Below are 239813 nucleotides of genomic sequence, written 5' to 3'. Positions count from 1 at the left end.
ACCTGTCGGACTCCAGGTCAGCAGGGAAAGTGCCTGACCGGAAGGTCAGAGTGGGCCACGTGCTTCCACAAACCAAGCTGGGAATGCACAGGCCAATATCCCAGGGAATCTTCTCGGAGAACTTCGAGACGCACTGGCCAGGGGTAACCCTGCCTCTGCAGAGCACACCGACATGACACCAAGTGACCTGGGCTTGTCCATCTTAGTAATTTTTAGGGCTTAACAACTCTCTTCGGATTGGTCAAGAAGGACCAATCTGGACACTTGGGAGAGAGGGACAAATCCGATTAGGAGGGGCTGATGCCCTCTGGGGCTGCTGCCAAGACTAGGGAACCAAGGTGCCCTTCCGAGTTTAAAGATTCAGGTTCAAACCAGCAGGAGAAGGAAAGTGGAGATGCGACAACCCGTCACGTCACTAAGGAACTCTGACAGGTAGATGGTGAGGGAGAGGGATAAACATGTAGAGACCAACCTGCAACACCTGGGAATGATGTGCAACCGCAGACAACCAATGGGTGGGCGCTAGGATGCTGAGTCAGAAGAACCTTGGCGGGAGAAGTGGCCCCACCGCTTCCTTATCGTGGGCAAAACCACAGCACTCACAGCCTCGTCTCCATCTGGGCCCACCTGCGGTAAGCCAGGCCCTGCCACACGCCAGACAGCTTCTTATTGAAAGGTAGACGTGATGTCCATGGTGCTGTGACAGAGGGGAAGGTGTCCACCTGGATAGGGGAAGTGAGACCCTGCGGGTTCCGGTTTCCAGCCAGCTGCGAGAAGCGCTCACCTTTAGGAAGGATGGGGATTTAACAACCAGAGAAAACCTGTCTGACCTACTTGGATGTGATTTTTCACAGGTTTGGGGCGTTAGGTGGGGCTCTTGTTGGGCCTCGGGAAATCCTTCCGGAGCTGGTATTTCCCCAAAAGCTGCGACTCCCAGTCCCAGCCGTGGCTCTTTATTTAGAAAGAGAGGTGTCAGGAGTCGGTGACCTCGACGCTCCTCTGGGGGCACGGCAGCGCCGGAGGTGGTGGGAACCCTCCAGCCACCGCGCACCAACGCTGGTGCATTCACCGGCTTGCATCGGTGCAGGAGCGCCCAGCGCGGGGAGGGGCACAGCGCTCCACGTGCAGGCCCAACTACCCACTTCCTTTAGGCCCCGCCCCACCATGGCTCCGCCCTACCCGCGACCCCACACCTCCTGTATCCGCCCCTAAGCCCCGCCCCTCATCGCTCACCCATTACCCAAAGTCCCGCCCCTCCCGTATCCCCTTCTCACAGCTCCGCCCCACCTCTCACGACCCCACCTCCCAAGGCCCCGCGCCTCTTCACAGGACTCCGCCTTTCACAGCTCCGCCCATCCATCACGACCCCGCCTCTCACAGCCCCGCCCCACCTATCATAACCCCGCCTCTCACAGCTCTGCCCCACCTATCACGACCCCGCCTCTCGCGGCTCCGCCCCACCTATCATGACCCCGCCCCTAAAGGCCCCGCCCCTCGCAGCTCCCCGCTCCCGTCTCCCGGAGGCGCGGGCGGTGGGGCCCCGCGCCTTTTGTGTCGGGCTTGGACCGCCGCGCGCGCTCTCCCCTCAGCGGCCGCGGGCGGAGGGTCGCACGCGCGCGCATCCCCTCAGCGGGCGGAGGGGCGCACCCTCCGTCTCGTCCCTAGGGCTGAATTCGCCTTCCCGCCTCCCCGTCCGCGGGTCTGGGGGCCGCCGCCCCCTCCCCTCCTTCCACCTTCTCTGGCGGCGCGCGCACTCGCCGGCCCGGGCACGCGCCCGCCAAGATGGCAGGGGCCGGGGCCCAGCTGTCAGGCGTCGCGGCCGCAGCCCATCCCCGCAGCTAGCGGCCCGGACACCCGCCTCGAGAAGATGAACCCCCGCTGCCCCCCGCAGCCCAGCGAGACGCGGAGCCGTCGCGCCCGGGGCCGGCTCCCCCGCTAACGCCCCGCGCCCCGCGCCGCGCGCCCGGCCCCGCGCGCCCGCCCCGGCAGCGACAATGAGGTGAGCCTCGCGGACGCCTCGGCGGGAGGGGACACGGCGGGCAGCGCGGGGCGCGGGGCTGGCTTCGGGGGAGTCGCGGGGGCGTCGAGAACGGTGGGAGCACCCGGGGGTGTCGAGGTGGGGGCGTGCTGGAGGGAGCGGGCGCGCCGGCCTTGCGGGGTGTGGACGCCCCAGGCAGGTGTGGCCGCGCGCCGGCCGCGCGGTGGCACATGGTGGCCGAAGCCCGGATGGGTGCCTCGCAGCCCCCAGGAGACCGGCCCGAAGCCCCTCTGGCCTCCGCCTCTCGGGCTGGCGACCCCTGGGCCACGCCGCCCGCTGCCGGCGCTCAGAGCCGCCTTCGGCTTACTTGTGAAGGGCTGCTTTCTTCCTCTCCCCTGCCTCGTCCCCTTTTCCTTCCCTTCTGAACCCCCATAAAGTGCAAGACCTAAATTGTGGGTCTCGCCCAGCCGGGGGTCTGCTGGTCATCAGGTCAGGAACTAATTCATTGCCGGCAGCCCGGAAGTCCCGCTCCAGAGGCAGCCCAGCCCAGACGTGTGGGAGATAATCACTCCCTTGCTTTTGTGTGTGTGTAATTTTACCTTTTAAAGCACATGCGCCATAAAAAGTGTCTGTAGTTTCACTGCTTAGCCATTTTGTGAACTTTATTTAAATGAAATAATACAACCTGTATTCTTTTGTGTCTGGCTCTCTCACTGAAGATGTTGTTGAAATGCATTTATTCTGTTGTAGTTCATTTTTATTACTCTACTAGAGGCCCGATGCTCGAAATTCGTGCAAAGGGCTCAGCCCTCGCAGCCGTGGCGTGGCATCTGGAAGGTCGTTTGGCTATCCGGTCTAATTAGCATATTATGATGTTATTATTATAGATAGTATTGCATTGTATTAATGCACCAGGAGCTAACTTTTGGCTATTAATGCTGCTATGACTACTCTTATGTGTCTCCTGGTGCATTCGTTTCTCTTGGGTGTATACCTAGCAGTGGAATTTCTAGCTCACAAGGTATGCATTATCTTTAACTTCAGTAGCTAATACTGTTCCCAGTTGTTAAAGTGTTTTTACAAATTTACACTCCTACCAGCAAGTGTGTGAGAGTTTCTTGTGCTCCACATCCTTGTTTACACTTGGTATTGTCAGCCTTAAATTTTAGCCATCCTGGTGAGTGGTTTTAAATTGCAGTTTCTTGCTGACTAATGAGGTTGGATATCTTTCATGTTTATTTGGTGTCCTCTTCTATGAAGTGCCTGTTCAGATGTCTTGCCCACTTTTCTTTTGGGGTTTACGTGTCTTTTTGTTCCTAATTTGTAAGAGTTCTGTTTGTAGACCAAGAAGATAGCTTCCTGCCCTGCCAGTGAGACTCAGTGGTTGAGTATGGACCCATGAATCAGGAGGTCAGGGTTTGATTCCCGTCAGAGCACATGCCTGGATTGCAGGCTTGATCCCCCTAAGCCTTTCAGTGATTCTCTCTCATCATTGATGTTTCTGTCTCTCTCCCTCTCCCCTTCTCTCTCTGAAATCAATAAAAATGTATTTTTAAAAAAAAAGATAGTTTTCTATAACATCTAGAAATCTTACTGTTTTGTCTTTCAAGTTAAGATCTACAGTCCACTTGGAATTGATTTTTGTGTAACTTGTGAAAAGGGGTTCAAATTTTATTTCTTATCAACACCACTTATTGAGCATGAAAGGTTCGGGGTTGGGCTGGGGTCACACAGAACGGACTCAAGGTTTAGTGTAATCAAAGTGATGTTTATTCGAGGCCGCTGGGTGCAGGTGGTCTGACTCGAGAAAGAGCCAGTGGTGAATTGGGGAGGGAGCAAGCTTTTTATGCGCTCGGGAGAGCTGCAGACCGGGCTTCAGCTTGACCCAGGTATCAGGACCCGCCCCCCCCCTCCTGCCCACCTCCCGTCCTAGTTTTATGGCCTTGTCTTTTGTCTTTCTGCAGGCACCAGCTGTCCTTTCTCGGGGAGGGGGCGGGGGGCTGTGCAGGGGTGATGGTCTTAAGGAATTCCTGTAAAATAACCATTCAAGGGGAGCATGTTGTGCAAGGCTTAGGCCAGCGGTTCTCAACCTGTGGTTCGCGACCCCTTTGGGGGTCAAAGGACCCTTTCACAGGGGTCGCCTAAGACCATCGGAAAACACATGTATAATTACATATTGTTTTTGTGATTCATCACTATGCTTTAATTATGTTCAATTTGTAACAATGAAAATACATCCTGCATATTAGATATTTACATGACGATTCATAACAGTAGCAAAATTACAGTTATGAAGTAGCAACGAAAATAATTTTATGGTTGGGGGTCACCACAACATGAGGAACTGTATTAAAGGTTCGCGGCATTAGGAAGGTTGAGAACCACTGGCTTAGGCTAACAGAACGAGCTTTCCCCTTGACATTGGTTAGATTTTGTAAGGCTCAAGCCTTGTGTTCTCCAGTGAACCCTTTCAGAGCAGTGTTTATCAAAAGGGTCATCTTTTACCCATAGCTCTGCCTTGCACATTTGTCTTCTTCCATTTGGGGTCATTTTCTTTCCGACGGAACAATACCCTTAGGATTTCTTTAGTGCAGGTCTGCTGGTGACAGATTCTTATAGTGCTTATTGCCAAATGTCATTATTTAGCCTTCAGTTAAAACAAAAACAGCTTTATCAGAGTCTAACTGACATACTATGAAATTTACCCATTTAAAGTGTACAGTTCAGTGGTTTTTAGTGCCCTGGTCCCTGAGTCTCAGTTGGTTGGGCGTCATCCCGTGCACTAAAGGGTCACTGGTTTGATTTCCATTTGGGATATTAAAATTTTTTTAAAATAAAGTGTACAGTTCAGTGGTTTTTGGTATTTTCAAAAAATTATGCAACCATCACCACAGTCTAATTTGAGAACATTTTCCTCTGTTTTTGAATGGTTTTTTAGTAGTTACAGAATTCCTGATTTGCCACTGTTTCCTTTTAGCACTTTAAATATATTATCTCTGACTTGGATTGTTTCTGTTGAGAAATCAATTGTCTGTTTTAATCAGGCTGTTTTTTAAGTGTTTTCTTTGTGTATGGTTTTCAACAATTTTTAAAAATATATAATTAAGGTTTTTAGGGCTTCTTGAATCTGTGGCTTCATGTCTTTCATTATTTTGTGAAGTCATCAGCCATTAGGACTTCAAATATTGTTTCTGCCCAATTCTCTCTCGAGTTTCCTTCTGGGACTACAATTATACATGTTAGAACATTTCACTGTATCTTCTGTGTCTCTTAACCTTTCTTCTATGTTTTCTGTCTGTCTTTCTGTCCTTCATTCTGATAATCCCACTTACCTCTTCCTCATCCACTATGAATAATCTGCTATTAAACCTATCAATTGAGTTTTTAATTTCAGGTACATATTTTTTATTCTTTAATTTCTACTTGTTATTCATTTTATAGTTTCCAGTTATCTGCCAAAATACTCAATCTTGTCTTTATCTCCTTGACTACAGAATGTATAATTAAAGTTTGATTATGGTAGTATGTGTGAGTCGTTTCCAGTGTCTGCTTCTGTTGGTTTTTATTCATATTGTCTTGTCTTATGTGCCTTGTTTTGTTTTATAATTGTGTGCTGGACATCATATTTGTAAAATTGTTTGTGGAAATAAATAGAGGCTGAAGATGATGATGTTTTTCTCTTTTAGTGATAACTCACATTTGCTTTTGTCAGGCAAGTGGGGCACGTAAGGTCTGGAGTCACTTCAGTGCAGTCGCAGTCACAGGGACTGAGATGTTTCTAAGCGGAGCCACAGTCCTTGTGAGAGCCAGACCATTCTGTCCAGCCTCCTAGTGTCCAATTCTTCCCAGCACCTTCACCCCCAACCCAACACCCAGTCTTTAGCATTCAACTTCCCCCCCCCACCATCACCAGGAAAAGTAGCCCCCAAAACTGCGTTCACCTCCCGGAGTCTCTGACATGCCTTCCTCCTTGAAGCCTCCAAGCAGATATTTTTTCTATTTTTCCCCGCTTTTTTAGTTCTCTGTTCAGGTTTACTTAGTCCATGGTTACTGGAAATAAGAAGCCCTGATGTTTGCATTTTCAGGGGCAGTTTGAGTCTTTATTCAATTCTGGAGGAGATTTAAGTTGCTGGGCTTCAGAAGCTGCAGAGAGTAATATTACTTTTTTCTTGTGTTCTGTTGGAACTATATTAGGTTGTCTCTGTCAGTGAAAAGATCTGGAATCAAGATAATTTTAAGAATACATTTTAGTTCCTCTTAATATCTAATTAATTGAAAATATGGTAATTTAATTCAGATTATTACTGTGAAGCAAAGAATTTTAGAAGTGGGTGCTTTTCTCTCTTGTTTCCATAGATCTATCTTTCTCCTGTCTTGATTTCCTTTATTATTTATTTGATAAAAATTACCGTTTATCTGGTCCTCTTGACTAGAACATTTAATTTTTTTTATCAACAATAGTGGAATAGCATTCTTAGGTCCCATTCTTTTGGACCAGATTTTTTTAAAAAATACATTTTTATTGATTTCAGAGAGGAAGGGAGAGGGAGAGAGAGAAACATCAATGATGAGAGAAAATCATTGATTGGCTGCCTCCTGCATGCCCCACACTAGAGATCAAGCGGGGAACCTGGGCAGGTGCCCTGACCAGGAATCGAACCGTGATCTCCTGGTTCATAGGTCAGTGCTCAACCACTGAGCCACGCCAGCTGGGCTGGATCAGATTTTTTTAAAAAAAGACATGGACATAGAAATGAAAGTTCTTAAATTTTTTTTCCAAAATGAGTCAGTCAGTTCTTTTTTCTTTAAGTCATTGGTTTTTTACACATTTTTTAAATGCTGCTGACAGTTTAACATGATTTTCTGTTGCAGACTATTTATAGTTAAACATCTATATAAGTATATTTACATGGACCTCAAATACTTGGCTCTTTCAAATGGAACCAAAATCAAGGGAGTCTGTTCATTATGTCTGTTCATCACGTCTGTTGTCAGCTCATTTGATTTGGATGCGTATAAACAATTTGTCTTATCCATAAAAAGCACTTTTCTTTTTGTTCAATCCTGAATTTTTAAAATGAAAATAACACATCATTTTACCTAGGGAGCCTCAGTTACCTAGATGTGACCCAATGATAAAGGTCTAGAATGTAGTCTCCAAACTCTCCCTTCAAAGGAGTATCTCAGAAAGGCATTGGCTGCAGATGTATTCTAACCAATAAGCTGAACACTTGTGAAACTGGTCCACGTTTTAGCAAAAAAGTCCTGTTAAACCAGTTACTCAGATAAGAAAGGCTATGTCTGCCCTGATCGGTGAGCTAAGTGGTTAGAGTATCGGTCCACGCACCGTAGGGTCTCAGGTTCAATTCCTAGTCAAGGGCAGGTACCTGGGTTGCAGGTTCATTCCCTCCCGGGTTGAGGCATCTGCAGGAGGCAACCAACCAATAAGCCTCTCTCACATTGATCTTTCTCTCTCTCCTCCTCCCTCCCTTCCACTCTTACCTAAAAGAATTCTATCAGGTGGATTTTAAAAAAAAAGAAGAAGCTGTGTCTGAAGCTTTCATTATTTTCTAGTCTACTGCCTGAATTCTTTTTGTAACAGACCTTAATGTATTTTCATATCTTCTTTCAGAAATCATTTTTGAGGGCTTACTGTTCCATGGTACTGGATTATATGGGTAAGGAGGTGGAAGGAACCAGGCCTCCCTCTCCCCCAAATATCCCCCATCCCTAAAAGATTCACAGACATTTACTGAATCCCTTTCTGCATCCCTTTTCTACCAAAACAACATCAAGAAACCCCACATACACAGTATATGAATATATTTGTTTATATACTTTAGTCATTTGTTGATAACAGTCTCTTCTGTGAACATTCCCACTATCTCCCTTTTATCTTTTAAATATTTGATATAAAGAAGTTTGAGAGTTTTATGTCATTGAATAATTTTCTCTGTGATCCCACCCCCCCCCCCCCCCATCATTTCCTATGTTTAGGACGGAATTCTTCTAGAAGATTGGTTACGTATTAAGTTTTTCTGTTTTATATGTAAGAATTTTTTAAAGTTATCCTTATAATTGGAATGAGATAAAAGTCAAAATTACATTTTTCCTCAAAATTGCTGATCAGATACTTGATTATATCAGTAGATACCTGGCAGCAATATCAGCCATGTTTTCTAAGTTGAATGGCTGTACAAACACCTGGATCCCAAAATCCTCTTCAGGGGTGCATAGTCGCAGCTGGTAACATCTGAGTGAGGATCACCTCCAGTCCTCAGAAAGCTTACCTGCCCCCATCAAAGCCAGCCTTGTATATGTAAGTCATGGCCGGACTAGCATATTGGAGGTCCGGTTATGTGCCAGGGGACTCCCTCATCTGGGCCAAGGGCACTTCATCAATCTTGGAGTAACCACAGAGTGCAATGTGATTGCAAGATATAGTGTAAGACACACAGGCACAAACACATCCCTTGTTGATCACCAGTAGCCTGCACTAACAGCTGGTCCAAGTACATTTCTGAACTTAGTGCTGCAGAATGAGGGAGGGGGGAGCATCCCTCCAGATGTCTTCAGAAGTCACATCAGAAAGGCCAGCTCTAGGGGCTATGGGACTTGTGTGTGTGCATCTTTCTAGGCTCTCTTCTGTTCTGTCTGCCTGTTTTTAGGCCACTGTCATTATTGTATTTACCTTGTGGGTGATGATTTTTAATTTGAGCGGCTTCATCCTTTTATTTTAAAGCAGCGGTTCTCAGCCTGTGGGTCGCGACCCCTTTGGGGGTCGAACGACCCTTTCACAGGGGTTGCCTAAGACCATCAGAAAACACATATATAATTACATATTGTTTTTGTGATTAATCACTATGCTTTAATTATGTTCAATTTGTAACAATGAAAATACATCCTGCATATCAGATATTTATATTATGATTCATAACAGTAGCAAAATTACAGTTATGAAGTAGCAATGAAAATAATTTTATGGTTGGGGGTCACCACACCATGAGGAACTATATTAAAGGGTTGCGACATTAGGAAGGTTGAGAACCACTGTTTTAAAGTAATGTCATTTTGAATCTTACTGGTTTGGTTGTTTGTGTCTAGTTATGTAAACCAAAAATTTAGACCTAGTTTATAATTGTACATAAATAAGCTACATGAAAATAAATTATGTCAGCATTGTTTCACATAAAGATTGCTTCCCTTTAAAGGGAACATGTATACTACCCAGGTTTCAACCTTGCGGTGGACTGTACGCTTGATGACTCCAGGTTATCGGGTGAGCAGCAGATGTGCAATAGTCACGCGCTGGCAACTTAGCGAGGAGCACATCCAGCACTCAGGGTTGGCGCGGGAAGGGCTCTGGTCCCTCATCAAGGGCACCGTTTTCTCTTTCCTAGCCCAAAAGGAGGAGATCCCCATAGAAATAATTCTGGGGGCAATTTTCTCTTACTTTTAAAAAATAATTTTTTTCTGATTTAAATGAAATATATGTTGAATGTAGAGAATTAAAAAACATAGAAAGGTATAAAGAAGGAATTGACCCTGGTCAAGTGCATGGCCAGTGCTCTATCCACTGAGCCAAACTGATTAGGGCATAAGTCACCACTTTTTTAAAATCAGTATTGGTCCTGCTGGTTAGGGATAATCCCGTAAAACGTGATTTAATTTCTTTAATTTTTTTCATTAAGTGTAACATTTTTACAAACTTAATATTGTACTAAGCATTTGTATTGGAAATTTTACATTTAACATGTATGCATTTCCTTGTCATAAATATTCTTTGAAAACATTTTAAATAGTTGATAATAGTCTATCACATGATATACCATAATTTATTTACCAGTACCCCAGTTTTAGGATAGTTAGCTTGTTTTGAGCAACCCATCATTGAAAATACCTTGATGGCCCTAACCGGTTTGGCTCATCGGATAGAGTGTCCGCCTGCGGACTCAAGGGTCCCAGGTTCGATTCCGGTCAAGGGCATGTACCTTGGTTGCGGGCACATCCCCAGTAGGGGATGTTTCTAACTCTCTATCCCTCTCCCTTCCTCTCTGTAAAAAATCAATAAAATATATTTTTTTTAAAAAAAGAAAATACCTTGATGGTAAATGTCTGTGTACATACATCTCGGCATGCTTCTCTGATTATCTTCTTAAGGTAAATTAGCAATATGGTATTGTTACTTATGCCAAAGGCTATAAACATTTTTAAAGTTATTGATGCATATTGTAAGAATGTTAAATTTAAACAAAGAAGAGAGAAAGAAAGAGATAAAGTTAATGAAAGGAAGTCTAATCCTGGTCTTAACTTAGAGGTCCCCTTCCCACTCCCCGCGCCCGCCCCCCCTCCCCCCCTCCAAAAAAAAGGCAAAGGAAGGACTAGGAAAGGATTCAAAAGAAGGAAATGGCGTGGCTCCCTGTGCTCACCAGTGGAGGGAGCCCTGTTCCTGAATTCTCCAGCTGCTGTGTTTGAAGATGCGCTGTCTTTATCTTTAAGGCTGTGTGAAAGACATCATCTACTCCTTGCTTTGGAGGTAATGTAGCTGTGAATGAAGTTTGTGTTTGTTATAACTGATTTAGGTCACATTTTGCCCCCTGTATTCTAAACAGGCTGGGTTTTAGAGTCAGACAGACCTGGGTTCTGCCCCAGAGCCACTCCTTAAGGCTGGCTGACATGGAGCAGATTTCTTAACCTTCTCAAACATAAGTCAGAAGGCGTGTGAGAGGCTCCTAAATCCAAGCCTTAGGTGGGCTGTCCATTGTCTCTAAAGATACTCAGAGCATGTGTCTTTAGAGCTCTTCGAAGAGCTGCTCCACCTTCACAGGGTTTTGTGAGGGTCAGATGAGGACAACTCGAAGGTTCTTGGCTTATAGTGCGCCGTAGAGGTTAGTGATCTACCTCCCCACCCCAGTCTGTTGTGTCTGTGAGGAAGGAAAACCTGGCACGATTCTGATTTCAAATATTCTGCCCTTTTGTCAGATCACTGTATGACTTCCTGATCATATGTGATCATTAGTATTTGGTTTAGAAACCACAGCTGCTATTGATGCTTTGACTTCTAAAAAAGATTTAGGGACATTCTCTCTAAGAGACACAAAATAGAACTATTGAAATAAAGACAAAACTGGAGGCATGCTACTTTGGGGTAGAGATCATTGTACCAGAGTATTTAGATTAATAAATTGTTGCTGTGTCCACCCGGTGTGGGTCAGTGGTTGAACATTGACCTATGAACCAGGAGGTCATGGCTCTCTTCCCAGTCAGGGCACATGCCTGCGCGGCAGGATCAGTCCCCAGTGTGGGGTGTTCAGGAGGCAGTGATCGATGATTCCCATCATTGATGTTTCTCTCTCCCTCCCTCTTCCTTCCTCTCTGAAATCAATAAAAATATTTAAAAAGAAAGTTAATGTAATTGAGTGCACTTAGCTGTGAAATTCATGGAAGCCATGGGAAAAGGGGAAACGGGCGCCGATGTGTGTGTTTCTCGTTCTAGAGTAAAACAGACATGCCTTTGTAAAGCTCCAGAGACACCTTTTCCCGTATCTTTAGAGACACTGGACAGCTTACCTTACAAGGGCTTACGTGAGCTTGGAGTTGGAAGCCTCTTGCACACCTGCTCCATCCTCTCCCCCTTGTGATATATTTGCCCTAAGTCCCTTCCTTCAAGGCTCCCTGCACCCTTAAGCCTTCTCTTGGGTCTGCCCTCCACTCTGGCCTCTTTGAGGAACTGTGTCTACCGCTCTGATCTCTTCTCTGTTCTCTCTGGGAATCCTTAAGTAAGAAAAGATCTAATGGACTAACTCATGCGTTGACCAAAGTCCACCTCCTTTTCCTCTCACCTTGCTAACTTCTTAGCCTTCAAATCTCAGTTAAATGCCACCTCCTCAGGGAAGCAGTGTGTGGCCCCTAGGCTGCCTGAGGGCCTTTCCCTGTTATTTGTCGCTATGGCATCTCACATTTCTTCTTCTGTAGTTGTATTTGTAATTACACTTTCTCTCCTGTATTTCATAAAGGATTAGGCCATATCGATCTCTGTTGGATCCCTAGAGCTTAGCACTGTGCCTGGCACTTGCTAGATGCTTAGTAAATATTGACACTGGCGCCGTAAAATGGACTGTAAATCATGCCATTCTTTCCGCTTGGCATGGGTCCTTCCAGGTGCAACATTCCGGGCAGCCACCCCAAGCAGTTGAAGCTGGCATCCAAGATGAAAGCTGTTTCATTACCTGCTTAATGGATTAATGCACTGCCGGGGGGACTGGGCTTTTGTCTGTGTTTCCATACCGCTGCCCTGAGGCGTGATTTGGAGGGTGTTTTTCTGTTATTTCTTTGTCAGGACATTATCTACTATAACTCTCAGTGTCCCAGGTGTTTCTCAGACTTTAGTGTGCCTAAGAATCACTGTGTGTATGTCCTTCCAAAATGCAGATCCCAGGCCCCATTGCCAGAGGTGGAGGAAGCTTTTTAAAAGCTTTTGTTCTCTTTTTAATAATAGACTTTATGTTTTAGACCAATTTTAGATTTACAGAAAAATTGAGCAGATACTACAGAGAGTTTCCATACTCTGTCCCAAATATACAGTTTCCCCTGTGAACATCTTACATAGGAACATTTTTTATACTTAGTGAACTAATATTGATACATTATTATTAATCAAAGTCCATCCTTCACTCAAGTTTCCTCATTTCCTTTTTCTGTCCCAGGGTCCCATCTAGGACAGCACATGACAGGTAGTTGTTATACCTCCTTAGGCTCCTCTTGGCTGTGGTCCTTTTCCAGACTTTCCTTGAGTTTGGTAGCCTCAACAATTCGGAGGAGTGCTGGGTAGGCATATTGTGGGGAGCCCCTCATTAGAATTTCTCTTGTGCCTTTCTCATGATTAGACTGGGGTGATACGTTTTAGGTAGGAAGACACAGTGATGAAGTCCCATGCATCACATATAGAGAGGGAGATACTATCGCAGGACTTATGACTGTTGAGGTGTCATCACTATATAAAGTCACTCATTTATCCCCCCTTTCATATTGTCCTCTTCCCAGGAAAGTCTCTACTCACAGCCCACTCTCAGGGAGTAGGGGAGCATGCTAATCTGAGGAATGCTTTCTAAATTTTAATAGCAAAGTCTTTATTTTTCTGTGTATTAGAAACAGTGTGTTAACTCCACTAATTTTAACTGGATTCTCCAGAAAGCTGTACCCAAGACGAAGGCTCCTGGGAGAGGAGTTTTAGAAGGCATGTGACCTCTGGGAGCAGGAATGGGGAGAGGGGAGTGAAGTGGAGGAGGAAGAGCCGGTACAGGTGACCATTATGGGTGAGGACTGATGTTAGGGGAGAAAGGGAGAAGCATCTCTCCATACTGCCGTCTCATGTGACAAAGGATTGTCCTCACTATAGGAGTTCCCAAGTGGGTTCTGAGAGGGCTCGCATGGCATCCCCTGGGCAGCAGGTCAGAGCCTGGGCAAAGTGGTTCTGCAGAGGTGGCGCCCAAATGATGCGGAAGGGGTTCTTGATGCATGTGATTTTGTGGATATTATTACTAAAGAGAAAATAAGTAGATTTCTTTATCCAGTCTCTTTGATAGGGGCAGAAATAGGATATTGGGGTCCAGCTATAATTGTAAGAAATATCAACCATGCTCTGTTAACCGTAATTGTTTTGTTCTGATTAAAGAAAGCACATTCTAACCTGGCTGGGAGTTGCACCTGGGACCTGGGAGCTCACTGGAAATTCGGCCGATTCTCATGGAAAGATTAACTCAACCTTGTTGGAAAAACCAAAGCTGCCAGCCCTTTGAAGACATCCTCCCGCCCCCACCTCCTGCCTTTGCATACCCACAGACCTTTGCAAATCTCCAGCCTGCATTATCTGTTAACTGCCCATTTGGTATAACCTTTAGCCTACTTCCCCACGTAATCTTTGTTCTTCTGCCCAATAAAAGCAGCTGGTTTATGGGGAGAGGCAGAGCAGATGTTTGTGGATGACCTGCTGCTCCCATACTGCCTGCAGTATTGGAATAAATGCTCATATAGGATTCAACCCTGTCTCTGCTTAACTGACTCAAGTAGTGACAGACAGCATGGACCCATTGATCATTACTCACTGCTTCTTGCTGGAAAGTTTTCTATGCTTCTAGGTTGAATTCACTTGTGTTTTTTCTGGTACTTGCTTACATAGTGGGGTGTTTGTTTGTTTGTTTGTTTGTTTGTTTTCCTGATCCTTGTGGAATAAAATATATGGCTTGAAAGCTGGACCCAACTTTATCCTTTCTATCTAATTTTTCAGTTATCCCAATACCACTTATTACAAATTTCATTTTCGGCCTGGCTGGCGTGGCTCAGTGGTTGAGCGTTGACCTATGAACCAGGAGGTTGTGGTTCGATTCCTGGTTAGGGCACATGCCAGGTTATGGGCTCGGTCCCCAGTGTGGGGTGTGCAGGAGGCAGCTGATCAATGATTCTCTTGCAGCATTGATGTTTCTATCTCTCTCTCCCTCTCTTTTCATCTCTGTAATCAATTTTTTAAAAATTTTAAAAATTCCATTTTCACCCTGGCTGGGTGGATCAGCTAGTTGGAGCGTCATCCCATACACCGAAGGTTGCAGATTCGCTTCCGGACAGGGCACTTATCTAGGTTGCAGGCTTGATCCCGGTTGGGTTGAGTATGGGAGGCAACCAATCATTCTCTCCCTCTCTCTAAACTTAATAAAAATATATCCTCAGGTGAGGGTAATAATAATAAAATTCCATTTTCTGGGAGCACCCTTCTAGTTGCTAGATGAGATGCTGCCCCATTCATGATTCGCTTCATAAAGCCAATTAGACCTTCACAGTCAATCAATTAAATCCCATTTTCTCCAAATGTTTGAGATGCCGTCTTTTATCAATTCATTTGACCTATTTCTGGATTTTCTACTGTGTTTCATTGGTCTGTGTTTATTCGTGTGCCAACATCTCACTTTTAATTAAAGAGGCTCTGTACTATGTTTTAATATTCAGCAGGGCTAATACTCTTATTGTTCTAGTGAGTTGATTTTAAAGAAAAAGGTTAAGTAATAGCATTTGTGGTAAACAGATATGACAAAAATTGTGAATGACCCAAGTTTGGTAAGTAGTACTTTAACCCAGAGGAACAAACCCAGAAGGGCAAGATGCAGACATCTGTGGCCCCTTGGAGGGGCCCGGGGGAATCTCATTTATGACTTGATGCCTGTGGCTTTTGAATTTGAATCCCAGGAGGCATGCTTGAGACTGGAGGTGACTCACGGGCTGGGCCATTTGACCTTTCAGCATAGGATTGTTGGCACTGCAAGATACCGCCTACCCTTAGCCACCCTTCCCCCAAATTATTAATGAAACCACAGAATTGTTTTTGGAGGTTTTTGACCTGTAAAAAAGTACCCATTGGTAAAGTCATAGAAAGTTAGATTCAGAAACTTAGAAATCCTCTAAGTCCAGTGGTTTTTAAGCCTCACTGGGCATCAGAAACATTTGAAAAGCCCTCTTCCCTGCCCTCCCTCCCCCCAGTGCCAGGGCCCTACCTCAGAGATTCCATTAATCTGGAGTGAGGCGTCTTGTATTTTCAGCATCTCTAGGCTATTACATGTGCAGTCAGAGCTGAGGACTGCTGACTTAGTCCTGAGGTCAAGAGGAGGGCTGGTTTACTCAGCTCTGGTTTCAACACCTAGCCTTGTACCTGGGATGTAGGAAGTGCTCGGTAAGTGTTTGTTGAATGATGTACGTGTCCCTCATTGCTCAGATGAGAAAACAGACTCCAGAGGTTGCTTGCCTCAGGTGCACAGACAGTGGGGTCATAGGGACATGACAGTCAGGTTCCTTGTCTCAGACTGGTCTTTTTTCACTCTCCTCCATCATGTTTCCTCTTCAGTTATGGGCAGAAATAGGCAAGAGCATTTGCTCTCTTGACTCATGTGTTGTCCATTTTTGTGGCCTTGACCCCAGCTCCTACCCAGTACAGCAGAAACTTGGGCATGAGCTTTAGAAGGTGGTAAGATCATTGGACGAGGCTGAAACTGGTGGGGAGGCACAGGAAGCAGACATGGCTGTGCACCTGCTGTGTGAGCTGGGGGTTCCAGCTCTCGCATTTTTTTAATGGAGTCCCGCATCCCCATTTCCAGCAGTAAAGCATGTTAGATTGTAGATCGGAATACATGATGACATTACTTTTTGATTAATGCTTTATTTCAATGGGAGAGGATGGACACGTGACCCTGGCACTTGGCACCATTTCTCCCCATGAAGCTTGTCAGCTGAGAAGATGATTAGAGCTTTAGGCAGATTCATGGGACTGGGGGCATAAAATTTGGTGTTTAGGCCCTGGCCAGTGTAGCTCCGTTGGTTGGAGCATCGTCCCATCCACCAAAAGGTTGCAGATTCCATTCCTAGGCAGGAGACATACCCAGATTGTGGGTTCGATCCCCAGTTGGGGCACATACAGGAGGCAATGGATCGATGTTTGTCTTGCACGTCAATGTTTCTCTCTCTAAAAATAATAAAAATATAAAACATTGGGGGGTAGGGGAGGCCAGGGGATTGTCAAGGGCGGGGGGGGGGGGAAGGACACATATGTAATACCCTTTGTAATACTTTAAGCAATAAAACAATAAAAAATATATATATAAAACATGTCCTTGGGTGAGGAGGAAAAATAACAACTTGGTGTTCAGAACCTGCCAGGAGGAGCCCTAGTAAACACCCAGGTTTGTCCGGAGGGCCCTGTGTAGGGACAAGGGTGAACCAGACGTCGGCGGGCCCTCTCCAGAACCGGAGCACCGCTTTGAATCATCGGGTCTCTGATTACATTAAGGAGCCCTGGGGTTGTGTTTACCCCTCACCTACCTGCCCGTCAGAGCGAAAGAAAATCCTCTCTGGAGGAGCCGCAAGTTGTCTGTAGAGTTTTCAGATACCGCGAGCAGCACTCAGAAACGATCCGACCCCTGAGAAGATGAGACTTAACAAAAACCAGGAGAAAACAGACCACAGGAAATGATCAGACTTGGATTTTAAAAGAACTGAGAGCAGTATGCTTAAGGAAATCAATTGTGTGGAACCTTTTCTTGCTCACCACGGCCATCCCAGCTGAGAGGCTGACTAGCCTCAGACAAGAGTGTTTGTAGTGTGTGGTGGACATGTGTGACCAGGCGTGTCTGCCACGGGTGCTCGGTGTGTTTGCACGGCTGTAAACATTTTGCTTAGTCCCCTAGTGGGTAGTTTAGAGGTTGGGACAGGAAACAAATTGGAGTGATGATTGCAGGCTTTTAGATCTTTGAGTAGGAAGAGCCCCCTTTGACCTTATTTTGCTTTTGTTTTTGAGAGAAGTGTACATTGTGATTGGTTTAGGCCAGCGGTTCTCAACCTGTGGGGTCGAACGACCCTTTCACAGGGGTTGCCTAAATACATCCTGCATATCAGATATTTACATTATGATTCATAACAGTAGCAAAATTACAGTTATGAAGTAGCAACAAAAATAATTTTATGGTTGGGGGTCACCACAACATGAGAAACTGTATTAAAGGGTTGCGGCATTAGGAAGGTTGAGAACCACTGGTTTGGCAACGTCAACACATGTGGATATTATTTTACACAACAAAGGTAGTGTGAAATAGTTAATGTTAGCATAATTTCAGTAAATGAATACTTTAAAAACTTAAATTTACTACAGTAAACATGAATTTTTTTAAAGTGTAAACTTCTGTGTTATAAATACACTAGTGGCCCAGTGCATGAAATTTGTGCACTCGGTGGGGAGGTGAATCCCTTAGCCTGGCCTGCGCCCTCTCGCAGCCTGGGAGCCCTTCCCTGCAGGGAGTGGGCCTAAGCCGTTAGTCGGACATCCTTAGCACTGCAGCAGAGATGGGAGAGGCTCCAGCCACCACCACTGCACTTGCCTGGCTTTGGGCTTCTGGCTGAGCAGCGCTCCCACTGTGGGAGCGCACTGACCACCGGCGGGCAGCTCCTGCATTGAGCGTCTTCCCCTTGGTGGTCAGTGTGCGTCATAGTGACTAGTCGTTCTGCCATTTTGGTTGATTTGCATATTACCCTTTTATTATTATATAGGAAGGATTATTTATGTATGTTTTCATGTATTATATTTGCTTAAATGTTTACTTGCAAGATGTATATTGAGTGCCTAGCAAATGCAAGACAGTGGGGCTAGAGATAGAACTACAGACACGAGTGAGAGTTGGGCCTTAAGGAGTATAAAGTCCAAAAGGGGGGTGGGGGGGAGTCCAAAAGGGGCACACAGAGCATTGAGATAAAAGTGCCAGAAAAGAGGTGTGAGCAACACCGTTTTATTTATTTATTTATTTTTACTTAGATTGATGTTATCTTCTGCTCTGGGTCTTCCCTGCTGCACTTCTTTGACTTAGCTTATTCTTTCTTCCAGTTGGCTGTTCAGTTCCTTGAAGACCGTGGTCTTCAGAAAGGCTTGCCTCGCCTAACTTAAATGTCCTCCGTTCTTGCAGTTACTCATGCTATAGCTCTAATTAGTGGCCCTTTTAAGGACTTTCCTCTCAGCTCTGACCCACCAAAGCCCATTAGCAATGAAAACATTTAAATTCTCTAACTTTGGCTTACACACAGAAAGACGCCAGGCCTGGCAAACAAATGAAACCCTTTACAGAAAATAGAAACACACCACACCTTGGAGCCTGTGTGCCTGTGGACAGATCAAAATCAGATGTGTCCACTGGCATAGCTTTCTTGGACCAGCTGAGATGTCTAACTGAGCAGCTTTAGGGCACTGTTTATAAACACTTCCTTTCTGGCAAGAAGGAAAATGCTCTCCTGGATTTGTGTCACTATGCAAAATAGAACTGTAAGCAACAGAGCGAACCAGGGAAAGAAACAGTCCCCAACAGAAGAGCATCACTAGAAAGAGAACCGGAGTGGCAAGCTTCAGAGTGCCGAGCCTATGGGTGACGAGGCAGCTCCACTGTGAACACACAGGTGCATAGTCATTCCCCGGGCATTTGCTGAGCTCACTCTGCTGATTCCTGGGCTCCACATAGAAGCCATGGTTTCCTACACATACAGCTCAATTGCAGCATGTCTAAAATGACTCACTACCTGCTGAGTTTTTAGGCAACTGGCTTTTCACAAGGACGTCGTTTTCCAATGGGGAAAATAGCCTTCCAACAAATGTTGAGACAACTGAATATCCACCTACCAAAGAATGAAGTTGAAGCACTACTTCACACCGTATACAGAAGTTACCTCAAAATAGACAGTGAACTTAAATGTGAGAGCTAAAGCTTTAAATCTCTTACAGAGGAAATATAAGAGCGAATCTTCATGGCCTAGGTTTAAGCACCCGTTTCCTAGAAATGACACCAAAACAAATGATAAAAGAAAAAAATAAATTGGGTTCATGAACAGGTATGAGGACAAAGTGACTAAGCCTCTCATGGATGGCTGCTGCTGAGCTGGGACTTGGTAGGTAGCTGGTTAAATTTGGAACTAGAGTACTTTTTAAAAGATGTACACTTGACAACATGAGAGAAATGAGCACTTGGTTATTTTCTAAATATCATTATGAAACCATTCAACTCTCCTACGATACTACTTTCCTTGGGTCCCACAGAAAATGCTGAACAAAGGGAAGAGAAAAGAGAGAGCGAAAGCAGGCAGGCACTGATTGAACGGAACTTCAGGACCCACCGTATTACATCAGGACAGGGGCTTCCAAAGGTTGCATAGAGTGCACTAATGCAGCAGCGACCTAAGAAAAATGTCAGCCCAATCTCATTTTGATCAAAGGAGAAAAACATAGCACCTGTCTAGGGTCACACAACTACTGTCAGAGATGGAACAGGACGGAGTCTCCTGATTTCTAAGGTGATGCTTTTCCTTCACGCCAGTGGCTCTCAAGAGTGGGGTCCATCAGCAGCCTCAGCATCACCTGAGAGATTTCTTATCAAAGATGAGAATTCTCAGCCCCTCCCCAGACTGAGTAGCAGACTTGGGGGAAATGGAGCCCAGCACTCTGTGCTTGGACAGGGTCTCCAGGGGCCTGGTTTGAGGACCACTGGCTGCTCTAAGGACACCTGTGATTCTCAACAACGGGGGGAGGGAGCATTCTGCACCCTGCCTCTGGACATTCTGCACTAGAGACATCTTTAGCTGTTGTAGCTGGGGGTGAGAGAGTGCTATTGGGTTGAGGCCAGGGATATTGCTAACCACCCTGCTCTGTACAGGACAGCCCTGCACAGGAAACACTTACCTGGCCCCAGTGTCGATAGTGGGAGGTGCAGAAACCTTGCTCCATACCTGCTGCTGGGAGGGCAGAGGAGAGCGGAGAGTTGTCAGTGTCACGCTCTTAGTGCCTGTCCCCTCGAGTGGAGGGTTAATGCATCCTCTCAAGCTGTGTGCCTCCACCACCAGGGAAGGTGGGCTGGCATCTGGGTCCCTCGACCACCTGTGAGGCAGAGCCCCAGCCCCAAGGCCAGTCACTCCCATTGTAAGCAACTTCATCCAATTCCCTAGTGTGGCAAATGATAGTAGCATTTTCTAGAGTGCCATGATGAGATTAGAGGTCTTAAAAAACCACTCAGAGAGACCTGCCATTTCCAGTAATGGTGAACGAGGTATTTCAGATCACTGCTTCTAGTGAAAATGAGCATGCGTGCGCGCGCACGCGCGCACACACATACACACACACACACACCCAGAGTTATCTGCTGGGGCCGGAGCTTTTTGTAAGAAAGAATATATACACACTGCAAGACTCATGCAAATGGGAACTCTTCCAGAAACTAAGACGAAGTGCTATTTTGGATGAGAAAAAACACCACCCTTGTATATTTTAGTAGGAAGTCAGAAATAGAAAAAGCCTGAGTTTCAGAAATAAAATGTGAGAAAGAAAAACTAGCTTTTTGAGGAAACAAAATACATTTACATAAAGCAGGACTTCTCAAATTACAACTCTCATAGCCACATATTCATGCCATTGCTTTAGCATCGTCTCTGGCTCCCCTCTGAGTCCTTCTCCAGTCGGCAGATGTGTTGTGTGAAGGTTTTCCTTTTTAGCGTGGTTGCAGTGCGGTTGCAGGCTGGGAACAGGTTGCGTGGTCGGATTGGAACCCAGACTCCCTGCCTTAGGTTCAAATAGGGACAACTGTTCCCTTTGAGGGCAGCAGAGGTGCCTTTCGACCTGTGTGGTTTGATTTTAGAGATACACATTTATTCCTCTCCTTTACTTCCCTACCTTCAAAACAAAACACCTTCATTCCTGCCTTGCCAGTAGGTGCTAGGACTTCCCAGTGTTCATTCACTTGGTCTCTACTATGGCCTGACTGCTGTGCTTCATTCCCCCTCAAATTGGGTGTTTTGGAATCCTAACTCCCTATGTGATGGTGTTAGGAAGTGCGGGCCTTTGGGTGATTAGGTTATGAGGGTGGAGCCCCCTGAATGGGATTAGTGCCCTTATCAAAGAGACCAGGCCAGGCTCCCAGGTCTTTCCAGGAAGTTAGGACACAGTGAGAAGTCTTCCACTTGGAAGGGCCCTCACCTGGTCTCAGACTTTCAGCCTCCAGAATGTGAGAAATAACTTTGTGTATAATCCCCCGGTCTGTGGTATTTTGTTGTGCCACAGCCCACATGGACTAAGACAGGCTCCATTTCTGAAGGCTCCCATGGGACTAGTCACCAGAAATTCCCTTCCTCACTTAGCTTCTTGAAAGACACATAGCATGCCAGAGCCCTCGGAATCGAGTCATCTTTCAGTTCTTTAGATCACTTGATTTGTGCATCTGTTCATTCCAATTCCCAGTCTCTGTGGGAAATGCAGACTTTGAACAAGACAATCTCTGATTCCTCTTTGATATTATTGCACCTGGTAGTGTAGGTTGAGTTTATATGTGACTCTGTTGTGGGTTTGGTTTGTGACTTTCAAGCAGGGTTATATTGGAAAGAAGGGGTGAAGGGGTGGATTTGTGAAGTTAGGAAATTAGAGTTAATTGTGGTAACTGCCTCAGAATAGCTAGCATCTGGCGGAGGGGACTCTGTGAATCAGCTTCTATGAATCAGACATTCCCTTTCTCCTCCTTAAGAGACCCACAGGTTCCTTTCTCCTCTTTAAGAGACCCATGCATGTGATAATTAGAATTCAGAGAAATGTTGAAGACGAAGTTCTGGAAAATAGGGCCCCCCAAATTTCAGGAAGACTAAGCAGTAATTTAGAATCGACTTCATTCATTTGAAGGATTTTCAGAAATTAAGAGGATGTAAATAAGGCAGAAGCAAAAATGGACCAGATAGGAAAGAACTTCTTATTATTGCAGTTCACTGGGATGGATCAGAAAGTTAAAAGATATTTTAGGAAAAGTATCTAAAACTTGGAGAAAAGGCAAAAAGATTATTGTGTGCCTTTCAGTATCATTCCGGAGCATTGTTCAGCAAGTCCATCTAAGGCAGTGGTTCTCAACCTGTGGGTCGCGAACAATGAAAATACATCCAGCATATCAGATATTTTACGATTCATAACAGTAGCAAAATTACAGTTATGAAGTTGCAACGAAAATAATTTTATGGTTGGGGGTCACCACAGCATGAGGAGCTGTATTAAAGGGTCGAGGCATTAGGAAGTTTGAGAACCACTGAAGGGATATTCTTGGAGACTTACTTTTCTAAAGTTAAATGTTAACTTGTAGAACATTGGCAAGTTACAAATGATATTTTGTCCAGTGGCGATCTAAAATTGATTTCTGTTTAGTAGAAAAGATAACCTCAGAAGTTTTGGGTTAATTGCTCTGTGGTATATTAACCAGTTTTGTATCTAACTTTAAAGATTATCACAGCTTTCTTTTTGTCCACTGACTATGTGTGTTTCCGTATTACCTTTGTTTTTGTTTGTTTTTTTAATGTATCTTTATTGTTGAAAGTATTACAAATGTCCTCTTTGTTTGTTTGTTGTTGTTGTTTTCTCCGTTGACCCCTTCCACTCAGTCCCCGCCCCTCCCAGGCCTTCACCACTCTATTGCCTATGTCCATTGGTCATGCATATATGCATATGATCTTTGCACCAGCCTTGCGTCCTGCTGGTTCCCTCACCAATGAGTTACATCAATCCTTGACACATTCATACTGTCTGTTTGTGTGGGAGTTATGTTTTTAAATTATACTTTAAAAGGATGAGTACATATTGTGGAATAAGCATCTTAGGTGGCTAGGCTGAGAAGGGATTGAGTAATTTGCCTTTAAGGTCATCTTGGCCCTGAATACCCACAATTATAGGTTTTTATCTAAATTCCTTCTTGGTCACTTGGATAGTAAGTTGCATTTATGGGTCATCTAACTATATGGCCCAGTGAATACTTAAAATTCCTGCATTATCAAGATCTCAGAGCCACGAAGTAGGAAAGGATAATTTCCTTTGTTGTTCATAATAGTACAATTATTTCTATATAAAGCACCTGTAATTTACAGAACGTTGGCACACCTGCTATTGTATTTGGCCCTCACAATTTCTTTGTGAGGGAGCAGGGCAGGAATGATTATCCACATTTTTAGGTGAAAAAGCTGAGACTCTAGAGCAGTGGTTCTCAACCTTCCTAATGCTGCGACCCTTTAATACAGTTCCTCATGTTGTGGTGACTCCCAATTTCATTGTTACAAATTGAACATAATTAAAGCATAGTGATTAATCACAAAAACAATATGTAATTATATATGTGTTTTCCGACAGTCTTAGGCGACCCCTGTGAAAGGGTCGTTCAACCCCCAAAGGGGTCGCGACCCACAGATTGCGCGACCCACAGATTGCGAACCGCTGCTCTAGACTCTGGCAGGTAAAGTCAGTTGCCAAAGGGCATTCGGCTGGTGAGGAGTGGCGCTAAGACTGCCCTGCTTTTACCCTCCACGCTCATGGACACTTCATGGCGGAACCAGGACTCAAGGGGGTCTTGATAAGAACAGTGCGTCGAAGTGGGACCACAACTCGAATACTGAGTTCAGACACGGTGCCTGCCGATGCACCATCTGGACTCTTGTTTCAGGGTTTGGAGTGTGTGGTCTGTTCCTGACTGTTGGCAAGGCCTGAAGTGGGCCTGAGTCTCCTTGGGCCTCCCTCCCCTCTCAGGGATAGAGTGGTGGGGACTCTAAGCTGGTGCCCAGGAAATCTTTCTTGATTGAATATGGGAATTTGCTTCACGTGCTTTTATCTTCTTGATTCTTCCTCTATTCCTGGTAAGATTTTCTTGGCCAGTTTCTGTGTATCTGAGTGACATTGGAGCAGCTGCATGTGTCTGTTCAGAAAGATGATCTGCCCTTTTATTGGATTGCTTGCACCAGAAAGAGGACTGCTGGCCTAATCCAGTTTCATCTCTTTATGACATCTTCCCTCTCAATCAACAAACTGCTGATTCATTAATTCAGCAGGTACTTATTGAGTGATTTGGTGCTGGACCCTGGGATAGAATGAGAAAGATGAGAAAGGTCCTTACACTTCTTTGGCTTCTGGTCCTGGTGGTAGCCATAGCGTTTCTGTTTAAATATTTTAACCTTTGTTCTGCTTTGCTAGTAATATAAGAACCACATGAAACAACTGAGTTGTGAGGAAGACCATCTCTAAACCCTACCTACCTGAAACCCATCAGCTTCTTGCTTGTCTCCTGGTGCCACCAAGTCCAGACCCCGTCACTTCCAGTGACCGCTGCAGCGGCTTCTGACTGGTCTCGCGCTTCATTTTCCTTCCAACAGTGAAAATCAGGTCATGTTACTGCCCTCTTGGACTCCCCAGGGCTTTCCTGGCTGATAAAGCCCTGTTTAGCTCTGTCGTATCTCCCTCCACTCTTGTTGGCTGCTCTAGGCCAACCACAGCACCGTAGGAGAGGGAGGGATGCCAGGCTGGTGCCCTCCCACCTGGGGCCTCTGTACCAGCTGTCTCCTCTGCCTGCAGTGATCTTTCCCTGATGTTTGCATAACTGTCCCCCGATCATCCACATCTCAGCTTCGATACACGACCTGAGGGGCCTTTCCCATCACCTCTTCAGAGCCCCAGTCACTCTCTGGCACGTTGCCCTATTTTATTATCCTTTTCTCACCCATTTAGTCTCTGAGTTCCTTCCTTAGAGCGGATGCACTGAGAAGCTCAGGGTTTTCACTGCACCTAGAACAGTATCTAATATGGTAGCCCTTCGGTCACTTGCCGAGTGAATGCAATGACCTGGGCAGCTATTTAGAGAGCACTTAATTTGGGGAGATAGCCATGGACAGGAATGCAGAAATAATTAGCAGTAAACTCTTGCTTTGGGAAGGGTAGACTGAAAGATGTAATGCGGTTGTATTTGCTTTACGGTAGGATGTTTTGGGGGGTTAGCTTTCAGTTAGTAGCTTATTTAAAGCTATTGTTTTAAAGTTAAATGTCACTGTAGAAGCTCAGTTGAATTATGTAATCTGAGGGAAAGAATTAGTTCACAGTGTAGGACTCACATTTCTTATCAATTCAAGAAGCATTTTTTGTTTGTTTTTAATTTTTGGAAAGGTTAATTCAATTGGAATGAAAACGCACTGAGTGAAATAAAAAGAGATCTTGACCAGCCCAGCTTATGTGGCTCAGTGGTTGAGCATGGGCCCGTGAACCAGGAGGTCACAGTTCGATTCCCAGTCAGGGGTCATGCCTGGGTTGCGGGCTCGATCCCCAGTAGGGAGCATGCAGGAGGCAGCCAATCAATGATTCTCTCTGATCATTGATGTTTCTATCTCTCTCCCCTTCTCCCTTCCTCTCTCTGAAGTCAATAAAAATATATTTTGACCAGATATCTACTATGTACCAGGAGTGTGCTGTGCCTGGGGGAAGGGTTAAAAAGGACTAAAAATGAAGGTCACTGGTAGTGGGGCCCCCATAATTACAAAATAGAAGAATTTGGGGATGGTGACCCAAAATTATAATTTATTTTTCTTGAAGCTGTGTTTGCATAGCAAGCATGCTGTTTTTACTTAGAGTGTTTCTGATGGAGGTTATGAGGGGCTAAACTCTTTAGGTTTCCTCCTGTCAGTCCCCTCAGCCCCTGTCCCCAGGGACTCACCTGGTTAGAGGCCTGAGACGTGGAATAGACAGAGGCTACTCCTCAGCACAAGATGATATGTGAGATTAAATATGTATATTTATCTATATACGTGTGTGTGTGTGTGTGTGTGTGTGTGTGTGTGTACACTAGGGGCCCTGTGCATGAATTTGTGCACCTTGAAAGAAACTGTGGGCTGCGAGGCTGCGGTAGGCACAGGGGCGGGTCCTGGCCCATCCTCTGTGCCCCAGCCCAGCGCCTCCCACCACGGCCCCAGCCCCCGTCCCCAATCTGCCAGCAGCCCCACTCCCGCCGCTGCCTCTCCCACGTGCTGACAGCACTGGCCCTGCTTGCACCTGCTTACGGTGCAGCGTGACTGGGGCCTGCACCAGCAGCAGGTGCGAGCAGGGCCGGTGCCATCAGTGAGTGTGAACAGGGACTGCTGCCCTGATCGCCCCTCAGGAACAGGGGAGGTGGAGAAGCCCTCAGGGGCAATCAGGGCCGGCAGCCACTGCTCACACCCACTGATGGTGCTGAGTGATCAGGACCGGCGCCAGGCACCGGCAGCGGGTGTGAGCGGCAGCTCCAACGCCAGTAGCAGGTCAGAGCACTGGGTGGGACTGTGCCGGGTGGGACCACAGCGTGTGGGAGCAAAGAATTTTCAGTAACCACCAGAGGCTCGCCCCAATGACAGCAACCAGCTCCCTGCCTTGGTCTGGCACCCCCCCGCCCCGCTCACCTGATCCACCATCCTGCCGCGGCCAACGCCTACCATGTTCCACACACGCCCCCCTGGTGGTCAGCGCATGTCATAGAGACAAGTTCAGTTGTGGTTCTTTCACTGTTCAGTCTATTTGCATATTAGCCTTTTATTATATAGGAATATTGACTACCTAGGAATTCGGGAGCTTTAGAGATCACCATAAGCTGGTTTTGGTCAGGGGCAGGACTGAATGGGGTTTTGAAGGTATGTGATATTAGCTACCATCAGTGGCAGTTCCATGTGCCGGAGTTTTGTCTGTGCAGCACCCCCACACACTGAGGCTTACACAGGTGAGACTGTGCCCAAGGCTTCCCAGGTGGACAGTAGACTGGGCGCAGAAGCACACTTTCCATGATCACTGTGGGGAGAAGGCAGGACTAGAGCAGCTGCCTGTGGTCACAGGCACTAAGTGGCAGACCTGGGACTCCCAACGGGTTATTGCATGACTCTGACTCTCCTGTGTTTCCTGTTATATCATGATTCTGCCAAGTAGAGGGTCTCGGGCGGAGACTTGTCGGGAATATCGTGGAAGGCATTCTGGGTCAGCTTAGTTGCTGATTGCTATATGGTTTGAGGGACCGCAGGATCCCCCCAAATTTCTTCCTAATCAGTCTGCCTCAGTTGGCTGTTACTACTTTGTTTCTTTGAGGCAAGTTCTGGGCTCTCACTTCTCTTCAGATGGGGATAACATAAGGAAAGGGGTGTGTCCATCCCAGGTCACCTAATGTGAGAATGAGGTCCCTTTCTCCCTGGTGGAGAGCTGGGGCAAAAGGAGGGTCATTCAGCAAACAGTTACTGAGTAACTCCTCTCACTCAGCCCCTGCCCTCGGGATGCTCAGGCTCCTGGGGGGATGGACAGCCGAGGGAACAGTGTGGGCCGCGTGGAAGGGTGCAGGTCACGGAGGGAGCAAGGAATAATTTAGGCAGTTGGCCCCTGGGCTGAAGAAAGGAGGTCCTGGCATATTTGGGGAACTAGGAATGTGGGGCTGGATTTGGGGATTATTAAGAGTTTTAATGGAAAAAAGGAGTTGGAGAAATAAGATTCTCTATGCTGGGCTGAGGGTTTTTCCGTAACACTATGGGCACTGGGGGACTGATGCAGGGTTCAAATAGGGGGCATGAGAATCAGAGTTAGAAACACTACCCTGGCAGAATCTGCGAGAAGGGACGAAGAGAGAAAGGCCAGTTATAATGCAACAGACCAGGTGAGAGATGCCAAAGGTGGGGGCTCAGGCGGTAGGCAGGGAGTGGGCAAAGGGACAGGTTCAAGGAAACTTTCGTGAGGGAGAATCTAAATTAGTGCCTGATTATCTTTGTGGTGTGAGGGAGAGAAAAAAAGTCCAGAGCGACTCAGGATTTCATTGGCGATCTGCCCCCTTGTTTTATAAAGGTTTGCAGTCCCACTGCTGAAGGTCCTTCTTAACGCCAGGTTTTAGAACACAGCCTCAGCTCCTTTGCCAGATTTTACCCACTTGGGCTTTACAAACTAGAAAACATTGCTCTTTTTTTGGCTGACATCTCGTTTCCTTTTTTACTGTTTTTAACTTCTGAAATTATTACAGTAATTTTTGTACTTCAAGGAATTGGTAAGAGCCTCAGTAAATGAATAGTCAAAGAAATGAGATCACCGTCACAATCGACTGCAAGGTCATATGGTTCATGAGACAGTCAGTGGTGGGCATACAACGTGGCTTTCTGATTCCCCAGCAGTTTATGCATCTGTGATAGAGTAGTGTTTGGTAGTGGACAGGCATAATATGGGATTCTGCAGAATTGTCAGTGAAATGGAGGCAGGTATCACTGTCCACTCTCTTCACTGACCACACTGGTCACACCTGGTCATTTCAGCAGCAGCAGGCACAGGAAGATGAGGTAATCAGGCAGGTCACAGTGGCACAGGTTGTATTCTCATCCCTTTAAGCTTTTACCACTTGGCGAAATCCTGGTCTGGAGGTGGGATGTGATCTGTGGTTTACCCAGGACCCCGGGTTCCACTTTTTTCTCTGGACTAATCCGGCTCCCAGCCTGGAGCCTGAGCACACACTGCATTAATCAGACTTGCTGTAATGATCACATGGTTTTCTCGCTGCCTCCCCTGTTAGCTGCCGCTTGTCAGCAGCTGGCGGAGCTGGAGGCTGCAGGCTCCTGTCTGCAGAAAGCCTTTTACTTCGGAATATTGGGGGGTGTGGAAACCCCGCCTCTTTTTTCTGCACTTTGCACCATCTGACTGACTAAATGGTTGTCCTCCAAACCAAAAAGGCTACCAGACAATCTAAGGAAATTGTCTCTGTCTAGGTCATGTTCGCATTTGAAGAATTCAGGTATGTTCTGGTTTCGTACATCTGCCTGCCGCTGGGTTTTTGTTCTCGCTAGGTTTTTGCTGTGTAATGACAGCTTAGGTTCCGGCTGGTTCTGACACACAAAAAGGGCTCTTCTCTGCATTCGGTGGGGTCTCTCCAGGCATGGGGGGCGGAAGTGCACGGTGGTGCTGGTCAGGGTGTTTGCTGCATGCACGGATGCAGTGTGGGTAATTGTTTGCTGGTGTGTGAATTTGCCGAGGGCCCCACCTTGTGCCTCATTTGAGCTGCTGTTGCAGGTGTAGAGTTAAGAATACAGAATAGCAACTGTTTATCCAGAATGAGTCTGTTGATGGCTTTTGTTTTTCTTCCTTTGTCAAACTCATGGAGTCGACTGCTCTCTTAAAAAAATGCTAATCGTAGCAGTGAAGGTGAAATTCTGCAAGTGTGTCTGCTTAGTTGAGATTTGATTTTGGCTCTGATTTTCCTCATCGTCGATAGCAATCTCATGGCTGGGCGGTTTTCTGGGAAGTGCCTTGGTAATGTCCTGTTAACCGGAGCCTTCTTTGCTTTTGTAAGCTTTTCAGCTGCTGTAATTATTAATGCTGCAAATTGGAGGCTTTTGTGAATCTTACTCCCTCTCTTTCCTCCATCTCTTCTCTGGGAATCTGTGTCTGGGGGTGAATGTGGGAAGGGATGTTCCAATAGAGATAGTTTCTAAGAAATGAAAATAAAGGAGGTGGAATGGGAGGGCCACCGGTCATTTATGTGCATGTTTCCATGTCTGTGGAACATATGGAGGAGAGCATATATGTGTCTGCTTCTGACCTCGGACAGCTTCTCGTTTCTCACATGGGATTTCTGTGTATCTTAGAACTGAGCATAAATGCCATGTTATGGGCAAAGATTGTGTGGGAACCTCAGTTCTGTTTCTTATAGGCCCTTTTTGTTCCCTCCAAATGTTGCTGCAACAGACATTAAAATGATAATAGAATAACCACTTTTCATTATTTGCAAGAGGAAACTAGAGACCTTTTAGTCAAAATCAAGGGAGTAGCTGAGAGAATCATCAGCTGTGTACACAGGTCCCCCACCCTTCCTGTAAGCGTGGGGCTTTGGATCCAGGAAGTTATCCTTTGTTTAAGAGTGTGCCCCTGCATTATTCCTGATGGGTCGGGCTTGTGAAAGGGATATTCCTTCCATGTGGCAACATGCTCTGGTGACATGGGGCCTTTGCCCTTATACAGGGACCAGGCTTATTGTTTTCTAATAGCTCCATTAACAGCTAACAAGAATTTATTTAATGCTGGACAGGTTACAGTAGATCTGTCCTTTTAAAATGGAAAAGGAGCCCTGGCCAGTGAGACTCGGTTGAGTGTTGTCCCGTGCACCGAAGGGTCACCAGTTTGATTCCCGGTCAGGGCACATGTCCGGGTTGCAGGTTCGATCCTGGATCAGGGTGCATGCAGGAGGTGGCAGATAGATGTTTCTCTTCACATTGATGTTTTTCTCTTTCTCTTAAATAAATCAATAAAAACACTTAAAAAAAAAAAAGAATGAAACAGGAGTCCTGGGTTCTAATCCCAGTTTCAAAATTAGCTTCTCTGATCCTTGTGAGAGTTTCGGAGGAGTTCTGTGAATTATAGAAAGTAGTAAGATTGTAAGGTTCATATTTTATTGTTAGCATTTATTCTATGGAGTAAGCCTTAGCTACTGAACAGAGCTGGGAGCCCTTCCCTACATTTCCTGAAGAGGGATGTGTATCAAAAAGCCATTCCCGTTGTGGTGGGCTCCTAGCCCAAGAGCTGGGTCTGAAGAGGTAGAAAAGGGTTAGAGTGAAAGGCCACCACACCGCTGACCCGAGAAAGTGGGGCCCTCTATGGAAAGGAAGCCAGAAAAGAAGTCGTCTCTTACCCCTGCTTCAATCTCCTGCCTGAGCTAGCCCTGAGCACTTTGCTGGGTGTGATTGCATTTTGTGACCGCTGCACAGTACTGGACAAGTGGCTGTCCTCTTTAGTCACCAGGTCCGCATGTGTGGGGCCAGGTGATCACAGTGGGGCACCACAGGCACTACAGAGGAGCTTAGCTCAGTGGTTCTCAACCTTCTGGCCCTTTAAATACATTTCTTCATGTTGTGACCCAATCATAAAATTATTTTCGTTGCTACTTCATAACTGTAATGTTGCTACTGTTATGAATCGTAATGTAAATATCTGATATGCAGGATGGTCTTAGGTGACCCCTGTGAAAGGGTTGTTCGACCGCCAAAGGGGTCGCAACCCACAGGTTGAGAACCGCTGGTTAGCTTTTTACTGAGGCCGAGGTGGTTCTCAAGCTGTAAGAGGCAGAAGAATCACCTGGAGGGCTCTGAAAACTCATTGCTGGGCCTCCTCCCAGAGGTTCGGATCTAGTAAGTAGGTCTCGGTTGGGGCTTAAAACCTGCATGTCTAACAAGTTCCCAGGTGATTCCTATGCTGCGGGTCTGAGAACCAGAGAACCATTGGCTTGGGAGAAGCAGGCAGATTGCCTTTGAGAAGGGAAGTGTGAGGCAAAGGCAGAGTGGAGGTAGAGGTAGGAAAGAAATCAGGAGCCAGAGCAGCACACAGGCAGGTGGACCCGAGCCGTACGCTCGTAGGAGGTTAAACTGGCCGCATGGGTCACAGCCCTCCTCCTCCTGGGAGGCCTCAGAGCGGTGGAGAGCACACTGATGTGAGGAGCTCAGGATTGTCATCTTGGCTATAAGCCTGGTTCTGCCATGTACTGTCTTTGGACTTTTCTTTGTCTCCATTTTCTCAACTGGAAAATGGGGATACAGGTCTCCACAAGCAAATCTATAATGCTGTCAACATTAAATGGGAATATAAACTTGCTTGATAAATTACAGCACTCTTTCTACATGAACATAAGGGAGGAAAGGGCGCTGAGAGTGACTCCATCCTCTTATCCACACACATTTACAGGCCTCCATAACCCCAACTTGAGAGCACAGGCCCACACTCATTGTTAAAAGGAGGTCAGATTTTGACATGGACACGTGTATATGCTGACTCCCTATTGAACTAGGAGTTCTTGAGAACTTTTGTGAATCATAGATTTTTTGTTGTTGTTTTTAGAGAGAGTAGAAGGGAGGGGGAGAGACAGAGAGAGAGAGAAACATCTATGTGAGAGAGACACATCGGCTGGTTGCCTCCCGCATGCACCCCCACCAGGGCTGGGGATCAAGCCTGCAACCAAGGTACATGTCCTTGACTGGAATCTAACCCGGGACCCTTGGTGCATGGGCCGACGCTCCAACCATGGAGCCAAACCAGCCAGGGCAATGTGAATCCATGTGTTCTGGGTCCTGCGTGCCTAAAACTGCTTGACACACAGTAAGGCCTTAATAAGCAGTTGACTGTCTCACAAGGATTTACCAAAAAAGGAAAAGCAAGTGAGCTCTCTGGCGAGCTCAGTGCAGGTCTCATGGTGCCGGCTGGTGTGCTCACTTAGAAGAGCATGTTGAAGGCTGACCACTGACCTCCGGAGAAAGATGTGACATGTCCTCAGCACATCCCAGTTGCTGGAGCACCAGAGAGCTCTGGCCGCATCACCTGAGGACTCTGCAGTGACCTCACTCTACAACCTGCTGCTGGTTATAATGGTTCGCTGGGGCCTGGGGCCCAAACCTGGAGAGCTGGAGAACCCTGAAAGCATGAAAGGTCTGGCCAGCATTTTCCAGCGGTCAGGGGTTCTGGCCTCCCATTGACTGCAGTCCACATCATTCTAACTCCAGGCAAGCTGTCCTAGCCAGCTATTGATAGACACACTTTTCTTGTGGTTTTGCCTTTTTAAAGAAATTTCTTAGACAAGAAGTGTACTGAATGAATAGTCTAAGTCAGTGGTCAGCAAACTGCGGCTGGCGAGCCACATGCGGCTCTTTGGCCCCTTGAGTGTGGCTCTTCCACAAAATACCAACTTCTGCGAATGGGCCACGAAGTTTCAACTGCACTGTACATGCACGCCCGCACATGGTATTTTGTGGAAGAGCCACACTCAAGGGGCCAAAGAGCCGCATGTGGCTTGAGAGCCGCAATTTGCCGACCACTGGTCTAAGTAAACATTTACCTGTTACTCCCCACCGCAGAGACTGTCACCTGAGCACCACTGGAGACAGCTTTGTGGAATACTGGAGTTTTCCTCCCACCGTGAGGCCCAGAGCCATGACCGAATTCCCTTGCCATCTCCAGAATGGAGAGTGTTCAATGTGATTTTGGCTCCATCATCCCTCCAGTGAGAATGGAACCAAAATCAGAAACCACTGTTTCTCAAAGTTCCTGATACTTATTCCTACTCGCTTCCTGGGGAATGTGGCATACCAACTCCAGATCTCAAATCTGCAGGTGGGATGAGTCAGTCACGTGAGAATGGGAAGTTACGACTTTGAGTCTGTTTTCATTGTTTTAATTTTTAAATGTTCTGGACCAGTTGAGGTTCAAACTCCAACTAGCTTTATCTTCATTCATGCAAATTGATATGTGGTTTTGGGAAAAGATGTACCCTTTCTTGCCCTCCCACTGGAATATTGAAACGAGTTAAAATAAGTGGTTTCAGGGAACCCCTGAAGTTCGAAAGCAGGGAGAGCCCACACTCTCTTTCGGTCCAGTGACATTCCACTGTGGTGTGAAAATACATCTCAGGTCAACGGGAGATGGAAGCTGGGCTGGGCTGGGCAGGATGGGGAAGGTACCCAACTTGATTATTGAGTATCTCCTAGGCGCCAGACACTGCTAGGTGCTTTTCCCCTGGTAACTTTAACCACATCGCATCTTATAAATGAAAACGGAGGCTCAGGGACACAGACAACCCCCAAATGTATACTTTTACCCAGTCCCATCCCAGGAGCACCTGGTTGGAGGAAGTAGGCAGTGGGTGGAGAGCTGAAGGAGAAAAACAAAGCAAGTGCGGGGGGGGGGGGGGGGGGGGGGCGGGGCGGGGAAGGACAGACACATCTCATGGACTTGGCAGCTCCACCTGTTTGTCTGACAAGCCACAAGCAAAATGTTATTTTGGGAAACAAATAATTTAGCTCTTGGGATGGCAAAGTGGATATATTTAAAAATACCAGTCTATCCTGCATTATTAAATGTGTTACAGTTATTGTTGAGTTTTACTCGAAGAGAGGCAGTGCTGGGAATTGGAGTCCAAAGATTTGAATACACTTCATACAATGTAAACTTAAAAGCTGTGATCGTGATGAGCCACTTTATTTCTCGAGACCGCAGTTTCTGTACTTACGGGAAAAGGCTACTTTGAGGATAGTATGTAAGACAGAAGTGTATAAATTATAAAGTTTTGCTATAATGCTTGTACTTATAGTTTGGAATTAGTGGAAGCTTAATCAGTTAATATTTAACCAGTTCAGTCTCATTCCCATTCCTCACACTTTTTGCATAGCACAGTAGTCATCTCATGTTAAAAACAATGAGTCAAAAGAAAACTAAGGCCAAGACATGGGAACAACCAAAGTGTCCTACGAGAAAGGACTGGATAAAGAAGATGTCCATCTACACAATGGATTCAGCCATAAGAACGGATGAAATAGCGCCATTTGCAACAACATGGATGGACCTTGAGAACAATATGCTAAGTGAAAGAAGTCAGGAAAAGTAAGAACCATGTGACTTCACTCATATGTGGGATATAAAACTGAAACTCATGGTCACAAACAGCAGTGTGATGGCTGCCAGAGGGAAGAGGTTGGGGGAGAAGAAGATCCTAATAGATGGTGAAGGGAGAAGCTTTGACTTTGGGTGGTGGGCACGCGGTGCAATATACAGACCTTGTAACATAGAAACCCACACTTGACACCTGTGTGTTCATGTTGACCAATGGCACCCCCAAGAAATTTAAGGAAGAAAGAAAAGAAAGGAAGAGAGAGAGAGAAGAGGGGAGGGGACTTTAACTGGACTCGGTGATTAATGAGTCCAGAACAGGATACCAGCCTGGCTCCACAAGGTCGCACCCGCTGTGTAGGTTCTGGAAATTTTGTCCATGTCTTTTTAGAGGTGGGGAGGGCCTTTTTGCTGATAGCAGAACATTCATTCAAAAAACACTTCCTGGACGTCTACTAACTATAAGCCATAGTAAAAGGTGCAAATATGTGTGATCCTTCGCCCCGCCTTCAGGAATTTGCTGTCCTCAACCAACACCAAAAGCATGGGGTGGGGCAACCAAGGCACAGGAATGCCGGTGAGGTGGGGTAGATCCCATTAGCGGTACTGCTGTGGTTCTGCAGTATTGAGGGGTACGGGGACTTTCAGGAAGATCTGAGTCTTGGGGAAGCCTAGGATTTGGGTGGATGAAAATAAAGGGAAGGGCTGTTGGGAGCAGTGCAGGGGCTTAGTCAGGGGAGTGGGCTGATAAAGCCCAGGGAGGAGCGACTTCCCTCCTTCTCCTCAGGGTTACCCATGTCTGATTGCCTTTTCCTCATGACTGGTGACTTTCTCTGCCCTGAAGTTCACTGCCTTGCAGAGGTAAGCACTTCACCTTCAGGGACCATGTGGTCGGGGACATCTGCTCGGTGCTCTGCAGCACTGGCACCTTTGGTTTTCCACTGGCCTTGTTACCTGAGCAGCTTGGTTAAGCTCTTTGCGCTTCAGTTTGCCTCTCTGTAAAATGGGGATATTACCTACCTCCCAGAGTTGCTGCATTGATTAAATGAGATTACTTGCTAAAGCATCTAGCAAGGTGCCTGGCACTTAGTAGATAATAAATTAATTCCTTTAATTTCCCTCAAGTAGCAAAGCATTTAATTAGACTAATGAAATCCTGTTCTAATCTAATCCTGATTAGAAATTGCACAGGAGCCAGAAGAGAGGCCTGACACTCAGGTGGGGCGCCTCGGACTCCCGTCTTCCTGGGTGCTCAGACGCAGAACTCCAGAATGCAGTCCTTGGATGACAGTCCTGCTTGTTGAAATTTTATGACACAATGAACCAACTGTGATGTGACTAATCAGCTGAGAGCTTGGATCTTGGCTTGGTTGGCACGCAGATTCTCTGGCCTGAGAGATTAATTAAATTCCTTGCAGTTGACAAACTGGGACTCTAGTGCTTTCCGTCTAATTACGATGACACAGCCAGAGCCCACCACCAAGTGTTGACATTTCCCCAGCGCCGGCATAGCAGTGCATGCTTGGCCTCACAGCTCTTTATTTCCAGAGCCTGGCACAAGATACACATGTCTGTTGAACTGTGTGGACTGCATTGACAGTTTGATGTGTGAGGTCTGTTCCACTTGGGGGGAGGGGGACAAAGTGAATTACAAGTGAGAGCTCAGTGGTGAGCACCCTTCCAACCAGAAGCAGCTGTTTTGGAAATAAATGATGGGTAATTCCTGGTGGTTCCGTTGGTCTTCAGGGGAAGCCACTGAAGAGCTTCAACTTGGGGATCCTATGGAATCCTTTTCCCGGTAGGATGCTCTCCCATCAGATGAACTGGAGCACTTCCAGAGCCGGAGAGTGAAGACTCCACCTTCGTGACTCTCCGCCTTACTGAAGACTGAGGGAAGTAGAGGTCCCAGGGTGGAGGCAGGTGGACACACATGCTATAGTTGACAGAATCGTTGTCCTGGTGTTGGTAGGGACGCTCCTGATAACCAGATCTCTGGGGTGAATGAAGTGCGAATCAGCTCATTCTGCCCTGGGTGAGAACTTAAACACAGCTTGTTTCAGAGAAGGGTGGCAAAGAGAGGGCTGTCTCCCATCCCTTACCCGGTGGCAGTATAAAGACCTGTCCCTTGCCAGCGAAGACCTCCCTGGCCTGACTGCACGCTCTCTGGGACCTCGGTCGCAGGAGCCTTCCCTCTGCTCCACACTGATTTAGTCTGGGATCTACGCACACCCTGTGGTTTTCCTGGCTCCAACCCTATGTTTTCTCCCCATGAAATCCTTCAGAACCCAGCGCTGTGCACACTTCCTTCAGGAAACCTTTTTCCACTCCAGCCCACATGAATGTCTCTTTTTTTTTTCTTCTGAACTTCCGTACAACACGGACATATAGAAGATACTCTAGGACTTAATTTTTCTGTCGTATTTCCCTGACTTGATTATTGAGGGTTACTTGAAGGCAGAAAGAAGGTTTGATACCTTGTCATTCCACCTGTCACACTTGAACAGAGCCGGATGCATCGTGGCTTCTCGGCACTTCTTATTTATTCACTTTTATGGGCTTTTTTTAAACCTCCTGCCATATGCCATTGTTATAGGCCCTAGGAGGGGAAATGGCAGGAAACAAGGCAGTTGCTGCCTCTTGGGTGTCTGTTCATTTCAGCGCATGAGGCATGACTCGGATTTTGAGGAAAAATGAGTCTGCTGAGTAGTTTGCATGGGCAGAACTGGTCCAGGCAGCAGGTCAGCAGCAAGGACTAAAGGGCCACATGGTAGATTTTCAGAGCTGTGGGGATTTACAAAAGGGTTTGGGCTAGCTGGCACCAAATATGAAGTTTAACAAGTCCTTGCGTATTAAAATGTAAACTTTCTGGTTCTTCTAGATTCAGATACAAACAAGACACGTTGCAAGTGTAGGCACATGTTCCAAGACCTGTTATCACCTCCAATTTCCATACCAGTCCTGTAGGCTCGGTACTGCTCACCTGACAGGCATGTGCCTGAGAAGATTCCGGGAATAGCTCACTCTCCAAGTGACACGGTTTGCTTCATTGGGAGAGCTGGGAATTGGATCTGTCTTCTAACTGAAAAGTCCATGCTTGCCTTTGGCACTCCATACCTGCCTCTGACCCTGATTTTGTTGTTCTCATAAGATTCCTAGGAGATCGCTGCTATTACTGACATTCTGTTTCACAGATTTTTTTAAAAAGCAAGGTGTGCACTGGCTTAACCTCTCCAGCATCACACAGAGCCGGCATTTGAACCCAATTCCACCCGACTCTGGGGCCTGTGCTTTGGACGGCTCTTAGTCACGCAGGAGGCTGCATGGGAAGCAGAAGGGCCTGTAGACAGCTGTTTGACAAACACTGTGCACCCCACTCCTCTGGGCAAGGTCAGTGTGGGAGCATGAGAAATCTCGAGGGAGTAGAGGGCAGAGGGTAGGAATTTTGCCCCTGAACTTCCCACATCTGTTTGATGAAGGAACTTTTATTGCTTAACACTTAATTTTTAGTTACGCTCAGGAAAATACTGCTATAGTTGAAGGGTAGTCTGAGTGTGGGAATTAGAAATGGGGAAGAAGAGAATCTTTAGGCAAAATACATAATGGAAGAAGATAAGAGTGTGAGATTCGAAATCTCATTGGAAGGTAAGTTCAGACTCCTGCTCTTATTGGCTGTGTAATTTGGTGCAAATTGTTTATTCTTTTTGGGTTTCACTTGCCTAATATGTAAAACTAGAGGCCCGGTGCATGAATTCGTGCACGGGTGGGGTCCGCTCGGCCCTGCCCCCAATCTGAGTGAGGGGGGCCGTTCGGGGAAGGGGCCATTCAGGGGGAGGGGCCGAGGATAGTTGGAGGGCTGGCCCTGCCCCCTGGTTGAACTCCCAGTCAAACTCCGGTCAAGGGGACAATTTGCATATTAGCTTTTTATTATATAGGATTGGTTCACTGTGCGGAAAAGAGTGATTACATATGCAAAAATGCTTTGTAAGCAGTACAACTGAAAGTTTTTGGGTTTTTTTACTTTTCCCATCACCATTTATCCTCTCTATCCCCCTCCGATCTCCCCCTCTCTCTTCCCTGCTGAAAGGTTGTTTTTTTTTTGAGTTGTTCATGTTTGTCCCAGTACCTAGCACAGCACCTTCCAGCTGTTTGAAGGGCAGTTAATGGTTGTTGGATGAATGAGTGATCTCTGGGTTCTGTAATTGGTCTGTTGCAACTGAAAATATTTTTCATTCAGTTTTATTAAGATATAATTGACAGTGAATTTTTAAAAAAATATATTTTTATTGATTTCAGAGAGGGAGAGAAGGATAGAAACATCAATGATGAGAGAGAATCATTGATCAGTTGGCTCCTACACACCCCCTACTGGGGATCAAGCCCGAAAGCCAGCATGTCCCCTGACTGGAAATTGAACTGTGGCCTCCTGGTTCATAGGTCAATGCTAAACCACTGAGCTACACAGGCCAACTTGATATAATTACTCTTGATGTGTCCATGATAAATCGGACTCTTTCTCAGGACTGCCAAAAGGAGAAACTGCTGCGATTTCACACACCCATGCAGTTCTCACTGATGGAAAGAGCTGAGATGTGCAAGGACATTCTTGGATCAGTCTTTTGTTAGCACCTGGGCAGAGAATGAGTTGGAGATCATTCTGATAAGTAAAACACTGTGCAAAGATCAAGTACTTTTTAAAAAGAGAGAGGCAGGTAATTTTTTAGCATGCCTATCTCTTTCCTCTACTAGCATTGTTATTCCTAGAAAGATACTGTTTGCCCAGCATCCAGTTTAGAGAGGAGGGTTAAGAAGAGGGGAACCAGTAGTCCATTCCACAGTGATCTGACCTGGCCCAACCCCACACCCCCTCTTTGGGGGTCACACAGGACTCAATCCCTTGGCTGTGGTGATTGGTTTAAGGCAAGCATGTCAGACTCACAGCCTGCTGGCACACGTTTGACATGCTTGGTTTAAGGGAAGAGTCTTGGGCTAGATCTGTGAGGAAAGATGCTGCTTTTTCTGGGATCAAGAGCTGTGTGGGATGATGAAAGCCTCAAGTCATTGGTGGTAGCCTTCTGGTACCAAAGCCAGCTGATGGGGTAGAGTCCAGTGATGGCCAAAGAACCAATTTCTCATGGCATCACTGAGCCCGGGCTTCAGGCATTCGGCCCTGCTTAAGCCAGGCGTCTCCATGAGGGGGGTTGTTTTTGCACTATATGAAATAACAGATTCCACTTTTTTTCCCATCAGAATCTGTCATTTACAACCTAAAGAATTCCAAATAATATAAAACTGCGCAGGATAAAGAAAAAGCAGACTAACACTTGTACCATTTTTTCCTCCTCTGGAGGTGACCACACTGATCATCATCAGAATCGTCAGACCACATTGCAGTGTTGTGTTTCATCCGGGTGTTTAACAGAGCACTGTGGCCTGGGACACTGGTTTGGACTGAGTTGTGTCCCCCACATTCATAGATGGAAGCCCTAACCGCCAATGTGACCACCATATTTGGAGATAAGGCTTAAGAGATAATGAAGATTAAATGAGGTGAGGAGGGTGGGTTCCTGAGCAGTGGAGCCAGTGTCCTTATAAGAAGAGGAAGACACCAGAGAAAAGGCCATGTGAGGACACAGCAAAAAGGTGGCCCTCTGAGCCAAGGTGAGAGGCCGCAGGAGAAGCCACACCTACTGACGCCTTGACCCTGGCCTTCCAGCCTCCAGAACTGAGAGAAAGTACATTTCTGTTGCTAAGCCGCCCAGACTGGTATTTTGTTATGGCAGCTCGAGCTGACGAATGCAGGCACATTTAAAAGAGAGAGAGGAGGGTGGCGAGGGCACTCAAGACCTTATCTGTGGGACAGTCCGTGGAGGGCTTGCCATGTGCTTTTTGAAGAAAAGGCAGGCTCAGCTGGTGTGGCTCAGTGGTTGAGCATCTACCTATGAACCAGGTGGTCACGGTTCGATTCCCGGTCAGGACACATGCCCAGGTTGCAGGTTCAACCCCCCAGTAGGAGGCCTGCAAGGAGGCAGCTGATCAATGATTCTCTCTCATCATTGATGTTTCTATCTCTTTCTCTCCCCCTTCCTCTCTAAAATCAATAAGATATATATTTTTTTTTAAATAAAAATATATTTTAAAGAAGCAGAAAAGGCTGTGTCAGAGCTGAAACAACTGTTCGGTAGTCTCTGGTCCAAGCTCTAGGAGGCACTTTTTTGGACACAGCATTTACTTTTCATTTTCCTGCAGCAGACGTGTCAGGGTCCCTTGAGGCATTTCCAACGGGAAAGGGAAGTAATGTTTACTGAACACCCTCTGTTCGCTCTCATTCATTCAGCGCTAGACCTTAGGGATCCAGCCGGATAGCTTCCGTCTAATTCAGCTATTAAGTGCCGAGAGCTCCAGTTACAATATCCTATTTAATTAACACCACACTCAGCAAGTTAGAAATATACTCCCTCACAGATGAGGAAACAAACCTAAAAAGGGTCAGAATGGGGTCATGGTCCCCAGGACCTGGTCTAGAGCTCAAGGCGCCTGATTCCTGTTCTGTCGCTCCTATTTCCTGGCCCTGGGAGGCAGGAGGCTGGAAGCTGGCACAGAAATCAGTGCTGCGTGGGGGCCAGCGGATGGGAGAACTGAAGGCAGCCCGAGGGTCCTGGCTCCCCACCGAGAGAGCCGGAAGCACTGCGGTTTAATGAAGCACCACATTGGCCATGCCCCATAGAATTAAGAGAGAAAAGAAATTAAAATCTAAGGAGTTGTGGCCACTGGAGAGAATGGTTAAGCACAGGCAGAGCAAATATGGCAGGTTTGAGACCAACTGCTCTCATCACGCTGTTCTCTGGACAGATTCAGCTCCGGAGGGCTGTGAGCACCCGCCCTGCCCTCTCCGGGCAGGAGCCAAGGACCCAGGCAGGCAGGCTGGTGGGCCACACCTCCTCCCTTGTGTGGAATGCCCAAGCGTCTGGATGGCCAGGGCCTGAGGCACAATCAGTGACTGTCTTAACGGAGAGTAGGCCAGGCTGCATTTCCGCATTTTCATTTCACTTGTCCCTTTGCACCCTTAAGAGTTTTTGTTTGTTTGTTTGTTTGTTTGTTTGTTTGTTTTTCAATAAGCTGGTTTTAGTCATTGGAAAATTAATAACTGCTTATAATTAAAAGTTCAAAGAGAACAATGACAGAACTTCAAGATCCTTAAACACTCGGTAGTTAGCTGCCTGAGACGGTCTCAGATACAACCTAGGACCCTGTGTGGCCTGGGATTGTGTGTGTATGTGATGCTGTAAAGAGAGGATATGGCTTTGTTTACTGACAGACTAGAAATTCAGCGGCAAGGTTTGGGTTATTGACTACCTTTATGACTTCCTTTGGGTTCTCTTGAATATGTGCTGCCTCTCCCAAAAGCAGAATTCCTCAAGCTCAGGGGTCGTCTCCTCCAGTTTCCCCAGGAGGCCCTGGACTGACTGCAGGTAACGAGCCGCAGGAGACCTGAAGGGGAAGGATGGGAGGGAGACGACCCCTCGTGGTACTACCCCGTAATCTCAGCTTTCCTACTCTCCCATCATTGGTTAGGATGAAGTTCGGTCGTTTCCTAATATTAAAAATCCTTCTTAATGTGGAACTTTAAGTAAAATGAATGACTAGGGCGAACAGGTTGGATAAAAGAATTGGATTTACCGGTATTGAGTGAACAGGCAGGAAAGTTCTAACTACACGACACCTGCAGTCCATCCCCCCAGACCAAGGCGGTGGTGAGTGGTTCCCTGGCCTGGACTTGGTCAGCATCTGAACCCACACTGTCCTCCCTGGCTTGGTGCCCAGGCGGCGGCGTCACTTGCTCCCGCTGGTCCCGGCCCCTCTGCGTGCTGGCAAGTGGCTCAGTGCATGGCAGCTGTGTTGCCGGCACGATGCTCCCTTCCATTCTTACAAGCTCCTTTGTTGCTCTGCTTTCTCCCCTCCCTGCTTTTGTGCACTTTGAAAATCACTGTATTTTTCCTCTTTGAACAACTCCTTACCCCTGTTCCTCATAGGCCATGGGGTTGGTGCACCTCTCCCCCCGGCTGGTCCGGCCTCCTCTCTGACCTGCAACAGGCCCCTCTGCCCCTCTGTGGGTGGATGATGTCTCTTTCTCACTGGTCCCCAGGTTTTGACTTTAAGCACCAGGGCAGAGAGTGGGTAGCGTGTGGCTGCTCACCTGCTCCTCAGAAAACTCTCCTGACTCCTACGCAGCGAATGCAGTTCCCTCCCGAGGAATTCACTTTATGTGATCTTCCTGCCCTTTGCTTTTCCGCTTCCCCTCCTGACCAGAGAGTTTACATTCTAGCACACACCTTCCCTGGGCCATTAGAGACCAAGCGGACAGGTTTCTCCATGGTGCTTCTCTGTTTAAGTTTTCATTACCTTCACTACCTCTACCTGTGTGTTTAATTTGTTTGGTCCATAAAATCACAACCTTAAATTTATGGTGCTATTACTTCATTAATAATTTATGAATATAGGGGGATGAGGACACGTTTGTAATACCTTAACCAATAAAGATTTAAAAAAAATATATATGAATATATAATGTGCAGTCACATGTGTTTAGAAATAGTGGCACTTGTCTTTGAATTTGTATGCTTATCTATACTAAAATAAGGGTAATATACTAATTAGACCAGACATCCTTCCAGAGAAAGCCACGGTGGCAGGGTCCAAGGCAGAGACGGTTAGGGGCGATCAGGCCGACAGGGGAAAACAATTAGGGGTGATCAGGCAGGCAGGCAGGTGAGCGGTTGGGAGCCAGCAGTCCCAGATTGAGAGGGGGGTGTCCGACTGCCAGTTAGGGATTGGAGAGGGTGCAGCCTGGGCTGAGGGACCCTCCTCTCCATGCACGAATTTTGTGTACCAGGACTCTAGTTGTTAATAAAGGTCCCCCTCCCATTGCTCCCTTGAACTCCGAGCCCAAGAAAACCATCAGTATTAAAGGAGGAAGTAGTGTGGGTTGACTAGAGAGGATACTTATGAAGATGTCAACCTGTGTTTCAGTACTCCTGGGTGTAAGGTTATGTACTGCTGAGCTGTGAGATGCAAGACCTGTCCTTCACACCAGGCATATGCCCCCTCTTATAGCCAAAGAATAGTCTGAATAATTAAATGATACAATGTATCTGAAAGTTCTTTGTATGGTGTAAACATTTTAAAAGGCAGAGGGATAGATGGGCAGAGTGTGCTACAGACCTGGGTTCCAGGTGGCTGCCACTTACTAGTTGGGTGGCCTGAGCCACTCTGCAAACTTCAGTTCCCTCATATAAAATGGAAATTATGGTAATAAATGTGAAGAACCCAGTACACAGTAGGTGCTCATTAAATGTCTTTAAAAAGAGATTGTTATTAGGCGTATATCCTGGAGGTAACATTTTTTTTTTAATATATTTTATTGATTTTTTACAGAGAGGAAGGGAGAGAGATAGAGAGTTAGAAACATCGATGAGAGAGAAACATCGATCAGCTGCCTCCTGCACATCTCCCACTGGGGATGTGCCCGCAACCCAGGTACATGCCCTTGACCGGAATCGAACCTGGGACCTTTCAGTCCGCAAGCCGACGCTCTATCCACTGAGCCAAACCGGTTTCGGCCTGGAGGTAACATTTTAACTGGGTGTTGCCAAATGGATTTCACCATGGACTTAGACACCTATAAACAAATGTGTCTGTCTTAATGAGTTTTCCCAGGTATTTCTGGTAAGCTGATTTTTTATTTGTGTGCCAGTAATAACACCTGACTTAGAAAATCCTCTGAAATCTTTGCTTTAGATTTGCAAAGAGTAGGACATTTCCTTTTTTTATTGACGTGGAATTGGCATGCAATGTTACATTAGTTTCATGTGTACAACTACTGATTCGACATTTGTAGGCATTGGAAAGTGGCCCCATCTGTCTCTGTACAGAGTCAGTTCAGTCTCATTGGCTGTATTCCCATTCTGTGCGCTACATCCCCATGACTTATTTTACAATTGGAAGTTTGTGCCTCTTGATCCCTTTACTCATTTCGCCCCCTTCTCGTTTTCCCTCTGCTCTGGGAACCCCGACAATTCTCTGTATCTGTGGGTAAGAAGAGAACATATCTAAGGTGGGGCTCAATCAGTCATCATTGATGGAGAACAGAGGAGAGTGAATAGTGGTGCCGCATTCCCCAGAGCAGCACTACCATAACCACCAGTGCAAGCCACGTGGGGAATTTAAATATTTAACAGCCCTGTTAAGAAAAATAAAAAGAACAGGTAAAAGTAATTTTAATGATGTATTTAAACTACTATATCCAGAATATTATAATGTCTACATGTAATCAATGGGAAAATGATGAATGAGCTATCAATGACTTTCTTGTATTAGGTCTTTGAAACCTGGCTTTTACACTGACTTCACTTCTCTAGAATTTCCAGATGTGTGCAATATTCATTGATTCGCATTGATGTCGGAAGCTTCCACATACTCTGTGCACTGCTCCTAGCTCCTCTGTTGCTGACCAGCGGAGATGCGCCTTCTTCAGCCCCTTCAGCTGTGGGCTCAGTGACCCCCAACAGGGGAACATGCTGCGACAGAGCTTTGGTAGCGAGCCATGTGCTTTTTGTGGAGGGACAGTCACTTTTTGGAGATCAAGAGCACCTTTGAAATATTAATGAAATTATTAACACAGTCCCCTGGAAGTGCAGCATGCTTTAAACCACAACACTGCAGGCAGTTTCAGGGGTTGTGTGGAAGCCCACCTGTGCACCTCAGGTATAGAACAGAAGGGGCTGATGTGCGCCCATTTATGGGGAAGAAAAGGGGCCGGGAGCCTCACAAACCTGCCTGAATTTGTGAAGGATAGCAGGGAAAGAATATACTCAAAACTAGTACCAGCAGTTGCCTCTGGAGGGAGAGATTGGGCTTTGCAATGGGAAAAGGAACTCTTGCAAACGCTGATCCTTCATAGTCATTACTTTCAGTGCAGTTTTTCTGTAGACCTTTCCTGCACACAGGTGAGCCGCAGTTCCTTAGAACCACTGCTAGAAATCCCCGGGCAAGGGAAGCTGGCACCAGTCCCAGTGGTCCTTCGTGTTATTAATAAGGCCGCATGCACCCTGGCCAGTGTTTCTCAGTGGTTTGAACATTGGCCCACACACCAAGGTGTCTCAGGTTCAGTTCCCAGGCAAGGGCGTGTTACCTGGGTTGCAGGTTCGCTCCCGGACTCTGGTCCTGGTGTGTGCAGGAGACAACCAATCGATGTGTCTCTCTCACATCGATGTTTCCCCCACACACAGTTCCCACCTCCCTCCTACTCTCTCTAAAAAGCAGTGGAGCCCTAACCAGTTTGGCTCAGTGGGTAGAGCGTCGGCCTGCGGACTGAAGGGTCCCAGGTTCAATTCCAGTCAAGGGCATGTACCTTGGTCACAGGCACATCCCCAGTGGGGGTGTGCAGGAGGCAGCTGATCTATGTTTCTAACTCTCTATCCCTCTCCATTCCTCTCTGTAAAAATTCAATAAAATATATTAAAAAATAAAAAAAAATAAAAAGCAATGGAAGCCCAGCTGGAGTGGCTCAGTGCACCAAGAGGTCGCAGGTTCGATTCCTGGTCCGGGTGCCAGGGTTGTGGGTTTGATCTCCAGTAGGGGGTGTGCAGGAGGCAGCTGATCGATGTTTCTCTCTCATCGATGTTTCCATCTCTCTCTCCCTCTCACTTCCTCTCTAAATAAATAAATAAAATAAAAAGCAGTGGGGAAAATATATCCTGGGTGAGGATTAACAAAAAATAAATAGATCAATAAAGGCACGTGCTGAGCTCCACACCCCCCTGACAGGCTTCTCTGACAAGTGGGATGTTCTGCTTTTCAGCAGTCTTTCCCAGTCATTTTAAATTCAGTCTTCATAAGCAGAGTAGAAATGAGGAAAGCAAGACCCAGATGAGGGGCTGGGCGTGCTGGGTGGCCTGCTAACCGGGTCTCTCACTGCACAGATGAGGACACGAAGGCCTGAAAGGGAAGTTGATCGCCTGGGAGCCGAGAGCAGATGGCATTTGTCTCCTGACTCCCAGCTCAGTGCCATGTCCGTCTAGCACGTGCCACTCGGCACACATCTGTGTGCTATTCCTGCCAAGCTTGGCAGCAAATTTGCTTGAAACATCAGTCAGGAAATTTGGACAAAGATTTTTTAAAGATTTAGTTTGGGATTTTTTGTGAAAATTAATTCATTAACAGAGTAATTATAATTCCAGTCCACCTAGACTAGTGGTCGGCAAACTGCGGCTCGCGAGCCACATGTGGCTCTTTGGCCCCTTGAGTGTGGCTCTTCCACAAAATACCACATGCGGGCATGCACGTACAGTGCGATTGAAACTTCGTGGCCCATGCGCAGAAGTCGGTATTTTGTGGAAGAGCTACACTCAAGGGGCCAAAGAGCCGCATGTGTCTCGCGAGCCGCAGTTTGCCCACCACTGACCTAGACTAAGGAACTAAGCCATACCAGCTGCCTTCCTAATTACAGTTTTCAATGGCCGTACTGAGGACAGTATTATTGGCCTCAGGAAAAGAGAATTTTAAATAGAAAGGGCCCTGTTTTTGGAGCAGGGAGTGCTCTTAAGGTGCTTCTGTGGTTCCGTCGCTATCAGGACAGGCAGCGCCGGCTCCTACGCCTTCCCACCCTCAGCCGTGCCGCGCTGTCAGACCAGGCTGTCTGTAGGTGCAGGTTCCGTGGTCTGCCAGCCGTGTGCCCGCGGTGTCTAGCACAGTGCATGTCTTCTATCAGGGCCAGCACATGCTTGTTAGATGAATAAACCCTCACGTAGGTGCAGTGTTTTTCACTTTGCCAAGCACTTTTCCACCCGCCGTCTCCTTTGCTCTTCACCAGAACTCTGTCAGCAAGAAAGGACTGGTGTTGTGTCTGCCCTTTGTAGATGAACACACGTTAGAAAGGGAGAGGGGGGACTGTGAACCTCAGTCCTGACTTCCTTCTGTAGCACCCTCACCCCCCCCCTCACCCCATCATCCGAGGAGCTTGGGGGGTTGAGGTGTGGGGTGAAGGGCCAGCAATTAATGAAGTGTGACTGTTTTTCTGCTCTGTGCTGCCCTGGGTACATTAGTCAGACTAGCTCAGCCGTGGTGTTCGCTGTCCCTGCATGTCTGTGTCTGTGGTTCACCAGTGGAATGAATTATGGAATGAATCGATGAATTCCTGGAATGCTGAGGCCAGCGGGGCACTGATGAACTTAACCAGCCTTGACAATTTTTCCTCCAGCGATATTCCGAACCTCACGAAACCCAGGTTTACTTCCAGCCTAATTAGAGCAGTAGGTCACCCCAAAACAGCTCAGAGCAGAAGAGACTGGTCTGATTTGATATGATTTTTTTCCCCATCTTGTCATTGAAAAAAAAAAAAGTGTTAACATTTCTAATAAGAGGCTGCCCTTGTCTTTAAAGGCCTCTGCGAGGGTAAGCCTGCAAAATTGGAGACCCAGGAGACAGTGTATACTGAAGGAGCTATTGGGTTATCTGTCCCTTGGCAAACACAGAGAATAAAGCGGAGACCTGGACCAAGCTTCAGGAGGCTTGGTTTCCAAATTCAGTTTTGCAACCACTATTTTGAGACCTTGGGCAGATACCTTTCTTTCACATGACCTCAGGCTCTTCATGAAGCCATTAAACCCACAGACAGAAACAGGTCATTTGTACAAAATAGTCAGGGTTGTGGGCCATCTTTGGCAACCATCCAAAATCAGAGTCAAGGCAAACGTTGGATCCAACCCTCTACTAACACAGACGTGTATTACACCTGCAGTCGGCTCGGTGGCTTCTGTCACAGCAAGATCGTCGTCCCTATGGCTTCTCCTCTGAAAGCAAGAAGCATGCAGTGTCCACCATGGACTCCCAGCACCTAGCACTGGACCTAACCAGCTCCCAGGAGATCACATACAGAAGGGTTCTTTCTTTCCAACAAGCTCCGTTCCACAGGCTCAGAAATAGTATTCACATCTTCCTTCCATCTCCCAGGCTGGACAACCCGGTTTCTCGGTCAGTCCTCCTGGGTTTTAATTCCTTTTGCTTCAGCATCTTAGTCACCCTCTCAGAATGCTTCCAGGTTGCCAGTACCTCTTGTATTGGAATATCAAAAACTGATCTCAGTATTCTATGTGTGGTCCAGGCTGGAGAGAGAATGGATTACATACTCTACAATCTGAATCACAAAATAAATGAATCAGGTACCCAATCACTGTTCCTGACTCAGGTTCTGAGTTCTGATGATGAGACATGTATATGACACCAACAAGCTGGCCTTGTGATTTTTCAAGATGACTTATAGAGATGTTGGACACTTGGGTCAAAAGTCCAGAAGTAGGTCCAGACAAATATGTCACTTGGTGTTTGATAAAGGTGCAAAGGCAATTCAATGGACTCAGCATTGTCTTTTCCACAGATGGAGTTGGAACAATATGCAAAATAGGCCCCCAAATGAACTTTGACCTAATCCCCATACATTATACAAAAGTTACCTCAAAATAGGTTCTAAATCTAAATGTAAAATATAAAACTTCTGGAAGAAAATTTGGGACAATCTTCACAACCTAGGGCTAGGCAAAGGGTTTGCAAATGTGACAGCAAAAGCTCCATCCCTTATATAAAGGGGGGAAAATAATGACAAACTGGACTTCATCAAATTAAAATAATTTTGACTTGATCAAAATTGAAACTGTTATCCTGTGAAAGACACTGTTAGGAGAATGAAAAGATGAGAGACAGACTTCAGGAAAATATTTGCAAATTACAAAGGACTTGTCTTGAGAATGTATAAAGAACTCTCAAAACTTAACAGTAAGAAAACAGCCCAATTTTTTTTAAATGGGCAAAAGACTTGAATGGACACTTCACCAAAGTGACTATATACAGATCGCACATGAAAACATGCAAAGATACACAGCACCATTATTCATTAGAGAAATGCAAATTAAAATTATAAGGAGAGCCTAGCTGGTACAGCCCAGTGGTTTCGTGTCAATCCCTGAACCAGGAGGTCATTGGTTTGATTCCTGATCAAGGCAAGTGCCTGGGTTTTGGGCTTGATCCCCAGTAAGGACCATGAAGGAGGCAACCTATCAATGTTTCTCTCCCTCTCCCTTCTTCCTCTCTAAAAATCAGTAAAAACTTTTTTTTTAAGTTTACATCCCATATAATCTCATTAGTATGATATTCTATACAGTGGGGCCTTGATTTACGAGTTTAATTCGTTCAGAGACCGAGCTCATTAAGGGGCTCGTTAACTCAAATTACTCTATCAACTCAATGCAAAAAATCAGCTGAGAGACAGCTGGTATCTCAAAAAACTCGTTAGTCTGGACACTCGTAAGTCAAGGCCCCACTTTAGTAGAAAATGAGAACAGTTCAGGGGTTGCTGGGAGTGAGTGGTGGGGGAGGATGTGACCTTTAAGGGACAGTTAGAGGGGGTTTGGGGGGTAATGAACTTTAGCTTCTGATTGTGGTAGTGGTTACGCAGATTCTTCCAGGTGTTTCATTCATAGAAATAAAATCCAATCAAACCAGACCAAATCAAAAGTTCTGAGAAACAAACAAAAACCGCCTGTAATTTGAATGATGAAAAAATGGTTTCTCATTATGTTCCTTTGGTTTTATTTAATTTGTAGTTAACCAAAAGTAGCCAATGTGTCCTATTTCTTCAGATGCTCACTAAAACCATTGGAAATCATTGAAAGGGGGCAAAAGGTTTGGAAACATTAAAGTACTCAACATATAGCTTGAGAAACAACTAGTTCTCAGGTCAAGTTCATGTTCTTGTCTTGAAGCCTGAGCACTTGGACTTAGCTGCTGCATTCTGCCAGAGTGCCCTGCTTCGTTCCTTCTCTTCACATTCTAGAACTGAAATGACTTGACAGTTGTCATCCTCCATGAGGTCCTTTCTACTAGTTTCTGATGTGAGCCAGGATGGTGGGACGATTTTCTTCAACAATCTCAAAGGCCTATTGTTAATTCATAACCCATTTTATTTTATTTTTTTATTTTTTTTATTAAATCTTTATTGTTCAGATTATTACATTTGTTCCTCTTTTTTCCCCCCCATAACTCCCCTCCTCCCAGTTCCCGCCCCACCCTCCGCCCTCACTCCCCACCCACTGTCCTCATCCATAGGTGCACGATTTTTGTCCAGTCTCTTCCTGCATCTCCCACACCCCTTTCCCCCCCAAGAATAGTCAGTCCATTCCCTTTCTATGTCCCTGATTCTATTATAATCACCAGTTCATTCTGTACATCAGATTATTTATTCACTTGATTCTTAGATTCACTTGTTGATAGATGCATATTTGTTATTCATAATTTGTATCTTTACCTTTTTCTTCTTCTTCCTCTTCTTAAAGGATATCTTTCAGCATTTCATATAATACTGGTTTGGTGGTGATGAACTCCTTTAGTTTTTCCTTATCTGTGAAGCTCTTTATCTGACCTTCAATTCTGAATGATAGCTTTGCTGGATAAAGTAATCTTGGTTGTAGGTTCTTGGTATTCATCACTTTGAATATTTCTTGCCACTCCCTTCTGGCCTGCATAGTTTCTGTTGAGAAATCAGCTGACAGTCGTATGGGTACTCCCTTGTAGGTAACTGAGTTTCTTTCTCTTGCTGCTTTTAAGATTCTCTCTTTGTCTTTTGCTCTTGGCATTTTAATTATGATGTGTCTTGGTGTGGTCCTCTTTGGATTCCTTTTGTTTGGGGTTCTCTGCGCTTCCTGGACTTGTAAGTCTATTTCTTTCACCAGGTGGGGGAAGTTTTCTGTCATTATTTCTTCAAATAGGTTTTCAATATCTTGCTCTCTCTCATCTTCTGGCACCCCTATAATTCGGATGTTGGTACACTTGAAGCTGTCCCAGAGGCTCCTTACACTATCTTCATATTTTCGGATTCTTTTTTCATTTTGCTTTTCCAGTTGGGTGTTTTTTGCTTCTTCACATTTCAAATCTTTGACTTGATTCTTGCGCTCCTCTGGTCTGCTGTTGGGTGTCTGTATAATATTCTTTATTTCAGTCAGTGTATGCTTAATTTCTAGTTGGTTCTTTATCACAACATCGAGGGTCTCATTAGATTTCTTGTAGATCTCATTAAGTTTATCGGCAGTTTCTAGAAAATTATTGAAAGACCTTAAAAGTGCAGTTTTGAGCTCTATATCCTCCATTTCTGTCATGTTTCTTTGTCTCCGCATTTTTTATGCTTTCTTGGTGCACCCCGTTGTGGTCTTTGTGCGCAGTCTTGTTGTAGTTAAGCCTTGATTGTTGTCGCTTATACTGGGGGTGATATGACCTCCAGGCCAACTGGCTATGGAAATCAGCTGTGTCTGCAGTGGGAGAACTTCTGTGCTGGATCTCTAGGGCGGTGCTAATCTAGCATTTGCCTAAGGCTATCCCGAAAATGCCTCTGTGCAGGGCTTGGGCGGGGCGGGTCCCCAGGGATCTACAGGGCGGGCCGGAGCGAGCAGTTATGGCTGCTCTCAGTTCCGTCCCTAGGGGCTCTGCCTCACAGAGTCCCAGCAACCGCTGCAAACCTCCGAGAGAAAGCTGCCTTCGAGTTCCAACCGAAGCCAGATAGTCCCACTTCTCCCATTTGAGTCTGGGTCCCTAGAGACTCGTCCGTATCTGGAGCTCAGAGCCTGAGACTCCCTCCCAATTGAAACAGACAACCACGCCCTCAGCCGCCAGCCCGCTCCGCATGCCCTCCACACTTTAGTATTTGACTTCAGCACTGTGCCTCCTCTGAGTCTTGGTATGCTATTCTCTTTCCTCCTAGTTGTAGAACTTCCACTCAGCCAGCCTTCCTGTGGTTCTGGATGATGTCCGTTCTGTCTTTTATTTTATTTTTTTTCGTTCTGTCTTTTAGTTGTATTTTTGAAGTGGTTGTTTGAGGCAGCAAACTCCGGCGTTAACCTATGCCGCCATCTTGGTTTCCCCCATAACCCATTTTAAAGCGTTCTATTTAGGTCTGCATTCGGGGCATTTTAAAACCATGGCTTTATTGAGATATAAAGTTTACCCACTTAAAGTGTATAGATAAAATAGATAATTAAATAAAATCAAAACAAATAAAGTATACAGGTCAGTGGGTTTTAGTATATTCAGTTTGCCACCATCATCACAATGAATTTTCGGACATTTTTGTCACCCCAAAAGGAAACGCACTATGTAGCAAGAATTGTGGTGGGCATGAATGGTTCTGAAATGACTAAAACATGGTAGCCCCTCGCTAAAGGTCAGTGATCCGTGACAACTAAATTGATAATGTTGTAACAGAAGTATCACAGCAGTAGGAATAATTTTATCTATCTTTGGGGTTTAATAAACACTTCAGTGAAGAGGTGATATATGTATTGGGTCTTGAAGGGCAAACCCAAATTGGATTATAATTGTCATGCAGCTTTTTGTTAATAGGTTTTCATAATGTGTCAGTGATGGTAACTAATTCTGTGTAGCCATTTCTCCATTCCCTTTTGTTGCACTCCTAAGACACATGGACCTTGTCATGAAAATTCTCATGAAAAACCAGTATTATATAAGCGCAATTTTTTTATATTTCTTAGTTATAGACCCTTTTATGCTCAAACATCCTACCAAGGGAGAGAGGGGTTGATCTTTTTGCAGAAAAAGAAACTAAGATAAGTAACTCTATTAAGTTACTAAGAGTGTCTTTTAGTATAGCTCCCTGACCTGTTTCCTACCATTCTGCTTTGCCATTGGACTCTAGACACATGGAAAACGCCTCTTTCAATTCAAGTCAATATAGTTGTCATTTATTGAATATTTACTTTATTCAAGATCCAGAGCCAGATGCCTTAGCATTTAATTTCCTGTGTGAGATTTGGTGTCCTTCCTTTTCATTTATTCATTCATTCATATATCTATTCATGCAATCAACATGTACCTCATACTTACTATATCCTAAACAGTATAGGAAGTGCTGAGCTCAATTTATAGTAACACAAAACAGGACATTTCTTAACTTTCTCGCTAAATTGCTCTTTGCCAATAGCGCCCATCCTATTTTTCCAACATTTTCTATTGCCCTGACCGAACTGATTTAGGGATTGGTGCTGTACCTGCAATCCATAATTATTAACGTAACCAGTCCTTGCACTGAACAGAGGAAGAATCCAGGGTGGAGAGTGGGGAGTGAATGCCCAGGGACATTATAAAGCATGTCAGTCATAAAGCACGGGCTAGACTCCATATCTCATACCCTGGCCAGAAATCTTTCCACGTTTCTTGCTCTTTCTCATAATTCTACTCAAGTGCCTTATGAAAGCTGGGTTGCTGAGTTAAAAGAATGCCCCCCAAAAGTTTACTCTTACCTGTTACGTACTTCTGAAACCAAGAAAAGGCAGTAGTAGTATGTGTGGAGGACAGGAAATGAGGGATGAAAGTGAAAGGCACATTCTCACAGTGAAGGTGTTTACACCCAGGTTAACATCCTCAGGAGCTCCTCACAAAATGAAAAAGAATACCTTTTGGTACTTTAAGAATCGTAAATCTACTTCTGCTTCTGGCCATGACAGACTACTGATGATGGACTTGTTCTCTTGACAAAACAACTATGAAACTGAACAAAATATACAGAACACCTTACTATACGAAGGATACTGAAACTCACAAAAAATATTAAAGTCTTGGTGTTTCAGGCACTGAGCAGGCAGCACAAGATTCTGATCCTTGAGTAAAGAAACACATGTGATGAGCCCCACAGTCGCTCTGGCTTTCTGCTGGAGTCTCTTCTGGTCTTGGCACAGAATGGTGGAGCTCAAGCTAATGCTAATCTTAGTAAGCTCAGGGGGCAGACATTGGAACTCCAGGCTACTGAAATAGCTGGACATTGCAGGGCAGGGCAAGGAAATAGAGAAGAGGAGGCTTCATGGTAAGGGCAAGGATAGCAAAGTCTGTGTAGGTATTCACTTTGGGTTGTTGGCTGAGGGCCAGCTATATGTGTATAGAATGAGGCTATCCATGAGGCTTGGCACAGATTGCACACTGTAGGGCTAACAAATGATTGATGATGCCTTTAAGGTCATGCATTGCTAGGAGATGCTGGAGATCCCAGTCAACCTGAATGAAGAGACCTTACTGAGCACCTCAGGCGCCCCCGAACAGCCACACCTTAGCAGTAAGGACTGTCCTCGAGTAAGGGTCACACCCTAGGGCTAAGTTTAAAATGGAAATAGAACTTAAAAAATAATTTGTCCAAGCTTCACAGTATCTAAAGGATCTGCCAATAATTTACCTGCCTGCCAGGATAAACTCAATGCCTTTAAAGGAAAACAATACAACCCAGACTCTCTGCAATGTATAATAACAATGTATAGCATACAATCATAAGTTAATGACCATTAAAGAGAAGATGTTGGCTGTATTTAATTGAAGAAGAAAAAAAAAAAAACAATCAGTAGACTCTGAGGTAACTTTGAACATGGAATTAGCAGGCAAGTCCTTCAAAGTTGCTATTATAAATATGTTCAAAGACTTAAAGGAAAGGTGAATATAATGAGTAAATAGACGGAGAATCTCAACAGAGAAATGTAAATTATAAAAAAATTTACCAAATGGAAATTCTAGTGTTAGAAATGAAACTTTAAAATTCACTGGATAAGATTAAACTTGGCTCAGAGACTGTATTAGAAAGGGTTTGTTGACTTGGAGACTGAGCAATAGAAATCATGAAATCTGAAAACCAGGGAAATAATATTAAAAAAAAATAACAGCACCTTGATGACTTGTGGGTAATACCAAAAGATATGTATATGTGTAATTGTAGTCCCAGAGGGCAGAAGAATAATTCTTGGAGAAATAATTACCAAAAATTTCCCAAATATGGTGAAAAGCCTTAACTGACATATCCAAGAACGTCAGCAAACCCCTAGTAGGGTAAATATAAAGAACACCACACTAAGCTCATCAGAGTCATACTCTGGAAACCAAAGAAAAAGAGAAAATATTAAAAGTTACCAAAGGAAATGATACATTATATACAGAGGATAACAATATGTGCGATGGCCGATTTCTCATCAGAAATCATGGATGCCAGAAGACAGTAGAACAACGTTTTTTTTAAGTGCTGAAAGGAAAAACAATTCTCAGAATTCTCTATTCAGAAAAAGTACCTTCAATAATGTAGGTAAAATAAATATTTTTTTCAGATTAAAAAAAATTCTAAGAGAATTTATTGCCAGCATTCCTGATGTATAAGAAATGCTGAAGTTCCTCAGGCAGAAGATAAATTATACTAGGAAACTCAGATGTTTAGAAAAGATGAAGAGTACTAGAAAGGATAAATATATGGGTAAATATAAAAGAATTTTATAATTAAATATATATTTATATATATGTACATGTGATCATTTAAAACAAAAATATATGACATTGTATTGTGAATATGTAATACATATGACTACTATACCATAAAGGATAGGAGTGGATTTACACAGTTGTAAAGTTTTTAGATTTTCATGAAATGGTATAATATTAATTCTAAGTATTCAAAGTTAAGAATGCATGTTGTAATACCTAGAAAGACCTCTAAAATATAAAAACGTATAGCTAAAAAGACAATAGTAAAACTAAAATTGAATTCTAAAAGGTATTTAGTTTACTTAAAAGAATGTTAGAAAGGAGGAAGAGAGAAACTAAAAACAGATGAGACAAATAGCAAAGTGGCATACCAGTAGCCAACCATACCAATAAGTTAAATAGATTAAATACTCCAATTAAAAGATAGAGATTATCAGACTGGATGAAAATCATATTTTGTCTACAAGAAACACTCTTTAAATACAAAGAAATAGGCAGGTTGAAGATAAAAAGATGTGTAGTAGGCAGAGCAATGCTACCACCCCACCGTAATCTCCAGAACCTCTGAATATGTTACCTTACATGCAAAAGGGACTTTGCAGGTGTAATTAAAGTTATGATCTTTAAGATAGGGCAGTCATTCTGGGTTATCCATTGGGCCCAGTCTAATCACATGAGTCCTTAAAAATGGAGTATCTAGCCCTGACCAGTGTGGGCTCATTGGGTGTCGTTCCATCCACCCAAAGGGTTACAGGTTTAATTCCTGGTCAGGGCGAATACCAGAAAAGAAGATAACGCTATGAGATGATTAATATGTTAATCAATATGGATTGATATGTTAATTAGCTTGACTGTGGTGATTATTTCACAATGTATACATATATCAAAACATCAAGTCATATACTTTATACAGGTTTTTTTTTTTACAATTATACCTCAATAAAGATAGGGGGGGAAATAAAATCAAAAAGAAATTAAAATATGGCCATAAAAAGAGACAAGAGTGGAGAACCTTTTTCTGGCCATGGTCTGAAATAGATGTTGGGATGGAAGAGAAGTCATAGTGATGCTGCACTCTAGCTGAGAAGATGTAGGAAGGGGCCCTGAGCCGGGGGGCGGCAGGTGGCTTCTGGAAGCTGGAAAGGGCACGGAAATGATTCTCTAGAATATGTGCCCTGACCAGAAGGAAACAGTGCTTGCAACACCTGAGATCTGTGTCAGACTTCTCACCTACTATTATCTTACAAAACGAAGATAATCAATTTGTGTTGTTACCAGCTATAAGCCTGTGGTAATGTGTTACAGCAGCAACAGGATGGAAAAAGGTATACCCAGCAGATAGCATTAAAAAGCTCAAATAGCTACATTAATATCAGATGAAATCAACTTAAAGACGAGTGCTGCCAGTGATAAAGAAGGACATTTCATACTGAGAAAAGGGTCAACACATCAGGAAGATATGAGTCATAAAAGTATGTGTACCTAACAAGAGCTTCAAAATGCCTGAAATAAAAATGGGCAGAATTAAAGAAAAATAGACTAATCCACAATCACGGTTGGAGATCTTCTTAAACCTTTCTCTCAGCGGTTGATAGAACAATTAGACAAAAACAAACAAATCAACAACAAACCAGTAAGGACGTAGAAGGTCTGAATGGCCTTGCTGGACCTAATTGACGTTTCTAGAATGCTGCCCCTAATTTCAGAATGCATGTTCTTTCCTTGTGCACATAGTACATTCACCAAGCCAGGCCTTAGAGCAAGTCTCCATAAATGTTAAAGGCCTGAAATCATACCAGGAAAAACAAAAGAAATCATACTAAGTATGTTGTTTGACCATAGTAGAATTAAATTAAAAATAAATAACTTAACAGCCCAGCCGGTGTTGCTCAGTGGTTGAACATTGGCCTATGAACCAGGAGGTCACAGTTCAATTCCCAGTCAGGGCATATACTCGGCTTGCAGGCTCCATCCCCACTGTGGGGTGTGCAGGAGGCAGCCAATCAATGATTCTCTCTCATCATTGATGTTTCTCTCTCCCTCTCCCTTTCTTTCTTAAATAAAAATAAATAAATCAAGCTTTCTTTTAAAAAGAAATAATAGTAACAGATGTAGGAAAACACCAAATATTTAGGAATTAAACAAAATCTAAAATGATGTATGGATAAAAGAGGAAATCACAAGGAAAAATAGAAAATATTTTGAACTAAAAGAAAACAAAAGCCATAACACGTCAAAATTTGTGGTTTGCACCTTGTGCAGTGCTGAAAGCCTTGCAGGATACACTGTCAGCGTTCAAAGTGCTTTCAGCTCCCCGGTCAGAGCTGATCTTCCTTTTGTACTGTACTCTGTACAGCTGGTTTTTACTCTTCAATAACAACATTTTATTACATCTATTTGCTAACATGTCAGTCTCTTCCTTGCTAAACTGTGGGAGCTGTTTTAGGACAAGTGTTGTGTTCTTTTCCGTGTTTTGTCTCTAGTTTCTAGCACAATGTGTAACTCTGGGTTCCTAGGAAATTTTGAATGAAAGATTGGGAATGAATGGATCTTATCATCTTCATGAGGACCCTGTGCAGCCCCCTTTCACACTTGAGGAAACTGAAGCCCAGGTTACTTACAGAACAAGTGACACCAGGTTTCCAGTAATCCCCAAGCATGTTCCTTTCAGGCCCTAAGTCACTGACTGAAATATCACCATTAGAGAGAAGCAGCTCCCCAAAAGAAGTGCAAAATGATTACCAGAGCCTGGCCGGTGTGGCTCAGTGGTTGAGCATCAACCTATGAACCAGGAGGTCACAGTTAAATTCCCAGTCAAGGACACATGCCCGGGTTGTGGGCTCGATCCCCAGTGTGTGGTGTGCAGGAGGCAGCCAATCCATGATTCTCTCTCATTGATATTTCTCTCTCTCCCTTTCCCTTCCTCTCTGAAATCAATAAAATAGCATTATGCTAAGTGAAATAAGCTAGTCAATGAAAGAAAAATACCACATGATCTCACTCATTTATGGATAATTAAGACCATTATAAACTGATGAACAAAAATAGATACAGAGGCAGAGCAACATCGAACAGACTGTCAAACTACAGCGGGAAGGCCGGAGAGGGTTGTGGGGGGGTGGGTAAGAGATCAACCGAAGGACTTGTATGCATGCATATAAGCATAACCAATGGACACAAGACACTGGGGGGTATGGGAGGCTAGGGGAAGGTCAAGGGGAGAAAAAAAAAGGAGACATATATAATACTCTTTGTAATGCTTTAAGCAATAAAACAATTTATTTATATATTTAAATGGTTACCAGAGTAAACTATTAAGCAAGCTATTACAACATCATCATGTAGTCTTCTTCTCTGGAAGATGAGTGAGGATGCTTCTGAGGTCTTGGAGCTTTTCATAAAGGCCTGTAGGGAGCATGCGCACTGAGCCGCCACCTATAACAGATGGGAGAGCCCAAGCCTGGCCCTGTCAGGGGGCTCTGAGATAGGGCTGGAGGGTTAGCAGTGAGGCAGCACCACAGCCCAGTCCCACCCCAGCCCCTGCCTCTGCAGGAAGCACTTGGAAGCCTGAGGTTGCAACTGTGGGTGGTGGTTCAGGCCCCACAGTGGCTCTCGGCCACCCACGCTGGTGGGGCTCTGCCTGGGAGCCTGTTTCTCCATTTTCTACCTAGCTTTCAGTTTCCAACTGGGGTTTGTTTCCCCTTTGTCTCTGGTTCAGCTTCCTTTTCCTGTTTGGTTTTAAGTAGAGACTAAAAATCAAGTTGCTGCCTCCGGAGGGTCTGTGGTCCTGTGATCAACGGAACCTGGTAGGAGTACAGGACTCAACTCTTCGGGTTCCCTGTGCTAACGCCTTCCAGCCATGGCCATGGTGTGAGTACTGGGACCAAAAAGGGGACAGGGGGTTGTCAAGAGAAAGCCTAGAATCATAATGGTGTAGAGCTGACGGGGCCATAGAAATCATCCCAGGCCCCCTGTTGTACAGTGGGGAGATCCAGGAGCAGAGCAGAGGGCATAGAACTTACCCAGGGTCACACAGCAAGATACTGACAGCCGGGCACTTTCCCTCTGCTGGTCTGCCCATTGCACGGCCTGTGTCTCTGGATGCCTGTGACCTTTAATGGCTTCTCTGTGTAGAGGGGGTCTGATCTGTCTAAGATGCTTGTGGTTTGGCTCAGGTGCTATGGATGGTCCTGGCTCGTCTCTCCAGCCTGGAAACATTCAGGTTGTTTTCTCTGAATGTGGAGCAAAGAGGGAAGAACTGAGGTTCCTTTCACAATGGAAACTTCATGAACTGTAAAAACAGAGTCCTGACCTCAGCCTGAGACTTGGACTGCCTGGGCCGTCAGCACCTGGACTGTTGCTATTTGGCACGACTGTGGGCCACAGCAGGGCAGCCTCTGCTTGGTTAACCGGGCGAGGGCTCTCTGAAGGTGACCTTACATCTGACAGGACTCCTCTGCCCTACAGCTAACTCCAGGAAAGATGGTGGGTGATGAACCACCTTTGCCTCCTGGGATTTGGGGCATTTATTTGATTAACTCATTACGGCTTCGGATCTTAGCATAAAGTTAAAATCCCTGCTTAAAAAGTCCTTCACGGTGTCCAAAGTGCAGTTTTACCAACTTTTATTTTAGAAAAAGAGAAAGAGAGAAACATCTACTTGTTCCACTTATTTATGCATTCACTGGTTGATTCTTGTAATGTGCCCTGACTGGGAATCGAACCCGCAACCTTGTCATAGTAGGATGATGCTCTAACCAATTGAGCTACCAGCCAGGGCCCAATTTTCTTATTTGGTTGGTCTCACCCTGTAGGGCAGATGAGGAAGGTGCTATCACTGGCTTTGTGGGCAAGGCAGCCCAGCCCGGGCACTTGCTCACAGTCATGTGGGTCTTGAGGAAGGACTGGAGTTTTCCAGGACACTCAGGCTCTCTGGAAGCAGCTGTGTGAGTTGCTAAAACTGACATTACAGTGAGTAGAACTTGCCCGATGATGCTCCGGCGGGCAGAGCCCAGGATCTAACAGGACCGGGCACACATGCTGGGTTTTCATGGTTGGCTTTACTCCTGCTCCTTCCAGCCACTTTTCTATCATTTTAGTCATTTACCTTGAGGGTTAAAGAATTCGTGGGTGCAGCTGTGGAGAACAGAAAACTTCCCACTTCAGGAGCATGCTTACTTCCAGAGTCCGGAGGAACCAAGTCTCTTTCAGTTATAAATGTCAGCTGCTCGCCCTGGCTGGTTTGGCTCAGTGGATAGAGCTCCGGCCTGCAGACTGAAGGGTCCCAGATTCGATTCCAGTCAAGGGCATATGCCTGGGTTGCGGGCTCGATCCCCAGTAAGGGGGCGTGCAGGAAGCAGCTGATCAATGATTCTCTCTGATCATTGATGTTTCTATCTCTCTCTCCCTTCCCCTCTGAAATCAATTTAAAAAAAATTTTTTTTAAATGTCAGCTGCTGACTGCAGGGAATGGTCTCAGAAGTAAGTGGGGAGGAAGCCATGCGATATTTTTAAAGGTCTTTTTACTAGTTAATTGTAGAAATCCGAGAGGTTTCCATCTTGAAAGGACCTAGGAGACCGGAGATGGTCTGTCTGCACTAGATCATCTAGGTTAGGGGTGCTTCAGGGTCTTGCCCTCCACCTCAGCCATAAGTATTGCATTGCTCCTGGTGATGAATTTGAAGTGTGATAGTACCTGGCTGCTCCAGCTGAGAGGTGCACAGATCGGGATATTGAGGCCCGGGGTCTCGGAGGCCATGGGGTCCCATTACTCTTCCCCTGGATGTGCAGCCAGATCATTTGGGAGCTTCTTGGAGCTACTCTGTCTTCTGTTCCAGAGAATGCTGTGTGCTCTCCGTGAGCAGCATTAGCATAATGGACACGAGTGATCTCATGAGAGTGTTCGTGTTCCTCAGGTGTCCTGGGCGCCAGGTGGTTGGGAACTGGTCTCGTCCAGTGGCTTCTCTTCAGAAATTGAACCCATAAAAGAGAAAATAACAACAGCCCTCCCCGTTTGGGTTACAGGCCAAGCATCATGCTAATTGTGTTGCATACACTGTATTTAATCCTCATCCTCGGGTGCTCTGCTGTCATTCCCATTTATAGACACGAAAACCAGGGTCAGCCAAGTGAGGTTACTCGTCCCAGTCCCACTGGCATCACTGGCAGAGCTGGGACGTGAAGCTAGGTCCCTTGTATTTTCAGAAGCTAGACTTTGCTATAACCTCTCGAAGGAACTGGTCCCAAATTGCAGAGTGAGGGTTAGAGTTACCCTTTACAGTCTCTGATCTCACATGGTGGATGCCATGAGACAGAGAGGCCTTCTCTGTCCTGTCGCTCCCGGACATTTCTCTGCCCATCATCCCTTCATTCACCATCTGCCCTCCCTGCCTAGACTCTTCCGGGCAGGAGGCAGGGTTACTCATTTCTGACCATCGCTGTGCCTAGGTAATGCAGTGCCCTCAAGCAGGTGTTCATTGAACTGAGCCGAGTCGCCATGCTGATGGGCAGGGATGTTAGCTGGGCTGTTAATTCACCCTCAGAGATGAGCATACTGCCCCAGTCCTCGGCCCAGCCAGCTCTTCACAGCTGTCCCAAGGCTGTGTTGAAACTCATTCCACTTCCACAAGTGGTCAGAGTCACAGACTCTGGGGATAGATTGGAATGTGTACTAGTAATAGTAGCCTAATGTCCACATGGCCTATCAGATGGCTCCCCAAAGGAAGGGCTGTGTTGAGAGCCTTGAAAGAAAGTGTGGGTGTGAGACAGGTTCAGACTCTCCCAACAGTTGGTGGATGTTTTCCCAGAGAGGCGAGACCAGCTGTCCGAGCATCTGGGACAGAGCTATAGTGGAGAAAAGGTGAAGAACATCTTGAGTAACATGACGCGCAGTCTGATCGTCCCACCCAATCTGGATGGAAGCAAAGATGTCCGGGTTTAACACTAAATTTATTCTTTATTTACCAAGAGCCTTTCTTCAGTTCTCATGCTCATAAAAACGGGGCTTGAACATCACCATTCAAATTTCTGCATGTTAATATATGCAAATCCAGTTCACTGTTTTCAAAATGTGGTCAGGAGGCCTACTTTTTAGTGGTCTATGACTCAAAACTATATTTATAACCATATTGAGACATTATTTGCCTTTTTCACTCTTATGTCATGAGTGAACAGTGGAATTTTCCAGAGGCCACATGACATGTGTTGACATTATCACTGTGACAAGTAATGCAATGTGTGCTTGTGTTTTAAAAGTTCTCAGTTTTCATTTCAAATATGGTACATATGGACAGTCATAACTGACAAAAACAGAAGCTTTTTGACAAACTCGGTAATATTCATCTGTGTAAAGCGGTCCTGAGACAAAAAGTTTTGAGAGCCACTGGGAATGTTCAGTGATGACTGTACTACGAAAAGCACGATGGAGACATGGCGGGGGCTGGGACTGGGAGGGGACGCAGGGGCTCCCCCTGAACGCACCGCCCAGGAGGCAGCACATGTCCTAGTCTGGGTGGTGGTATCAGGGGAACCTTCTCACAGGTGTGAACTATTTCAGAACGAACATTGGAACACATTAAATCTGTCTCAAGCATGTCCCCATTAAGGAAAAACAGTCACCCTGCGGGTGACTCACCAGTTGCCCAGAGGAAATGTACCTTTTTGTTGCAGAGACCTGGCGATCACCCCCTGCACCCACCTTGCCTCTCAGAGAGAAGGCAACTGGCATTAGGGGCTGCCTGGTGGGATGTGACACAATAGGTCTCCACTGTCACCTGTGTCCCATTCTTGCTCTGAATTTAATCAGGGGAAACAATCCAGAATAGGGACAACCTACAAGATAATCGGCCTAAACTCTTCACACACAGAAATTAGTATCAATGACAAACAAAAAAAAATGGCCTAACTTTCCAGCTTTAAAAAGAGGGTAAATAGACAACCCCAATGTAACACGTGAAGTGGATGCTGGATCTCTAAAGATTAAAACATTTTAGGGACAATTGGGTAAATTATTAATTTTCTTAGGTACAATAATGGTATTTAAGCTACATATTAGAATGTCATTATTTTAAAGGATGTAGGTTGAACCCCTTAGGATTGCAGTATATCTGCAACTTACTTTCAAATGGTTCTGGGGAAAATGACATATAAAAGGTGATGTCACGTGTAGTAAACATGTTTTACTAAGTGAAGCAGGAAGCCCTATAACCTAGTCCCAGCCCCTCCACATATTAGCCGCAGGACATTGAGAAACTTCCCTCTCCAGGCCTGTTTCCTCCATCCAAAAAAAGTACTCGCAGATATTCAGCTCTGATGAGGCTGTGCTTCCCAGCCTGTTTCTCAGTCACTGACGGGACCTGGTGATGACACCCCTATTGTAGGTCTTCTCATTCCCCCTGATGAGCCTGGAGCAGCTACGGGGCCCAGGTGATTGATGGCTGAGGATGCTGCGCTCTCCTCTCCAAGCCTTTGCTGCTGCTGTTCGCTCTGCCTGAAACGGTCCACTCCTCCCTGGCAGGATGAAGCGTGCCCTTCCTTGTACCCACAGCACTTGACACACACCTGTACACTGTGGGCTCCCCCCATTAACAGAGACCACGTCTTTTATTCAAGAGAAGGTTGAGTTTTGTCTGAGAACTGGGCCTTGGAATATATTTGGTACATGGTCAATACTCAGCAAATGGGGTGTTAAATGGGGTGTTGGCTTGGTTTATTTTGTAAACGAATGCAGGAAAAGAGATAGGAAAAATGGGGGTGGCCAGATAGAAGGTGAGTTGTGGTCCCTCCCACCCCCAAGGAATCCTTGAAGGTTGAGAAATACAATACCTGGCAAAACTAGGCAAACTCATAGCAAGCATTTAGCCCTGGCTGGTGTTGCTCAGTGGTTAGAGCATCAGTTTGTCCACGGACCCACTGAGGGAGCGAGACCTGAGAAGCCTGAAGGAGAGGCCTCCAGAGAAAGGAGGAGGAAGGTGGGGTCCCGGCCAGGGGTGTCTCCCTGCCTTAGCGGACTCTGGATCAGTCACTTAGTGTAAAGTGGGTAAAGGTGATCTCTCCCTCCTAATCATTGTTTTGAGCATCACATGAAATCACAGGCTTTGACCTGCAGGGGCCACTGAACTGGCAGGTGCTGTTCCCAGTCGTGGTCCTGGGAGGTGAGGGCAAGCGCGCCCTGTCCTGGAGCCCCTGGAGCCCCGGACAGGTAACCAGAGCCTGCGTTCTTGGTGTGGCCGCTCTGATTCTCAGCCTGCTTTTCAGGTTCACTTTCCTGGCTTATATATTGAAAGTAAACAAGTCAGGATTTCACAAACTGGCTCTGCTTCTGCTTGGCTTTGGGCACATTTATTTATAGCAACTTCCCTCTGGCCTCCCGCTGCTCCCTCACTCGCTTATTCCCTTTGCAGCTACTGAGCCCGTGTCTGTTAATGAGTACCTACCGTGCCACCCAAGGGGGTGTGGAGGGGGACCTGGTGGTCAGACCTGCTGCCCTCAGGAGGCTCATGGTCTCAGGAAGAAGATGAGCTCTAACTGGCCCCCCTGAAAGCTGGAGAGTAACCAGAGGCTCCTGGGGCCTTGGCACAGACAGCACCAGCTGGGTACTGGGCACCCTCATATAGAAAAACACAATAGCACTGTCCTGTGCCATTTTGTAACTGCCTGGTTTTCCTGCTAGATGGGGTCTCCTTAAGGACAGAGACACGCCACACCCTTCCCAGGGTCCAGCCGAGGGCCTTCCTCTTGGTAGTGACCAGTGAGTGGGAATGAATGAACAGGTGTTCTCCGAAGGCAGCGACACTACCTGAGCTTTGAGCAACGCTGAGGTGCAAACCTGTGGATGTAGGAAGGAGAACGCCTATGAGGCAGAGGAAGCATCTTCTTTAACTGCTTGAGGAACACCAGGAAGTCATTGTAACTGGCCCAAATGTCCGGAGGATGCTTTTGCTGTCAGACCAGGCCTTACCACCGGGCTGCCCGCTGGGCTGTGTGGACAGACTGCCCTTCCCTCCCTGATCCGCACCAGGCAGGGTGTGCGTAGCGTCACAGGAGAGCAAGGACCAGGTTCCTGGAACCAGCAAAGAATCTGCCCTGTTTTAGAAATCCAGGTGTAAATGGGGAAGGGAACTTTGGCCTGAGCCCTGATCACCCTGCGGGGGAGCCAGTCGCGGGGACGTGGCCCTTGCCCTGTACCTTCAGGAGGCCTTTCTAAATGAGGTGACGTTAGGATACGTAGCAATTACTGGCAGCCTAGGCTGGAAAAGCACCCAGGCAGAGGGAACGGCATGAGTTAGAGCAAAGGGGCCATCAAGTAGGATCTGTTAGGGACCATGAGTATATTAGGGACAGAGGCCAGGTGCCAGTAGACACCTAAAGAGGAAGCGAGTGGGCAGCCAACGGGCGGTAAAGGGAGAGCTGGGTCTAGAGTAGGTGCCAGTTCACAGCAGCCAGCTCCCATCAACTCATTAGGTGCTCAACCCTGTGATCGTCATTGGGGTGAGAGAGCACGAGTTCCCAGAGGGTGACACGCACCCTGGTTTGCTGGGACTGTCCTGGGTTTACGCTGAAGGTCCTACCTCCCAGGAAGTCCCTCCATCCTCGGCAAACAGGGTTCCCAGTCCTGCTGGGGAGACATGATGGACAGAGCGATGGGTGGTTCCCTCTGAAGGGAGCCAAGTCGGGGCATCGAGCAGGGCCACTGCCAGCGCTGGGGAGAGACAGGGAGGCTGTGGGCCTGCCTTTCCAGTAAGAGATCCAGGCTGCAAAGAATGTGGCTCCTCGGCTGAGCCTCCGGAGGAGCGGAGGCCGGTGCCCGCATTTCTGCGTTCCCCGGAACTGGCCAGTGAGACGCACTGTCAGAGGCAGCAGCCGCCCCGCTCTGCACAGTAGGCCCACCCTCAGAGTTGCATTTCCTGACTGATCTCAGGCCGTGGCAAGACAGAGAACCTGATGCTAATCTATAGCAGGCGCTCTTGTTTGGCAGCTGCTCTCTGAGAATAAGTAGAGTAGGGTTTGCAGGCACGTGCCTGTGGCCACACCATCATGAACGCTCTTCTTCACAATCATTTCTTCAGCGAGCACCTGTGTCTGTCTACAACATACAAGGCTGGGTTGACAAAGGAAAAGCAAGCCCCGCCTTCAGGGAGCTCACAGTCCAGTGGGGCAGACCCTGAGAAGCAGGACAGACTGGTGAGTTCCGTGCTGAGAGGCAGACATGAGCGCAGGCCTAGGTGCTGGACTTCTTCCAGCTCAACCCTGAGCATATGCTCTCCACCCGCAAGCCTCTTGTGATCAGCCCTATTCCTTTCTGTCGCCTTTTTGGCTTTACACCCTTCTGCCCCAGCTTGTGAACTTACACTGTTCTTCAGGTTCTCGTAGGGAATGCCTGGAAAAGCCCTGACAGGTATTCACAGGGTAGGGAGGGAGTCCAGGTGCCTGTACACAGGCAGAGTGTGGCTGGGCTGGCGGCTGGCGGCTGCCGGCCTGGGACAAATTCAGAAACTCATTCCTGGTCAGTAGGGAGTGGGGTGGTGGGGCAGGAACCTGCGCTTTCCCAAGGGTTAGACCTTAGACCGAGCGAGTGACACTGCTCGGAGCAGCTGTTAGGTCCGGGGGGGATGAGAGGGGAGAGAGGGGGTGCATCGATCTGGTAGCTCAAACCCAACTGCATTTTCACTAATTATTCCCACTTCTCAGCTGGTTGTTTGATCACATAAAAGTAGCCCTGTGAGTATCGGCTGCAGCTTTTCTCCAGCCCCACATGGTTCCTCAGAGCCAGACAGGATGGGGAGCACTGAGGCCGCATCTACACAGGCACAAAGTGTATGGGGCCCGTGGGGAGGACATAGGGACAGACTTTCTAAACTTAGTAAAGGATATTTGTGTGTTCGTGTTAAAAAAAAAACACACAAAACACAGTGCAGTCATTCAAAAATAATATACTTAAAAAGAAAATACTTGTCTGTCAAAGGTACTTTCCTCAAATGATACGTGATGTAGACAGATGGAGGTTCTGAAGCCTTTGGGTACAGTGAGGATTTTAAAACCCCCTTGCCCTAAACGGTTTGGCTCAGTGGATAGAGCGTCGGTCTGCGGACTGAAGGGTCCCAGGTTCGATTCCGGTCAAGGGCATGTACCTTGGTTGCAGGCACATCCCCAGTAGGGAGTGTGCAGGAGGCAGCTGATCAATGTTTCTCTCTCATAGGTGTTTCTAACTCTATCCCTCTCTCTTCCTCTCTGTAAAAAATCAATAAAATATATTTTTTTAAAAAAACGGATGGTAAGCAAGACAACCCTGAAGCAGAATAAGTGAGTGGGTCTTTCCTGGCACTTAGGTCTTGTCAGTGGGAATGAAATAAGCAGGTAGACAAATGCTGTTCACACGGAGGCGGGGCAGCAGGGGGTTTGGTTAACCACAAGTTCAGTTTGAACCTGGTGTTAAACAGCAGCAGGAAAAGGAACCCGTGGTGATAGTTACAGTAAGAAAAATCACTATTGGTGTTTGAGCACCTACTAGGGGCAAGCACAGCAGTGGGTACTTTCTTTATATCCGTCCAAGCACCCCTGGCCCTGCCTCCCTGCCTCTGCTCTCCCCCCACCCCCCACCCCACCCCCACCCCTTCCGGATTTGCTGGGCTGAAAGCTCTCCATCTGGGGGCACTCACAGCATTGCCTGCAGAGAGGCTCCCTGGCTCCCCACCCTCCAGGGAAGGTGTAATCCCTAACCGCTTTCCTGAGTGGCCGTGAGCTCTGAGGACAGTGGCTGTCACACTCGGCTCTGCGTCACTACATGTTTTTGACTCACTGGCATCTGTGTTTGTCAGACTAAGATGCCATGGTCATATCCAATCGTAGGACCCAGACACTCAGAGAAAATGTGACAAGTCAGGACTCACTAGAGGAGAGTGACAGGTGGCAAGGGGGCGATGTCCTGGGAATAATGGATGGAAGAACCAAGGTGTCCCTTCAGTTGTCCACTGGACTGTCATGCGCTGTCCAGACACCTTTGTGACTCTGGAGGGCAGGGCGTGGCCTGTCCCAGAACAGGAGGGATGCCTCCCAGCCGAGACCACTCCTCAGCGGGGTGGCTGCTTTGGGGGGCAGGTTTCCCGCGCTGGCAGTTCATTCAGAGGCTCGGCGTCCACTTAGGGCCACTTAGAACGCATGTCATTTTGGGCATGAGAGTGGATCGGGACGTCTCAAGGATTCTGTTCAGCCCTGAGAGTCTACACCAGCCGTGGGCAAACTACGGCCCGCGGGCCGGATCCGGCCCATTTGAAATGAATAAAACTATTGAAAAAAAAGACCGTACCCTTTTATGTAATGATGTTTACTTTGAATTTATATTAGTTCACACAAACACTCCATCCATGCTTTTGTTCCGGCCCTCCGGTCCAGTTTAAGAACCCATTGTGGCCCTCGAGTCAAAAAGTTTGCCCACCCCTGGTCTACACTAAGCATTTATGAAGCACCTGGTCTGTGCCAGGTTCCAGGGCACAGCAGAGAATGAGGCGGGCCTGCCCTCGGAGAACCTACACTATAGCAGGTATGTCGCTTTGGATCTTCTAAGAAGCAGAGGCCAAGGCCCTGGGGACATCAGTGCAGAATGGAGGGAGCAGGCAGGCAGGCGGCTTCAGGCCAGGGTGCAGGTCCGACATCTGTGCCAGCGAGAGAGCAGGAAGGACGGACTGAGTGGGAACCTCTCAGACCACAGCGCACAGGCTGCTGAGTAGACTGAGCAGGGTTTCCCCATCGAGGAGGCCTGTGTCGGGCACTGACGAAGCAGCCTGGAGAAGCATGGCCTCTGTGCGACATGGTGGCATCCAGAGAGGTGGCCGCTGGGACCACTGGTCAGCTCCGTCACAGGCTCTCCTGGAGCTCTGAAAGGCACTTCCATGGCCGCCACCCGGGGGCTCTGGAGAGCGCCGCCCTGCCACCGGCACGGGCCCTGTGAGGACAGTGGCTGTCACACTCGGCTCTACAGCACCGCAGGGCCTCTGTGGTCACGTGCCAGCAAGCCGTGGAGCGGGGTTTCAGCCCACATCCCTCAGGCTCAGTAACATCCTTGTTGTGCTCACTGACACCAGGCTGCACCTCCGATCTCTCCCAGCCCCTGAGGCCGTCCAGGGCGGCTCAGCATGGCATTGACACAGCTTAGCCCGTAACTTGATCCTAGTCAGTTTATACTGGAAGGAAACTGATTTAATCCGAGGTCTGTCTGTTTCTGTGTACAGTGTAATTTCTACCAGACTTCGTGAAGACAAGGCCCAAAGGCCTAGCCAGGGGGAGGGCACCTCTGCCTAAGCATATTCTCTTTTTTAAAAGGCAAGTGGGCTGTAGCTGGTTTGGCTCAGTGGATAGAGCATCAGCCCTCGGACTGAAGGGGTCATGGGTTCTGTTCCAGTCAGGGGCACATACCTTGGTCGCAGGCTCAATCCCCACCCTAGTCGGAGTGCATACTGAAGGCAACAACCAATAGATGTGCCTCTCTCACATCAATGTTTCTCTCTCTGTCTCTCCCCCTCCCTTCCATTCTCTTTAAAAATCAATAGAAAAATACAATCGAGTGAGGTTTCAGGCGCCAGAAGGCAGAGCTCAGCGCTGGTTTCTCTCTCCCTGAGGGTATCACATGGCTCTCTTCTGGGAAGACCATGCCTATTTTGCTCATCACCGACTTCCCCTTAAATGTTTGTTAAATGAATGGTGAACTATGGGGGGAAAATTGCGGCACAATTGCACAAAAAGGCCCTTGCGACTCACTTCTGTTCCCGGACAGAATCCCCAGCGTGAGGTGTGGACAGCTGACATCAAGGTACCCTGGACCCTGAAACCCCAGAGCAGAGCTGGGGGTCGACAGCAAGTTTGAGGCCCAGCGTAGGCTTTCCCAGGGGGTTCGACACCCAGCACTGCCACGTGATGCCGCTGGCTGGACCCGTGAAATGTGCGAGGGACTCATGGGAAAGGAAGTGAGGGGACATGTGGGAAGGCTTGTCTGCACAGTCCACTGAGCCACTGTGGTGATGATGATGATGATGATGTTGATGATGATCATCTGTACACTGATCCTCCGCCATCCACGTCAGCAGGGAGCCGAGCAGGTCCTGAGAAAGCTCAACCCTCGGGGACACTTACCACCCACTACGTTGGCCAGGTGGAGGTTTCCAAGTCACCCAGGGCCGATCTCCTAAAAGCCACTGATTCGTCATCCAGTAACCACTGGGGCTGAGAGTGGGACCTTTTTCAAATATTTTATTTCCCTCCAAGAAATATGGTAAGGTGACCATAATGTCACTTTTCCCGACAGCTTGGGCTTATTTTGATGACCGTCAAATTAGTGCACACACTTTTGCTTCTACTAAATTATTTGGGCTCGCCCTAGCTGGTTTGGCTCAGTGGATAGAGAGTCAGCCTGCGGACTGAAGGGTCCCAGGTTCGATTCTGGTCAAGGGCACATGCCTAGGTTGTGGGCTTGATCCCCAGTAGGGAACATGCAGGAGGCAGCCAGTCAATGATTCTCTCTCATCATTGGTGTTTCTATCTCTCTTTCCCTCTCCCTCTCTGAAGTCAATAAAGATATATTTTTAAAAATAAATAAATTATTTGGGCTCAAATTGTTGGGCTTTGACTTCTGCTTCTAATTCTAACGCAGTTGTGTTCATATGGCATCCCTCTCTGATAGCGGCCATGCCTCACTGTTGTCTGTGCACCTGCCTTTAAAACCGGGCCTTACCTTTCTAACCTGAGGTTCTGATGCGCTGAAGACTGAGAAAGTAGCTGCTCAGGATGAGGAGGCCGGTGTGCAAAGGCAGCGGCCTTCCTTGGTGTTCAGTGGCAGGAGTGCCTGGTTTCAGCGACGGCTGTTTCCTCTCCCAGGGGTTTCTTTTGCTTCTTCCCTGGTTTCCTGTCATATTCTGAACAGATGACATTGCTTATTACTAAATGTGTACAGCAAAGCAGGTGCAGCCAGGTGTTTATTTGGATTGCTCTCGCTCTGTTTGGAGAAGATCGCCTCATGTTCTGTTGTCTACGGAGCTTGTGTGATGGTGCCCTGTCACAGTATCACACACAGAGCGTTTCGTTGGCTGTTGTGAAGAAGATGGTCTTTGTCGTGTGCTCCACAGTCGGACAGAACTGGTTGGAAATCCCAAATGTAATCATTGAACTCCTGTGTGAATTGGTATCAGTTTTCCCAAGTCTCAAAGCCTCTATTGTTTCATCTACAAAGTGGGGTGATTGTGGCTACTTCACAGATTGTAAAGCCCAGCGCTCTCATGCGTTACCTTATTTCACACAGTGCCTGGAGGACTGGAGAGGAGACAGTTGGCCAATTGGCATTCCTTCCCCATTCAAGCGCCTTTTTCCCTAAAAGGAAAGCTGTGCGTCTTTTCCGCGCTATTGAGAGTGTTGGCACAGCACACGCCTCTCCAGCCCCGGGGTCTCTGGAGAATGACTCTCCACCTCCCGGAGCAGCCCTCCCACAGGCAGCGGGGAGCTCTGGCAGTTAGGAGGTTTCCCTGTGGCAATAGCAGGTGGCCTCTGGCTCAGAAAAGGGCAAAGCCAGCTTCCATCCCTCGTGGCTGCCCCTGACACTGAAGTTTTCTCTTGCTCTGCAGTGAACAGAGTATCTGCCAAGCCCGGGCTTCCGTGATGGTCTACGATGACACCAGTAAGAAATGGGTACCCATCAAACCCGGCCAGCAGGGTTTCAGCCGGATCAACATCTACCACAACACTGCCAGCAGCACCTTCAGAGTCGTCGGAGTGAAGCTGCAGGATCAGCAGGTGAGTGCCGGAGCCCCCGTGACACCCCAGCCTATGCCGCGCACGCGCACCCACACGTGTACGCATAAACACGCACATACACACAGTATAGTGAAAGGTCCCAAAAACAAGGTCAGGTTTGGAGTTGGAAGATCGGGGTTCAGATTCTGACCCCACATTCTCCTATGAGACCTTGAGCAAACTATATTTTCTGAACACCATTTTTCACATCTGTCTCATAGAGACAGTAACCCACACCCCGCATAATTCTGTATGTTAATGTAACATTAGAATAACAGATGTGAAACAGCTTTGAAAAATATATTGTACAAATATATTAGTTTTATTCTATGCCTACATATCCATGAGTAATATGACAATAAAAATTTTTGTTCATCAACCCTCTAAGTCAACATGTCAAACTCAAAGGCTAACACGGGCCAAATAAATAAGGTTTAACCTTATGTGGGCCACAAAAAAAAAACAACAATAAAAAACTTCAATTTTCATAGAAACATAGGTTTATTTCGATAGAAACATGTTAAATACCAAGGGCTGAAATAAATGAGTAATCGTTAACATAAAATAATAGAACATTTTAATAAAAATTAATATTTTTTTAACATTAACTTACTAGGCACTGAATAACTGCACAAGTTAATAAGCATCATGCAAATAAACCTATTTTTCTTGTTCTCTGAAAGCGAAATATTTCCTGTTGCGCACACCAAACAAGTCAATACAAGACTAATGACTTGGCCATCGGCTGCTAAAATACTCGCTGCTAGTATTGGAGAGAAATGGTGCGCCTGCGCGTAAGGGAAATGAATGCAACATGATTATAGTAATCAGTCATTAGTGAACATTATAGTTCGTTATTAATAATTATGTATAACAGGGTATTGTAAAAATTAAGTTATGAAATTTTTATTAAAACGTTTCTTACATACCGTTATATTGGCTGAGCCACAAAAATATTCATTGTGGAAAAAAAAATAAAAAATATTCGTGTGGGCCACATGTGGCCCACGGGCCACGAGTTTGACATGCTTGCCCTAAGTCTTTGGAAGGAACAGCAAGTTGATTTGAAGAATCTGGGATCATTTCTCTCCCTAATAGTACATCCCGGACAAATTGGATAAGGTAGTTTGTGAGTGAACCGGGTAAGCACCTCCACAAATAGAGGGTAAGTCCACCTATGCCAGGAACAGCTGTGCACGCATAACTAAGACGGATCAGTCTAATGAGACAGGGACCAGAATAGAGACGTGGAGAAAGGGCTTGTGTGGCCTGACCACAGGGACTCTGGTTAGTGCTTCAGTGCTCACCCCTCTCTGAGAGACTGACAAGGACACATTTAGCAGTGAAATCACCAGACCTGTGGTTTCAGCATTTGTGAAAAGCTCGACCTAAATACCATCTCTGGCATCCTCTGTTGGTCAGGCCTTGGCTAATTTGAGCAGCAGGTTAGCTGCTATCTGCAAGAATCAGCACGTTAGCAATTAGAAAAGAGAGGACAGCTCTGGCTGGTGTGCCTTAGTGGTTAGAGTGTCAGCCTATACACGGAAAGGTCACAGGTTCGATTCCTGATCAAGGGCACAAACCTGGGTTGCAGGTTCAATCCCCAGCCCAGTCCAGGCACATGTGGGAAACAACCAATCAGTGTCTCTCATTCTCTCCCTCTCATTCTCTCTCTCTCTCTCTCTCTCTCTCTCTCTCTCTCTCTCTCTCTCTCTCTCTCTCTCTCTCTCCCTCCCCTCTCTCTCTCCCTCTTCTCCCCCCCCCCCCGCCTGCCCCCACTCCTTCTTACCTCTCTCTCTAAAAATCAATGGGAAAAATATTATTGGGTGAAGATTTTTTAAAAAAGAAAAGAGAACAGAAACTGAAGACTATTTTTAGTGACTGCCAGTTGACTGTGTTTCTGCTTTGGCCAAAATAACCCTGTTAAGTTTCAGATTCTTGTGGCTGAAAGGGACATCCCCACTTCAGGACTCCTGCCTAAAGGTAGTCCCTCTAACCTGGAGCTCGGTACCTTCAGAGGCATCCCTTTCCCTCATTGACAAGCTTACTGATAGGAAGGTTTCTCTCAAAACCTCCTGGAAGCTGCTTTCCTGTTCTTCCAGGTCATCGGTTCTAGCTCTGCCTCTTAGAGGTACACCGCACCGTACATTGAAGGATATATAGCATCCCGAGTCCCCATTATGGTGGCAGCCAAAACATCTTACCCATTTTCATAACATACCCGTGGGTGGGGGATGACGTGGACATACCACTCTGGTACTCGCCTTTGACATAAGGCCCATTACCCAGTGCAGTTTCCGAATCATAGTGGGTGTCCCTAAGGGATTGCTTTCATTATGCCCAGTTTTCCACTCCCTTCATGCCTCTTGGTTGCCTTCAGGGTACTCTGGGTAGATGGAAGGTGTGCTGGAGGGGGCACGGGCCTGGAGAACAGGATTCCTGGAAACTAATGTGCACCTTGTTCTCAGGAGGCTCCACACCTCGCTGCCTCCTGCAGAGGAAACCACATGATGGGGCTCTTTTGGGAGGAGGGCTTCCCGTGCAGGAGACTCTGGCAGCAGCCCTCAGTGACTCCTGGGTGTATGCAGAGAGGCTGTGGTGACTCTAACCTGGAGACCTAGAGTCTAGCAGAGAAGTTACCAGCACAGCCCTGTGCTTGGAATTGCATGTTCATAAGCATGCAATCTATAATAATGAAAGCATAATATGCTAATTAGACCAGATATCCTTCCGGACAAAGCCACAGCAGCGGGGCCGAGGCAGAGGCCTCTGGCCGCCGAGGTGGGCAGGGGCTGAGACAGAGGCAGCCTCCACGGAAGCAGGGGCCAAGCCCCTTGCACAAATTTCATGCATTGGGCCTGTAGTCCTATATAATAAAAGCCTAATATGCTAAGTGTCCGGTCAACCGGTCGGCCATACAACCAATCAAAGTGCGATATGCTAATGATATGCTAAGGCCGCTCAACCGCTTGCTATGATGTGCACTGACCACCAGGGGGCAGACAGTCAACCAGTCACTATGACATGCACTGACCACCAGGGGGCAGACACCCTGACCAGTAGGTTAGCTTGCTGCTGGAGTCCGGCCCATCGGGACTGAGCGAGATGGGCTGGACATGCCCTGGAGCCCTCCCATGGTCCCTCCCTGGCTGGCCAACCTCCCAAGTTCCTCCCCGGCCCGGATCGTGCACCGGGCCTCTATTAGGAACATAAAAGAGGTTCTTAATAAGCCAAGGCATTGTGAGAGTGGCAGGAAACCTGGTTCACAGTGATTTTATGGACCTCAAGAGTAAAGACTAATTTTCACAGGTCTGTCTCCCAGTCAGTGTAGAGTACAAGGTCGGACATTTTAAGGGATACAGATTCCTGGTATTTTACCAAATAGGGATATCTTACATGTTTAATCTCCTTACTAGTATATCTTATAGAGCACTTTTCATGTCTATTATTTCAGTCTCCCGATAACTCCATGGGGATAATGATACAAGAATTATCACCATATTGTACTAACTATTGTTATTTTTAATGCTTACTTTCCCTTTAACCTTTATATCGTGATTCTGTCTGTCACCTTACTCAAAGTTTTGTATACATTTGTGTTTTTGCTTCAGGTAGAAGAGCATCTTTCAATATATCTTGTAATGAAGATCTTGTGGTAAATTCCCTCAGCTTTTGTTGATATGGGAAAGCCTTTATTTCTTCTTCACACCTAAAGAATAACTCTGCTGGATATAGTACTCTTGGTTGGTGGTTTCTCTCTTTCAGTATCCTATATAATAAAAGGCTAATGTGCAAATTGTCCCCTCAACTGGGAGTTCAACCAGGGGGCAGGGACAGTCGGCCAACCACCCAAGGCCCCTTCCCCTGGCTGGCCCAGCTCAATTGGGCCGATCGGGGAGGGCAGGCCGAACCCAACCCGTGCATGAATTCGTGCACTGGACCTCTAGTTTATAATATATCACTCCACTCTCTTCTGGCCTACAGGATTTCTGCTGAGAAATCTGATAATAATCCAATGGGGTTTCCTTTGTAGGTTGCTGTCATTTTTTTCCTGGCTGCCCTGAGAATTCTTTCTTTACCATTAACTTTTGACAATTTATAATGTGTCTTAGAGAAGGAGTTTTTGTGTTGAGATAATTAGCTATTAGCATCTCATACTCAAATACCCAATTCCTTACGTAGGATTGTGAAGTTCTCATCAATTATTTGTTTGAATAGGCTCTCTGTTCTGTCCTTCTGGGGTACCCATTTTTCTAATGGAGTCAGATCATTCTTATAGAGTTCACTTTTTTAACTCTTGGTTTTCTCTCTTATTCCACCTGAATCATTTCCAGATTTCTGTGCTCATGAATTCTCTCTTCCATCTTGCCTGCTCTATTTCCAGTGCTCCCTAATGCAGTCTTCATCTCATTTATTGAGTTCTTCAGTTTCAGATTTCTGTTTGGGTGTGTTTTTTTGTATAGTTTCAATCTCTTTGGTAAAGTACTCCTTTCATTAATTTCATTCCTGAGTTCATTGAACTGCCTTTCTGAGTTTTCTTGTATCTCGTTGAGTTTCTTCATTACTGCGTCTTGAATTCTCTGTCATTTACATCTCAGTCTTCCATGACTTTGAGATTGGTTTCTGGAGACTTGTCATTTTCTGTACACTTGGGACAGACTCTTCTTGTTCAGATACCATTTGATCTTAATTCAGCAGATTGATAATTAGAGATCTTCCTTTTGTTTCCCAGTAGATGGTGCTGTAGAGCAAGTTTTGTTTTCTCTTACCAGCACTACTTGCACCTCCTGGGTTGCCACAGTGGGTGTTAGTGTTGTGGAAATTGACTCCTGGGTGACCGGAGTGGTGGGTGTCCCCACTGTGTCCAGGTTGCCTCAGTCTCAGGGCACCACCACTGTGGCAGGTATGGGGGAGCCAGATTCTGGAGCAGCAGCACTGACTCCTGTACTAGTGGCCTTGTAGCCCCAGGCACCACTGTGCTGTTAGAGGCATCTCCATAACCACTGCTGCTGCTACTGTGTTCCCCAGCCGTGGGGGGAGAAGAGGGAGAGGAAGCTGGCTCCATGGGCACCACCCTGCTTCTGCCCTGCTTACCTTCCTCTGGGCCATAGTGTGGGGGCCACCCCCTGACTCCTCCACTGCTACTGTGTTAGCTGGGGCCTTGGCAGCTGCTGAACTACACCTGCAGTCACTGTCCCTGCCCTTCCTTCTGTCACGCATCCCCTGCAGGTTCCAGTACGTCCGCCCTCAGCTGTACTGATACGTGGATCTCTCAGGCATGTTTTTGTGCTGAGCAGAGGAATCTTTGTTGGATTATAGATATCTGACATGGAAATTTAAGGGGAGATACAAAGGGTTCTTCTCACTCCGCCATGATGCTGATGTGAGAAGAGTTTTTGGGAAGCATAAATTGATAGAGCCTTCGGAAAAATAGTTAGACATACGGTATCAACTCAGTACACACCTGCATCCACTAAAAGACATGTCTGAAAATACTCATAGTTTTATTAATAACCAACAACTAGAAACTGCACAAATGTCTATGAACAGGACAATGGATTAGTTATTTATGGTATATCAAAGATGAAATATGCCCTGGCCGCTGTGCTCAGTGGTTAGAGCTCCTGAGCACCAAAGGGTCACATGTTTGATTCCCAGTCAGGAAATACATCCAGGTTGTGGATTCTACCACCATTGGTGTGTGTATGTGAGGCAACCTATTGATGTTGCTCTCCCACATCAATGTTTCTCTCTTTCTCTCTCTCTCTTTCTCTCTCTCTCTTCCTCTCTCTCTCTCTCTCTCTCCCCCTCTCCCTCTCTCTCCCTCTCTCTCCCCCCTCTCCTCCCACCCCTTCCTCTCTCTCTAGCATCAATGAAAAACATATCCTTGTGTGAGGATTTTTTTTAAAAAGATGAAATGTTACTAATTGATGTTTCTCTTCCTCTTTCTAAAAGATAAGGTGAAATATTATGTAGCAATAAAGAATTAAATACTTGTAAATGTAATAACATGGGTGAATCTCATAGACATTATGTTGAGTGAAAGAAACAAGAGTTTATACCATAAGAATCCACGTCTATATAGTTCAAGAACAGGTGAAAGTAACTCATGTTGATAATGGTCAGAAACTCGGTCACCTAAGCAGAGGGATGAGGGATGCAGAATAATGGCTCCAGGCCTCCCCAACCCTTCGTGAGCCCCTCAAGCTAAATAATTTTGTTACGTGTCTGAAGGAGAAAGGTTAGAGGTCAGGCGGGCCTGGTGTGGAATCCCCTGCCTGCCTGTAAGCTCCTGAATGTCTGGTTCTAGCTGCTCTTCTCTGTAGCTTTCCCTGGTGGGCCTGGCATTGAGCTGGCAGGCAGTTGATATTTCTTGATTAATAATAAAGATATTAATAATGCTCTACATTGGTTGGCACATTTTAACTTTCCAAGTGATCCTTTTAACTACAGTACCCATTTATTAATGCAGTCCAAGTACTAGACTTTATGCAGAGGGCCCTGGAAGGCCTAAGTAGGAATTTGAAAAGACTCTTGCCCTTCGGATCTCCGAGTCTATAAGTCTAAATAAGCTATGCTCACAATGGGACCTCTGCAGTAATCCATTAGGGCAGTACAGCCAGGATTATCATCCCCCTTTTATAACTGGAGAAACTGAGCCCAGAGAGGTGCAGTGACCACTTCGGGCGACACAGCTGGGAGGACCCAAGGAACCTGACTCCCAGCTCAGGGCTCTCCTCTGGCGGCTGTGACTGCACAGCATTACAGTTAACGGACGTGACCAGGGATCCTGTGGGAAAGCTGCCTGGGCATGCTTTCCCCTTCTTATGACCCCCCTCCAACCTTCCTGTCCTCTGGTAGCCCCTGGGGACACACTATCCTTGCCCCATAGCCGCTCCCTCCAGCTCACTTACCTTTTATTTATTTACATGTATTTGTCGCTCTTTTTCCTCCAGGTTGTGATCAATTATTCAATCGTGAAAGGGCTGAAGTACAATCAGGCGACACCAACCTTCCACCAGTGGCGAGACGCCCGCCAGGTCTATGGCTTGAACTTCGCCAGTAAGGAGGAGGCAACCACGTTCTCCAACGCCATGCTGTTCGCCCTCAACATCATGAATTCCCAGGAAGGAGGTAAGCGGCGCTCTGCCCAGCTGGGCTGCACTGAGTTTCTCTCCTGTTCCCCGAGGCACCCACAGCTCTGGCTCTCGGGCGCCCTCCTTCCCGCCTGTGCTGAGCTGACTTTACGTGGCTCACAGGAACTGCCTGACTGTAGACTTAAAGGGAGGTGAACGGTGTTGACATCTCTCACCGTTGGTGAGATACAGACCTGGGCCGATGTGTTCCTAGAGTATATGTCCAGGCCTGTCACGGTGGTCACCTGAGTCCAGGTTCCAGATCCAAACTCGGCAGAGGTGGGATGGAGCGAGCAGCCAGCTATTCTTTAATTCGGTTACTTATGCCTAACAAACTTTTACTAAACATTGACCAAGTGTAAGAACCTGGTAGGCAGAATACATAAGAAGCGAACAGATGAATCATAAGCTGCCAATTACACTGTCCTGGTGTGGGCACAAGAAGGGAAACAAGTAACTGCCCATCTGGATTGCCAGGGAGGCTTCGACAGGTGAAGGCTTTTGAAGGATGAGGAGGTCACAAGACAGAGGTGGGGGCGGGCCTGGGGCGGAGGGAGCAGTACACACAGGGCACCTGGGCATGAGAGCTCAGCGTGTGCTGGGAAGACCCTGCAGCATTCCCGAGGCCTGGGGTGCAGGTGGGGAAGGGGCTGGAAAGGAAACCAGAAGGTGGGGGGCTCACAGGGAAAAGCCCCACAACCTGGAAGACTTGGGTGCACTTGATACTTCTGCAGACAGTGGGTGGGAGGGGGTTGCTAGCAAAAGCTCCTAAGCAGGCAGTTAAAGCAATGAGCGAAAAATACATGCGGCTTGTATTGGAAATGTGCAGCGTTAGCTTAGAGTGAGGATGGAGGCTTCCCGGGTGTGGGTGACTCAGTGGCCACGGGCATGGTCCCGCACTTGGCTAGAGACCTTACGTTGCTGAAGCCTGGGACCCACGGCCGGGCATGAGCCCTGGTTCTGCTGAGGGGCCGGGACAATGACTTCGTTCTTCTGGGCTTCGCTTCCTCATCTGTAGAGTGGGGGTGCTACGGGTTATTTTTACGTTTCACTGACCAGAATGTAAAACGTTTAGCAGACTGCCTGACACGTATCGACCCCCGTGTTAGTACTGTGGGTATCACTTCTGTCACTGCCGTTGCTGCTGCCAGAATTGGAGTGGGAAGTGGGGAGTTGTGGTACTTAGAACGGCGAGCGAGCAGACATCTATTGTCCTGATACACTGCAGCTGTTCGACCCAGTTTAAGCCCTGGGGCAGTTTATTGTGTGGTTTTCGTTTTGTTTTGTTTTGTAAATAAAGGACATGTTTTGAGTATGCTTCCCATAAGTCGGACACAGAAGAGGTACTTACAGAGGCCTTTCCCGCCTTGAAGTGGCTCCAGTGTGTGGATTTTCTGCTGCGAACTTGGGGTGTGTGGTGGGACAGCTGCTCACCCATGGCGTGTGGAGGGATCAGAGCAGGGCCTGCGACATTGCAGGCACCAAAGGAACACATGCTCGTTAAACGCTGCCACCCGAGAGCCTTGGGCCTCGTGGTAAAGGGCTGAGTTTAAGGTTCTGATCCGAACTGCCTCACCCGCCCCGGGATGTGAGTTCAGCTCTTTTTTAACTGTACATCTGGACACCTTGAGGGTCAAAACACAAGAAAAAGGTTTCCATTGAGTCAGACAACTAATTCAAAGCAGCTGCTTACGTTAAATAAAAATCTAGTTACTTTATTAAGTTCACCCTAGATTAGAATCACAAGGAAATCAGTTAATCCACCTGTTATCGTTTTCACATAAGAAACCTGTGACCTCTTATGAGGAATAACTTGCTGGTGTCAGGCAGGAGCTCAGATTCAGAACCCAGACCTCCTCTGCTGGGGTGAAGGGGGGTCTTTGTTGCGGGGCGGGGGGTCACAGTGTGAGTGGTCTGGTCTCACACTTGCATCCTGAGTAGCGGGTGCCCGTCTGGGTCCATTGGCCGTGGCAGGTCTGCTTCTGCATGCGGTGAGCGGCAGTGGAGGGGGCCCCGCGCCCACTGAGAGCTATGCGGGTCCTTCACCTGAGGCACAGCCTGTGGACAGTGCTTGCACAGGTCTGAGATGGGCAGCTGAGGTTTCACACGTGGCGCCAGGAATCTTTAACAACAGCAGTTTTGCCGGCTTTTGAACTTCATCGTGCTTGCACTCCACGCAATTTCTTCCCCTCCACGCTGTGTCTCCGTGGTCGGTTCCTGTCTCTGCGGGATGGGACTCCCTGGTGAGGCTGTGCCACACTGATCCAGCCTTCCAGCTCTTGGCAGTTCAGCACAGGCAGTCTCTCCCCCACCAGCTGCCACGGAGGCCTGACTGCCAGCTCACTGGCCCTTCCCTCCCGGTGGCGGGCAGTGTGTCGTAGTGAAGAAAGCATTTGTTTGGGGGCAGCGGGAGCTTCTATTCAGCCTCTGCCCTGCCACCTGTGGCCAGGGATAATTAACCTACTTCCTCAGGGGTTGTGAAGATTAAACTTGCAATGTTTATAGAGCACTTGGCGTACAGTGCCTGGCATGAGGGGCTGGGATGAGGACACCATTCCTTCCCATCCACATCCAAAGAAGCAACATGGTGAGGCGGAAGCACACACCTCGGAGCCTGGGTGTCATGGTGCTGAGGACGCCTCCTGCCTCCCGTGTCCCCTCTGCCCTCTGTGCCTCCCTTCTGATACCAGAATGGGTTCCCCAAGGTGAAGGGCTCAGTCTCTCAGACTGCCCCGCCCCCACCCGCCTACTTCAGATGCCAGCAGGGACCCAGGCTGTCAGTCACCTGTGCTTCTGACCACCGTGCTGTAAATCGGAGGTTCCCACACACCGCTCCCCCCACCCCCCGCCCCCCCAGGAGGGTTCAGTTTATTTACTAATGCGTTTCACAGAGCTCAGGAAGACCTTTTACTCACTAGGTCACTGGTTTATTGTAAAGGCTGTAACGGGAACAGCCAGATGGGCGAGACGCGTGGGGCCAGGTGTGGGGGAGGGGCAAGAGCATCGTGCCTCTGGCTGCTCTGCTCCACTCCACACTCGGGGCACATTCTGCTCTCCCACTCACAAGCAGTGTGACTCTGAGAAGTCCCTTCCTGTGTAAAGCAGATAGGGTCGGGCACCGAGGGTTGGAGGATTACCTGACACAATACCTGTGTGGTCACCTCATCACTGTCGTGTCCAGTTGTTTCCTCCGGCTGCCCCACCCTGCCCGCGCTTTTTCCCAGATCCAGTCCTTTGTTCCCAGGTCCAGTAGTCGTCCGTGACACTTTCGTTATCCGAAAACTTCTCGCCTGGTTATAGACGGGCTCCATTGTCCAGGAGAGCAGGGCCAAGCTGATGGGATCCAGCCACCTGCTGGGAGAGAATTTCTAAGAAAATCTTCGTCCTCAAAGCCCCTGCTGGGGGAGTGGGGCGGGGAGAGATGATAGTTGAGGCCCAGGTGGGGCTGAGGAGTGGGGGCCAGGGAAGGAGCCTCAGGTGTCAGGAAACGAAGGCCCATTGAAGGGCAGTAAGTTGGGCAGAGCCAGGGCCTGCACCTCAGGTTTCTCCCTCCCACCCAGGAGGCTCAGGTTTGACACGACCACTCCTTCCTAAGAAAGAATTTTCCCTGGACCTGGGCTGCTGTGAGGCTGTAGGACAGTGGTTCTCAGCCTTGGCTGCACATTAGAAACACCTGGGAATCTTTTTAAAATCCTGATTTCTGGGCCTCATCCTCCGGAAATTCTGTTTCTTTGTTATGGGGTGGGGCCACAACATTAGGAACAAAGAAGCAGAATTTCCGGAGGATGGGGCCCAGAAATCAGGATTTTAAAAAGATTCCCAGGTGATTCTAATGTGCAGCCAAGGTTGAGAACCGCTGCTGTAGGAGGAGAGCTGAGGACAGAAAGCCAGAATTCAGGAGGCGTGAGTTCTCACTAATGAAACCCAGGCAGACCCTCCCCGTGGGTGGAGCCACCTGCCCTTGCAGCTAAGCTTCCACGAGTTCTCGCCTCAGGAGCCAGGATACCCTTCAGCTCACGCTCCCACGGCCTCCCCTGCCTTACTGTCAGCTCAGGACAGAGGGGGGCAACCCCAGACTAAAACAGGGTTTCTGTCTCAGCTCCCACTAAGATTACCCCAAGAAACTCTTCCCAGGTCAGAAGGTCCAACAACCCCTAATCATCACAGTCACAGATACTCACTCCCAGGAGGTGGCGGGAGTGACAAGGGGAGCTGGCCACGCTTCATGTTGTGACAGCCTGAGCGTATCAGGGAGAGGGGAGAGAACGCCCGAGAGCCCCCCACGGCATATAGTAGGCTGTCCGCTCAGACCACCGGGCCTGGGGGGACACGTCCAGTGGGCCCGTGGTACCCAGGGCTGAGGGGGAGGGGTGCTGGGGTATGTGTCCCAGCACCTGGACTTCTGAGGCAGGACTGGCCCCGAGACAGTAGCATGGAGTTCATTCATTCACAGGGTCGAAGTCGGGAGCCACCCGGCTGTTGTAGATAGGCTGTCTGACCTTGCGCAGGACTCTCTCCAAGCCTCAGTTTCCTGTCTGTAAAACGACGTGGTGATGTTTATCTCCAGTGAGGTCATGGTGTACGCAAAGTGCAGGTTGATGGCGGGAGCTCTGAAGACGGGCTGACCAGGGCGGCCTGGGCCTGGAAATTAGGAGTTCAGGCCTCTGGTGTGCAGGCTCAGGGCGCCATGTGGGTTTCCTGCAGAGGCCTGAGCTGGGCCCGCTGTTAAATATGGGAGCCTCTGGGTGCTAAGGCAGGTGTTGGGGGGCGGGCAGGACTGGAGCAGAAGCAGAACAGTCAACGGCACCTTCGTTTCCAGTTTGGGATTGAATGCAGTGAATTTCATTTGAGTGAGTTCTGAGGGTCCTCACCCTGACGCAGCTGGGGTAGTTCCGCTCTATTTTACCGATTGGGCTCTGGGCTCAGAGAAAAGAAAAAGGAGGAACACCTGGTAGCTTAGTGGACATGCACGTGGGTGGGTAAACACGCAGTGAAGCACTTGTTTTCATCAGCCTCGGGATTTACCAGCACAGCCGTCCCTTAGTTGGTTTGCTTGCGGTAACATCGCTGCTGTATTTCAAGAGGTGACTGTCCTGAGACCGGGTGGTAAGTGTCTCCCACCTTTCTGGGTCCCTGTACTAACCCCCGTCCAGGTCAGTGCGAGCGAGGGGAGGCCAGGCAGCCACTTCCGCACCCTGTTCCCCTCAGAGGGTCAGAGTCGGGCTGGATTCTGCTTCTCATAAACGTTTTATGAACTTTTTCTCCTAAAGATGAAGACAGCCTGGGCTGTCTTACTCCCCTCAGACACAGGAAGGAGGCCAGCGCGGGCGCCTGGAAGCCCGAGAAGCTGCCCCTCCCCGGCCTCCGCTCCTGACTGCCCTCTGCTGGCCGCTCCTGAGTGCCAGGAGGACTGGGGCTGGCACAGCCTCTGCTCAGATGCACCGTGGGTCAGGCAGGCCCTCGCTCCGCTCCTGGCCAGGTCTCACAGGGCACTTAGCAGGATGCCCCCTACCACTGTCCCTCTCACCTCCCCCCACACCTCCAGGCCCCACCCCTGCTCTCAGAACCTGCTCCTCCATGAAGCCTTTGCGTCACGTGACAGGACCTGCTGCCCACACCCCATGGGCTTCACCTGTGCTCCTTCATGACCGTTAGCACCACGTGGCGTGTCCTCTTCTTCCGGCATTGAACCCAGTCAGGTCTCGGGTCCTCGGAACCACGCTCTGTCGAGCCTGGGAGCTCTTGCCACATCCACAGGCAGCACGCCTCAGCCCCACGCTCACATGCCTCCCCACAAAGAACGCTGACTGGCAGCCTCTCTCCCCTCTTCAGTCTGTCCTCCTGCTGGCCCTTCCAGGGTGACCTCTCTAACGAACAAGGTCACTCCCTCCAGGCCCTCCGCAGCCGGGCTCTGCTCCCTGCAGTTCTCCGCCCCCCCCCCCCCCCAGTTTTGTGCTGAGCCACGCCCGACGGGGTCATGCTCCCCGCCCTGGGCACCCTGCCCACTGCTGCCCAGCTGCCCTCACTCTGCACACCGTGTCCCACTGGGTTGGACCCGTGGTTTGCTTCCTAGACTGTGAGCCCTCACGGGCAGGCGCCCTGAAGAAGGGCTGTCGCGTCCTAGGTGTGTGGTGAGTGGGGGGCTCGCCATTTGCTCCCGCGTCCGTTTTGTGTGTTCGCAAGCCTGGCGCTTCCTGCCATCACACCATCCGCTGAAGACCAAGGCGACATTCCTGAAGCAGCAGCACTCAAGCCTGAACCTGGGCGCAAGGTGAGGGGTGCTATCTGTGATTGAGGGACATGGCACATAGAATTGTCTCACACAGAAATCGCACCCGTCACCTTGGCCCAACTCGCACCACCCCTGACAACGGAGCGCGCCTGCCTAGCCAGCAGCAGCCCAGTGTCCGCGGACCTGCAGTTGCTGTGGCCCTGAGGTGTGCATCAGACATGAACTCAGACCTCAGTTCAAGTATAGCTTGTGTAGGGTGTGCCCTTGGACAAGTCACTTCTTCCAGAAACTCAATTTCTCCATCTGTGCAATGGGTTAGTCATACCTACCTCACAGGGTTGTTGTGAGGGTGGCAGGAGTTGATGCTTATGAAAGTTCTTTGTCAGCTGTAAATGACTGTAGCTACTTGAAGTTACTCTTTTCTTTTTTTTCTTTTCTTTTTAATATATTTTATTGATTTTTTACAGAGAGGAAGGGAGAGGAATAGAGAATTAGGAACATCAATCAGCTGCCTCCTGCACACTCCCTACTGGGGATGTGCCCGCAACCAAGGTACATGCCCTTGACCAGAATCGAACCTGGGACCCTTGAGTCCGCAGGCTGATGCTCTATCCACTGAGCTAAACCAGTTAGGGCTACTCTTTTCTTTAATATTTGAAAAGTTAACCATACCAGCTCCTGGGGTGATGCCGCAGCCTGTGCTTTGGGACGCGGGGTGAGGAAAGCAGGGCTTGGCCTGAGCCTGCAGGGTTGAGGGTAGGTGGGGAGGACCAGGTGGGCAGGGCTTGGCCTGAGCCTGCAGGGTTGAGGGTAGGTGGGGAGGACCAGGTGGGCAGGGTTTGGCCTGAGCCTGTGGGGTTGAGGGTAGGTGGGGAGGACCAGATGGTAAGGAGGATTCTGGTGGACCAGGCAGATCTCGGTGGTTTGGGGGTCCCAGAAGAGGTTCTGCCTGACCCTTGGGGTCTCCCTCTGCACATTGGTGGGACTTTGTATCCCTCCTGGGGACTCCTACCTTCTGAACACCCTGCTGCTGCCATTCTCTTCCTTTAAAGATGCTGGTGTGTGTGCGCTTCCCTCGCCCCTGGAGAAGTACCTCCTTCCACCAGCCCCGGAATTCTCTCCCTGGCACTAACAGAAGAAGTCTTTGGGCCGTTTAGTTTTCCATAGGTCAGCCTGGGCACCACGCCCAGTCAGGTGGTGAGATAGCAAATGGTTCCCACGAAATGCTGTCTCGCCAGGCCTGCCTAATGAGCCTTGGGTTGGGCACAGTGAGCAGCGATGGGCAACACCGGTGACTGACAAAATGACACAAACTCCGGGAGCAGATGACAGGGTGCCAGTCCCATGCTCCAGGCCATGACAGAGAGCAGCCATGGCACCTTGAGCAGGCCGTTTCACCACCCCGAGCCTTAGTTTCCTCAGCTTTACAATGACCTACTGGCCGCCTACAAAGCTGTGAGGCTGGGATGGTCAAGCAGATGGGGACATGGCTTCTAAGCCGTCAGCACCATAAGGAAGCAGGCTGCTGCTGGGGCACCCAGTCCCGAGACACTTTCCTAGGCTCTCACCCCCTGCATGGCGAGTCGTGATCGGTGTGGGACAAAGTGGTGACGCCCCCAGGGCTAACTCCCACCCTCCTTAAGAAAAGGAGCAGGTCCTGCCCTGGTGAGTATGGCTCAGGTGGTTGGAGCAGCATCCCATGCACTGAAAAGTTGCTGGTTCGATTCCCGGTCAGGTTACATCCCAGCAGCCTGCCTTTCTTCTGTCTGGTGTGTGTGTGGCCTAAAGTGACCCCCAGTCTCCTGAGCCCTGGAAAGTCTTGTGTTGTAAAAACTCATGCAGATTTTATTTCTACTTTATGAATATTTCCCTGTTTTGAACTATTGACCATTCAGTGTAGAAGGATGGTCAGCATCCTCCCTGTTTCTCCACATATTACCCCCAGAGCACACCAAGCTGTTGGGGTGCCCACCCCTGAGTTGGAAGGGCCATTCCAGTTCAGGAGTAGAGTCAGGGAGTGTACGGGCCTCTAGCAGAGCAGGTGTGGCCAGCATCATTAACAGCATGTTCTTGGAGATCTGTTCTGGAAATACCTTCCCTCCACTGGAGTGAAAATTGGGAATAAGTACTTGTTGAAGAAACAAATACATTTCATTAACAAACTCATAGGCTCATGGTATGAGAAAGGGCCCTGTGGTCATATCAGCCAAGACCCTCATCTTAGAGACGGAGAAACTGGCTCGGAACGTCGGACCCCGGCAGAATCGGGTTCAAACCCAGCCAGCCACCTGGTTTCAGTGGCACTTGTCCCTCCTGACCCCTTTTGCACACACTGATGTTGAAATGTCATTACTCCCCTCCTGGGCATCCAGCTCCGCCAGGGTAGGGAGGGCAGGAGAGTCTGTGACCCCATCCAGCACAGCTTCTCTGGTGGGGAGTGATGGAGAATTAACACAGGGATCTGCTGGGCCCCCGTCCCAGGTCTGGTTACAGCTTCACTTTCAGTGTATCCAGCGCCTTCCTCCTGACATGCCCCTGTGCTGCTCCTGGAGGCCAAGTGGCCCGTTGCTGGAAGGCGGGTCTCAAGTTGGATGTCTGACCACTGGGTACCGCCCTGAGGCCTCTCCTTTGGGAGTTTTCACAACAGAACCCGTGGTAGAGGTGGCTCCCCAGAGACAGGGTGCTATTGGGACCGCATGGGGTTGAGGCTGCAGGCCCTGGTCCGGTTCCGGCTGTCACTCACTAATTTTATGCAGGCAAGTTTTTCCTCTCTCTGGGCATCCATGGCCCAGTGGGGTAACGATAGCCACTCCTGGCCCCTTCGTGCGATGTGTTATGAGAACTTAATGGACAGCTTTTACTATGAAATGCTAACCACTCAGAACTACCAAGCAGGGAAAGAGACAGGGATTGTCGAGTTGCACTGTATCCACTCTAGGCTGATCAGCGTGCCATTGATCCACACACCAAGACAAGTGGTGCTTTGGTTAATTTTCAGACATGAAACAGAGTTAGGTTCAGTAACCTGCCCAAGGTCACAGAGTAACTGACAGAGCCAGGACTCCATTTAGCTCTAAGTGGCTTCAGTCCACGTGCTCAGAACAGTGCCTGGAGCCTGGTGAGCAGTCAGTAGGCGCTGGGCGCTGCTGCTGCCAGCATCTGATGCCTCCTCTCCGGCACAGCCCAGGGGGTGGAGGGGCGCGGATTAAGTCCCAGGGAGGGAAAGTGACTCTCTGCTCAGGGTGTAGAGCCCACTAGAATCAATATGCTAATTGTCTGGGGAAGGATTTGGATAGGCAGGGCCCGTGTGAACCCTGAGTTGGGAGAGGAGATGCCAGCCATCAGATGACCTTTCTAGGCAGGGAGTGGGGCTCCCCAAATTCCTTTAAAGTCCAGCTTTGTGCCTCGCAGACTCATTTGTGTTTTGCACAGTTGCATTTTAGTCCAGGGAGGTGAAGAGGGAGCAATCAGTATCCACGAGGGAAGACTGTAAGGGAGATGGTGCCTGGCCCCGGCAGGTCGCTAGTGGGGACACAGGGCTGAAGGAGGCAGCGGGGGCTGGGCCAGGCAAGTCAGAGTGTAGGAGGCCTCAGGTCCCCAAGCAGGATTTCCCAGGGGAGCCAGCGGGAGCCACTGGTTTCCTGGCTGGGGAACAGCATGGAGGAGCTAAGCTTTCTGTTTCACGTGAAAGCAGGGGCTCAAAGGTACGAGCCTGGGGCACAGAGACCAGGTGGGGGCTCCCCAGTAGGAGAGCATGCGTCTGGGATCTAGGCAGGGCAGAGAAGGTGACCTGAAAGACAGTCTGCGGGAGAAACAGCACTTTCTGCTGTCTCTGTCCCCTCTGGGGACAAGCAGAGGGCGGAGAGCAGGAGAAACCACAGGGGACCGGGAAACAGCCGTGGCTTTTGTGAGAAGGTGCTGACTTGGTGTCGGACAGGGAGACTTGGAGGTGATGCCGAGTTTGGGCATGACCCACAGACGTTCTCTGCGTACGTTGTGCCAGGCCCTGAGCTTCCCTCTCAAGGAGCTCATGGTTCAGGGGGGTGAACTGCAGCTCCATGTGGGCAGTGAGTGCAATCCTTAGGACAGAGCAGGGGGCTGGGAGAGGACCCGGGAGTGCTCCATGGGGACAGAAGCCCAGCCTGGACCCGAGTTACTCCTGTGGACCTGTGGGTTTGCCAGTTGGGGAGGTGCAGATGAGCTTCCTGGCAGGTTGAGGGATCCGTTTCCTGCGGGCCTTGGAGCTGGTCATGCTGGTAAAAAAAACAAACGGGGCTCTCGGGAGCAGCTTCGGATAGCAGTGGGTACGATGGTGAGGAAAGGTAGGCCAAGGAACAGCCCGCAGGGACGCCTGGATGGCCCGAGGTGGAAGGGGTAGCCCAGCTGAACAGCGCCCGGGGTTCTTCCTTTGGCCGGTCACCTGTTCCCTTTGGCTCCGGGCCCACCTGTCTCATCCCATCGCCCACAGGGGACCAGAGGAGAGCCGTGGCAGGAGGTTTCCTCTGGCAGACCCTCCCCCGGGCCCCCAGGGCTCCCTGGAATCGGGTAGACAGGAGGGTTCTGATAGGTTAGCTGGGAAGCCGCATTAAAGATTGAAGTGTGAAGCCCATCTGACGGGCGCCCGAGGATCGGTTTCCCACTGCAGGAGCCAGGCAGCTGAGGAAGGAGAGGTAAGTGGCCAGGATGCGAGGAGCGCGCCTCCCGGACTGCGCCCAGGGGCCTGCCCGTAATGGTCAGCAGGGAGTGGACCTTCCACTGCTTCTGCTTCTGCCACTGCGACTGCACCGTGCTTTGCAGAGTGAACTGTAGGTGACGGGCGCCTCCCTCCTTCCTGCTCCCCAAGGCCCCTCCTTCCGCCCCAGCTGTTGGGGGTTGGGGTGGGAGTGGGGGGAGGGTCATGCACTCTGGACCTCGGGGCCAAGTACCTGCCACTGACCCATAGAGGGCTTGGAAGCTGTTTACACGCAGGCTTTGCAGGACGGGCGGGCGGAAACAGCAGCGTGCAGACGGGGCCTCGGGACATGAGGACTCTTGTCCCGGCAGCACCGGTCACTTGAGGCGCAAGTGGCCTTGGGCGAGTCAGTCGCCCTGTCCGAGCCTCAGTTTCCCCATCTATAAATAGGTCTGATGGGCCCTGCCCTGGATAGTTGAGCAGATTAATCAAAAAAATGTTGCGCAGGAGCTTTGTCACACCGTCGAGGTGGCCGGTTTTTATTGCACTTCGTTCCGTTTGCAATTCTTTTAAAGGCTTGTTGTGTGTCCTGAACTGAGCTTATTGGGAAAGGGAGAAACAGTGTCACTAGGAAACTCACTGGCCTGACAGAGCCTGCGAGGGGCCACGCAGGCTGGTGGCCGTGTTCCAGCTGCTCCCCCAGCGTTCAGGATGTGTTCCTCCCTCAGGATCCTCTGTAGGAGGAGAGGTTCCGGGAGGGAGTGCTGCTCGCTGGCCCCGGGGTGGCACAGCGGTCTCCTGCCGCCCTTGTCCCAGGGAAAGGACTTTCCTCTAGCCACCAGATAGGCACTCCTGACTGTGGCCTTGGGCTTTAGTCCCTCTGGATTGAGTCTCTGCCTCTGCACATGCTGACCTCCCAGGCCCACAGGTCATGCAGCCATTGGTCACCCTGGGGTTGCACGGACACTGGTGGCCCAGGGGGCGGGGGGCAGATCTCCCGCGGGGTTGCAGTGGGTGATGCATCAAATGACTGCTGGTCTGAGCTAACCAGGCTGCTTGCTTCCCGCTTCAGCCCACTGGGAGCCTGCACTCAGTAACTCAGTAGTGAGGACCGGGCAGAGAGGGCACTAGAAACACCCCGGGGAACGTAAACAAGCTACGAACCTGGTGTTCAACAAGGGAGGCAGTCGGAGTGTGTCTGCTGCTAAGCTGGGGCAGGGGGGTGCTGCTGGGCACAGCATGCTGGAGTAGACACAGCCCTGGACTGGGTGACATTCGTCCTGGGCACTGGTCCTAGCTCTGCCACCAGTTCCTGTGTGGCCTTGGCAAGGTGACTCTGATTTGTGGGCCCAGATCACAGGCTCCATTCCCGCATGGTCACTTGCTTGCTTGGCAGCAGGAACCTGGAAACGAGAGGGGAAGACATGCTAGGGAATTGGCCTGGGAAGGCTGCCTCCCCCCATGTCAAAGTGTGGCTGTAAGTCAGTCCAAAATGGAGGGGCCTTCTTGATAAAGGAGAGGAGCCAGCCAGAGAGATGGCAGAGGGGGAGGGGAGCCACGGGGCTTGGGCCTCTGCCCAGCCCCGACCAGGTGGCTGTCGTGTGCTGGCCAGAAATCCCATCGAGCCTCACGGAGCAGGTGCTGGATCCTTTGTCTCGGGAGCTCCTGGGAGCTCAAGTTCCGTCCCTTCCGGAGGCCCAGGGGATGCCTTTCCTATGGAGGCTAACTCGAAACCTGGCCGTCCCTCTGTCCCAGAGGAGCGGGGGGGGGGGCGGTGTCCCCGAGCCTCATAAATGTTAATGGGTAGGCAGGACGATGGCCTTTCTCGGGAGGAGGTGTCAGCAGTGCCCCACTGCAGGCTGTGCCTTGCGCCCGCCCGTCTCACGGGGCTGGGGCCCCAAAGGGCTCTTCCCTCTGTGGGGACTCTGCCATGTGTCTTTAGTATAAGGTAGGGCATCCTTCATTTGCCTGATATGGAAATTGGAAAGAGGGAAGTGATCCCACAGTCCAGAGAGAGCCACTGTTACCATTCTGGTACATTTTCTTCCTTGTCCCTCACACTGCAGAGATTTGGAACCCCATGGCCTTGGCTCCACCCTTCTCATTTTATAGGAAACTGAGGCCCAGAGAGGAGCTCCCCATAATTACTTGTGGCAGAACTCTAGCAAAAACGGGGGTTTCTTGGCTCCAAGTTCCCTCTGCAGGGGTCTGTACAAACTGGAACAGTCCGGAAGAGGCCAGCCAGGAATGGGGAGAGACTGGGAACGGGAGTGAGGGGCAGCAGAGGTCTAGAGGGGCACAAGCACTGTTCTCACTGTCCAGCGGCCGCCAAGCCACCAACCCTGGAAAGACTGACCGTCTGTCCTGCAGGGACCGGTGGGGGCGGTGCTAGCGAGGTGGGTCTCAGCGCACTGGGAGAAAGCCACTGGCAGCTAGAACCGCCCTCCCCTCTGTGATCAAGTCCCATCACACCTTCAGCCCTCCGCACAGAGGCCAGACCAGGGCAGCCCGAGAGCCTGGGACAGGCACTTGTTTGCACACACCTCACCCAAGCGCTCCAGGGACGGAGCACCAGGGCAGGGACAGGCGGGAGGCAGCATCAGGCAGACCCACAGCCTCACTTCCAGAGGCCAGCAGGTGCTGAGAGGCTGTGGCTCCTGCCCGCCCCACCCCAGCCCTCCCCTCCCTCTCTCCCACGTGGTTCATGTGCTCAGCCCTTCCTGACCCTCTGAAGGACCCTTGCTCCTCCCCACCTCTCTGCCCACCCTTCCTTCCTCTGGAGGGATGTCCAGCATGTGCTTCAGTGTCCTGGGGTCACACGCGGCAGAGGAGGGCATTGGCTTCAGAGCCTCTGTTCTGGGGCTGGAGCTGGCTTCACTGGTGACTTATGTTACTTTCCAGCTTCTCGTGGAGAAAATGGAGATGAGTGTGAGGATTCCAGGAGGGCTCTCTGTAAACTGCCCAATAAACTTGAGTTCTCTTCCCTTTCCCTTCCCACTGTATGTATGTTCCAGGTGCCTCCACCAGTGGCCTGCAGTGTCTCACCTGCTCTCGAGGCTTATGGGGCGCAGTCCCAGCCCAATCAGTTTCCAGCGGTGAGAAGAGCTGTACAAATGTCACCTGCCCTCGTCTCCACAGTTGGCTGGAGATGCGCAGACCATTCGCCCAGGGCCCAGTCATTTATTTTCAACAAATATTTACTGAGCATTGACCAGAGGCCAAGAACTCTGTTGGGTGCTGGGAACCTGGAGAGCAGAGCAGTCCTATCCCTGGGGCGTAAAAGGCGGACTCTGTGGAGGTGAACAGGCTGTGTCCTGGGACGAGGGCCCAGCGCTGGCAGTCCCTGCACGGCGAGCGTGACCTGGGCCCGCCTGCCCCCTGCCTGCCCCAGCTCTGCAGCGTCTCCTGGAGCCCAGCCTCCTCTGCTCTCCCCGCCCCTCTCCGTTAGACACGGGCAGCTGTCCTGGGCACGATCATCCCTCTCGGTGGGACCCTGTGTCAGATCATGGCAGAGACAGGGATGGAAGCCTTTAGGGAGGCTGCCTGAGCTCATTACCACCTGCTCACCGGTGAGAAACTGAGGGCTACCTCCCCAGGCCTCAGGGCGGTCCAGGTGGGGACGCAGCGCTGACCAACACAGAGGTGACTTCAGACCTCCTGGCCCCACTGCCTCCTTCAGTCTGGCCCACGACAGTGCCTCTGGTCAGCCAGGCTGACTCGCCTGGGTCCCCATCTGTGGCTCATGGCTGGAGTCTGGCCCAGCGACCCCCTCCCCCAGTGTTTTTTTCTCTGCTGTGTCCCCCAACTTCAGTCAGCTCCCAGATTCAGCAAGCTCATGACACCAAGGCCAGCATCATGAGCCCCATGGCCCTGGGCCAGCCCCCTCACCTCTCAGAGCCACCACCACTCTGTGTCCCTCCGGGGCGGGGGGTCCAGCTGGGGAGCGGGCATTTGGTGGGCTTAGGGAAAGGCAGGTCTGTGCGGAAGCGGGCCCAGGAGAAGTGGCTGCAGGGTGGGCTGGAATCTTGTTCGCTGGAGCTCGGACTGAACCCCGTAAAGGTCAGGCTTGTGTTTCCAGAGTGTAGTCTGCACTGTCAGTGTGGAGAGCAGACAGGAGGAGGGAAGGTGGAAAAGGCTCCCGAGGTAGAGCGGCATCACAGGAGGCAGATGCTGAGGCAGCCGCACGGCGATGGATGCTGTTGGGCCTCAGGCACAGCAGCTGTGGGACGCGGTAACTGACGAGATGTGGGTGGAGGAGGAGCTGGGTCCCACCCGCTCCCTCACTGGATCTTGGAGGTGGGACGTGACTAGAGGTGACTCCGTGACACAGGAGCCTGTGGCCTCCTCCCTGGCTTCCGATGCTCCACCAGGAAATCATGCAGGTGACTCAACACTGGGACAGGGAAGTGGCCACCAGCCACCCAGTGCCCCACCCTGAGATTTTCTCACCGGGAAAGCACTTACAAAAGTCTGTACCAGCAATTTCCCAAGGGATCCCAGACAGTTCTGGGGGAGCAATCCTTCTCCCAGTCTCCCCACCCTGCCTCTGCCAGGGGGCAGCCAAGCCAGTGGGGGGAATCAGCCAGGAGACCGTCTGCTGCAGGTACCGTGGGCCACTGGGCCGACCCTTCCACAGGGAGGGACTGTACTAATGTTCAGGACACTCAGAGCTCAAAGCAGACTAACATTTCTTAGTTTAAGCAGAATTCATGGAAGGCCTTATGCACCCCAGTGTTGTCTCTTCCCTCTGTGCTAAGATGCCAGCTGTCTAATTTTAAAGCATGTCTCAAGTACAGGGGCCAGAGCCCCTGGGGACAGCGAGAGCCCCTGTTAGATCCCCCACCTCTGGAGGACAGGCTGGCGGGGGGCTGGGAGGAGCCGAGCTCTACAGGCCGATGAGGGACCCAAGCACAGGATCAGCACAGACCACTGTGCGGACAGCTGGCTGCCATCTGGGGTCCCGACAAAGGGGTGGCCAACACTTCCTGTGACCAGGCCAGTGCAGCAGACGCAGAGACCTTCAAGCAGCTAGTATTGCCCGGGTGTGAGACCTCGGTCCTAGGGCGGGGCCTGGCCAGGGTATGGTGGGCTTCAGGCGCTAGACAGGGTCTCCGGGACAGTGCCTCAGCCTCCAGATTCAGGCCGTGGGCTCAGCAGCAGAGACCAGGGCTAGAACGCCCTCCCTCCTGCCTCGGCCAGGATGTGGGTGGGTCAGAGCTGGGGGACCCCTGTCTGCTGCGTGAACACCAGGCAGAGGCTGTGCACCCCTCAGGCTGCGACCCTGTGGTCCTGCTCTTTGGCAGCGGGCCAGCCGCCCCTTCTCCTGTGTTCCTCCTCCTCAAGCCGGTCTCCATCCGACCCCGCAGTGTGGTTGAGTTTAAGGAAGAAGGTGTGTTTGGCACGTAGTTTGAGTCTGGCTTCACCGCCTGCCGTCTGTGAGGCCCTGAGCGAGTCACTCCCCCGTTCTGGGCTGTTTCCTCGCCTGGTACCAGCGGCGCTGTCGGGTGGGGCTGGGAGTTAGAATCAGGGCTTTGAGGAGAGCTGCTGCCGCTGTCATTGCTGCTCTCATGTTCCTGATGACCAGGGAGGCTCCCGGGACCTGAGCCTGGCCCGCTGGGCGAGGGAAGAGCTTGTCCCTCCGGGTCTTTTTAATTGAGAGTGTTTCCTTTCTTTGTTAAACTTTTCAGATTTTCTGATGTCTGTTAGACTGAACATATATTACATGTTATTTATAGCCAGGAAAATGAATGTTTTAGAGCACAGAATTATGTGTTAAATAAAGGGAAAAAAAGTATTTAGAGACAGGGAAAGAACATAACACTTATTTCCTACTACAGCCAGATCACCACGCCAGGCATCGTTAGTCACCTCTAAAAAAATCCGCAGGCCTCTCCCCTGCTGCCCCCAGAGCAGGCCTGGCAGGCCCACCAGGGAGTTTTCCTCGAGTGCTGGGCGGCCTCTCCTCCTCCCACCCAGCCTGGCCCCCACCCACCATCGGGATCCTCCACACCGGGGCGGGCAAGCCCCAAAGCATGGCTCAGGGAAACCATGCCAGAAGCAGCAGATGCCGGGGCCCCGGACAGCAAAGTCTGAAACTGTCAGATATGGAGGCTAATAGACGGTCTGGAAAGGGCTGTCAAGCAGAGAAAAGCATTCAGACCATGCTGCGCCACACGGTGGAGGAAATGGGACCTTCGAGGCGGGGTGGGTTTGGCACCTCAGAGTAAGAAAGCCCTTGCTCACCTGGGAGGCAGTGGGGTGCACCCGAGGACCTGCCCGGGAGGCACACGTGGTTCCTGTGCTGGGCAGGAGGCTGCCCGCAATCAGAGGGTCCGTTTCAGCTCTGAGATCCTGTCACCCTACCCCACCAGGCCCCTGATCCAGGGCACAGCCCGCTCACCCCTCCTCTGCCTGAAGCCCCTCCAGAGGCCTTCTGCACCGGGTGGGTTTTGTCGCAGGCTGATGCTGTCACCTCCTCCTGGGGAGGAGACAAGCCCCTGCCCCACCTAGTCAGCGAGAAAGAAACCCGCTTGAGCCCCGCCCCCTCGCTGAGACTCCACACTTCCCGTGACACCTGAGCTGGCAAAGGGAAGGGACAATCAGCTCTTTCTTGGGTCGGGGCAGAAGCCTGGCTTTTCGTATAAATGTGACAGCATCAGCCCTGTGTGGACACGGGTCATGCGCAGGCCTCCCCCTGCTCCAGGCCCTGCCTTCAGGATCCAGGGCAAGGGTGTGGCCTGGGAGGCTCCACAGTGGCAGCTCTGCCTCCAACGGCCACTCCCACCCCACAGCTGCAGACCCAGAGGTGCAGGCAGCCCAGGGCTGACCCTGGCTCTGACACTTACCTGCTCTAGGGCTGTTCCTTTGCTCAAAAGTCGGAAGAAATGGGTCTTCGGGGTTTGGTGACGCCAAGTAAGTGCACTGGCGATTTTAGTTACAGTGGCTTCGGGGGACAGTGGCAAGTGAGGAAGTGGAAACGGCAAATGTGGTTAGAGAGGCGTCGGTAGCCAGAAGGGGTGATCTGCACCATGTGAAAACGCCATCCCACTTACTGGCCCCGATGGAAGAGCCACACGAAGGGTGAGAGAGGTGACTGAGAGGCTGAGAGGGGGCCGGCTATTACACAGGTGTCAGAACCCCTGTCGAAAGGTCAAGGACGCCTCATGGGACCGACCAGGAGGACAAAGACAGGTCCAGGTGTGTTTGCCGGGGCCTTTCTTCTCCACTAACCACCGTACTCTGTGCTTCTCTGCCCCACAGGCCCGTCCACCCAGCGGCAGGTGCAGAATGGCCCCTCTCCTGATGAGATGGACATCCAGAGAAGGTAACGTCCCCCCAGCAGGGCCCAGCCTGGTGGCCAGGGCACCGTTCAGCCAGCACAGGACACGCCGCAGCTAGGGCAGGACTCCCAGGACAGGGAGCAGGCCTGAGCAGAGAGGAAGAGGGAGCCAGGCCATTGCTGCTTTGCCAGGGGGGTGAGCCCGTGGTTTCACAGAGAACCCCAGGCCTCCCGTTGCAGCCCTCATGAACCAGGCAGTGCCCTGCGTGCTGTGCTCTTAGCTAACATGCCTTCCAGGTGTATGAGGAGGTAGTTGGCATGACGGGAAGGGATTGGGTCACGTGGCCAAGGCTGCCCGGATCTGTCTGACTGAGGCCCTGGCCTTGGCACCGTCCTGTGCCGTCTCCCTTCACTCTGTGTGAAGGCCTCGTGAGACCTGGCCCTACCCCCCTCCACTGGAGGCCTTGGGCAGGCCACGGCCTCTCTGGAGGACCTCAGCCCCCTGCCCACTCAGCTCCCGGGAAGGTTAAAGTGGCGGAGGCCATGAGAGCACTGTGTGAGCCAGGGCCAGGGCCGCGGCGATGTCCTTGTGCGGCCAGCCTGTGGAGGAGGCAGCTCCTGGGGGGCACGGGCCCTAGGATGGCACCCCATCCTCTCCGAGCTGCTCCTACAGTGTGCGAACTGGGAGGAAGGGCAGTGCTGTTGTCCTGACGTTACAGCAGAGGTCCTGGTGGCCCAGGAGGGCGTGGCCTCCCAGGTCACGTTGCCAGGAAAGGCAGGGCCAGGGCTTGAACCTAGGCGGCCAGGACCCCAAGGGCTGAGGCTAGATGCCAGTAGGGCCCCAGGCTAGGGTGGGAGGGATGTCCCAGCCTCGCCCGGCCTGAGGCCCTCGGGCGTTCTCTCCAGCCTCTTCCTCCCCTGGAGAGAAGGCTCTCTGAGCGCTGCTCTGACGTGTACTTAGGGCCCTCGGCAGTTCCCAGGCCTTCGTTTCCCATTTGAATATGACAGGGATTTTTTTACTTTTGTTTTTATTTTTGTTTTCATTATTTTTTGTGTCTACTTTTATTTTATTTTTAAGTTAAAGTTTACATCAGCATTTTGTATTAGTTTCATGCACCGCATAGTGGTTAGGCAATCGTGTAATTACAAAGTGGTCCCCTCCGTACTCCCAGAACCCACCTGGCAGCATACAGTTCCTACAGTGTGACTGCCTGTGCTCCCCGTGCTGTGCTCTACATCCCATGACTGTTCTTAACTACCGAGCTGCACTTCTCGGTCCCTTCACCTTTCTCACACAGTCCCCAGCCCGCTCCCCTCTGCCATCATCATCAGTCCTCTGTGTCTGTAAGTCTGTTTTAATTTGTTTGTTCGTGTATGTTTTCGTTAGATTCCGCATATAAGTGAAATCATGGTATTTGACGTATTCACTGAGCACAATACCCTCCAGGCCCTTTGTGCTGTGAGGATGACAGTGTTAGTTTAGTCCTGGCTCTGCTCAGGTCAAGCAATGAGTGGGGGAGGGAACACTCCCTGGACAGACTCCTTTATACTAACTCCCATGTTGACTGACTCCTCAGGCCTGTCTTCTGGCCTCTCAGGAAAACGGCAACTGTTCACAAGGGCTCTGCCCCATTGTACCCCCCACTGCCCTCAGGGCAATGGGAGGGCTTGCCCAAAGGAGGCAGGAGTTAGAGGCAGAACCAAGTACCTGGTCCAGCCCAGCTCAGCCGCCCGCCAGGTCCCAGAGGGCATGAGTGAGCCCTACCACACGGCGAGAGAATGCACCAGGGGCATGTGGGCCTGAACAGACCCTCCCTTGGCTCTCTCAGAACTGGTTGAACATCACCACGCTGCATTGTCTTAACCCACCACCCCAGTCCAAGGCGTGGGAGGCCACTGGCTGCAGGCTGTCAGTGTTGCCAGCAGTCAACTGGCCGCAGGCCGGAGCGCCCCTGGAAGTCAGTCTGTGAACGGCAGGAGGCAAACTACAGAGCAGGGGCCCTGCTGGTGCCTGCCAGGGTGGCTGCCGGAGCCTGCACCGGGAGCTGTGATAAGCACAACCCGATTTGTAAATACTTCCGAACACCTCATTTTACGGAGGGCTTCTAAGTATGAATTCTGCTGGGCAGGGTGGAGTGTGGGGTGATGTCTCGGCAGTTTAGGAGAGGCTAATGGAGTTGTTGCTGGGAGTTGTTCAGACACCTTTAATGCCAAAGGGTCTTTTCCGTTATTTTTTAGGTACCAGGTATAACTCTTAAAAGAACTCCCTAGGACAGGTGATAGGATGCTTATTTTATGGAGAAGAATCGGAGGCCCACAAAGCCAGGAACCCCAGAATGGGAACCAGAAAGCTCCCCCCCTCTGAATGGTCTTTGCAGTAAACTGTGACCTTCCTCTAAGATGCGAGCAGCTGCACTCACTGAGTGTGGGACCCGGTGCCAGGCACCAGAGAAAGGCCAGCTCGCCGTGCACAGGGCGCAGACTCACGGCCCACAGCCCCCCTGCCATGCAGACACGGCTGGCCTCCAGTTCCGCCTCCCCTGAGCCAGGTGGGCATCGAAGCGCCCTGCCCCCTGCTGCACAGCAGGCATTTAGGGTGGGCGCACACCGGTGAGGCTGCTGCCGTCCCTGGTCCACATGACTCCTGAGCCCCCTCCTGCTCCAGCGCCACCGTCCCAGATTCTGCGGACGTGTTTGTGGGTCAGTGTCCTCACTCGACCGGCCTGTGAGAGTGCGCGAAGCTGCTCTGCCGTCAGGAGCTCAGTGTGGGTTCCCCGCGAGGCTCTCAGCCTACACTGCCCGCACCACATGGCCCTGCCGTGGAGGCCAGGCCTGCGGCTACATCTGTGCCGAAAAGAATGAGCACGTGCCCGCGGAGTGTCCGCTTCCGACAACCCCCAGCGCCTGGGAATTGTTCCGGGACTTAGCCAGGTGCCGTGGGGACAGGACATTTGAGGTCGGGTCGGCTGAGACCACAGGCACAGAAGCCAGGGGGCCCATCCAGCCTAGAGGAAAGCGTGGTCACTCGTCCACATGGCGCCCGAGCCTTCGTGGGGGGCTCCCTGTTTAGGGGTGCCTGAGACTCAGGAGGCTGCCGGCACCCACCTGTTTGGAGATCTTGGACCAGTCACGTGCCCCACCTCTGTTAAGTGGGGGAGGCAAGCCCAGTGGCCATCAGAGCCAGGGAGGGGATGAGGGAAGCTCACTGTGAGGCCCCCCCCCCCCCCAGCCCAGGGCGCACAGTGGGTCCTCGGGAAGAGCCGGCAAAACCCAGCCTTGCAGCCTGTGCTCCGTGGACCCCCTGGTTCTTTTGCTTTTCAGACAAGTGATGGAGCAGCAGCGCCAGGAGTCCCTAGAGAGAAGAACCTCAGCCACAGGTGAGAGCCCACAGGCCTGCTCCCCATACTGCTCGGTGGCAGCCCCCCACCGCAGTGGTGCCGTGCGCATCGGGCCTCTGTGAAGAGCTACATAGGTCTCAGTGTGCCAGTCACCTTCGATGACAGTAGGGGACCCAGAGAACAGGAGAGAGTGGGCGGTTAGCTCAGCTTTGTGGCTCCTCCCACCAGCCTCTGGTGCTGGATGTTGAGGGGAGATAGGGACAGGGGACTGACCAGCACTCAGCATTGCTCCCTGTCATGAGGCCAAGGGTCACTCACAGTCGCATCTCAGGGATCAGCGTCTGCTGGTGCCTAGGGTGGTGCAAGGCACAGAGAAGGGACACAGAAGAAAAGGGTACAATCTGAGCCACCAAAGACCTTCCTCCCCCTGGAGACACACCACTAGAGCAGGACAAAGGTAGCTGAGCTCAAGGGGCGTTAGACACTGTGGGTCCAGCCAGGGGACTGGCATAGGAAGTGACCGGAGCAGGGCCAAGCTCACCCCAAGGGCATGGAAGAGGCAGCCTGAGCTGTCCCTGCTCCCTCAGAGCAGCAGGCTGACCTGTCCCTCCTCCCTCCCAGGAAGCACAGTGAGGGCTAGGGACTAACTGAGCCCCTCTGTTGTGTTTCAGGACCCACCCTCCCACCGGGGCACCCCTCATCTGCAGTCAGCGCCCCCCTCTCGTGTAGTGGGCCTCCACCCCCGCCCCCACCCCCTGTCCCACCGCCACCCACAGGGGCCACTCCCCCTCCCCCACCCCCACTGCCAGCCGGAGGAGCCCAGGGCGCCAGCCACGACGAGAGCTCCGTGTCAGGACTGGCTGCTGCCCTGGCGGGGGCCAAGCTGAGGAGGGTCCAGCGGGTAAGCGTCCCTGAGAACAGGCCGGATGGGCTGGGGGCAAGTTTCTAACTGCCGAATGGACGGAGCCTTCCCCTGTCCCCAACACCCCAAGCGAAGCCCCGCCCTCCCCAATCTGGACACCACCTCTGCTGGCTGTTTTCAGTGAGAACCGGATGGGACGGCACTGGGTAGACCAGGAGCCGCTTGCAGCTTTGTAACCTGCTGTGATCCTCACGGTGACCTTCACAGCAGGGCGGGAAGTGGTTCCCTCATCAGGCGCAGTTAGGACTTGGGCCCCGAGTCCATCTCTCCGTCAGTGCTTCTCATGGAAACCAGCCCCCGCAGGCCCAGCCTTACTTCCTGAGCCCTTCCGCCCACTGCTGGAAGGCAGAGCTCCTGGGCCGAGGCCGGGCTCGGACACCTCTGATGGGAGGCCGGCTTCCATGCCAAGGATTGTCTCCCCTCGGGTCACGCTGGGCGCCAGGCGAGCATCCACTGACCGGCCAGGCCTGGTCCCTCTCTGTTTGTCACCTGTGGGTGGGGGGGATGGGACTCGACCCCTTGGGCCTCTTCTGCGCTGCCATCGTGGGAATCACACGTCCCCATGATCCCCTCGAGTGATGTCCACCACGACAGCAGACTAAATGCTGGTCCTTCCCCACAGCCCGAAGATGCGTCCGGAGGCTCCAGTCCCAGCGGGACCTCCAAGTCTGACGCCAATCGGGCGAGCAGTGGGGGCGGAGGAGGAGGCCTCATGGAAGAGATGAACAAGCTGCTGGCCAAGAGGTAGGGGTTAGGGGGTTTTAGGGCGTTCGGGTTATTTGCCCACCTCAGCAGCCCCAGCACCGAAGGAGAGCTCTTGCCTGAGCCCAGGACGCCTTGTCACCTGGGCTCAGCCAGGCGGACAACCCTTAAGTTCCCTCTTCTCCTGGAGTCAGTCTGAGACATCAGGCCGAAAGGCGTCCGTGAACTTTAAAGCCCTCCCCACTTCAGTGTAACAAGGATTGAAGCATCTTTCAAGTACAGCCGTCCTGAGAAGGGAGAAACTGGGCAATAGTTTCAGAGGGAAATGAGGAGTATTCCCTGCACTTAGGATCCCAACACAAACAGGTGTGGGCCAGGGCTGGGCGGTGTGGCTGCCCCACATGAGGGCCATGATGGAGGACACAGGAAAGGGGACTGTGAGGGGGCCAGAGCCTGGAGGACGTCACCCTGAGCTGGAAGAGCAGTTTCATCCATGTCCTGTTGGACCCTGCGGCCTGCCAGCCACGTCTCTGCCCACACCCACAGGTGTGGCTCCAGCTTGCCCAAGGCCACTGGCCTGTCACTGGCTCTTAGTTTCCCCAGATGAAACCTGAGCAGGTGGAGAGATCACACAGTTCCTCGGAAGGGTTGCAAAACTTGGTTTTACTCGTTAATGTGGCGTGGCGGCAGGAATGCCCTGACAGGTCCCGGTGTCATGGCTCACCTGTCGGATGCTCCCTGTGGTCCAAGGAAAGCCAGGGCTGGGACCTTGGTCCAGCCGGGACCCCTCCTGCCTGCTTTCACCCTCCGGGCTCTTCCCTCTGCCCTCCAAGTCAGCTGAGTGTGAGCTCTGTGTGCCCGGGGTCTTCGTGTCCTGTTTCACCTCCTTAAATGTGCTCGGCTCTGTGAGGGTGAGGTGGGAGCAGAGGCCCCAGCGTGCAGGTAGCGGGTCCGTCACTTCTCAGCTGGGGCAGAGCCAGCATTTCCTGCCCAAGGCCTCCCGAGCCTGCAGCGGGGCCTGAGCATATAGAGGTAACCAAGAGGGGACAGACAGTGACCAGGTGCAGGGTGACCGCGGCTGCACCATGGTGGGAACAGCTCCCTGTGGGAGAGAGCCGGGAGGGCTTCACAGAGTGCTCGGCCTTGAAGGACAAGAACACTTCTGGGGCTGAGGTGGGAGAGAACAGCAATCCAGGCAAAACCAGAGCAGAGGTGGAGGGCTCAGAGCCTGGGAAGGCTGAGCCGCACCCTGAGCCCTGGGAGTGGAGAACCAGCCTCCTCGCAGGTGTGTTGGATTCTGTCTCAGAGGTGAGCGGGGCCTCCTGGAAAAACAGGAGGTGTTTTTCAAAAAGAAAACATTCACTCTTCCCCCGAGTCCAAAACCAACACGTTCACAATGACAGCTTGGCCTAGATGGCCCCTAGACCAAAGGGAGAGGAAGTTCCTGAGAACCGGAAAAGGCACGTTGCCAAGAGCGGGTGGGACGCCAGATGCTGGTGGGCCCTACCGAGAACAAACACATTTGCACAACTCGGCGGGATTACTTGGGTTGCTCTTTGACATCCAAAAGGTGGGTGTGGTGGAGCCCACTTCTTCATGCAGGTAATGGCCGACTGCCACCTCCCTCTGCGCCCTCCCTGCAGCCATCGGGCTGGGGTGGCCTGGCCTGCTTAGGGCAGGAGCAGAGTGACAGCGGGTGGGCCAGGGAGCACACCACCGGCGTCCAGGAAGCGATGATGGTGGCTTGCACCAGTTGTCCAAAGTAGACGGGGAAAGGCAGATTCGAAATAAAGCAGGGGGAGAAGCGACCTGCCTGGCTGTGTGGGGAGGAAGATGGTGTCTGAGGAGTGATAGGTGGGTGGACCTGCTTCCTGAGACAAGACGGCCGAAGAAGGAGCCGACTGTGTGGGCTCCGCCACCCAACTGGTGACAGCCACCCTGCAGCCCCTCACCACTCGCGGGGCTGGCTTCCTTTTTTCTCATTTTTAAAATATATTTTTTTATTGATTTCAGAGAGGAAGGGAGTGGGAGAGAGAGAGAGAAACATCAATGATGAGAGAGAATCATTGCTCGGCTGCTTCCTGCATGCCCCCTACTGGGGATTAAGCCCACAACCCGGCCATGTGCCCCAACCGGGAATTGAACCATGACTGCCACACTGGCCAGGCGTCAGCTTCCTTCTTGATGGGTTGCTCACCCCCCAGATCTAAGAGTTGTGTGCACTGGCAGCTTCACGGAGCTGAAGGTCCCAACGGCAGGTCTTGGGGAATATTGAAGGTCTACGTGTGTAGATTTGGGAGTCGGGCGTTATTTCAAAGCTGCCTTTTCCCATCTCACATATTGGCGGCCACTCAGGTGAGATTTTAAAGTTGGTGGGAAACGCATGAGTTGTCTAGAGGCATCGGCTCGGCTATTCAGAGTCTTTCCTTTCCTGAGCATGTCCGTTCTCAGTGGTGGTCCATGCTGGGTAGAACAGAAAGGTCCCTCCTTCCTCCCGCAAGGTGGTCTGCTCACCAGGCAGTGGCCCGCAGACGAAATGCTCCCATGGCCCTGGCCAGCAGGTCGCAGCCTAGACGGGCTCCTCTCCCGTCCAATGTGGCCAGGCCAGTTTCGTGTCCAGGGTCATGGGACCAGCACAGAAGACCTGGACACTTCGCCACAGACCAGAAGGGGCTTCAGGACGGGTCCGATCCCCCCACGGGATCCTCTGAGGACCAAGTGTGTCCACATAGAGGCGTCTGGGAGGGTGCGGAACCTCCCAGAGCTGATTTGCTGCTTCTTGCTCTGTGTTAGGAGAAAAGCAGCCTCCCAGACAGACAAGCCGGCTGATAAAAAGGAAGACGAAAGCCAAACGGTGAGCAAGCGCCCCTCACACCCCCACCTGCGTGAATACCGGGAAGGCTCTCTGGCCCCACGCCAGGCCTTGGGGCATGCGGTGCACTTGGTGCCCGTGATAGGTACGTCCCCAGGTGATCTGCAGGAGCGATGGGCAGGGGGACAGGAGGACGACGGGAGGGCCTGCAGAGCACTCACTGTCATCCCCACGGCACGGCACCAGCCAGTTAGGCTCCAACAACCAGTCCCACCCACCGCCCTGTGGCACGCCGGCCCAGCAGCCGCACCAGCTGTGCGACTGGCAGAGCAGCTCTGCCGTGGGCCAGGTCGTGCACATGCTGGGGCCCCAGAGATGGGCAGGATATGGCCTCTGCCCTCAAGGGGACACAGGAAACACTGAGGGTAGAGAGAGAAGGAGCACCAGGGGCCCTGGGAGCTGAAGGAGGAGCCCCGAAAGCCCCCCTGGGGTGCCCACGAGAAGCGCCGTTTGCCCTGAGCTTCAAGGCCGAGACCAGAGCAGAAAGCGTGGCGCAGGGAGCAGCGTCAGCAAAAGCACAGATAGGCCGAGGGCCCGGGAGGCGGCTCTGCCCACCCACCCATCACGCTGCCTCCACCTCCCACCCGGTGACTCCAGAGACTTTCCACAGAGGGGGTGAGGGACAGACCTAGCGTTTAGAACACATTTTGGCAGCAAAGTTCATGAACTTGTGGGCTGATGGGGACAGAGATACCTTAGGATAGATTCTCAGAACCACCTCTCTGGTGAAGGACAAGTGAAGCATCCCACAGCCTCCCCCCGCCTGGTCCCTGGGAAGTGGGCTGTGGGTGGCCACAGCACCCTCTAGGGTCACCCAGACATCTGGTCCTCAATCAGCCATCAGAGGCGGAGCCAGGCCCAAAGAGCAGCGGTCCCTTAGGTGGGTCCCACCTGGCCACTCCCCTCACAGTGGACAGCAAGGCAGAAGCTGCTCCTGGGCCGGGAGTGGCGGGCACACCCAGGAGCTCAGGCCGCTGTTGTGCGGAGGATCGGGCCCTTGGCGGCTGCATCAGGTTGGTGCAGCCGTAGAGTCTGCCCCACAAGGCAGGAGCCTGTGTCTCCCTGCAGCCCTCTCCTTCCCTGATTCCATGGGCCAGACCACCTCCCACCCGGACTTGGGGTTTCATTTGTTAATAACACTCATTATTTTGCCAATTATAAAAGTAACGTATGTTCCTTAAGAAAAAACCTAGGGTTTTCTAGATGGCCCTGGTCACAGCCCAACAGCCTTCATAAGCAGACTGACGGCCAAGCTTTTCCCCCATTTTAGGAAGAGCCCAGCACCTCTCCTTCTCCGGGTACCCGAGCAGCCAGCCAGCCACCCAACTCCTCAGGTAAGAGGTGCCCTGCCCAGCTTGCGCGGGCCAGGGTCTCAGAGCAGGAGGCACTCCCACAGGACCATGATCCGCTCCCTCCGCCTCACTTTACGAATGAGCAGAGTTGGCCAGAGGGGCTGCACTAGGGGTCTCCCTGCCACCTCCCCCAAAGCCACCACTCTGGTGAGCCCCAGGCTCCCTCGGTGACCAGGGCAAGGAGTGCTAGCGTCCAAGGGATGGCTGCCTGTGGGCATCGGAGCTGCCAGGCCACAGAACCCACCCACCCAGCCCTGTCTTCCCCACACGAGATGAGTGCTGCCTGCCAGCGCCTGTCCAGGACAGGAGCTCCGACCTGCCCGCCGCGTGGCCTGGCGCTGTTGGCGCGTCTGCCTCCCTGGCGGGTCTGCTCCATGGGATGCGGCATGGGCTCTCGGTGAACGAGTGTAAATACCTCCCTTCAGGCCATGGTGCTGGTGTTGGCCCAGTGTAAGAGGTCGAAGCTCAGTGTAGTTACATGGTTCGCTCAGGGCCACACGCCTGCAGCATGGATGTGTCCCAGCGCCTGTGCCAGCAGGTCCCAGGGGTGGCTTTCAGGAGACCTGCTTTGGCCTGCGGTCGGCCTCTCTGCTGCCTGGGAATTCTCCCTTCTGCCTCTCTGCTCATCCACAAAGTCAGTGAATTCAGTTCAGTTTGACAAATCTCTTCACAAAAGAGAAATATAATTTAATGCCACTTAATTTTAAAAAGAGGAAAGAAAAACAAACCAGCCCTCACGCCCAGGATAGGGAAGGGCCAGCCGTCCTGTGGGAGCACCAACGAGTCAGAGGACAGCAGGTGCTCGTGGGGTCCCGGGGGCCTGGCCCCCAAAAGCAAACGTGGGCCTCCGCTGGCTGGCTGAGCACCTGAGCCCGCTCACCCCTGCTGGTGCTGCTCCAACAGCAGAGGACGTAGCTGAGAGCTCCCTGGTGCTTGATTCGCATTTCAAGGAGGGTGGGCTTTCATGGTGAGGCTCGAAACCAGACCACACGTCAGGGCCAGCCAGGTCCTGAGTGGGGGAGACACGGCTGACAGCAGGGTCATCCACAGCCTGCAAGAGCTGCCTGGGCCCAAGGGGGACTGAGGACAAGCCGGACATCAGCTCCCCCAAAGCAGAGCTTCCTGAAGGGCATGGGGGGCGCGGCGGGGGGCCTCCTGTCAGGGATGTTGGGCCTGGGAGTCATCTCAGCCCTAAGGCTCCTCGGTCTGACGTGACTTGACAGAGGCCGGCCGGAAGCCCTGGGAGCGGAGCAACTCCGTGGAGAAGCCCGTGTCCTCGCTGCTGTCCAGGTGAGCGGCCCGCGGAGGCTCGAGCTGCGCCATCGGTGGGGCCGAGGCCGCCACGGTGCCCATTCACGTGTCTGTTTCATTCCCCTGCCCTAGAACCCCGTCCATGGCCAAGAGCCCCGAAGCTAAGAGCCCCCTTCAGTCACAGCCTCACTCTAGGTACCGAACGCCCCTCTCTGGGCCTCCATTGTCCCCTGCCCGTGACTAACACAGACCCTGTCCCTGTCCTGTCGTCTAACGGTGCTCTGGCTCAGGGAGGGAGAGACGGGCGGGAGGGCGACCTGCCCAAAGGGGCGTGAGCGGAGCTGAATGGAGTCCCAGCTCTGGGCTCTGTGTCCTTGGGCATGCCTCACCCCCACCCCGTGAAGAGTCTGTCGGCCTCTGCCTCATGGGCGGCCATGTGGACAGCTGTGTGGACAGAAGCTGGACACAGGAAGTGCCCACTAGCCACAGCGGCGCCCCACAGCTCAGCCATGAGGGGCCTGGCCCGGCGCCCCGCCTCCTCGCCTTCCTCCGCGTACAGCACAGGTTCCCGGGCGGATGCTGACCATGTTTCCCAAACCAAGAGCTGGTGTGGTAACAGGATAGGATATTTGAACCTGAGGACGCCCCGAAAGTCAGAGACTAGCAGCCCCATAGTAACCAGAGGCCAAGTTGACCTGAACCGCAGGCTCCAGAACCCGGGTAAGAAATGTCTCCGCTGCCCACCAAGATTGAGGGAAGCCCCTCGAATGGCAGAGCAGGTGGCGTCTGAGGCTGGTCTTGCAGAGCGAAACGGGGGATAAGCAGAGCGCACTGGCCTGGCCCTGGCCGGAGGGGCGATGACACACTCGGTGAGCAGGGAGAGGACTCAGGGACAGCCAGGGCTTGTCCAGGGCCAGTGTCTGCCAGGTCTGGGCGGGGTCCTGCTCCTCCTGCCTGCAGAGACCTCATCTCTGCTGGGAAGGCCTGTGGTTGGACGGCTGTGGGTTCCGACAGGTGCTCAGGAGGCTCGGAGGGTCACATGGGAGACAGCACTGGGGACAGGCGCTGTAGCGAGTGGGCTGGGCAGGCCTCCCTCAGAGTGGCATCTGGGTGGCTCTGAGATTGGGGGACCGCCTTCCCATCGGAGGCATGGAACCGCTGAGGCCCTGTGGCTACAAAGTGGGATGGGGAGAGGAAGGGCAGTGAGTAGGAAGGCGTCTGGTGATTGGACTCTGTGCGCAGGCCCAGTTACGTGCTCTCGACACAGGCGCTGGGCTGTCGGCTGTTGGGGGCGCTCACTCGGCTGTGCAGGGAGGTGCATGGAGGGAGGGGCAGGAACAGAGCAGGCCCAGGAGGAGGCAGGGTGTCCGGGGCACAGTGGTCACTTCCTGCTGCTGGAGGAAGGGCGGGCTGCCCATGCCCCCTCAGAAGGGGACTCCAGCCCTGAGACAGATCCGTTCTCTAGCGCGGTCCGTCCCTCCAGCAGGGGGGACGGACCCTGTGCTCACGGGGTGTGACAGTGCCACCATCTGGGGCTGTTGGGTGTACATGCCTCGTATGGAGAGAACCGGGGCACAGAGGTGAGGCAGTTGGCCCAGGTGACCCGGAAGGTTTCCATGGCAACAGGGACTTGAACCTACAGGATGGGTGTGATGGCCTGGGGGTCTCCAGGCTGTACCCACAATTACTTACAAACTCATTTGGGACCACGTTTGGCCTCTCTCTTGAGTTCATCTGGGAGGGGTGAGAGCATTTAATTTATTCGTTTTAATTCAGTTCTGTGCTTGGACCACTGACGTTCTGCATGGCAGGCAGCGGGATTTCCCAGCTGTGCTGAGTTATAATTGACGTCCCCCTTGTGCAGGCGCAAGGCGTACAGCGTGGTATCTGCCATGCGCGTACGTTGTGCAGTGATTACAGGGAAGTCAGTTAGCCTCGCCTAGTTCCCGGTGTGTGTGGAGAGAATCTCAGGATCTGCTTCCTTAGCTACTTTCAAGCACACAACGCAGTGTTGTCACCCAGTCACCATCCCCAGAGCGGATCCATCGGTAACCGGAAGTGCGCGCCCTGGACCACCTCCACCTGTCCCCCCAGCCCCTGACAACCACCAACATATTCTTTGTTTTGATAAATCTGTTGTTTTTTCTTAGATTCCATATACAAGTGAGATTATACCGTGTCTGTCTTTCTCTGCCTGGCTTATTCCACGCAGCCTCATGCCCTCTAGTCCATCCATGTTGCCACACATCGTGGCTTCCTTCTGTCTCACAGCTGAATAATCCCACATGTGTGTGTTCCACGTCTTCTTACCCACCTGCCTGTCCATGGACACTTGGCGGCTTCCGTGTCCTGACTGCTGTGGCTAATGCTGCAGCAAACACAGGGGGGCAGGTACCTCGTCAAGATTCCCTCCTCCAGCGATTGCATCTCCTTCGCACAAAACCCAGACGTGGGGTTGCTGGCTGTTTCTCGTCTGAGGAGCCTCCGTGCTGTTTCCCAGCGAGGCTGCGACAGCACCGTAGCGCTCACGCCTCCTCTCTGTGGCCGTGGACAACAGCGGACCTCGATTTCACCACACGCTCTCATCCGTCCGATCACGGTCACGGTGTGTCCACCAGCCGTCACGTCCACGGACCCTGCAGCAGTTCGGCCACGTCCTTGCCCAGAACACGCAGGCCCCGCCCGCCTCTCCGTCCATGTGGGGAGAGCAATGGGTGTTTTGCTAAGATTTTCCAGGAAAGATTCATGTGGAAGAGACGTTGCCGTTCAAACCAGCTTTAGTTCCGAAACTTCTCAAAGAGGCAGCCCAGGAAACGGAAACCTTGGCCTCCGAAGAGCAAAGCCCTGTCCAGGGGCGTTGCCTGCAGTCAGGCCTTTAAGCGGGTGTTTGCTGCACAGGCTTTGCGATTCGCATTGTCCTCAGTGCCGCCATTGCTGGTTTCCCGTTTGCCAGGAACAGAGCCCGCGCCGAGGACTAGCTTGTCAGTGTTTTCTTCCCCGGGGAGGCCGCGTGGGCACTGCCGCCCGCGAGAGCTCTAAGCGCCGGGAGCAGCCCTCAGTGGGACCCTGAGCCCTGACTCTTGGCTGGGAAACATGGTCACAGCATCCCGAGGTCCTGGAGGCGGCGGTAGAACCCTCCTCGCGTGGCTAAGGAGCGGCCACAGATACAAGCAAAGAGGGTTTGAAGGGCCACGGGAAGGGGCAGTCTCATCCCGCAGGGCCCGCCCCAAGCAGGAGGCCCTGGTGCGCCCAGGTCCCTGCTCAGGCTCGGTCCCCAGTGTGGTGCGTGCCTGCCAGGCCCCGCCACCTGCCTCACCGCACCCACCGTCCTCTCCCCAGGATGAAGCCGGCCGGGAGTGTGAACGACGTGGCCCTGGACGCCTTCGATTTGGACCGGATGAAGCAGGTGAGCGCGTCCTCTCCCGAGAGACTGTGAAGGAGCCCGGGGCTGGGACCACCCCAGTGGGGCCCTCAGTCAGTCAGGGAGCCAGCAGTGGAGGGGGTCGTAGCATTTGCCCCAGGCCCACCCCTGCCCATCGCAGAAATAAACATCCCCTGCCGTCTGGGCACTCCAGAGGGGCCTGAGGTGCTGGAGGCCAGGCAGGGCCGGCCAGGGTGTCCCATCCCCCGGGCACACCATCCTCCCCCCGGCTCCGGGGTGTGGGTGAGGGTGATGCAGGGGCTGTGGCTCCGAGGGAGGCCCAGGACACCCCCACCCCGACAAGGCCGGCTTCCCGTCCCGGCCTCTGAGGCTCTGCTCCCACAGGAGATCCTAGAGGAGGTGGTCCGAGAGCTCCACAAAGTGAAGGAGGAGATCATCGACGGTGAGTCGGGCTCACCCTGGTCCTGTGGGCGGGCAGAGCCGCACAGCGGCAGGGCCAGGGCGGCCCGGCCGGGAGGCACCCAGGGCCCCGGAGGCCTTTGGCTTTGTGCTTCGGAGGCTTCATTCTCCCCCTAACAGCCCACAAGCCCTCCCCATTCTCTAGCCAAGCAAACTGAGGCTCAGACGGTGAAGCGCCTGGCTAAGTATACACACCTCCCAGGAAGCAGAGCCATTTTGTGGCCCTGGCCCGGCTCCCAGCTGCGTGGCCTGGGCTTGGGGAGCAGGTGGTGGCGCTCCCCCAAAGAGCCTGGTCCAGAGGGCAGGACCTGGCCACTGTGAGTCACACCCGCCCGGGCCCCCACCGAGCCTTTGATACAGCGGCTCAGATCTGGAGCCAGAGGGGAGGGCAGGGCTCTTGGCAGGGCTGGCTCTGTCCCGGGACAGCAGGGAGGCGCCTCAGGCCCCACCTGCTCCCCACCAGCGGGGGACGAAGTCACAGCTAGGTGGCACAGGGCTGGCGGGACTCTGGAGAGAGAGGAGGCGAGGGTGAGAGCCTACCTGGGTGACCGAGCCACACCCTGTCCTGGTCCCAGCGGAGAACACTGGGTTCCTGTTTGTCAGGTCCCCGCAGGCCTGAGCTGGACAGATAAGGAGTTAATGAATAGAGACAGCGAGAAGGAGCTGGAGCCAGGACGGAGACAGGCCAACTATTAACTCGGCTTCATAGCTGGGCGACCCCCAGGAGGGGCTGCCTGGGGCTGGAAGCAGCCTGTGTGGGAGGGAGCGGGCAGTGGGGCAGTGGGCTGCGGGCACAGGTGGAGCTGCCTTGGCGGTGAGCGGCCCCAGGAGTCCGGGCTCTGCGGCCGGAAGCAGCCTTTCATCAGACAAGGCCTGGCTCTCATCGGACTTTCTCTGGTGGCCTTGAATCCAGGCCCGGTCCAGGGAAAGGCCCAGATTTGGGGGAAATCCTAGGGGGTGGGGACAGGAGGAAGCAGAATCCCTGCCCTCCTGGGGGAAGAGCTCAGGCCAGGGAGGGGGGTGGGGAGGTGCCCACCTGCCCAGACCTGCCTGGGGCTCCTGGTGCCTGCCTGCCCCTCCCGGCTCCAAGGCTGCCTGCAGCCACTGCCCCCACCCCAGCGGGCCTCTAGCAAGACTGCCAGCTGGGGGTGCAGGGGAGCCCCCCAGACCTCATCGGGGCCTCTGACCTCTGGGAGCCTGGGTCTCAGGAGACCAGAGGCGTTGGAGCGACCTCACCGGAGTGGGCGGGCCCTGCAGAGGAGGAGGTGGGCTGGTTCCCGCCACAGCTGAGCTGCCCTCTCCTCTCCTCCTGTCCTCAGCCATCAGGCAGGAGCTGAGCGGAATCAGCACCTCGTAGCGTGCAGGGCCCGAGCCACGACCCCTGACGGACGGCGGGGACAGAGGAGCGCAGCCAGGCCTCCAGCCACCGAGCACGCACTGAAGCCAGGATGTGTTTCACTTAAGTCTTAACCTGTGAGAAAATATTAAAATGAGGGAAAAGTTCAATTCCTGGATTTTTTTAGATTCTACCTGACACAGAACACCAGGTCTACTCGCCTTTTTTTGTATTTTATATTTGTCTATTTAAGTGTACATTTCTTTTGGTTTATAGAAAAGATACCCCCAACCACACGCTTCATTAGGTGGTTCCGAGTTCCTCCTGGGTGCCCCCCGCACCTGGGCCTGGCGCACTGTGCCAGCAGCTCCTCCCAGCATCACGGTGTGAAGTCTGTCCACGCCCCTCGGTGTCTGTGTCCACGTGGTAATAAACGCTTACTGTCCACACACCGGCTTCCGCTCGCTCTCTCGCCTCCTCTTGGTCGCTCCTGGCTGGGGCACCCCTTGTGGGGGAAGGTCTCCCGGCAGTGGTGACCAGGACAAGATGGGGGCTTGTGGGGTAGCTGGGCTGAATTCAGACCTGGGACGACGGGAGGGTGAGCAGGCAGTTCAGGCACTTCCTGGGGGCCTGGGGTGGCCACGGGAGCCACACCCACAGGGGAGTGGGACGTGGTCTTGAGTGGCACCCTGGCCTGGAACTTCAGAGGGAGTCGCGTGCGTTCTGACCAGCAGGGCCGGGAGGATGAACCCCTCCTCCTCCAGCGCTTGGTTGGCTTGGCATCTGCTGAGCCCCCACAGGGGAGCCCCCGAAGCACCTGCCAGCCCGTCTCAGACCAGCCAGGGAGGGTCTGACTCGGCCGGCCCACGGGCAGGCCTGGAAATGCAGTGACCATGCCGCGGCCGCCAGACACAGCAGTGCCCAGCCACAGGCCAGCCGCATGGGGGCCACGGGAGGATGGGGGGTGGGGCAGGCCCCAGTCTGGCTGATGATGGACTGATTTTCCTGATCAGACTCTGGACATACTTCATCCCACTGAGTGTCCTCGGCTCTGAAGGGAAGGAGGTTGATCTGCCCGCCAGGAGGTGGGCCCGAGGCTCCGGTCTCTGAGAGGCTGCCCGCGTCAGCTGCTCTCCTGCTTCCTCCCACCTCCCGGTCCAGGAGGCCTGCAGTCTCGGGGCTGGGAGAGGGGGGCCCAGGGCGGACAGGAAGGCTGACTCCCGAGGTCAGCCGTGCCATCGGCCTCACCAGAGTCAGGCAGAGCCATGTCCCCCTCACAGAGACATGGGACACCCACCCGCCTCCCTTTGACTAGTCACCTCTCTGTCCAGCCACCGTGTGTCTGGCCTGTGGGCCCTGGTCTGTGAGAATCTCAAGTCCTGCAGCTCAGCTGGTTGGGGGGACAGACCCCATGGTGTGAAGCCTGAACCCTCAAGCCTCTGAAGGCTTCCCACGAGGGTGCAGGCTCGAGGCTCGATTGGGGGTGGGGGCGGGGGGCGGGGGTGGGGGGTGAGGGGCGGAGGTGGGGGCTGGAGCAGACGACATGGACCGAGGGGAGGCCATGTTGCCAGCACCCAGCAGGGTGAACAGGAGGGAGGGCTTTGGGGCACATGGACTTGGCAAAAATGCGGGGCCTTCTGCTGCCTACACCCCCAAAGGCTGCCCCCCACAAAGGCAGGGCCCTCAGGAAATGCTGCTAAGCACCCACGCGTGGGAGCAGGAGCAGGTGGGGACCGCCTCCAGGCAGCCAGGCCCAGGCTGGGGCCGAGACCCCTCAAAAGCACGTCGTGGATGTGGAAAGAAACGCTGATATTTAATTGAGGACAGGGGCACACCAGACAAATCAGCCCCATGGAGGCTGTGCACAGAGCGCGGGGCCAGGGCGCCCCGGGAGGCCCAGAAAGGGCGGCCTGGCCTGAGGCAGCAGTGAGTCCACGTGCAGAGCCTGTGTCCGCTGTCCCGACGCGGTACCGGAACCTGGGGACAAGCAGCAGCCCAGGGGTCCAGGACCAAAGGCAGCCACGGAGTTCTGAGCACCAGGCTGAGGGCCGTGACCACCAGCTCCGCAGCGACGGGCCGGCGCCCGCGGCCCAGCTCACAGGCCGTCCCCTGCCAGCTTGCACACCCGCTTCACCCGGGCGTAGGGCCCCAGGGAGTCCTCGAACACAAAGTCCCAGAGCACCTTCACCCACGAGTGGTGCTGCGGCAGGTGGTCGTAGTACTCGGGCGCGATCTTCCGCACCTGCGGGGAGGCGGGGGTCAGAGGCCAGGCCTTGGCACAGACAGGCCTCTGCCACACACGTGCACGTGAGCATGTACACACAGACACGCGTGTACACAAACACGTGAGCATGTACACAGTGGCACATGAGCGTGTACACACAGACACGTGGGTACACAGAGACACACACCCTGGCATCCCCAGGTGCCTGTGTCCAGCTCAGCCCGGCAGGAGGCTGGCTGGTGCTGGCCACTAGCCCCGGCACAGTCTCCGCCCCCTGCCCAGGCTCATATGCACCTGTCCCCGGGCTGCGCTGGAGTTTCTGACCCAGGAGCCGGGGGAGGCCGGCTGTCTTCCCTCAAGCACCTGCCCAGTTCTGAGGCACAGCCTGGCCTGGTCATTCATGCTCCGCACCCAACCCTCTGCCTTGGCTCCCACCACACCCCCCGTTGCCCACCTCTCAACCTCAGTACTTGTTTCCCAAATGCCTATCTTTCACCCCTCTCCCCCTTCAGCTCCTCACCCCTGCCTGCTCACGACACCCTCAGCTGCCTCCTCCAGGAAGTGCTCCCTGCCTCGGCACCTGCAGCAGCAGCACCACCGGCCCCATGGAGGGCACACTGGGCACACCAGTGCGCCAGGCCTGCGTTATAGCTGCAGACGGGCTCAGGGAGACCAGGTGACCTGCACGGGCGCCAGCAGGGGGCCATTCACTTTGCCCGGAAGTAAAGACACTCTCACAACCACCCGAGTCTAGGTTCTGGCTCTGCTGCTTCCTGCGACAGGCACCGCCCCTCTGACCTTTACCTTCTCATCTGTGAAATGGGGATAATGGGTAAGGCGGGCACCTGCCAAATCGGCTTGTGGTGAAGCGTAAGTGAGGTGGTGCTCAGCCCAGAGCCGGACCTCAGTGCCTTCAGCAGGGGGCCGGGGAGAGGGCCAGGGAGGGAGGGCTGCACACACAGGCTGTCAGACTCTCGGTCACACAGGCCAGGGCGCAAACACCTGCACACCCAAACGCTCACACATAACCACATGCACACATACATGTACACACTGGGCACACTCATAGGCACACATGCAAACCCCTAAAGGCATGTGCACACCCATGCACACACAGAAGACCCCACTGCCCCCTCTCCTGCCCCGAGGGGCACCTCAGTTCTTTCTATCCCACCCACACCAGGCTGAACTACTCCTCCTCCCGCCCTGCCCTCCCTCCTCCTTCAGAAATTCTCCATCCGCAGGCCTCCCAAGGCAGAGCCACCAGCCCTGAGGCTTCCACTCTGCACCAACTCAGGCCGAGCCCCTTGGGTCACAGAACCCTCCCTGTCCTCTCCGCCATGTGGGGCCCCTGGAAAGTCACGGGCAGTGACAAGAAATGCGGAGGGACAGGGAGTCAGGACCCAGGAAAGGGAGGTGCTTTACACGCACTATCACTACCCCTGCCCCGTTTTACAAGAGGAGGCAGAGGCACAGAGAGGGCAAGCAGTTTGCCCAAGGATGCACAGCCAGTACATGCCATAGCTGGGCTCATTCAGGTTTGCTTTACACTAAGCGGTCTAAATGGTAAATGCGCCTTGAGCCCCTGCCCTGCCGGGATTCACCTTGTCACTCTCCGGGCGCACACCCGGCCCCTCTCCTGTGCGGCCTCTCCCTTTGCCCTGGCACCACAACTGAGAACGTGGCCACCCCATGATCAGCGTGAAAGGAAAAGGAGGTCAGAGCCTGGCCCCAGGCCCATCCCGCCACACCTCCCGCCTCCTCAGACACGGTGCACCCCTCACCGCTGCGCCCCTGCCCACGCGGCCACCTACCAGGGGCAGGTTGCAACCGGGGATGCTGGGGAAGTCGTGGTGCTCCATGTGGTAGCCCACGTTGAAGGTGATCCAGTTGAGGGGCCCATAGTAGGAGTAGGTCTCGTGGCCCTTGACGAACATGTAGTGCTCAGCCACGAAGTGGCCGGAGATGGGGTGCAGGCCCAGGCCCAGCAGGGTGCTGGCCAGCAGGTAGACCACGGGCTTGAGCCCCCAGAGGGCGAAGATGGCCGCGTCGGCCGCCAGCTGGACCAGGGCGTTGAACACCTCCATGCGCGTCAGGGCCTTGGGGTTCACGCAGAGCGGCCGCAGGGAGTAGAACAGGGGCTGCAGCACCAGCCAGAGCAGCTTCCGGGCCGGCGTGCAGAAGAGCCAGCCCTCCAGGCGCGTGGGCACGTCCACGTCCAGCCCGTCGCCGCCCAGGTAGCGGTGGTGGTCCACGTGGTACTTCTTGAAGGAGGCGGCGTAGGGCACGCCCACGGGCAGGTTGGCGAAGACGGCGAACCAGCGGTTGTGGGCGGCGCGGCCCGTGCCGAAGGCCGTGTTGTGCGAGATGTCGTGGATGGCCAGCGTCAGCGAGTGGTTCACGCAGCCGCCAAAGGCGTAGGCCCAGAAGAGCAGCCAGCGCCACGCCAGCCCCCGCACCAGCCAGCAGGCCAGCAGCTGCACCAGCACCAGCCCCAGCACCGTCCACTTGAGATGAGGGTCCGGCCGCATCAGGGCCTTGATGGCCGGGTACTTGGCTGCAGGTAGGACCAGGAGAGAAGGTGGTGAGGAGGGTGCGGCCGCCTGGGCCCCCAGCCATATGCCCACTCTCCCTTCCTCCCTCCCTCCTCCCTTCATTCCATTTGTCCCACTGGCTTCCCTCCGGTCCTCCTCCGCCACCCACTAAGCCCCTGGGCAGTGACGCGGGATAATTCGCCCTCGAGGATCATGCTAAGACCTTGCCCTGCGTGTGATTCTGGACCTAGGACCAGCCGGGCCTGTGGGCACCCAGACAGGCAGACCTGCCTCCTCCCCACCGCCTGGGGGCGCTGGGGAGACTTCCCGGGGATGGGGGGCTTTGCCATCAGCCTAAATAAAGAGCAGGTGTCCCCACAGGTCACTGAAATGTAGTCAGAAATCAAAGCAGCTGCAGAGCCAGGAGCTGCCGGCTGCGCCCGTGAACCTCGCACACGGTGCAGCAGGCTGTGACCAGGTGGACCAGGCATATCGGGAGGCCGGGAGGGGCAGGCGGCTGGGAGGGGCACATGGAGGGCTCGGGCTTGCTCTCAAGTGTTTCAGTTCTTAAAACAAGATCTGAAGGAAGTGCCGTAAAATGTTGAATGTGTTTATTTGGGGAGAGGGGGTGTGTTTGTTATAGTATCTTTTGTATTTTCTATGTTTCGTTTCATAGAAAAGGAAAAAACAGTGAGAGTTGGGGTTAGCCAAGCCCACGGGCGCCTTCCCGGCCCAGAAGCAGCAAGCCCTGCCGGAACGGGGGAAAGGGTGTGGGGGGGCGTACCCTCTATCATGACAGCCGTGCCTTCTAGAACCTCTGCAGCTGCGGGCAGGAGGGCCGGCAGGGCCAGGCCGGGGAGGGTGCCACGTCCAGGGACAGGGACGGACAGGGTGACAGACGCCCACCAGGTCTGCTCCGTCCCGCCTCCCCGGGCACAGCAGGTGGGCACTCAGCACCACGATGCACAGAGAGGGAAACTGAGGCTATGAGGGTGGGGCTCGTCCCAGGGCCCCCTCAGGACAGGCAGCGTCCACCCTCCTGAGCAGTGGGCAGCCTCAGGCTCACCCTCCCAGGCTATCCCATGAAGAGGGTGCCAGGACGGCAGCAGGGGCTGGGCCACGACTGGAAATGGCCAGGCCAAGGCTGAGTCCTGCCCAGCTCTGTCCAGCTCTTTCCTTCGAGTGCCCCAGGCAGTGGCTCCCCCTCTGTGCTTGGTCCGGAAGGATATGCCAGCCCAGCTCAACCGACCCAAGGCCCTCCTCCCTCCCGCCGTCCTGTCTGCCATTTATAGATGAGGAGACCGAGTCTCAGGGTAATGCCTGGGCTCAGCCAGCACCGAGGGCATGTCCCCAGCCTCCCTCTTGAGAAGGTGCCTCTGGCATGGGGACGCCAGCCTTCAAGGTGTAGTTACGTCTCTCCAGTGACTAAGACAAGCCAGGTGTCCGGCTACAGCACCCTTTCTGTCAGAGCCACCCAGCAATAAACCAGGCTGTTTCAGAGGTGGTGAGCTGCCTGTCCCTGGGAGTATGCAAAGAGAAACACAGCAACATGGCAAAGGGAGTCTGCTCCAGAGGGAAGACTCAGGCTCACAATCGGAGTTCTGTGGCCATGGGTTCGTTCCCACCTCTGTGGGCCGTGGTGTCCCAGTGTGAGACGGCAAGGACACAGTGCGGCTCTCAGTGTCTGCCCCTCGAGCAGGTCCTGGCTCCCGGAGAGCAGGACAGCCCTCATCTGTGGGAGATGCTGGGGGGTATTGGGGTCCCCGAATCCTAGAATCACAGGCCACCTCTGCCCAGGGAGCAGCATCCAGAGTAGGTTCAAATCCCAGTTCTGGACAAGGATTTTATTTTAATTTAGGTTATTTTGGTTAATCCTCACCTGAGGATATTTTTCCATTGATTTTTAGGGAGAGTGGAAGAGAGAAGGAAAGACAGAGAGAAACATCGATATGAGAGAAACACATCGATTGGTTGCCTCCTGCACGCGCCCCGACCAGGGCCGGGGCCAGGAAGGAGCCTGAAACCAAGGTACGTGTCCTTGACCGGAATTGAACCCGGGACCCTTTGGTCCACAGCCAACACTCTGTCCACTGAGCCAAACCGGCTAGGGTTGGACAAGAATCTTGAATCCACACTATGTAAAGATCTCCTACAACTGAACAACAAAAGGCAACCCACCCAATGTAAAAACCGGCAAAGGACTCGAACAGGCATTTCTCCAAAGATGTGCAACTAACCAATGAGCACATGGGAAGATGCTCAGTGTCATCAGTCACTAGGGAAACGCAAATCAAAACCACAATGAGATACTGCTTCACCCGCACTAGGATGGCTACATGTAAAAAGCAGAAAGTAACAAGTGACGACAATGTGGAGAAATCGGAACCCTTGTTTGTACGTTACTGGTAAGATCACAAAAAACGGTACAGCTGCTGTGGAAAATAACTTGATGGTTCCTCAAAAAAAAGTTAAACATAGAATTACCATATGACCCAGCAATTCCACTCCTAAATCTATCCCTAAGAGAACGTAAGCCCTGGCCGGGCAGCCCAGTTGGTAGAGCGTTGTCCCCGTACTCCAAGGCTGTGGGTTTGACCCCAGGTCAGGGCACATACAGGAAGCAACTAATGAACGCATCAGTGAGTGGGACAGCAAATCAATGTTTTGCTCTCGCTCTCGCTCTCGCTCTGTCTCTCCTTCTCTCTCTAAAATTAATTGTGGTAAAATATATAGAGCATAAAATTTGCCATTTTAACTATGTTTTGCTTTTGTTCTTGCCTTTTTAAAACATTTCTCAGCTCCAAGCAGGTAACCTCAGTTCCAAGGAGCCGTCTCTGAACCACAGACGCGGTCGCTGGCAGGAGGAGGGATACGCACAGAAAGCCCAGGCGGGGAGCAGGGCTCGGGCCGTGCTGTGCGTGGCGGCTGGTCAGCACATGCGCCCTATGAGGCAGGGCTCAGGCGCACACAGATGCCCGACCAGCACTGCAGATCGTCACGGCTCCTGAAAGCTTTAGGACTGGGAGACGGCGGGGACCGTGCTGAGGCAATACCAGGCTGGTTGACTGCTCTCCCGGACCTGCCCCATGGTGGCTGCTTGGGTCGTGGCGGCACAGTGGGAGGCCAGCTGGCTGCCCAGGAAAGGCCAGAGGTCCCCTTGGGGGCTCGGCGCCCCAGCATCATCCCACCAGGTGGGGCGAGAGAGACCAAAAGACCCAGGTGATGGATGGGGGACACAGGCAGGTGGGCAACTTGTGGACCCCGCTTGGGAGGGGGGCAGGGGGCAGGCCTCATCCCAGCTTATTCCTGCCCCAAAAGGAGTCACAGTGAACTTCTGAGGGTGTGCCCAGGAAGATGGGTGCCTCCAGTGGAGGATGCGGGCTTGCGGGTGGGAATCCAGCAGGGAAACATGTTTCCCTGTGATGGCCAGGGCGAGAAGGAAGTGCCAGCCACCTCCTCGTCTGGAATGCCCTCGCCCACAGCCCTTGCCCACAGCCGGAGCCAGGCAATCGCAGGCAAAGTGCCCTGAACCTTTGCATACCTGGCTGTGGGGCGGGGACCACAGACCCAGAGGCTCCAGCCTCCCGCTCACCAGCCGTGGCCTCTGGGCACCCGCCTCCCCCCTCGGGCAACTGGGGGCCAGGCGCTCACCTGCCAAGGCGCACCTGGGAACCAACCGAGCCACCAGCCTCCACAGGGTGGGCCTCCCCTGCTTCCCCTTGGAAGGAGGCCAAGCCCGGGGCAGGAGGGCGGGGCAGGCCACACCTGCACCAGGTGAGCACTGACTCGCAAGCTCTGGGGCAGCTGAGAGGACCCTGGCTCTGGGACCCAGGCCAGCACACGGGCCACTCCTGTGCCCCTCAGGGGCCAGGGCAGGCACAGAGCTGCCAGCAGAGACCTTGGACAGTGGGCCTCCGGGGCCTCCATTGAGCAGATATTACGTCCTGCCTGTGGGAGCGAAGGAGAAGACCCCCGGGGGCTTCCCTGCCCAGCCCACCCTCGGGGGGGGGGGGTGGCCTGCTACCCCTTCCCCCTCTCCCAATAGTTTCCCACGAAGCTCAGGCACGGGGTGCCAGGTTCCCAGCCCCTCCCCCAGCCGCCCCACCTCCCCGCTGGGGCTCAGCGCCTCGATGCGGCCTAAGCCTCAGAGCCCCCGGAGCTGCTGAGACTGCGGTTACGACACCCAGTTCCCGGGCCTGAGGGCACGCACAGCCCCTTTCTGACCTCTGGGACCAGGTGCTGCTCAGGGAGGCCATCTGCCCTGGTTGCTTTTACCTCCGCTCCCGGGCCCGGGGGTCCCTGGACCTGGCCATCCTGCAGGAAGCAATGAAATGTAGGCCGAGGCGTGAGGCAGCTGGGTGCTGGCAGCTCAGGGGCGACCCCCAAGAGTGTAAGCTCCCGATCACCTCACTGGGCCTGAGAGCACCTTCCCCCACAGAACAGAGAGGAGCCCCCACAAGTTTGCAGGCCCAGCACAGCCCTCAGGGAAGCCTTGCAGAGCAGGCACTGAGGCCTACGGCGGGGTCCCAGGCGCTGTGGCTAAAAGTATGGGGGGTGGGGGGGGGGCATGGGCTCAGAGGGGACCTGGCCCCCATCGTGCTGGGAAGTGAGGCTGGGAGCCCTCCAGTGGAGACCCCAGAAGGCCCCTCCAGGACTAGGGCTCCTCTGGACCATCCTAACAGCCCTCTGCCCAGGAGCCCGCTGACTCCCCACCCCACCTCCCATCCCTTCACCCACACCTGCCAGACGGAAACTCAATCCTCACTCAAGGGAAACAAATATCTAACCTCTTCAATTCCAGAGCTTCTGGCCCCTGACAAGGTGGGAGCCTGGGGACCGCCCGGGGAGCCCCTCTGAGGACCACCAGCCACACAGACCCTGGCTGAGGTCACTGGGCAGGGCAGGACTTGGGGCAACTGGAGCCTTGGGCTTAGGGGTGTCAGATGGGGGAGGTCAAGGAGAGTCACAGACAGGAAGACAAGACAGGGGCCCACTGAACTTGGCAAGGTCACAGGGGCCTCAGCAGGAGCCATTTCGGCACAGCCAGGGGTGACATGGCTGAGAGGTGAGGTGGTGAGGGGTGTGTACGGGCATAGAGGAGCAGGACGCCAGGGTGGGGTCATGGACAAGGCAAGCTCCAGGGGCTCAGGGAAGGCAGATGAGGAGAGGGGGTGTGAGTGGGGAGGGGGAGAGAACCAGAACCGCACCCCGCAGCTGCCCCAGGAGGAGCCCTGCCCAGGCTCTGCCCCTGTGGGACCTCAGCTGACCTGGGGGACCCTGCCCGCTCAGGCCTCCTGCCCCGAGGACCAGAGCAGCGGGGCTAGGACCTGCTCGCCTCCAGCAGAGCCCAGGGCAAGCGTGGATGGCCACTTGGAACCAAAGACAACACGGCCGTGCAGACGGCTCCCGGCAGCGGCCCGGCCAGAGCCGCTGGCCATGAGTGACGGCATTGCTGGAAGTCACCCTGTCCAGGCACAGCTCAGAAAGGAGGGTCTGAGACCCAGGGCGGCCCAGAGAACATCAGACAGGCAGGGAAAGGCTGGCAAAGCCAGATGTGACCTCGGGACCCCCGAGTCCAGGTCTACAGGATGCAAGCCGGGACCGGGCCTGGACGCAGAGGCCAGCAGGGCCGCATGCCCGGCGTCTGACACAGACACACACACACACCCAGGAGGGGACTACGCCACCATCGAGTGGAGGAAACAGGTTCCACCCTGAGGTGGTGAGGGGCGTGTACGGGGGTCAGGTGGGGGTCAGGTGAAACACCTAATTTCCAGGGGCCCCTCTGGAGGGTGGGAGGAGCCTCAGCCCCCAGAGGAGCTATTTCCGGGGCTGGGCTGCCTCGGGCAAAGTGCCCTGAGAATCCGGGTCCGGTTCAGGAGAGCCACACTGCAGCCCGGCTCAGGCCCACGGCTGTGTGCCCTGGGGCAAGGCCCTGTCCCTCTCTGGGCTGCTTCCTCACCATCCGTCCCCACGGTGGCCACTCTGACAGCCCTGGGAGCACATGGAGGTGGGGTCTGCCCTGAGGATGGGGGCACATGGCCACCTCGGGGTGAGGAGGCGGCAGGTGCTCAGGGGCTGGGAAGCAGGGCTCCAGCAGGTGTGTGCACTTACATGCATTACATATATTTACATACATGACAGGCTGGGTCATCAAGACCCAGAGAGCAGAGCAGGCGGAAACACCTGCTGGGAGGGCGGCCTGACCCGAACCCCACACCAATCTCAGCTGGGGACCTAGGGTTCTCCCAGAACTTCTCCTGCCTGCTTCTGCTGGGCCAGCCGAGCGGAGGGAAGATGGCAGGTGCCCCAGCCGGGCAGGGGAGGCGCTGGGCCCGCACCCCCGCGGACAGCAGGGTCCCGAGGCGGGCACCAGGCTCCTGCCCGCAGCGCAGGCCTCCGCTCCTCCCTGGGGTCCGGCTGGCGATGAAGTCACACCCCCTGGTCTCCAGCAGGGCTCCCGGGAGCACAGGGGCTCCTCCCCTCTCTCACACACCAGGCCCGGCACCGTCTAGGACGGACTCCATCCCCAGGGCTGCCAAACACCACTGCTGCCAGTCTCCTGTGACGACCCAGGTCTCGAATGTTCCATCGCAGAGTCAGCTCCTGCTGCCACCCGCCTCCGAGCCCCCACCTGACCCTCCACACACAAGCCGCTGCACACAGGGCACCAGGATCCCCGGTCTCCCCTCACTGTCCCCACCGCAACCCCGTAACCTGACCTCCGACAGCCTCTCCCGACAAAGGCTCCAAAGCCCAACTAATCCCACTTCCCAGCCCGCTTCCTCGCCGCACGGCCCTGGCGCCTGGTGCGCCACCTCCCAGCTCAGCCCCCCGCCTTTTCCGCTCTGGAGCCAAAAGGCCAGCCTCGCCCGTGGGGTCAGTGTGGGAGGCCCTCTGGGACCCAGTTCCACAGAGAAAGGGTGGAAAGTGGCCCAAAGTGCCTTCAGCAGCCACTGTTCGCCTCCTCACCTGCCTCTTGTTAAACCTGCTTTTTGCTCGTTGACAAATATTTGCGGAAGGTCTGGGCAGCCAGGCCCCAGATCACAGAGATGGACAGGGTGCCCAGGCGGAGCGGGGTGCGGTGTGCCCCGGATAGCATGTGCCAAGAGAAGGAGACACACACACAAAGCCCAGTGACATGCCAGCTAAACTCAAAGGAGAAAGAATTTGGATTTAGCCCCACAGGTATGGCTCAGTGGTTAGGCATCCACCCGATATGCCAGGGTTTAGGTTCAATTCCTGGTCAGGGCACACGCCCAGGTTTCAGGCTCGATCCTGGTGGGGGCGTGCAGGAGGCAGCCAATCGATGTTGTTTCTCTCTCATCAATGTTCCTCTCTCTCCCTCTCCCTTCCTCTCTCTCTAAAAATCAATAAAAACATATTTTTAGAAAAGAATGTGTCCCTGGCTGGTGTTTCTCAGTGATTAGAGCACCATCCCTATGTGCCAGGGTTGCGGGTTCGGTCCCAGTTGGGATGTGTGCAGGAATCAACCAATGAATGCATGGGTGGGTGGGCAATGAACCGGTGTTTCTCATGTGTGCGCGGGGCGCTGGCGGTCTCTCTCTCTCTCTCTCTCTTCCTTTCTAAGTCAATAATTTTTTTAAAAAATTTTTTAAAGGTTTTGGAGCCCTGGCTGGTTTTCTCAGTGGTTAGAGTGTCAGCCCAGCCCAGAGCCCAGGTGGTAGTGGGCTCAATTTCAGGTCAAGGGCACGTACCTCAGTCACAGGGTCAATCCCCAACCTGGTCACGGAGAGAGCGGGAGGCAGCCAATTGATGTTTCTCTCTCTCCTCCTTCCCCTCCCTCCCTCCCACTCTCTCTAAAAATCAATGGGGAAATATCCCCACTCCTTGGGTGAGGACTTAAAAGAGGGGATTTGGATTTAAGAACATGGGGTGGGGCTGTGGAGTGACCGCGAGTGGTCATCAGGCATCTTTTTCAGGCCACAGAGATACTCTCAGTGCATGACTACAAGCCATTGGACTGTGCCTTTAAAGTGAGTAAATGCTACAGTATGTAAATCATACCTCACAAAAGCGGGTGCAAATCAAGGAGGCGGGGGACGCACACACCCATCTCCATGGAGGCTGGGAGGGGACACGTGACCTGGCACCTGTCAGCAGGCATGTGTGAGGGACCGAGGACAGACAGGGGCTCCGTCCCACCTCTAGCTCGCTGGGTAACCGCGGGCAAGCGACAAGCTCCCAGGGCCCTGCTGTGCATAAAGCGTGCAAATGTCTAGGAGGCAGGAAAGAGAGGACAGAAGACACACTCAGGTGAGAAGACCAAGGGCCAGCCAGGGCAGGTACTTGCCACCTGGGCCGGCACAGGGCCTCCATGAGGCAGCGTGAGAAACAACAACTCAGAAATCCAGAAAAAGGACAACTTGGATGGAAAGGGAACCAAGGGCGTGACAGGACATCCACAAAAGAAGGCAGAGAAATCCGGAAGAGCCGCTCAGCCTCACCGAGCAGCTGAGAAATGCCACTTAAAACGGGTGCCGCCCTGGCTGGTTTGGCTCAGGGGATAGACCGTCGGCCTGCGGACTGAGGGGTCCTGGGTTCGATTCCGGTCAGGGCACATGCCTGGGTTGAGGGCTCGACCCCCAGTAGGGGGCGTGCAGAGGCAGCCGATCAATGATTCTCTCTCATTGTTGATGTTTCTATCTCTCTCTCCCTCTCCCTTCCTCTCTGATATCAATAAAAATATATTTTTTTAAAAAACGGGGTGCCTCCCAACCACCAGCTGCGAGGATGACCCCTCGCACTGTGAGCTCCTCAAAGCGCCGGGCTGGAGCCAGGAACACGCCTGTTTCAGGGCTCACTCAGACTCTCTGGGAAGCCAGCCGCACCAGGCCACGCCAGGTGGAGGTGGGCCTGGCCCTGCCCTCGGGGAAGCTCAGAGGTGACTGGGGAAGTCACAGTTGAAGCAATCACCCCACAGATCAAGGCAGGAGTGAAGACAGGGCAAAGGCCGTGGGTAAAAGTGCCCCGCGGGGGAGCACGGAGCAGGAAGGAGAGCTCAGCGGGGAGGCAGGTCGTGGCGTGGGCCAGCAGGCTCCTCCCTTCCCAACCCCATGACCAGGGATGATGCATGTTGATCACTTACAATTGATCATAGTGGAAATATTTACAGATATTTACAGATCGGGGCTCTTGTTCCCTCCAGAGACTCAATCACTTAACGCTGACCAGCACGCAGTGTGTGTGTGTGTGTGTGTGTGTGTGTGTGTGTGTGTGTGTGTGTGTTGTTAGAGAGTGTTTTAGAGAAAAGGGACATTTAGGCTGAAACCTGAAGGATGCATAGGAGTTCGGTAGAGGGAAAGAATTCAGGCAGAGAGAACAGCATCTGCAAAAGCCACAGAGTAGGAAATGGGCAGAAGACAGGGTGCGTTCCACAAAGTGGCTGGAGAGCACAAAGTAAGAAGGGGCAGGGCCAGGGCCGGGGTGTGCCGCACGGGCCCAGACAGAGGTGGAGATTTCCAGCAGGGGCGGCCCTGGGAGGGTCTGAGCAGAGAGGACATACCCAGGTCAGTCAGGGTCCAGGAGGAAGCCTGTAGGGATCACCTATTCTCTGTGCTGCTGTGGGCCAGACCCACAGGACCCCTTCCCGCCTCCTCACCCAGCTTAGCATCCAGGTCCCCTTCCTCTCGTTGGCCAGCAGCTTCTCTCTGCCCTTCCCAAGCCCATCACAGCCCACTGACCCATCACAGGGCCCACAGCTCGGGCCAGAGATTAGCTGGCTCCAGGGGAGGCCCTGCTACTCAGAGCAGGAGGGGAAGGAGGCACCCCCCTCTCTTCTGTGGAATCTCAGGGCTGGGAGGGCACAGGGTAGGCATCGCCTGCAGCCTGCCTGGAAGAGGAGGGCAGGGTCTGTGTGCTGACTGCAGCAGGGACGGGGGCACGAGAGAACGGCCCTGTGACCAGCCTGCTCGCCTCCCTGCAGCCACATCTCTGTGGCTGGGTGAGAACCATCCACACATCCCCCAGAGAGCGGAGCGGAGCGGAGAGCTCAGCCAGTTCTGGTCTGGATCTCACCGCTTTGCCGCCAAGACATCTCCAGCCAAGTTCTTTCCTGAGCAAATAACCCAGCCAGTGCCAACAGTCTCACTTCCTTGTTTTCCTTTGATGATTTGAATTTCTCTTTACTATATGTGTGCCCTATTTTTCTAAGTCAAGAACAAAAACAAAATCACAAAGCTATTTGTTTTTGAAAAGACAAATCCAAAGCTTGCCTTTTATTCCACGGCCACGCCTGGCGTGGGTTCTGATCTCAACCAGACAGACTCCCGCTGGCTCTGCTCTGCCCTCACAGTCCAGGAAGCCTGGGCCCCGCCTGGGACACCGGGCTCCTCGGAGCCACCCTGGGACCCCCTTTTGCTAGGACACCGTGCCCTGGGAGCAGGTCCCCACCCAGGCAGGCAGGCAGGAGCTGCACGTGGACTTTGGTCCTGCCGGAAGAGCACTCAGCAGCTCTGTGCCAGGACTTTCTGGGTCCTGACTCTGCGATTAGGATCTTTATTGAGCATCCATTTGCCCTGGCAGCTTGGCATGGGCACAGCAGCCACCTGGGTGGGGCACAGCAGATGCCTGGGTAGGGCCGCAGCACATCCTGAGCAGGAGGCTGCCTGAGCACCAACCTGGCCTCTGTGACCTCCAAGCTGTGTGGCCGTAGGCAAGTCGCTTCCTCTCTCTGAACCTCATGCTGCTGCCTCTTCTGTAAAGAGATGCTGGCTGGCAGTTACCCATAAGCCATCTCTCCAGCTGGAAACAGCACAGGTGCTCCCTGTCCTGGGGGAAAACACGGGCCTGCCCGCAGGAGGTAACAGCTGAGCACTCAGCATTCCCTCCATTTCACCTGCACAACAACTCTGGTAGGAAGGTGTTACCACGAATCCCTTTTAACGCCAACAAGCCTCGGTTTCCTCATCTGTTGATTGACTTGCCCGAAGGTCACATGGCTAATGAGTGCGCGCTGAGGTCCTTGCCCGGAGATCACTCCACAGCCACGCCCCAGACCCCTGCAGCCTGCCCCAAAGAGACAAGGACCCATGGCCTGAAGCCACGGAGCTCCCTCACCCAGCCCGGGTCCACGAGGGAAGCCAGGGGGGCTTCCTGCAGGAGGTGGAACTGAGCAAGAGCCCGTTGGGCAGAGCAGGGGAGGACATTCAGGCAGGGGAATAGCAAATGCCAGGGAGGGAGGGAGAATGGCACAGTCCAAGTTCACGGGCTTAAAACTAGATGCGAAGGGAGGACCCCACAACACCCAGTGGGAGTGGAAATGATCAAGGCTCCCTGGAGAATCGGCCCTTGAGAACGTGCGCAGCCCCTGGCCAGGCCAAGATGCCTCCCTCTCCAAGTCCTCCAGCCTTCCTGGCCACCTGTCCAGCAGGCGTTCAGGATTGGTGCCAGGGCCCGTGGCTCCTCTCTTTAGAGAGTTCCTTCTCCGTGACCTGGAGTGCTGGGGACCACACTGAGCACCTTCCCATCCTCATACCCACTCCGCCAGGCAAGGATGAATGTGCCCACTTTACAGATGTCACCATAGATCCCCAGCCTTCGCCACCTGGGCCAGGTGCCCAATGAGTCTTATAAGGGAAGGTGGGGGGAAGCCAAGGAGCCAGGGGGCGTGGCAGGAACGCAGCCTTGCCTTGGACCTCCTGAGGGGCAGCAGCCCCTGCTCTCGGGTGGGCGCTGGTGGGAGGGAGGCCCAGATGATCACCAAGGCCCTCCCAGCCACCCCCGGGAAGTCCACAGGCGCAGGGGACCGCGCTGCCACAGCTGAGACCACAAACAATGCTGGACTATCGCTCACCTCATAGGAGAAACACACAAAGGCACAAACCCACCCAGGGGTCTGCAGCCCCTGATCCTCCAGTTAGAGCAGGGTAGTCACACACTAACCACTCAACAGGCCCAGTGTCTGGAAGGTTTAAAGTAGTGGGAAGCATTCACCCTGGCCAGGTAGCTCAGCTGGTTAGAGCGTCGTCCCCATTAGCCAAGGTTGCTGGTTCCATCCCTGGTCAGGGTGCATACAAGCATCAACCAATGAATGCATGAATAAGTGGAACAACAAATCAATGTTTCTCTCTCTAAAAATCAATAACAATTTTAAAAAGTAATAGGGTGCATATTTCCATAGTCTTGGGGTGGGGGGAGGAGACACCAAAGGACAAGCACTAAAGACAAAAACGAGTCCCTTCAAACGCATTAAGAAAACAGTTCCTGTGATCGCAAAAGACAAAAACTGTAAAGGAGAAAATGCATCGCGACATGTGAGACACGGGGTTAAACGCCTCCAGTACCCAGAGCTAACACGCAACAAGCAACAGACCAACCGAGAAAAGACTACCCTGGCCAGTCAAACGCGAGAACCGGTTGTTAAACAAATGTACATGCAAGAAACCCACGGCGAATACTACCGCATTCTCAGTCCCGTGGCAGAGACCAGAAGCGCTGCCAACCGGGTGTGGGAGGGAGGCAGGAGCGTGGCCACGCGCGGCCGCGCCTGGCACTGTGGGGGCGATTTCGGTGGCATCTCAGCAAAGCTGTTGGGAGGTGTGGACCCTTTCTCCCTTAACCCCGGGGCCAGGGGAAGGCGCTGGCACGCGAGTCCGCAGGGTGAGCCTGTGGGTAAAAATGACCTGGCGGGACACTCGACGAGAGAGGGGCGGCCACCGCGCGTCCAGCCACAAGGTTCAGGGCACAATCTCTGGTTTTTAAAGCCGCTGAATCTCTGGTTCACATTCGCTTCCATCGAGGTGCCCGTCCTGCCTACACTCGGTTTGGGGTGGGCGTGGCGCCCTCTCGGCGGCCGCAGGAGGGACCCGGAGCTCCAGGGCCGCGGGCGCCCGGTGCCCAGGGGACCAGAGGCCCCCGGGCTGCTTCCCTGGGCGGGGGCAGCGCCTCCCCGCAGCTGGTCCCTGTGGCCAACGCCTGCGCCGCCGCGTCCCGCGCCCGGGAGCCCCAGGTTTGCGCCCGGGTCCCCACCGAGACGCAGCAGCTGAGACGTGCTCCCCGGCGCACGGATCCCCGTGTCCCGGGTCCCAAGACGGAGGCAGAGACAGGGCTGGAGGACGCGAGGGACGCGGGCGGAGGGGAGCCGCTCCCACCCCCGGAGCAGGGGTAGGGGAGTACCCAGGGGCCTCGGGCGGCGCTCACCCAGCATCTCCTTCCGGCGCTGCGTGTGCGGCTGGTCGGTGTAGACCCACTCGAAGTCGCTGCGACCCGCGCTGTTGCCCATGGTGGGCCGGGAGCGCGCACGGAGCAGGGAGCAGGGAGCAGGGAGCAGGGAGCAGGGAGCAGGGCAAGGCTCGGCTGCGCTCCACCTGTCGCCGGCTCCGCGCCGCGCGGGGCCGGTTAGGGGCTGGGGGCGGGGCTCCGGGGGCGGGGCTGGGGGCGGGGACTCCGGGGCGGGGCTGGGGGCGGGGACTCCGGGGCGGGGCTGGGGGCGGGGACTCCGGGGCGGGGCTGGGGGCGGGGACTCCGGGGCGGGGCTGGGGGCGGGGACTCCGGGGGCGGGGCTGGGGGCGGGGACTCCGGGGCGGGGCTGGGGGGCGGGGACTCCGGCGGCGGGGACTCCTGCGGCGAGGTGCGCCCGGGACTGCCTGACCTGGGCGGTGGCACCGCGGCCTGGAGCGCGGGTCGCCGAGGCTCTCGGGGCCTCAGTTACCTCCGTGGGGAACTGAAACTGTGAGCGCGCGACCCGCCGCAGTCCCTGCCCCGAGGCGGTGCTGGGGGCGCCGGTGCCCTCGCGGGCCGCCAGGGGAGCCCTCCTAGGTCTCCCTGAGCTCCCACCCACTCGCGTTCCTGCTGCTCACGGCGCACTGACGCGTCGGTAAACCCAAGGTGCTCACGGAAGACCCGCCACGCCGTGCTCCCTCCCTCCTCCCACTCCTCCAGGCAAGAACGCGGAGGCGGGTGAGGTGTCCCTGACACACTCCTGGCGGAGCCGGACCGCCCTGCCTTCGGGGACACGGGACACGGGGGCATTAGGGACAAACAGGGACTCTGAATACAGGATGCACTTTGGTTAAAAGCAGTGTGTTGAGCTCAGCTGGTGTGGCTCAGTGGTTGAGTGTCGACCTGTGAACCAGGAGGTCACGGTTGGATCCCAGTCAGGGCACAGGCCTGGGTCGCAGGCTCCATCCCCACTAGGGGATGGGAAGGAGGCAGCCGGCCAATGATTCTCTCACCAGTGACGTTTCTTTCTCTCTCTCCCTCTCCCTTCTTCTCTGAAATCAATAATAAATAAATAAATAAATAAATAAATACATAAATACATAAATATTAAAAAATAAAAGAGTGTGTCAAGCCCTGGCTGGGTAGCTCACTTGGTTGGAGCATTGTCCCCATATGCGAAGGTTGTGGGTTCGATCCCAGGTCAGGGCACATACAAGAATCAACCCATGAATGCACAAATAAGCGGAACAACAAGTCCATGTTTCTCTCATTCTCTCTCAAATCAATAAATAAAACTTGTAAAAAATAAGATAAATAATGGTGTGTCAATATTAGTTCATTAATTGTAACAAATGCACCTCACTGTTATACGATGTTAAAATAAAGAAAGGTGGGTGAAGGAAGCACCTACATCCAGAGTCTTGACTGTAGTGTGTGCTGCCCAGCAGGAAGTCCCCTTCCTGCCCCCCATTTGCAGAAAACGGGCCAATGCATGGGGCACAGCGCCTTCCAGCCCCTGAAGCCAGCGGAGTGTGACAGCCTGCCGCCCAGAGCCGCCCGGAGCCGCCCGGAGCCGCCCACCTCCGAAGGAGGCGCTTGTGAAAGAGGGAAGAGCTTCCCACCCAGGGAAACAGGGCTATTGGAGGGGCAGGACCAGGACGAGCTCAGAGGAAACCTCCCCCAAGACACGCAAAAGGCAGTTTCATCGGTAAAGTGAATAAATAAATAAAGCAGAGATGGACCAGTATAAATTGCTTGTTTAAAAAAAAAAACAAAACTAGCCCTCGGTTGGCTGAGTGTCCTCCCGCTCGCGGAAAGGAGTTCGATTCCCAGTCAGGGCACATGCCTGGGTTGCAGGTTGGATCCCCACTCCGTCGGGATATGTGCAGGAGGCAACCAATCGATTTTTCTCCCTCCTCTCCCTTTCTCGCTCTCTAAAATCAATGAAAACTTATTTTTTGAAAGATATTTTTAAAATATATTTTTATTGATTTCAGAGAGGAAGGGAGGGGGGAGAGAGATAGAAACATCATTGATGAGAGCCCTGGCCGGATTGGCTCAGTGGATAGAGCATCGGCCTGTGGACTGAAGGGTCCCAGGTTCGATTCTGGTCAAGGGCATGTACCTTGGTTGCGGGCACATCCCCAGTGGTGAGTGTGCAGGAGACAGCTGATCGATGTTTCTCTCTCATCGATGTTTCTAACTCTCTATCTCTCTCCCTTCCTCTCTGTAAAAAATCAATAAAATATATTTTTAAAAAAAAAGAAAGAAAGAAAGAAACATCATTGATGAGAGAAAGCCACTAATTGGCTGCCTCCTGCACGCCCTACACTGGGGATGGAACCCGAAACCCTGGCATGTGCCTTGCCCTGGAGTAAAACCATGACCTCCTGGTTCATCGGTCAATTCTCAACCACTGAGCCACCACCGGCCAGGCTAAAATATATATATTTCTAATAAAAATAAAGAAAAAATGAAAAGGGGAAAAACAGACAACCCTATTTTGAAATGAAAGACAAGAGACAAGCGCCCCAAGCTCAGCTGGTTGGAGCTGATGTCGGGACAACCACCGGGATTGATGTATCTCTCTCACATACATGTCTCTGTCTCTCTGTCTCTCTCTCTCTCTCTCCCTCCCTCTCTCCCTCCCTCCCTTCCTCGTTCCCTCCCTTCCTCCCTCTCTAAAGTCAATTAACAAAAATAAAATAAAGTGAAAAAAGGAAAGCGACAAGGAAGCCAGAATCCCAGCCTCCGTCGAATGAAACTTCTAGAAGGGCCGAGGATGGAGGAGAGCCCCCATTCACCCCTCCCTGCCTTGTTTTCGTTACGGAAGTCATCTCTCCCGGAGATTATAGTTACAATGTAATTACACGTGACTATGGCTATCCTTATCTGAATAATGTTTTATAGCGTGTATTTATTTATTGTTTATGTCCTGTTCCCTCTTCTAGGCTGTCTGCGCTCTTGGGGTCACACCTGACAGCCATATCAGTTTCTAGCAAAGGAGTTGGGGCACTTAATACTGATCTGCTAAATGAAAGAATAAATATGACTTGTCGAACAGGTACTGTCGAGGGCCCCCAGATCAGAAGAAAGACAGGCGCGCAGGCAGAAGAGCTCCAGGACTGACTTGGTTCAAGCCCAGGACCTGGGCCCCTCCTCCTGGGCACAGGCCCAGAGAAACGAAAACCTGTCCCCACAGGTGCAGGGCTGTGCGGGACAGCGTGACCGGTAAGAGCCCGGCCCTGGAGACAGCCCGCCCTCCCCGCACGGAGCGTGGAGAGGCGTCTCACGGTGGTGTGCACGCTGCAATGGTGCGCGGCCACAAAACAAACACTGCAGCCCACACCCACGCGGTGTGTCACCCGGGCCTCTTTATTTCCTGTGATTCTGCTGCTGGGACACGTTGGGGCGTTGCTGACCCTGAGGAGACTGCCCCTCCCAAGGAAGCCAGTTCCAGAGACAGTAAATGCCTGGCCTGGGAGGGTGCCTTCATGGGCACACTGCCCAGGCCAGTGCCCACACGCAGGGCCAGTGTCCCTCACCTTAAGCACCAGGCCTGGCCCCACACGCTGGACAGACGCCTGGGATAAACTTATTCAAGCAAGCCGATACTAAGCCTGCTCACCCTCCTCCTGTCCCTCCCTCCTTCCCGGGAAACCTGGTGAGAGGCTCCTGCCCAGGCTGCTGCTCTCTCCCTCTGCTCCTGGTCACCCTGGTGCTTAGGGGATGGGGCAGGGGCTCCTTCTGGGAACTATACCTAACAAGCCATCTTGTGGGTGGCAGTCCCCTCCTGACCGGTTGGTTACATATAATTAAATAAGAATGAAGCCAGCCCTAGCTGGTTTGGCTCAGTGGATGGAGTTTCAGCCTGCAGACTGAAGGGTTCCAGGTTCGATTCCGGTCAAGGGCACAGGCCTGGATTGCATGCTCGATCCCCAGTGCGGGGCATGCAGGAGGCAGCCGATCAATGATTCTCTCTCATCATTGATGTTTCCGTTTCTCCCTCTCCTTTCCTCTCTGAAATCAATAAAAATATATATTTTTAAAAATGAATGAAGCCTTCACAGCAGGGAGCAGGTGGCTGGCCTCAGACTGGGAATGACAGGCCACTAGACTGCTGGTGGCTCAGGGAGTGGTTCCCGCGGGTGTCCCTGGCAGCCCGAGGTGCGCCGCCTGCTGGCACCACAGGCACCTGGCGTCCCTGCTGCTGCTGCACTTGCCGGGAGGCTGCGATTGCCTTTGGGACGGAGGAAGCTGGGCCTCCTGGGCTCCTGGTCTGAGCCGGGCTCTGGGAGGAGGTTCCGGCCCCTCTCCTGGCTGACTAGCTACGTTCAGGGAAGGCTCCTCAGCTGGGAGGGAAGTGGGACATCCTCCTGACCCTGAGCCCTAAGCGGTGGGAACTGAGGCACCATGTGTACCATCCTGCCCCCTCCCAGGAGCCCAGCAGGGTGCTGACACCACACAGAGTCCTGAAAGCACCCACCTCCGGGACTGTGGCACCCGCAGGTCCTGTGGGAAGGGCCCTGATTTTGTGGGTTTGTCTGGCTGCCGTCCTGAGTCCTCCCTGATCCAGTGGCAGGTGGGATCACATCTGTGGCGACTTGGACAGAGGGAGGTGAGGAGGAGCAGCGGGCAGAGGGGAAGGAAGGGGGGACCAAGAGGGGGGAGAAGTGGAGAGGGAGAGGAGGGGGGAGGGGAAGGAGAAGGAATTGTGGGGAAGAGTGAGGAAAAGGGGAAGGAGGAAGGTGAGGAGAGAGTAGGGGCAGGAGGGAGAGGGAGAATGGGAGAAGAGAAAGGAGGGACAGAAGGAGGAGGAGTGTGGGGCAGGAGTGAGGAAGAGAAGAAGGGACCTTCCCAGGTAGAGGCTGTGGCCTAGAGGCCGGCTACTGGGCCCCTCTCCCTGCCCCCTTTCTTTCCTATCCGCCTGAGATAGAAAACAAAGCCCACAGCCTCAGGAGGCTAAAAGCTTAAAACAGAAAAATAGGAGGGTGGGAAGGGTTGAAAGGAAAAAAAGGAAGAAACCCCTAGCTAAAGGGAAAAGAAACTAAAGGTTAATAAATGTTACATATTTTACCTATATATATAAAAGCCTAAGTGACCATTACGACCAGTTGACTGGTTGCTATGACAATGCACTGACCACCAGGGGGCAGATGCTCAATGCAGGAGCTGACCCTGGTAGTCAGTGTGCTCCCACACCCAACCTCCTGTGGCCGGCCATCCTCCCGTGGTCACTCCCCACCCCCCATCCGCTCTGATCACCAGCCAGGCCAAGGGACCCCACCCATGCACGAATTCGTGCACCGGGCCTCTAGTATATTTATAAAAACACGAGAGGCCTGGTGCACGATATTCATGCACTGGGGGGTGGGTCCCTCAGCCCAAATTGCAAGAGGGCACAGGCCAGGCCGAGGGACCCCACCAGTGCACAATCAGGACCAGGAGGGACACAGGAGGTTGGCCAGCCAAGGAGGGACCGTGGGGGAGCTCCAGGTGTGTCCAGTCCATCTCACCCAGTTCTGATGTGCCGGACCCCAGCAGCAAGCTAACCCACCGGTCAGAGCATCTGCCCCCTGGTGGTCAGTGCCTATCATAGCAACTGGTCAACTGGTTGACTGCCCCCTGGTGGTGAGTGCACATCATAGCAAGCTGTTGAGCAGCCTTAGCATATCATTAGCATATTATGCTTTGATTGGTTGAATGGCCGACCAAATGACCAGACACTTGGCATATTAGGCTTTTATTATATAGGGTATGATAAATACATTATCTTATCTAGTAAAAGAGAAACATGGTAATTGGCGTACGACCGCTACCCTTCCCATTGGCTAATCAGGGCAATATGCAAATTAACTGTCAGCCAAGATGGCGGCCGGCAGCCAGGCAGCTTGAAACTAACATGAGGCTTGCTTGCTTCAGTGAAGGAGGACTCCAACGTTCCCTTCCTGCCGCTGCAGGCCTCTGAGCTGACAGTTTGAAAGATAGTTACAAAAATAGAAGCTAAACAAAACCCCAGAAACCTGCTTTCAGCTAGCCGGGATCTCAGACCTGGAGTTGATACAGAGTTTCGATTGTAGAACCTAAACAAACCAGATACCTGCTTTCAGGAGCAGAGGCCTAAGAGCTGGAGCCTCAGAGCTAAAGCTGGCTCAGAATAAAAAAGAAAAAAAAAAGAAATAAAGGAGCAGTTGGGAGCTTCAGTCCCAGCCTGAAAACAGCCCTCAGCCCCTCACCCAGACTGTCCAGGCACCCCAGTGGGGACCCCCACCCTGAAGGGTGTGTGACCAGCTGCAAACAGCCATCATCCCCTCATCCAGGCTGGCCAGGCACCCCAGTGGGGACCCCCACCCTGATCCAGGACACCCTTCAGGGCAAACCAGCCAGCCCCCACCCATGCACCAGGCCTCTATTCTATATAGTAAAAGGGTAATATGCCTCCCAGCACTGGGATCAGTGGAGCCGAGAGGTCTCCCGGCACCGGGATCAGCATGACAGGGGGCAGCGCCCAAACCCCCTAATCACCCTGAGGCTCTGTGTGTGACAGGGGGCGGGGCCACAACCTCCCTATCGGCCCTGCTCTGTTCCTGACAGGGGAAGGAGCCCCAACCCCCTGATCGGCCCTGCTCTGTGCCTGATAGGGGGGAGCTCCCCAACCTCCTGATCACCCTGCGGCTCTGTGTGTGACAGGGTGCGGCGCCCCAACCCCCCCTCCCCCACGGGCCTTCCTCTGTGTGTGACGGGGTAGAGCCATAACCTCCCCATCGGCCCTGCCCTGAGTGTGAGAGTGGCAGCGCCCCAACCCCCTGATTGGCCCTGCTCTGTGGGTGATGGAGGGTGGCGCCCCAACCCCCCCACCCCACAGGCCCTGCTCTGTGTGTGATGGGGTAGAGCCATAACCTCCCCATCGGCCCTGCCCTGAGTGTGACAGTGGCGGCGCCCCAACCCCCTGATGGGCCCTGCTCTGTGGGTGATAGAGGGCGGCGTCCCAACCCTCTGATCCGCCCTGCTCTGTGGGTGATAGAGGGCAGCACTCTAACCCCCTGATGGGCTCTGCTCTGTGTGTGACAGGGGGGAGCTCCCCAACCCCCTGATTGACCCTGCTCTGTGCGTGACAGGGGGCAGTGTCCCAACCCCCTGATTGGCCCTGCTCTGTGTGTGACAGTGTACGGAGCCCCAAACCCCTGATTGGCCCTGCTCTGTGCGTGACGGGGGTGGTGCTGCAACCTCCCCATCGACCCTGCCTTGAGTGTGACAGGGGGCGGTGCCCCAACCCCCCAATCGGCCCTACCCTGAGCGTGACTGAGGGTGGCATCGCAACCTCCCAATCCGCCCTGTTCTGTGCATGACAGGGGGCGGCACCCCAACTCCCCAATCGGCCCTGCTCTGAGCCCGACCGGGGGCTGCACCTAGGGATTGGGCCTGCCCTCTGCCACCCGGGAGCAGGCCTAAGCCAGCAGGTTGTTATCTCCTGAGGGGTCCCAGACTGCGAGAGTGCACAGGCCAGGCTGAGGGACCCCCCCCTCCCCCGCGAGTGCACAAATTTTTGTGCACCGGGCCTCTAGTCTATAATAATGAAAGTGTAATATGCTAATTAGACCAGACATCCTTCCGAACAAAGTCACGGCTGCTCAGGTCCCCGGTGCCTACCAGCAGCCAGAGGGAAGCCCGGGTCCCAGGCGCCAGAGGGAAGCGGTGCCAGTAGCCAGGGGAAGGAAGGCCTGCTCTTGCACAAATTTCATGCATCGGGCTTTTTGATATATATATCAAAAGCCCATAATTTGCCCTAATCCAGGGGTGGGCAAACGTTTTGACTCGAGGGCCACAATGGGTTCTTAAACTGGACCGGAGGGCTGGAACAAAAGCATGGATGGAGTGTTTGTGTGAACTAATATAAATTCAAAGTAAACATCATTACATAAAAGGGTACGGTCTTTTATTTCAATAGTTTTATTCATTTCAAACGGGCCGGATCTGGCCCGCGGGCCGTAGTTTGCCCACGGCTGCCCTAACCGGTTTGGCACAGTGGATAGAGCATCGGCCTGTGGACTCAAGGGTCCCAGGTTCGATTCCGGTCAAGGGCATGTACCTTGGTTGTGGGCACATCCCCAGTAGGGAGTGTGCAGGAGGCAGCTGATCGGTGTTTCTCTCTCATCAATGTTTCTGGCTCTCTCCCTCTCCCTTCCTCTCTGTAAAAAAATCAATAAAATATATTTTTTTTAAAAAACCTTATGGAATTAATCAATACTGGGAATCAAATGATAGTCATATGTGGGGATCCCACTAAATTTAAACATGGTAACCTATAATCTTAGGGAACTAAGTAGAGGGAAACTAGACATACCTCATTTAAACTGCAGCTTTGCCTAAATTTCCATAGTCAAGTACTCTTTGCCCCAAAATATCCCATATTGGGCAAAGATGGGCTAACGGAAAGAGTAAGAAGTTGATACCGAAGTCTCTGGCATTTACAAATGGGCTTGATTAATTGGACCTCCACTTAAAATAGTTACTTTGGCCCAAGGCAAGTTCAAACGGGGCCTTCGGGGAGCATGACTTATCCTATAAAACTTAATGAAGGGAGGCCCAGGCCTCTGGTTTCACTAAGGAGCTTCGCTATTAAGAATCCTACAACCAGCCTGGCTGGCATAGCTGTGGTTGAGCATCGACCTATGCCTGTGGTTGATGTGGTTCCCACCCTGCCCAAGGGGCAGCACCGCCTCTGAACACAGACAGGTGCAGCGAGGCCACAGCTCCACCTTCACAGGCCAGGTGGCCTTGAGCAAGCCGCCTCACAAACTCCCAGCCTCAGGTTCCTCATCTGTAAAGTGGGGATTAGCTACCCTACTTTCTGGAGCAGCGGCGTGGGAAGCACCCCAAGACCTCACCTGGCACACAGTAGGCCTTCAACCACCAGCAGGGGTCCCCTGGGAACACCCAGGCTGCTGAGGTGGGAAGTGTACATGGGACAGTGGGGGTCATTGGCTGCCCAGGGAGGCTCATCAATCGTCCTAGGGCCCTCAGACCCAGGCCTGCCTGGAGCCAGGCCCTAAGATTTAATTCAGGACACCTCTTTAATTAAGTCATTTTCAAATGTGGCTTAAGGACAAAATAAAAGCCAGCTGGGAAGTTTCTGGGGAGGAAATTTCAACTGCAGACCACATGCCAACAAAACCAGCCATCATGGCCATTGGAGCAGGGGATGTGGTACCAGCCCACAGCTGAGAGCCAACTCCAAGCCAGAAGTCTGGTCCTTTTCCAGGCCATGCCAGCTCCACTCCTGGGTCAACAGCGATGTGTCTTGCCCTTCTGGAAGCTTGACAATGAAGGAAACAGGCGCAGCATCCGGCCCAGGCTTGCCTAGCGGTGAGCACTGCACCAGACATCCAGGTCCACGGAACTGAGGTTTCCAAATCAGAGCTCTGGAATGCTCGTGTTCTCCAGCCCAGGCCCAGGTATGCCAGTGGGCAGCCAGGCCCAGGGGCAGCCTGGGGTTGGCACACTGCAGCCCAGTGCCCTCCTGTCTCCCTCCCTAGCTCTCTGTGGATCCTGTCAGGATGCACCTCTATAGAGCCACCACCTGACCCAGTAGCCTGCAGAGACGCATCCTGAAGCTCAGATCTAGGGGGGAGGGGGAGGCCACTAACTGCCTTTGCTGCTGGCCCCACCCAACGGAACACATTCCAAGTGGGGACCTGGAGCTGGTCCCTGGATGGAGGAGCTGAGGTTGAAATGCTGGCAGGGAGGCAGCGAGGGGCTCAGCTCTCCCCACCCAATACACACACACACACAAACACACACACACACTGAAGTCAGTGTCACCAATTCAGTCTCCTTCGGGCTCTGTTGGGGTTAGGGTTACGCCCCCGCCCCCCCACCCCCCCACAATAGAGGCATAGTGCCTTTTAAAAACCTTATGTGTTTATTTATTTCAGAGAGGAAGGGAGAGGAAAAGAGAGATAGAAATACCAATGATGAGACTTATTGATCTGTTGCCTCCCAGGCATGTGCCCTGACCGGGAATTGAACTGTGACCTCCTGGTTCATAGGTCGATGCTCAACCACTGAGCCACACCAGCTGGGCCACAGTGGTTTGAAGAGGAAAACTCCCTGGAAACAGAGTTTGTGTGTGTGTGGGGGGGGGGGGGGGCGCGGTAGGTGGGGGGGGCGGTGGCGCGGGGCGGGCAGGTTAATGGTAGAATCACAGGCAGAGGGTGTCCAGATACACCAGAGACTGGATATGGGAGAGCCCTCTCCTTAGGAGTCTCTCAGAGATCTCTTTTCAGTTCAGCGTGATTGTGTTTTCAGCGAATAATCAATGTTTGTGGACCACACAAATCCGTGAGGCCCAAAGGTCACAGACACGTGCCTCCAGAAGGTCAAGGGTCAGCCCTGGTCCAGCTGCTAGCCTCTGACTTCTCCTCACCTTGGCTTTGCCCTCACACCCAGGGCATCTTCCTGACTCTGAATCCCATGCCCACACCCAGGGCACCTGAACAGCCCTGCCAGGTGTCCTCGCTAGAAGAGTTGAGATATGGACACTGGGCACCTAGCAACTTCAGCTGGGCCTCCCCCCCAGCGTGGACGATGGCGTGGAAACACGAAATGCTTGCTGATGGCGTGGCAGGAGGAGGGCCAGAAAAGGAGGTGAGGTTTCCTACAGCAAAACCTGTAAAAATGAAATTTACATAATTAATCATTAAAGACGCGTCTGCATAAATACGCCCACACCACGGAATATTGTGACCAACCTCTTTATGCAATCCAAGGGCTCCCACGTGTGTTCCTGAGCGCCTCTGGGTGGATGTGTCTGCGCATGTCCGCGAGCACGGCATCTGGGAGTGAGCACGTGCTCCTGTGTGAGTAAATGCTCCGGAGAGGGGTGGAGGATGCTCCCAAACCGGAAGCTGGGATTACTTCCGGGAGGCGAGGCGTTGGGTCGAGGGTAGTTATTTTAACATTTCTGTTCTTTTTGAGCTTTGCAGGCATGGGTCATTTAAAGGGACAAGAGATGGCTGAGCATTTGAGATCTTGCTCCCTGGAATATGCCGCCAGTTTGGCCCAAATAAATTCATAAAAATTAATAAAAATAAAAAATAAAAGAATAAGAGCTTTCTAACTTAATGCTTTTATTTTTAAATATATAAAATATTATTGATTACAGAGAGAAAGGGAGAGGGAGAGAGACACAGCAATGATGAGAGGGAATCATCTGATCGGCTGCCTCCTGCACGCGCCCACTGGGGATGGAGCCCACAGCCAGGGCATGTGCCCTGGACTGGAATCCAACCTGGGACCCTTCAGTCCTCAGGCCGCCGCTCTATCCACCGAGCCAAACCGGCCAGGGCGCTGAATGTTTTTAAAGTAGTGGACTCCTACGGGGCAGGAATCCTGGGGCTCGCCCTCCTCCACGCCCCGCCCGCGCCCCCTGCTGGCCAGGAGGCCCATCAGCGCTCCCCGAGCCCCACGTGGCTCGGAGCAGACCCCGGCCTTTGCGCTTGGCGCTCGCGGTTCCACCCCTGCGAGCACTACCCTCTGACCCCCACCCCAACCCCGGCCCGCGGAGGCAGCTCAAACCCTACCCATGAACCTGCCTCCCCCACCCCACCCCCCACCCTCGTCCCTACCTCGGGGCAAGGATGTGCATGCAGCGGGTAGGAGCCGAGCGCAGGCGGCCAAAGGGCCCCCCATCCCACCCTCCACAAGCTCGGGCCGAGAGGAGAAGGCCGCAGAGGGCCAGGGGAATCCCCAGTCAGCGTTTCGGCAGCGGGCGAAAGGCGGAGGAGAGAAATGCTCTTGAAATTCTTATGTTACGCCCTTTTCTGCCCATCTGTCCCCTGTCTGGGAGGGCAGCAGGGTCAGAGGCTGCACCGGGAAGGAGCGAGCTTGCAGGTCACGGGCTGGGGGCGGAAGGACGATTGCTGGGGACTGAGGAGGGACTTAGCGGTGGGTGGGCAGTGGAGGCGTGGCGGAGAGGCAGCCACAGGAGAGGACCATTACAATGTCCAGTAAAACAGTGCATTCAAGAATGAACCCTCCTCTGCCCTGACCAGTGTGGTTCAGTTGGTTGGGTGTCCATGCACCCAAAGGCTGTGGGTTTTATTGGTGGTCAGGGCGCTACCTGGGTTGCCAGCTAGATCCTCAGTAGGGGAATTTAGGAGGCAGCTGATGGATGTTTCTCTCTCACGTGGATATTTCTCTCCCTCTCCCCCAATCCCTCTCTCTATATATTTAAAACACACACACACACACACACAATAACTCAATTAAAAAGTCTTGAAAAAATAAAAAAGAATGAATCCTCCTCAAACATTCCTCCCTAGGCCCCGCTCCTGGAGCTAACTGCAGGAGCCAGGTCAGTGGCACTTCCACCTCTTCAAAAAGCAAAGGCAAAGGGGGGACTTGAAAGAGACGAGCGCATCTAGCAAGTTGGTCACTGGTTAAACCAGGGGAAGTGGGCGAGTCTCTGGTCAGCTCTGCCAGAGAAACAGAGGCTGATCCCCTGGAAGGCGGAGTGCAGGAATGGCCTGCTCCAGGAGGTGAGAACAGAGAGCATGACTAATACAGTAGTTCCTCCTGATCCTCCGTTTCCCTTCCTACCGTTTCAGTTACCGCTGGTCAAGTGCATTCCAAAAACATTAAACGGAAAATTACAGAAATAAACAAATTATAAGTTTTAAATTGCACACAGTTCTGACCTGCCTGATGAAATCTCACACCACCCCCCTCGTCCTCTGGGCCGTGAATCATCCCTTTGTCCAGTGTCTCCACACCGTGTCCGCTGCCCACTCTGCCCGCTCAGCCACTTAGTAGTGACTCCTCTTGGTTATCAGACAGACCGTCCTAGTATCACAGTGCTTGTGTTAAAATGACCCTTATTCTACTTAATAACGGCCCTAAAATGCAACAGTAGTGATGCTGGTAATTTGGATATGCCTGGGGGCTGGCTCCAGGGAGGCAACCCTGCCAGTCTCCCTGGCCCAGACTGCAGCATTCAAACTCCAGTCACTGGCTCACTGGCTCACTGACCCCGCTGCCCAGGCATCACAGGGAGGGATTTACCACGGAGCCAGCACAGGGTCACACAGAGGGTGGAAGGAGGACCTGGAGCCAGGGTCCTGCCCTGTCCCAAAGGGAGTCTCAGGGTTCACCAGCATCACCCCCAAACAGGGTCTTGTATGACTTCATCCAAGCCTCTCTCTCGAATGCGCCTCTCGTCAGTGCAGCCAGTCAATGCCCTTGACCACGGTCGCGCTGCTGGTCACACTGCTTTGCCCCTGCTCAGCAGCTCCCTCGGCCTGGAGTGCCCTCACTCAGACCTGGCAAGTCCCACTCACCCTGCCAAGGCCACCGCCTGGTAAAGCTTTCCCAGACCACGCCCCTGAGCATGGCTCCCTGGGTCCTCAGTGCCAGTTCAGGGCTCACTGCAGGAGCCTCGTAGGTGCAGGCAGAGCCCATTCCCCGTCTGCTCCCTGAGTGAAGACTCAGCCTGCACTCAGCCTCAGTGTCCCATCTGTGGAAGGAATGCTGGCAAGAGCAAGCCACAGCCTGGCCCTCCAAGGGCGTCCTGGTGCACGGGAGTGACTCGGGGACCAATGGGAACCTAGCCCCTGGGAGCCTCGGGCCTGAGACACCAGCCAGAGATTCCTACCTGGGCCTTCGGAGCAGGATGAGGGATGCTTTCTCCCTTTGAGACCAAGCCCAGGGGCCCTGTGCCTGTCTCACCTCCTGGGTGCCCGCCCAGGCCACAGAGGACAAGAGAGGGGGCCCACCTGACAGGTGGAGACACCAAGGCTAGTTAAGGAGCAGGCACTGGGCCTGGATGGGCCAGGTGGAGTGAGGGGCAGGGCCCAGTGAGCCCGAGGGAGGCCCGCAGCCACTAGCCTGGAGTGACCTCAGGACGCTGCCAGGGTATTTATAAACAGCCAAGCCAACCTGGGTGTCATCGACCTGTAAAATGAACTCCTTGGCATTCCCTGCTGCCCTGGTTTGTACCTTCAGTGCCTTTCTCAACAATGGACTCGACTCAGGCCACATCCTAGTATTTAAAAAAGCTGAATGGGTCAAGTTGCCTCCACCAAGACTCACTATGAAGTAATCCCTTGCCATGGGCCAGGTCCCAGGGGAAGGATGATACAAGTATGAGGCTATCACAACATATACCAGCGGTTCTCAACCTGTGGGTCACGACCCCTTTGAGGGGGTCGAACGACCCTTTCACAGGGGTCACCTAAGACCATCGGAAAACACATACATAATTACATATTGTTTTTGTGATTAATCACTATGCTTTAATATGTTCAATTTGCAACAATGAAATTGGGGGTCACCACAACATGAGGAACTGTATTAAAGGGTCGTGGCATTAGGAAGGTTGAGAACCATTGACATATAGGCAAATAACATAATAATGTTGAGTGGAAGAAGCCAGACCTGAGAGAGCACAGACTGCATGATTCCATTTGTAAAAAGTACAGAAGCAGCCCTGGCTGGGGCGCCTCAGTTGGTTGGAGCATCGTCCCAGACACCAAAAGGTTTGATTCCCGGTCAGGGCACATACCCAGGTTGTGGATTCAATTCCCAGTCTAGGCATGCGTGGGAGGCAACTGATCAATGTTTCTCTCTCTACAAAAAAAAAAAAAAATCAATTAAAAAACAAAATAAAAAGTACAAAAAACAGGCAAAGTTCATCTATGGTGGTAAAAATCAAAATAGTAGTTCCCCTCAGAGGGGGCTCTGCATGGAGCCACAGTGAGGACATGGGAAAGCTCATCTCCATATTCACATGAGATTTTGCCCTTTAATGTAAAGAACCAGCCGAAACCGGTTTGGCTCAGTGGATAGAGAGTCGGCCTGCGGACTGAGGGGTCCCGGGTTCGATTCCGGTCAAGGGCATGTACCTGGGTTGCGGGCACATCCCCAGTAGGGGATGTGCAGGAGGCAGCTGATCGATGTTCCTCTCTCATCGATGTTTCTAACTCTCTATCTCTCTCACTTCCTCTCTGTAAAAAATCAATAAAATATATTTAAAAAAAAAAAAGAACCAATACAACTGATATAATAAAATATAGGCTAATCTATCTATATAAAAGCCTAAGTGACCATAGTAACAGGACAGACGACCGAACAGGCTGCATGGGGGCAACCAGGCCGGCAGGGGGGTTAGTGAGGGGAAACCAAATGACCAAGCAGCAGGCTCTGTGGGCCAACCAGGCCGGTGGGGTGGGGGGTGGGGGCAGTTGGGGATGACCAGGCCGGCAGGAGGGCAGTTAGGGGCAACCAGGCTGGCAGGGAGAGGCGGTTAGGGGTGATCAGGCTTGCAGTTGGGGGGGGGGAGGCAGTTAGGGACAATCAGGCAGGCAGGCAGGTGAGCAGTTAGGAGCCAGAGGTCCAGGATTGTGAGAGGGATGTCTGACTGCCGGTATTGGATCGGGCCTAAACTGGCAGTCGGACATCCCCAGAGGGGTCCTGGATTGGAGAGGGTGCAGTCTGGGCTGAGGGGACTTCCCCCCTCCCCTGCATGAATTTCGTGCACCGGGCCTCTAGTATAATAATAATGTGCCACCGGTGCTAATGATAGCTCCTCATTTCTGAGCCCCATCCATGCTGGCAGGCAGGGCTGGCTCCACCTGTGTGCCCCTCCCATCCATCTTCCCACAGCGAATGATCAGCAATATTCCCGCTATCCCACTTCACAACTGTGGAAACTGCAATCAGTACAGGTGGGTCTTGTCTGACTCCAAAGTTCTTCCCAGAAAGTTCTGTGGCCACCCCAGCTCTGGGAGGGGAGCAGAGATGTGAGTCAGAGGATGCAGATCAGACCCTGCTTCTCTCTCTCTCCAGGCCTCGCCAGCAGCTGTGGTAGCCGCTGATCAGCCCCACCTCTCTCTGTCTCTGAGAGGTCAGCAGTTCAGCCCGCTCACCAGTCCCCGCCCACTGGAGCCTGCTGCACGCGCAGCCTAGCATTCTGTCGAACCTTTGGTCATTTTAGATGTTATGGACCCTAGGTTCTTATATATTAGGAGGATTTTATAATAAATTCATGTATTTATCCTGATGTTTGTTTTCATTTAAAATTAAGGAGATAGAGGGAAGGACGGAGGAAGAAAAAAATAGTGTCGTCCTAGCCGATTTGGCTCAGTGGATAGAGCGTTGGCCTGCAGACGGAAGGGACCCAGGTTCGATTCAGGTCAAGGGCACATGCCCAGGTTGTGGGCTTGGTCCCCAGTAGGGGGTGTGCAGGAGGCAGCTGATCAATGATTCTCTTTCATCATTGATGTTCCTATCTCTCTCCCCCTCTCCCTTCCTCTCTGAAATTAATAAAAATATATTAAAAAACAAACAAATAATAGTGCCATTATTACTCCTAGCTGGAAGTCAATGGACACTCTTTAGAGAAATAAAGGATTAAGGGAGCTATGTGAAATTAACAAGGTAACCACACGTACACAGCTACAAAATTTCCAATATATCAGGGGAAACACTTGCACCCAAATTAAGCAAATATTTTATAACCTGCAAAACCTAGAAAGTATTAAATAAAATGACTTCACTGAGACCAAGATGGATTTGTCACATCGATATATGCAAATAGGTTAACTCATCTGTAAAGGGAAATGCCTGCTAGAGGGTTCACATTCCACGCTGAGCTGGAGGCAAAAGACGCTGCCCAGACAGGAAGACCCAGAAAGAATGAAGCTAGAAGGGCGGTGCAAGAGGTACCAGGCAAAAGCCAACAGAAAGCAGGGGTCAGGTTCAAGGCACAACATCAGGCGAGACCAAGAGGAGCACTTTACAATGACAACGCGTGCGAGTCACGGGGAGGATGGCACGTACCTACACTGTGCCAGAGCATGCATTAACATCTGTGCGTTGAGAAGCAGAGTGAAGACATAAAATGGAGTTACTCTAGTCAAGCTGCTAAATTACTAAAATCAAGTGGGTTGAAACATGAGGAAATGATTCCATTCTTGTTCTAACAAGCCTGGGAATGTAAACTTTCGAACTTTCTAGTCCTGCATCAATGCCTCGATACACATACATTAACCTCCAGATAACCTTGACCCCACCCACCCCCAAAGGACTCATATATCCAGACCACCTGGTGTTCATTATCCAGACCATTCAAAGCAGCCAGAGTTCATGGTGCCCATCTGTGACCACGTAGCACCCTCACCCAGATGTCTGACATCTGACTGATAACCATCCTGGACTAATTCTAGGGCTGAGTGCAGGAGTGATACTTCTCAAAAATGTACTTTTTATTAGAACAACTCTTAACTTTTCTTTCTTCTTTCAAACACTTCTGGGTTTGGTCTAGCTAAGTTCATAGTTTTTAAACTCTAAGATCCTTGAATAAATCTTTCTCAACCTTGGCCAGATAGCTCAGTTGGTTAGAGTGTCATCCTGATACTCCAAGGTTGTGGGATCGATCCCTGGTCAGGGCACATACAAGAATCAATCAGTGAAGGGATATATAAGTGGAACAACAAGTAAATGTTTCTTTCTCTCTCTCTCTGTCTCTTCCTCTCCCTCAATTTAAAAACAACAACAGCCCTAACCAGTCTGGCTCAGTGGATAGAGCGTCGGCCTGTGGACTGAAGGGTCCCAGGTTTGATTCCAGTCAAGGGCATGTACCTTAGTTGTGGGCACATCCCCAGTAGTGGGTGTGCAGGAGGCAGCTGGTCGATGTTTCTCTCTCAATGTTTCTAACTCTCTATCCCTCTCCCTTCCTCTCTGTAAAAAATCAATAAAATATATTTAAAAAACAACAACAAAAAACCAACTTATTTATGTTATGCCCAGATTTCAAGATCCCCAATAGACCACCAGAGAGCCAGCCGAGTCCGATGCAAAAGCAGAGAGTCTTTATCCAAACTAGTTTGCACCCCCGGCAGGGCGCAAGTCGGTGTGATCCGGAGTAAGATGGAGGGCGTAGCCCTCACCCTTTCAATTTATTTCTAGCAAAACCTCCAGATCCTTTTTGAGTTAGTTCGACAGCATTACATAACACAGTACAGTATCTGCATTCTTACAATTGAAAGAAATACAAGGAGAAAGAGTGAAAAACACAATTGTAGTAGGAAATTTTAATTCATCTTTCTTCCCCCTTCTTCCCCCCCCCCGCCCTCCCCCCCCGCCCCGGTCTATCACAAATTACACCACATTTGGGGAAATCGAAGGGGTGAGCACATCCGAGAGCAATGGATAAGCCTGGCCCCAGGAAAACCACCTTCATGATATGGCATCTCCCCTGCCAGGTAAGTGCTAATTAATTCATCTTTCATAGATGTGTATACGAAAAAAACAAGTCAGATTAGAAAGGACCTAATAACATAATTTGAGATTTGGTTAATGTATATTAAACTCTTTATCTTAAAAACAGACTACTCCTTTGCACATGGACATCTGAACGTTTACAAATGACCACCTACTAAATCATTATTTGAAAAACCAATATATAATGAAAAGTAGTATAGAATACACAGCATTCTCCAATTACCAGAAATTAATACCAAACTACAAAACTAAACAAAAAAGACCTTACTACCTGTTAGTTTTGAAACTCTTAAATTGTCTTTGTTCAGAAAATAAGTCAAGTTGAAATTTCATAGAAAATAACCCTAGTTGAGACACTGCATAGCAGAACCTAAGCTAAAGCAGTACTTGGAGGTAAATTCATAGCTTTAAATATTCACATTAATAAGGATGCATAAAAAAATTAATGAGCTAAGTATCTAACTCAAGATAGAGATAAACAACAACAAAATAACAAAAACAGAAGGCTAGAAATAATAAAGATAAAAGTGTAAAGTGATTTAGAAAAATCAGCAGAGCCAATCTAAATAAAATAAACCGAGTAGAAACAAATTTTTAAAATCTGGAAATGGCTAAATCTGTAGTTGATCTAGTCGGGAAAAGAAAGGAATAAATTACACATACACTAAAAAAAAAAAAAAAAATTGCAACGAAGGACAGACTTCTTATTGCATACTTCGATGTAGTGATTTAGAAGATATTTGGTCCTCATCCATAGGTAACCAACTCAGAGTTGCCCAAATCCTTGGGATTTCCTAAGAGTTGAGAGTGACACAGGTGTCTTTTGTTATGTTACTGAAATGGCTTTTGGATCTCACTGACGGGTGAGGGCTGGTTGCCAGGAAAACCGCCCAAGTGATGAGAAGTTTGTAACTTTCAGTCCCACCCCAGGACCTCCAGAGAGGGGAGAGAGGCTGAGATGGAGCTCAGTTGCCAATAGCCAATAACTTAGTCGTGACTAGGTAATGAAACCTCCATAAAACCCCCCGAAAAGAACAGCTCCTTGGCCCTTTTCCAGAGAGCTTGGGGGGAGGAGGGGAAGGAAGGGGGTACAATGCTTTCAGGTGCCACCTTGCGGGCCCCAAGCTCCATGAGACAGAAGCTCCTTCATTCGGGACTTTGCCCCAAGTATCTTCATCTGACTGGTGATTTGCATCATTTAAGGCCCTTTGTGAGAAACCAATAACCCAGTGAATACATGGGTTTTCCTGACTGCCAAACCGTTCTAGCAAATTAATTGAACCCAAAGACAGGGTCTTGGAAACCTCTAATTGACAGCCAGTCAGTCAGAGGCTCAGGTGACAACCAGAAGCTGAGGGCAGTCTTGTGGGCCCGGGCCCTTCACCTGCGGAACGTGCGCCTGCCTCCGGGTAGATGGGTCAGAACCGAGCTGACCTGCCCCACACCAACGGCAGGTGTGGGGCATACCACCCCCTCCACCCCCACTCCAGGGAATCGGAGCCAGAAACCCTTTTGAATACCCCTTGCGGCCTTTAGAGCTGACCTACGCGGGAGAGCGGACGTAAGGAGACAAATCAATAAGGTTCCATTTCGTGCCCCTGGTTTGGGCAAAGCCCTTGCTCCCATGGGAGTGCGGGGCCACCCTCAGCCCTTTCCCTCACCTTGACGGACCCCACAACAAGCCTGGGGCTCTGGGTGGGGAGCGGCCCCTGTCGAAGCCCTGACTCTGGGATGAACCTTCCAGACTGAGAGCAGTGGAGGGTGCCCGCCGGAAGGCTTCCTGGAGGCGGCGTGCACGCTGTGACTCGGGATCCAGAGCTCCGAGGAGGTGGGGACCGTCGAGGGAGAGGGGCTTTAACTCCCCAGGCCCCCGCAGGCCCCCGGACCTCAGCAGCCTGGCCCTGAGGCTCTGCAGAGCAGGGCGGGGCGGTGAGCACGCGCCAGACCGCACAAGAAACGAGCACTGCTCCGTGGATGCCGGAGGGCGGGGGGCGAACAGACACGTCCTAGGAAGTTGTTAGAAATTGGTCACTGGGCCAAGCGGACGTCCCGGAATGGCTCACCGCCAGCCCTGGCACAGCTGTCCCTTCCCGAGGCTCTATTCGTGCGTGTTCGGGGCCAGAGCCGCCCCCTGCCGGCCAGTCTGTTCACTGCTCCCAGGGCAGCTGGGGCTGCAAGATTAGACCCGGGGGCTCGGAAGCCACGGGCTCGAGCCCTGCCCGCGCGGGGATTGGCTGCCCCGGTCAGGTCCCCGCCCCAGGCGGGGCTGGGGGGCTGGAGGCTGGGGGCTGGGGGCGGGAGCTGGGGGATGGAAGCTGGGGGCGGGGGCCGGGGGCTGGAGCTGGGGGGTGGAGGCTGGGGGCGGGGCTGAGCGGAATGGGGGCGGGGGCGCGACGGTGGGAGGCCAAGTGCATTCCTCCCGCCCTGGGCCCTGGTCCTGCTGCTTCTCTTCCCTTTTCCCTCTGAGACAGGAGCAGCTTTCAAACCCCAAAGTAGTTTGTTGTTTTTTAAATATCACATAAATTCTTGCCAGGTTCTGGGACCCCGCGGCCCCCTTTCTAGCCACCTTGGCCTTCTACGCCTGTTCCTTCCTGCGCCAAGCGTTTGCCCAGCCCTGCCCTGCCCTCCGCTTGGCCTGCCTTTCCCCCCACTTCCCCCTCTAGCTTGCTCAGACTGACCTTTCCAGACCTAGGTGGCCTTGAGTTAAGGTTCCTCTGGGGCTTCTTCAGATCCTGTGCACATTGCTTTTCCAGCCACCGACCACCCTACGCTAGGCTGGTGGCCTGCCTGTCTACATCTGTGTCTCCCCCACGACATGTACATGGTCCACAGTGATTTCTGAACTGTGGACAAAGGGGCCACATGCTGACCTGACAAGCTCGGGAAAGTTTGCATGGCAGTCTTGCAAACTCAGAGACCTAAGATAACCACAAAGGATGGTCTGAAACTAAACTTTAACTAAAAGCAGTTATGGTGGGTAGTTACATCCTAGGCTGGTATCTTCACTGACAAGGCCAACCTTTACCTTAACTGAACCTATCTGTCTTTTTGCATCTATAATAACATAAGAGGCCCTCTCACCCTCTGGGAGCCCTTGGGGGATGTCTGACTGACGGCTTAGGCCTGCTCCCAGTGGGACATCCTTAGCCCTGCTGCAGAGGCCGCTGTGAGCCCGGCTTCTGGCTGAGCAGTGCTCCCCCTGTGGGAGCACACTGACCACCAGGGGGCAGCTCCTGCATTCAGCGTCTGCCCCCTGGTGGTCAGTGTGTGTCATAGTGACTGGTTGTTCCACTGTTCGATTTGCATATTAGCCTTTTATTATATAGGATACCCTTGAAATGTCTGGGTAACTTGTAACTTCCCATTTTCTGGACCCCTTTGGGCACAACCTAATGTGCTTGGGCACCAGGACAGATACCGCAATTCCTTCATTGTTATCATTATTCATTATTCCTGCACCCACCTAAGTATGTGTCTATCATTTTACTTTTTATCCAATCCCAGGGGTTTCCCCACTTTGCTTTCTCCTGCCTCTCTAGTCTATCACCAATAGATCTCATGTAACCCACCTACATCCCTTTCCTTTGATTGCAGTGTATAAATATAGCTGTAACCTGCCATTCTCGGGAGCATTATCTCAATGCATTGAGGTTCTGCTTCCTGCCATATGTCGACAGTTTGGCTCAAATAAACTCACAAAAATTCTTTTCCCGTTTGAATGTTTTTATGTTAACAGAACCAAGGAGAGGGATGATGGCTTAAGGAATTAACATCCCTGGGCACCATCGGAGTACCAAGCCCCAAGCCAGGCGCTCTAACAGAGGCAGGCTTCCTGTTAGAGGCGGGTTTAGTGGCAGGGCTCACTGCCATTCACTTCCCTGTAGCCCTAAAGTTATGTGTTGGGGTCCCCTTTTCCTGGGAAGTCAAGGGAAGCTCCACGAGGCTGAATGGCCCAGAATTCCTCACCTCAGCTGGACTGCTTAGGGGCAGGTCTGTGGGCCTGGGGACACCCTCCATGCCAGGCAGCCTGGACCTGACGGCAACTGATGGACAGGTCCCTCGAAGGGAGCGTTCCCATGGTTAGACAATGCAGTAAGATAAGTGAAAAAATATCTTTTAAATGCTTTTATTGATTTTCAGAGAGAGGGAAAAGGGACAGCGATAGAAACATCGATGAGAGAGACATTAATCTGCTGCCTCCTAAACACCCTCTCCTGGGGATTGAGCCCGAAACCTGAGCATATGCCCGACAGGAAATCAAACCAATCAAACCAGGGACCTCGTGGTTCATGGGTCAACACTCAACCACGGGGCCACACAGGTCAGGCAGAAGTGAAAATTTGGGGTTTCCAACAGGGACACGCAGCTTGACTCATATTTTTTAAAAGGTAGTGGGTGGGTTGGGGTAGCGGGCTCAGAGCTGGGCTGCCTGAGTTAAAATCCAGACCCGCCATTCCTTTGACCTTTGACTTAAGCTCTCTGTGTCTCAGTTTCCTCCCCTATAAGGCTGTAGAGTAATACGTACCCATCCAGGTAGTTTAGGCAGGTTATTATACGTGTTTTTAAAACTGGAAAGAAATGCTCCAATACATTGGTGGGGTTCTGGGTGATTTTCTCCTCTCATCTGCTGCTTTATTTCCCACTGGCTGGAAGGTTCTGAAGTGGTTGGAACCCACTTTAGTTACTGATGCATCCCAGTACCCAGTACCCAGCACCCAGCACAGTGCTTGTGCACTGGACTGGACATGTTTGTTGACTAAGTGAATGATCACAAATATATGCCTGTCCTTTCAGAACATTCACTTGAGTGCAGAATTCTACCCAAATCAGTTTTGATAATATGCAAAAATGCAGAGCTATAGGAGGGAGGCAACTGTAGCTAACGGGGAGGGGCAGGCTTCCTGTTAGAGGCGGGTTTAGTGGCAGGAGAGGTCAGCATGGGACAGACTTTTGTGTCCATCTTCATGGGCAGAAGCCCAGCTGTGGCAGGAGCTCAGCAGGGCGCAGCAGAAGGGAAGGGCGGACAGGTGGTCCAGCCTCACTTGAGGGTCTCGCTGCGGATTTGGATTTGACCTCGGAGCGGCGGGACCGCGGACGCTCTGGGGCAGGAGAGCTGGGAGCCAGGTGGAGCTTCGGGAAGACTGGCTGCAGAGGCCCCTCACAGCGACGCCAGGGTGCCCGGTGGTCCAGCTGTGCGGTGTGGCTCTGGGAGGAAGGGATGAGATTTCTGAAAGTGAAAGTTGATCAGGAGTCGATCTTCCCACCGAGTGAACCCCAGGTCCAGGGGTCTCCCCCTGTGGTTCTCAGGAACAGACAGCCCCACTTACACACACTCCACGTAGACAAAGAGGGAACTGCCCTACCCGTTCTGTGAGGCAATCATAACCTTGACCCCAAACCCTGGCAAGAGAAATGTGAAACAGTAGAGGGCAATCCCATTCAGGAGTACGTTCCGTACTGGAAAGCAGCACCCAGGTCATCTGTCACCTACCAGGAAAGAGGAGCCGTCAGGCGCCCTCTCTGCGGGGGAAGATAGATAAAACTCGAGATCTCTTCTCCAGAAAAACTTAGCAATATGGGAAGGGAGGGCCTTCCTCGCTCTGATAAAGGGCAGCGGCAGAACCACTGACAGACCTCACTTCCGGCGGTGCAGCCCGACCGCTTCCCTGTGAGAGTGGGAACGGACAAACCACTTCCAGGATGGCCCCAACTGCACCGGAGGACCTGGCCAGGGCAGTGAGGCCAGGAAGAAAGGGCACCAGGAAAGATTCCAAAGGAAGGAACAAAATTCCTCACTTAGAGATGATAGAAACATCAAAGAATCAACAAATAAGTTACTAGATTGGGGTTTGCAAGGTTGCTGGATATAAATATCAATGTGCAAACACCCCGCCCCCCACATCAAACATAGGCCTCTTAATAAAACATGCTCAAGCCCTGTTTGTTCCCCAGTGGGGACACATAAAGGGGAAGGCAGCCAATTGATGTTTCTCTCTCCTCCTCCCCCTCCCCCTTCCCCTCCTTCCTCCCCCTCCTCCTCTTTCTTCCCCTCCCTCTCTCTCTCTTCCCTCCCTTTTCCTCTGTCTCAAATCAATAAGCACATCCTAATAAGGAATAATTTTTTAAAAAAACGCTCTAACCGGTTTGGCTCAGTGGATAGAGCATCGGACTGAGGATTGAAGGGACCCAGGTTCGATTCCGGTCAAGGGCATGTACCTTGGTTGCAGGCACATCCCCAGTGGGAAGTGTGTGCAGGAGGCAGCTGATCGATGTTTCTCTCTCATTGATGTTTCTAACTCTCTATCCCTCTCCCTTCCTCTCTGTAAAAAAATCAATAAAATATATTAAAAAAATAAAATAAAAAAAGTACAAGAGCTCTTTGGAGATAAAACTATTGTGAGAGAAAGAGGCCTCAGTAAGTGTTGACATATACCATGTCCATGGATTGGAAGACTTATAAGGAGGTCCCCTGTCTCATGTGATACCCAAGTTCAGTGCAATCCCAGTTAAAGCCGGGCTGTATCACGGAACTCTGCACCGGGCTCACCTGCAGGGAGAAGGGAGGGTCATAGGACTGGGCACAGCTTCTGCGGGGCGGCAGTGTTGCTGGGGAAGGGGGGTCATTTTCAGGTGAACAGGCCCATGGTTGCTTGTAAGTTGATGCACCCATTTGGGGGCCAAATATGATCATTATATATCAAGATCTATGAACATGCTCCTATGTTTTGACCTTGTAATTTTGCTCCTGAAAAATCATCCAAAAGAAAAATAAGCAACTTATTCCTTGCCAGTGTTATTTACAACACTGAAAACTATTAGAGTAAAACCCCCATACTCAGCAACGGGGTTGAGTTCTCTGCCACTTACTAGCTGCTTGAAATAGAGGGAATGGGTCCCACAGCCCCTCGAAGCCTTTCTGGATAAGAAGGAAGGTTCCATCTCCTGCCCTTGCCCATGCCTCTGGGAGATGTCTCTCCTGAGGTCAGTGCTGCCGGCTGGGCCCTGGCCACCTCCCCTGGCAACAGAAGCAAAGAATGTGAGAGCTGGAGGGGCAGGCGCTGTTTCCTGCCACACCCAGAAGGAAAGGCAGAGGCAGAGTTGGGCCTCCGCGAGCCCAGGAGGGAACACAAGCACGGGCTGCCTGGCTTCCTTCTCCGCTCTCGGGTCCACCTGCTTTTCCTCATGCTCTGTCCCCGGGAACTCTGTGTCTACCACAGACGTCAAGGTCATTAGGAAGCCCAACACGGGGCAGAGTCCCACTGCAAGTAACTGCCTCCTGGAGCCTCAGGAAGTCACCTCCATCCACTTTGTTTAACCAACCCAGGTGGCTTCCTCCCTCCCTTGATCTTGAGACAATTGTTCCACTTGAGAGAGAGAGCAGAAACTTGTTTTACAGCTTTTAAGCTGATACATACCCCAGCCTCCTTTAACCTCTGTCCCTGAGTCAGGCCCAGAAAGCTGCCCTCAGGACATCACAGGCAGGACCCCAGGGCCTGGCAGAATTCCTGAATTCTGGGATGGGCTCGGTTGTGTGGGGGATCAGAACCTTGTGAAACCTCCCGGAAACTTGGTCTCAGGCAGGGACCAGCCAGCTTCCGCCAACCCTGGGCATAAGCAATGTGTAAATTACAGCCTGAAGTTACAGCAGGAAATGACAGTGCCAATGATGGAGCTCTCCGCTCCCCACAAGGCCTGGGAGAGCGGCTGCTGGGCGCCAAGTGCAGCCAGAGGCGCTGCTGTGGGCGGGTGTGGCGCTGGACCCCTCAGGTGACTCAGTGAGCATGGACCCCTCAGGTGACTCAGGAGCCCAGGCCGATGCACAGAGCCTGCACGCAGTACCTTACAGATGAATGGCAGAGAAACGAAGCACCCAACCCCACCTTACTGCACACTGTGACAGGTAGGGAGGGAGCAGGGGGCCAGGGGAAGGGAAGGCTCTGTCTTAGTCCCCTCCAGCTGCTGCCTATAAGGAAGCACCAGAGACAGGTTGCTTATAAAAACAGGCATTTATTTCTCACAGTTCTGGAGGCTGGAAGCCTGAGATCAGGATGCCAGCATGGCCTGGTTCTGGTGCCAGCTCTCTTCTGGTCACAGAAGACCCTTCTCTGTGACTTCACATGACAGAAAGGGCAGAGGGGCTCGGTGGGGTCTAATAAAGGCGCCAATCCCGTTCACCAGGCTCCGCCCTCAGGACTAATCACCCCAAAGGCTCCACTCCTGACACCTAGTACCACTGCCCCGGAACATCTTTGGGGATCAGTGTGGACCAAAAGGGGCGACACACTAAACCCGACAAGCTCAGAGGAAACCTGTAAGGCAGTCTCACAAACTCAGAGACCTCAAGCAACCACAATAGGATGCTCTGAAATTAAAACTTTCTAGCCCGGCCACCGTGGCTCAGTGGCTGAGCATCGACCTATGATTGATTCCCTGGGCTGTGGGTTTGATCCCCAGTGGGGGGCGTGCAGGAGGCAGCTGATCAGTGATTCTCTCTCATCACTGATGGTTCTCTCTCTCTCCCTCTCTGAAATCAATCCTATATAATAAAAGTCTAATATGCTAAGTGTCCGGTTGTCCAGTCATCCGTTCAACCAATCAAAGTGTAATATGCTAATGATATGCTAAGGCTGCTCAACCGCTCGCTATGACATGCACTGACCACCAGGGGGCAGAAGCTCAGGCCAGTAGGTTAGCTTGCTGCTGGAGTCTGGCCAATCAGGACTGAGCAAGATGGGCTGGACATGCCCTGGAGCCCCCCCCCCACCCCCCGTGGTCCCTCCCTGGCTGGCCAACCTCCTGTGTCCCTCCCCAGTCCAATAGTGCACTGGTGGGGTCCCTCAGCCTGGCCTGCACCCTCTTGTAATCCAGGACCCCTCAGGGGATGTCAGAGAGCCGGTTTCAGCCCGATCCTGTAGGCCAGGCGGAGAGACCCCACTGGTGCACAAATTTGTACACCGGGCCTCTAGTAAAAAAAAAAATATATATAAAAAAAACTTCCTGACCTAGCCGGTTTGACTCAGTGGACAGAGCATAATCAGCCTGCAGACTCAAGGGTCCCGGGTTCAATTCCTGTCAAGGGCACATGCCTGGGTTGTTGGCTCCATCCCCGATAGTGGGGCATGCAGGAGGCAGCCAATCAATGATTCTCTCTCATCATTGATGTTTCTATCTCTCCCCCTCCCTTCCTCTCTGAAATCAATAAAAGCATATATTAAAAAAAAAAAATTCTAACTAAAAGCAGTTCAGCAAGTAGTCATGTACTACGGCAGTATTTTTCCCTAACAAAAGTCTATCTTCACCTTAATTGAGCCAATTATCTTTGCTAACCTGCCTTAGGAATATCAAGTAATTTCCTTTTTCAGACCCCTCAACTACAAGGCACAGATCCCCTCATTGTATTGTTATCACGTTAATTGTTAGCTATCCTGCACCCACAGATGTCAAAGTGGTATCTATCATTTCACTGTTTTTTTTCTCATTTCACTTTTTATCCAATCCCACAGGTTTCCCATTTGCTTTCTCCCATCTCCCAAATCTATCACTAATAGATTTCATGTAACCTGGGTACGCCTCCTCGTCTGATTGTAATGTATAAAATAAGATGCAAAACTGCCATTTTTCTGGGGCTTTTTCTCAATTCTTTGAGGTTTTAATACCTGGCAATTGTCAGTTTGGCTCAAACTCATAAAAATTCTCTACAGGTTTGAACGTTTCTTACATTGACTTTAGGGTTCCGCATGTGAATTTTGGGTGGGAAAACATTCAGACCCTAGCAGGCTCTTTGCAGTGGTGATATGTTAAACTGACAAGGACTAATACAGGGAATTAGGAGCGTACCACACCACTGGATGGGCTGAAAACAATGCGCCAGAGATCCAGGAATGGGGACGCAGGCGGGGTGGGGGTGGGGTGGGGGGGTGCGTTGCGTGCAAGGGACCCAACACAGTGTGACTGCTGCTGCAAACTGCCACCTGGGGCCCAGAAAACAGAGCCATAGGGACGGGGTAGAGCTAAGGAAGTGGCACTGCCACTGGGTACTTTAAATTCAGGCTGTAATTTACACATCACATGCACCTTGTTGACGTAAGAAATGCTCAGACCTGTACAAAATTTTCATGAGCTGGAGCCAAATTGTTGAGAGGCCAGGAGCAAGGTCTCCAATGCAGTTTCTTTTCATTTAGAATTAAGACAGACGGGAGAAAGCAAGACGGGGATGGACTACAGGGCAGTTAACTAGAAAGATTATGTGCCCCCTGGAGGGCGGTTAGGCCTTGAGGGGCCTGAAAAGCAGGTTCACTCTGGCCTTGCAAAGCTGTGTTAACCTAGAGGCACAGACACAACGGGCGGGGCAGGTATTAAAAAAATTCTGTGCCTGGGGCTTGTCTACCCACCGAGACCAGCCCAGCTAGGGATTTGTGATCAGGCCACCCTGTGAGGCTACTTCGTCACTGGACTCAGATTTGTTACAGAGCTCCTTTTTCATCCCTAACCTGCAAACACCAAAGCCTACAGTAGGAAACAGGCCTCTGTGATCCATCTTCATCACAGTCAACTTTTAATGGAACCGGTTACTGAATCTCCCCTGGGCAAACAGAATGTAGGGAGGAGGGAAGAGGATGTAAGAACAAAGAACTGTGTATGTGAGCTAGCATCATGGTGGAAACCCCCGACATGCCCAGGATGAAACACCTGGCGCCGCCTCAACTAGACAGGGGGGGAGGTGGAGACAACTAGAAAAGGCCTCAGCCCATTTTTTAAAAAATAACCCAGTAAGAGACAATAAGAGCCAGGCAACATACGAGGAAACTATTAACCCCATAGTACTCAGCCAATGAGGAGCCGGAGGAGGGACTCTCGTACCCTAGGGGATAAACAGCCTGTGATCACTACTCTGTGTGCCTGTACAATCGGACAGACACCCACTCTTGCGAGGACGTATTAAAAGTCTCGTTTCTTGCCATACTTCTTTCTCTGAGCCCATTATTTGAATTCGGACAGGTGAGCATTCCTCACACCGCTTTACCTCAGCCTTCCAAAATTGGGCATCAGATTGAAGCAACCCAATTGTCACCCAGAAGCCCAGGTACCAGGGAGTCTGAAAATGTTTGCACCTTGTTCTCAGCAGCGCGGGGAGCAGCTCAGGAAAGGCGCCAGCCCCGCTCTCCACCCGCCCCCTCCGCCCGAGGCTGGGGGATCACTTCATAGAGACCTGATTCCAGGGCCAGGGAGCAGCTCTGTGCACACAGCGGAGGCCCTGGGAGTCCTTCCCGCCTGTACTTACAGGGTGGTGGGGCTTTCCTGTAGATCACTGTTCCATGGGGAGAAAAATCAATACAAGTCCATGGACTGAAAACATAACTTGGGCTGGAATTTTTCTAGGGGAAAAAAAAGCTCCGCACCATAACTCATTGGCTGGTTCTATGAACAACACAGAAAGCCACGGCCGATCAACGGGACGAGTGTGAACATATACACTGACTGCGTTAAGGAGACAGGCTCCGAGTGGCCCAGCGCAGGGAAGAAGGGTGTGGGGGATGGGAAAGGAAAAATGATCGGACGGGAAAGCTGGGGAAGTTGGAGGCAAGACGCATAAGGGAGGAAGAGGTGAGAGCTGGGTGCAGAGGAAGCGGGGTGTGGAGGAAGGGGGACAGGACGCCGCAGCGGCAGTCACAGACAGTGGGTCTGTGAGAGAGGTGATTCCGGCCGACCTCCCGTACCTGAGAGCTCCGTGCACTGCACTGTGAACACAAGACACCATGCTCCCGGAGCACCTCCAACTCCAGCGCCCAGTTGTGATGGCAACAATCCACTCCCTAGTGACCCAGATGTGGGCTGCCAGCCTCCTCCTCGCTTCAGAGTTCAACCTTAAGTTTGTCTTTAGTTCTCTTTTTTAAAAAAATGTATCTTTATTGATTTAAGAGAGGAAGGGAGAGGGAAACATCAATGATGAGAGAGAATCATTGATTGGCTGCCCCCTACTGGGGATTAAGCCCGCAATTGGGGCAGGTGCCTTTGACCGGAATCAAACCCGGGACCCTTGAGTCCACAGGCTGACGCTCTATCCACTGAGCCAAACCGGCTAGGGCCATATTTTTACTTTTGAAAACATTTTTATTGATTTGAGAGAAACATGAATTTGTTGTTTCACTTATTTATGAATTGGTAGCTTCCTGTATGTGCCCTGACTGGAGATCAAACCCACAACCTTGGGGCATCAGTATGATGCTCTAACTAACTGAACTACCCGGCCAGGGCTTACTACCTTTTGTCTGATTATAAAATAGATGTTTACTTGTATGCCCATCACCTGCTACCCACTGGGTTAATACATCCATCAATAAGGCATTGATTTTGACAGGAGATGGTCATTTTATATGCACTCTCTTTGTTGTGGTAGCTGTGCTAACAGGATTTTACATGTAATGTGTTTGCTTTGAGAGGGCTGGTTGAAAGATTATGTCAGCTTCATCTGAGCTGGTCAAAATAAGATGATCTTTCCAGAGCTCAGTGTGCTGAAAGGCTTTCTTTTGAATATGCTTCTGAAAGATAATGAGACATGCACATCACTTCATGCAGTCTGGGGCAAGCAATAGTCTTTCTTCACATTATGAACTAATTCCAAGATGGATGCTTTTTCACTGTTTGAAGTGAATTTTCTAGAATTGTGTCTAATTTCCAGACAAATGATGATTTGCTTGCAAATTCCCATCACTCAAAATCTTAAGGACAAGTGAGCTGATGTGCAGACTCACAACTCTTCAGCCCGGTGAGAAGCCTTCCCCCGCCTGCCACCCCCTCAGAGTAAGCCACCATTTATTTAAGTCTCCGCATGTCCCAGCCCTGAGCTCAGAAGCATAAAGAGCTGCAAAAACGTAGAAGAAACACCCCTACCTTCCAGGAGCTTCCAACCCAGGAACCATCTACGAGTCCAGCTGACTGAGTCGTGAGGACTCCCACACACTGCGGGGAACAGGAGCCCAGGGAAGGGGTTCTTTCCAACTGGAAGATCTGAACGAGTGGGGGCTGGTGGATGTGAGGAAGTTCCTTCACGAAGGGAGTGTGAGCCAAGGCAGGAAGGCCAAGGGGCAAGAACAAGGAAACTTCCGTGAGGCCGGATGTCAGGATGGAGCAGGAGGGAGAGAGGAATAGCAGTAACAGATAAAGACATTTATTTAGCAGCTATTACATGTCAGGGGCTTTGTATATATTATTTCACTCAAACTTTACAGCAATCTTAAACAGTAATTAATAGTCCTAATGTACAGATAAGACACTGGCCCAGACAGGTTAAGAAACTCACATAAGATCACATAGCTAATCACTGATGGAACAAATGTTCGAATCCAGGCCTGTCTGCTTTCAGAACTCCTTTTTCTACTCTGCCATGTTTCCTTAATGCAGCCAAGGGTCCTGGACCTGACTCTCCAAGCAGTAGGGCAGAGGGCACAGGTAGTAGCATCACCAGCTATTTCTGCTGATTGGTCCCAACCATATCTTACCTGGGCTGGCCCTGCTTCCCTGCCCTCAAAGGTGTGGTTTTGTGGGACAGCAGACACATTACAGCCCCTTTTGTAATAACGTAAGAACAACTGCAGTTGGGCCAGAGCGCTGTGGAAACACCTGTCCAGGGAAAGCTCCTAGCGGCGTCTCGGCTGTTTGGAAAGAGGAGTAACGTTGAGGAGGTGGGAAAGGACATCTCAGGCAGAGGAAAATGAAGTCCAGAGGTAGCAGGACAGAAAAGGAGGCCAGGAGGTTTTGGAATGCCTTGCCGAGGAGCTGGTAGGCCCTGAGGCCCCCAGAAACCCCTGCAATGATCGGGGAGGGTGTGTTGCATCTGCATGCTAGAAAAGTTCAGGAGTGCCTGGGGGAGGAAGATTGCAGCAGGTAGAGCAGCTGGTTAGCAAAGGTTTCGGTGAGAGCCAGGGCCTGCACGGTCAGGAGGAGCAGGAATGGAGCAAAGTCCGCTTGAGAAATATTTAGGGGGTAAACACATCCGGAGTTGGTGGCCACCAGTGAGGATTCGGGAGCGAGAGGAGTCAGCTGGTGAGAGACACCTGCGGAAAGGAGGAAGGGCGGAGGAAGGTCGGTGGACCGTGAGAGTGAGCCTGTGGGACAGGAGCAGGGCGGCCTGGAACAGTGGGGCATGGACTTACAGCTCTGGGGAGAACCCAGATAGAGACAGAAACTCAGCACGGTCAGCACACAGGTGCTTGTTAGGCCACAAGAGTGGATCAGATGACCCAGGGGGACAGGCAGAACCAGCAGAGCAGCAAGAGAAGCAAAAGTCAGAGACGGGAAGTGAACAGGAAGTGAAGAAAAAGGAGAGTGGTGGAAGTCCCAGGGACAGAGAGGCAGACCATGTCAAGTGTTAAGACAGGAAGAGTCAAGATCAGGAGTCTTCACCTGTTTGGGCACAAGACCAGGCAGATGACAGAATGTCTGCACACAGCTGCAGACACGATCCCGGGATGAACAGGTAAGTAGAGACCATTACAACAAACCTGGTCTCAGAATGGAAGGCGATAAGGCAATGGCTGGAGGGAGGCAGGGTCATGAGAGTCTTGTTTAAGGAGCAGGACTTAATGCAAAGGAAGAGAGCCAGGAAAATGGCAGGCGCATGGGAGGAGACGAGTGAGCGAGCAGGACATGAGGGAGGAGAGGGGGCAAGGGCACAGGTGGAGGACGCGGGCTCAGCATGGAGCAGCACTGCCAGTGGAGGGGGCTTGTCTGTTAATGTGCAGGGAGACGGCACAAGGGGAGGAAACAAACTCTGAGCCCTCCAGTGTCCATGAAGCAGGAGGCCAGGGCATTGGGCTACTGCAGGGGGATGAGAAATGGACAGAAGCAGAGTTCTTAAGGATTTTGAGGAAAGTCATTTGGAGAATTTGCTGAGCAAAATGGTGCAGGGAGCTTGACTTAGGACAAATAGGAAGGGCTGTCAAGTGACACACACTCAGTTGATGCCGGAGACCACGAATAAGGCAAGACAAAATCTATGTACACCGGTGGGGTTTCCAGGAGACTCCAGGGTTTCAGAAGTATAGACACAAGTGGGTTGTTTGGTGACATTTCATCAGACACAAGTAGTACTGGCGGCAGAGGGTGCTGGGAAAGAGAGGGATTGAAAGGTGTGAGGCCGAAGTATAGCAGTAACGGGACAGAAGGTGTGAGCGTCAGAGAGGATGGGATATGGGGAGTTAAAATTCCAGATGTGGTGTTGTTCGTAAGCATGACAAGGACATGGCAGCTGAAGAGATGGAAATGAGAGTAACAAGTTAGAAAGCCAACATGTAAGGAGGCTGTGCTGGCTCAAGTCAACCAAGGGTCAGGTATGGCTTAGGTTTAGGAGGAAAATTGTAGATTAAGTGCCAAGTCTTCAATGAACACGGGAGAAGTTGAGATGGTAGAGAGGGTGGCATCTGCGATGGCGTTAGCCTTGAATCATGGCAGAGTAAGCACTGCCTTTGCATGACTTTGTCAGAAAGTCACCAGGAACTTGGGGTGGTAAACACACAATATAGTGTACAGATGATGTGTTATGGAATTGTGCCCCTGAAGCCTGTATAATTTTGTTAACCAGTATGACCCTAATAATTTCAGTGAAAAGGAAAAAAAAAAAAGGAAAGATTCAGGCAATCTAAGAGTGCATTCTTACAATGACAATGCCACTTAAGCAAAATAGTACATGGTCACTCCAATCCATCCTCAGGCAGAGACAGGATGGCATAGTTTACAACATAATGAAGTCCTTCCTCCCCACCCCATCCTTTCAACCCAAGTTTAAAACTGTACATGACCTAAGGGAGGGAAGAACTGTGCCAGGAAGAGTGCCATGGCGGTTTGGTGACAATTCTGAATTGGGCTGTGGTTTGCTGAAGCGTGGAGAGAAGAGGCTGATGGTGTTCCTCTTGTCGGTCTTGCACATCTAGGCTGCTGTTTTGTCGAGTGGCAGCTGCTGACCCACCATAATAATGTCTTTGCCAAGTCTTCTTGGGTTTACCCTCCCCATCCAAAGCACCCGTGTCACAGGGGGAAAGTGACCAGGAACACAGCAGCTGGATCACAGATATAGACACACTCCCTAAAGGAGCTCCAACGTTGAGAAATTGCGTTCTGATTGACACAAAACAGAAAAGCAAGTTGTTTATTCTACTTTTAAAAAATATATATATTTTACTGATTTTTTTTTTTTTTTACAGAGAGGAAGGGAGAAGGAGAGGGATAGAGAGTTAGAAACATCCATTCAGCTGCTTCCTGCACACCCTCTCTGGGGATGTGCCCACAACCAAGGTACATGCCCTTGACCGGAATCGAACCTGGGACCCTTCAGTCCGCAGGCCAACGCTCTATCCACTGAGCCAAACCGGTCAGGGCTCTACTTTTAATAGAAAGTAATCCACCTAGCTCCGAGAGATTAAAAACCTATTGCTGATGACAAAAAGTCTGGTCGGCAAATGAGTTCTCATTTGCTCTAAGACACCTGTGAGTAAGCTGGGCCCTGTCTGTAAGCTTTAGCCCCAAAGCTGGCAGTGGATGCAAAGCATAAGCACAGAAGTGGAGGTGTGCGGGCAGGGCTGGTTCGCCTAGCAATGAAAAGGAACCGTGAGAAGAAACCCGAACCAGTCCTGGGGAGCAGAAACTTTTCCTGCCCAAGCTGGGCACTCCACTTACCATCTCCGCTTTCTCCTATAACCTGGGCACTGGCAGTGCTCGGCCCATTGGATAGCTGGGAAAATGCAGAGTTTAGAGGTTCCAGGACTTCGCTGATGTTACCTGGACGATAAATGGCATGACCAGGACCCGAAGTCAAGTTTTGAGGACTCAAGTCTGTCCTTCCCACTGATCAGTTCCAAGCTGTCCTACCTTCCAAAGCCTGAAACTCCCAAATAACCTCCAGGATTAATCCCCAAATTAAGGTGGGAATTTTGAACAAGGAAAGGGTCATAAAAAGCGGGTTGGAGGGTGGCACATGATGTTAGAAAACAAGTACTGAGAAACCTCAACTATCCTCAACAGCAGTTTCAGTGGATTCATTTGATGAATTTCCAAGGCTAAAAATACCCTTTTGTCCTCAGTGTTATTGGCTTGTCCCAAATGTTTACAATTTTATCACCTGACTTATTTTATCTACTCCCTTTTCATATAGAAATTAACACAGAAAAAGCTAAGCGCTGCACTCGGCACGGTGTGGTCTGTTCAGCTCTCCCAGGCCTTTATCTGATGAGGTTGGGCCCCGCCCTCTCTACTTCCTAGGACTAGAACCAAGACAAGTATTTGTGAGCTGTCTGTCCACAGCCTACCTCCCCTCCGTACTGCAGGCTTCCTGAAGACAGCTGTTTCTCTTGCTCACACTGCAAGAGCAGGTACTCACAAGTGGGGCAGGAACACTGGGCTCACCTAATCCTAGTTCTGTCCTCTTTAACAAACGAAAAACCCTATTCCGCTCACTCTCGCAGAGAACAAGGTTAAGTCCCAGTCCACTAGAGCCCTCCCCATTCCACCACACTAACCTGCCTCACACCCACCAGCACGGGAATAAGACAACATCCCGTTTCTTCCAGTGCAGTAAGTATGCTGTGAAACAAGTGTGGTGGAGAGTTACATTGGGTTGAAGGAGAACTTTCTGCCCCTTCTGCTCGAGTGTGCAGGTTGCATTCATTTGGAAGGGCAGTGGCAGGAGCAACTGCCATACAAATAAGTTGGTGTAGCTGCTTTGAAGGGGCATTCTAACAATAAGCTAGAGGAAAATGAGGCTCGTCTATTATTATTATTTGGGGTGGAGGGGAGGAGTGCCAGGACCAACAATCACCAGCTGCCGAAATAACAAAAAAAATTTGCTTCTGAAATCTTTTGATGTCGATTATGCACGTGAACAATCAAGCTGCCCTGCCCTACGTGTGCCACTCCAGACAGAAGCCCTTTTTTGAGGTTCATCTATTATTAAAGATTTCAACTTCCCTTATACTTATGGGCAATAACCAGGTTCATTTACTGTAATAAACCACTTAGCCCCAGAAAAAGACTTTGACTAAGACCTTTAGGTGGGCTTAATAGACATCTACAGTTAGGCCATTTCACCATAATTTAACTCCATATCTAATAATATGCATTGATTTGGAGAGTTATCCCTTTAATAGCTCATCTTTCATAGATCCCCCAATTAGGAAAAATAATTATAGTTTAAATGATTAAGAAAACCGCACACGCCCTGGCCGGTTTGGCTCAGTGGATAGAGCGTCGGCCTGTGGACTCAAGGGTCCCAGGTTCGATTCCGGTCAAGGGCATGCACCGTGGTTGTGGGCACATCCCCAGTGGGGGGTGTGCAGGAGGCAGCTGATCGATGTTTCTCTCTCATCGATGTTTTTGACTCTCTGTCCCTCTCCCTTCCTCTCTGTAAAAAATCAATAAAATATATTTAAAAAAAGAAAGAAAACCTCACACATCTGTAATTTTTCATTTAACTTGTACTAATCCAAACTAGGGGCAACTAATTTAGATGCACACACATGAATTTTCATCTTAACTTTCCTAAATATTTTATTGGAAACTCAGCATGGATCTGAACTGGAACAGAGGCTTTGCAGCCTAGCAAGGGCAGGAAATGCTGGCGCTAGCTGCAAACCCCAATACTGCCTTGCAGTGAGACCATGAGCTCCTCTCTGGGCAGGTTTCCTTGAACACTGGCCCCATCCATGTCAACCAGTCTCCATACTGTAACTGATGCAGAGCAGGGCAATTTCATGAGGCAGCTAAATTAGTTTGTGGTAAAGGAAATTATTTTTGATGACAATTCAATATAATTAACGCCCAGCTGGTATGGCTCGGTGGTTGAGCATCAACCTATGAACCAGGAGGTCAAGGTTCGATACCCAGTCAGAGCACATGCCTGGGTTGCAGGCTCAATTCTCCCCAGTGTGGGGCATGCAGGAGGCAGCATGATCAATGATTCTCTCATCATTGATGTTTCTCTCTCTCTCCCTCTCCCTTCCTCTTGGAAATCAATAAAAATATATGTATTTTAAAATATATGTAATACAATTAACAAGGAATTCAGTGGTATACATTTTAGAATTGTGACTTATACAGTTGTATCTGATATATCACATTTAGGAATTTCATACAAATATACCCTTAAAAATTACGATCACTTCTTGACAATGCTTCCTATATAAATGAACATATCAAATAAGCCTAATTAGTTTACTATTTTTTTCATGAGAGAACATATATTTTGAGATTTTTTCCAAGGGCACTCTGGAAAATCCCAATGTTAGTCCAAAGTCAAGAAGACTTTAGCTGTCAGTCTTATGGCGAGCTCCCTTGTAGGCAATTAACTGCTTTTCTCTTGCTATTAAGATTATCTCTGTCTTTAACGTTTGTCATTTTAATTATTAAGTGTCTTGGTGTGGGCCTCTTGGGGTTAATCTTGTTTGGGACTCTCCTCCAGAGTCATCCACATTTATATAGCTCTTAGGATTTTAATGTTCTACTTCTGTAGTTGACATTAATTTCCACAGTAGACTGGAAGCTTTGTACAAAGTTGGAGCTTTTATTTATTTACTAGAGGCCTCGTGCATGACCCGTGGGTCCCTCGGCATGGCCTGCAGGGATCGGCTGAAACCGCAAGGGGTCCCAGATTGCAAGGGCACAGGCCAGGAGAGGGATCCCACCAATACATGATCAGGGCTGGGGAAGGACCATGTGAGGGTTCCAGGGCGTGTTCAGCCTGTCTTGCCCAGTCTCGCCCAGTCCTGATGGGCCGGACCCCAGCAGCAAGCTAACCTATGGGTCAGAGCATCTGCCCCCTGGTGGTCAGTGCACATCATAGCGACTGGTTGAACTAACGGTCAGACACTTAGCATATTAGGCTTTTATTGTACTAGAGGCCCGGTGCATGAAATTCATGCACTGGGGTGGGGGATGGGGGAGAGGAGTGTCCCCTCAGCCCGGCCTGCGCCCTCTCGCAGTACGGGAGCCCTCGGGAGAGGGTCTCACCACCACCACTGTGCTGGCCAGCCATTGGCCTGCCAGCTGTGAGCCTGGCTCAGGGCTTTTGGCTGAGTGGCGCTCCCCTGTGGGAGCACACTGACCATCAGGGGGCAGCTCCTGCATTGAGCGCTGCCCCATGGTGGTCAGTGCACGTCATAGCAACCAGTTGTTCCGCAATTTGATCAATTTGCAATTAGCCTTTTATTATATAGGAGAACTAGGGGCCCAATGCACGAATTTGTGCACCTTGAAAGGAACTGTGGGCCACAAGGCTGAGGTGTGCACAGGGGTGGGTCTCAGCCCATCCTCTGCACCCCTACCTGGCCCCTACTGCCATGGCCCCAGGGCCCGTCAGCCAGTAGCCCTGCTCCTGCCACCACCACTCCCATGTGCTGACAGCGCCAGCCCTACTCGCACCCACTGACAGCACGGAGCGATTGAGGCGGCACAAGCAGTGGGTGCAAGCAGCGGATGCTGCCCTGATTGCCCCCAGGAGCAGGAGGAGGTGGAGAAGCCCTCAAGGGCGATTGGGGCCAGCAGCCGCTGCTCCCACCTGCTGATGGCGCTGAGCAATCGAACAATCGGAACCAGCACCGGGTGCCGGCAGAGGGTGCAAGTGGTGGCTCTGGTGCCGGCAGTGGGTGTGAGTGACAGCTCCAGAACTGTAGCAGGTGTGAGCGGTGCTGTCGTTGGTAGTGGGTGCGAGAGGCGGCTGCCGGCCTCGATCACCCCTTAGGAGCAGGGGAGGTGGAGAAGCTCTGAGGGGCAATCAGGGCCTGTGCTAGGCACCGGCAGCGGGTGTGAGCGGGGCCAGCAGCAGGCGTGAGCACCGGGCAGGACTGCAGCATGTGGGAGCAAAGAATTTTCAGTAACCACCAGAGGCTCACCCCAATGACAGTGACCGGCGCTCCCGCTCACTTGCTCCACTATCCCACCACGGCCTATGCCTGCCATGTTCTGCGCGTGTCCCCTAGTGGTTGGCACACATCATAGCGAACAGTTGTTGGTCCGGTTTGGTCTATTTGCATATTAGCCTTTTATTATATAGGTCGTGATTTATTTATTTATTTATTTATTTATTTATTTATTTATTTATAATAAATTTTTGATTTCAGAGGGAGAGGGAAATAGAAACATTTGTGATGAGAGGCATGCCCCCTACTGGGGATTGAGCCTGCTACCTGGGCATGTGCCCTGACTGGGACCGGAACAGTGACATCCTGGTTCATTGGCCCTTGCTCAACCACGGAGCCATGCTGGCTGGGATATTTATTTTTTGTTAATCTTCACCTGAGGATATTTTTCCCATTGATTTTTAGAGAGAGTAAAAGGGAGGAAAGAAACAAGGGAGGGAGAGGGAAAAGGAGGGAGGGAGAGAGGGAGGGAGGGAGGGAGGGAGGGAGGGAGGGAGAGAGAGAGAGAGAAATGTCAATGTGAGAGTGACACTGATTGGCTGCCTCTCACCCATGCTGTGATGGGGCTGGGAATCAACCTGCAAAGCAGGTATGTGCCTGGAAATTGAATCTGAAACCCTTTTGTGCATGGGCTGATGCTCTAACCTCTGTGCAACCAGCCAGGGCCAAAGTTGGAGCTTCTGAGACAGGTGGGAGGATCAAGCACTACCCCACAGAACTCCTCTGTCAGTGCTTTCCACCTCATAACTCTATGTGCAAAGCAGTGAGCTGTAGACAGACATAGCCACGGCCTGTGGAAGTGGGAAGGGTAAAAACACTGGTGGTGTAAGAGAAATACCAGATTAAGTGATGTTAAATCATCTGTCCTGGGGGCAGGAGGTGGAGGGGGAGGGGGAGGACTCTAGAAGTTCAGAGGGAATGCTCATTGGTCCAATTCATTCTGCTCAAACAGAACATAATAAAAGTGAGATTATCTCTACATTTAAAGCTTCATGTCTCTGAAATTGCAATTTAACCTTATCTTTTAAACTGATTTTCACTTTTAGCAGCAAGTGCAAGCAGGCTAGAGCTGATTCAGGACAGTGCATGTTGAGCCAAAAGATACTCCACAGCTAAAGAGAGGAAGACAAGAACATCTCTCACCACAGAAAACTGGAGGCCAGTCTAACACGTCACCTGCTCCAGGGCAAGTTAAAACAAAAAATACTATTCATGAGCAGGTGCTAGGATAGCATGTAGAAGCACCTCACACCTACCACCTTCCTATTTGAAAAACCCTTCAGCTTTCTCCACGCTGGCCTGTGTAGTCTACAGATCTGTGAACAGAAGCTAGACTACCTAATTGGGTACTTTCCCTTTTCTTTTCTCTAAGGGGAAGTATCAACAACTTGCAAAGACATTTTCCCATCAATTACTAGAGGTGGGGAAATTAAACCACAAAAATTCTCCCACAACTGGTTTTCATATGTGAAATATTTCTGCAGAATTTACAAGCTAGAAAGGACGTATTTCAACAGATTTGACTTTGCCAAACTGTGTGGGTGCAGCATTCCAAGGGGAATTACTCAGGTTTTAAATCTCAGATTCAAAATGATCTAATTTTTCACTACTTTACAATAATATTCTCAAAATTCACGCCCCGTGCCACTTAGAAATAAATAGGAATTAAGACTGATCAAGTCACTTAATCAAAATGCAAATATTTCCCTAATATGGCCCCATAAGGACACCAACTTGTTTTAACAAGTTGGATCTAAGATTAATGTATTACAGTTCATATAATCAGGGGCTTCAACTGCAAGAACACTACCCAAAAGACAAAAACATGGAGAACATACACGTTCAGAAAATTCACGTGGGCCAAACGCGCACAGCGAAGACACAGCGTCCCAAGTTTCCAGTTTCTCATGGCTTTCTTAAAAAATCAGCGCACCTTTATTTCTATTGCTTGAAACCAGGCCCAAAGAGCAAACGGGCAAAACCACTTCGCTGCAATGCAGCTGGCTGTTCAGGAAGGTTCAACTTGCCCCGCTAACTCGTGCCAGGAAAAATCTAGGCTCTGCGGCAGGTAGAATGAAGGACAGGGCGGGAAAATGGTGTTATTTATAAGAAGAGACCGATGCAAAGCCTGGTGGGCATAAGGCGGAGCATCTGTGGATGTGAGAAATGGGTGAAGACTGGGGTCAGGGGAAGCCATGCTTGGCTGGAGAGCGAAGAAAGGGAAGCTCAGAAGGAAACTGCAGAAAACCAGAAGGAGCCGGGCGGCACAGCGAGCGGCCGCCCGGGACCCTGGTTCTAAGCTCTATCGGGAAGCGGGCACCAACGGCTCCGCCCCAGGTTTCCGCGGGTCAGAAGAGGATAACGGACACCCTCCCAACGGCAGACCTGGGGGCTCCGCGCGCCACGTCCACCTGCCCGCTCCGCGCGGCCCATCGGCGCCCCGCCCCGGGCCCAGCGGGGCAATGCGGGAGCGCGCAGACCGCGGACATTTTCCTGCTGCCCGCCCACCTTTGTCGCGGCCGTCATCGCCTGCCCGAAGACAGGCGCCAAGAGCAAACGCCGTCCCGCGAGAAAAAGGAGGCTCAGGCGTGTCTCGTCAAAACAGACTTTATTGGGGCGCCGGGGCTGCCTCGCACGCGCCGCCAGCTTCCCCACGCGGTCCCCCGGTTCCGATCCCCGCGCTCGGCCGGCCGGCCCTCCCCCGCGGTGCCCCGGGCCGCGCGCACCGCTCACCAGCTCCTGAGGTAGCGGCTGCCGCGGCGACGCCCGGATCCCGAGTGCGGGCCGGGCCTGGGGCGACGGGTTTTGCCACTGTTGCACCGCGGAGGGCGGGAGTCGCGCGACTAGCGGCGACGGCGCAGTGACATCACGCGCCGCGGGCCAGCCAGCGCGCGAGGGGGCCGTCCCGCCTGCCCCAATCCGGGAGGAGCCCGGGAGAGTGGGCGGGGCCTCAGTGGCGAACGGCTGACCGATTGGCAGAGGAGGAGGAGCGAGAGGGCAAGCTGGCGAGTAGGAGCGAGGCGGGGTGGGCCGGGCCAGCGCGGAAGTCTCGCGAGGCGAGCTCGAGCGCAGTGTGGCGGCGGCGGCGGCGGCGGCCAGATCTGGGCTCGGGGTGAGGAGTTGGTATTTGTGTGGAAGGAGGCGGAGGTGCAGGAGGAAGGGGGAAGCGGAGCGCCGGCCCGGAGGGCGGGAGGAGGCGCGGCCAGAGCAGGAGGCCGAGGCGCGGTAAGGCGGGGCGCCGGGGTGAGCAGCGGCCGAGCGAGCGCGGGGCGCACCGAGGCGAGGAGGCGGGGAAGCCCGCCGCCGCCGCCGCCGCGCCCGCCCCTTCCCCCTGCCGCCCGCCCCCTCTCCCCCCGCCCGCCCGCCGCCTTCCTCCCTCTGCCTTCCTTCCCCACGGCCGGCCGCCTCCTCGCTCGGAGCCGAGGCCGCCGCGGCCGTGGCGGAGGAGCCCTCAGCCATGGCCTCGGGCGACACCCTCTACATCGCCGCGGACGGCTCGGAGATGCCGGCCGAGATCGTGGAGCTCCACGAGATCGAGGTGGAGACTATCCCGGTGGAGACCATCGAGACTACCGTGGTGGGCGAGGAAGAGGAGGACGACGACGATGAGGACGGCGGCGGCGGAGACCACGGCGGCGGGGGCGGCCACGGGCACATGGGCCATCACCACCACCACCACCACCACCACCACCCGCCCATGATCGCGCTGCAGCCTCTGGTCACCGACGACCCGACCCAGGTGCACCACCACCAGGAGGTGATCCTGGTGCAGACGCGCGAGGAGGTGGTGGGCGGCGACGACTCCGACGGGCTGCGCGCCGAGGACGGCTTCGAGGACCAGATCCTCATCCCGGTGCCCGCGCCGGCCGGCGGCGACGACGACTACATCGAGCAGACGCTGGTCACCGTGGCGGCGGCCGGCAAAAGCGGCGGCGGCTCGTCGTCGGGCGGCGGCCGCGTCAAGAAGGGCGGCGGCAAGAAGAGCGGCAAGAAGGGCTACCTCGGTGGCGGAGCCGGGACGGCCGGCGGCGCGGACGCGGGCAACAAGAAGTGGGAGCAGAAGCAGGTGCAGATCAAGACCCTGGAGGGCGAGTTCTCGGTCACCATGTGGTCCTCAGGTGAGCGACCGCGCGCGCCGGCCCGCGCCGGCCCCCGGGATGTTTTTGTTTTGAAGGGAAGCCATGTTTTATGTGTGTGATGGGCGCCGCCATCTTCTTCGCAGGGCAAGTATGGCGGCCCCAAAAGATGGCGGGCGGGCCGCGGCGGGGGCGGCGGGCGGCGGCCGCGGCCCGAAAAGATGGCGGCGGAGGAGCGGCGCCGCCCGCTAGGCCGCAATGGCGTAGTTTCCCTGGACTGGGCGGCCCCGCGGCGCGGGCGGGGCGGGGCGGGGCGCGCTCGGGCCAACGGACGGCCCGTCGGCTCGTTGTCCTTGGCCCCCGCCCGCCCGGCTCCCCGCGAGGCCCAGGGCTCGGGGCGCGAAGAGGGCGTTGGTGGGGCGGGCGGATCTCGCGCCCGGCCCGGCAGCGCGTCCCGCCGCCGCCTTTCCCCCGCCTTCCTGTAGAGGGCGTCGCTCACCCTCACGCCGCCCCCGCCCCCTTCCCCGGACCCTCCTCTGCTCCCGGGAGGCGGCTTCCGAAGGGGGCGGGAGTGCCCGGGCCCTTTGCTCCCACGCACCGCGCAGGCCGGGCCCCGCCCGCGGCCGCGCTCGTCTTCGCGGGGCGGGACTTGGGCGGCACGTCGGGCTGGCGTCTGCGGGCTTGGCGTCGGCCGGCCTGTCACCGTGTCGGCCCGGCCTGGACCGCGCTCCCCCGCGGCACGTCGTGGAGGGGGGCCGCGAATGTTTGGAGATAATGGTTAGCGCTTGACGATTCCGGAAGTTTTTTAAGTACTGTTTGCCTCTTTGCAAATAAGTTGGTTGGCTGTACCACTAAATAAAATCGAGTACTGTAAGCCTCTGCATGCTTGGTAGAAAGCTACCTTATCTTTCCCGTGAAAAGTACTCCAGAAAAGCGTCATTTTACTATTTTAATACTGCTTTAAACGAAGGCCAGAAAAACATCTAAGGCATGTGTAAATCTCTTATATAGGGTATTTATGATTTTCAAAAGGCAGGTTCTTTTATGTCTGTATCTTATTTGTGAATCTAACAAGTTAAATTGAAGTTAGAGGAATGATTTAAATAGAAGGTAAAAAGATTGCACTGAAAAGCTGGTCTGGTGGTATCTATTGAAAGCCCCAAGTTGAGATAACTAATAACTAAAGCTGTTTGGATGGACCTGTGACTCACAACTCAGCAAAGGGGATCAGAGCTGCTGCCATAATCTCAATAGCAAGTGCTAACAGGCGCTGCTCTGCATTTCAGAGGGCCTTTAGTTTAGCAGGAGCTCTAAGTTAAAATGAAATCTCTTTACTTTAGGACCTAATGATTATCAAAAGATGCCTTCTGTATGTTTTGGTAGCTCAGAATAAGTGCCCACTGAGTATATGTTTTTGCACTAATAGGCATGGAATAAGGGAGGGAGAAAAGGTGTTGGTTATGTTGAGTGGGCTGAATGGTGGATTTCTTTGAAATTTGCTATTTAGGTAGAGATATGTTAACCACGTAACATTAAATTTACTTTTTCTTATGGTATGATCATGTTGGTTTTATGGTAACTTAGAAAACCAGGGAATTTTACAGATTCTGCATTTGAACTTACCAAATTGCTAACCTATTTTGAAGACCTTGAAATTTTGATAATGAGGCTTTACTTGATGAAGTGGTACATATCAAATCAGTCAGGGAGGAAAGTCTCAGGGCTTGACTAATGGGAGTTAATTTACACTTAAGTCTAGTTTAAAATTCATTACTATCCATGTGCAAGCGGCTGCTTACCTGGTTGCACAGTATGGGGTAATTGTCTCCCCCACTCCCTCCCCCCCCTTTTTTTTTTTTAAAGAATGTCTGGTGTTACAGAGTCCTCTGTGCATAAAAGGTGGTAAATATTTGATGGCAATAACATAATATGGCCTATTTCCTAACATGTTTTTTGGTAAACTAGCCCTCTTTTTGTGGTTTGGAATTATTGCCAAAGAGAAGCTAAATAGTTGGGAATTAGCTATTACATGTCCCAAGTTAAAAATTCTGCATACACTGTAGTTTCATCTTCAGACCTGAAATAAGGAGCTAATTGATAAGAGGTAAGAAATCAGCCCGGCGAGCATGGCTCAGTGGTTGAGTGTGTGGACCGATGAACCAGGAGGTCACGGTCGGATTCCTGGTCAGTGCACATGCCCAGGTTGTGGCTCAATCCCCAGTGGGGCGTGCAGGAGGCAGCTGATCAGTGATTCTCTCATCATTGATGTTTCCCTCTCCCTCTCTGAAATCAATAAAAATCTATAAAAGAAATCAAAGCAGGTTATTTGTTAAGCTGAGAGCGAGCGAGCGCACGCGCAGGCAATGTACTCACTGCTTCACATACTTGCTCTCATTTGATCCTAGTCTCGAAAGTTTCAACTACACTAGAGTTTCACTAAAACATTCTTTTAGGTTGGAATGAGTTCTGTGAGGTGACAGTTTTGTCTAACCCCAAGTTCTTAACACGTTAAGCACCATGTCAGTCTCCGGTGACAGACACTACTTTCTTCCAGGAGACAAAACAGGCTGGGCGCTTAACCTGTTAATAAAAGTAACTGTATATATATATAGGGTCATATTCTCAGGACTCTAGTTACTTATTAGTGCCTTTTGGTTTAAAAAAAAAAAAAAAAAGCTGAATGAGGGCCCCGCATGTTTGTGGAAACCAAATATTTGGGTTTTATCGGTTTCTTTTGCTTATATTCCATCTTTGATTTACCACCAGAGTAACAGTAATACCTATGGTTGATGCCTTTGAATTGGACAGCACTAGCTATAGGGTAGTTTTAGATCTGAAAGTTATAAAGTCCTTAGATATCTGCTTTTTCCTTTTTTAAATTGATATAATTCACATATGCACAGTTCAGTAGTTTCTAATATATATTCACCAGGTTGTACAACCATGACCACTATCTAATTCCAGAACATTTTCATCATCCCAAAGAGAAACACCATACCTGTTAGCAGTCACTCCCCATTTCCTTCTCCCCCCCAGCCCCTGGCTACCACTAATCTGCTTTCTGTCTCTCTGGATTTGCCTGTTCTGGACATTTCATTTAAGTGGAATTATATAGTATGTGGCCTTTTGTGTCTGGCTTAGTCTGTTTTCAAGGTTCGCCCATGTTGTGGATGTACTTTTTATGGCTGAATGGTGCTCCATTGTATGGATAACAGGACCTTCTTATTTTTCACATGAGACGGTTAAGGCCCAGGTAAGGCTGAACACATTCAGTATTTAATCACAGTTCAACTATGTTTTCATTATTTATTTATTTTTTATTTCAGAGAGGAAGGGAGGGAGAGAGAAACATCAATGATGAGAGAGAATCATTGATCGGCCGCCTCCTGCACGCCCCCTACTGGGGATAGAGCCCGCAACCCTGGTATGTGCCCTTCACCGGAATTGCACCTGGGACCCTTCAGTCCACACAGGCTGATGCTCTGTCCACTGAGCCAAACCAGCTTGGGCAGTGGTTCTCAACCTTTTGGCCGTTTAAATACAGTTCCTCGTGTTGTGACTCAACCATAAAATTATTTTCATTGCTACTTCATAACTGTAATATTGCTACTGTTATGAATCGTAATCTAAATATCTGATATGCAGGATGGTCTTAGGCGACCCCTGTGAAAGGGCCGTTCGACCACCAAAGGGGTCGCGACCCACAGGTTGAGAAACGCTGAGCTAGGGCTTTTTTTTTTTTTTTCATTATTCTTTTTAATGTATTTTTTTATTTATTTCAGAGAGGGAGAGGGAGAGAGAAATATCAATGATGACAGAGAATCATTGATCGGCTGCCTCCTACACTGGGGATTGATCGAGCCTTTAACCCGGGTATGTGCCCTTGACCAGAATCAAACCTGAGATCTTTCAGTCCGCAGGCTGACACTCTAGCCACTGACCCAAACCGGCTAGGGCTGTTTTCATTCTTAATTCATCGCTTCAAGGCCCATGTTTTCTTTTCCCCCCCTGGCATATAATTAATGACTGTTTCAATATTTGCCTGATTAGGGGCACAATATTATTCATCACTACTGTATAGGAGCGACATACTATTTATGGAGCTTATTGTAAACTAAACCACTTAACTAGAGCATTAGGTGGAGTGGGGAGGCTAATGATAAAAGCTGAGTATTTAAAACATTTAGTTTTGAGAAAGACCTAAGAAGGCTTTAAAATCTTGATGTTTCAGGTAGTTAAAAATTGTGGCCTTCACTCAAGGCTGTTGATGTTTTAATTATCTTGTTAGAACAAATACAGAAGTGCTTTGTGCTGGATTGAGCAAAACATCTAAGACCAGAAAACTTTTGATACTTGAATCAGTATTCTGAAAGAGAATGGATATGTCTTAAAATGTTTTCAGTGTTTCCTGGCTGGCATGGCTCAGTGGTTGAGTATCAGCCCATGAGCCAGGAGGTCACTGATCGATCCCCAGTGGGGCATGCAGGGGGTATCCGATCAGTGGTTTTTTTCTCATCATTGATGTTTCTCTCTCCCTGTCCCTTCCTCTCTGAAATAAAAATATATTAAAAAAAATTTTTTATAATGTTATGTATTCAAAAAATTCAGGTATGTCAACAATCACTAGTTGTACACATTTGCCATTCTTCTGTGGATTTTCAAGTTCTTTTTGGCCGTGCTATTTATCACTAAGTAGGAATGCTATAAACATAAATTTCCATGGAGCAAAGCCAAAGAAGTCCTCTCCAAAGTAATGACGTCTACGTGGGGCAGCCTAAGTCAGATCCTGATTCCTGACCTGGTAGCTCTGGAGGCCTGGTTTACTGATAAAGCCTCCACTGTCAGACTCCCCAGTCCACATTATTAACCCTTTCTTCTCCCTCCCACCTTCAACAGCCGACTTCCCTTAGTGGGGAAAGAAGAATCCATATCAGGAAAAGGTCAGAGCTCCTGACCTACCTCCCGGCATTTTGGGCTTTTGGAAGAGAATAAATAAAATAATATTTTGAAAGTATGCCAGACTCCTTTCTGCTTCGAAAGGCGGTTTGGTTTTTTAGGTTTTTTTTAGGTCGGTTTGGTTTAAGGCAGCGAAATTTAGGGCCCATAACAAGTTATTAGCCAAAAAGAAAAGGGGGCGGTATTAGAACAAACAGTTCTTAAGATCTGCTTTTTGTTGTTATCTCCAGATCTGTTCTTTCCAGGTGACCATTTTATGAACCCTGCTCTAACTGCTTCCCATAGGAAGAGTGTGCAAAAGTGAAAACTTTTTATAATTTTAGGATCTGGACATTTACCCGTGAGTTGTATTTAATAATAATGGATAAATACTCAAACCTTGTATATTTAAAATTTGCTGTCTTACACGTAACTTGGATGTTGAAAATAACACACATTTCCCTATTGTTAGCAAAACATTAGGAAGATGTGGGGAGGTCATGGAAGTTAATGGACTCTGTTGTATAAATTTGTACCTTCCTGTGTATGGTGGGCTTTAATTTCAGTACAGGAAAGGAACCGTTTCCAAGTGCTAAGTATATTGTTAGCAGGTCCCATTCTATTAAACTTAGTGGTTAATTATCAATAACAGCAAGCCCAGTGGTTTGGGGAATCATATTAGAAACCATCAGATTTCCTCTTTAGAGGGCACTGACCCAAAGTATCTGACCTTGTTATATCTTAACTTAGGACCTTGGGATCTTTGTAAAATGACTTGTTTGGAGTAGGGGTATCCCTAAAAGCATTTTCAGTTCCTTTATACCAAGGAATTCTCCTTTCCGAATTCCTCTGACAGTAGGAAACAATATACTGTATTCCATTTCTTAAAGCATAGCTCTTTAATTGTGAATATTAGGAACTCTCTTGAGTAAAATTCTTAATCATTCATTTACTTAGTCTTACTTAGACTAAACGTTAAAACAATCTTAACTGGTTGTGATGGACTTTTTTTTCTTGTATAAATATGGTTTCTATATTAAATAAGTTTTTGTAGATTTTTAATAAGGACTAAATACAGACCTCTGGATTTCACACACACACACAATCTATTCTTTTCTGAATTTTCTAAGACTTTGAAATCAGTTGACTTCATTCCCTGGCTTAAAAACCCCTCACAACAATGAATATGTGTAATGCCACTGAGCTATAGACTTAGAAATGGTTAAAATGGTAAACTTTATATTTTGTATGTTTTAACACACCCGCACCCCACAGACATCCCATTATTGTCAGGAAAATCCAAACACCTTATCATAACCTGCAGGGCCACACATGATTTGGCCCCTGTTTCCTTCTCTGCTCCTCCCTCTACTCCCATTATGCTCCAGCCTTCCTGCCTTCTTTCAGTTCCTTACATTTGTTTCTTAGCACTTGCTCTTCACCTCTGCTTCCAGTGCTCTGAGCCAGGTACTCCCATTCTTAGTGTAACCTTGTTTTTCAAGTCTCAGCTCTAAGAGGCCTTCTCTGCTCATTCAAATTAGTGTGCACACACTCTGTCACTCTATCTCATAACTGTTGTTTTATTTTCTTTGTAGCACTGTCTACAAACATCTTGCCCTTTTTCTTTTAATTTTCTTGTCTACTTCCTCTAGAGCAGTGGCTCCCAACCTTTTTTGGGTCATGCCCCACGTAAGCATCTCTGAAATCCTGATGTGTCCCCACACACACACACACCCTCCACCCCCGGTGACATATAATTCTTATTATTCAAAAAGTGAATTTCTATTCACGTGGAGGAACCCTAAAAGGCCATTAACTTGGTCTAAACAAGCTTCCAAGGAACATGGCATCCATGAAAGAGAAAAATAAAAGAACGAAAGGACAGTTGAAGTATGAGGAAGAAATCACTAAGAAATTGTTAAAAAATAATAAGAAGTGATATGAAAAAATAGCAAATAAAGTTTCAAAACATAATAGAGAACTCAAATGCATGAATATGTCACAATATATATTTATATTCTGTATATGAGGCCCCTAGAGCCATAAAAAATGCAAAAAAAATCACTGTTAACTCGTTCTTGAATTGCCCCCCTGTGGGAACCACTGCTCTAGAGTGTAAGCCCTGGGCTATAACCCTGCAGCCTTAGAACAGCACTAGACACAGAATGTTCTCAGCAATTAGCTGAGTGCACAGAAGTGCACAAGGCAGAATCCTAGCCTGTAGACCCAAATGCCACACTTCTCTATTAAGACAGAGGTGGGAAAGAAATGACGATGAGGAGGGGTCGAAAAACCTTCCCTTTTTAGAAAAGGCATGGACTTCAGAATCAATCCTAGATCTGTGACTTACTGTGCTTAACATTACTTGTTATTTCTGAGGCTTGATTTCTTCAACCAAAAAACATGGGGTTAATATCTTAAAGGTTTTTGCTTGAATTAAGGAATGTGATAGTTGCTAGCAGAAAACAGGTACCAGGTACTCAGTAAATGATATTATCCCTACTTAGGGTCTTCATTAGTGGGGGAAAGTGGAAACAGCTTATGGCTCACTTTTGCCTATTGCTTAGCAGTGAGTCTCAAATATGTAGCTTTATCCCATTTAAGTGAAGGAGGTAGTAGTGGTGGATAAGGAATGTCATTTTTGCTAAAAGTAACCTAGAATGGTCATACCAAAGTTAATGGACTAAAATAAAATGGAAGGTGTGGAGAAATAAAATCTAGTCAACCCATAAATAAGTAAGTAAATAAATAGGTAAATAATTGTGAGAATTGGTAAAAATAGAAAATCAGGTTCAGAAGAAAGGAAACATTAGGGTCCATCCTGGTCAGTGCTCAGTGGTTAGAGCATCACCCTACGTACCAAAGGGTCTTGGGTTCAATTCCAGGTCAAAGGTGGTGCGCATGCAGGAGGCAACCGATGTCGTTGATGTTCTTCTCTCTCCCTCCCTTCCACTCTCTCTAAAAAAGCAATGGAAAAAATATTCTTGGGTGAGGATTAACAAAACAACAAAGTAAGGAATATAAATAAGGAAACATTAGGGTCAACCCTAATGAGCTTCCTGGCAATCAAGGTACAAAAGGAAACCTTACTACTGTTATCTGATTCCAAGATGGGAAAATATTATAAGGAAAATCAAGCTTTACTTAAGACTGAATTCTAAAATAAACTACTTTATATTTGAAGGGGACCACTGACTGGTAGTAATGCACAGATTCCCACCAATCTAATGTCACATTTCACACACTTAGAATGGCCAAAAGATTTAAAGTGTAACCTAACTGAAGATTGTCTATAATTTTCTGTGTTTTTTACTTGCTTACTACATTCTTTAAAAACCATTAAGCATAGTACCTACTGTGTCCTTAAACCCAGGAGGGAGGGAAAAGTGGACTGAAAGAGTTTTTACACACTCCTCTATTCCAGACAAAATGGTTGGCATCAGTGTGTTATCTTGTCTCAACCTTATAAGGTAGGTGCCATTCTCTTTATTCATTACCAAAGAAACCAAGCAAGGTTCATGAATAGGAAGGAAAGGCCTCTTGAAGGAAAAAGATCTTTTTAAAAAATATTTTTTTATTTTTTTAGAGATAGAAGAAGGGAATGGAGAGAAACATTAATGGGAGAGCATAACATCGATCAACTGCCTCCTGCACATCCCCTACCAGGGATCAAGCCCCCTCCTGGCCTGGATGCCCACTAACTCTGCTGGCCTGGCCTCCTCCTAACTGCTACCCTGCCGGCCTGATCACCCCTAACTGCCTCTGCCTCGGCTCCCGCCACCTCAGCTCCCGCCACCTCAGCTCCAGCTTTGTCCAGAAGGAAGTTGGATGTCTGGAAGATGTCTGGTCGACCGGTCTAATTAGCATATTACCCTTTTATTAGTATAGATTTTCAATATATGTATTTTTAAAATTTTTAAAATTTTTTTATTTTCTTGTTTAAAGTATTACAAATAGTAGTACATATGTCCTAGATTTTCAATATCTTTATTGCTTTCAGAGAGGAAGGGAGGGGGAGCGAGAGATAGAAAAAATCAATGAGAGAGAATCATTGATGGGCTGCCTCCTGCACAACCCCTACTGGGGATCGTGCCCGCAACCTGGGCATATGCCCTTGACTGGAATTGAACTCGGGACCCTTCAGTCCGCCAGCCGACGCTCTACCCTCTGAGCAAAACCAGCTAGGGTGAGACTCCACTTTTTAACCTCTTCTCTGGAGACCTGTAGAATGCTCCCAGCCTTTTCATTTAGTTCCTTAATCATACCTTTTGGACTGTAAATTATTTTGAGTCTCTTTGCTTTGCCTCTCAAACTAGACTTTCAGTGATTATAGCTTTGTTAACAGAGAAGGAAAGATATATATGAGAAATGGACTTACACAACTTTTCTACCCTTTGAATAGTTTCATATGCAAGAAATAGAGAATATCTTTAAAATGTGAATGAATTGATTATTTAATTTCTGAAATAATTAAAAATGTGTGTCCCATTTATGGGTGGCATTGGCTAGCTTTTCCACGTTCCATTTTAGGCCATTAAACTAAACTTTGGTCTGATTGTAGCAGGTCATTTGTGTTTGACCAGAGGTTAGTGACATAACCAATCCACAATTTTGATGAGAAGTTATCAATATAATTTCCCCCACCACCCTACTATCCGTATGAAGCAGTGCCTTGCATTCTCAACTTTTTTCATATAGGAATTGTGACATTGGTTTTTTTTAAAAAATATTTTTTATTGATTTCAGAGAGGAAGAGAGAGGTAGAAGCATCAATGATGAGAGAGAATCATCGCCGAAACCGGTTTGGCTCAGTGGATAGAGCGTCGGCCTGCGGACTGAGAGGTCCCAGGTTCGATTCCGGCCAAGGGCATGTACCTGGGTTGCGGGCACATCCCCAGTGGGAGATGTGCAGGAGGCAGCTGATCGATGTTTCTCTCTCATCGATGTTTCTAACTCTCTATCTCTCTCCCTTCCTCTCTACAAAAAATCAATAAAATATATTTAAAAAAAAAAAAAAAGAATCATTGATCAGCTGCCTCCTGCATGGGATTGAGCCCTCAACCCAGGCATATGCCCCGACCGGGAATTGAACTGTAACCTCCTGGTTCATAGGTCAACGCTCAACCATTGAACCACGCCAGCCGGGCATTATGACGTAGGTTTTAATTTGCTTTGCCCAGTTGAGTTCTGGTAATCACAATTTTATTTATTTGTTTGTTTGTTTGTTTGTTTGTTTTCACAATTTTACATTTAAGTTAACACTGGTTATAGAAACTCATTGCAGTGAAACTTCTAATGTGGATTGACCCTGTCTTCTTGAAGCAATGAAGGGATAGTTAACTAAGTCCACCCTCTAGGAAAACTCCAGAGAGGATGTATACCTAGTATACACACAGTTGACCCCTGAACAAGAAAAGGTTATGGGTGCCACATCCGCACAGTTGAAATTCCACGTACTCCCCACCTCTGATAGAAAACAATAACAGGTATTATTGAAAAAATCTGCATACAAGTAAACCTGTGCAGTTCAAGCCTATGTTGTTTAATGATCAACTATAAAACAATTTTTTAAAGCAGATTTAGATACTTTGCTTCATTAACATGCTTTACCTAGATGGGTATTGCTATCACCCCATTGCCAATAAGTACAGCTCAATAATGTACATAACATTTGACATTGAGAGTGGATCAGTTAACACCTTCTTTTCCCTCTATATGGCAAATCTATTTCCATAGAAATGGATATGTGGCCAGTGCAGACAGCGAAAGTCTTCTTCATTTGAATGCATATTATAACTGTAAAACATTTTACAATAAAATTGTTTTTTAAAAAAAAAAGAGTAACTTTTCACTACTATATTTTTTGAACATATGGTCTGTAAATTTAATAAAATATTAATTTATGTTTTAGAGCATCAAAAATTTCTATTTGGCAAAGATTTCTGGAGATTTTCTTTTGCAAAAATCAAATAAAATGGCCAAGTAATAACAAACACTGCCATTATTTGATCTGTTATTTTAATATGTGCCCATCTCTTGCTGAAAATGAGACAAACATTGTCTTTGATTTCTCCTGGCCAAAGAACCCAGCATCTTTTGTCATTTCTCTGGCAAGCTCTCTTCTTCAGAATGTGAATTTTTTTTTTCTATGTAAATAGTTTATTTCCTTGCATATTGTTATTGAAGAGTTAACAACCCTCTTTATAATTTCTGTGCATCAGTCTTCAAGTTTTTCAAATTTACTTCCAGGTAATTAATACACTGCTTATTAAGTAATAAGTAAAAAACATGAAAGTGTACAGTAACCACAGCAATTATTTAGAACTTAGACCAACAAGATTTTTTTAAGGCAAGAATATTATATCACTGACATTTAGAAATGCATGTGTATGGTGATAATCAAAAGCAGACTGACTTCTAATCAGTTTTTAAATTATGCACAGACCATGCTCTTACTGTCTGTACTTGGAGAGACTGCCTTCACTGTGAACCACTTGCACTTGGTGTGTCACTGAGTAAAAGTCTCAGTAGACAAAGCTAGTTTTCTCCCTACATCTGGACATATCTCATCAGTCTCCTTTGCAGAGTCTTCCTCATTCTCAACATTGGAATTATCTGGATTTTGATTCTGAGTTCTCTCTTTGTCAATATATTTTTCAATAGATAATATTCTGTATTTTGGTGGCTTTAAATACAGTCTGTATACCATTGATTCCCATATATTTTTCCAACCTAGATTTCTTCTCCCCCACAGTTGCATCTCCAAGTACCTCCTTGAGGTCTGTCCACTGGATGTCACACAGATCTCAGTGGAACTCCAGACCTGGTCCTGCACAGTCTCTCTTCCCCCATTGTCCTCCATATCAGCTGATGATACACCATCCTCTAAGAAATGGAAACAAGAAACTCAACATTCTTATCCTACCCCTGGGCATCAAGTCATTGCCCAGTCATATTTATTCCTCCAAAATAAAACTTCACTCCACTCTGTTTTAAAGACTTGACAGACGTTGTCCTTTTTGGTAGTAAACCCCATTGTTTAGTAATCTCCCCATCAAAAATTGTTTCTTTTTTTTTAAATAGAAGGCTTGCCGCTGTGGTTTAGTTCCATTTTCTCCTAAGTGAAATCTCATTAAATAGACCAAAGGTCGCCCTAACTGGTTTGGCTCAGTGGATGGAGCATCAACCTGGGGACTGAAGGGTCCCAGGTTCAATTCCCGTCATGGGCATGTACCTTGGTTGTGGGCACATCCCCAGTAGGGGGTGTGCAGGAGGCACCTGATCGATGTTTCTCTCTCATTGATGTTTCTAACTCTCTATCCCTCTCCCTTCCTCTCTGTAAAAAATCAATAAAAATATATTTAAAAAAAAAATAGACCAAAGGTCAGCAAACCTTTTCTGTAAAATTGTTAGATAGTGATATTTTAGGATTTGAAAATCCTGCAATCTTTGTTGCAGCTAATCAACTTCATGTGTCATTGTAGCAGGAAAGCAGCCATAGGAGGTATGTAAACAAATTAGTATGGCTGTTCCAATCAAATTTTATTTATAAAAATAGAAAGTATATTTGTACACCGTCATTCTGTTATTCACAGTAGCTAAAAGATGGAAATAACCTAAGTGTCCATCAATAGATGAATGAATAAGCAAAATGTGGTATGCCCACACAGGTATATTATGCAAACATGAAAAAGAATGAAATTTTGATACATGTTACAACGTGGATAAATCTTGAAAACATGCGCAGTGACATGAGCCAGGCACAAAAGGATAAGTACTGTATGGATCCACTTATAAAAGATACTTAGAATAGGTGAATTCATAGAAACAAAATAGAATAGAGCTTACCTGAGGCTGGAGAAGGAGGGGTCATTTTTAATGGGTACCAAGTTTCTGTTGGGGCAATTAAGTGATGGGTATAGATCAGCCGTGGGCAAACTACGGCCCGTTTGAAATGAATAAAACTAAAAAAAAAAAAAAAAAAAAAAAAGCGTACCCTTTTATGAAATGATGTTTACTTTGAGTTTATATTAGTTCACACAAGCACTCCATCCATGCTTTTGTTCCGGCCCTCCAGTCCAGTTTAAGAATCCATTGTGGCCCTCGAGTCAAAAAGTTTGCCCACCCCTGGTATAGATAGTGGTGATAGTTACACAACATTGTGAATGTACTTAATGCCACTGAATTGCACATTTACAGAGAATTAAATATTATGTTCATATCTTTTACCAAAATTTAAAAAAAGAGGATAAAAAGGAAACAATGAAAATGAGGGGTGTGGGACAGGCCAAGCTTGACCCACAGGCTGTTCCTGGAGGTTGTAAAATCTTGCCAGCTCTGGGTTTATTTTGTTCATTAAAAAAAAAATTATGGAGTTTAGAGAGAGAAACATCAATTTGTTGTTTCACCCACTTACGCATTCATTGGTTGACTTGTGTGTGTGCCCAATGGGGATTGAATCCACAACCTTGGTATATCCTGACAACGCTGTAACCAGCCCAGTCACCAGGCCAGGGCTGTATTCTAATTCATCCCCACCCCCATGCTTCATCTTGAATATTAAAACTAAGAACTGAGCCTTAAATATTTCCTCATTTGACTTCTGTTTGTGTCACTCCAAAAGTCAGATACTGAAGCCCTAATCCCTAGGGGTAGGGCCTTTGGGAGCTAATGAAATTATGAGGATAGAGCCCTGGTAAATGGGATTAGTGCCCTTCCTTATAGGAAGAGACAGGAATTCTGGGTATGTGAGGACACAGCAAGAAGGCATTTGTCTAAAAACCAGGAAGAAGCCCTAACCGGTTTGGCTCAGTGGATGGAGCATCGGCCTGCAGACTCAAGGGTCCCAGGTTCAATTCCAGTCAAGGGCATGTACCTTGGTTGAGGGCACATCCCCAGTTGGGAGTGTGTGCAGGAGGCAGCTGATCGATGTTTCTCTCTCATTGATGTTTCTAACTCTCTATCCCTCTCCCTTCCTCTCTGTAAAAAATCAATAAAGTATATTTTTAAAAAAACAAAACAAAACAGGAAGAAGAGCTTTGCTGAGCACTGAATTGGCTGGCACCTTGATCTTGAGAACAGAGGGCAGAAACTGTTTTGTTTCTGGCTTTTCTTCCTGAACAGCCAGAAATGGAACAGTGCCAGGCACATAGGAGGCCCTTAGTCATGGTTTGAACTAATACAGTGAGTGATTCAGCTGTGACTTCTTTATGCCAGGAGGTCAGTCTTTTTCTGCCCCAGCATACTTGAGATGTGCTCTCATCAGTAGCTTGCTCAGAGCAGCAGTGTTTCTGAGTCTTGGTATCATTCTAATATCAGAAATATAAAACATCACTGAAGAAAAATAGCTTCCCTGCCCACCAATATGTTTCTGTGCCACTTGAAAGTTGATGCATAGTAGCAGTCGTGTAAGTTGGAGAAATTGGAGGTGAATTGCCTCAGCCCTGAGAAGAGGAATGAAAGAATCTGGTCACAGTGCAGAGCCCCAGCCTTGTGACTTACGATCAATAACTACATTTCTTGAACTTGCTTATTAAAACACCCAGCCATTGTTTTCTTAGGCCCCTTCATTCCTGGATGGATATTCTTCATCTCTCAATGGGTAACCCGGGAGATATTATCTAGTTCGTTTTTTGGTTTGTTTTTGCTAGGCATTGTGCCAATTGGTTTATTTTATTTTTCCTTTTTACTAATTTTATTGGGGTGACACTGGTTAACAAAATTATCCAGGTTTCAGGTGCACAGTTCTAGCTAGTCCTTTCTAGTTCCAAATAAGAGACAGCTGAGTGTAATGGCTAAGCACACAGGTCTTAGACTTCATGAGTTCATATTTGCTACTGACTTAACTTTTCTGTGCCTCATCTTTCTCCTCTGTAAAATGCAGTTGCTAATTTTCCCACTTCGTAGAGTGATGTATGTGTGATTAGACTAGTGCCTACACACAAACATTCAGTGAAATGTGTGCTACTGTTCTGTTCTGCAATTCCTTGTAATGACCAACAAGAGTTCCTGAAATGGAGAGTGATGGGCAAAGAGAGGTGCTTAAAGTTTAAAGCAGTTGTATTCTGTGCTTTTCATTGCTGAGGGGGACTGAACTTGAATCAAATGGACCTACGTTCTACCTGTTCTACTTGTATCTTTCCCTCACGTCTGGTGTCAGAGAGCAGGGTGCTAAACAGCTATGTGCTGTTTTTGGTAGTGACATTAATTGCAGAATTTGGTTTGGTTTTTAGTCATGGGTTTTAACACCGGTGGAAGGTAATGCAAGAGTTGGACAACCAAGCTTTCACTTCTGAAAGTTCTAGTGTTCCTGCTTTTTGTGAATCACTTTGGTGGAGAAAAAGAACATTTCAGTTAACATTGTATTTTTGGAGCACTTGTTTTCTGCTTTTAGGCACCAGAGTTGTACAAGGCTGGTTTGGTCTCTGGGCTTTCCCTCCAGTGTAGGAGAGCAGGCTGATAAAAACTCACAACAGCATGATTTTAGTGTTTTGGCAGTGTTATTAGCAATAAATAAATACAGAAATTGAAAGTAAGAATGGGAGGCTCGGAGGTAGGCTGGAATTAGAGCGAGGGAGAACTTGCCAGGCACTTGTGAATTAACCTGTGGGAAAATGGCTGGTTGGAGTATGGAGAGCACGTGTACAGGAGACATAGAGAAATAGAGGGTGAGCCTAGATGTGTTAAAATGAAACCAGACAGCATAGGACCCAGAGTGCCAGGCTGAAGTAGTTTATACCTCTGTTGAGGCACCACCAGTGAAAATGTATCCGCTTGCATTTTCTGTATCAGTTTATCCTTTGGAGCATCACTAGAGCAGAACATGATTTTGAAGCTCAGTTAAGAACTTCAGTAGTCATTTTAGGCTTGAGGTAATAACTAAGTTGATGGTGGTAGGACAAAGGGAGAGAAGACCTTTTCAAAATGATCAATAGGATTTGATGTCTGTGATACAGGAGATTAATTATGGGGATCAATATTCCTTTACCCTGTTGGATTTGAGATGATGGTGACACATGAGTTAGAGGTGTCCTACATTCTTCAAGCCAGGTGCTCATTGAGGGCCAATCGTGCAGACTTTGAACAAGGCTCTGCAGATACATGGGGTCAGGACTGACCAGCACCCCTGTCCTGGAGGGGTGGCAGTCTGGTGGAAGAGCTGACAACTATTACACAGCTATAGTTATAAGTCGAAGTCAAGAGCGAGTTGCAGAGGAAAGGCGCTGAGCCATGGTGCATTTGAGGAACTAAAAGGCCAATGGAGCTGAGAAGAGTGAAGAATGAGGAGGCTGGAGAGGTAGGCAGGAGTCTACCTAAGGTGAAGGCTATAAAGTGAGACTTGTTGCAATGTTGGTGGTTAACAGGAAATGTGTGGGTAGACCAAAAGCAGAACTCTGAGAGAGGTGGTAGGAGAAGCAAGAAGCTGAACATAAGCCAGAGAGAGAAGTGGATGAATCCAGGGAAGCAGGTGCTGGGGAACCGCCCTGTGGGCTGGGAAGGAGCATTCAGAGACAGACCGGCTGGGTTTGGCATTGAAGATTTTGGTGACTTTCAAGCAAAAATGGGATTTTAAGAGATTAAGGAAAAAAGACTGGGTGCTTAAGAAATTGAGTTGTGGCTATAAATCTCCCATTTAAGAAGCTGCTAATGAAAACACTTTATATAGTTTTTAAAATGTATTTGCCCACATAGACATTTTTACTTAGCTAAGATCATCTTTTGGTGTGCTTCAGATGAAAAAAAAGATATTGACCATGAGACGGTGGTTGAAGAACAGATCATTGGCGAGAACTCACCTCCTGACTATTCAGAGTATATGACAGGAAAGAAACTTCCTCCTGGAGGGATACCTGGCATTGACCTCTCAGATCCCAAACAACTGGCAGAATTTGCTAGGTAAGTTACAAGAACTTTCTTTTCATCTTACTTGAGTGTTGCCAACTGTATTTTTGTGTGCCTAAGTTACAATGGTGGTTTGTATTTTTGCTCTAGGGAAACATTTGAAAACAAAAGCAGTTGGTTTTATTTTTAATAGTAACTATACTGTTAATGTGAGTGGCACCATTTTAGATCCTTGAAGACAATAAGATGAAGTAAATACTCTTTAATTCCATAAATGATTTTGCTTGTGAATAAATAAATTGGACATAATTTGTTTGGAAATGGGTATCTTTATACCATCCCCTGGCCTGCTCGTGTAAGTTTCATATGCAGTGTGTTGTCCTGGGCTAAGCCGCAGGAGACCTGGGTCTGTACTACTATGTACAGCTGACCACGAGAGAGGATTTCATGCATTCATGATTCACTGGGGCACTAGGGAAACTCCCATCATTTTGTTAATGTAAGCTGGTGGATAGGAAGAGTTCAGGTATTCATGCTTGGGACCCTATGACTATGAAGAGGTGAGCAGCAAGGACGGTCTGAATCCATTGGATGTTTGTTTTTCCTGAAACAGGCTGAGCTCCCTATAGAAGCCTCTGCCCTTTTTACATTATTTATTTTCCGTATTGTTGGGCAGTTTTTACAGAGATGTAAACTTTTAAGTAAAATGAAATGAACTAATAAACTCTGGAGCAGAGTGTCCTCTTTTCCCTGCCTGAATGGAGCCTGGACCCACCCAGGAAATTTAAGGGCTGGGTCAGGAAGAAATCTGTGATGTTACTGTCTTAAGGACAGAGTGGGGCACCTTTTTTTCTTTCTCTCGAGAGCAGAGTGGAGTAGGAAGGAGCTGGAGGCCCTGGAGTCTCCCAGTGTCTCCTCCAGGCCTGCCAAAAAACAAGGTGGGCGACCTCTTGCCATTTGGAGCCTCAGTTTCCCCACATGTTAATAAATGAGTTTAAGAATTCCATTATGTTTTAACAAGGGTTCCAACACTGTTCTCCTGTCCAGTGAAACTAGTTATAGAGAAAAATATACACATCAATTTATTTCTAGTTTGTTATGGCTTAACAAAAAAGTTAAGACTCAGTACTCATGTTAATGACATTGTTCCAGCTGTTAAACTGCCATTCATATTTTAAATGCTCTGTGTCAAATATTAGCCACCCTCCACCCCAGGACAAATATAGATGGAATCTGTAGGATACATAGTCATTAGTGAGATTAGAAATTTGGGGGAGATTAGGGCAGATGTCATGCCAATGTTTAATATTGCCATGTGTTCTTAAAGTTAGTGACCTCTTCCTTATGGTACTCAGAATCTAGTGAGATATGATATAGGCTCTACCCCAGGGCTAGAGATAATGAGACACTGGGGTCAAAGAAAGTTTTGTGGCAAGTGGCATTTGATTTGGGCCTTAAGAGCACTGAGCTTTGATGGGTAGGTGGGTGGGGTTTCTGTGGTGGGCTGCGTGCTAGATTGGCACGATCATGGTGCACACATTCCATATCCAGTATATAATCAGAGAACAGTAAGCAGTCAGGTGTGCCTGGGAGATAGGGTGCTGTGAAAGAGTAAACATGACACGAGATAGTGGGAAGGAAGATAAAAAGCTTTGCTCCTTGCCCTGGCCAGTGTGGCTTAGTTGATTGAACATTGTTCCATGCATTGAGAGGTTGATGGTTCAACAATACCCGGTCAGGGCACTTGCCTGGATTACGGGCTCAATCCCAGGTAGGGGGTGTGCGGAAGGGAGCTAATCAATGTTTCTCATCTATATTTCTCTTTCCCGCTCCCTTTCTCTCGCTATAAAAAAGAAAACAAATAAAAAAATTTTTTTTAATCTTTTCTCCTTAGATGATGGGAAATGGGGAGAAGGTGCTGGTCTGGGATTCAGGGTAGGCAGCGTTTGGTTGTAGGTACTAATGAAACATCCATTCTGGACTTGAGGTGGTTTTGGGAAATTGGGGCTGATGAGGAGTGGCTGAAAGCCTGGAAGTGTTAGGTAAGTCAGCTCTCTGAGGGAGAGGTTTTGGAGGGAAAAGACTCTGCAGGAAGTCCTGGGAAAGCCCTGGTATTCAGAGAGTAAGAGGAGCCAGGGAAGGACCAGAGGATCTTGCAGGTGAGGAGGAGGAGACTCAGGTAGGCGAGCACAGCATGGAGAGAGCCAGGAGTCTGCAGGGGGCCGAAGGAGGGAGGAAGGAGTGCAGCACTAAAATGTCCATTGTGATGTGACCTCTTGAAGGATCAGGGAGTGTTGCAGAAAGAGTACCTGTGGGTAGCGAGCAGTGGACAACCCTTGGCACTGCTCACCTTCCGGGAGAATCAGAGCAGCTGATCTGGAAGCTGGCCCCGGTTCTCTGAACAGAAAACCCAGGGTCTTTCAGCCCTAAACCCAGGAGGGATGTGTCACTGTTGTGGAATAGAAGCCTCTGTGTTTCCCCAAGGGGTTTGCCTCTGTATCAGGGCTCCCAAAGACCTTCCTTCTGAGGACCCAGGTACCAGATATCTTAAAGGTACCATTTATGAAATTTCAAAACACTAAGGATAAAGAATCTAAAAACGTTGAGGGAGAAAAGATAGCTCATCTACAAAAGAATGATTGAGACTTCTTAAACAGCAATAGATAACAAGAAATTATCTGACAGTGGAGCAGTGTTTTGAGGTTTCTGAGGAAAAATTATAAACGTAGAATTCTTGATCCAGCAAAGCTATCGATCAAATACAAGATTTGGTTTATGTAGCATGCATGCTTTCCGAGGAGGTTACTTGAGGATCTATTCTGGTAAAATGAGAGTGAACATCAAAAGGAAGACTTCCTAAAGAATACAGTGAAAAGAAAACCAAGAAGACAGCTTTGCAAGAGGCAGTTTAGTACAGGAAGTCTGTGGGTTGTGAGAATTGCTATAAGAAAAGTCTATCTCATTCAGTAGTGGACAGAATGAGTAAGAAGTTAGAAGATTTTGGTGGTATGGGAGTCTTCTAAAAATGAAAAGGTAAATCAGAAACTCCCTGAAAGGGGGCAGGATGAGGGAAAGCAATGGCATAAAAATGGGGCATACTGCTGACAGTACTTGAAGAGAGCTCATTTGACTGACTGTAAGAGAAGGTTCTTGTGGGACTGAAGCTACTCCTTTGGACTAATAGAGCAAGCAGTGTGATCCTGGCACAGAGTTAAATTCTGTAGTAAGTAGTATTTACATGATCACCTGAATATAACATGGGTTTATTTCTGTTATGGCCAACCTTCTAAATATTTCATTTATATACAACAGAATGAGATCTTGCTTCACCTTGACAATGTATATGAAGTGTATAGGGTTGGGCTCATTCTCACCCCCATTTCCCATGGTATCTTGAAAAGATCATGTAAAACGGAACAAATCTCTAATTGGACAGTAGTGGTGGTGAGAAATATTGAGCCTGGAATGCCCTATTTTGAGAATGTGAGTGACAACAGCAGAATGGGATTTCCCAGAGTCCCCAGAATTGGTGACTGAGATTCTGAAAGCTGAAAGCACCAAATTTCAAACTGTTGGGGCCAGACCACATTTTTAAAGATCCACAGAACTTGTTTTGCTGGCCTCCACTCTTCATCCACTTCCTCTTGTAATTTGGCTGTTGGCTTAAGGAGGTGTGTTAGCTGCTCTTTTCTCTCCTTCATATACTGGGTGCAGGGATTCTGCACTGGACTTGCAACAGACCACAGGATGTTTCAGGCTCCTGCTGCACTGACCCTAGACTGCTTAGTAAGTCAGTTAGTGTGTGGGCAAGTACAAATAATGACTTACACTTGGAAGTCATGGTATTTGAGAAGTGGGGCTATGGGTCACTTATTTCCTGAAATGTCTTTTTAGTAAATACTTCCAAAAGGGTCAGTGGGTGGGACCTGGCAAATACTATTTCCTGATTAAATGGACAACTTTTGTGCATTTTTCATTAACTAAAGTTAGCCCTTTGGAAACTTTTGGTCTAGAAAGATCAGAATAAAGAGTGCTTAAGTTAGTACCAGGTTGGTTATTTTGTTGTTCTTTTCCCACCCTGAGACTTTAATCACAGGATTAACGTAAGTGTGATCATGGAGCTGAAAGTACCTTAAATCTCTTCAGTATCATCACATGAATATGCACTGTTATTTAGGAGATAATTCATTTAACAAATATTGTCTCACTTGTCTAAGGCAGCATTATTCCTTGTATAGTTCTTTACCATGCTTGCAAACGCTAGCTGTATACACAGAAACCTCTGTCCTGTCAGCACAATTGGTGGTTCCAGTCTAAAGTCAAGAAAGCTTCTTTTGCAGGCAAGAGGCTTATTTTTATTCAAGAATCATTGCTTCAGAAATGTAATCTCAGCTTGGGGACATTGCAGATTTAACTTGACTGGAACTTCTTGTTTACTCAGTGCCCTGCAGGAGAAATCGTACCAGGAAATTCCTACGATTTCTGGTCCTGGAGTCCAATCTTTACCATGTCTTCCTTCCACAGATGCAGAATCAGACAGCATGAAACCAGTCATGTCATAGGGAGCTGGTTCTCCATGTTAATTGAACAGGAAACATCTCTTGTTGACACTTGGCTCCTCATATAATTTCTAACACGTTGAGGAGGCCTTTTTCTCCAGTCTCACAGTCCTTTAGTTGAAAGGGTGGTTCAGTGGAGCACCAGACCTGGGTTGTTAAGTATTACTGGCATATTTATATTTATATTTATATTTAAGGAATTAACTCATTTTTAGCTAGGTCCATTTAACACACAGCCAGGTGGTGATAATAATAGCTATCATTTCCCAAGAGTTTAATGTGCAACTTTTAACCTTCACAGCTCTAAAGTAGGCAGCATTATACCTTTTTACAGAGTAAGAAACTGAGGCTGAGAAGTTAAGTAATTTGCTCAAGGTCGTGAAACTAGTAGAAGTCAGCATCAAGTCGCACATCCCATTCCGTCTCATTTGTAGTGCCTTTGGTGTTGTCATTGTTGTCTTTGGATCAAAAGATCTTTGTAAAGTATCACAGTCCATGAAAACTCCAGTCTTGGCTACTTCTGACTACTTTGGGCAAGTCAAGAAGATATTCAAAATGGTAATATGTGATTTTAGTCTTTTTTATAATTTTTGGATTTCAAATATAGAATATATATATTTTTGTTTGCAAGTTATATATAAATTGGTGCTGTGAAGATTTTAGTCTTTATTCACAAAACAAAACTCTTTCAGTCTAAGTATACTTCTTTGGGAAATGACCTTTTCCCAGTGTTTGCATTGGAATAGAGTGTAAAAGGTACCAGCATCTACTGCCTCATTTGCTGCTCTGAGTGAAGCAGGGTGATTTGCCAAGCAGCTTGAGTGGCTGCAATTAAACACCTTCCACTTCCTTTTTGTCCAAATGCATTTTAAACTTGCACACATTTTGAAAATGACATTTAAGGAAAAAGAACACTCAATAAATAGCATTTTTAAAAATTCAAAGAGTTGAGTAAATGGTACACGGCACCATTCTCTTTACTTTTGTGTATATTTAAAGTTTATCGTGTTTTTAAAAATGCAGTTCCTAGGAATAATCTAAGAAAATGTATGGGGTGTGGAAACTCAGCTGAGCCACACCTGCCCTCCTGGTACAGGGATCTCCACTGCTGCCACATTCAGACCCCAAGATGGGTGGGTCAGGGAAAAGGTTGTCTGTAGGACTTCTTTGTCATTCCAATGGGCATTTTTAAAAAAATGAGTTATTGAGAGAATTTGCAGGCAGTAAAATTGACCCTCTTTAGGTGAGGACCATTTAATGAATTTAGGCACTAACAGTTGTGTAGCTATCTCTAGAGTCCAGACCTAGAACACATCAGTGGGGTCATCAAAGGTAAAAACATTCATACTTGGGAAGACTGAGCTTGGTTCTTGATATACTCTTTTTTTTTTTTAATATATATTTTTTATTGATTTCAGAGAGGAAAGAAGAGGGAGAGATAGAGATAGAAACATGAAGGATGAGAGAGAATCATTGATTGGCTGCCTCCTGCACACCCCCTACTGAGGATCGAGCCTGCAATCCAGGCATGTGCCTTTGACTGGAATCAAACCCGGGACTCTTCAGTCCACCGACTGACACTCTGTCGACTGAGCCAAACCAACTAGGGCCTTATTTAGTCTTTTTAATTGATACTTGGAATAGAACCCTTTCATATAAATTACTGTAGTTTTTCAAACTTTGATATAACCTCCAGGTGGCGCAGTGGCATCAAATTTTTGTCCTATTTAGTTTTGTGAACTCAAAACCAACCAAACTCTAGGATTGAGTGGTATTTAAAATAACAAAGGCTAGTTCAGAGCCCTTGTACACAACAGGCACTTAGAAAATATTTGCTAATTGATGTTGTAATTCTCTTAAGTACAAGAAAGGCCCAGTACCTACAAGGTTGGGGTAGGGGGAGGATATTAGACTGAAAATGTCATGTAAAATAGGAAATTTGTACAGTCTTGAACAAATGCCTTAGAGATAAGTTATAGCTGCCAGATAAATTGTTTCACCTCTGCTCCACGGCATGGAAAGTTTAGGTGATTCCTGAGTTAGGCTTTATAAAGTAAGAAGATAGTCCTTATCCCAGATGAAGGGTGAATATGGATGTTGTTAGGGCCTTTGCAATTACAAAGATGACAGCAAAACTCTAATAAAAAGGTGGTGGCCAATTGGCTCTTGGTGAGGAATCATTGACTTAGTTGTTCATTAAATATGTATCCTCCTGTAGGAACGTGAGATGGCAAAACTAGGGACAGAAAGAACACCTGTTCCAGAGATTTACATCTTTTTTCTAGGAACTCTTAATTTCTCACCCCTCCACCACACACAGATCTGTAGGGAATATTTGGAGAGAAAGTTTTGACAAAAGACCAAGTGTTGGTTCAGTGGAAATAGCAGGTAGGTAAGTTACCCACTCAGCAAGCTCTCTGGATAGTATTTCTATGCAGGGCTCAATCTGGCTGCCCACAGATCAGTATTCTCATTGCACTCCCTCCCTTGCAGGCAGGGCCAGGCATCTCTGTCCTTTTAAAGAAATGCTCTTATTTTTTAAAAAACCAATAGTGTGCTAAAAATTAAGCAGGATGAAGAGATATGGGTGTTCCCACCTGTCCACCAGTCCCTCGGGGGCTCCTAAAGCAGCCAACACTACAGTTACAGCAGTTAGGTTCCCTTCCAGAGCTATTACACCCATGTGTGATCTAAAAGGTCATTTCTGTCAGTATAAGTGGATCCCCTCCCTTTTTTTAGTATTTGTGTATATTTGTGTTAGGAACACAAATACTATATTTTTTAGTATTTGTATTTTAGAGGGAGAGGGAGAGAGAAACATCTGTGATGAGAGAGAATCATTGATTGGCTGCCTCCTGCACGCACCACACAACCTGGGCATGTGTCCTGACCGGGAATCAAACCATGATCTCCTGGTTCATAAATGCTCAACCACACAGGCTGGGGCTGGGATATGTGTTTGTTCTTTTGTGTTTTTTGGGTTGGTTTTTTTTTAATGTATTTTTACCGATTTTTACAGAGAGGAAGGGAGAGGGATAGAGAGCCAGAAACATTGATAAGAGAGAAACATCGATCAGCTGCCTCCTGCACACCCCCCACTGGGATTGTGCCCGCAACCAAGGCACATGCCCCTGACCGGAATCGAACCTGGGACCCCTCAGTCCACAGGCCGACGCTCTATCCACTGAGCAAAACTGGGCGGGGCGGGGGGGGGGTATATGTTTTTAAGAGCCTCCCATATCTGTTTCTCTGGGTATAAGGCATCCTTATCACAGCAACTGCTCTTGGATACATTGTTTCACTCCTGATTTCCTGTTTATCTGGGCTGCTGATCTTTTGTATCTTTTAAAGAGTTCCGTGGAAGGAGCAGATATTTGAGTCACACAGATCACAGCATGGCCATCCTAAACTGCCCCACCAGCTCATTAGCATTGCGACCCTAGGCAGCAACCCGGTCTTTCTGAACATCCGCATTCTTTTCTGGCCAGTGGGAAGAGCTTCACACGCATAGGTATTCCGAATGTGAGTTGTCTCATCCCTCCCCTTCACGGAGGCATATTGTAAACTTAGCTTTTGGACCTGTAAGGAAAACATTTTAGGGACTATATGATTTATGCCAGTCGAGTCTACCCACTCCTACAAATCTCTCTCTCTCTCTCTCTTTTTTTCTTTTGGTAAGAATGAAGCCAAGAAAAATTAAAGAAGATGATGCTCCAAGAACAATAGCTTGCCCTCATAAAGTAAGTAATGCTAGGGGAAAAGTGTTCATTAGACTGTCAATGAAGTTTTAGAGAGATTATAAGAAATTTGTACTTTTTATTTCTGTTTTCATATTTTTTGAGATTAAGTGAGGAGCTATATAATCTTTGATATCTAAATTCAAGAGACTATATTTTGTAATGTAAGTTTTGTTCAGTAAAGGCCACTTAAATTTAAATACTATTAAAATGGGGTTACTATAGGGCACCCGTGTTTTTTATTATTACTATATATTGAATATATGTTAGGATTTTATTTCTTTTTGGATCATTAACAAGTCAGTTTTAGACATTGGGTTGTGTGCTCACCCATGGACTTTATTGGGACTGTAGGTGTGTTATAGGAATTTGGGGATTATTTTGAATGTTGCTAAAGTAAGCTTAATAAGACTTCATCGTTTTCTTAATTTACTCTATTAATTGTGTGTTACTAAAGAGGTACTTAATTGTTTTCAAATGTGATTTAGCCTTTAAAATAAAATGATAGCCCAAAAAGATACTTTGAGGTATTGGCTTGGGTCAGTTTCAAACTTAGTTGTATGCAAAATGAACAGAAAATCACACAGGTGCAGAAAAACAAAGGGCAGAATTTTTCAATGGAATAAATGATTTTTTAAAATGAAGGATTGGAGGACAAATTTAGCTTTGAGGTGTCACCTCTAATGACTGTGCAACTCACAAGTTCTTTGTTCTTTTTAATGCTCTTCATGTGGAGAGTTTGAAATGTAAAGTGATATTCACTGGGGCCAAAATATAGATAAGCATTTGAAAACAGTTCTGCCTTTGAGTGCCTGCCATCTCTCTAGCTTCTCTGTCTACTTCTTTAAAATCCCATTTTCTAAATGGAAATTCAATCTAGGGGTCAAGGTGAAAAAACTGTGGCTTTTCCTGCCCGCCCTTCTGCCTGTGAAGCTGTCCACTGGTTGGCTTGTGCTGTCCTCTGTTGTGCTGTCTGTCATTTCCCCCACCCACTCCATCACTGGGCAACAACTGCAGAAGAAATTGGGCAGGACATGCTTCTCTGAGCGCCACCCTCCCATCTGCCGCCCCCGCTCTCGTATCAGTTTGCCTGCTTCTTTTCCTAGTGTCTCACAAAATAAATTTCTTCTGTAGTTGCCATTCCTTGGAGACCCTCTTGCTTCTTTCTCTGTCAAGAAGGGGAAAGAGGCAAAGAGAGAAGAGGGAACAGTAGGCGATGGAGAATGACAGCCCATTCTTGCAGCACAGAATATGGGGCCCACCAAAGGTAGTGGTGGACTGCCGTCATTTTAACTCCATTTATTTCTCAGGGCTTCTGTTACTTCATGTGGGGGACGGAGTTGGGTGAGGCAGCGGTGGTATAGCTGGAAGCCAGGGTGTTGGGTTCTACTCCCATCTCGGCTACTAGTAGTGTGACCTTGGGCAAGTCTACTTAAAGACATCTCTAAGCCTCAGTTTCCTCATCTGTAAAACAAGGGTTTACATTAAATGATAAGGCCTTTTTCAGCTGTCTGTTTTTTGTCTTAAATATTTTAATATTTCTGCTGTAATACTAAGTAAAATTAAAATGGGGCTGGGGTTGTTTTGTTTTAATGTGTCAGTGAAGGCTGTTCAGTGGTTGACCCTTTGCGCACTTTGCAGTGTGAACCACTAAGCTTCTCTCTCTGTTTGAAGGGCTGCACAAAGATGTTCAGGGATAACTCTGCCATGAGAAAGCATCTGCACACCCACGGCCCCCGAGTCCACGTCTGTGCAGAGTGTGGCAAAGCTTTTGTTGAGAGCTCAAAACTAAAACGGCACCAACTGGTTCATACTGGAGAGAAGCCCTTTCAGGTAGAGCCAGTCCCTCCTTCCCCCCCGCTCCCCCCCCCCCCCCCCCCCCCACACACACACCTCGAGTGTAGGCAGGCAGCTCCAGCTCAGGGAGAGATGGCCTGGTGTCCTGTCACAGGAGGGCTACTCTGTGACATACTGGAGACCATTGTAGTGTCCGTCACATCAGGAGAAAGCATTGCTCAAGAGCAAGCCCAAAGCTAAATTTCGGATGCTTCCACTGTGGGGTCAAAGCAGTCTGATTTGGGTAGTTAGTAGGATATTGAATCACTGATTGGCAGGGAACTTCTAAAATTTTACTGTACGAGCGTAAGTACAGCTAACACTTTGCCTCATTTTAGAAGCCCATGAACAAGGGAACAAACTCCCAGTACAGACGGTAACCCTGGCCTGGTTCTTGATTTGGCACCAGAAGCTTTCCTGTTTTTTTTTGTACATAAGTTTTAGGACCATAACATACTATTTAGAGAGATCCAAGTGTTTCTCTTACATTGTATTCAGGTGGTTCAGGAGGGCGCTCCTGTGGGTCTTAGGAGTAGTTCGCGCAGAGCTAGAGCTCCATGCCCACTAATTCTAGAACAGCTAGAAGATTTCCCCTGGGCAGAGAGAAAAGAGTTAGGTCAAAGAAGTAAGCTGCCCTCCAGCGCAGTGGCGGGTCCTTGTGTCACTGAGCAGGTTCTCTGGTCTTTCCCCGGCAGTGCACGTTCGAAGGCTGCGGGAAACGCTTTTCACTGGACTTCAATTTGCGCACACATGTGCGAATCCACACCGGAGACAGGCCCTATGTGTGCCCCTTCGATGGTTGTAATAAGAAGTTTGCTCAGTCGACTAATCTGAAATCTCACATCTTAACACATGCAAAGGCCAAAAACAACCAGTGAGAAGACGAGAGAAGAGCCTTCTAGACCTCGGGAAGCATCTTCCAGGAGTGTGTTTGGGAATAACTATGCCTCTCCTTTGTATATTGTTTCTAGGAAAGAATTTTAAAAATGAATCCTACACACCTAAGGGACATGTTTTGATAAAGTAGTAAAAATTTAAAAAACTTTAATAAGATGACATTGCTAAGATATGACTCTATCTAGCTCTGTAATCTCGTTTCAAAAACACGGTGTTTTGTAAAGTGTGGTCCCAACAGGAGGACAAGTCATGAACTTTGCATCAAAAGACAATTCTTTATACAACAGTGCTAAAAATGGGACTTCTTTTCACATTCTTATAAATATGAAGCTCACCTGTTGCTTACAATTTTTTTAATTTTGTATTTTCCAAGTGTGCATATTGTACACTTTTTGGGGATATGCTTAGTAATGCTATGTGTGATTTTTCTGGAGGTTGATAACTTTGCTTGCAGTAGATTTTCTTTAAAAGAATGGGCAGTTACATGCATACTTCAAAAGTATTTTCCTGTAAAAAAAAAAGTTATATAGGTTTTGTTTGCTATCTTAATTTTGGTTGTATTCTTTGATGTTAACACATTTTGTATAATTGTATCGTATAGCTGTATTGAATCATGTAGTATCAAATATTAGATGTGATTTAATAGTGTTAATCAATTTAAACCCATTTTAGTCACATTTTTTTTTCCGAAAAATACTGCCAGATGCTGATGTTCAGTGTAATCTCTTTGCCTGTTCAGTTACAGAAAGTGGTGCTCAGTTGTAGAATGTATTGTACCTTTTAACACCTGGTGTGTACATCCATGTAACAGAAAGGGCAACAATAAAATAGCAATCCTACAGAAAGAATATGGCAGAAAAGATCTGTAAGCACAGTCTTATTTCCTTTTGTTGTCCAGAATAATTATAATTCTTGAGCCTCCCAGAAATTGGAAGCTAAATAAAGCAACTCAAGTTTCCTTTATTTTGCACTCAATTGCAGTGACTTACGATTAAAGCAATGCATGGGTATTTCAATACTGTCCCACATGGACGAGTTCTGAGAGAGTAGGTAACAGGCATCCCGAGTTAAGGAACTACCTCAGAGGACTCCCAACCAGGCCCTTTGGCAATTGGGTTTTGATTTGAGCTCCCCCAGCAAAGATGTGAATGACATTTGCACCCTGGCCTGTGTTTTCAAGGTAAGGTGTTACCTGGCAGGGACAAGCAGGTGTCCAGTGCTCAGGCCGCCCTCTGGGTGGCTCCAGCGGGTCCTCGCCCAGCATAGGCAGGCCCTGGTGATGCTGTGTGGTTGAGAGCCTTGGGGCCTTGGGCAGTGGAGTCCTCAGTGCTAGCACATGTAGCAGTTGAGCGCCAGCAGCTTAAGCTTATGCTTCTAAATGGACACTGAGTACTGATTGGCAAGGTGATTCGATGAAGGGAATTGTACTCAATGAGTACTTTGCCTCTCACATTGTGACCTCTTAAATGTACCGTTATGATTTTTTGAATTTTACTTCAAGTCAAATATCAGACCCATGAGAATATTTTATAAACTGCCACAATACAGCAAAATCCCATTTACTCAGAATGCAAACATCCGTGTGTCTTTGTGCTGTGTGCTCGACAAACTAGCTGAACCAGATTTATTCAACTGATGTACAGGGCACCGTCAGGTCAGAAACGTAGCCCTGTCTCCAGCTCCTCCTCCAGTCCTGTGCAGGATTGGTGGCCCAGGAGCAGTGACACTGGCTCTCCGGAATTTTGAAGTGCCTTCTGATTCATAAATGAAAAATTTAACTTGAGACAATTTTTTTATTCGTTCAGAATCTGTTTTCCATTGAGTGAGTAGTTTGCTGGAACTGAGTTAATCCGAAGAGCCCAGCTGTCCCCTCGATAAGCCAGGAGTGGCTGTATCTGGCAGTCGGGAGCGAGGTAAGCCATGGTGGAGCTCCCCTTCAAAGCTGAGCGCCTGGAGTACTTCTCTGGCTAGACCTGGGGCAGAGGCCTCCTCAGGTGCCCGTGGTGTGAGCAACCATTCCTTCCCTCCCTGCCAGCAGGCAAGCAGTCCTGGGGGGCATATGAGGTCTGGAGCTGCATCACCCTTGCCCAGCATTGCACCACCCTGGAGCCTGGTCCTGGCACTGTCCTTGGGATTCCTTCCCCAACGGCCCACGGCAGGGCAGTCCAGAGAGCCACTCTATGTCCTATGACCTACAGACCCAGGACCCTGGAGGAGGTTGGTCCCTCTTCCCGTGCCTTGACCCCTAGGGGGGTGCCTTTGGTCATCTCTTCCATCCCTCTGTCTGAGTGAAATAGTCATCACCGCCCTTGACTCTGTTCACGTGTCTTCTCTCAATCTGCAGAGTTCGTTTCTGAAAGGAATGTAATTGGGGGGTTGAAGAAATGTACTGTCCAAGTTCCTTGTTGAAGGGACATTCAGCCCCGGCCGGTATAGAGGACGAGCCCGTGAGCGACTGTCAAAGAGCAGAGTCGTTCTCACTGGGGGACTGAAGCCCAGTTCGCTGTGGTTAAATTTCTTAAGTTTGCTGAGGATGTACCTGCCAAAACTTTGACATGGTGTTTGAGCAGTGAGTCAATTGGTGGTCTTGAGGGTTAACCTGATTTATAAGTAATACTGATAGACATATTTTCCTACATCTGAGCTGAGATACTTGCATGTTTGTAGGATATGTAATATAAGAGCCCAGAGGATACGTTTACATTTAATAAGATGTTGTTTTCTATTTTTGGATTTCTTATTATTTCCCCCCTCTTTGGTAGTGAAGTTAGGGGGAAGCATAATATTTGTATAAAGAACTGTTGCCTCAGAGTGACATTTATTTTCCAGGGTGACATTGAACTCACACTGTTGGTTTCATATGGTGTTTGTGTGCTTTGCCTAGATTCAAGACCTGAGGATTTGAGGAATATCAAGATTATTTTTCTATCTGGTTTTCACGTACAGTTCTTTTACATGTCACTTATTTTACTAAATTTGAGTAAAGTGAGACCCTTGGCAGAAGAGGAAGCCCACTGCCTGTCAGTGTTCGCAGCAGAATTCTGGTTTGTTTGTTCACAAACAGAAGAGACACTTCCAACCAGCTAGCAGCCCAGAGGGACGCTGGGCAGGTCGGGCGGGTGGTGGGCAGAGGGCTTTGTCTCTGCCCCCAGTCTGCTTAGCAAAACTTACCTGTTGTAACTTATCTCAGATTTGTCTGTGGCACAGGAAAACTGGGCCCTCAGAAGCTTTTCGGTTGGAAATCTGATTGTTGTACCCCCATGACAGGCAGAGAGAATTGATCACTTCTTGTATCTGACTGATTTGAGATTTCATGGTTCAGGAAGGCCCTGTTATTCATCTTAAATTCTCCAGGTTTCTCCTGCTTTCTTGACGTCTGGCCATGAGCCAGAGCATGGATCCAGGGGTCAAAAAGGTGGTGAGAACTGAAGCTGCCAACAGGCACCCACTAATGCCATACCCACGCCACGCGCTTCCTTGCAGCTGCTCCGCCAGCTGCCGAAGGCAGCGCCTTGCCTGTCACTGGACGGCCTTGGACCCACTGGCAGGTGAAGGCACCTCTTGCCAGCTCAGAAGCTTTGCTTGAGTGGGTGGCTAGGTCTCCCACACCCTAACGTATTGACCTTGGTTGACTTGGAGGGTTACTGCATGGGCCGTGCTCAGGTCCCTGGTTGCCGAAGACAGTGCAGTGCAGGCCTTTCAGAGCAGCAGCATCAGACAGGAATGGTCAGGCTCCTGCACATGTGGGCTTCTCGTCGCCTCCAAGCCCAAGTGATGAGCAGAGAGCCAGAGAGGTGTAAGCTGGGAGGGCAGGTGGCATATTGTCCACATACTTAATCAGCTCCTCTTATAAAAAGAAGGGGACGTTGACAGGTAAATCAAATTCCCATGAGCTGGTCACTTGGCCCCATGGTTCTGGCCAGGATGTGGGAATCTGCACAGGGTGAGAGTGATGGTAGCACGTTCATCCTAAAGCACAACGGTTTTCCACAAAGTGGCAGATTTGATCAGAATGCTTCTCGATAAGGACACCCAGACGCCATAAGAAACAGCATTGGGGTGTCACGGGGAGGGGCCCGTTGCTGTGCTGTATTCTGTTGGCTGCGCTGTCGGGGGGACTGCACAATGTCTGCGTGTACTTTACATGGAGGGGAAAAGGCATCGATACCAAACCACCTTTTCTACAATACCTGTAACTGTTAGGAGGCTCTTATTATCTACAGCTGGTGATTGGCCAAGTCATTTTCATAGAACAATTGTTTTTATTCGCTTTCTGGTAACTTCTGTAGGCCCTGGCTCAAGGACTTAGCGTTGCGTCTCATGTGCATCTTTTAAATGTTTTTTGCCATTTCTGGAATTGTCCTTGGTTTTTCCTTAGCTCATAGGTCTTAGATGCAGAAGTATTATCGCATTTAAGGCATCCGCATCTCAAGCATCAAGCAAGATGGCTTTGCATCCAGAAAAACATTTAACGTAATCCAGTTTGAAGCACCAAGCATGTATAATAACATGGCTCTATAAGATATAATAAACACATAATGTTAAGCTTTTTAATGCCTGTGGTTCTTGTTTGTTCCTCAAGCCTCTAAGCCACCTCTTTTCCTGCATTTCATCACACAGTACACCTGGCCAGAGGCTCCTGTCTGGTCTGAGGCAGACCCTCCTGGGTTCCCTTGTGGCCCAGGAATGGAAATTCCAGGACTCATTCAGTCTCACCAGCAGGAAATGCTTCCTTAGCGCAGCCTCTCAGCTCCAGGATGGACTGATGGACTGGAAGAGTTTAAATGAGAAACTCACCCACTTTTCAGAAAGCAAATTCTCAACCCCAAGTGATAGTTCCTGGAACTCCAGTAAGAAACTCTTAACTAGCTGTAATTAGGCTCCTGAAGACTTGATAAAATAAACCAGGAGCTAGCTAGGATTCGGCCAAAAGCAAACGCAGAGAAGCACTTACTCCCCTGGCTGCTGGCAGGATGCTGCTGAGTGAAGGGCCAAAGAGCTGGTGATCTTCAGATTTTAGATCAAAAGATTGCAGGCACCCTGCCCCCACCCACATCCACTGTCCCTATTCCACACTTGCCAGCATCTCCACGTAGGTGTAACGTGTGTTAGGGACCTAACTGTCCCCAGTACCATGCCGGGCACCGTGAACACCATTCCATATGACTGTCATGGATGAGGGTCATTGGCAAAGATCTAGGCAGCAGGAAGTCAAACCCCAGGCCTGCCTGGCTCCTGCTGCCTCTTGCCCTCAGGCAGAATTCATCTCCAACCCCTGGGGAAGAAGCCCTGATGATGGAGTAGCACCCTGGCCTCGGTTCCCATGGGTTCCCAGCATGGCGGCCTGGGGCGCTGGCTCTGGGCCCCCACCGCCAGCATTCCTCACCCTCCTGTTCTGGCCCAGCCGCTCCTCTCCAGCTTCCTGACACACGGCGCTGTGCAATCTCCCAAAAGGGGCTCTAGCGTGGGTCTCCCCTGCCCACCTGAACCTACAGGGGCTCCCCACTTCCTACCAGATCAAGTCCAGCCTTGACCTACTTTTCCAACCTCAGCCCCCTCGCAGCTTCTCACTCCCGAAGCTTCTGGACCCTCCGACTCCCAGGTTCACTCATTCAGCAGCTACTGAGCCCCAGTTATGTGTCAGGCTTTTTCAGGTGCTAATGGACCTGCATTACATCCTGTGGAGGAGACAGGAGAAGATGGATGGCCGGAGGGAGGGGCCTCGCCCAAGCTCCAGCTCTTCCATCAATTGCAACAGGTTGCTTACCAGTGAAGCTGGTGGCCAGAGCGCCTCTCCAGCCCCCTGCGCCTCCCCCGGGCAGGGCCGGCCCATCCCCACCCCTCCGCTGCCTGAGTTGCTTCCCCTCTGCTCTGGCCCCGGGGCCTGAGGGTTAGTCAGTTCTCCAGCCTTAGACCTCTAACCAGGCCGGCACCAGCGGGTGCGCCTTCCCCTCCGCCACCGGAGGGCGCTGTGCTGCGGCCGCTCCCACACGGTGAGGTGGAGGCGCGCTGCGCTGGGCGTGGGGCTGCCAGGACCCATCTGCGTAGGCCTGGCTGGGTCCGGAGCCCGGGTCCCGCAGGGGAAGCTTAGAAGCCTGCACCTTGGTGCCCACAGCCTTTTGTGCCATCCGCAAACACGCTCGGCCCAGCGTGGGGACCCACAAGATGGGGGAGGGGGGTCACATTTGTCCTCCAGCACCTGTGGGGCCACCAGCTGCTAAGGGGACACTCGGGGAGGCCAGCCAGTTGGAAAGGCCTCGGGATTCGGCAAGGCAGAGGGCTGATGACCTTGGGCCAGTCGGGAGCTTCATTTTCCTCAGCAGAAGCTGGGCGGAGGGGAGAAGGGGGGCTGGGGCAGGCTGGACCCCAGGAGAGGCCGGGAGGGAGTGGCTGCGCTCCTGGTGCCCTTGTAGGACCAAAGGGGAGACATTACAGGAGGGGCCACATGAGCAAGGCCTGGGGTTGGGAGGCTCCCGGCGCACCCCTGGACCAGGGGAGGGGTGGCCGGGTCCCCGTCTAGTCCTGGGTGAAGTCAAGGCTGGTGTGCGTTGGGAAGAGGGACCAGAAGCCCCCCAAGCCGGGCTGCTTTTTCTCTCACCGTCCCCCCGCCCCCCATACCGCAGGAGCATGGGTGGGCTCTCCCTCCTCAGCCCACTTCCACCATCCCAGCCCCACTCCGCCAGTCCCCCCGTTCATTCTAATGCTGGGCCACTGGCTCCCCACCCGCCTTCACCGGTGACCTCAGCATCGGTCTGCAGGATGGTCCATCCTTGGCCTTGTCCTCCTGATGACCCCACTCCACCTGCCACTGCCATGGCCACCCCCAAACCTCGTGTTTCCAACACCTGCAGCGCCCTGTCTCTGTCCCAGGGTCCTGCTCTCTCGCTGCCACTCCTGCTTCTCTGGGACTGCACCCCAGTGCCCTCAGCCAATCACCTCCTCACCATCCGGCCCCACACAGCTCCATGTCCCAGCTTCCCGCCCTCCTACATTCTGGCCTTCCCTTGTCTCTCTCTGGCAAAACCCAACCTGGCCCTGTGCTCAGCAGCCTCTGCCCTCATCTATCCACTCAGCCATTTATTCACTGTGCCGCCCCATCCCCACCCATCCCCCTTCCCATCCTGTCTCCCACCATCCACAGGGACATTTAAGCCAGAAGAGGCTGTCATGGTGGCCTCCCACCTCTCACCCCCTCACATCCACTCAAGCATCAATTCTGACCACTTTGTTTCCCAAACCCACCTGGATGCCCAGGGGTGGCTTTCAGGGTCTGCCCAGCAGGCTGAGGAGCCCACCACACCTTGAGAGCTACCGAGGGAGCTCCAGGGATGGACGGTCCGCACTGCAGACCTGCCCTGCCAGCCTGCCAGGGCACGGCTCCCACCCAGCAGCACCTAATGTGGAGCACCACCGCACCGCTCAGGTGAGCTTCCTGGCCTTGGGAGGGCTGGACACCCAATGCCCATCAGCAGGCCTGCAGAGCCGGGCTGGGTGGGTGGAGGCCACGGGAGGGCTTCCCAGTGTGGGGGGTGAGCAAAGGGCTGTATTGGCCCAGCTCCCCGAGGCCACTGCCTCCACCGTCATCACAGTGGGCACACCCTCCCCTGGAAGGGCCGGTGGGTGCCATGTAAGGGAGGCACAGCAGCAAGGAAGCTGAGACCAAGGGGCACACGGGGTGGGTCCCTAACCTGTCCAAGGTTCCTGCCCCTCCCTGTGCTGCTGGGGTGCCATCTGGGGTGTCTGTCACTGCAGCCACGGGGACTCGGTGATCAGCCTGGGCTGTAGGTGCAGGCAGGCCACGTGGTGCATAGCCAGGCCCGGAGCAGGGCTGCGGTGAGGGCTGCAGACCAGGAAGGCCTTCGGGCTCTTGACCCAGCACCAACTGGCCGTGTGCCCTTGGACAGGGCCCTCCCCACTGGCATCCCCCGCTGCAAAACGGAGGCTAAGAGGACTGGAGAGGGAGTGTGCACAGGGGTGAGGCGCTGCCCCTGTTACAAGATCCTGCCATCAGGGGGAGGCCGGGAAGTTCCTCCCTCAATCCCAGTGGCCTGCGGAGCTGACAGTGAAGGTGACTTCTGACCTTCCAGACCTTCCAGAGGATAAATGCCTGCCGTTTGAGCCACATCTCCAAGATAACTGTCAAGTTCAAAGAACAGTCAGTACCTAGGCCACAGTCTGCAGGAGTGGAGTGTTCCCACGGGCTAGGACTCACCCAGGGGAGATACTGGACGTCCTCCAGGAACTGAGACAGCCCCGGGCTCCAGGGGGGTTGGGAGGGGTGGGGAGAGGGTGCTGGCTGGGGAGGCGCTGGGGACCAGGTTTTCCCCTTCATTACACAGTCTGGGTTTTGTCCGCATTTTTATTTTTTGCCACATTAATAGATTACTTATTCCAAATAGAATAAACATAAATTTAAGTCCGGAAGAAAATAAATTGTCAAGTAAATTGATAAAAACCCCACTCTTCTCCCAACCCCTCTTCCCACCCAACCTGTCGGTAATGTTTAACCGTCAGTGCTCACAGTGGGAGTGGGGGACCCTGGTTTTTAGCATTTGCCTGGGTTCTCTCAGAGGAAAGAGGCAAGAGAAGCCAGGGGGCTTTATGGGGGAAGGAGCTGCTGCCTGGGACCCCAGGGAGGGGACACTGTTAACACGGTCTGTGACACACCCGAGGACACGTCACCCAGCCCCCTCCTGGCCTTCTCTTCCTGGAAACCGCCGACAAGCCCAGCCTCACAGGCTGGTGCTGGGATTAAATGGGGTGTGAAGGCACCGGAGAGCTGGCCCCGCAGAGCTGGCCCCGGTCCTGCAGGGAGAGCCGGGGGCCCTCTCTCCTGCCCACCCTGTTGGGGGGGAAAGCTTTTTGGCTCAGCAGTTGGGAAGGAAAGAGCCTCCATCCAGGCTGGTAGCTTGGGAGACACAGGATGTCCAGGATTGACCCCAAGAGGCTGAGAAGTGGGGGTGGGCACCCACAGCCGCCTCGAGGCGCCCTCAGGAACCTCTTCGGCTGGGTTAGGTCTAATCTCGGCTGGGCAGTTCCACTCATCCTCCTGCCAGCTGCCATGTCTGACCTGAGCACAGCTGGGTGGTCCTGGAAAGCTCACAGCACGTGCTGCCAGCCCCGCCCAGCAGGAGGACGAGGGCCAGGCCTCCTGTCGCTGGGGTAGCCAGACACCCAGGGAGCTCCTGCTGAACGCCCAGCCCTCGCCCAGCACATCTGAGCTGTGCTCACTCGATCCTCATGCCTCTGTTAGCCCCATTTTGCAGACCAGGAAACTGAGGGTCTAAGACGTGCCCCAAAGCCGACCCCAGGTCACACAGCTGGGGCTGCCATCAGGGCTGGAGGGTGCAGACCACCGAGCCGGGCCCTCACTCCGAGGAGGGTGTGGAATGAAGCCCCTTCTGTGATACACAAATGAAGCCTTGATCTTAAAAAACAAGTAACTTTAATACCAGTGACACCCATGCACAGGATGGGAGTCCTGTCTTCCTCGCCCACAGTGCCTCCTGGGAGAGCTTGGCACACTGCCCAAGAGGCTGAGCCCACTCAGGGCAAAGGGGGCCACAGGCACCTTCCTCTAGGCAGAGCCATCCACCTCCCCAGCCCGTCACATGGCCACACGGTACTGGAAGTGCCGGGGCTACCCCGAGTTCCCACCGCAGCCCTAGCTTCGCGTGGAAGCCCCAGAGCGTGGGCGCCCCAGAGCGTGGGCTCAGCTGCCCCTCAACCCGGAGGGGCCCAAACTGGGCACAGCCACGCCCACTAATGGGCCCTCCCACTTCACAGGAACACCGGGCACCAGGAGCTTGCCCAGGAGACACCATTTGCTGGAGAAGAGGGGTGGGGTGGGGGACCCATACTATCTCCCTCTCCACCCCTCCACTCGCCTTTGGAAACCCTGGCTGGGGGCAGTGGGCCAGAGCTCCGGATATCGGCCTACCCGTGTCCCCATTTTATAGATGGGCAGCCTGAGCCCCAGAGCGTATAAGACTTCCCCTCCCCATGGCTGTGTTTAAAACTATGGAGGATACGGGGCCTCCAGCAAATCCCATGGCCTTTCGGCGGTCCCAGGTCAGCCTCCACTGGGAGGGGCAGATGCAGGGGTACCCCCGGCAGTGCCATGTGGAGAAGCTGGGGTGCATTAGGAGAGGTTCAGTTCTGATACCGGGAGGCTGCCTGTCCTCACCATAGAGCCTGGACAGGTGGCCAAGAAGGGCCTGGAGCTCTGCCAGGTGGAGGATGCGCAGTGAGTGTCACTGGGCAGCCCAGCCGCGGGAGAGCCGCGTTGGTGGGTGGGATCCCAGGGAAGCACTGGAGTGTTGGCTGGGTTTCTGGAAGCTTCCAGGTAACAGGGCCAGCTTCCTGACTGCACAGCGTGGGTGTGAGCATCCCCACTTCACAGCTGAGAAAAATGAGTCAAGGCTGTGGCCATGGTAATCGGGCTGATGAGTGGCACCCAGCGCTGCGGTCTGGGCAGGGGGCCGGCTTATGCTGATGTTGAGAGGATGAAAGGTGGCCCCGGGGAGGCCACGCCCTCTGTCAGGGGGCGGAGCTTCACAGGCTGGAGGGCTGGGCCAGCGCAGGCCCCGAGGCGGCGGGCACACCCTCGTCCTCGGACTGGTCCTCGGGGCCGCGTGCGTAGGTGAGCACGATGGTCACGGTGGCGAAGGTGGCGGCGTTGACGGGGAAGGCGCGCAGCAGCGTGGACGTCAGCCCGCGCGTGAACACACGCCAGCCCTCGGCGCGGTAGCTCTGGCGCATGCAGTCGAGGATCCCGTTGTAGCGCGGGGCGCCCCGCACCCCGTCGGCCTGCAGCCGGGACTTGACCACGTCCACGGGGTAGGTGGAGAGCCAGGACAGGATGCCCGACGTGCCGCCCGCCAGCAGCAGCTTGGGCACCAGCAGCGCGTCCCCCGGCTCGCAGCCCAGGGCGCGCGTCACCACGTCGTAGGTGAGGAAGTAGACGCCGAAGCTGGGCGTCTCGCGCAGCAGGGTGGACACCATGCCCCGGTTCACGCCGCGCAGGCCCTCGCGCCGGTAGATCTGCGCCAGGCAGTCCAGGGAGCCCTGGTAGTTGCGGGCCGCGCCCACGTCCTGCAGCTGCAGCCGCGTCTTGGCCAGCTCCATCGGGCAGCAGATGACGCACTGGATGGCGCCGGCCGCCGCCCCCGCCAGGAACTGGTTCATTGGCGAGTCTTGGCCCAGGGCCCGCAGGGTGTTGCCCTGCACGCCGAACACCAGCGCGTTGATGAAGGTGAGCCCCATGAGCGGTGAGCCCAGGCCCTTGTACAGGCCCAGCACCTGCGGGGCAGAGGGGCGTCAGGTGCCCACCTCCTACCTGGGGCACGGGCAGCCCAGCCTTCCTCCCCTGGGAATCTGCACTGCAGGTGGGGCAGCCCCAGCCCACCCCAGGTTTCCTAAGGATCAAACAGAGCCTTATTAGAGCCAGAGCCCCGAACCTGAGCGTCCTGGGCATTCACACCATCCCATTTCCAAAGTCCCAATTCCCCCAACAGGCTCCCGGCTCTTCCCCGCCCCCCCCACGCCCACCCAGGGGTCCGCCCCCGCAGCCTCCTCCTGGCTGGCTCCGCCCCTGCCCACCTGCCCCGGCCCACGCCACTCACGCTCTCCTGCTTGATGATGGACTGGAAGCAGTGCAGGGTGCCTCGGTACTGGGGCTTCTCCAGGCTCTGGACCTGAAGCCTCACCTGGAAGGAGGGCCCGGTGAGCGGTGGGCAAGCCAGGGACAGAGCACCCAGCTCCGTGGCACCCATGACCACGGCAGAGGCCCGACCCACAGGGCAGGGGGCCCCGCAGCTAGCTCTCTGTGGCTTTTGGAATCCCAAGGTGGGATGAGGCCAGGTGTCCGCGCCTCTTCAGGGAGGGGTATCAGTGAGCAACCAGCCAGAGACAGCCAGCTGCACTGGACGACACCCAGAGGGGCAGGGCCCCCCGACCTGAGACGGGTAGAGGCTAAGTGTGAACAAAACCAACAGGGTCTCTGTGGCCTCACTGTCCTTAGCAAGGAGAGCAAAGCCTGCTAGGTGATGACCTGCGTTCCTTAAAGTGTAGCCACGGGGACAGCATGACAACCGAGGTAAAGATCAAATTGGTGGTAGCGTCAATGATACGCTTCTGACCCCTGGGTCTGAGGTGAAACGCGGCCCCGGGACCGCATCTTACAATATCTAGAATGGAGGGCTCTAAGGCTTTGGGAGTCAGGACCTCCTTTAGGACGAATGACTCCGCCCTGGGAAAGTGGTCATTCTCACACAAGCCCAGGAAGACCCCTGATCCAGGGGGGATGACTTTTCTCCACCAGCCCCGCCCGGGGCCCCCAACCCAGGACCTGTGCTATGCCCTAGTGCCCCTCCTGCCCTTGCTAGGCCCACAGGGAACTTGGGGGTCAGGCCCAGGGTCTGGTTCAGGGAGGACAGAAATGTGGGGTTCACCTGGTCTCTGGGTGAGGCTTTGGCTCCCTGATAACAGTTACATTTTTGCTCAGGGTGGAGCCAGCTCCAGCTCAGGAAGGAAAGGCAGTTAAAGCAACACAAAATTTCAACACCGCATGCGGGCCTATCCCCTGCCCTGGGAAGCCACTCCCTGGCGAAGGTGTCCCCGGCTACTGCCGTGTGCCTGGAGTCTAAGGACAGAAACCCACCCTCGTGTGAGGGCAGTGTGGCCGAAGACGGTGGCTGTGGTTCTAGGTTCCACAGAGGGAAACCAAATTTTGGACTCAAATTTTGGTCTCCAGGGTCTGGAGGAATAAACTGGGAACGTCCCTGCTGTGAGGCAGTGTGACTGACACAGATCACAGGTGCCCCTCGCCCCTCTGGAGCCCAGGTCTGAAGACACAAGGCTCAAGGACAGGCCAAGTGGAATGGGCCCTGGCCTTGGGAGTGAGGGGGGGGGGGGGGGTTGGAGAGGGGAGGGGGCTTCGGGCCTTGTTCTTCTCCCACGATTCCTAGCACCTTGCCCTTTCCTATACATTAAGTTTTCATTTCAGCTGCAGGGCTATGAAACAAATCCCACTTCTGCAGAAGCAAGCATGTATGACATTTCTGTTTTTCAGCAGAAATCCAGGGGGTGGGGACGATGTATGAAGGACTGTGGTCTTTTTCCTTTTAGTTTATATGTCTCCATTACAGTTAAATTTTTTTACAACCTGAATTACTTTTGTAACAGAAAGCCAACCGAAACGATGTGTGTGAACCTGATGACTAGGCAGAGGCGTCGCCTGCCCCGGAAGCCCACGCAGGGGTGGAGGGCAGGTTGGTCTGCTGGAGGAGGTCATTTGCTTTTCTACATTTCCCACTTTTCTTGTAAGAAGAGCGTTTAACTTTTATAATGGAAAACAGCCAGTAAAAAAATGAAGCCATTATAACATGAAATTAAACACAAGAGCGCTCCACAATCATCCCCCCTGGATCAGGGATCTTCCCAGCACCATGTGAGCCCTGGGCGGGACATACGGTCACGGAAGGTGATGACTGGGACAGGTTTCTCCCCTTTATAAAAAAACTCAGATTTTAAAGACAGTTTGCCCAGATGTGATGCTGGTGGGGGGAAAAAAAAGTCACAGATTTGCTCCCTCTAGCTGCCTGGTAAGGGGGTTCCAGAGAGCATTAGCCCAGGAGGTGCAGAAGCTCCTGCACCCCACTTGCTGCAAGGGGGTGCTTGTCTGGCTCAGGAGCCCAGAGGAGGCAGGGATGCCAGGACCAGGGCTCTGCCCTGAGGGACCCAATGGGAGCCTGCAGAAGGCCTGGCCAGGCCTGGGCTGAGTCACAGCTCAGAGCGGCCTCCGCAGAGCTGGGCTGAGGACGTGAATCAGAGCCCCTTCTTGGCTGGACGCAGCTTCAAGAGGCCTTTACAACACGTGACCACAAGATATAAACACAGCACAACGTGGGCACTGCCAGGCTGGCCTGGGCTGCCGGGCTGTGGCCAGGCTTCACAGGCGGTCAGCTGAGCAGAGCCTGGGCAGCCGTGCAGACACACGCCACCAGGGCCTCGCTCTCGGTGGCCCTCGGGGAACTCAGGGGCCGCTGTGTGGCCAGAAAGCCTGGCCCTTCGGCCTCCTCCCGGACCCGCCTGCAGTGCGATGGGGGGAAATCTGTGCTCTTGGGACTGGCCTCTCCTCCCACGTAGTCTCCACCGTGCACCGGTCCCACCGGGGCCCCAGGAACCTTGCCCAACCCCTCACTGTGCAGACGGGGACGTCTGGGCCCAGAAGCAAAGTGACGGGCCCACGTCACTGCGCCGACCAGCGGGAGGGAGGCCTGGCCCTGCACCAGGCCCAGGGACAGACCTTTCCCAGGAGCCAGTGCATTAGGCGGGGCCCCAACATCCCTGCTGCAGGACACCCAGCCCCCAGCTCGCAGGTGCTTTTCCTGGCAGAGGAACACCTGGGTCCGGAAACAAGGAGACCGGAAGCCCGCCTCGAACCAGCGAAGGGGATGTCCTTGCCTGAGCTCTGCCCTCCCGCCGTGGGCAGTGTTCACAGGGGGCAGGTCTGCCCTGTGCCCTGCCGTGTACAACAGCCGCCCTGGCTCCCGGGTGAGCAGATAAGGTAGGGCCTTGACTTGGCTAGTTCAAGGGCGTGAAACCCCAACCACAGGGAAAATCTGAGCTGGAACCTCTGGAGGGAGGACGTGGACTTGCTTGGTATCTGCCCTGAGGCGTCTGAGAACCTGGAACTCGGGTTTCTCGGGGCGCGGGGCTTGCTGCGTGCTGCCCGCCAGCACCGCGCAGGTGTGCACCTGCCCTGGGAAACGCTCACCAATGTCTTGACAATGACGGTCACCTTCCTGGGGAATCCTGACGAGTTTGGATTTTTCTGTATTTCCGTATTTTCTCCCTGAGCTTTTCTTTCCTTTAAGAAGCCGTCTGGAGTTGTTTTGCAAGAACAGTTGGGGATCCCTGCTCTCGGTGAGGGGAAACGGGCCCCCCGGTCTCAGCTGGCCAAGCCCCAGGATGGACCTGGACGGGCGCCCCCGCTGCGAGATGTGGGGCAGACCCAGGAGGCCCGGCCCACTCGGCTCAGTGGGTAAGTGGTCGCCCATCCGGCGTCACAGAGACCCACACTCCACGTTACTCTTCTAGAACAGCGGCTCTCAACCTTGGCTGCACATTAGAATCACCTGGGAATCTTTTTAAAATCCTGATTTCTGGGCCTCATCCTCCGGAAATTCTGTTTCTTTGTGATGGGGTGGGGCCACAACATTAGGAACAAAGAAACAGAATTTCCGGAGGACGAGGCCCAGAAATCAGGATTTTAAAAAGATTCCCAGGTGATTCTAATGTGCAGCCAAGGTTGAGAACCACTGCTGTAGGACCTGTGGGAAGACCCTGAGGGTTCCTAAGGTGGGCCCTGGGAAGGAGCCCCAGCCACCCAGACCCTGCAGGCTTCTGTCCTCCGTGTGGGCCTCCACCGGGCCCCACACTAAAACCACAAGTGACTCACCTTGACCGTGTCAAATGGGTGTCCCACCAGCACGCCTGCCACACCTGGAGGAAGAAAGGGGAACTTGAGACCCAGATAGCTCAGACACCCGCAGTGGGGGGTGGAGCTATGGGAGGCCGTTACCTGCTGTGCGCCGGGCTCCTCCCGGGAGGCCCTTAATCCTCATGGCTGGAGGATGAGGGAGCATGTGAGGTTGACATCCCCAAGGTCATGCCAGGATCTGTCCAACTCAAAGCTGGTGTCTCCCCCTCACCCTGCTGCTCACGCAGCTGAAACAGAAGATGTCCCCTGGGGGCTGCATGGTCCCACTGCTCCAAACACCCCTGGCATTGGCAGGGGACTCCAGAAACTTTGGACTTGGACCCTCACTCAGAATTGGGTTTCCCCTCTGTCACCAGCTGGCCGAGCTCACAAAGGGCTCAGTATCTGAGCCTCATCTCCGAGTCAGTCCCGGTGTGAGCACCGACTTCCCCCAGGGGATTCCCGGGAAACACCCACCCAGGACCTGGGGCATGGCAAGTGCCGGCTGACCACTCCCTTCCCGAGTGGGAGTCGCCTGAAACCCAGGGAACAGCTTGTGGTCGTGCCTGGTGGTGTGTCGGCCCCGGCCCTGCCAAAATCCAGCCCCCCTCGGGGACAAAGGCTCACAGACACTTCTGAGTCCTGCATGCTGTGCAGATTGCAGATGCCTTGTTACCCCACCTCATGGTGGAAATGCTGAGGTTCAGTGAGACTGAGTAACTGCCGCGCTTTCCTCCCTAGGATTTTTAAAAAATGTTTTTATTGGTTTCAGAAAAAGAGGAAGGGAGAGAGAGAAAGAGACATCAATGTGAGAAAGAAACAGCGATCAGTTGGTTGCCTACCATACACACACCGAGATGGGGATGAACCTGCAACCGGGGCATGTGCCCAGGCCAGGAATCGAACCTTGGTGCAGGGGACGATGTTCAACCCACTGAGCCACACCGGCCAGGGCTTCTACCTAGAATTTTATGCGTGTACATCCTGGAGTCCTTTTACTGCCAGCAGTGTTTACGTATAATTAAAACAGCTAACATGTAGTGTTTCTGCCTGCTGGTTAGTATTCTTAGTTTTGTACCTATACTAGTTCTCTCTCTTAATACCTATACAGAAAGGACTATTCGCCCATTTGATAGGTGAGGAAACTAAGGCACGCCACACAGCTAGAAATGGCGGAGCCGGGCCCGGCTGGTGTGGCTCAGTGGTTGAGTGTCGACCAATGAACCAGGAAGTCACAGCTCAATTCCTCGTCAGGGCACATGCCTGCTGTTGCAGGCTCAGACCCCAGTAGGAGTCGTGCAGAAGGCAGCCGATCAATGATTCTCTCTCATCACTGATGTTTCAATTTTTCTCCCTTTCCCTTCCTCCCTGAAATCAATAAAAAAATATATAAATTAGAAATGGTGGAGCCAGGACTCAAACCCTGTAACCCACTGGAAAATGCCCCCGGGAATCCAGCTCTTCTGTAAAAGCCATTTTTTTAAGGCCGCCAGGGAATGGTTCTGTGTCCGCTAAGGTTCTGGGGCGAGGTGCGAAGGGGGCGGCGTCCCAGAAGTCCTCTGGCTTCCAGGCTTTTTCTGTGTCAATAATTGATTTATTCAGACAGGAAGACTGAGATTTTATCGTGGACTTCAGGAATGCCACTGGAGATGCCAAGGGCGTGTGCCTTTCTTCTTCAAAACAACCCTGCCTGCACTGCACCAGCCCTGTCACTCTGCAGACTCGCCTTTTTGTGATCAGAGAAAATTTCCACTTTCATTTATTCATCACAGTCTCCATCGCCAGGCCTTTCCTCCTCCTGGAGCCCTGACACTCACAGGTGGACGAGGAGACCTGGCTTCCACAGCCGTGTTTTTGGTCCTGAGACACACTTAGCTTCTGTAGTGTGAGATCAGCCTTTTTTTTTTCCATGTCATGTTTTGAATTTGAAAATCCTAGATCTAGAACCTCTCTTCTCGAGCTGTAGCTGGATTCGGGTGTTTGGATACCTAACACTTGCCCGTGGCGTGCTGATTGGCCTTCCTGCTGCCTCCAGCCGGGCCCCTCCAGCCCACCAGGCTCCTGGTGGCCAGGCCCAGCCTCGGGGTCCCAGGGATGCAGGTGCTGGGAGCGCTGGAGGTTCCCTCCCTGTGGGAGAGGTCCTGCCTCCGGCTCCAGACTTGTCTCAGCCTCTGGGATGGGAAGGGCAGACCCTCACCCACCGGCCTCTGCTGGCAGGTCCCAGGCAGGGTCTCCAAGGGCAGACACCTGCATTCCCACTCGCTCCCTTCACTGGTCTCAGCGCCCTTGCCCAGAACATCTGCAGGCACAGAGTGGGCCGCGGGGCCTGCCTGCGTCAGGGCCTCAGGCCCCCAAAGCCTCATCCTTTTAACCTCACAGTCACCTGAGAGCCAGGAGGCCTTGCCAGGCCATCTCCCTGAGAGGACCCTGTCTCCCAACTCCAAAGCCAGTGCCCACTGCCCTACAGAAGCTGGACTCGCAGGGGCACCTCCCACCCCATGACCGTCCAGAGAGGCGGAGGGAGCCACCATCCTGAAGGCACCTGGCAGCAGGGGTGGGGGTGGGGGTATCTGTCCTCCCACAGGGCGTCCCCCTGCCCACGCTGAACTTCTCTCTGCACCTCCTCCTATCCATGCCCCCAGCAGGGAGACCCCCAACCAGAGCCCAGGGTCTAAGCAGGCAGAAGACCTGAGGCTGGCCCCCTGGCGGGAGAGCAGGCAGGCATACTGAGCCTTCCAAGGCCCCGAGGTTGCTGTCAATCAAGGTCCTGCCTGGCCTCTCTAAGAGCCAGCTGAACAGGAGATCCACCCTCAGACCAACAACCGGGTGTGCTGTCTGTCCTCCCCTGACTCGGAAGTCAGAATCTAGGGACCCCGGCCACTGAGGAGAAGCTCCGACCTCATCTGAGGCCAGGCCTTGAGAAGCCAGACAGAGGCCTCTGGGGGGGCCAGGATCTGAGAGGGAGGTGTCACCTGCACATGGTTCCTGCAGCCTCCCTGCAAGGGCCAGGCCATGCCAGGGGCCACGGCGGCCCTGGCACACAACCAGGTCACTGTTGCATGGGTTAACGGGGCGGACTGCCCTTGCCTGCTCTGTGGGAGGAACGGGCAGTATGATTTTGTACTAGTCCCTTCACTTCTCATACTGACCCTTTGCACCCCTCCCGGCAGCTACTTCCACCCTCGTCCACCTGGGAGGCTCAGGCCTCGGCTCACACAGCAGGGAGGTAGGTGGGCACCACTCACCCTGTGCTTGCATGGGGACCCCAGTGGACAGTGGGGGCAGCTGGTGAAGCGCCTACAGCCCAGCAGGCCGCTGGACCCCGGGGCCTGATGAGGACGGGCCGAAAGGCATTCCAGGAAGAGGCGCCGCCTGAGCAAGAGCCCAGAGCGACTGGACGTCTCTAAGCAGGCCTGGCCTGGGACGAGGATTCCTACCCCGAACCCCAAACTCCCAGAACACCTGCAGGAAAACAGAAGGAATCCTGCCCCTCTGGGGAGAGAACCCATGTTCCCCAAGAAGCTGGAAAGGGGTATTGGACCTGGGACAGCCCCCCACCCTCTGGAGCCGCCACTCCAGAGGCTTCTTGAAAACTTTGGGGTTTCTACCCGCTTTTGAGGCTGTGGTTTCCTGAGGCCTGACTGGGTAACAGTCTGGTAAATTCTTAAATCCCTTCCCACACACCACACTCCCTGCACCAGCCTTCTCTCACCCAGAGCTTAAGGCACGCCTCTTCCTCCGGGGCACCCACCACTGGCAGGTGCTGGAGGAGAGAAGCTGGAGGTCAGGGCTGGACTGGGCCCGGGACACCCAGCCAGCCCTCTCTCTGCCCAGGAAGCAGGGCCTGCCAACTCATCGCCAAATTCCCATGGCGAAACCTGGCTCTCAATTAATACCTGTTGAGTAAATTAACTCTCCAAGTAAAAGCAGAGAAGCTAAAGGCAAACAGGCAGGGCCACAGCAGACCCCGGACTGCACACCCACCAGGGCCTCCAGGGAACGCAGGCTTGGACCCAGCGTCAAGGCCCGGCCTCCGGGAAGGTGTCCCACGTTGGGAGACACGTCCACGTAAGCCCAAGAGCTAGCCACAGGGCGTGTCAGGCCACTCTGCCACTCGGGTGGAGTCCGCCCCCCAGCAGCCCACTGACAGAGGCAGGAAGGGGGCAGCGTGCCAAAGGTGACCCGGGCCTGGGGTCCAGCGGGCGCCTGGCAGTGCTCACAGGCCGGCCCGCGGGTGGGTGATCGGTGCCCCAGCTCTGCCCAGAAGGCTGCAGAAGGTGGAGCCAGCCCCAAACTTCTCGAGGCCCCAGGGAGCGGACCCGTCCAGATGGGATGGAGCTGAGGGACGAGGATTCCTACCCCGAACCCCAAACTCCCAGGACACCTGCAGGACACCAGGGGCCTTGGGCGAGGAGGGCGCAGGGGGCGGCGAGGCACCTTCCTGGAGGCGCCCCCCCGCCCCCCCCCCCCCCCCCCCCCGGTCTCCGCCAAATCAGAGCTGCCGCGGGGCCCCAGACCTCCTGCCCGAACGCGCCTGGAAGGGTTTAAAAACAGCAGCTCCCGGGCCTGGTGTCAATTCACGCCCACGAGAGCCCCGTGCGATGAGAGCTTTCTTATCCCCATTTTGCAGATGAGAAACGGCAGCCAGGGGCCAGCCGCTGGGCCGAGCGCCCGCAGGTGAGCTGGCCCCCCAGCCCTGGCGCCCGGCACGCAGCCCGCCCGCCTCCTTACCCCCGGCGCATCCAGCCAGGAAGTCGAGAGCCATGGCCGTCCTTCCTCCACGTCCTTCCTCCACGTCCTTCTCCTTCTCGGGCCCTTTGCGGGGTCGGGAGCCCCCTCGGTCTGGCCGCCGCCTCCTGGCGCAGAGCCCGATCAGCGCCGGGGCAGGGCTGGCGGCGGCGGCGGCTCAGCGCGCGGCTCCTCGCCCGGCAAAGGTGCCCGCAGGCCGGCTCGCGAGCCCTCGAGGCGGTCCGCCGGCCAGTGGTCCCCGACTTCGGGCCGCGCGCCCCGCCCCTCGGCCGGCCGGCGGCGGGGGTGGGGGAGGCTCGGGCGGGGCGCAGGGCGCAGCGAATGGGCGGGCGGGGTGCGGACAACGCCCGGGGCCTGCGCGCCGCCGCCGCGCCTCATTGGCGGGCGTGCCCGGCGGGCGGGGCGCGGGGACGTGGCGGGCGGGCCGGCGGGGGGGCGCGAGCGGACAAAGAGTGTGCTTCGTGCGCCCGCCCGCGCGGTGTTCGCGGAAGCCGGACCGTGGACCCGGCCGGGAGCTCACACCCTGACCCGGCCTGCGAGCCCGGGAACCCCGCGGCGCGCGCGAGGCGTGCCCGCTGGGAGGGATGTGGACGGTGCGCTCGCTCCGGACTGGGGCCTGGGTTCAGATCCCGACTCCGCCGCCGGACCTCAGTGTCCTCGTCTGCATAATGGGGACATGGCCGCGAAAACGGATGTGGAGCGCCTGGCCCCTCCAGACCTGCAGGCCTGCGCACAACTAACTAGTTGCCTCGGAGAGCCTTCGCCCTCCCGCCGGCGCGCCCCTGTGCGGGGGGCGGGGGGCGGGGATGGGGGGCCCTGAGCGCTCCGGCATTTCGGGGGCGGAGAGCGAACCTGAAAAGGGGACGGGGACTCGGGCGCGGCGCGGCCAGGCCCGCGGAGTCCTGCACCTGCCTGCGGACTGCGGGCGCCGCGGGGGAGGTCCCTGGACCGGCCGGGAGCCGCGGGGCAGGGCCCGGCCATCGCAGCGCGTCTGGCGCGGTGACCGGAGGGGGCGGGAGCCGGAGTGCGGCTCTGGGTAGTGGGGGGAGGGGATAAGGAGCAGCCGAATCCGCTGCCGCCACCCCCACCCTGGGTCCCTGAGGTTGGGGCCACTCCCTGGAGACTTCCCCCCACACTCCTTCCCAGCGCCTCATGAAGTGCGGACTGTGGACTGTCCGGTTGGGGCCGAGCTTGGATGGGAGCTCTCCTTCACTGTGGGAGTCAAATAACACTCAGGGCCAACTTCCTACTCACCACCTGCGGTCAGGACCGCAAAGCCGGCTTCCGGTAGCAGAGCACACAGCGCTTTCACTCCAGTCTTACGGGTCTGATAGCAGCATGGAGGGCACCGTGGATATACCTTAGGTTGTAAGGGCGATGTGTGGTACGAGGGCATGATGTCCGGCTAGGTAATCAGTGCAGTAGAGTGGCACAGAGGCCTCTGGGAAGCCAACCAGCAGTGTGGTTTCCTTGTATTCTTCTTAGAATCTAAGTAGAGCCATCATTCAGGAGAGACCCAAACCCAGGTCTGCTGACTCCTAGTCCAGTGCTTGTGATGGCTGGTGGGCCCTGCATTAGGGGTCTGGAGGCCTGGGTGTGAATATCGCCAGCCTTGCTGACCCAGCTCCATCTCAAGGCAGCAGGGGGGCGCCCAGGGTGGAAGAGTGACCAAGAAGCCAGAAAAGCGCAGCCTGTGGGCCCCAGAAGTCCAGACCCCAACCAGGGCGGGAGTTGACGGTGGGGCTGCTCAGGTGGCTGGAGGCATCTGAGACCATGACAATTAAACAGGGCAACCCTATTGTTAGGTTAGGTGGCTCAGGAGGCGGCGCAAGAAATAGAGAGTCCAGTGAATCAGAAAAGAAAGGAAAAGATTTATTTCTGCGTCGCCGGGAGACCCACGTACCCCCAAGGGCAGGGCGGCCCGTGGATTCACGCCAACAGGGAGGGGGACGCTTTTTTTATATTGCAGTTGGGTGAGAGGCGGGGACATGAGCTGAGGTATTCAGTTGAGGAAGTTTCAGCTGCAGGAGGGTCAGCCAGGTATTCAGGAAGAAGTCAGTATCTGTGTGGGGGTTGTGGAGAAGCCAGTATCTGTGTCTGGCACGCTGATCTGTTAGAAATGCCAGGGGTAGTCCATTATCTCGTCACATGTCTGCATGTATCCGATCCTGGGCTCTCTCCGACCTAACACCTATGTCCAGGTGTCACCTCGAGGAAGGGTGTCCCTGGGCTGCGCAGACCTCGGGAGGTAAAACACAATAGCCTGTAGCATCCGTCCCTGTGTTTGGAGGTTTGACAGGAAGTCACGTACCTTAACAGGGCAGCAAGTCAAATTATTATGGAACGATTGAATAGTGCTGTGCCTTTAATGCCCTGCTTGGGGCAGGTTGCATGAGCCCTCGTACAAATGTAGATGTGAACAAAACCAACTCAAAACAAAAAAAATGAACAAAACCAACTCCATCTCTGTTACCTCTGACCAGGCTCACTGTCGTTAGCAAGGAAAGCAAAGCCTTCTAGTTGATGATCCTCTGCGTTCCTTAAGATATAGCCATGAATAGTATTATTAGTAGCAGCCAGGATGGCATGACAACTGAGATCAATATCAAAATAGTGTCAATTATAAGCAGTCACATGTCTATCACAAGGCCACCAGTAGGTGTGGCCCTGGCACTCCTGCAGTCCTCATCCCTGTGTCTTGTCAGTCATTAGCTGGTTGTGAAACGGAATTTTTGGACTGGAACCCGGATTCTTTGTCTGCCAGAGTCGAAGAATGAATCCACAGACAGAGAGTAGTATAACAAAGGTGGAGATTGCCAAAGCCGGTTTGGCTCGGTGGATGGAGCGTCGGCCTGCGGACTGAGGGGTCCCAGGTTCGATTCCGGTCAAGGGCATGTACCTGGGTTGCGGGCACATCCCCGGTGGGAGATGTGCAGGAGGCAGCTGGTCGATGTTTCTCTCTCATCGATGTTTCTGACTCTCTATCTCTCTCCTTTCCTCTCTGTAGAAAATCAATAAAATATATTTAAAAAAAAAAAAAAAAGGTGGAGATTTATTGAAGAACAAGTACAGGCTCCCACGTGGGGAGAGGGAAAGAGTCCCACAGAATGGACTCCCATGTGGGGAGGGGGAAAGGGTCCTGCCGGGGTCCAACCCCAGCAGGTCCAGGGGTCCCCAAAGGTGTGGACGGAGTCGGCGAAGAAGGAAGGACACGGAGACAGCGTTCAGTTGATCAGCAGCCCAGGCAGTTTCTCCAGCCAGGATCTCCAGCCAAGTTCTGGTCTGGATCTCCAGCGAAGTTCTGCTGTTTATTGTCTTGTTACATCCGTATTTATCCCAGTTGATTTTAATCCTGTCAATTTCTATTACAAAGGTTAGGGCGTTTCTTATCTTCATTCCAGGGAGTAAAGATTATGTAGCTTAAGCATGACTGTTTGTAGTGATTAACTACCCGCCTGGCACTTAGTTAAGGAGTTTCATCCCCTCCCTGACTTCAGGGAAACATTCCTACCTGGGGAAACAACCTTTCTAGGAGAGGCATCCCCTCCCTGACTTCAGGGAAAAATTCCTACCTGGGGAAACAACCTTTCTCGGAGAGGTGACCTTGGTTAAAACACACAGCGCTAAGGGGAGCAAACATATTAAGAACAGTATGCTATATACGCCAGGTCCCTTGAAACATATGCTGTGCAGATGTTTCTTTCCTGCAGCGACTGTGTCAAGCAGCAAGGATGGACTGGCTTCCGGCAGGGTCCCACTGAGCTCCTTTTCCCTATGACTTATAAAGGCTGCAGATCCTGGTGCCTTGATATCCCCTCTGATAGGTCACTATTCCCTTAGACTGGTTACTACAGTACCTCCTGAGCTCAAGGTCAAACACCACATGGGACATATGATGCCCTCCTTCCTCATTGTTCTTTTCTTTCTGGCTTTCTTCCTTCTTTATTTTGTAAATATAGACCTTTTTGGCTCCCTTGTCTTATGTAAATGCAACTGTTGCTGCTCCCTGCACCTGGCTTCCTTGTGTTATGGAGATGTACCTTCTCCCAATCTGTAGTCCTGTGTTTTTCCATGGACCCCAATTCTAAAAATTCCCTAAGCCTGCCTATATTCACCTAAAACTCCTGTTTCAGTTTTCAGTACTGTACAAACAGCACTGTAACTGGTCTGGTGGCTGGTAGTGGAGAATAATCTATGCAGAATTGCTGGTGTCTGACCCAATTTCCCGGTAAGTCAGTCACCCTACAATAAATTCTGATGTGTTCTAGTGGAGTCACCTGCTTTGTCTTTCAGTCTGAGGATACCTTCTGGTTACAGTGGCCTTTATACCTGTGCCCTGCCATCGGACAGTCCTGACTCCCTGGGGGGCCCTTGGGAAGGGGCCCCGCAGTCTGGGACAGTCAGCACTCAATAGTTGAGTTTCAGGAAGCTCCTTGGAGGGAGGCCCTATCTGAGTGATGCCTGCCGGGGTCCAGGGGAGGGATCTGGTGCAGGTGCCTGGCCACAGGCTTCCAGCTTAGAGCTTAGAGGTGGGGCCACTTTGGAGGGAGCCCGTGTTCAGGCTGGAGCTCTTGGGGTTCAGATGTTATAGAACTGGAAAAAAACCAAGCAAACGCTTAGAGAAATGGGGTTACAGAGCTTTATTACGCCGGGGGACTCAGAGGAGGTTGTCTCTCAAATTCTGAGCAAAGCAATCTGGTGGAAGCTTTTCTTTTATATCTTTTCTAATGTCTTTGTCTCCTAAATATGGGGCTTCCGGTCCCTTTTGCAAGTTTTCAAAAGAGGCCTACGTATGCTTAGCAGATACCTCGCAGGAAGCTTGTAGCCTTGAGAGTACAGCACAGCTTGGTAGCCTGAGGTACGGGTAAGTAAAAGACACCTGGTGTGGGGGTAGCAGGGACAGCAGTGGAGCGGTTTGCAAGGTCAGACAGGTAAGCTTATCTTCCCTATCATTAGAGCAGGCATGTTTTACAGAAGCTAATAATAGCAGGATTAATTCACAGAACGAAGAACCTCTGTCTAGTGGAAATTTCAAACAGCAGTTTTTTTTTTATAAAATAGAGGTTTCTAGGCTTCATTCCCCACTGGCTTTATCAAATCACTGACTCCTGTGGGCCATTATTGGGGATGGGGTTATATCGACCCCTGAGATTAGCCTTTAGTCTTCTCACAGGGACCAAGGTCCCGTTTGTGGGGAGCGGTGTAGGGGTGGCCTCTGCCGCAGGGAGGAAGGGGTGAAGGCAGGCACTGGGCGAAGATGGGGTTACCTGGGTGCACGGCTGGGTTACTGAACTGCAACACCTCGTTTCCCCTTAGAAGCTCTTCCTCACGGGCTGTGTTTCTGGGCCCCGGAGCGAGAATCATTCACCAGGAGGCAGAGACAGTGACAGCGCTGCTCTGTGCCGGGCATGGGGACAAGGCAGACACCGCTCCCTGACCCAGGGGCTTCCCGGCCGGCCGTTGGGGAGGAACCAGGAAGGAAAAAATAAAGTCATCGCTGAGTAAAGGAGCTCGCGAGGCCCCATCTGCGAGCCTGCGGGGTGTCCTCGAGGCTTCTGTGTGTGTTGTTCTGTTTCATTTCCTGAGGATAAAATTACAGCACGGGACGTGCTTTCTCAAACTCCTCCTGTTCTCCAGTCCCGGACACCCGCTCCCAAGGGAGCACCCCCTGCAGGGCGCTTCTCAGACCCCAGCCTTTAAGGGGCAGGAGGTCCAAGGCCAGAGCAGCAGGAGCACAGCGAGTGGGGACGGAGAGCCACGGGGAGGGGGGTGTGGGGGGGACACAAGCGGTGAAGCCAGGTGACTGAACAGAGTGGGGTTGAGTTTTTATTTTGTACAGCTTTTGTCATTTCTGACACAGGATAGGCTCAGTGCGGAAAGATTAGGAACACCAGCCGGGGAAAGAAAGTCACCTCTGGCCTGGCTAGCATGGCTCAGTGCTTGGACCTATGAACCAGGAGGTCAGGGTTCGATTCCCAGTCAGGGCACATCCCTGGGTGGCGGGCTCAATCCCCAGTGTGCAGCGTGCAGAAGGCAGCCAATCCATGATTCCCTCTCATCACTGATGTTTCTATCTCTCTCTCCCTCTCTGAAATCAATAAAAATATATTTTTAAAAAGATTATGTTTCTGGGGGAAAAAAAGTTGCCTCTGTTCTCCTACTGAAGTATGGTAGCAATCATCTCAGGTAGAAACTATAGTTTAACTTTAGCCCTGCTGTTTGGCTTCTGTACTTATTTGCTTTGTTTAACAATAGAAAAGTTATTTTGATTTTCTGAATTATATAAATTATCCCATTCGATTGAATACCCTATTGATTGTAATGTGAATATCCCATTGGTTGTGGTCATACTGGTTATCGAAGCACATTCTTCTGTACCTGGGAAGGACAGCACAATTATCCCAAGGTCAGAGGGCTCCAGATAACGTGTCCCTGTTGACTCAGTGGTCCCAAGACCCGCGGCCTCTAGATAATGTGTTTCTGTCAACTCAGTGATCCAGAGACCCAAAACTATCCTTCCTATCTAATAATAGACAAACACGGTAATTGACCATACCTTCGCTACGCCTCCCATGGGCTAATCAGCGTGATATGCAAATTAACCACCAATAAAGATGGCGATTAATTTGCAAATGTAGGCTCCAAGCGGTGGAGCGAAGTCTGATGGCCATGGCCGGCAGAGCAGCGAGGCCTGACGTTTCCTGGGCCGGCTCCAGCCAGAACTCGGCCAGAGCGAAGGCCTGGGCCCTGGGTGCCGGAGGCCAGGGGAAAGGAAGGCCTATTGCACAAATCTCTTTGTGCAACAGGCCTCTAGTAATTGAGATAACATGCTTAAGTCTGCTTCTGTAAACTGCTTTTTTGCAAACCAGGTTCCTCATTCCAAACCCTGGGATGTAATCCGTACCTTTGTGATCTTTGCCTATATAAATCTGATGTTGGGGCTGGGGCAGGCACTATGAGAATTGGGAGAGCAAAATGCCCCCTCATAGTGCCGGATTTGCAATAAATGTGACTCTTTAATTCGACTTCTTGAGGCGTCCTTGTGTGATTCGCGGGGTACATTACAACACTCCCTAACCCGGAGAATTCAGTGAAGGAGGCTGTCTGGACCTGGGCTGGGGGGGGGCAAGGCTGGAGCTTAGAGTGCCCCTGGGTGAGTGGGGGTGGGGTGGCTGATGACCAGCTGTGTGGACCTGGGGCCTCGGGCTGTGCAGGGGCCAGTGCCGGGTGGGCAGGGCCTGGCTCTGCCTTCGGCTCTGGACACCTCTGCAGGAAACGGAAGATAAGAGTTGATTTCAATGTTATCAAACCAGCATCACCACAGTGTAAAAAGGAGCTCATTTAATTCATCAGCAGAGGAACTGAAGGTTTTCGTGAGGGCCCCTTCGGCTGTCTGGGCCGGTGAGGGAGAATTTGGGACCGACAGGTCCCCGTGGCTGCTGAGGTTCAGTGAGCAGGTGGGTGGCTTTGTGGCGAGGGCTGGGGGACCAGTGCGGGTGTGTGTGGCCTAGCCTTGAGCAGAGCTGTCTGCCCGACACGTCCCTTTCTCCCAGGGAATAACTGTTTGCTGTGTGGATGTCTCCCTGGCCCCTTATCCGGTCTATCCTGGCGTGTCCTGGCCTCCCCACTGAGCCAGTCTGCCCTGGGCCTTGGCGATGGAGGGCCTGGGACCACCTGGGGACAGCCAGCCACTGTCCTGGGAGCCCTCAGCCCCAGTCCATGGTACCTACGGTCTCTCCTTGGGTAGATTTGAGGAATCCACTTCTCCCCCTTGAACTGAGTCAATCCCAAAGTTGCTGATAAGCTGGGTGGCCGAGGGCTACCTGTCCAGGCACGCTGGGGGCCTCCCTCCCGGTGCTCCAGGCCATTCTGAACCCACTCGGCCAGCCCGGCCAAGAGGCCAAAGGGAGGCTAGCTCCACCAGATGAGGTGACCAGAAACCCAAGATGGGCAGTGATATAAATAGACACTTGGCAAATGCTTCCAGTCTAAAAATAGAACTAAGGGGGGCCTGCCTGGGGGAGTCCTGACTGGCCAAAGGAGTGGTCCCCAACTGGAGTCACGGCTGGTCAGGGCAAGAGGGCCAGGCCAAAGGAACTCAGCCAAGTGTCCCGGACACAGTGCGTGCTGGCTGTGCATTCAGTTGTCCGTCCGATGCACAGGCCTCACGGAGTCCACCCTCTGGGCCAACCCGGGGCTGGCGCTGGGGGCTGGAGTGAGCTGGCCCGGCGGTGCCCTCTCTCGGGGCTCCCACTTCGCATGGGTGGAGAATGGCTGCATGACCACGCTGTCCCTGGCAGACAGGCAGTGTGAGCAGGCACCTGAGGCCACTGGCCAGAGGAGGGCAGTGTGCCCTCACCTGAACCCTGGGCTGAGCTGGTAGGTCTGGGGCCTTGGCACCGCAGGGAAGTGAGAATGGGAGGTCAGGAGAAGGCGGGGGCTGGCCACAGACACAGCAGGACACAGACAGACGGAGGAGAAAGGGGCTGGCCCTCCTCTGTCCACAGCAGCCACAGCCCTGGGGCTGAGCTGGAAGTAGGTCTGCAGGTGCTGCAGTGGCAGGGCGAACCAGACACGGCGATAAGGAAAAGAAGCAAATCGCCAAAAGATAGGAAAACGGAAACATGCCGGCCTCCTGCAGGAAGACGGTCCGGCCTGGGCTGGTGGCTCTCACTGTCTGTGGTGGCTGCGTCTCTGCCGCCTGGATTTTAAAAAGAACTTTAGTTATTCCTTTTGTTACAAACTGTGAAGATGCATTTAGGGTTGTCAGGTTCCCCCAGGGCGCCCGGACCAGCATAGCCTGAGCTCAGGGGGCCAGCAGCGCCAGCATCCAGCGTCCTCCTTCCTTTCGTTTGGGTCCAGGCTGGTGCTGTTTGTGTGATGTCTGTCTCCCTCTAGGGGACGGCCTGGCCTCCTTGCCGGGGCTGGGTGGGGCGGAACATGTGGCTGAAGGAGGGAGAGGCCTAAAGCATGCCTAATGCTGACAGTAATGACACTCCCCATCGGGAGAGGTGGTCTCCTGCCATCCATGCAAGACTCAGAGAGGTCACTCCACTGACCCCAGATCACACAGCTGGGGGAGGTGGAGCCAGAAGCCAAACCCAGCTCGGGTATCCCCTCAAACCATGGGAGGCTCTTCCCCACTAAGATCCCAGTCTCCCCAGCTACCAGAGGGCTTTACCATCTACTGAGTCAGGTCAGACCAGGTGTGAACAGCTGACTCTGCCCAAGGTCCATTCACCTGTGTGTCCATCTATCATCCATCCCTGCATCCATTGATCCATCCACCCACCCACCCAGCCACTTATCCACCCATCCACCCAGTCATCCACCCACCCACCCACCCACCCACCCATCTGTTCACTGATTTGTTTCATGCACTTATTCACTGAGCCTCCCCGGGTGCCTGCCCTGTGCTGGGTGCTGTGGGCTCAGAGACAAACCTGCTGGACTCTGCCTGCCAGCAGCTCACCGCTGGGTGGGGAGACAGTTAGACCTGCACAAACCAGCCTCAAGGGAGAGGTGGCGGGTTTTCTGTTCTGCTGTGGAGAAGGGTGTTTGTTTGGGAGACAAAGGGCAGGTGAACTTGGCTGCAGTGATCGAGAGAACACGCTCTCAAGTGTCAGCTTCTTGGGCTGCCCTTTCTAACGCACCGCCCCCCCACCCACCCAATGCCCGTGTCCCCACCCTACTCTACGTCTGTCCTCGGTCCTTACACCATCTGGCAGACTCTGTATTGTTATTTATTGTGTTGGTGTCCGTCTCCCCACCTAGAACAGAAGACCCATGGGTGAGGGGCATTTGTCTGAGTTTCTTGCTGTGGTCTGGTGCCTGGAATGTGGCACATAGTAGGCATGCTATGTTTGTGGCATGAGGGGGAGATGATGCAGCCGGGGGCTGTGCAGATGGATTGTGAGATGGATCTGAACATAAACAGGACTGGGTGCCTCACTGGATGTAGGGTGCAGGGGGAAAGGTATTCAGGGCCATTTCTGGGTTCCTGCCTCAAGTGCCAGAGGGTGAGCAGTACTTACCACATTAGATGCTCTGCAGGAATCACGGGACTAAACAGCTCCCTGTTCTGTCAGTTAGACAACATTCCTCAAGCTCCCTCATCATGCAAGGTACTGGCCTTCCAAGTGTAGCATCTGCAAATGAACCTAAGTTCCAACTGTGCTTGCCCTGCTCATAACAGGACTGTCACCTCCTTCCTTCGAGAACTTATGCTCCTATTAATGCAGCCTTTGCATGTGGCCGGCCGCTTCCACTGGAGCGTGCCCTGAGTGGTCACAGATGTGAGGCAGGTACTGTCCTCATTTCGTGGATGCAGAAACGGAGGCACAGGATGGTCAGGGAGCTTGCCCGAGGTTTCAGAGCTGACATGAGTGACAGAGCTGGGATCCTAACACAGGCAGCTTGGCTCCTAACCAGACAGAGCCGCTTCTCTCTAAAGTCCAGGACAGGCATCAGAACTGGCCTTGGACGGGCCACGTCCTGCCCTTTGCCCTCTGCCGTGGCAACTGCTACTGGCAACTCGTGTCCTCCACTCAAAAATGGCTGGGCAGGCGCCAGCGAGGCTGCCCTCTGCCAATTCTCAGCCTGCTCAGGGCTGGCCTACAAGTCCACCCACCAGGACACGTGGCCCTGCCCTGAGGGCCACTGTCCCCGGTCCGGCCAGGTTTCTGGTCAGGGGACACCCTGGACAAGTTCACGGCTCTCTGAGCCTCAGGGTCCTCGCAGGGCTGCAATGATTTCGAGCGACGAGCCGATGGAATCGGCCTCTTGTTGGAGCAGCTCCTAGTTTGGTTTGAGGCCAAACGGCCAGCCCAGCAGTGGGCCCCACAGGGTGTGGTCTCCTTGCTCAGCAAGCTCTGCTCAGCGCTGGGTCTTGCTGGGGCAGGGGACTCAAGTGGAGGCAGACTTCGCTGGGGCCTTGGGGGCAGGGACAGTGTGGGACCAGGGCAGTGTGAAGGGGGTGGAACCAACAGTGGGCGGCTGGTGTTCATGCTGCTCCCAGGAGGGCCCTGACCAGCCTTCTAGGTGCCAGGCATCAGTGGCCCACGCCCCCAGCCCTCCCTGCCAGCTAGACACCTGAGGCCTGGGCTTGGGCCTTATTTGCCTCAGTGCAACCTCAGCTCTGATAGTGTTTGTTGAATGAATAATTGAGGGAGCTTTTTTTTTTTTTAAATCCTCACCCGAGGATTTTTTCCTATTGATTTTTAGAGAGAGTGGAAGGGAGGGGGAGAGACAGGACAAACACTAATATGAGAGAGACACATTGATTGGTTGTCTCCCGCATGCCCTCGACCAGAGCTGGGAGCCTGCAACCAAGGTACATGTCCTTGACTGGAGTCGAACCTGGGACCCTTCGGTACGCAGGCCGACGCTCTGTCCACTGAGCCAAACTGGCCAGGGCAAGTGAGGGAGCTTTGTGGGTTTCCTGAGCAGGAATCACTCCAGGGGAGTCAGGGAGGCCCAAGACACCAATGAGATGTGAGCTGGGGCTGGAGGGGCAGGGACATCACAGCCCTGTTCCTGGACCTCCCGGAGGTGTCTGGATGTGGTCTGGGGCCCAGGCCTGCAGGTGCGGACAGTGGTCCTGTGTCCCCAGAGCCTGATGCTCCTGTGGCCTCTCTCTACTGCCCACGGCTGGGTCCTGAGGGCACTGGGACAAGGGGCATTAGGGGTGGGGTGGGCGGGAATCCAGGTGGGCATCGACCTGCGTGCTTTCCAGCTCAACCTCTGCCTCTGGGCCACTGGTCAGCAGCTCCTGCTTCCTGCCCCCTCCCCCACCGCAGGTATTTAAGGTCTGAGAGGACCTGACCGGTTGTTGGTGGTGACACTGGACTGTTCTAGGAGAAACACCCACGTTGTCCATGGATTTTGTTGCCGGAGCCATCGGAGGTAGCGGACAGGGCAGCAGGGCCTTGTAGGGGACTGTTGCTCCTGGGGGTACCTGGAGGAGGTGGGGGATGCTCTGTCCTAGGGGGGCCTCTGGAAGACGTGGGGTTTGAGGAGTCACCCCAGAAGTGGCTGGGACCTGGTGTGGGCATGGGTGCTGAGTGACAGGAGGACAGAGCTGGTTCCTGGGAGACTCCAGTGGCAACACAGGGCTGGGTGCAGGCTGGGGGGTGGGGGTAAGTCTGCACTGGCCTGGGGGGCCCAGCTGGGGAGGCAAAGGGGCAGTTCTGGGGTGGGGGCCTCCGGGGCAGAAGTGGTCTTTGCCTGGGCCAGGAGGAGGCTGGGAGTGACCAGCACAGAGGACTGGCTGAGACGGGAAAGGACCAGAAGCTCCAGGAGAGGTGGACAGTGAGGACAACGCTTCCTGGAAGCTGTGGGCCGAGGAGGGGAGGGCCCGTCCCCACCCCAGCCCCGCCCCAGCCCCGCCTGCCCATCCACCGTGTGCAACTGTTTTTATTTCTGGGGAAAGGGCTCATTGCGAAAGACAGACCCAGACTGGTAACTGGCCCGCTGGGAAACAGGCTGATTCAGGCTCCGGATCCTCCCGGCCACCCACCTTGCAGGCGGTGGAGGCTGTTTGGGGCCGGGCACCCTTGGCCTTGCTTATCGTGTGAAACAGCAGTGGCCTCCTTCCTGTCCTTACTTCTGGGAACAGTGTGGGAGGGGAGGGAGCAGCGCCTCGCCAGGGAGACCAGGGCTCTGGCCCCATCCAGAGGCTTGCTGAGGTCCTACTGTGTGCAGGGACTGAGGCCAGCTGCTGCCCTGGACACCAGCCCCCTAAGGAGGAGGCTCAGAGATGGGGCTTGGCTTGCCCAAGATCACACAGCCGGGAAGGGACCTTGGATGTCAGATGTTTCCTCCGGAGTCCACGGAAGGCCTGGTGGAAAGGGCCTCTGCTCTGTGCTGGGTCCCGGGTCACAGGGAACAGACGTGGGCCTTGTCCTTGACTCCAGCTCCGGAGGCAGAGCTGGCATGCTGTGGGCCAGGGGCTCTGAGCCACAGGCTTCTGGGAACAGAGGCAGCCTGAGCTCAGGGGTGAGGGAGGGCTCCGGAGAGGAGGTGGTGCTATGGGAGGGCTTTGATGGATGAATAGGAGTTTGCTGAGGTTTATGTGAGGGTCGAGGAGGGTAATTCTTTTCAAGTCAGTCTTTTACTTCATTTCATTCATTCATTCATTCACTCTATTCTTTCATTCATGCATGTTTATCAAGTCCTGGGATACAGAGTAAATAGGACCCAACCCCAAAGCATTACTGTCCTCACATGGCCCTCACCACCCATCCCCAGGGACCTGTCTGCTCACTCTCCGGCTTCCCCATGGCAGTGCTGGGGCCTGGACATTGAGTCCCTGGTGTCAGGAAAGGAGACGGAAACAGGACGGTGGCACCAGCCCTCTGTGCAGGGCAGAGGGCCCAGGTCCAGGAAGCCTCGCGTCCACTGTGCCACACAAGCTCGCGGTTCCAGGAGCCCTTCATGGAGCCCTGGGGGGGCTGGGCTCTCCCACCCCCAGACAAACCCGTCGCAGCCTGAGGCTTGAGGGCCAGCGCTGCCTGGCCTGGGACAGGCCCAGCCAGTGCCAGACCAAGAGTTCTCCCAAAACATGGCCCCAGAGGCAGGGCGAGGAGTGTCCTGGGGGCCAGCAGCCAGTTGGGAGTCCCTTCAGCTCTCGGAGCCTCTGTTGCCTCGTTTGCAGAACGGGGTGGCTCTCCTGTTGATGAGACACTGGACGAGGAGGGGGTCCGCTCCCGCTGTCCTCACCCTGAGCTCTGGTTTCCTTCCAGGCGTCTGCGGTGTTGCTGTGGGCTACCCCCTGGACACGGTGAAGGTGTGTGGCGATAGGCCCTGTAGCCCTCCTCCTCCCCCTTCCCCCACTCCGCCTGCCCCTGCGAGCCTCCTGCACCCCATCCCCGGTCAGAAGAGCTTCCTAGGGTGCTCATCACACCCGGCCCTCCCCACCTGCCCCTTTTCCAGCCTCTGGCTCCTCCTCTTACATGGGGCTCACTGTCCCTGCTCTGCCACTGAGAGTGTGGCCGTGACATCCAAGGAGCTGGCTCTTCCCCTCCCCCAGGCCTGCTGTCCTTGCCCTGACCTTGACCCCTTCCTGAAGCCTGGTTCTCCCACAGGTCAAGATCCAGACGGAGCCCAAGTACACAGGCATCTGGCACTGCGTCCGGGACACGTATCTGCGAGAGCGGGTAGGCCTGGGGCCAGGATGACAGGCAGGGGCTGTTGGGGCTCAGGCCCCAGGCCTGCCACTCCCCACTCTCTGAGCCTCGGTTCTCTCACTTCCAAATGGGAATAATTGCACCAACCTCTGGGTTCCTCTGAGGCCCAGGGCTGGGTGTCCAGCATGCGGGGGGGCGGGGGGTGTCCGGGGACTTTGACGATGGGGGGACCCATGTGTGGGCATTTCTGTCCTCTTCAGGGTGGAGTTGTCAGGTCCCCAGGGTCCAGGACAGAGAGCTGTCCAGAGGGGGGACAGGGACATTTACCAAAGCGACCTTGGGGCTTGGTGCTGGCCAAGGAGGGGCCAAAGGAAAACAGCAACAAGGAAGCATGCCAGTTCCTCAGCTTCATCATCAAGTAGCTGCCCTGGGTCCAGCTTGGCCCTCTGTCTCTTCATCACAATCTCTCAAGTTGAGTACTCTGAGCCCCATTTTACAGCCCAGGATACTGAGGCCCTAGGCAGTAAGTGACTTGCCTGAGGTCCCATAGCCAGGAAGGGCCTGCAGGGGTGAGACCAGGGCCCTCCTCCTGGCCGAACCTCTGGCCTGACTGCAGTCCTTGGGTCCCATCCATCTGCCCACCAGGTGAGGGGCTTCTACAGGGGCCTCTTGTTGCCCATAAGCACTGTGTCCCTGGTCTCGTCACTGTCTTTCGGCACCTACCACACCTGCCTCACACGCATCTGCCGGTTCCGGTATGGCAGCGCCGACGCCAAGCCCGCCAGGACCGACATCACGCTCTCGGGTTTCGCCTCTGGCCTCGTCCGTGTGAGTGGGGTCCCAGGGGTGGGGAGGGCCTGAGAGGTCCCTAAGCCCAGAAGGCAGGGAAACTGAAGCTCCGTGAGGGCAGGGCTGGATGGAGGCTGGGGGACTAAGGGTGAGAACTCAGCTGAGTCTCATCAGCTGAGGGAACTTGAGGACTCCAGGGAGCCTCCCTGAACTTCTGACTCTTCATCAGTAAGAGGCGTCTCGATGAGGACTAAGTGAGGTCACATGTAAAGCCCCTAACACCAAGTCTGACAGGTATGAGCACCCATGAAATGCAGACAGCATTATCAGTAATGTTATGTTACATATTAATGTTATTAAATACTTTATTATTCTTACATTAAGTACTTACATTAATTAAGTCATACGGTAATATGTCATTGACATACTAATTATGTGATTAAATGCTTTCATGAATTGGAGTCACAGCCACTTACCTGACACCTGCTGTGTGTGGAGTCCGCTCTGTGCTGGACGAGTGTGTAGCTGGAGAAGGTGCTGGCTTGGGCTTGGGTGGGCAGAGAGGGCTTTGAACGCCGCTACACCGGGGCCGTGGGCCAGCCTGATTCTTCATGGGGCGCAGGTTCCCCGATGTCACTGTGGGTAACGGGAGGCTGACGGGAGGCCAGGTCCAGGGTGTGTGGGCAGTGCTGGCGCCTTCTATGGCTGCGTCTCTGCTCCAGGTGTTCCTGACCTCGCCTACCGAGGTGGCCAAGGTCCGCCTGCAGACCCAGACCCAGACGCAGATGCAGCAGAGGCGGAGATCCTCGGCCTCATGGCCCTCGGCCGTGCCCCCCATGTGTCCTGCACCCCCTGCAAGTCAGGTGCCTGGGCCCAAGTACCGGGGGCCGCTGCACTGCCTGGCCACAGTGGCCCGTGAGGAGGGGCTGCGGGGCCTCTACAAGGGCAGCTCGGCCCTGCTCCTCCGGGAGGGCCACTCCTTCGCCACCTACTTCCTCTCCTACTCCGTCCTCAGCGAGTGGCTCACACCTGCTGGCCACAGCCAGCCAGGTGAGTGGGGGCTGGGGCCTGGAAGGGGCACAGGCTCACCAGTGGGAGCTGAGTCAGGTGGCACATTGCTACCTCAGAGCCTCCCAGGGTGGGAGCCTGAGTGCTCCCGACGCTGAGGGTCAGGACAGACCCCCTCCGTGTGGCCTGGACGAGTCACATTGGTGGAATGAGCCCAGGGCTTCATGACGCTGGGCCCTGCCCTGGGAGCCCCCCCACTCTCCTCTGGGGCCTCCATCCGCCTCCAATCAAGGTGCTCCCTCGCGGGTCTCCCCCTGCAGATGTCCTGGGTGTGCTGCTGGCCGGCGGCTGTGCAGGGGTCCTGGCCTGGGCTGTGGCCACCCCCATGGACGTGATCAAGACTCGCCTGCAGGTGGACGGGCAGGGCCAGCAGCGCTACAGGGGCCTCCTGCATTGCCTGGTGACCAGCGTGCGGGAGGAAGGGCCGCGGGTCCTCTTCAAGGGGCTGACGCTCAACTGCTGCCGTGCCTTCCCCGTCAACATGGTGGTCTTCGTCAGCTACGAAGCCGCGCTGAGGCTCACCCGGGGCCTGCTCAAGTAGCTGTCCCACCGCTGGCCCCCCAGGCCCGCTCCCAAGGGGTCCCGCAGGGTAGAGGTGGCGTGGATGAAAGCACCAGAGACCAGGGCTTAGGAGGACTGGCACAAGGCACCAGCACCAGCAACTTCACTTTTTACACACACTGTTTTATACTAAGCTGTGGCTGGTCATGCTTCATAGATCACTGCTAGGGCTTGGCCTATCATAGGGAAGTAGCAGATCGTTACAAGCTGGGCAAGACTGGGCAAGCTTTGTCTAGATCCATCTATGTATGACAGTTGCTATGACAA

At 51.5% G+C, this 239813-nt stretch overlaps 5 protein-coding genes, 1 long non-coding RNA gene, 1 other non-coding gene and 1 pseudogene across 31 annotated transcripts; 4 read left to right on the top strand and 4 right to left on the bottom strand.

Annotated features, from left to right (window-relative positions):
* Positions 1-1509: 1509 nt before the first annotated feature.
* On the top strand, positions 1510-114215 carry EVL (Enah/Vasp-like). 6 transcript variants are annotated; one of them, XM_036317221.1, is made up of 14 exons: positions 28954-29091; positions 72665-72833; positions 79790-79967; positions 98134-98197; positions 101474-101529; positions 102162-102391; positions 103035-103156; positions 105908-105968; positions 107257-107320; positions 108562-108628; positions 108722-108784; positions 111929-111995; positions 112356-112413; positions 113750-114215. In XM_036317221.1, exons 1-14 carry the CDS (start codon positions 29069-29071, stop codon positions 113785-113787), a joined length of 1260 nt encoding a protein of 419 aa, XP_036173114.1. In that variant the 5' UTR covers positions 28954-29068; the 3' UTR covers positions 113788-114215. The 6 variants fall into 6 exon arrangements, with proteins under 6 accessions (XP_036173113.1, XP_036173096.1, XP_036173122.1 ...); XM_036317222.1 differs by lacking the exon at positions 108722-108784 and having other exon boundaries at positions 28949-29091; XM_036317220.1 differs by lacking the exons at positions 28954-29091; positions 111929-111995; positions 112356-112413; positions 113750-114215 and adding exons at positions 1510-1999; positions 110740-111899.
* On the top strand, positions 10529-14237 carry LOC118660159. Its single transcript, XR_004968831.1, has 2 exons — positions 10529-13293; positions 13653-14237. It is a non-coding gene; the product is annotated as an uncharacterized LOC118660159 (long non-coding RNA).
* On the bottom strand, positions 82875-131870 carry DEGS2 (delta 4-desaturase, sphingolipid 2). 6 transcript variants are annotated; one of them, XR_004968829.1, is made up of 5 exons: positions 131686-131870; positions 117805-118547; positions 92038-92276; positions 91127-91472; positions 86745-90857 (listed from the first exon to the last, which is right to left on the bottom strand). XR_004968829.1 is itself a non-coding variant. In XM_036317243.1 (4 exons), the coding sequence occupies exons 1-4, from the start codon at positions 131765-131767 to the stop codon at positions 82897-82899; spliced, it is 1488 nt and encodes a 495-aa protein (XP_036173136.1). In that variant the 5' UTR covers positions 131768-131870; the 3' UTR covers positions 82875-82896. The 6 variants fall into 6 exon arrangements, 4 of the variants coding, with proteins under 4 accessions (XP_036173136.1, XP_036173147.1, XP_036173158.1 ...); XR_004968830.1 differs by having other exon boundaries at positions 91138-91472; XM_036317243.1 differs by lacking the exons at positions 86745-90857; positions 91127-91472 and adding an exon at positions 82875-83320.
* Positions 131871-149841: 17971 nt separating this feature from the next.
* On the bottom strand, positions 149842-149974 carry LOC118662513 (annotated as a pseudogene).
* Positions 149975-167770: 17796 nt separating this feature from the next.
* On the bottom strand, positions 167771-167909 carry LOC118662099. Its single transcript, XR_004969591.1, has one exon. It is a non-coding gene; the product is annotated as a U11 spliceosomal RNA (small nuclear RNA).
* Positions 167910-174218: 6309 nt separating this feature from the next.
* Positions 174219-207320, top strand: YY1 (YY1 transcription factor). 9 transcript variants are annotated; one of them, XR_004968819.1, is made up of 5 exons: positions 174219-175006; positions 191632-191794; positions 199651-199821; positions 199979-200039; positions 202568-202643. XR_004968819.1 is itself a non-coding variant. In XM_036317144.1 (5 exons), exons 1-5 carry the CDS (start codon positions 174346-174348, stop codon positions 202748-202750), a joined length of 1227 nt encoding a protein of 408 aa, XP_036173037.1. In that variant the 5' UTR covers positions 174219-174345; the 3' UTR covers positions 202751-203732. The 9 variants fall into 9 exon arrangements, 3 of the variants coding, with proteins under 3 accessions (XP_036173037.1, XP_036173057.1, XP_036173048.1); XR_004968826.1 differs by having other exon boundaries at positions 199651-199810; positions 202568-202582; XR_004968822.1 differs by lacking the exon at positions 202568-202643 and adding an exon at positions 201711-201792 and having other exon boundaries at positions 199651-199810.
* A 4875-nt stretch (positions 207321-212195) lies between these two features.
* On the bottom strand, positions 212196-223285 carry SLC25A29 (solute carrier family 25 member 29). 7 transcript variants are annotated; one of them, XM_036317086.1, is made up of 6 exons: positions 222985-223284; positions 218881-218990; positions 218356-218501; positions 218233-218276; positions 214394-214477; positions 212196-214070 (listed from the first exon to the last, which is right to left on the bottom strand). In XM_036317086.1, the coding sequence occupies exons 3-6, from the start codon at positions 218417-218419 to the stop codon at positions 213324-213326; spliced, it is 939 nt and encodes a 312-aa protein (XP_036172979.1). In that variant the 5' UTR covers positions 218420-218501; positions 218881-218990; positions 222985-223284; the 3' UTR covers positions 212196-213323. The 7 variants fall into 7 exon arrangements, with proteins under 7 accessions (XP_036172979.1, XP_036172997.1, XP_036172972.1 ...); XM_036317104.1 differs by having other exon boundaries at positions 218935-218990; XM_036317079.1 differs by lacking the exon at positions 218881-218990 and having other exon boundaries at positions 218356-218400; positions 222985-223285.
* Positions 223286-234814: 11529 nt separating this feature from the next.
* On the top strand, positions 234815-239609 carry SLC25A47 (solute carrier family 25 member 47). Its single transcript, XM_036317065.1, has 6 exons — positions 234815-234906; positions 236745-236788; positions 237087-237158; positions 237774-237956; positions 238640-238967; positions 239246-239609. Exons 1-6 carry the CDS (start codon positions 234879-234881, stop codon positions 239524-239526), a joined length of 936 nt encoding a protein of 311 aa, XP_036172958.1. The 5' UTR covers positions 234815-234878; the 3' UTR covers positions 239527-239609.
* The last annotated feature ends 204 nt before the right edge of the window (positions 239610-239813 follow it).

Source organism: Myotis myotis, unplaced genomic scaffold (genome assembly GCF_014108235.1).
Source record: "Myotis myotis isolate mMyoMyo1 unplaced genomic scaffold, mMyoMyo1.p scaffold_m19_p_1, whole genome shotgun sequence".
Lineage (NCBI taxonomy): Eukaryota > Metazoa > Chordata > Mammalia > Chiroptera > Vespertilionidae > Myotis > Myotis myotis.
The sequence above is the reverse complement of the archived record's forward strand: the minus strand, read 5'-3'. Positions and strand labels throughout refer to the sequence as shown.

Coding starts and splice junctions, on each gene's coding strand:
- EVL (XM_036317203.1), top strand. CDS start 29,069: ATGTTCGCATTTGAAGAATTCAG. Junction 101,530..102,161: donor GAGAAGAACCTCAGCCACAG/GTGAGAGCCCAC, acceptor GTTGTGTTTCAG/GACCCACCCTCCCACCGGGG. Junction 108,785..110,739: donor CAGTCACAGCCTCACTCTAG/GTACCGAACGCC, acceptor GTTTTTTCTTAG/ATTCCATATACAAGTGAGAT.
- DEGS2 (XM_036317243.1), bottom strand. CDS start 131,767: ATGGGCAACAGCGCGGGTCGCAGCGACTTCGAGTGGGTCTACACCGAC. Junction 118,548..131,685: donor GCGCCGGAAGGAGATGCTGG/GTGAGCGCCGCC, acceptor TCCTACCTGCAG/CCAAGTACCCGGCCATCAAG. Junction 83,321..92,037: donor CCTCCCTTGTTGAACACCAG/GTTCGTAGCTTG, acceptor CTCTCCCAGCAG/GTGGCTGGATCCCATCAGCT.
- YY1 (XM_036317144.1), top strand. CDS start 174,346: ATGGCCTCGGGCGACACCCTCTACATCGCCGCGGACGGCTCGGAGATG. Junction 191,795..199,978: donor CAACTGGCAGAATTTGCTAG/GTAAGTTACAAG, acceptor TCTTTTGGTAAG/AATGAAGCCAAGAAAAATTA. Junction 201,870..202,567: donor CTGGAGAGAAGCCCTTTCAG/GTAGAGCCAGTC, acceptor TTTCCCCGGCAG/TGCACGTTCGAAGGCTGCGG.
- SLC25A29 (XM_036317079.1), bottom strand. CDS start 223,018: ATGGCTCTCGACTTCCTGGCTGGATGCGCCGGGG. Junction 218,401..222,984: donor CCTGGCTGGATGCGCCGGGG/GTAAGGAGGCGG, acceptor CTCATCCTCCAG/CCATGAGGATTAAGGGCCTC. Junction 214,478..218,232: donor ACCCATTTGACACGGTCAAG/GTGAGTCACTTG, acceptor CCCTCCTTCCAG/GTGAGGCTTCAGGTCCAGAG.
- SLC25A47 (XM_036317065.1), top strand. CDS start 234,879: ATGGATTTTGTTGCCGGAGCCATCGGAG. Junction 236,789..237,086: donor ACCCCCTGGACACGGTGAAG/GTGTGTGGCGAT, acceptor GTTCTCCCACAG/GTCAAGATCCAGACGGAGCC. Junction 237,159..237,773: donor ACACGTATCTGCGAGAGCGG/GTAGGCCTGGGG, acceptor TCTGCCCACCAG/GTGAGGGGCTTCTACAGGGG.